This window comes from Triturus cristatus, chromosome 4_2 (assembly GCF_964204655.1).
Source record: "Triturus cristatus chromosome 4_2, aTriCri1.1, whole genome shotgun sequence".
In the NCBI taxonomy this organism is placed as follows: domain Eukaryota; kingdom Metazoa; phylum Chordata; class Amphibia; order Caudata; family Salamandridae; genus Triturus; species Triturus cristatus.
The window spans coordinates 37,981,675-38,262,103 of record NC_140586.1 but is presented as its reverse complement, the minus strand read 5'-3'; the positions used below and the strand labels follow the sequence as shown (position 1 = coordinate 38,262,103).

At 47.8% G+C, this 280,429-nt stretch overlaps 1 protein-coding gene across 1 annotated transcript; it reads right to left on the bottom strand.

The window, feature by feature from the left end:
• Positions 1-95,949: 95,949 nt before the first annotated feature.
• On the bottom strand, positions 95,950-223,036 carry COQ10A (coenzyme Q10A). The gene is made up of 5 exons (XM_085600329.1): positions 222,797-223,036; positions 147,775-147,930; positions 147,357-147,549; positions 146,904-147,005; positions 95,950-97,641 (listed from the first exon to the last, which is right to left on the bottom strand). Exons 1-5 carry the CDS (start codon positions 222,925-222,927, stop codon positions 97,474-97,476), a joined length of 750 nt encoding a protein of 249 aa, XP_085456455.1. The 5' UTR covers positions 222,928-223,036; the 3' UTR covers positions 95,950-97,473.
• Between the last annotated feature and the right edge of the window lie 57,393 nt (positions 223,037-280,429).

Below are 280,429 nucleotides of genomic sequence, written 5' to 3'. Positions count from 1 at the left end.
ACCTCTGTACAGCGCTTCGATGCATTTTACTTGGTCCGCGCTATATAATTGTACTGACATATAAATTTACACATTCGAACATGGCCCAGAAATCACCCAGTGCGCGCTGTCACTGAAGCGCATGATGTTTCTGAATGCGTAGGGAATGTGGTCCAGGGTGGGGTGGAGAGGCATGTGAAGCAGGGAGTGGTGCAAAGGGCGTGTTACGCCGGGTGTAGTGCAAAGGCCGCGGAGAGCGAGGTTATGTAACAGAATCAAACACGGAAGGTGTTGTCAAGGGCTCGACTCTATCCTGTGCTGTTCTGTGTATGGCACAGTGTAACTGAGTAACTGCACATGTGACTGTACGTGAGTGCGGATTAGTGAGTTAGTCATCACCTAAGTGACTGGACAAGTGACTGACTGAGTCAGCCAATGAGTGACTGCTTCTTCGTGTGAGTGAGCGACCGTGAATGAATGATAGGCTGTGAGCCTGTATAGATTGTATGTGTGAACATGTGAGTGAGTGCAAGTGATTTGCTGAATAATTGTGTAGAGGAGTCATGGAGTGTGGCTGAGAGAGTGGTGTGAGCATGTGAATGAATCACTGTGTAAGTGAGTGAGCTGCTGTGTACTGGGAAGTGTTTGAGTGTAACTGTTCAAGAGATTGAGTGAGTGAATGCATTTGACCTTGTGCCCAGGAGCAAACTGTGGGAGGTCCTTGGTAAAATTGGGGTTCTGTGTGACTTACTGTCATTGATTGAAGAACTTTACACAAGGAATTTTGCTAGGGTAAGATGGGACCCTGGCGGTGAAACAACCACTAATGTAAACAAGCATTTGCAATGCAATAGGTCTCGCAGTTATGCAAGTCTAAGCTATAGGCATTGTAAATTACAATGCCTTTTATTTATGTTTTTAAAAAGAAAACAAAAATAAAAGGCATTGTTATTTGCAATGCCAATAGCTCAAACTCATGTCAATGCGAGACCTATTGCATTGTAAATGCTTGTTTTGTTCAGGTCACCTGTTTTGATTAGGTTCCCCAAAGGTCTCCAACATGTTTCCTCGTAGGCCATTCTTTATGCCCCAATGGGATCTTACCCTGGTAACTGCACAACTGCCCACTTCATCAAGATGGCTTTTCTAGTGGCCGTAACATTTGCCAGGAGGGTCAGTAAACTGCAGGTACATGCTGTATGCCAACTTTTATCCAGACAAGCTAGTGCTCAGGACCTGTGCTTTCTTTCTCCCGAAGGTTGTAGCACCTTTTCATGTATGTCAGAACACCACCTTGCCTACCTTTTGATTTGCCTCAAGATAGAGAGGTTTGGACCCAAAAAGAACATTGTCGTTCTACCTAGATCATACAAAAGAGTTCTGGGTGGACGATCAACTCTTTGTAGGATACGGCGGGGCAAAGAAAGGGGATGCTGTGCAGGCAAGGACTATCTCACAGTGGATAGTTATCGGCATAAAGATTTGCTATGCATGGGCCAAAAAGAACCCCCCCCCCCCCGAGGGTGTGTAGGCTCATTTTACCATAGTCAAGGCTGTCTACCTTTGTTTACCGTAGTGTCTTCTAGTGCACCGTCATCGATGGTTCCACCATTATCGAAGTCATTGTCAAATCTGTGACATTTTTACCACTGTGTACTATTCTACTGTTGAAGATCCTGTTGATGACACCGTTGTCAACAACTCCAATGATACCACTATCAACAATGCCAAGCTTAACGGCAACATTACTGTCTTTTCCAAAGCATAACATAAAATCTAAAATTCTCCTACTAACTGGCCAGGCCACCACAACAACTTTGCTTCCAGAAAAGGAACCTGGCCTGCTCCCGGAACTGACATCACCTAGCAAGATGTCACCAAACTTGCCACAACACTGATTTGACTGAAGAATCAAAGGAGGAAGGTTTGCTTGGGTCAGCTTATGGCCCCACCCAACTTAATGTGACATAGCATTACTTTGAGGATGATGGTAATGATGATCGTTCCCAGGAACAAGAATGGCATTAAAGTCCAGAACCTTTTGACAGTGGCACATAGGTTTCATGTCAACCTATCATGTAGGTCCCATTAGATCTGGTCATGGACCTTCAACTCTGGTTGGTTGACTACTGTGCAGGTTTCTCTGAACCAACATTGCTGCCTCAAGAAAAAAATATTAGGAGTACTACTGCAGTTAATTCGCCAGCAGAGTTACTTATTCTACAACCAAGTAAACCAGGCAATAATGATATATACACATGCGATGCACATTGAGAAGGTGACCTAGTGTCCTGCTCTGATTGCCACGCCATGAATCCAGAGGCTTTGAGCGAGTGGTCCCTAAAGCTCATTTCGACCTGGCATGCTACTCCGCGTAATCAAGGTCCCGGTCAACAGGAAGGTCCCGGGAGTGCTCGCGTAGTCAGAGGTTGTCCTATTCCAAGTCATCGGGACACTCTGGTAAGTCTAGGCACAAGAAGTAGTTGTTTGAGGCCTTTGACAGCTCCTCAACCAGGTGTCGGCCAACGCAACGAGGGAGTGTTGACATTCAAGGCCTGGCTCCGTGGTAGAGCCTGCTCCTGGGTCGACTCCGCGTCTCTCCGACTTCTGGCAGCTAGAGCGACCTCTGCCCAACTCTTAATGCTAGAGGCCAAGCGCCTCATATTTGGGTGGCCTTACCCCACTAACATGCCTCTGGGCCCTGCGGGATCTTAGAGGAACCAATCTGGTTCGGCTGCAGTTGGCCCGCATGGATCCATTCCTGGATCTGGACCAGCTCTAGTCGTACGAACTCCACCTTCCACGATGCTGGTCCCAATGCTGACGCTCACAGTGCCCACAGACCGTGCCATCCCCATTGTGATCCCGACTCCGATAAGGAACCACGTGGCCCTAGTCTGACTTCGGCACCGACAGGAGCCTTGCCTCCTAGATAGGAGCCTCGGCCCTATTCCTTTGGGCTAGGACTCGGGAAAGAATGGGAGGGGTCGCTGGACCCTGGAGAAGACCAGCCATATGAGGAAGACCCTAGCATGGACTAGTGTGAGTGTTAGTAATGGGGGTCTCTAGTTGGCAGAGGTAGGTACCTTTGTCCAAATAGGGACCCTTGCTTCTAGTCAGGGTAAGGGGGATACACACTTTAGATAACCCCTACTCACTCCCTGGGTAGTTTGGCAGGAGCAGATAGACTTATCCCAAAGGCAATGTGTAAAGTATTTGTACTCAAAACGCACATTAATACAGTGTTAACACCATAAATGGACACCACACCAGTTTAGAAAAGTGAATGATCTTTATCTAAACACAAGACCAAAACGATAAATATCTAATATACAAGTATTAATAAAATGACTTTAAAAAGGTTTTAAGCAACTGGGTCCATAGAAAACTGTAGATGTGTGATTTCTCTCAAAGTAGCTGTTGTTGCGACAAAATTCACAAGGCCAAACAGCCTCAACTGCATCTTTTCCTGAGACCTTGAGGATGCAAAGCGACCCTTCTGCTGCACGCAGGAGAGCAGTGCTTTGGGTCTGGTCTGTAGGGGGAAAGCAATGCGTCGATTCCGCAGTGACTCCCATCTGCAGGTGATGCGTTGGGAAAACTTTCTGCACAGGTATGATGCGTGGAAATCCGAGATGCGTTGGCGATCGATGCATCAAGCAGCGCTGCGTCTGTTTCTTCAGCCACAATCCCTTGATGCGTCGGTTCTTGCAGCGGCGACAGGCGCTGCATCGGTTTCACCAGCAGCGCGGCGATGTGTGGAGATTCTTCTCGCACCGCGGTGCTGCGTCAGGAAAACTGCGGCAAGAAGAGCAATGCATCGATATTATTGTAGTTGCTTTGCTTTTCCAGCCACCTACAGCAGAAACAACCTCCAGAGACCCAAGACAGTCACAGGCACCTCCTGGCAGGTCAGAACTCCCAGCAAGGAAGTTCTGGGGAGCTGGGGGTGAAGTCTTTGTGTCCCTGAGACTTCAGAACAGTAGGCAAGCTCTATTTAAACCCTTGAAGATCTTCTTCAAGCAGGGGACACAGCATACAGCAAAGTTCTTCTCCTTTCCTTGGCAGAAACAGCTACTGCAGGCCAACCCCAGACACACAGCAAAGGGGCAGTACTTCTCCTCAGTTTCTCCATCTATTCCCCTTGGCAAAGGTTCCTCTTGATTCCAGAAGTAGTCTAAAGTTCAGGGGTTTTAGATCTAATACTCGTACCCCAAAATATCTTTGTTCTCTTTGTGCAAGGGTCTCTGAGCCCAATCCAAACCAGTTCTGTCCTCTCTTGTGCAGCTGCCCGGCAGGAGGTGGAGACCGCATTGTGTAAGGCACACAGGCCCTATTCAGGTGCAAGGGAAATCTCCCCCACCACTCTAAATGCAGACTGAGCCAATTCAGGAGCTAGTGAGAAATCCTCGCCCTACTCTGAATGCAGCCCAGGTCTATTCAGCCTATCCCTGACTCACTCAGGAAAAGCAGGACACACATCAACTCCCCTCCCCCTGGTGGCTGTCTGAGAGAGTGAACCTCCCCAGCCCATGTCACTCCAAAAACCAGACAGTCAATACACAAACAGGCAGAGGCACACAGAATGGTTAAACAAGAAAAACCCTACTTTCTAAAAGTGGCGTTTTCAAACCCACAATTTGAAAAACATCTTTACTAAAAGATGTTATTAAATTCTGAGTTCAGAGAGCCTAAACTTTATTCCTCTATCTTGTTCCAATGGGAAGTTATATTTATAAGATGTTATAAATAAACTCCCATTCTATTCTATTTGGCAAGATAGCCTTTCAATAGTGAAAAAAGAAATTGGCAGTATTTCACTATCGGGACATGTTACAAACACACACCAGTACATGTCCTATATTCACATACACAGCAACCTGCCCAGGGGGGTACTTGGGCCTACTATAGGAGTGTCTTACATGTGCAAAAAGGGAAGGTTAGGGCCTGGCAAGAGGGTGCACTTGCCAAGTCGACATGGCAGTTTACAACTGCGCACAGACACTGCAGTGGCAGGTCTGAGTTACCTTTTCAGAGCTACTCATGTGGGTGGCATAATCAGTGCTGCAGGCTAACTAGTAGCATTTGATTTACAGGCCCTGGCACACTTCAGTGCACTTTACTAGGGGCTTACCAGTGAATCAAATAAGCCAATCAGGGAGAACAAATTGTAACAACAATTTACACAGGGAGCACTAGCACTTTGACACTGATCAGCAGTGGCAAAGTGCCCAAAGCATCTAAGCCAGCAACAAAGAAATCCAGTACAGCATCAAAAATACAGGGGGTAGAGGCAAAAAGTTAGGGGAAACCACGCCAAAGATGCCAAGTCTAACAGTGAGGAACTGGGAGAAGCCAGTGGACTGGATACCTTGCCAGATACTGGTATGCTATCTCCCCCTACCATGGCTGCATAGGGGAGAGCTTCATATGCAATGGTGTTGCGGAGGACGGCTGAGGTCCTTGACCTTCAGTTGCCCTTGGTGGCAGTCAAACCTATTATCTTGATAGAGGTGCTGCAGCCGGGAGTCTCCACATCAGAACCCTTACTCCCTTTCAATGACACCCTCACTGACATCCTTTTGGGGACCTGGTCCAAACCCAACACAGTAGCTCCTGTGAAAAGGACGATTGCCTATTGCCACTGCCCCACTCCTAGGGACCCAAACTTCTCACCCCACACCCTACCCCAGAGAGCTTGTTGGTCCAGGCCTCACCGTTCCACGGCGCATTCCCTACTGCTCCCCTGGAAAGGGACTCCATGAGGCTGGATTCTTTGGGGAAGAAAATGTATTCTTCTGCCAGCCTGGCATTGTGGTTCGTGAAAACCGCATATCTTTTGGGACAATACTTCCACACTCCGTGAGACACGGTTGCGCAAATGCTGCCACAGTTCCCAGAGTAGGCCCGGTCCATACTCTCCCAAGCTGTTACAGATGGGAAAAATTCAGCAAAGTTCACAGTACGATGTGGACTTGACATGACCGGCACGCTGGGCAGAGTGGTTTTGTCGACGGTGGCCCCGAGGCCCCACACCTGGTTGAGGACGACTGGCTTTTTAGGGGAGGTCCAGGCTTCCCTCATGGACATGGTCTTCGATGGCACTAGTCTCTTCAGAGACGTTGTGAATTCGGCACTTGATTGCTTCAAGAACAGTCTGGCTACAGCCAAGAACTGGGACCTTTCTATGGATTTATGTCACCCCTAATCCACCATATGGGACTACGAAAGGGGCTTTCGGCAACACCAATTTCTTCCCAGCCACCGAGCTGCGCATTCTAAGCTACCTCTACGTGGAAGCAGGCCACAGACCTCATTGGTCAGCAGTCTGGTTAGCCTGCTACACCCCCGGCAGCTGCAGCCTCCAAACCTGCTTTATCTGCTCCTTTAGCACCATAGGCATCCAGTTGGCAGGATTTGCCATCACGTGCCCCACTGCCACTCCATAACATCGGCCAGGTGGATTTTGCAGTTTGTCCAAAGGGGCTACTCCCTCCCCTTTGAGACAACCCCTCCTTCCATGCCACCATCTCACGACCGGCTGACAGAAGATCATCTATCCCTTTCTGCGCAAGGAAGCCATGTCTCTGTTGGCCAAGGGAGCCAGAAGTAGGATGTGGTTGCTATTACCATTACTTTCTGGTTCCCAAAACAGGGCAAAGGTCTTCATCCTATTTTAGATATACAGGCCCTCGGTCTCTCCCTCAAGGGGGAGAAATTCATAATGCTCACTGTGTCTCAGGTCTTTTCTGTCCTGGACCCCAAAAACTGGATAGTAGTGTTGGAATTGCAGGACGGCTATTTCCACATTCCCGTCCTGCCTGCCCACCGGTGCCATCTGCGGTTTACGGTAGGCCGCAAGCATTTTCAGTTCACCATACTCCCCTTTGGCCTTACCAGTGCCCCTGGGGTGTTCACCAAGGTGATGGCGGTAATTGCAGCTCCTCTGCGTAGATCAGGGGTGCCAGTCTTCCCCTATCAATACCTGGCTGTTGAAGGCGAGCTCACCCCAGACTGTCTCCCACCTCAAGACTATGGCAAACCTCCTGCACTCGGGGTTCACTCTCAAATTTCTGAAGTCACACCTGACTCTCTCTTAGACACTGCATTTCATCAGAACTTTTCTGGACACAGTGCTGTTTCTGGCTTATCCTTCCGAACGGGGTGTCCAGGATATTCAGGCCATGATGTTTCAGCCTCTATTTTGGGTTTCAGTGAGACAGACTCTGAGGCTACTGGGCCTTATGGCCTGCTGCATCCTGCTTGTGACAAATGCCTGCTGGCATATGTGGACTCTGTAGTGGGACGTGAAGTTCCAGTGGGAGAAGCATCAGGGGAATATCTATGACATGGTCCAGATCTCGGAGGGAACTGCAAATGATATGCAGTGGTGGCTAACGGACTGCTGCTGGGTCAGAGGGAGATCCCTCTCCCTTCTCAACCAGATCGGATGGTGGTAACAGATGCCTCACTCCTGGAATGGGGCAGCCATCTGGGAGAGGTGGAGATCATAGGACTGTGGTCTTCGGCAGAATCCGGACTCCACAGTAACATGCAGAAGCTCTGTGGTTTAACTGGCATTAAAAGCCTTTCTACCCTCTTTCAAGGGAAGGCTAGTGCAGGTGTTCATGGACAACGCCACTGCCATGTGTTACTGCAACAAACTGGGCGGCGTGGGGTCGTGGACCCTTTGTCAAGAGGCCATGCACCTCTGGACATGGCTGGAACAGAAGGGCATATCCCTGGTGGTTCAACACCTGGCAAGCTCTCTGAATGCTAGGGCAGACAAACTCAGCCGCCAGTGCCAAGCGGATCACAAATGGCATCTCCACCCAGAGGTGGCGCAAGGTCTCTTTCACCAATGGGGGAAGCCTTGGTTAGATCCGTTTGCCTCTGGCTAGAACGCATCGCTTTGTTCGCCCTAAGTTGGCAGGGTATGCCCAGATGTGGGACCCTTGCTCACTTTGCCACTGGGTTCAAGATAGCCTGGCTGATGAGGGTTATGAACCCGAAACCGGTCCCAGGATGCTTGTTTCCAGTCTAGGGAAGACATGGCTTGGCAGTTCGGGCTGGACTGTTCCCATGAGGCACAGGGTCAGACTGATTTGCATATGGCCATGTCTGAACTGGGGTGGTGGAGTGAGCTAAAGAATGATGATGGATTAAACCCAGATCAGTTGACTGGGGGTGAGTGTTTGAATTGCTCAAACGCTCCGTCCATCATCCCCTTTGGTATCGCTTAGAACGTACGTCAGCTGTTTTGCACACTGGTGTTTCCAAGGCAGCTCTCGCTCTGAGTCTCTTTATCTTGAGTGGAGCTCAGGCCTCTTGTTTGCCTTTCCTCCCTTACTACTCCTGCTCAGAGTTCTCAAGAACATCAGGTACGACCAGGCTCAAGTCATCCGTGTGGGTCCGGACTGGGCATGGAGAGTCTGGTATCCCGAGCTACTGAGCATGGCCATCCAATCAAGCTGCCCCTTCAGGAGGATCTTCTGTTGCAGCAGCAGGGGAGGGTTCTTCAGCCAAACCCAACCACTCTCTGCCTTCTTGCATGGAGATTGAGCAGCTTCAATTGACATATTTTGACCTTCCTTCCAATGTCTGTAATTTGATCTTGGAAGCAAGGCATCCCTCCACCAAGACTTAATGCGCCTGCCATTGTAAATAAAATTGTGGCATGGTGTGCAGAAAAACACAACCCCCTTTTGCCCCCCCCCCCCCCCCCCTTTATGAAGTCATTCTCTTCAGTCTTTCCCTTGCCTAGGAGGGCTCTGCTCATGGCACTCTTAGAGGCTATCTGTCGGCTCTTTCTGCCTTTTTGCAAATACCTGACCAACCCTCATTGGTTAAGTTTAAAGTTTCTAAAGAGTCTTGTCCATCTCTTCCCCTTCACCATTTCTTATGCCTCACTGGGGCCGTAATCTGGTCTTAACTTTTTTTTTATGTGTGTTCCTTTACAGCCACTGCATTAATGTTCCCTTAGGCTTTTCACACTGAAAACAGCCTTCTTTGTGACTGTTACATCTGCCCATAGAGTGAATGAGCCGCCTGCCTTATCAAGCCCAGACTCCTTTACCTATTCGTATATCCTGACAAAGTGGTGATTCGCACAAGGGTCTCCTTTCTACCAAAAGTGGTTATCCCATTTCATGTAGGCCAATCTATCACCCTGCTTACTATTTGCTCTACTTTTTATCCCTCTAAAGATGAGTTACTCCACCGTCTGGACCCAAAAAGAGTAATGTCGTTCTACCTTAACGGCACACAAGAGTTCCGGGTGGACAGCTAACTCTTCATGGGGTATGTTGGTGAGAAGAAAGTTCAGGCGGTACAGCAGCTAACCATTTACAGCTGGGTCATGTTCTGCAAAAACAATCTGCTAGCTGTGCGCTGGCCAAGAAGCCACCTCCTGAAGGCTTGTGAGCTCATTCTACGAGAGCTAAAGCTGTGACCACTGCGTTAGCAGGCGGCGTTCCGGTCGTGAACATCTGCCAGGCAGCAATGTGGGCTTCCCTGCACACGTTCACCGAGCATTACTGCTTGGGTAGTAAAGTCCATAAGGATGGGCACTTTGCCCGTTCGGTCCTGCAGGACTTCCTTGTGTGAAATTGGTCCATATCTATTCAAAGGTAAGGAACCTGTGGCTAGAAGTCTTCACCAAATTAACAAGTTACTTACCTTCGGTAACGCCTTATCTGGTATAGACTATATCTAGCTGCAGATTCCTTACCAAACCACCCCGCCTTCCTGCTCAGTGAACGGATTTCTAGGGACAGGGTTGACCCCTTTCAGGACCCTAGTATTACACAGCAGTGGTCTGTGCACTTCATGGCTCTGTGCTTCTGGCGTGGAAAGTCGTGAAAAGAAACTGATGTCAGTGTGCCTGGGTTGCATCTATATGATGCTGCAGCAGCCTTCACAGAACGGATGACGCAGACTACTGGTGTGCAGGGATACTGCTCATACAAAATCTTCCTAATCCAGTTGGACAACTGGGAAATTCCGCTGTCACCACTGATACACCTGGGATACTCACTTATAATCAACCCATGACTCATTCAAATGCAGAACCCCCTTAGATGACCAATACCATGGCCCCTCTCTCCTCATCACTTCCCTTCAACCAGTTCATGAGCCTCACACCTCAATCAGAATTCCATCTCCATTCCCCCCTCTCTTCCCCTGGTTCTCCCCACTCACACTCCCTAACACTAGTAGCCAGAGCTCCCTCCCTCTCTCCTGGCCCCTTAACTCACAGCTCAACCACTGGTTCCCATTCCAATCATGATTCCAAACTCAGTGAGATATCTTTGGAGCTTCTTCATCTTAAGGCAGACTTACAAAACCTTATATCCATTACTACTGAGCTAGCAAATTACTGCTGTCCCACTAAGAATAGACACTCACTTTCACATTCCAATAACAAGCAGGTGAGACAGATCTCATCCCCTACTTCCAATGAGTTCTCAGCAACTCCTCCACACGGCCCATCTGGTTTAAAAACTCACTATAGGACAATGGTATCCACTTTCTTCTCTCCTACATACCTATACATTACAAGATCCCAGACAACTTGGGTCAAATACAAATAATCCAGGTGAATCCACACATAGAACCTAGACCAAATCCAAGATCAGTTAACAATTCCAACCTCAAGCAAATTCGCATCACTCAGACTTCTTCTGTTGTCAATACAACCCACCTGAAATGTATTCTACTCAATTGTAGATCGACATCTAAGCATGTGGCAGATATTGCGAACCTCATCCTTTCTCACGATCTAAACCTTCTAGTCCTGACAAACCTGGATAAACGACTCCTCCACCCTTATTCTCAACATTCTAGTGCCGCCTAGCTACAACATCAGTAAATTAGATAGACTAATCAGACCTGGTGATGGTATAGCTTGTATTCACTGCAATATTCTTGCTGTAAAGCAAGCACCAATTGTCACTCTCACATTGTGTGACTATCTAGGCATGATATTTGGATTAAAGTAGACCTAGTTGCAAACAACATGCTTTTTACCACCCTCCAGGAGAAAACCTCCCATTCATTGAACATATTATTGAAATCAGCTCCGGTCTACACTGCCCCCAGATCTTCCTTGGTGACTTGAACCTCCACTGGAATGACCCAATTGACCAAGTAGTGATCAGCCTTAAAACCTTCCTTATTGACCAAAACGTATCCAAATCTGCAACAGCCCTACCTACAACCTTGAAGCGATGTTGATCTAATCATCTCTGAGGCCAACTCCACTAAACTTGACTCTATTGTTCCATGTGACTGGACAGACCACCATCGCATCACTTTTCTCATTACCGGATCTCTGTCCTCAAAAAAGGTGCAAATAAAAAAAAAAAACTGGATAAGAAGAACTTGTAATAAATCTGAATGATCCGTCATCTATCAGCAGTTGTATCCTTCCCCCTCCTGAGGACAAGTCAGATGTCCAGGTCCTTACTAATTATTACGATAACTCAATGACAACCATCCTTGATGCTAATACACCCCTCCAACTTAAGTCTGAGATTCCCCCTCCCCACCTTCCCCCTCGATCGCCTCAAATACCTGAGATCTCTGTGAAGTGTTTACAACAAACGCATACGTAGCTCAAAAGAAGACTTCTTTAGGAAACAGCTAAATGTTGCCAGGAACCAACCAAAACAAGCATTTACAATGCAACAGGTCTTGCATTTGCGAGAGTTTAAGCTATTGACATTGTAAATGAGAATGATTTTTATTTATGTTTTAAAAACCAAAACATAAATAAAAGTCATTGTAGCTTAAACTCGTGTAAATGCGAGACCTATTGCATTGCAAATGCTTGTTTTTTTTTGTTAGGCAGGGGGAGATTACGTGATTTGCCATTAATCACAAGATGTCCCCCGTCATTGCCGAGACTCGACCCCAGTTACCCAGATTCAAGGTCGACCGTTTGGCCAACTCCTCTCCCCATGCACTGTAACTTCCCTTTAGTGTGTCCCAGGCATATCACCTGCTCCAAAAAGCACTTCTTCATGCTTGATGTCTTGCTCCCTCCACCCTCCGGTGTTCTTTCAGGACCCATTTGTCCTCTGGAATATGCTTCTTTTCTCAGTGTTCTCTGTCAGTGGTCTTTGCATATCTGTCCTCGTCATCATCTCTCCCACATTACATCGGTATACGTCTGTATCCCTTCTTGTGATTTCTTAGCCTGACCGTGAAACCTATCGGTACCTTTTATTCTGTGCTGTGTCCAATCCATCCTCGTTCTTTTGCAGATGAGGAACCAGACTTGGACACGTCACTCTAGGCAAGGCCTCAGCAGTGAGGGAATTCTTCACCAGCATACTTTGAAATGTGTCATTTATCCAGATGAGGGCCTCTAAAGTTTACAAACACAAACCAATGAAGTCAAGCCATAAACACAGTGCCTGGGCTGAGGATTGTTGTACTCTGCAGTGCTAGGCGCTGAGCAGTAGCATTATTTGTTCCATGCATCCAGTCCTAGCACCTCTCAGCAGCGATCTTGTACTTTAATTGGACAGTATTGGTACTTTTCAGCAGGGCCCCATGTTCCCTCGGCATTCTTGCACCTCTCAGCAGGCATCGTGTTTTTTTAATAGGCCAGTACCGGAACATCGCAACAAGATGTTTATTCATTTAGGAGTTCAGGGCAGGCGCTTGTTCTTTTACCAGAAAAGTGCTGTTTTGTGTCAGCAGGGCTCCTGTCCCTTTAATAGAAGAGTGCCAGCCTTTCTCAGCAGTAGGCTGTGGCCTGTCCCTTTAATAGAACCGTGCCAGCCCTTCTCAGCAGGGCTCCTGTCCCTTTAATAGAACCGTGCCAGCCCTTCTCAGCAGGGCTCCTGTCCCTTTAATAGAACCGTGCCAGCCCTTCTCAGCAGGGCCCCTGTTCTTTTAATTCAATACTACAATCACTTCTCAGCAGGGCTCCTGTTCTTTTAATGGGGCTGTACCACATTTCTCTGCAGGACACCTTTTCTTTTATTGGGGTAGTACTAGAACTTCTCAGCGGGATCCCATTTTTGTGGGGCAGTACCGGCACTTCTCATCAGGGTGCATTTCCGTTTAGTGGGACAGTACCAGGGCTCCTTCTCAGTATGCTCTGTTTTTTAATAGGACAGTAGTTAGTTTAATGGGCAGAAGGGCTCCTGTATGTTTTTTAAATTTTATTTTCGAGTAAAGGCACTTCTCGACAGGGCCTCGCCCCTTACGTCTAGCGCGTACCAACCGGCGGATTTCAGGATCCTGATGAGAAATGCTGAGCTCTGACAGCTAGTGTTGGGAGGACAAGCCTGCACCCGCACGGCGAGGCACTGAGTGCAGCCGCCTTAGGGCTTGGAAAGATGTCTCACAGGTTAGAGACCATGGAAAGTGAGAGTGCATTCCTCGGAGGCTGGGGGGGGGATCATCGCCAGTGAGGCCGAACAAGGCTGTCAGTCCCCAGGGGCCTTCCCCAGAAGCAGAGGGCCGTAAAACAGATGCAGGAATTTAGGAACTGCAAGTGGGATTGCACATGAGTGGATTGGAGTCTTGATTCATATAATTGCGCTGGATTCTGTACTGCCGTTTCTAAGCGCGGTAACTGGTGCTAATATTAACAACCTTAATAGTCCTCAGTATTACAGTCTTCGAACGATAACAGGCTGAGCACCCTTGCTGAGATTTCATCTAGTGATCCAAAAATTTCAGTGAGAGCCATCGGGCCTCTCTGTGTTTGAATTGCCTATGTGTGTACCAAGTCCTAAATTGCCTTGGACAGCTACAGTGCTCTACTCAACAGAGTGTGTGACACCAACTCCCTCCTCCCCACCTTCCCCAATTACTCCGCTTACGTTTGCGCAATGACCTTGGATACAGCAAGTCAATTTAATCACTTTCTCGTGCACGAATTCAGGCGGAAACCAGATAACATAAAAAACAGTAACTCTACATTCTTATCGGCACGTTTCATCATTCTAATTTTGAAACGTGACTCTGCATAACGGGCGATCAGTGCAACACACGCATTCTCCTTGAGTTCTGCAACTCGAAGGCACCCATGGTGCCAAAAGCTTCATTTATCTTCTATGGCTTTGCCCTTCTGAAAAACAGAAATCGATAACACTTGGGGATCCGAGGCGCTACTGGGAGAAAAATGAACGTCTCGAGATGGCAACTCTTTTGAAATATCTTGCAGCCTCGTGCAGTATTCCACGTGACCCGTACCTCTGGGTCACTCAAGGCACATAGAAGTCATGCTTTTCATCTAATACATTTCTAGATCAATTGCATCTGATTCACAACTGTCAACAAAAGCAATGGAGGGGTGAAGGCAAAAACAATCTCGGCAGGACCACCGAGTCCGACTCGGAGGCCAAAGGCTGTCTACAGAAAACCCTCATTTCCAATGGCAGGCTGCTGTTTAGCATAAACGGTGATGCCAGCAAATGGAAAGGAGGGGCGGGGCTTAAAGCCCCCTTCTGAAATGTCCTTCATTACAAGAGTTCTCGCGGAGCGAGCAGCGCGTTGTGCTGCAACGCTACACGCGAGACCTAAAAGCTGTTTGGAATCATCAAATCGCAATCTAACAGGCAACCCAACCCTCTCCTTGGGTCTAATATGCAGCCTAACTGTGAAGAAATTTCTGCCTTCTTCCTGGGTAAGACAAAAAAGATTGAAAACTACTTATGGGCTGCTTTGTATCTCCTTTTGGCACCTGCACTCATCAGAGTACCCCATTAGATGGATGTTAGTGGCACAACTGATAGCAAGCACCCTCCACCACTGACTGAAAGCTAGAATACTAAATGTAAATCTATTGTCACCTGAAGCCCAAAAGATGAATGCAGAAAGAAGAAAGTCCAAAACCCAGTTCAAAAACTTAATATCTAAGTCATCTTTCCCAAAACTTGTTCTAAATTAATTAACACAAAACTCAGAGCAATAAGGGTAGAGCCCATGCCATGAAGAGCAGTTCGGAACTATTCCATTCTATTTTTCTAAGGAAAAGGTGAGCAACAAACAGATAGTTAATTCGGTATTTGCCCTTCCCATTATTTCAACAAATCTTGTGCCTTCCCGGGGTCTTTTTAATATATCTTCTTGCCTTTCCAACAGATCTTTAAATTCACTGGTTTCAGTAAGGAGACAGTGGCACCCAATGTCTGGAAGGAGGAAATCATTTCCCGTAGGCGCCATCTGTATTCAACAGTCTCCTGATGATGCAAGACCTGACTAAGAATCAAAAATTAGTTAGCATTCGCGCCAAGAATTTTCAATTCTATTAAGGACACGGAGGCGAGGATTATGCTTCTCTTTCTATTTATTGCTACTCACAGCAGCCAATGAAAACTTTTGTTATATAAAAAACAACAACATATCCCATGATGCATATACCACATCACTTCCTGCAGGGCCCCATAAGAGCCAGTAACACCGGAACCAGTCCTCTTTCTTTGCTCCGAACAGAAGTCCAATAAGTATTAAAGTTCAACAAGTATTAAAGTCCAACAACAGCAGCTTCCAACGTGGAAGAACACCAGACCAGCTGGGAAAACGCCACTCTGTACACCGGATTAATCCATCTTCTTGTCAGATCCTGAAAGAACAGAAATAAACAACCCGTAACTTCTGTAAAACAGAGTATATACAACACGGGTGGGCAAAAATTACATTACAGTAATTTAACCGGGTGGGATAATCCTCGCCTCCGTGTCCTTAATAGAATTGAAAATTCTTGGCGCGAATGCTAGCTAATTTTTGATTCTATTACAGGACCGGAGGCTTCGTATTATGCTAGTTTAACGCTGAGTAAAAACCACAGAGGATATATCACCCACCGGTTTATAATAAAATTGTTTAAACGTGGATTCAGACGACCAGTCTGCAGAATGCATGATATCTTGCACCGTAGAACCCAGCATGAAAGTTTTAGAGGCCATGGCGCCTCGAACAGAATGTGCACCAAACACTTGGGTATCCACCCCTGCCTCCTGCATAACATTTTTCAGCCATCGGGCTATGGTAGCCGCAGTAACAGGTTTATACGGTTTTTGTAGAGCTATTAACAATTGTACCACACCATCAGACCCGAGAGACCTGGTACATTCTTCATAAGCCTTGAGGCATTGAACCACACAAAGTTTAGCATTATCTGGAAAAGCATGATAATCCACACTACGTGACATTGTCTTTGTTCTGGAAGTGATCGAGAATGAGACTCCCTCTGGAGTAAATACTCTACCTGTAATATCGAGCGCTTTAACATCCGAAGAACGTCTGCAAGCTGCTAGGCAAAGTAACATGGCCAGTTTGGCCGACAACTGTTTCCTGGACAACCTATTGTTGTCCGGCCAACTATTGAAGAGAGACAGAACCAGTGAGACGTCCCACAAAGAGGAATACTTTGGTTTGGGCGGATTGGCTACTCTAATGCCCTTTAGGAGTTTACAGATTAAAGGATGCATCCCGACAGGCTTGCCCTCGATCTGAGAGTGGCCTGCCGAGATGGCGGAGCGGAAGTTATTAACCGAGCGGTAGGCTAAGCCTTGCGACGCCTTCTCCGAAAGAAAATTTACAATATAGGGTAATCCTGCCCCCACGGGATCCACATGCTGTCCCATGCACCAACGAACCCAGCATCCCCAGGCTGAAGAATATCGCTTCCCGGTAGAGGGGGCCCACGCTTGATTGATAAAGCTCGCAGCCTGGTCCGAAAATCTTGGCATTTGCCAACGCTGCCTGAAAGTCTCCAGGCCATCAGGGACAGGTGCCCCGATAGAACCATTGGGTGTGTCTCCCCCTGAGGGCCCTGGAGCATGGTCGAGGACCAAGGAATCCTCCTGGGGAAGTCGCAACTCGCCTCCATCAGCAACGGGAACCAAGGCTGCGACTTCCACAAGGGAGTCACCAATATCACTTCTGCTCTCTGGCGCATCACCTGAGTGAACAGTCGGGGAATGAGGATGAACGGTGGAAACGCGTAATTCAACGTCTGAGTCCACTCCTGTGCCAAGGCATCTGTCGCCAGCGCCAGGGGGACAGCCTCCAGCTGAAAAACTGCGTCATTTGACGGTTCAGCCGGGAGGCAAAGAGGTCGATCTCGCAACGTCCCCAAACTTCCTGTAACCACTGAACCATGCGTGGGCAAAGTTGCCAGTCGCTGTAGTCCCTGAGGTGGCGAGAGTTCCAATCCGCCACCACATTGGACTGACCCGGAATGTACTCCGCTATCACCGATATCTGGTTGGTCAGGCAATAGTGCCAAAAGGCTTTCGCTATCTCCACCAACATCGAGGACCTCGTGCCCCCCAATTTGTTGATGTACCGGACTGCCGATATGTTGTCCATCCGAAGAAGGATGCAACACGAGATCTGCCTGGGAGCCAATGTCCGGATCGCAAAGGATCCTGCTAGGAGCTCGAGACAATTTATGTGAAGATTTAACTCCTCTAGGGACCACCGTCCCCCTGTGGAAATATTTCCGCAGCGCGCTCCCCAACCCCAACGGCTGGCGTCGGATTCTATGACCACCTCTGGTAAAGAGCCGAAGATTGCTCTGCCGTTCCATGCCTCGACGTGGGCCAACCACCATTGCATTTCCTCTCTCACTTCCTGGGAAAGAGGGACCACATCCGTGTAAGAAAGGCCCTTCTGTAAGTGCTGGATCTTTAGTCGTTGAAGGGCCCTGTAATGCAGGGGCCCCGGGAATATCGCCTGAATGGATGACGCAAGGAGGCCTACCATTCGGGCAATCCCCCTGAGCGAGACCATCTGTTTGGTCAGGAACGAGCGTAGCTCCTTCTTGATATCCCGCAGTTTGGAGTTCGGAAGACAGAGTTGGGCCGTCTGAGAATTTATGACGAACCCCAGAAAATCTATCGTCTGTGCGGGAGAAAGGACCGATTTCGGTTCGTTGATCACGAACCCCAGATTCTGCAAAATATGAATGGTCATGCGCAAGTGTTGAGTCACTAGCTCTGGAGATTGCGCCATAATGAGCATGTCGTCCAAGTAGACAATCATGCGAACCCCTTGCTCCCTGAGGTAGGCCACGACCGGTTTCAGTACCTTGGTGAAGCACCACGGTGCTGAGGAAAGTCCAAAAGGAAGGACCAAATACTCGTACCACCGGTTCCGCCATTGAAATTGAAGGAATCTGCGATGGGGACGATATATGGGAACGGACAGATAAGCGTCCTTCAGGTCCAGACGGACCAACCAGTCCCCTTGTTTCAATAGATCCGCCAACAGATGGATGCCCTCCATCTTGAAATGTTTGTAAGTTAGAAAGTGATTGAAATCTTTCAAATTGAGTACCAACCTGTAACCGCCTCCTTTCTTCTGCACCAGAAAAATATTGCTGCAGAAACCGCGAGGGCCCTCTTTGCAAGGAGCTATCGCGCGTTTCTGCAGCAATCCTTCTATTTCTGAATCTATAAAATCGCACTCGAGTTGGGAAAAAGAAAGCTGCCTGGGGCGCTGTATCTGACGGGGCGTCTGAAAAAACTCTAGGTGGAACCCCTGAACTGTCTGTAGTACCCAAGCGTCGTGTGATATCTGAGCCCAATTGTGATAGAAATACAGAATACGCCCCCCCAATGGAAGAGGAAGTAAGTCTGGAGTGCTCACCTGAGGACTCGGCGGGCTGGAATCCTCCACTATAGGATCCCTTGTTGAAGCGCCGCTTGTTGAAGCGCTGCCTGGTGGGATAAAAGGTGCCACCACGGGTGGAGTCCCAATCTCCTCTGCCTCGTCTGAAATCTCCTCGCTGGGGACCTTGGGAATGCTGACGGCCAAACGAGCGTCCCCGCCCTCGTCCGGCCCTATTGAAAACACCGGCGTGGAAAACGCGCTTGATCCCGGCCTGAGCCTTGTCCAGGGTCGTGAACGTGCCCACGTACTTCGCAACGTCCTTGACAAACCGGTCACCGAAGAGGTTGCCGTCCGCCAGTGGCCAAGGTTCCGCCGCAGCTAACTCTGTAAGATTGGCGTCCATGCGCATTAATATCGACTTCCTGCGCTCCGTAGATTTCGCGCAGTTGGCATTCCCTAGCAGGCAGATAGCCCGTTGGGTCCAGCCTGCTAGCACGTGGGAGTCAATTGTGCTCCCCGATTCCTGTGCCTCCAGGGCCATCTCCAAAATCTTTGCTAGGGGCCTGACCACGTCCAGGAGCTTGTCTTGGCAACCCCGCCAAGCGCGATCAATCCCTTTCTTGGGGTCTTTGGCGAACTTTTTCAGAAAAGTAAGCATGCTGGGGTCAATGTCCGGCGTCTCCGCCACTTTGTCTGAGAGGTCTGGTCTTGGGCATTCTGACCTTAACCTGTTGCGCACCTCTTTATCAAACCCTTTGCGTAAGTTCTTGTGTAAGTACGCGGCCACCTCAGGAGCCGGTAACCAGTCCGATGATCTGGGGTGCACAATATCCGCGGGGTTGAAAGTAAAGGGTGTAGGAGCCGGCGGGGAGGGCTCCGCATGCTTAGTCTTCCTGGCCTTCTTTTTAGGAGGGGAGTCATCCGGTGTGTCAGAAGAGGTGGACGTAGACTCTGTGTCAGTGTCCTGAACCTTCTCACGCTCTCTAATCGGGCGCGGAAGCGCCTCGTAGGACTCCGAATGCGGCCAAGACTTATCCCAGGAGTCACCTGACATCCCTTCTGTTTGTTTAGGGAAGCCATGCTTCTTTGCAAACCTCTCCAGCTGCTTAGTGATGGGCTTTAAAGCCGTCGCCAGAGCTTGTTGTACAGTTCCCGGAACTGTTTTTTCTAGGGCCTTGTTGACCGACTCCTGGACAGAAGCATCCAGGGCCTCAACAATATTATCTTCAATGGCAGGTCCTCCTACCTCCTCTTCATACAAGGTATCATCCTCCTCATAATGCACCCACGTATCCATAGTGGAACCACACTTGTAGCGGTATTTGCTCATAAGGTAAGAGCGAGGAGGAAAATCCAAGGGGGAGCCAACCCACAGCACAGCAGCACCGGTACCTAGCTCCTCAGCAGCAGCTGTAGACAATTATTGCAGCCCACCGGGCGTAGTGGAGCCAAAGAGCAAAAATCAGATACAAGGAGGTGTGCTCCCTCCAGGCCCAGGTCGTTTTTGCAGCCAGCCAGGCGTCAGCAGTGCTCTTCGAGTGAAATCACAGCTCAAATGCTTAATAGTGAAAGTAACAGGGTTGTTTCGACGTGCGTAGCCCAAATCCTACTAACAAACAACCAGATTGGGCTACGCACGTGGGAACACGAACGAAACCAAAACTACCAGGCTCCTGGCGTCAGAGCATACAAGGGAAGCCTCAGAGCCCACAAGTCATAAATCTTGCACCCGCCAAAGGCGGGGCGGTACCGGGTGCTGAAGGGAGTGAAGCGCAGCGCGCTAACTGGGGCATGCGAAGCGGGCGAGCGCCGCGTCTAATATTGTCAATTTCAAATGTTTGCGCTTTCGCGCCTCGGACCGCTCGTCGCTTGCAGTGCCCCCAACCCCACCGCGCGCTTCCGCGGTGGTCACAAAGCGCTGCAGCGCGATTCCCAGACACCTCAACCCGAAGGTTGCAGAAAAGATCTGGCGCTCTCGCTGATACTACCGCACACTCCAAGCGGCTGTCATCGCGAACACAATATAAGCATTAGCATATCAATCGATACCACAATTGCATATCAATTATAAAGCAGTGAAAAACAAATCAATTCCAATGAAAATCGGAGCTGTCAACTTAACTGTCTGCCTGAGCAGCAAAGAAAGAGGACTGGTTCCGGTGTTACTGGCTCTTATTGGGCCCTGCAGGAAGTGATGGGGTATATGCATCATGGGATATGTTGTTGTTTTTTATATAACAAAAGTTTTCATTGGCTGCTGTGAGTAGCAATAAATAGAAAGAGAAGCATAATACGAAGCCTCCGGTCCTGTAATAGAATTCAACCCAGCAGGCCTTGATCGGTTTACTAGGGCGAGACAGTTGGAAAATTTGCTGTCTGAAAATGAAATTCCCTATGAAAATCAGGCCACGAGGGTACTGCGCAGCGTGGCCTTTGTTAGGTTTAGGGAAATTATCCGCCCTGTGTGACAGTCAATATCCCAGTCACTGAGTTGAGGGAATGACTGCTGAAACAAATGGACAATATATCTTCTAGGGTCATCACCCTCGTTCCCTTCTGGGATCCCTACAATACATAAATTGTTCCTTCGGATCTGATTCTTGACATCTTCAAGTTTCTGGGACATGACCTGCAGTCTAGACTCATGTTGACTCACATGATTCTTAATAGCTTTTGTTAATGCCATGAGCCCGACTGCTTGAGATTCGATGTTGTTCAAACAACAATTAAATATATCCATGTTTTTTTACATTTTGGGCAGCACTGTAGGAAGCTGGCTCTTTATATAGTGGACCAAAATGAGGTACACTGTGTAGAGTCCAGGGAACCCCTATTGGTTTACGGAGGTAAAAATGATAACACTAAATGCTCTCTTTTATTGCAGTGTGGGTGAGCAGTTAAGGCTCATCAGAGGGTAGTGTTAAGCATTTAGTGTACTCACAGAGGCAATAAATGAAACACTCTCAAGAATAAATCCAAGACCAATTTTGAAAAAGAACTTGTTTTTATGTAAATTTTGATACAAAGAGCTTCGTTATCAAGTAAGTACTTTGTTAAATATGAATTTTTACAGGTAAGTAAATGCATCTTTACGCAGCAATCCTTCCCTATGGAAGAAAAGGCATATGTTACTTAGTTATTTACGGTCGGTTTCTGGGGATCTCCTTCGGGAGTTAGGGTTGTAAGGGTCCAAGGTCCAAAGCCGATGCCTAAAGACACCCCTGCACTTGACATCCCACAGCCTTGGTTGGCCCAACCGATGGTGTCCCAGCATCCTCAGTCATCCCAACTTACCTCTCCAACCAGTGGTCACCTCCAGAAGATCTTCGTCCCCGAGACTGTAGTCTTCCTGGGGGGCTGCTGTGTTGGGCTGGCCGGGGAGCAGCAACTTGGTGAACCAGACTTTGCGTCTTCGGCGTCTGCAGACTGCAGGGGAGTAGCTCCTCTACTCCAAGGGAGATTGCTGGCAATTGTGAAGGGCTGGCAGTCTCCCGAGGTTCTAGGATGATGTTCAGCTGCAGGACGATGACTGGTCATGATTGTCGAGACTGGTGCAGGCAGGATTTGGCACCAAAAGCCCACAGCGAGTCCTCAGTTCTCATTTTTATCATCGCTCTTCTTTGTCCTCGTCTTCTGGGTCCATTGAATATGAGTTTCTGGTGTCAGGGGATCCACCTAAATACTCAATGTAGGGACGCTAAGGAAGTAACAGGTAGTAGCCAATGGACTACTTACCTTTAGGGCCTTTATATAACCACTCCCTGTGGGGACTGGGCGTAACCTGGACCCAGAGAGCCTAATTTCAACAAAACCATGATGGTGGAATTCTAAATTCTGTGTTCACATCAGGTAGCCTACCTTAGGGGTGGAACTAGCCTGAAGGGGGAACACGCCTCCTGACTAGCTAATTTTCCTGCCTGTCCAGGTGCCAAATGTGCCTGGTGCAGGGGGTGGCATTTCCTCTATTTGGAGAAGCCTGGGGTCGCATATCAAAAGCGGCAGAGAACTATGAAGCTTCCTGCCTTGATATGCTGATCACTTGGCCATCCCGTTAGGAGGAGGTGACAACACCTCCGACCAGAGCTGGCTTTGTTTCTGCCCTCAGAGAGAGCAGGCTCTCACCTGCAGGGGGTTAGAACCGTGTCTGTGGTAGCAGGATGGTCAACACCAGTCAACCAGTACACTAGTACTCTGTAGGTTTTCGGGGGACACCTTCAAGGTGTCCTCTGGGTGCATGCATTAATAAATCCATCACTGGAATCAGTGTGGGTTTATTAATACGAGATGTTTGAAACCAAATATCTCTAGTTTCAGTGAAGCCATCATGTACCTGAGGAACTCGCAAATACCAATGTCCAGCACATGTTCCCAAAATGGCTTCCCTCTCCACTTGTAATATCTAAGAATCAACTTAGACATCACACAGGCATACCTGCTACTGCAGATATTTCCACACCTGTAGTATAGTGCATCCTGCCCTAGGGTTGTAAGGCCGGCTGTAGGGGTGGCTTACCTATACTGCACACAGTGGCTGCAGGCATGGCACACAGGAGGTGTGCCATGTCGTGTCTTCACTTTTCTCTGTACTTTGGCACATAGCCTGCAATGGCAGTTTACATATTGGTGCTGATGTGTCCTTTAGGGTGGCACAATTTTTGCTGCAGCCCTCTTTAGCCTCCTTGCCCTAGGTACCAAGGGTACCATTTACTAGGGACTTACAGGGGGTGCTAAAGGTATTGCCAATTGGGGGGAACAATTGTACAGTTTTAGAGAAAGAGATCTGGCACTGGTTGACCTGGATAGCAGGAACACAGCGCACTTCTGTCATAATTGCATCAGATACCAGGCAAAGAGTGGGGGTGACCATGTCAAAGAGGAGCACTTACCTACAAGTACCACCTGTGTTTTTAAATGGGAGGTCTTTAGAGACATCGAGTACTTTTTATAGACCTCTCTATGCAGTTGCCACAGTTTGTAAATCGAGGCTAAGGAAGAATCCCCGGCTGCCCAGTGTGTAACGTAAGTTGCGATTGCACCTGTACTGGCAGCTTATCCTGTTCCCCAAGACTAGCATTTAAGACAGAAGCTTACCTAGTCGCTGGTTAATCCAGCTGATCTTCTGGGAAAGTTGCAGAGGATACATCCCGAACTGTCACACACTCAGGGTCCCATTGCAGGTCATCATCATTATCAAAATCAGCCGGGGTGACCTCATTAACATAGTTTTTTGAGCCGTCTATGACGTTCTTTTTAGCATCTCAGATGTAAATCTTGGCGCCTCTCCCTATAAGGCTCGCAATCGGGCCCAGAGCCTTAGCCTGAAGTGGCCAAACTTCCTGTCTCCGAGGGGGTCAGACAGGGGAAAAAAGGTTTCCAGTACATCCTGATTTTCATGTAGCATATTTTCATTATTGACAAGGAGTCCAGGGAACGGACAAGAGTATATTTTACCCCCCTTCTTAGCAGCTGACCGGAGCACATTACAACTAATGGGATCTCCTTGGATTAAGTGGCCACCTATGGACATCCGTGACTGCAAATCATTAGGATCTACAGTAGCAGCAACTTCCTTGGTTTCAGAAGTGCCTGAATTGCCAGACCTAGAGCTTGCTTCCGGAATAGTTATAAGGATTTGGAGCCGTGAGCCCATGCTTGTACCTTTAGGACCGAAGAAATCCACCATATTTTTTTTACCAGATTTGGCAAGCTTGACGAGGGAGTATTATGCAGGGTGTGACTAAATGGTCCCAATAGGACACCTACCTGATTTATCTGTGCTGACATTGAACTTGACCCAACACGATCACCAGTGCCGGATCCTGCCACCTCTGTCACCTAAGTTATCACATCAGAGGCAGCATCTGTCACTTCCGCAGCATTGCTCAGGTCTGCAGGTTTCAGAGTCCACCTCAGGATCGACCATATTAAATGAATCGAATCGATCTTTCCAAAATGCTTAACAGTTATGCTGAGTGCCAGGTAGCCCAGCTGTGTGAAATGCACAAGCTTGTAGGGAAGAGCGGCGCAATTGCTGCTGCTACCGCTGTAATTTTCTAACTCCCACACATGGGAGCAATACCATGAACACACACTGGGGCGAAGCTAGCGTGGCAGTGGTAGGGGCAACAAAAATGGTCATATGTACCGGCCAATGAGTGTCTCCACATACACAGACGGGGTTCCATCTGTTAGCATTGGGGGGGCTGCAAGCAAGATCAACCATTTCAGCCACGTGCTGCCAGTTTGGCAAAAGGTCCACACCTTTTGAGTATCCCAAGTGTGCAGACTAGATCAGGAAACTTTACATTACCTCTCCCACACTGGTGGGTGGCACTGGATCCATCTTGGTTCCGGATGCAGCAGAGGTGATTTCACTGGAGACATATAGTGCCACCTCGGCACTGTGACATCAGGTTTTTTTCCCATGCCCTTCGAAACAGATCTGAAGCTGTTCTCTGTTGGCTTTTTCACAGAAACATGTTTCCATTTTGGCAGTGCTATGGATGTCTCTTCCTACATAAAATAATCTGGTTTTAAACCCTGCCTGTCTATGGTGTCCAGGGGCTAAACACAATTTCTAGATGTGCAATAAGTGCAACCTAATGCACACCAAAGCGATTAAGGAGGGGCAGGCAAAACATTTCATGTCATACATGATGAGCATCAGACTCTGCACCGGTCACCCTTGAGGTCAGATTTGGGAGTAGTAGCCTGCTTCGGCAGTAATTGAACCACTATTCCCATTCAATGACTCTCACAGAGCCCATAAAAGTGGCATGGGAAAAGCCAAAGTCCACTTGCCAGTTAGCACGCTTATAGCCTGATGTTAGAGGCCAGCACAAGAATCAACTGTCCTTTCCACTTACTCTTCACCATACAGTGTGCATGCAGGCATTTTCATGCATCCCAAGGGTGTTTTCCATAGTACTTCCCGGCAGACAATCTAAAAAGCTGGAAGCAATTGCAAAAAGGTAATTTTAGCCAGGAGCCTGACGCTAAGATCGATGAACGCTACATGCCTCCTTGCTAAATATCCCGGTCTGGGGAACTTATTGCGCTAGAAAAGGAAGACTAGATGGTGTCACTTGACTTGCAGCGCACATATTTCTACATACCTAACCACCTACTACTAATTCTTAGTCCTTCCATTTTGACTGAAATCAGCACCCATAGTCTTCACCAAGATGATGGCAGTGGTTACGATATATTTGCACAGGTAAGAAATCTCAGTATTTTTGTACCTCGGCGATTAGCTGCTCAAGGCAGGCTCACTTTGCTGTTTGACTTGGGCTTTTCCATCAACCTGTCTGTAAGGAAATACCTCTTTTTGCATGATCACCCCCAACTTTTTAGATTGATGCTGCTGGTTTGTTATCTCTGAAAGAGCACTAGGTGCTGCCAAAAGGGCCTCAGTGCCAGTGCCCTGACCCTTAAAAGGTATATATCTAATTGCTTTACCCACATAAGTTAACTTACTTATAAGTTCCTAGTATATGGTACATGTTAGGTGTCCCTCGTAGACTGCAACACTTACTGTGCCACCACGAGTGTGACAAAGCAAAGAATGACACCCCTGCCCCCCCCCCCGTCCAAGATTGCATAATGGCAGAGCACATTTAAACTGCTAACTCGACTTTACAATTTAAACCAACGGCAAGGCCCAGACCTTCCTTTTTAGGAAGCCTGAGCCAGCGCATGCGCTGCTCTGCAAGACATTTAGTATACAGGTTTTCAAAGTGCTACCAGACCTCGCTGGCCTAACGCTTGCGTTCACGCGCGCAGCCGCCATCTGTCTCCCTTCCAGCGCGATCACTGCTGCACGCGCACTACTCGCATGCTTACCACAGAGCGTGTCCTCGCGATCACTTTCGCTTTGATCGCGATCACTTTCGCTTACACGGCCGCGCCACCAATGCTTGTTTTCTTTGTAACCAAGGTTGTGTAGATACTGCATGTATTGTTTCACCAAAACACGCCCTACCCCTCACCAATGGCTTTCCCACCCTCCTTCCTCGTGTTACTTGACTTCCGCCAGCCCGAGCTGTTTTCAATGGGTGAGATCCTGTGCCTAAGACCCTCATTAACCATGCATGGTAGCACAGTCTGCCCACAGCCCCACTCAATACACAGAGCCCTCGCTGTTAGCAAACAACCCTTCCCTTTATCTCACAGCCCCTACTGAGGCCCTGCGGAAACTGCAAGTTGGCACAGACGTGGCTGGAGGTGAGAACCCCCATTTCTTTTTTTTTGCTTTGCTTTTAGTTTATTTGCTGTGCTTTTTATTCTGATTTTAAGAATCTGTGCCTCTATTTTGTTGTCCCCAACTTCCGCCACCACCTCTTCATGTCCTTTTGTGCCTCCATGCAACAATTCGCTTGCTCCCAGCCTCCCATCCTCTTCCTCCTGTTGTTGGTTGCTCCTACCCTCACTCCCTCCCTCCCTCTCTCCAGCTGTCCGTGGTCTTGTTTTATCATTATTCTTATTGCTGACTTCCAGTTCCATAACATACAGTTTTGCTCGCGCTGAGAAGACTGGAGTGGAGTAACCAGACGCGTTTCTTTCCCACTGCACGTCTCCTCGTCATGGCGTTGGACGCTCCTGTCAGGGCTGGAATACCCCGGTTACCGGAATAGCTTTAATCAATGATTAATCGCCAGCTGCAGCTTTATAACCAACAGATGGCAGACAGCATTTGAGGTAATGAGTAAAATGTGAAATGCTTACATTTGCTGATTTGCATAATAATCATGTTACACTCGGGTTTACTGGCAGTCTAAAAATGTCACAACAGAAAATATAATAAAAGCGCCCTGGTATAGCAAATTGAGCAGCACCCTGGCGACGAGTCCTAGTCACCGCGATCCGATACCATTTGCTTCGAATTACCTGCGTGCCTACTACACAACGCCTATTACCTAAACCGAGCTGCTGGTAAAAGGTCCCAATTACATTTATTTTTAAACTGCACTTGCAAGCGTGCGATAGACAGTTCAGCGCTCTAAGCGGTATTTCTATTTTTTTTATCTGTCTCACTAAATGCAAAAAAACATACATCGGCAAAACCATAAGGCCTCGTTCATGGGCGAGCTACTGGCTCTGCCAATCGGGTAGAGGTGGTCAACTTTTAACGAGATGTACAAATCAAACAAGCATTGGCATAGCCAATAGGTCTCGCTTTTGGGACCTTATAAGTATTTAGTTATGCAGCACAATATCCTTGGTGCAACAACATCAACTGTTGCATGGCTAAACACTTATAAGGTCCCAAAAGCGAGACCTATTGGCTATGCCAATGCTTGTTAATACTTGTAAGCCACCCCTAGGGCAGGCCTATTGAGTCCGAAAGGCAAACTGCCTTATATTAAAAAGAAGGACGTGTTTTATTAACTTTACATATCCTGACAGTATAAACCCCACACTGTCATTTTCACTGTGGCAAAGCTAGTAGCCCCATTGGTGAGTATGGAGTTACACGTTGACAACTCAGCCATGCTAACTACCAAATGAGACTACAAAATATGGTACTTTCAGGTATAAAAAAAAAAATCACTGCATTAAACGTGACAAGTTGCTCAAGTCTAATTTTATGAAACTATTTTACAAAAGTACTTAAAGTTGCCACTTTGTTTCCTCAGGTTTCCAGTGGCTGTTTACAGTTGCATGCAACTGCTGTCATCGAGATAGTCTTCAGCCCTCCTGGAGAGAGGGGAGAACATCTTCCAGGCACAGAAATAAAGGGCCTGCGAGGAAAGAGGTGTGACCTCCTCCTGGCATGATGACCAGAGTGGGTGTGAGCCCAAAAGGCGAGCTTCAAAGGGAAAGCCGTCTTTGAAGGGCAAATGAGAGCCACACATGGAATGGACTGCTCTTCTGTTTCAGCATACAGGCTGTTATCCCAGGCAGAGGGAGAAACCATTGTATAACTGGTTTTTGCAAGGGGAGTGTAGTACTCAGATAGCCACACCACTGGGTTGGGCTACAGCGCTTCACACACCATGAGAAGGGTTCCGCCATGTTGCGAGTGGGAAGAATAGTACATTTGTGCAAACTAGATGCCACACTTCACAGGAAGTTGTCATCAGGTGGGAAGGGACTGGTTAGCACATTAGCTAGTAAGTAGCCACATCCCTCTAGGCTTGTAGCTGGCATAAAAGTGGCACTCCTGGCACCCGGACCTGAGATCACGTCTGTAATGGACAGAAGGCCAAAGAAGGACTTCCCTGCTGTTTCCTGGACTCAGCAAAGAGAGGCTGCACCAACGACTGGACTGCACCTTGGACAAGCAAAGGAAGGACTGTGTGGAGCCCTGCTTGTGGAAAAGTTGCCCACGAGCTCCGGACAGAAAATGTGACTCCACAGGGCTACAAAAGTTGAGAGCTTGCGCACTTGAGAGTCCAGTGCCATGAAGTCTGACCGCCGCTGCAAGCCGAGATGCAGCCTCGCAGACCGAGTCCTGACCCTCAATAATTGCATATGAGTCTGCTGGAGCTTGGTCGTCCAACATGGAAGTTACTGCAAGTGCAAGGGAACCCCTTGTTTTGCTGTAACCAAAGTGTCAAGGTTTTATTACAAACTCCCAGGATTGGTTAGCTGCTCAAGTGGGTCCACCTCTCAATTGCACCACCCTCTGAAGCTGTAATAGCACAGATGGCAAGAGTGATGAAGCGAGGCAAGGAAACGATGGGGACTGCGGGGAGGGAGACCTATAAAACAATAAACACAAACAACAACAAATTTAAAAATTATGTTCTGAAATATTCCTGGACTACTTCTACTATTCCACAATATGTATATAGAGCTATAAATACCTGTAAAGAAAAAATAAAGCTGCTCTGTATATTATTCCAATATGAGAATACCTTTCATTATCTAAAGGCTCTCTAAGAATGAGAAACATCAGTCAGTATATAGTTGGTGCAGAAGTGGAAGCTAACACACACACACACACACACACACACACACACACACACACACTCACACTCTTGTCTTTTACCCACCACAATTATAAAACGATCTTGCATCACAGGGGGGGGTTGAGTAAAGGCACACACCTCATCCCCTGCTAAAGAAAGAAGAATAACAAAAGCATTTCGATTATAGAATAAACACATATCAATTCTGCCCCTTCAGGATAGGTATTAGTAATTCATGTCTCTTGTAATGTCGCAAGGAACAGCAAAACCTTACTGTTTATGTCACAGTACAGGTAAACCACAAGGTAACGCTCCAGTGATGGTCAGCACAAGTCTTTGCAAAAGGAATTGAACTTGAATAGTAAATGCCATACACACGCTATGCATTCAATCATACGCTGAGGAGATTTTCTGGGCTGCCCCCCTCCCCTTCTTATTACTGCAATCTCCGTTCTTTGGCTTCCGAACACCTTTTCAATTGTTCCCCATAAATCCAAGCTCTGCGATACCACGGATATCTGGCTTCCTATCCAGAAACAAGAATTCGGTGACTGCATCACCATTACCGCCCTCATGGAAGATAAATGAAGTTTGTTTCTCGCTCTGACTCCGACTGGCTCTCGATGCAAAATACGCAGCAAGTGACAAACACCAACCCACTTCTTTTATGCTTCCGGGTTCAGGTGTCGTCACTTGCTCGCCGCTATGAGACTCCCGGGCTGCTGGGAGTTGTAGGTCTGACACGAGACGCAGATGCTTCCACCACGTCTCTCCACTCACATCGGCAGCATACACACTGAGCCGGGGCACAACAGTCACTGAGGTGTAACAGTACAATTCCCTCCCCGAGAATGCTGCAAAGGATGAGGTTTAGCAGGGTATTGCTCATGAAATTTCGTGATTAATCTAGGAGCATGAATACGTCTCGCTGGTTCCCATGAGTTTTCTTCAGCGCTATATAACCTTTCCTTAAAATCAAATACCATAGAGTTGCACCCCTACACTTGGAGTCTAGTATCTTTGATACTTCACATTCAGGCTCCCCATCTATCCAGATGGGAGTAGGTTTCTTTTTTACGGCTCTGTAAGAGGGCTTTAACAAGGAGACATCGAACACAGGATGTATTCGCAGAGATTTAGGCAGAGAAAGGAGCACAGAGACCGGATTTATGCATTTTCTTACTTTGCACTGTCCTATATAGCGAGGATTGAAGATACTGTATCTACAAAAGCGAATGTTCTTTGTGGATAAGCATACAATATCACCTTCCTTGTACTGAGGGTTCTCTTTGGGGTGAGCATCTGCGATTCTCTCATAATGCAATTTAACATTCTGTAAGTTCTGCTGTGTCTTTTGTATGGTTTCTTGTATGTGTTTCACTCTATCACGTACTTCTGGTATTTTGTTTTCCATTCCTGGATGTACCAATGGTATAAAATGAGGGTGAAGCCCATAATTACTGTAATATGGGGTAAATCTGGTGGATTGATGGGTGGCGCTATTATATGCAGTTTCTGCTACCCACAAGAAGTCCACCCAAACATTCGTATTTTCCTGCACATAACAACGTAGATATTGTTTTAGGGTTTGATTCAAATGCTCGGTTTGACCATCTGTTTGTGGATGAATACTGGTAGATTTCACTGATTTTATTTCTGGAGCATTACACCACACCTTCCAAAAGTGTGCAGTAAACTGGGACCCTCTGTCTGATACAATAGTGGAGGGCACACCATATAATCTTACGATATGTCGAAGGAGTACGTTGGCTAGCTGTCCTGAAGTAGGCACCGCCTTGCAGGCAATGAAATGTCCCATTTTGGTGAGACTATCTACCACTAACAGAATCGGTGTGTTTCCTTGATCTTTTGGTAACCCCACAATAAGATCCGAAGAAATCGTGTGCCAAGGAATCGTGTGTGTGGGCGTAGGCAATGGAGTCCTCGTGCCTTGCGATGATCTGTTTTCACTTTAGCACGTTTCCCATTTTCTAAGGTAATTAAGAACACTGATTTTTACAGTGGGCCACCAGAAGTGTCTTAGTACCCTATCCAATATTATATCCATTCCATTATTGTGAGAAGTTGGCCTGCTGTATGCTGTCCACTAGTTATAGTGGGCACCTTGCACCAGTCCAAACAACCCTTATTGATCATTAGGTTTAAGACACCCTTTATTGAAAGCTATCCCAGTGGCAGCCTTCAGGCTAGGTCTTGAAGGAGTGTAAAGCAGCTTGGTTTACCAGATTATAACCTCCTGAATAACTAAATGAAAGGAGAACCACACAAGGTGTATATATATAAAATATATGTATTTATTTCTAAACACTCTACTAATCTCTTTATGAGATTAGAGAACAAGATACACAATATTAAAGCACTAGAACGACAGTAAATAGCACAATATACAATGGGTCCAAGGGGGAGACCAAACCATATATTAAGAAAGTGGTATATGAACCACGACTTGACTAGACACAGTGCCTAGAGCACGTAGAATCGCTGGGACCCCAAGGAACCACCCAAGGTAGTGAGACAGGGGACCCACGGGGGACGCGTGCAGTGTGAGAACACAGCCGCGAGCTCCGTATAATCCTATGGGAAAGTCACGGTTGAAATTTTAGAGTTTAAAGACACTTAGGAGAGGACTTGGAGCAAACCCTTTTAGACTTAGAAGGTTCTAAAGCCAGCACCCACATGAGCACTGGAGTACTTGTGTTACCTAAGCCAGGGAAGCCGGGTGCATAGGTGTCAAATGGTGATGGGAATCTTCGATGTCGTCAATGGAGAGCTGCTGCAAAGTGCTGCTGCCGTGGAAAGGAAAAGTGTCCGGTGTGACCCCAGCCTGGATCAAAGATGTACAGAATCTGAAAGCAGAGGGGACAGAGTCTGGGTCACTTGCCAGTGACCAGGGGCACGATAGACGAATGCCCACCGATGTCGGGTGCTTCAGGTGTGATGAGGTGAAGCTTGACACCACTGCCACAGTGAAACAGACATGATATTCAGCGATGCCGGTCCTGTCTTTGAGCATTAAATGTAAAGAGTGATCGCCAGTGGGTACAGAACAAAGGGCAGCAACAGTGCAAGGATCCCTCACACACAAGCGGCACAGTGTGCAAACAGCTTTGCAACCTGCTTCTAATACAAAACCGATACCGCAGGTCAGCAGCAGTGTAAGCCTTCCCTCAAAAAAATAACTAATACAGGAGAAGTAGCAGAATTCCAGCTTCTCTGCAAGCCTTCCCCCAACCACTGATTCCCACGTTAAAGTTTAAGAGCTTCTGCCCAGCCCACCCCAAATCAACCCTGGTGTTTTAGTTGAGTAGCAGGCCTGATGATGGAGCATGCAACTTTGTGCAATGTGGGCCTAGAATTTATTGTGAGTTCTGTTGTGCTAGACTCTGCACAACGTCAAACATTTGTTTGCTCATGTTTGGACTCCTTCGTGTATACTGGTTAAGTTTGTACCACCAGGTGATCCACCTGGTACCCTGCTAATGTTGCAGTCCTACTGTTCCTGCTTGCAAATCAATTAAATACTTCTAACAAATACATCGATCTAATAGAGGTGGGTGGGTAAATCTTTTTCTTGTATATCAGCCAGGCTGAAAAGCAGAGTAAGCATGCCCTGGTCTCATAAATAAGAGTGCCTGATTGAGGTACATGCAGACTGGCATGGTTTTGTCGCCACACAGTGCCTCTCTGCAGTCTGCCAATCATGCTGCTAGCCCAGATGTGAGGTAACACACACTTCCACACACACACATACACGCTTCTAGCTGGGTATGTAAGATGTTGTGTAATGTATTTGTAGTTCATTTATGTGAAGGGCATAAAAACAAAGCAAGAAAGTAGGATTCCCAGTGCCCCCTATCTATGGGACGGTGTTGTGCTACTTGGAGGGCATTCAGCCCATCCCACCCTACACGTTCTTTTTCGTTATTCATTTAATACAGAATGCATCTAGAATAACCTGGACACACTTAAGACTTGGAAATGGGGACAACAAAGACACAACTTGTTGATTTACTTGCAAAACCGACTGCTGTAAGCCTCATTTTGAAAATAGTGGGGACAACAAAGACACAACTTGTTGATTTACTTACAAAACCGACTGCTGTAAGCCCCATTTTGAAAATAATTATTCAGGATCAGTTGTCCTCCTGATTACAATTGTCACTTCAAGTATTTCCCCCAAACAGCGGCCAAAGTCGCGTTGAAATACCCATCTGTTTTGATTGGGTGCATAATCCCACACACTTCTGGACTAACGAATAGCTATTAGCAGTCTTGACTCCAAGCTAGTCCCTAGAAGTGGGGTTACCTTTTATTGCTCATTCACGGAGGCTTACTGAGGACGTTTGACCTTGTTCCTTCAAGAAATAACCTTTTCCTCTAACCTTCCAATTTCAAGATGTTGTGTTTATGTTATTTTAATTTACTAGTTAGTAAATAAGATTTATCTAAACACAACAGCACAATAACCATATCTGTATTTAACGAGCTCCATGGAGCCCGCCTTTTTACAGTAAAATTATTAATCAAATGCCATGCCGATCTTCAACCCAACCTCCATTTTACACCCATATCACCAGCATTATTTTTACTGTAAAATTTACAGTAAAAATAATGCTGGTGATACGGGTGTAAAACAGAGGGTTGGGCCGAAGAGCGGCATGGCATTTGATTAATAATTTTACTGTAAAAAGGCGGGCTCCACAGAGCTAGTTAAAGAACTCAAACATAAAACGGACCACACAGGAATCCCTCCCATGCCAGTTCCAACACCAACGGCCCAGTACTAACCTTAATTGTGAAGGAGAGGCACGGCGGACAGCAATAATGCGCCTGAAACAGTCAGAGCTGCATATAAAGTGGAGACTACGACTACGCCTGTGAAAGCACGTACGGCACGTATACTTACGCACGTATCGCGGCAGTACTCTCTTGGGCCAAATCATGTTCCCAGATTATGCAGGGGGCACGTAATTTGCACTACAGCTGAAATAAGCTTCACTTTCCCACATTGTGAGCGCGGCGCCCCTGGCACCTCATAACGGCGCACCAGGGTGCCGCAGCGCACAGTTTGAGCACCACGGCACTAAAGCCTGTCTGGGAGGTGGTCACACCTCCCTGTGACAGGAAACCTATTGTCCAGGCCTCCCCTGCCAGAGTTTCATCCAGCAGCAGGAGGGCAGACTCGTGTCTGTGGCTGGCAGCATCCATTTTGTGATGCCAGGGTCTGTGAAGCTGGTACCCGGTGTACCGGTGCTGTCATGTTTCTCCCTCTTGTAAGGTGGAATCATACTTCCCACACCAGTTACTGGTGTGGAGGTATGATTCCAAAGTGTTTGACACCAAACACGACATGTTTCCATGCAGCCATTCCAAAGTTCTAATACTGCTACTGTTAAACCTCAAGTGAACTTGTGAGGAGACATTTTGAAAAATTACAAAATGCCTGGAATAATTTCTTTTTCCGATTTAATCAAAAGATTTCATAATATCAAAAACATTTTAACATCCTTCCAAAAGGCGGACGGCAGCTAAATTTCTTATATAAATCACATAAATGAAACAACATACGTGAAATCAACAGCAAACCTTTCAGATACACGTTTCAAACATTCTGGGAAAAACACTCATCCTAATGCCAAACATGCTTGCATTGTGATTTTCTGTGGTTTTCTAAAATAAGAGAACTAAGTGTTATCGTCACTATTTGTTTATTTTTTCACGAGTGTGATTGAGTGAGCGAATGTTTTTATAGGTACCAGCATGTTTGGCATTAGGATGAGTGTTTTTCCCAGAATGTTTGAAACGTGTATCTGAAAGGTTTGCTGTTGATTGAAGGATGTTAAAATGTTTTTGATATTATGAAATCTTTTGATTAAATCGGAAAAAGGAATTATTCCAGGCATTTTGTAATTTTTCAAAATGTTTCCTCACAAGTTTACTTGAGGTTTAACAGTAGCAGTATTAGCACTTCTGTTGTTCACTCTCATATGGGCTCGCTTTACTGCTCTCATGCCCACCTCCTAATTTGGTTCTTGCCATTCCAAAGTTAGCATTTACCGCGAGGTTATAGTGCACTTAAGAGTATATGGTTTGGCTGCATCACAAACAACCCCGGAATAAAGGTTCCGAAGGCTGCAGAGGGGCTCTGCTCATGCATGGGCACCCTCTCACATAAAACCTAGCACCCTGCCTTCAAGATTGATAAGGCCTGCCATAGGGGTGACTGATAGGCTTATATGTGCAGTGATATGGATAGATATAGGGAACCTATATCTGAGTAAGGGGTGCATACACCACCTTACACAGGCTGCTGTAGCAGACCTGTTGTGTCATTTTAAATGGTCTCCCAGGCGTGGCATAATACATGCTGCAGCCCCTGAGAGGCCTCTGGGGTACCTATGCCGTAGGTACATAGGATACCATATACTAGGGACTTATAAGGGTACCCCAGAATCCAATCTGTGGTGTACCTAAAGTACATGCAATCCATTTAAGGGAGAAAGCAGATAGACTGGGGTCCTGATTAGCAGGACCCCAGTCAAACTAAGTCGAAAACCAGCAAAATACCAGGCAAAAAGTGGGGTAACCATGCAGTTAGATTCCACCTTCCTACACACACACCCCAAACGAAAGGAGATAAGACCAGTTGAGTCTTTATTGACTAAGTGGCCATATAAGGAAGAACCTGCACTAGCAAGGTCCCCTGTACTTGGAAAACAAATTCATTCCCTATACTCCTACCAGGTCCTTGAGATCCAGCAATGGTTCTCTGCTGGTGGTGCCCCGCGCCAAAAAAGCAAGACATGGGGGTAAAGCATTGTCAGTCGTAGGACCTACACTGTGGAACAGTCTACCCCTAACTTTAAGACTATGTCCCGAACACTTGCAATTCAGGAAACAGCTTAAAACTTTGTTGTTTAAAAGTGACATCTAAGACGGCTCTCCCTGTCTGCTAATGATCAGCTGAAACCCGTTCCAGAGCGCAGAGATACTCCATTGGAGTCGATTCCAGCGCTATATAAACCCGCAAATAAATAAATAAATAAATGGATACCCCTTGTCTTATGGTCCACTAAGCAATCCCTAACCCCAAGGGTATGAGATGATCTCCACCATTTGGAGTTACTACGTGTAGTGTGTTTTGGCAAAATAAAAGGCTGGTGGGGTGTCTGCGTAGAGAAGTGAGGCCCTAATAAAGTTGGTCTCAACTTTCTCAGATCACTGGTCACCACGGAGGCCTTTCTTTCCATGAGTGAGTTGTATCTGGCCCTAAGGGTCAACCTTTGGCTGTCTACAGCTGGGGGTTGGGTCTCTTTAGTTGGATCATTTTAGGGACATGGTAGGCTTGGAACCTTTTGGTCCCATGTTTGCCTTTGCCCAACAGAGTCCATCTGGGGGAGGTCCCTACACAGGGGTAAGGGGATCCCTCAGTGAGTTGAGGAATTTTCACCTGGCTAGGGCTACTAGACTGGGTGCCCCTAATCTGCTGATGGGGGGGTTCCTCTGGACAGGGGGCCCTGTGGGGTCCACTGACCTCTGCAGCCCTGGGCTCACTGAGGTAGGGTAGAGAGGGCCAGGTTACCTGCTCCAGACTGGGTACCACCTTGGAAGGGTTCCCTGTCATCAGGGGTGTTGCCAGGACAAGCCTGACCACCTCTGGGGCAGTTTCATCACTATGGGAAGGATCAGTTCCCTGCGGAGGCTGACCCTTACCTATAGTCTGGGGAAGAAGACTTTTCTTCATCCCTTGTGCTCTCTTGTGGAGGAGAGTGGGCCATTCTTTCAGGTTCCATCATTCGAAAATTTGCCTGGGGTTGGGCTGTGGCCCTCACAGCCCCACCAACTCTCTCAGGGAGGCCTAACATTCGTAAATTGGCCTGGTATTCAATTTCAGCCCAGGCTGAAATTTCCAGATCATTACCCAACAGGCAATCTACAGGCAAGTTTGGGGACACTGCCACTCTCTTTAGGCCAGTGACCCCTCCCCAGCTGAGATTGACTATGGCCATCGGATGATCTGTCCTGATACCATAAATGTTGGTCACCTGGTACTTGAACTCAGGTAAAAGCTGTTGAGGGGGGGGACTAGTTTGCCTATCACCTTGGTGACACTAGCCCCTGTGTCCCTGAATGCCAACGCCTTCTGACCATTGATTAGGGGCTCCTGTCTGTACTTGCCCAAAGTATTGGGACTCATAGTAAAAGTGGCAAATCCCATGCCACCATCACAGACTGAGGAGGTCTGTGAGGGGGACCTTTCAAAATTGTGGTCCACCTCTGTTCCCCATGAGAAAGCATCTAACTTTTTGGGTGCATTACAACCAACTGGGAGATTACTACTTGTAGTACAAGGAGGAGTGGTAGTATTGCTAGGAGGAACATTTTCTTTATTGCCAACCCTAGGGCAACTGGGATCATTTTTCCAGTGGCCAGGCGTTTTACAGACATGGCAATAAGGTTTCTTTTCAGGGAAGGAAGGAGTTTGGGGCCCACCCCCAGAAGAGACCTTTTGGTGCCCTGTAGTGGACTTATCCTTTGATTTATCCCCACCTTTCTCTTGGGTCTTGGATGAATCTTTCTTCTGGTCACCACCCTGTGTCTTTGGCTTTACTCTAGTTCTGACCCATTTGTCTGCCTTCTTTCCCAATTCTTGGGGAGAGGTCAGATCAGAGTTCACGAGGTACTGGTGTAAAAGCTGGTTTTGACAATTATTAAGGATCGTCTCCCTCATAATCAAATTGTACAATCCTAAGAAGTCATGGACCTTGCTGCCATGTATCCAACCTTTCAGAGCCTTAGTAGCACAATCTACAAAATCAACCCAGTCTTGAGTCTGTGCCTTTTGAGTTTCTCTGAACTTTATCCTGTATTGCTCAGTGGTTAGGCCAAACCCATCAATCAGTGCACTCTTCAAGACTTAGTAATTGTCAGCATCCTCTTCTCTAACAGTGAGGAGCTTGTCTCTACCTTTGTCTGCAAAGGAGAGCCACAAGATTGCTGCCCGCTGCTCCTGAGGGACCCTCTGTACTTTACAGGCCCTCTCACGTGCAGTTATCTATTTCTGGATGTCATCCCCACTCTGGTAGGGAGGGACAATCTTGTTCAGGTTCTTATGGTCATGAGTATGACCTCTGCCTCTAGGGACACTGTTGCTGCCACCATGGGGCTCCAGCCCCAACTTTTGAGAAGCTTTCTGAAGATCCAGGGATTCCCTATCTAGGGTCAATTGCTCTCTTGATTCTGAGCGTAGCTTTCTCAAACTCAAGCAGTTGGCGCTTCTTCTCATAAGAGGACTCCCTTTTATGAGAAGAAGTCCTATGAGAAACAGAGCTCCCTACAAAAGTACCAGACTGATTAGACTCCCGAGAAGGAGATCTGAATCTTCTTGGAAAACGGTTAACCCTTCCAGGTAGGGTAAAGAGAGGGCCACTGAGGCCTTCTCCCCCACCTTCAGGAAGAGTTGGATTGTCCAGGTTAGAATCATCTTGATCCTCCTGGTCAGCATCAGATTCTAGGTCCTGGATGTTTTTACTTCCTGGCCTGTCCTCTTCTGCTACCTCACCCAACTTGCCTGCCTAATCAGACCCTGGGGTCTTTCTGAGGTCATCTATGAGCAAAGCCTCTATGAGGCGTTGAGTGTTTGGGTTTTTCCCCGGTCTTCAGTTTTCTTGATGCACACATATTTCTCAATTCTTGAAATGAGAGGTGATCATACTTATTCAGCAAGGAGCCACTGGCTTCGGCTCTTGAAGACATACTAGTGTAGTGAGGTGTTGCACCACCCTAACCTAGTGGGAACTACTAAACTCTCTTGATTTGTAGAAAGGGTGTGCTAAACCCTTGACACACAACTCTAAGTTCAGTAGAATTAACTGTATTCTAAACTTGATTTATATGTACCTATAGTGGTTTTCAGTTAGTCACTCAAAGAGATTATCTGGTAAAGCAATAGCAAGCTTGAATCCAACCGCTGCACACCAATGTGAGAAGTTGGCCTTGTATATGCTGTCCACTAGGTATAGTGGGTGCCATGTACCAGTCCAAACAACCCTTATTGATGATTAGGTTTAAGACAACCTTTATTCAAAGCTATCCTAGTGGTAGCTATGGAGAGCAGCCTTCAGGCTAAGTCTTGACGGAGTATAAAGCAGCTTGGTTTACCAGATTATGACCTCCTGAATAACTAAATGAAAGGAGAACCACACAAGGTATATATATATAAAATATATGTATTTATTTCGAAACACACTCTACTAGCCTCTTTATGAGATTAGAGAGCAAGGCACACAATAATACAGTTCTAAAACAACAGTAAATAGCACAATATACAATGGACCCCAGGGGGAGACCAAACCATATACTAAGAAAGTGGTATGAGAACCACGACTTGACTAGACACAGTGCTTAGAGCACGTAGAATCGCTGGGACCCCAAGGAACGACCCAAGGTAATGACACAGGGGACCCACGGGGGACCTGTGCAGTGTGAGAACACATCCACAAGCTCCGTATAATCCTATGGGAAACAGATATTTTTCACATCAATCCTATGGGAAAGTCGCGGTTGGAATTTTAGAGTTTAAGGACACTTAGGAGAGGACTTGGAGCAAACCCTTTTAGACTTAGAAGGTTCTAAGGCCAACACCCACGTGAGCACCGGAGTACTCGTGTTACCTAACCCAGAGAAGCCGGGTGCATAGGTGTCAAATGGTGTCGGAATCTTCGATGTCGTCAATGAAGAGCTGCTGCAAAGTTCTGCTGCTGTGGAAAGGAAAAGTGGCCGGGTGATCCCAGCCTGGATCGAAGATGTAAAGAACCTGAAAGCAGAGGGGACAGAGTCTGGGTCACTTGCCAGTGACCAGGGGCACGATAGACGAATGCCCACCGATATTGCGTGTTTCAGGTGCGATGAGGTGAAGCTTGACTCCACTGCCACGAAGACCAGGGGGCGTGGACGATGACCACTGTCTGCAGGCGAGCTGTCCCATGAAGGATGTCGAGTGCTGGGGGGTCGGTGTCAGGAATGGAGACCAGCAAGCCTTGGCAACGGCAACCCATGCGGTGAGAGTAAAACAGCTTTGGTGTGGACCAGCAAGGTCCTGTGGACTCCCCAAGCGATGGAGAGTCAGGGCACGTCTGGAGCAACCAGGTAAGGGACCCACAAGTCGATGGACAAGGGATCGCGAAGGGACCTCGAGAGGAACCACTAAATACCAGCCCACGGGTCCCTCGAGGAGTGTAGGCCAGTAATCTTCAGTGGAATCACTGCTCGGGGTCTGGACTACAAGTAGCCCAAAGCACAGCCTCAGGGATCGCCATGACGCATATGCTGCTGCAAATGTGCACGGTGTCCAGGAGCTCTGGTTGCACGGTCCCCACGAGGGCTTTGGATCTCAGGGTTGCTGAGAGCACGGATCGGCCTCGGGGAAGGTTAGAAACCCACCTCCTGTGTTGCAGTCTTCGGAGTCCTTCGGGAGCTGCGTAGATGTAAACCAAACAGATGCATCTTTGGTGCCTGTCTTGCAGGGGAGTAACTCCTTTACTCCAAGGGAGATTCTTCGGTCATCCAACGTCTTGTAGATAGTAGAGGTTCTGGGATTCTGTAGCAGAGTTTCGTCCAGGTAAATCTAAAGTCCTGTAGTCAGGGGTTCCTACTTCATACCCAAGGAAGGGGTGGGACAAACTCTGGGGGCCCAGCTAGGGGAGGGTCAGGACAGAGGGGTGGCTACACCCATGTCCTTGTCCAGATTTGCGCCAGAGCAGGGGCTGGTAGCCCCTGCAACCGGTTTGAGCTGGGCTATGCACAGGCACACCAAATGTGCCCCCAGTGGAGACATCAAATCATTCTTGGAGTGCACCCACCCAGCCCCAATACACTAAAGCCTGTCTGGGAGGTGGTCACACCTCCCTGTGACAGGAAACCTATTGTCCAGACCTCCCCTGCCAAGGTTTCGTCCAGCAGCAGGAGGGCAGACTCGTGTCTGTGGCAGGCAGCATCCATTTTGTGATGCCAGGGTCTGTGAAGCTGGTACCGGGTGTACCAGTGCTGTCATGTTTCTCCCTCTAGTAGGGTGGAATCATACCTCCCACACCAGTTACTGGTGTGGAGGTATGATTCCAAGGTGTTTGACACCAAACACGGTATGTTTCCATGCAGCCATTCCAAAGTTAGCATTTACCGCAAGGTTATAATGCACTTGAGTATATGGTTTGGCTGCATCACAAACAACCCCGGAATAAAGGTTCCGAAGGCTGCAGAGGGGCTCTGCTCATGCATGGGCACCCTCTCACATAAAACCCGGCACCCTGCCTTCAGGATCGATAAGGCCCGCCATAGGGGTGACTGATAGGTTTATATGTGCAGTGATATGGAAATATATATAGGGAACCAATATCTGAGTAAGGGGTGAATACACCACCTTACACAGGCTGCTGTAGCAGACCTGTTATGTCATTTTAAATGGTCTCCCAGGCGTGGCATAATACATGGTGCAGCCCCTGAGAGGCCTCTGGGGTACCTATGCCCTAGGTACATATGATACCATATACTAGGGACTTATAAGGGTACTCCAGAATCCAATCCGTGGTGTACCTAAAGTACATGCAATCCATTTTAGGGAGAAAGCAGTTAGACTGGGGTCCCGATTAGCAGCACCCCAGTCAAACTAAGTCGAAAACCAGCAAAACACCAGGTAAAAAGTAGGGTTACCATGCAGTCAGATTCCACCTTCCTACAATTATGGCCCGCACTAGTAACCACATGACACCAATGAAATACTCTCTTTTGTAATTCTTTTGTGGGGATCAACATTTGATGATTTCTATTGGGCACCCCTTGCCTTGTTTTCCATTGGGGATGCGTTCTGAACCATTTGCTCCAAACGAGGCATTTACTGCTACGAGCCACTGCCTTTAGAAATTGTTCGGAATGTATGATTCCTATTACCTGATTTGGAGACAATATGGGAAGAGGCAAATCATTCGCTGGACTACTTGTGAATTCTTGTCTGGTGAGGGCATCTGCTTTCCTATTCTCAGAACCTGGTCTGTAGGTGACAATGTAATCGAATTCAGAAAAGAACAAAATCCAGCATAATTGTCTAGGAGATAACATTCTAGCGGATCGCATAAACTGAGGATTTCGATGATCAGTGTATACTGTTACTACGTGTTTTGCTCCCATTAAATGATGCCTCCAAGTACTGAAAGAATCCTTTATTGCTAACAACTATTTTCAGCAATTGTGTATGGCATCTCTGCCTCATTCAATTTTCGAGACAAATAGGCCACCAGATGGGCTGTCTAGTGGCCTCATTTCTCTGAGACAAAATGGCTCCAACAGCCACATCTGAAGCATCTGCTTCCACTACAAATTGTTTCTCAGGGTCTGGATGCGCTAACACTGGCACAGAAATAAAAGTCTTTTTCAACTGATCAAAAGAGGATTCTGTTTCTTCAGTCCATACAAATTGAGTGTTCTTCTGTAATAACCTGGTGCTGAGAGCCACTACTTTAAAAAATTGTTGTATAAATCGTTGATAAAAGTTAGCGAATCCTAAAAAACATTGAACGTCTCTGACATTGACAGGTCTTGGCGAATCACTAACTGCCTGAATTTTACGTTCAGACATTTCCAATCCAGTAGGTGAGATGATAACCCCCAAATATTCCACCTTTTGTACATGAAATTCACATTTGCTTGGCTTCAAAATAACCCATGGTTGCGTAAGGTATGCAAGACCAAACAGACATGTTGATAATGTATTTGCACTGACTATATTGAGATGTTGTCAATGTAAACTACAGTAAATACATCCAAATATTCCAGCAGCACTTCATTTAGAAATAACCAAAAGGTTGCTGGAGCATTGCACAACCCATTTGGCATTACCGTATATTTGAACAACCTAAAACGGGTGCGGAAAGCTGTCTTCCACTCATCTCCTCCTCGTACACGGACCAGATGATAGGCCCCTTTTAAATCCAATTGTGTGTAGATTTGAGCTCTTTTTTACTTGCTCTAATACAACAGGTATTAAGGGTAAAGAATATCTGTTTTTAATGGTTATGTGGTTCAGAGCCCTAAAGTCAATGTAAGTGCGTTTTTCACCATTTCCCTTTGATATGAAGAATAGAGGAGATGCTGCTGGGGATTTAGAAGGATGGATAAATCCATTCTCCAAGTATTTATCTAAATAAGATTTTAAATGCTGACTTTCTGATTCAGTAAGAGCATATATCGTACTACATGGTACTACCGATCCCGGTACTAAATCAATTTGGCAATCGTATGGTCTGTGAGGAGGTGGCAATATATTGGCTTGTTACTCGTTGAATACATCCCGATAGTCCTTATACTCATCAGGTCACTGGATGTCTTTTTCTGCTGTAGTGGCTACATGATGTAAAGATGCTAAAGCCTGCACCGGAAGGTCTATGGAGCATTGACTACAATGTTCTTTGCAACAAATACTTTCAAAGAGAACGGTTTTTGTAACCCAATTAATAGAAGGATTATGTTTTTTTCAACCATGGTAATCCTAATATAATTCCATATTGTGGTGCACAAATGAAGTTAAAGATTAAAGACTCAAAATGATGACTATTACAACAAATCTCTAATCTTTCTGTTGAGAGACTGGCCCTGTTAGGAGTTCTCTACCATCAATAGCCAAGACAGTTTTTGGTATATCTTTCTCCACTAATGACAACTGTAATTTGACAGCTAACTCTTCATCCATAAATAAACCAGTCGCTCCAGAATCTATCATAACTTCCAAATCTTTCCATCCACCACTGATGTTCACCTGTAGGGGAATCGTGAAATGTTCAGATTTATAGTCACATTTGTGTTGTCGTGAAGGGATTACTAATCCACTCAAAAAGCCCCCTCCTCTTACCTTTGAGCATTCTAGTTTTCCGACTACGGAGGTACTAAAGAAGTCACATTCCTACTAAAACCAGGATTGCTCTTTGGCTTTAACATGCAATCTTTAACAAAATGGCCTCTTCGGCCACAGTACATATACTGCCTATTTTTCCGCCTTTGTTCACGTTCAGCAGAAGTTAAAAGAGCTCTCACTGTTCCTATTTCCATAGGTTCTGGAACTCCTACAGAACTAGATCTAGGGTAACTGGGCTTCTCGTATCGTGGAACATATTTATCGTTTCTTTTGCTATTGTTCCTACGCTCATTAATTCTGCTGTCTAGTCTTAAAGTGAGATTAATGAGCTCTGTGCATCTGGTAGGCGGAGGATCAACTTGTACGAATACATCTTTGAGATCCTCTCTTAACCCTTGAATCAAACAAGGCTGCTCTTTTCTCCTCAGGCCATCTAGTCTCTGCAATAAAATGCTGGAAAGTGTTTAGCTACACGACTAGTTCTTTATTTCCCTGTTTCAACTCTAGTAACTCTTTATGCTGACAGATTATGGGTTCATCTATCGAATACATTCTCAAACTCTTTTCGGAACTCCTCCCAATCATATAGCAAGGGATTGTCATTACAAACCAAAGGCACTGCCCACTGGGCTGCATCACCTGCTAAATACGAAATCAAAAATGCTACACGGGCCTGATTCGTAGGAAAGGCTCTGGGTTTACATGTGAAATGTAATAACACTTGCGTCAAACACTTGTACCTTGTTCCAGTGGCGGCTGGTGTAGTTTGAAAGTGATGAGGCGTAGATCAATTAATTAAATTTGACGTGTGAGCATAGTGAGTGAGCTGGACTTTTCCAAGGGGTGTTCAGTGGTGCTCACACCCCAAAAAATTAAAAGAACTTGGTGTAAAATGATTCATTTTCTAGTACAATTTCTATAACAAGTTGACAATAAATGTTACAGGCATTTTTAAAGGAAAATTCATACACTATTACATACAATTTTCTAGTTTGTCAATCTAATTTGACTTACCCAAGGGTGTGATCACCAGGCAAGGGGGGTTTGGGATCTTCCCCTTTAGGGTGAAATGTCAAGAAGACAGAGAAACCCATCTAATGGCAGAATTGCTCAATGTGAAATCAGTAAACCCGGGCCAATCCTAGCATTCCCGCTTGTCCAAATTGTGTGATCCCAGGGAGTATTGATTTATTTCTACTTCTGCCTCCTTGTCCTTTATCTTCACATTTGAGAGTACTTTGACAAACTTCAGTTCAAGATGTGAACTATTCAAAAATCTCTCCCGTAGACATTGTATCAGAGACTAGACTGTTGCTTCATGTTTGATAACAATCTAGGTGACATATAAGGTGTACATGATAACTGACTTGTCTCTCCATTTATTACTGGAATCATCATGAGTGAGATAGGGGTCATGAATGTTTTATATTTGAAAATCTCCATCTTGTGGCCAAATTGCACACTGTAAAACCAGGAAACCTGGCATCAATCTCGGCATCCTCACTTAACCAAATTGTGTCTTTCTAGGCAATTGCCTTATTTGACTCTACCTCTGTGCCCTTTTAACATTACATTGTGTAATCCCAGGCAATTGCCTTATTTTACTGTCCCCCTTTGTCCTTTATCATCACATCAAATCAAATGTGATCATAAAAGATAAAGAGGCACAGTGAAATATACCAGCTGCTTGGGATCCAGCGAAGCCATGATTGATAGAGCACCTTGAAATTAAAAGAAATATTTCTAGCTGTACTAAAACTGTTTTAGCAGTTTCTAATAAACCACAATGTTGTCCAATCTCTGATCGCAACCTAGGCCACATATAAAGGTGAATATGATAAATCATGTCTTTCTTTCTTCACTGGCATGTCATCCTGCAAGCGTAGTTCAGGGCAAAAATGACATGTTTAGAAGCGATCACTTCTAATAAATGTCACTCTAATGCACTTAAATTAAATGCTTTTGCATGTTAAATAAATACAGTATTTCATTAACATGCAGAAGCATTTCACTTTCAGCAATACATTGTTACAGTGCGAGTGCAGCAGTGTAATAATTGAATACACTTAAACAAAATGCTTCAGAATGTTAAAGAAAAGAAATGCTATATGACATGATTGGAAGTCAGCGCCCCTTTCAATACTACTCTGCCAGTTAATACATGCACCTCTCAACATCCTTCAACAATTACTGACATATTCAGACCTTTGGGAGGTTATCACCTTGGGCAATACCTGGGCTTTACAATTGTGATACAACCTACAGCGCACCTGCTTCAGACCTTTAAAGTTACTGGCTCCCATCCCCACCACCAAGTACCTGCCAGAATCTGGCATCAAAAGTAGGCAGGATGTGTTTCTCTTGGAGCAAACCATCCATGAGCGCTGCAAGGAGGACTGTTGGAGGGAGGGGGGGGGGGCCTAGCAAAACTGCATACCTGTATGCAGGACACACAGCGCGTTCTAAGGGCTTGGTGCTCAGACCGCGTCAGGCGATGGTGCCTGACTTTTAGCTGGTCTGCTTCAGACCTAAACATTCCACAAGATGAACAAAGACTCTGAAATAGGGAACAGCTAGCAAAATCAAGAACTGAAGTTGCCAAGGAGATTAGTTTTTGAATTAAGGAGTTGTGCAAGAGAATCCAAAAAATCATATTTGAGGGTATCGGACAAGTCGGCAAGCAGTACATTATTTGCAGGTGCAGTCGCTTCAGTAGTTTAAAAAAATACGTTCCAGCAGAACTCGATCATGTGCAGTCAGACAGTTTACGTCACAGAAGCAGCATGATTGGCATACAGCCTGAACTGTATAGGGCTTAAGCTCAAAGCGTCCAGGGGTGCCGTAAAAAAGTGACACTCTTTTACGTCATCATTGGGAGGTCCCAGAAGACCCTTAAAACGGCAGGCCCGGGCTGATTGCATGAAAGCCCTTAGCATGCTAAAATTATGTACACGAAGACAAGCACATAGACACTAGTGCATGTGCTTGTATATAGTTCCTGGCTGCCTGGCCCTCGCTAAAGCAAGGGTCAAAGAGCAACAACCAGCCAGGAACTGACATTGTATTCCCATTTTGAATACTAATTTTAAAAGTGCTACTTTAAAAATTAGTGTTAAGGAGAGCAATACATTGACTAGTACAATGATGAAGAAAATGGGATGGGCGTTGCCCCGACGCCCTAAAAAAACAGCCACCCCTGCCTTGTTCTCATTTCCTGTAAATCTCTCTGGGGCCGCAAGTGGGATGGGGTAGGTATCTCCACTGATACGGGTGGTGTGATTCCAGTTAGAGTACCCGAGGGCCAAGAAGCACCTCCAATCGCTTTCCCTTTGCTTACTTCATAAGGGTTCTTTTGAAGTTTATCTACTCTGTCCTGTAGCGCTGCTGTTTTGGCTCTAGAAGCTGTTAATTCTTGTTGCACAAGGACCAAGGCAGACATTATATCCTCTAAGGTGGCCGTCTTTAACTCAGAACTGATCAGGAGATAATAAATTCTTGGGCTGCGTATTTTGTCATGGTTTTATTCCAAACTCCCAGGATCGGTTTGTTGCTAAAGTGGGTCCACCTCTCAATCGCACCACCCTCTGACGCTGTAATAGCACAGATGGCTGGAGTGATTAAGCGAGGAAAGGATGGGGACTGTGGGGAGGGAGACCTATAAAACAATGAACACTACTTACGTGTGCTCAGACTTATCAGAGATCCCTCCCAGGATTCAAAGACAACCCCGCAGCAGGAACGCAACCCACAAGAAGATACCCACTAAACAGAACATAGCCAGTGCTGGACCCCGTACTCCCCCCTACTCTCTTCCCTTCTCTCTCTCTCTCTTTTAGTCAATCTTCTCTCATTGTTCTGCTATTCTATGTTTTTTTCCACCGGCCTGTAGGTGGCGTTTTGTGTTCTGAAAATTCAATAAAAAAAAATGTAAACCATAAAACAATAAAAACAAACAACCAAACTTTAAAAAAGGATGTTCTGCAATATTCCTGGAATATCTCTACTATTCCACAATATGTATATAGAGCTATAAATACCTGTAAAGAAAAAATAAAGCTGCTCTGTATATTACTCCAATATGAGAATACCTTTCATCATCTGAAGGCTCTCTAAGAATGAGAAACATCTGCCAGTATATAGTTGGTGCAGAAGTGGAAGCTAACAAACATACGCACGCACACACACTCTTGTCTTTTACCCACCAAAATAATAAAACGATCTTGTATCACGGGGGGATTGAGTAAAGGCACACACCTCATTCCCCTGCTAAAGAAAGAAGAAAAACAAAAGCATTTCGATGTTAGAATTATCACATATCAATTCTGCCCTTTCAGGATAGGCATTAGTAATTCATGCCTCTTGTAATGTTGCAAGGAACAGCAAGACCTTACTGTTTATGTCACAGCACAGGTAAACCACACGGTAACGCTCCAGTGATTGTCAGCACAAGTCTTTGCAAAAGGAATTGAACTTGAACAGTAAATGTCATACACATGCGATGCATTCAATCGTAAGCAGAGGTAACTTTTTCTGGGCATCCTCCCCCCCCTTCTTATTACTGCAATCTCTGTTCTTTGGCTTTCGAACACCTTTTCAATTGTTTCCCATAAATCCAAGCTTTAGCGATGCCAAGGATATCTGGCTTCCTATCCAGAAACAAAAATTCGGTGACAGAGTCACCTTTACCGTCCTCATAGAAGATAAATGAAGTTTGTTTCTCGCCCTGACTCCGACAGGCTCTTTCGATACAAAATACGCAGCAAGTGACAAACACCAACCCACTTCTTTTGTACTTCCAGGTTCAGGTGTCGTCTCTTGCGCGCCGCGATGAGACTCCCAGGCTGCTGGGAGCTGTAGTTCTGACACGAAACGGAGACGCTTCCACTGCGTCTCCGCTCGCATCGGCAGCATTCACCCTGACCCGGGGCACAACGGTCAGTGAGGTGTAACAGTAAGACCAGTAGACCAGTGGCAACTCATGGGACATCTATCCCTTACAGCAAAGCTGACTCCCCCCCCCCCAAACTCAAGGACCAACAGGTGGTCGCAGGAAGACTCCTGACAATGCCTCAGCATCTTTGAGCATCATAAGCATCCTGTCTCACTGCCCCCTGGACTTGACCGGTCCCTGTGACAGGCTCTTTATTGGAGTTGACACCCCCAAAAGTGCCAATCTCGTTTTTTCCAACTTGTTTGTTGTGGCTAATCCTAAACCGCGATCGCGTAGATAAAGATTTATTGCATTCAGTGATATATTGTTTCTTTGAAAATGTATATCTCTGGAACGCTCTGGTGGATTTTTGATGTTGATGTGTCTATTCAAAGATAACATATAACCTATCTTTATAAATTGGTGTAACATGTTTATTGTGGCTCATTTTTTTCTTATTCAACTGGTTTGGCACTTAATGCTTCGCACTTGTTCCTATGATAAAGCCTTACTACCACAGATACACATGACTGAGCTAAGATTTTTACAAAATAACCTGGCTGGACCTGATATGGGTTTGTGTCATTACTACAGTGGGAGGTCGTACAAGCACACCATATAATAATTCACATTTCCTCTTACTGCCCAATACTTCTCTTAAGCCCTCTCATTGCCTGCTGTTCATAGGGGTAGCACTGAATACAACATCATCTTGAGGTTTCCCTCGTCTTCAGAAGATCCAGCACATTCAAAATAGGATTCTGCTATTTCAGAAGGAAGCTCAAGTTCTAGTCCTAATGGTTTTCGCTTGATAGATCTGCTGGCTTCCTGCATTCTACTGGTCACTTATGCACTCTGGCACATGAGGGTTCTCCAGTGGTGACTCCGTTTGCAGTGTTGCTTATACTACAGGGAAAGTCGGAAAGCAGGATCGCAAAGAGACAACAATGGATTTGCTGAGGTGGCCCAGTAGGGAAAACCTGGTGCAGTGACCACAGTAGTGACGATGTATCCACCTCGAGGTGGCATGCGCATCTGGTGGAACTAGAGATCACAGGACTGGCCTCCTGTGGGTTTTATGTATTAACCTGCGCAAGCTGCCCGTTAATTGCCTGGCCCTGAAATCTTTCCTGCCCTCTATTTGCAGTTGGTCCATTCAAATCTTGACAGACAACACAACCGCAGTGCATGGGATTTGCCTGGTCGATAACCATTTGGCAAGCTCCCTGAACAGCAGAGACAACAGTCTGAGTCAGTGTGATACGAGTGGCGTCTTCCTCCTGGAAATGGACCAATGCATCTTTGCCCTGTGGTGAACTCCTCAGGTGGCTCTCTGGGCCTTGGGGATGCATGTTGGTTGATTTCGAATTTTCAGCTTTGTTGTGCATTTTCCCTTATACCCTTAATTCGCCGGGTGTAGAGGAAATTGCACCAGGACCTCATGACGTTCTCCTTGTGTCCTCTACATCAACTATGTCTCAGAGTGGAGCTCCTTTCCCAGTAGTTGGGGCAGGTTCTGCACCCTAGCCTCCAAAACCTCCACAGTGATGCCTTGAGATTGAGCAGGGACACTTCAGCTCCTTTCGCCTGTCACCGGAAGTGGTTAACATTATCCTTTAAGCCTGTCAGACCTCCAAGAAGTCGTAGTATACCAGATTGTAAAACCTCTGCTGGTGTGCAATGAAAGTGTAGATCACTTGATGGCATACAGGTGTTATGCGTTATGGTTTTCCCTTTCTTTATCTCAGTACATTTTTGCGGAGGACACAGGCCAAATTTGCACTGCAGCCCTTTCGGCATTCATTTCCTACCTGACAAGCCATCTTTATTTAGATACCTTATGATTTTTTTTTTTGATAAGCAAATTTTTATTTCTTTACAGAAAGCAAAATCAAGGATGACATACAACAGTCTGATTAACTTGGCATCAATAAAATCTGTCATGGAAGCATTGACAATCAATTGCAAGACCCTCCCCTCTTCCCCAGCCCTCCGCCCCCGTCCCCTGCACTCCCCTCCCCTTAAAACAGACCCCCAAGCCATTTTCCCCATACTTTGCGGAAATTTTTGGGGCAGCCCCGGGCAGCGTACAACGTCCGCTCCTAAGCGGCACACCAGTCCACCCCTCTTCTCCAAGTAGCACCTCTGGGTGGGTCGGTTTGTTTCCATGCGGCCGCGATATCCCTTTTGGCCACCACTAGGGCAGTAGTTAGAAAGTACTTTTCGTTATTGGACCCGTCTAGCCCATCCGTTATGCCCAGCAGAGCCATTCTAGGGTCATGGGGAACCTCCCATCCCAGGACCTCAGCTAATTCCATTTCAATCTCGTCCCAATAGCTCTCCAGGCGGGAACAAGACCATACCATGTGGAAGAAGTCCGCCGGATCTACCCCACATCGAGTGCAGGAAGCGTCCTGACGGAGGCCCGCACAATATAAGCGGTCCGGGGTCAGATATGCGGCGTGGAGATAGTAAAGTTGGATGAGCCGCAGTCTAGCTGAAGTGGTAAGCGTTCTGGGTGCCATAAGGGCGTCCCTCCAGTCCGCTACGTCCAAGGGACCCACCCAGGTCTCCCACCGCTGCCGCAATCCGCTCCAATCTACCGGGGTATTGTTGATCAGAGATTTATAAATACGGGATATTCCCCCCCTCCCAAGACATCCCAGCATCACCTGAGCCTCGGGCGGACTATGGGCGGGTAGTCTGGAATCTAGAGGGACATGGGACTGGATCGCATGGCGCAGCTGGAGGTATTTATAGAATTGCGAAGACTGTAAAGAGAATCGGGTCTGAAGCTCCTGGAAGGAACACATGTGGCTCCCCTGCCAGACATCACCTAAGCAGGAGATCCCTAGAAGATCCCACGCTCGAAATCTCTTAAGCCCCGCCACCTCCCGCAGCCAAGTCCCGTGCCAAAGTGGTGTGACCAAGGTCACTGTTCCCGATCAACGGGTATGGCCCAAGGCAGCGCGCCACGCCAGAAAAGGGGCCCGCACGACATCCGGAAGCGACCAGGAGACCATCGCCCCATAGAGCATATTCTGAATAGATGAGAACCCGGTGAGTTGCACCTCGAGTCTATAGGCCGGATCATCCCACCCGTTCGAGAACCAATCATGAATCACCAGCAGCTGGGTGGCCAAATAGTACAAGTAAAGGTTAGTTATGCTCAGGCCTCCATCATATGAGGGGACCCGGCAGCGGTACAGTGCCAAGCGGGGTCTGCCGCCACCCCAAAGAAATTTAGTCGCCATCTTATCCATTTCCCGGAACCACGGGCGGGGGAAGGGGCACGGAGTGTTTTGTAGCATGTATAGGAACTTGGGAAGGATCATCATCTTATAGAGGGCGATCCTCCCCAATGGGTTCAATGGGAGCGACTGCCACCTAACCATATCTGATCTGATCTTATTGACCACAGGGGCCACATTGAGGGCCCAACAGAGTTCCGGAAGAAGGGTGACCCAGATCCCCAGATATTTAAAGGAGAGCCTCCGGAGGGGAATAACTGACTGCCAGTCGAAACACTCCCTCGACGGGTGCAGCGGGACCAGTACGGATTTCTTAGGGTTCAGATGAAGACCCGACGCCTGACCAAACCGGCAAAGAATCCGGCGGACCCGGGGCCCCGAGACCGCCGGATCAGAGAGATATAGAAGGACGTCGTCCGCGTATAGAGCAATTTTGTCAGGGGTCATACCCGGCCAGTCCCACCCACGGAGAATGGGATCCGACCGGATCAACACGGCCAGGGGCTCCATGGCCAGGGCGAAAAGGAGGGGCGAGAGCGGGCAGCCCTGTCGCGTCCCCCGACCTATGGGAAACGGGCAGGATAGAGCCCCATTGACCAACACACGGGCTCGCGGGCTCAAGTACAGGACACAGACCATGGCGCAGAACCGGGGACCAAAGCCCATTTGCTCCAAGATGTCACCCAGGTAGTCCCACCCCACTGAGTCAAAGGCTTTTTCGAAGTCAACCAGCAGAAGGGCCAGATAGGGGGAAAGGCGTTCCCGGTGTGCCAGGGCAAGATGCAAGCGCCGCAGGCAGTGTCTGGTCCCCCGGTTTGGCATAATTTCACATTGGTCCGGATGGACCAATGAGACAAGGAACGGGCGCAACCGCTGCGCAAGGACAGTGGCGTATATCTTGAGCTCAGTATTAATGAGGGATATCGGCCGGTAATCCGAGCAAGACTGAGATGGGGGTTGCGTCTTGGGAAGGACAACTATAGTGGCCGTGTCTGTTTCCTGCGGGAATGAGCCCTTCTCCACCACTTCTGCAAAAAGGTCCCGAAGCCTCGGGGCCAGGGTCTCGCGGTAGTGAGCATAGTATTCCTGTGGGAAACCATCTGGTCCCGGGGTCTTCCCGGATGCCAGGCGGCTAATCGCCTCCTCAATTTCTTGCAGCGTAATGGGCAAGTCGAGGGTCTCACAAACCTTCAGTCCCAGCCGCCCGCGAACCGCCCCGCTCGTCCCCAGCAATTCCGCAAGGGAGATCTCCGACGCCCGGGTCCGGTATAGCTGGGAGTAATAGTCTGCGAAGGTTTGGGCCATTGCCACCGAGACCGTGTGGGTCCCGCCTACGGAGTCTTTGATGGCAGGAATGATCCTGCTTGCCCGGGGGTAAGTAGCCAGCCGGTGAAGGAGTGTACCATTTTTATCCCCCCATCCGTAGACCCGGGCCACCGAGGAGCGCCAAAGAGTCTTTGCCGCCTCCAGAGAGTGCAGGCGTATCTCCTCCCGCAGAAAGGCCAGTCGGCGTGCCCGCGTGGCATCTCCCAACACCCCCTGGTTCTGCTCTAGCTCCAAGGCCTGAGCTTCGCAAGCCGCGAGTTGTTGGATTTGTTTACGTCTCTGCTGTTGCACATGCCCCTTTGCAGCCCCCCTAACAGTCGCCTTGCCCGCCTCCCAAAGGATGGCAGCGGAGGAGACGGAGCCCGCATTGTGAGAGTAGTAATTAACTATCTCACCTCCCACCACTGTTCGAAAAGCTTTGTCTTGAAGGAACCAAGCGTTAAGACGCCATAGCAGGCGGGCAGAGAGGGGAGGTGGGCCGAGAGCAAGGAGCACCGGCGAGGGGTCTGACAGGCCCCTCGGAAGAATGCGTGCATTCTGCACCCCCGCGCATTCGGTAGACGGGAGGAAGATGAGGTCGATCCGGGCGTGAGAGTGGTGCGCCACCGAAGTGTGGGTGTATTGGCGAGCGTGTGGGTGCCAAATCCTCCAGACATCACACAGGCCTTGAGATTCGGCCCAGTTCGACAGCTGCTTCGTGCGAGCGGCTCTAGCAAGGGAGATCGGACCTGTCGAGTCCAGATGGGGCGTATAGACAGCATTAAAGTCTCCTCCAAGAACGAGCGAGCCCGCCGAAAGCATCGGGAGGAGCCCCGCGGTGTAGGAAAGGGCCGTCGGTAAAAGGGACGGTGCCGCATAAAGGGACAGCAAGGTGAGGGATCGCCCCTCAAGAGTACCACAAACCGCAACCGCCATGCCCTGGGGGTCTAGATGCACCTGAGCCAATACAAAGGGAAAGGACCGTCGAAGTAAGATAGCCACCACCCGGGATCCCCTCGCAAAACCTGAGTGCCACACCCGGTCGTAGCCGTAACGGGCGAGAAAGAGACATTTATTGCCAAGAAGATGGGTCTCCTGAAGGAGGAGCACATCGATCTCCGCACGCTGAGCATATTTAAGGACTGCCATGCGTTTAAAACGATCTAGAAGACCATTGACATTCCAGGACAATATGCGCACGGCGGCCTTAGGAACGGGCGTGTCAGCCATGGTCGAGGACAAAAGAATGGGTCAAGGGAGGCGCGGCTGCGCGAGCTCCCAGAGAGGAGGGACAGCGGGACATCGAACAGGAGAGCAGGTCAAAGGATACATGATGCCGTGGAACAACAACAGAGAGGAGTTCACCCTCTACCAACAAAACCCTTCCTAAGAGGAAGAAACAACCCCAAATCAACCCCAACCCCCCACCCTATGCTTCGAAAACAGAAGCATCTGTCGCCCTAACGAAATGGAATAACCACCAAGCTAAAACGCTCGGGCTTGAGCACTAGTGGACCCCTTAATATAGCAGAATAAGCCTGATTCACCTGCCCTGGCCGAGAGCAACGGAGCACCCCAGCCCAGTGTTGAGTGCCTGCAACCTGGTGGGCATCTCCCCCCCCCCTCCCCGACAAAACACAGACAACAGAAGGAAGTCAAATGGTAGGGCTGCGAGAAAGGTCCGAGGTGTCCAGTTGCACGGCAGGCCGGGCCGCGGAACCCACCCGCCGGGGCGGTGCGGCGCGGCCCGCCGCCCGGCAGCCGCGGGACTGGTGGGTGCAGCAGAGGAGGCAGAAGAGGCCCCAGACCCCCAGCGTGGTCGCCCCATGGAGCGTGTGCTGACCACCTCTCCTTCTGTGCGCTCCCGGGGCAGCATGCGGCGTCGTCAACGGGTTCTCGACGACCGGGGCATCCCCCCCCCCCAAGGTGATCCGTGTCCAGAGCGGCGCAGGGGGTGCTCCTCCGTTAACCAGGTCCAGGCCGCCCGGGTTGTATCAAAAAATAGTGTCTTGTGTTGGAAGATGACTCGAAGGCGGGCCGGGAACTGAATCTGGTATTGGAGGCCCATGGAGCGCATCTTCTGTTTCACCTCAGTATAGGAACGTCGCAGTTCCTGGACTTCTCGGGTGTAGTCTGGGAAAATCATGATCGGGTGATTCTGGTACTTGAGGGTGTCCGCGTGCTGGGCCTCGCAAAGAATAGCATCCCTGTCCCGGAAATTAAGGATCTTGAGGATGAAAGGCCGGGGGGCCTAGGGGCCAGGGAGCGATGGGCCCTTTCCAACACAAATGAGGCAGACAGGCTGTCCGCCGGCATCCAGGATTTAAACCAGCGTTCCATGAAGTCATCTGCACGGCCCGATTCGACCCCCTCCGGGAATCCGACCAGGCGGAGGTTACTGCGCCGGGCGCGGTTTTCTGCATCTTCGACCCGGCGGTGCAATTCCTTGGAGTGGGTGGTCAGTTCTCGTACTTGGTCCTGCAGCTGGCGGATATCATCCTCAGCGGTAGATCTCCTCGATTCGGGTTTCCGAGATGCGGGCGGTGGCGTTATGCAGATCTTGCCTGAGAAGGGCGACATCCACCTTAACCTCTCCCACCATACCCTCCAGGGAGGCGCGAGATGAATTGATGGCCTGCAGGATGGCAGCAAGGTCTGTGGCGGGGGCCGGAACCGGTTCGCCGGTGGGGCCCGTCTCCCTCTCGGAGGTCGTAAATTGGTCCATCCTGGTTTGGGTGGCTGCGGGTGTCTGCTTGGCTGCCCTGTCTTTACCCATGGTGGTGGAACCCTGAGCACTGAGGCCGCCGAGGCCAGAGGACGGGCGGTGTAGGCACCTCCAGTGCGTCCACGAGGATCTAGGAGGCAAAAGGCAGGCGGAAGGAGGCACGGTCAGGGCATCCCGCTTAGGTAGAAGGCCAGGCACCACCAGAACCGCAGATCGTTCCCCGGGGAGCCGACCGATCCGACAGCCGGCTATCCCCTGGAGTTTTTCACCAGATCACCGTCTGCCACTATCACGACCAAAGCGAGGCTTCGCAACTCAGGTCCAAGGCCCCAGGCCTAAACACCCTCCAGCGATTCTCCCGCAGGCGATAGGCCTCCAAGGCACAGGCAAATGCGCTTCCCCACGCTGGCGACCCCTCTCAATGGGCCCCTCACCACCACGGCCTACGTCCAGCTCGAAGGGGGGATCCCGTACAGGTCGGACCTCTCCCCCCGGGGGTCCCGATCACCTTGCCCCCAGCATAGTCAACCTCCGAGCAGCGAGAGGGGGGGGGGAGGGAAGCCACACACTTCTTCTTCGTCGTGACCGCCGGCCCGCGGCCCGAACCTGGAAGGGGACCCTGCACCGCCCGGATCACCCCAGAGGGCCGTGGTAGATTGGATCCGGAGCCAGTGCAGCAGGCGGGAGGAGGAAGGGAGGGGGGGGGCCGGCCCCCGGCTGCCGACACCCGGCCCGATGGGGGGGGTGTCCCCACCTCTCCCGGCCCCCACAGCAGCTCAGACAGGCCCCGTCGATGCCTCCCCTGTCGCCGCACTCACCGCCTGCTTCACTGTACAATTCTGCCCCCAAGGGCCAGCTGCAGGCCTCCAGAGCCCCCACGGGCGGACACCAGACAGGAGCCTTGTTTTCCGTTCCGCGGTGGGGCTCACAGAGGCCGCGGGACCGCCGGCAAAGTCTGGCCTACACACCTCGTGGGCGCCGCGGGCTCAATTGATAGCCTGCCCGCGCCACAGTACCAGGGCCGCTGCGGTCCCCCGCCGGTCCGCTGCCGAGCCGCCGGGACACGCTCCGCGAGGACAAAGGCACTTCAAATCTGGGCCCAGGACAGCGGGACAGCTCCGCACTCCGATGCGCTCGGAGGGAGCCGGCCAGGGCAGCCCAGAACGGAGCAAGAAGGACTCGTGGGGTCCGGCGCCTGGAGCCTTACTGTAAGGCGGCCATGTTGGTCCGGCACCACCTAGCGCACCTTATGATTTTTTAAGGGGATTACATACATATTCCCCCTACACGTTTTGTCAAGCCCCAATGGGTTGCTTAATTTGGTTCTGATAGTCTTGATGGGGCATAATTTAAACCCCTGCACATTTGCCAGTTGTGACTGTTAACCCTCAAACCTGTCTCTTTGGTGGCCATCCCCTCAGCTCTGCTGTCAGCGAGCTGCAAGCACTGTGCGTTCGCCCACCCTTCACCTGTTTCTAACCAAACTGGCTCCAAGATCTAAATCAGATTTCCTGCCCTAGGTGGTTACTCTTATTAATACAGGCCAGTTCACTACTCTGCCCCCTCTTTTTTCTCCACCCCATCCCATGAAAGATGGGAAGAGGTTACATTGGCTAGAACCTCATAGAGCCGTCACATTTTACATTGTTCCGTGCTGCAGGATTTCCTACTCTGACCACTCGTTCAGACCCACCTCCTGGGAGATGATACTACTGTGGTATATATTCAAAAAGTGAAAAATCTACAGGTATAAGTACACATCAGTAGAAAAAGTTAGTTCTTTCTGGTGGAAACTGTATCTATCGACAGATTCCTCACTAATTCCGACCACCTCCCCATTCTGAAGATTGCTCATAGACCTAAGTGTTAAGAAGGTTCTAATTTAGCTGTAGCACTGCATGTTGGCGTTCGATCTGATGCTCTCCCCTGCCTCAAGGAACTTGGAAAAGGGATATGGCACTGACGTCAGGGTGCTTGGGTGGAGCTATATAGCTCCAGTGACGTTACACATGCACAACATCTGGTGCAAAGATGGAGGCAGTGTCACATGATGCCACAGAAGAGGTATTGCAAAGTTTCTGGTTCTACTCTGGTGCCTGGGTAATTTCAAAAGGTGAGGCATCTGCAGTTGGATGGTGTATCCACCAGAAAGGTTGTTACAGAAGGGAAGTAACTTTTTGTTTGCTACGACTTTCTATCTGCGAGGTCCCGTCCCATGAACCTCTTTCATTTAGCAGAGTAGCACACTCTGGTGTGCCTCCTTGCTTCTCCATAAAAATGTGCATGTCTTTTGCAGGTAGTTTAATGGGAAAATGTGCTGACTGCATAACCTATGTCTAAAGATTTCTGAAGCTATCGAGAGGCAAGAAAAAATGTGTACAGGCTATATACTCAGTACCCATGGGAGCAAGCTCATCGATGGAGGACAGAGAGAAGCCACAAAACTTTGGTCAGCAATGTTAACAGGTTGTCCACAACAATGACCGACGCTTTGGTGGTTTGCCTTACAATTGGGGGTGAGAGACTTGGGGCAAAGGCCTAAAGTAACTGGCCACTCATTTCATCAGAGGCATATCATTTATGGATAACACACCTTCTATTCTTACCAGGGTGTGATTCATGATGTAGGCAAAACAGTGCTTAATTTGTAAAAGAATAAGTGTGGGGGGTCTCGTCGAGAGGCCACTGCAGCTTACACCCACATTGACCCAGCGAGCTTCCAAAAGACAGTACAAACACAGCTACTAACCATCACACTCTTACAAGTGTGAGAATTAATACTATTCCAGACCCGTAAAGCTATAAGAATGGCTTGGGAGGCAGACAGTCATTGTAAATGTAAATGGAACTAATACACATCTGTTATTGTGCTCATACCTAAATTAGTCGGACAGCGCCACCATTTGGCAGGCTGTCATAAGCCCCAGTGCTGAAAATAAGGTGCCAGGGCCGGGCACCTGCAACCACCAGCTCAAATTAAGCACTGAGACAAACAAGTCAATTTGTGGAGCCCTTTCATATTTTGAATATTTGAGTCACCACTTGGTTGTCCGAATCCCACTTTTGTAGTAAATGGGTAAACCACTGTATCTTGAAAACTTGGCTTTTTAATGGTGCCTTTTAGATTGTGTCCCTCTTGTGGCAATACCTGGTCTATTAGACCTGTAGAGCTGAGACACTCTTTTGACGAGCTGCGCGCTTTACAAGTACTATTTGATTTGAACTGAGCGCTTGCCAGAGTTCAATATAGGGCCTGCACTGGAATTATCCGGGAGAATACATGCGATCATTCCCAGAGTCATTGTGGTCTGCAAACTCCATAAAATGAAGTAACCTTACCCATGGAGAGCGGTTTAACTTTTCAAAATGGAATAGTCATGGTCTACGGGCGAGTTTTGGAGAGGATGTGGTCCTGTACAGGCCATAATTCCAAGAGATGTGGGCAGTGGAGGCGGTTTAGGTAGGAGGAGGAAGTGGCAAAGTTAGGTGCTTGACCAGCAATAGCGAGTCATGGCTACCAGCCACTTTTCCCCTTTTCTTTTTTTGATCAGCACACTCCTTCATAAAGTAACAGGGCACCCTTTTGCTAGAACGCAGAAAAACGAGAAAATGTTGGGTAGTGTAACTTCAGGTGCCCCATGTATTTTAACTCCTAAACATTCGTTTCCCACGTCACGTGTTACAGGTAGCTCCTCTGTCTTTGTAACCCGTTATTGCTGTACGTTTGGGTTTCCACGAAGTGACTTTTTGAAGTTGAACAACATGACTGACCTGAAGTAGCTCTGTGATGCAAATGGGTTTGCCATCCAATACAAGTGTCAATATAGCTTGGGACAGACAGGCTGACTGAAAATACCGCGAGGGCCAGGTTGTTTCTCCGAGGCATCACGTGGCGCGTGCGAAACTGACACCATGCAGTGGCCGTGTGATGTCAGTCCACGCCTAGCGTGCCTCTATAAATACACCAGTACCGCGCTGTGCCATGGTTACTTGGCTGCAGTCCTGATGGAAACACGGCCGAGTGACGCACAGGCCGCTGGCAGTAAAGGAGTCCTCGGTCCCGAGACTGCTGAGCTATTCGTGGCGCGAACAGTACGTCCGGATGGCGCAGTGCCCTGCCGACGACGCTGGCTCGATGTACTGTGTGCCAGGCAGCGCTCAATTGATGCTGTTGGTGAAAAGGAAGTGTCAGGCATCACTGGTGGTCAGGCAATAGGCGTTGAGCTACGCACAATTTGCGACACTGGGAAGTGGATAACAAGTGCGTTGGAGACCAAACTTAGCTTGGCACTACATTTCCTGTCGTCGAGGAATGATTTGAATTTCTTGCTGTTCATCCTTTACGTCCTTGTGTTTGGTTTAATTCCACGTTTATCCTTTATCTATAACTTTCCATTCTTCTCTTACCTCTCCTCCTCTTTAGTGCTCCGAAAAGGCCATTTGGTGACATGTAGGTGCTTTATAAAACTCCTTAAACAATACATTAAATACATTCATAGTGCCCCTCATCGTTGGGCGCACTTAGGCAGGTCCCCTCTGACAAGGCTCCTCAGATTTGTAAGAGGAAAAGGCTCATCTGAGTCTCCAGAGGGAGCCAGCGACCTCTCTCCGACCAGCCAGGAATGCTTCATTCCACGAGACCCAGATAAAATTGACTCAAAGGCCGGGGTATCAGATGGGCATTAGGAATCTCCCTGCACCTGATCTGTCGAGGGAGCATCAGGTTCCAGTAGCTGATGGAGCACTTGCCTGCAGGGCGTTTCCAGGATTGCAGCAAACGCCGGCCTTTTGTGACTGCTGGTCCCACGCTTTCAACCCTGGCGGTCAGTCTTTTACCGGAGACCAAAGATGTCTTTGGGAGGCTTTCTGGGAATGGGGGCACGCTGGCCGTCCTTCTCCAACGGCTTTGGCTTGCCATTGCAGTGCCTTCCCTGGGATGAGGGTACAGCTACAACAGAGCCAAATGGCAATGGATGGACCATGGTATTCGACAGTCCCTACACTAGCTGACGCGCCCTGGTTTGAGAATATTTGCACAGTGCTTCAGCAAGCTTGGGTTTAGGGCCACTGGTGTATCGCTACTCAGTAACTTGTGATGATCCTTTCTGAAGTAAGCCAGACGGAGCACTGGCCAAATGTCATCCGGTTCCCCCAGCTGGGAGCTTGATCGAAGTGGAGATTTACGTTTCTAATTTTTGCTTGCATGGATTTTACAGTATTCCAGGATACCCTGGATGTGGCTAGATAGTTGAGCAACAATTATTACTGGTGGAAGCTGAAAAAGAATTGAGCAGAAGCATGGAGTGCAGCAACTTCAAGCAATGAAAACCATAATCATGAAGGCCAGCCTCAAAGAGGGATTATCAACTCACTTGATATTGCGTGGGACCCTGCCAAAGACATATCTATAGATATATATATATATTCTCCGAAAAAAACAAAGGTTACAGGGACGTTATAGCTAGGCTCAGTTTTCACTCGGACAAAACCAGTGAAATTCAGCCGTTATAGTTAGTGGGCTAACTATAACTCGCGCCTCTGCAATGCACTGCTTATGACCTCACATATATCAATCATGACATGGTCAGAGACATCACTGACGGCATCTAAAATGACATCATATCATCCAGTGACTGAGTGTATTAAAAAAGTTTATGAGTATTAAATATATATAGCAAGGTGTATTGGTGAATCAATGGGTGTATGAGTGCCTGTTTAAATGATTCAGTGGGTGCGTGACTGACTGCATAAGTGGGTGATTAGGTGACTCAGTGAATGTATGGGTGAGTGACTGGGAATTTCTGTATCAGTCTGTCAGTTGGTATCTAAGTGGGTGTGTGAGTGGGTACGTGAGTTTCTGTATGGTTGAGTGATTGATTACCCGAGTACCTCTCTGGGTGTCTGTCTGTGTGGGAGGTACCAGGAGGGTTTCTTGGCCCCCAAGGTACCGCAAGAGTAAAGTGCACTTTGCCCCCCCAACCAGTAGTGCGCCAGGAGCCGCGTTTGCAGAGTGGGGGAGAAAGGGGGTGTGGTCTCTGAAAACCTCTTAGCAATCCCACTATGTGGGACTTACTGGAGGTATCAGGAGGGGTAGTTGAACCCCCAAAAACAATAATCATAAAGTCATTTATATAAAGTTATGAAGGAACAGTACCTTGGCTAGTCCAAAAGAAATCAAAAAAAAAAAAAAAAAATCGGGTGGCCCAGCCCAGCCTCCTCCGGAAATCTCCACTGGATGAGGCAGACGTGTGAGGACAGAGGTGGCTGTCGGACGTATAGTCCCCAGCGGCGTCAGACACCAGCAGCCCCGCACGGCGCCTCCTATGTCCTCTGCTCTGCACAACAGGAACTGTGTAACACCTAATAAGGCTGCAGGAGCTTGAAAGACTGTTAAGGTGAGCCCAGCTCCACAAGACCGCTTCAGGAACTTGTACCCTGCCATGCTGGACTGCAGCGATCCTTAAATCCCACTAGATGATGCACCCCCCCCCCCCCCCCCGAGGCGACGGTTACACCCTTTGCACAACAGGAACTGTGTAACACCTTATTGGGCTACAGGAGCTCAAAAGATTGTTGAGGTGAGCCCAGTACCACAAGAAAGCTTCAGGCACTTTCCCGGCCATGCTGGACTGCAGCGATCCTTAAATCCCCACTGGATGAGGTACAGTTGTGGGGACAGAGGTGATTGAGGGACCCGCATCAGCTTCCCCCTAGGCAATGGCTATGCCCTCTGCAAAACAGGAACTGTGTAAGACATTATAGGGCTGCAGGAGCTCAGAAGATTGTGGACGTAAGCCCAGTTCCACAAGACAGCCTTAGGCACTTTCCACTCATGTAATTTCTTAGGGGTATAGTATACTAACATCTGCGTTTAAAGTTTGCTCTACTCAAAATCTGGGTATTGAAGACCGAGATTTGTGACCAGTCCTCCTCAGCCACATTCACTTAACATACTTCCTCCACTTTTCTTTTTTTTTTTTTTTTGAAACCGTTTATTACAAAACTAAAAAAATATACAAAGATGGGCCTACAACCTTCCGACCGGCCGCTAGTAAACAAAAGGAGCATATGATACACATTGTAGAGCGCGCGTTGCGGCTAAGGAAGATGCACAGGAGTTAGCAGCGTTGATAGCCACACCATCCGGACCCCACTGTACGGTTTCATTTTAAACTGAAATAACAACCAGAAAAAACAAAAAACCACAAGGCAATCTACAATCAGAAATAGCAGCATGTGCTCCCCTGAGAGGGGGACCCTACCAATCCATAGGAGTATCAAGAAGGGGAAGAGATCAGGATTAGGGCTGGGTAAAACTCAATGCCCGGAACGGAGAAGATGGGTCGGCTACGGGGATGGGGCAGGCGACGGATCGGGCAATAACGGTGGAGTACAGATTCCCCCGCGGTAGGCGTTCCAGGGGCCCCAGACTTTCACCCATGTCCCAGGCTTACCTCTCGCCACATACACCACCTTTTCCCAAAACATGCACCAATCCATATGTTCCTTCCAGGCTGAGACAGTCGGGGACCTCTGAGATCCCCACAGTTGAGCAATATCACGCTTAGCCACCATATATCCCAGAGTCACCCACCACGTCTGTGGCGCCGAGTAGTCGGTAGGTTCCCACACATTCAACAGGCATCTCCTCGCTTCGGGTAGCAGCACCACATGCGTAACCACACGCAGGACCTCATGCACACCACGCCAGAATCGCTCCACCTCCGGGCATTCCCACAATATATGCAGAAAGGTCCCCAAAGCGCCACACCCACGCTTACACAACCCGTCCACAGCATAGCCCATACGCAGTAGCCTCGGCCCCGTCATGTAGACTCTGTGGAGTATCTTGAGCTGGACGAAGCGAAGGCGGGCCGGTATGGCCACCTCTTTCGGGGAGGCCACCGCAAGGGTCCAGTCCTCGTCGTCCAGCTCCAGTCCATCGGCAACCCAAGCCTCACGAAGGGCAATCAGCAATCCCGTGCGGTCATTGATCAGTTTTTTGTAGATCAGTGAGATCGTGCTGTCCGGAACGTGTCCATCCAGCACTCTATCCTCAAGGGGGGAACACTCCGGGATGGATGCAACGTCCGGGAAGACGGAGCCCAGTGCATGACGGATCTGCAAATACCGAAAGTACTCCCTGCCATGCAAGTGGAACTCCGTCTGCAGCATCTCGAACGTTTTAAATCCTCCCCTCGTCCAGAGATCCCCCACCTTGCTAATGCCTATCATGTCCCACTTCTCGAAGCCCTTCGAGGTCCACAGGGAGCCCAACTGCTCGGACGCGTATAGTGGTGACGCCCGGGTCAGACGATCCTTCCACCCCATCGCCACATTAGCCGCGTGCCACACTCGCACCATGACACGCGTGGGGCCGGTCAGCCGAGCGTCGGGCGTGCTGGAGTAGAGCGGTCGATTATAGTCCCCACCCGGGAGTAGCATCTTATCCATTTCGAATGCCGGGTTTAAAGCGGGCCCATACAGGCCGTGATTAATCGCAGCCAGCTGGGAGGCCCAATAGTATCGTTTGATATCCGGGAGGGCAATCCCGCCGTCATACCATGGGAGCGTCAGCTACGCCAGGGCGATACGCGGCCTCCCGTCCCAGAACAGGCGGCGCTGCAAACTCTCCACCTCACGGAAGTAGCGCGCTGGGACGGGGTCCATAGTATTCTGCAAAGCGTAGAGGAAGCGCGGCAGAGACATCATCTTAAACAATGCCGCCCGGCCGAGCGGCGAGAGCGGCAAGCACCGCCAGCGCGTGACATCTTCCTTCAGGCGCTGGAGGGGGGGAAGCAAGTTCCGATCCTACCGGGCCTCCGGGTCCAGAGCAATGAAGACACCCAGGTACCGAAATCCCTGCGGGGCGATCTGGATCGGACAGCCCCGCGGGAGAATGGGCGCCTCCCCAGAGAGAACATACACGCACGATTTAGCCCAGTTGATGACAAGGCCGGAGTTACGACCAAATGAATGCAAAACATCAACCAGTACTATAAGTGAGTTACGTGGGGAAGCTAGGTACAAGAGGATGTCATCGGCGTATAGGGATACGCGGTCCTCATGCTCGGGGGTCCAACGGAGACCACGGATGGAAGGCTCCCACCGCAGCCACTCCGCCAGGGGCTCCAAGGCAAGCGCAAAAAGGAGCGGCGATAAGGGGCAGCCCTGCCGCGTGCCCCAGCCCAGCTCAAACGGAGCCGATACTCTACCGTTCACCACCACCTGCGCCAATGGGCCCGAATACAGCAATTTGACCCAACTGATGAACCCTGCGCCAAAGCCAAACTTCGCAAGCATCGCCCAGATGTATGGCCATTCAAGCGTATCAAACGCCATGGTGGCGTCCAGGGATGCCAAAATGGCCGGCTCCCGTATGTACTGAACACGTGCAAGCACCCCATGCAAACGCCGCAAGTTAAGAGCTGTGTTACGATGGGGAATAAAGCCGGACTGATCCTGGTGAACCAGTTCGCCCACCACACCGACCAGCCGATTGGCCAGGACCTTGGCGAGAATTTTAGGCTCCGCGTTCAGTAGCGAAATGGGCCGATAGGATGTAACCCGGTCCCGAGGTCTCCCCTCCTTGTGGATAACCACGATTGTAGCCAGACGCTGGTCCAGCGGGAGGGAGCCCACCGAATGGGCCTCCAGGAACATCGATCGGAGATGTGGTGCCAGCGTATCCGGTCTCAATTTGTACAACTCGATGGGGAGACCATTAGGACCCATGGCCTTGCCGGAAGCGACCGAACGTATGGCGAGGGCGATTTCGTCGGAGGTTGGAGCGGCGTCTAACGACACTCTGTCCTCCTCCGAAAGGGAAGGCAGCGCGATATCCCTGAGCAGGGTACGGGAATCCTCTTCAGAGCAGGAAGACACCGGGGAATACACCCCACGGAAATAGTCCGCGAAGCAGGAGACAATTTCTTCCGGCTCAGTAACACACACACCGTCTGTTTTCTCAATCAGCGGGACTACACGACTCGCTCTCTCCTTTTTGTCCAGCCACGCAATCAATTTACCAGCCTTATCACCCACATCATACAATCTCCCCTGTTGCTCTCTACTGAGGCCCCTGGCTGCCTCCGTGACGAGGGCCCTATAGGCCGCTTGCTTGAGTTGGAGGACATGCAATACGGCATCCGTCACCCCACTTTCTAGATTACCCTCCAACTCGGCTATCTCAGCTTCCACCCGGGTCACCTCCTCCCGCTCGCGCCTCCGGGTGTGGGAAATGAGGGACAGGGCCTCTCCTCGTAGTACTGTCTTGAATGCCTCCCACAGTGAGACAGCCGAAGGCACGGACCCCACATTCTCGTCAAAGTAGCGCTGGAGGGATTTAATCAATTCAGCGCAAATAGTGGGGTCGCGCAAGTACCAGGGATTGATCGGGACCACCCTACCCTCACCCCTCGGAAAAAGGTCCAGGTGTAACAGGAGCGGGGAATGGTCCGAGATACCCCGTGCCAAATGGCGCACCTCTCCCACCCTCCCAACATAGGCCGCCGGGACCAGGACATAATCTAGTCGTGAGAGACTACCATGGGCCCCCGAATGGAAGGTATACTGTAACTGCGTGGGATGTTTTAAACGCCAGCAATCCACCAATCCCAAAGTGTCTAATAGACCAGAGAGCCACGCTTGGGCCCGGGGGAGGTCCCTAGGGGAGTGACGATCCACAGTCCCGGAAACCACCGCATTGAAATCCCCCCCCCCACCACCAGAATCCCCCCCGGAAGGCCAAGGAGGAGGCGCCCCAGGTCCGCAAAGGTAGTCGACTGCAGCCCCAGTGGGACGTATACTGACACAAAAACCACCACTTTGCCCTCCATCCTTCCCACCAAGACCGCGTAACGTCCCCTGTCGTCATGGAGCACCTCATCAATCTCCAGCGGAAGCGAGTTCTTAACCATGATGCCCACACCCCTTGAGCCAGACGTAAAGCCCGAATGGGCCACTAGGCGATAGCCACGCCGATTCATGGCGCAGAAGGAGTTGCCAATGAGGTGTGTCTCCTGCAGAAAAACTACATCGGGCGAGATTCACTTCAAGAACTGCAGAACCACCCCACGTTTAATCCTGTCCCCCAGTCCATTCACGTTCCTGGACAAAAGAGTTAGTTCCCTACCCCCATCATAGACAAGAGCCACCATTCGTCCCCCCGAGAGCACTATAGAGCTAGCACAATGATACTTTTGCCTTGTGGTGAAAACGAACAACACCCCCCCCATCCCTACCCACCCACCCCAACAAAACTCCCCCCTCCCTGCACACCTGCATGAGCCCGAACAGCCCCCCCAACGTGCAGTGTGCCTGTCGCCCCATATATATAATAAAAACTAGCTAAGCCCCCTAGAGGAGGAGGGAGAACCCCCAAGAGACCCCACACAACCTCCATAGGAGGGGAAATTATACAGACAGATGCTTAATCGAGAGTGGCAACATTTTTGTCCAGAGTGAAGCCCAACATCACCCCCTCAGTCCCGATCCAGTGTGCCGTCTCCCCCCGCCGCCCCCGCCCCCCAGATCACGATCCCCAGACAGAGTGTCCAGCCAGTCTCCGGCCGCTTCGGGGCGATCAAAAAAATGCGTGCGACCCTCTACCTCCACTCGCAGCATGGCTGGGAAGAGCATTGCGTATTTAAGGTTCAAGTCCCGAAGACGGCGCTTGACGCCCTGGAAGCTCAGTCTCTGCTTCTGGACCGCTGGGGTGAAATCCGGATAAAAGTTCACCTCCATGTTGTCAAGCTTAACCGGCCCCAACAGTCTGGAGGCTTGCAGGATAGCGTCTCTGTCCCGAAAGTTGAAAATCCGGGCAATGAGGGGCCGCGGAGGGGCTCCGACCTTCGGCCTTCCCCCGGGAACCCTGTGGGCCCGCTCCACCGCGAAGAATTTACTCAGCCCCCATGGCTGGAGATGGGTAGCGATCAGGTCCTCCACAAATAGGTCCGCCTCCTCCCGTCCCTCGGGTACTCCGATGATGCGGATGTTGTTTCTCCGGGCCCGACTCTCGGAGTCCTCCAGGCGCCGATCCATAAGCGCGCTCGCCTGACTAAGCCGGCGCACCTCTGTTTGTAGCGCCGCCACATCAGTAGTAAGGCCCGATGCGGTGTGGGCCAAAGAATCAACTCGGTCGTTGGTCTTGGAAAGATCGGCCCTCACCAGGCCAACATCCACGAGGACCGAGTCGATCTTCTGTGCCAGTGTGTCGAACCGCTGGCCTACCGAGGCCTTCATCTCGGCAATGGCGCCCATGACATCCCGCAGAGTCAGATCCGTGGGCAGGTCCGGGGCATCAGGAGGGTCCTCAGGGGATTTGTGCGGTCCGCCGGGAGATCCCTTCTGGAGGGTATAGCGGTCCATACTGTTGGCCTGATGGGTGGTGCCACGCCGGGTCGGCTTGGTCTTTGCCCGGTCTCCATCTTGTTTGGTGGCCATGGCCACTAGTCTCCCGGTCGCACCAGTCACGTCGTGAAAGGCAGGCAATCAGGGCCACAAGCTCCGGGGTGGGTCACAGCCGGCGGGCAGGCCAAGTCTCCCAGCGAGACCACACCAACACAAGGAGCCCCGCGACCCAACCCTGCAGTGATTGCGAGGGGGTGCGAAAGCGAAAGCGAAAGCGCGGGGTGCGCGACTCGCCGGGCCCGGCCCGCCGCTGTTGTTCACTTTGTCACTGGGTCACCCCTCAGCGCAAATCCGGGGTCTGGCGAGGAGAAGGCCGCAGACTTCAATCGGTGCTCACTCCGGTGTCCGAGGTCCGATTTGACAACGGGAAACAGGTGCCACCTCAGCTCAGGCTCACCAACACATTCCCCTCATCCGAGACAGGATAAATTCAGGATAGTCGTGGGAGGTTGCGGAGGTCCTCGGGAGCCTCGCACCTACGCGGCCATCTTGGTTGCGCGCTAGGCTCCTCCTCTCCTCCACTTTTCTTAAGCAATGCGACACATATATCAGCATCTTTGTGACAGATATGACACCATCTAACTGTGAGAAAGTGCCATCTTTCTTGCATGGTATGCCCCCACTTTTTGCTAAATTGCTGAATGTACTTCGATTGAGTGTACCCTGGGTTCCTGCCAATCAGGTGCCCAGGGCCTATGTTCCTTCCTTAAACCACACAAACTCCAAATTGGCAAACCCTAGCCACATGTCAGCCCCTAGTAAATGGTACCCTAGGTACCCAGGGCCTTGTGACCAGGGAAGGCCTCTAAGGGCTGCAGCACTCATTGTGCCACCCTCAGAGGCCCTGTACCCTTACACACACACTGCCCTTGCAGGCTGAGTGTCTGGGTGCAGGACAAAACAAAGAGTTGACATGGCACACATCACTGTGTGCCATGCCCATCACCTACACTGCCAAGGCATATGTCAGCCACCCCTCTAGCTGGGTGCATTACGCCTATGGTGTGGGCACAGGAGCAGGAGCCCTGTGCCCCTACAGTACCCGGGTCCATTCCTGGGCACTGTAAGTGCAGTGCTGTCATTTAAGAATACATGGTGCTGAGAGCTTGTCAAACACGAGCTCCACAGCACCATATTGGCAACACTGAAGCCTGGGAAGTTTGGTATCAAACTTCTCAGCACATTGAACCCACACTGATGCCAGTGTAGGATTTAATGTACTAAGCACCCCAGAGGGCATCTTAGAAGATGCCCCCTTACAGCTAACTTACAATCCACGTCTGCTCTGAGGCTGCCCAGGCTGCCACACAGCAGACACGTTGCTGGACCCCTGGGTGGGAGAGCCCCTGCTCCCCCGGGCCTGCAACAATGCACATCCTGGGTGAGGTGAGAAATCTCCTCCCCCAGGATGAGCAAAGGGAAGCTTCAAAGGCATGCCGCCATTTGGAGTTTCCCCAGGCCACTGCAACCCCCCACTCTGGCGGGAAGCTTGGCCGGAAACCCCATACAAGGACAGGGGATGTGCCAGCCTGCCCACCCCACCCCTCAGGTGGGGGAGGCGAGGTGAAGCACATCTCCGGGCTCTCGCCATCTTGAAGATGGGAGGCCCTACCCTATCAGGATTAGGCTACTGCCCCCCTCCCACAGGAGAGAGGCAGGATAGGGGGTGTACCCACCCCAGGACAAGGACCCATTGGTCCCTGGCCTTCACCTACCTGTAACGCCCCTAAATCTAGTATTTAGGGGCCCCCTGAACCTTCCTTCCCTAGATTCCAGATAGAAAACGACAAGAAGAGCAAGAAGAACAAAGACCTGCCCTGCAGCTGCTAAAAAGAGAAGAAGACACCAACTGCTTTGGCCCCAGCCCTACCGGCCTGTCGACTCTCGAACCTGCACCAGCGCGGCATCCCTCGTGGCCAGCAACCTCACCAACCCCGGAGGACCTGGCTACCTTTTAGCTCTAAGCCCCTGGGACTCCCACGAGTAGAGGCTCTACTCAAGAAACCTATTTGCTATTCCTGGCACCAGCCCGGGACCGCGGACCCAACACACTCTGCACCAGCCAAGCCTGGCCAGTGCCGGAGTGGACAAAGACCCAGAGGACGACCCCACGGCGACTGTGACCCAGAGTCCGGCACCCAAGGACCCCCCTCGACATCCCAGAAGAAGCCTGCAGCCTCAGAACCAAGTGCCACCCCAGCCGCGATCAACCAGAGGGTAAGATTCCCGACGTCAAAAGGCACCCCGGCGCCCTGCGACCCCCTGTGCCCAATCCCGGGGTACCCACCTAACCTACAACTACCCAACTTACCTCTCGAAGTGGTGGTGGCACCTGAAACATCCTCGTTCCCGAGCCTGCAGCCTCTTTCCAAACCGGAACATTCCCATTGATTTCCATTGAGCGCCCTAAGGCTCAAAAGCACCCTGCACCCAGCCGCCCGAGTGGCCCTGGCAGTGCCCTCTCTACACTAACCTACTTCCCCACTTGCCCTGAGTAAGTGACCAGGAGCCCAGCTCCCACAGCCGCGTGGCTTGCCAGACAGCAGCCACCAACCAAGGCCCCCCTATCCCTCATAGGATAACATTGGGCCCAACTCTCTCTGCACCCGGCCGTCCTGAAACCGCTGAGGGTGAACCAACTGTACCTACCTGACACTGGGGGACCCCTGAGTCCATGCCCGGAATTTCAACACTACCAGTCGAGTACTTACCCTTAAACCGCTAACTTCATTTTCCTCATAGGGTAACATTGACTGGCTTTTTCTTCAAAAATCTTCTAAGTGTGAACTTTTCAAAACTGCAAAAATTCACCAAAAATCAGCCAAGTGACAAAAACGAATTTACTCACCTGCTCCTAGGTGAGCTCCCAGTGCTGGATCTTGGTGCCCAGCCCTGACTCTGAAAAGTGTTCACAACTATACTTACCTCTAACTCATTTTTCTCCCATAGGAAACCATTGTCTGCTTTTCTGTGAAATTTCTTCTAAGTGTCTACTTTTGCAAATTTGAAATATTCTTTTAAAATCGTACCATTTCTGCAAACGAAATTACTTACCTGCTTTTGATAAAGACCCCAGTCCTGGGTCTAGGCACCCAGTCCTGGATTACTAAAGTAACGATAAAGTACTCTACCTGCAATTTGAATTTCTTGCCATAGAGATCCATTGAATGTTTTCTGTGAAATATTTTCTAAGTGCTAACTTTTGAAATAGCTAAATATTATTTAAAAATCATTACAGTTATTAAGTCGACTTTCATCACTTGATTCTGAATACTGACCCCAGGCTGGTTCTAGGAGCCAGACCTGGAATTCCAAAAGTAATCTGAAAAGTAATTTATTACAAATAACCTGAATTTACCATTGAGCTCAATGCATTGTTATGTTTAGGAAATAGGATTGTTTATTGCAACCAACTGTGACTGTTTACACAAATTTATTGCTTAAAACAAAAGTATTTATATTCAACCTCTCATTCTGAGAAAGTATATTTTTACCCCCTTTGTGGTTCTAAAAATAAAACAAGCATATATTTTATATATACAAATCATTGGCCTAGAGTTCAGTTATTGAGTGTGTGAAACCATTTGCTGACTGAGTGTGTACAATAAATGCTTTACACTGTCCTCTGGTACTGCCTTACTGCTCGACCAAGCTACCACTTTTGAGAGTAAGGTCATACCTAACTTTGACCTCTATCAGCCTCTGGGGGACTGTGGACTCTGTACACCCTGTACCTATTAGGGAACAGTATATACAGAGCCACTTTCTCACACTAACCAATTGCCCAAGCTCTTTTCTGGTATTTTTTATGAGCGTATATTACTATCGCTCTCCCCCTTCATTCCCCTATCTGAAGCAAGAGGAATTTCTCAAGTACGCTTTGTATTTGTAAATATTTCAGGATGTTGGAGACCTGGGTAGAGGGTAATCTTGTCTGCCTTCCTTCTCATGGGATTAGTTCATTATTATAAAAACCAATCTCCTACTCTCCCCCAGATTAATCTTTCCCATTGTATAACAGTTTGCTGCAACACTAAGGGACATAAGAATTGGAGAGGGAGCACTGAATAAATGTGTGAAATGGCAAGGTATTTTCACAACAGTTTTTGCTTCGGTTTAAAAAAGGACACGCTCTTGTATCTAACCAACTTGGGGTTTTTCTCGTAAGGTTTGAAAACATTTTGATACGGTGGGATCTCTTTCAGCATCTTTTCCATATAAAAAGTATCTACCACTGGCTCCATAGATATTTTGTGGATCCTAGTGGGCATAACAAAAAAAGCCAAAATAATACAATTTCCAATCTGGAAGTGGCAACCCTCTCTCTTTCAGCAAAGATTTAACTTTGATAGGCTTATTCGTGGATTGGCTTATTCCATATATGCTCAGAAATATTTGCATTAAGATTAGAAAAAAGCATTAGTTAGGTGAACTGGCATGGCCATAAATACAAAAAAAAGTCCAAAAAGGGCAAATATGCATCTTAATCATTGCGACCCTGCCAAATACTGAAATTGGGAGGTTCTGCCACGTATCTAATTTATCCTTGATCTTCCTGATTAAGGGGATGGAATTCAGTTTATAGAGATTGTCCAGATTCTTTACAACCTTAATCCCCAAGCACTTAATACGGTTACTGCTATAGATCTTCTGAAGACCTTCAGGCAAGTGCTTCACATCAGTGTTGAAAAGCAGCATCTCTGTCATTGCAGTATTTATTGTATAGCCCACAACAGCTGAAAAATTCCCTAAAAGTTCAAACAATTTTTGAAACAACTCTAGGGTCTGAGTGGATACATAAAACCAGATCATCCGCATACAGCTTAAGCCGAGGAGCTCAAAAACCTTCCATCGTACTCCGGGAACATGCAAGGGGTTCAATAAAAGCCCCTAACCGTAAACATGCCAATGGACAGACAGCATTGTCTAGTGCCTCGAGAGATATTTATAGGGATTGAGATTTGTCAATTTAATGCCAGTTGCGCCTTGGAGCCCAGATGTGTATAGGCATTAGTCTTAATAAACTGGTCCGGAAATTTGATTGTTTCAAAGTTCTGAATAAAAACTTTCATTTCACCATATCAAAAGCTTTTTCAGCGTCCACAAACAAAACTCATGCTGGAATCTGATTAGTCACATAAACATCGATGGCTTCAATTAGGAAGTGCGTATTTGAGAATAATCTGCCCCCCCCCTTTTAGAATATAGTTGAACAGCTCTGCAAGTGGAAGCCCACCCTCTGTCCCTCTTTCAGGCACCCATACACATTCTTTGCCTTCCGCATGGATGTCCTACCCACGCTTCACCTTTCAAGGGCGGTGACTGCAATCAGTGCTCTCGAATCCAGCTTGGCTACTTCCCACATCCGTAACCAATGTGCTAAAAGAAAGACAAGGAAAAAAAAAAATATACCCAATATATATAACCAATATCGTCCCCATCATATAGCACAAAAAAACTGAAAAGTGATGAACTGTTACAGTGGCCTAGTTTCTTTAAAGATCATGGAGATATTTTTTTGGTGCCTCGGCCTCCTGAAAGATCTTAAACGTCCCTTTAGCCTTGCGAGCTGCATTAGTGTAGTCTGAGCCCTCTCTGCTTTAAACCTAGGTATGTGCTCCTTCCAGCACCTGGATGTCTCAAAAGTCAGAGCGGAAAAGACCTGAAAACTGAAGTCCGAGACGTTAAACTCATTTTTATTGCTTGCAAAAGTACCTTCTCTCAAATTCTAAGGTTTCCAAAGTTCACTAAGAGCGTAAGTGGCCGAGCAGCATTAACATATTTCGTGAATGAAACAAAAAGCGGTCTCAATCTTGAAATCTTCTTTAAACTCTGGGAGACTGTAGTTTCAAATTAAGGTTTCTATGACTTCTGCTGGCAAAGGGCCAATTCTTTTCTCTCAGGAATACCCACGAAACGCAGATTCGATCTCCTACAGCGGTTCTCATGATCATTCAGTTGGAGTTTAATTGACTTAGTCTCCTTGGCCTGTAAAGCATTTACTGACTCAAGCTCTCCCTGGGTGTCTTCCGAAGCAGAGACCTGCGTTTTCACTTACTTCATTTGACCCAAGTAAGAATCAATTTCCTTCTCCATTTTACCACTCAGGGACTGAGCCAGACATTTTTGATTTAGTTTGAGCTCCTGTACCTCCCCAAATATAGTAGTTGGCAGCGTCTCAATTTTAATGTTAGTGAGGTGGGCTCCTGTAAAAGCGAGTGTCTCAGTAGAGTTGGCCGTATCTTTTCCAACATTGGTTGCTCCTGAAGTTATGGCAGGGACTCGAGACACCTGCCACGATTGATGTAAAACAGATACTAGAGGGGAGCTAGGTTTTGATTGAAGCACTACAGTATACAAATTGCTGTCATTGCCGAGGCCTTGGCTGAGTTGGCTATCAGCTCTCTCCGCAATACCACTTGAATCCAACTCTAGCAAATGTGAGATAGGGGGATACCTGTTTTCAGCAGGGTTTGCACCTCCATTCACATCTCCATTCCAGCTAAGGTCTGCCAATCCCTTAGCCACAGAAGCACTGCTGGGCTGTGGAAATAATCCAACAAGCTGTTTCTCCACCATGTTCAGAGAACTAGATCATCCATAGCTCATCCACAATGTCTTGCCTGTCCTTAGATTTCGAAAGGGGCAGTTAAGAAAGGGGGCTGCTTTCATTCGGCACAGGATTGCATTCAGCACATGACTGCAATGATCTGGACCACGCACTCGCTCTCTATGAGAGGGTCCCCGTGACCGCTGTTGCGGTGGCTATAGTGGCTGGGTGAGTGGCTTCTCTGGTGGAGGCGTGCTAGTTGAAGTTGCACATCAGCCCTACCGGTGGGCATGTCCATGGCCTTGAGGTGAGCAGATGCTTACCTAGGGAGATCTGAGGAGGCGCAGGCCCCTTTTAAATGCCTTTGTGTGTTAGACAACTCTTGGTAGAAGACTGATTTCTTGTCAATCCTTCAGCAATAATGAAGGCTGGATGGGAAACCTGAAGAGCATCCCAATAATTTTTGCGGACAGCTGTGCTGAGCAGATGAATACAGAGATCAAGAATGACAGCTGGAACTTGGTGAGCGGAGCACTTCTGAGGCCTTCGGAAATTAATAAGCTACACGTCGACACTCTGGATAACCTACTGCTTGCAAGGAGCTGAAGAGAAGCAATTTCAACTCTGGAAAAAACCCCTTGCAGTGTGTTCAGGAGCATGGAGGCAAGACTCACAACCAGCATTCCGTCCTACAGAGAGAGACTGGGGCTGGCGTAACCTATCCTACAAGAGGTGCCAGGGCTCAACTAGCAGGGCTGAAATGGAAGAGACTGTACTCCGCAGGCAATCCCTGCTTGCCTGGAAGGAGTTGCCTCCTGCCCAACCTCTGCACTGCTATTAAAGGATCCCCAGTGCCTCTACCCTCTGGCACCTGGTGGTTGATGATGTTGAAGGAGCAGACAGTGGCTCTTTAACCACGTGGAGCCCGTGCATCAGCGTGTGAAAAACACTCATTATGCATCCTAAAAATAGGACTTTTAAAAAAGGCGTAAGGCTTTCTTTTCTTCAACTACCCTTCCAGCATTTGAGAAGAGAACACCACCCTCCCTAGCCTTGAGATCCGGATCCCTCCTGGCACCACTATGACACGGACTATAGATTACCTTATTGCAGCCCTCCAATCTTTCAAAACAAAACTGAGAAGAGAGATCAAGTCTTAGCTGAATGCAGGCCTTCAATCGCCTAACTCAGAATTTAGCACCAAGCTGGATGTACCACACAACGGTATAGACTCTGTAGGCTTCAAGTTCTTGAAAATGGAGACAAAGGGTGAGCAAGTAGAGGCTCCTAATTTATCCATGAATAATGCAGTGGACGCACTACTCTTGACGGCTGAAGGGATCACTCTCAAATGCAAGGATACTGAAAACTGCTCCAGGTGAGATGCTGCTTGATTATGGGGCATAGAGTCTAAAATTATAAATCTCATTAGTCAGTCTCGTTTCTTCATCTTGTGTGGTGAACATTAGTTCAGGCTGGAGAGAGTTGACAAGTGGGCCAGCCTGGAAGCACCGGTCTCCAAGATATCCTCATTAAAGTTCACCATTTTGGAGAGAAGGTAGAGGTTCGAAGACCTGTAAGGATCCTCCCTAAAAACTCCTTTCAGAACATTAAAAGTTCCATTTGCCAAGCTATTGCTCCACCCACACTGCAAGTTATCAGTAAAATAACAAGCAACCCCATGTCCTTCTTTTCTCTCTTTTTGACACTTTCTCTTCTCCTCGAGTTGTTGGTCTGAGACTTGACAAAGGCGCACGCCGTTTTGGGGCTTCAAACAATGTGTTCACTGGACCTACCAATGAATGAAAGAGCTTCCAAACCTTGAGCATTCGCTTGGTTTTCTCATACAAATTTATTCCCAGGCCTAGGGCCTGATTAGTGAACCAGGAGTCTCACTTGTCTAACTGTGGGGTTCATAGGTGGCTGCCACCAAAAGATTCCCCCTAGGGAAAATGTCTTTGGCCGCGGCCTGATCACTTATCCCCCATAGTTTGTTTTTTTAGGGAAGGGGCGTGATAGTCATTGAGCTTTAACAAACGATTTTACTATTGAAGTTAAAATCTCATGCCATGGGTTAATGTTAGGGACAGGGGTTGGTTCCCTAATCTGGATTCAACCGAAATTATTCTTGCCTTTTCTTGTAGGCTAAGCCTGATACACTGGTTCCACAATAAGCATGTGTCTACCAGTACATGGGAAAACCATGCCCAATACTTTTATAACTTTTACCCCCTCAAGGGTGATAAGGGTTATTTCCTTTAACAACTAAGAAGACCAAAATATGACATCACCTCTTGCAGAAGAGTGTCATAAATGCTTTACCAGATAAACACCTCCGGAGATGTGAAATGACTAGATTCCGACACAAAAACTACCAGCCGTTATTTTTCTTCTCTTCCTCCCCCAATCATAATGGCATAGACCACCTACTTCCCAAGGCATTATAATTCAACCCATTGGCAGAAACAAAAATAAACAAAACGAAAAAAAAGAGAGAACGGTAGATGTTCCCCCTCCTTATTTGATTTACATCTTGAAAAATCAGATGACCCTCCGATTATACAGCTTCTTTCCGATTGTAAACATATGGGATTTGAACAACTAGTAAGCAGCTGTACCCACAATGCCGGGCACTCTCGGTTGATGCAGTCTGAGCACTTTTGAAGTAAATTCTCAAATTTGGATCAATCATGCATTGTTATCCTTTAACAGGCCTAATCTCAGAAAAGATGCATCTTTTGAAAGAAATTCCACAATCACAATGATGAGGAAGTAGCGCAAAGCAAAAAAAAAAAATGTTCCTCCATGCCTGACTTCAACTGACCCAACAGGAGTTTTGCTAATTGTATTAGCCGGTATTTACCTATTGTAATTAACACTGCTCCACCACAATCAGTTCAGAAGAATATTGAAAAAATGCCCACACTCGTCTAAGTCTGTCCAGACCGTACCAAACATAAAACTGAAGCCAGAAAAACCAAACCCAATGGCATTAAGATTTGTTACCTGTTTAGAGCCTATTTTACAAAAACAAATCTTTTATGTTACAGAAAGAAAATCCAGATTACATTCATAGATCGCTACTGCAATAGTTTTAATGCAGCCATCAATAAGCAAAAGGAAACCTTCTACTTCAATAATAAAATATCAAACAGTGCATCACATATTCAGCCTTGTGTTCCCAGTCCTTCTGTGATAAAACCGGTTATAATTTTTGCGGACAAAATAGATACTATCCGAAAGACTATTCACAATATTTCTTCATCAGTTCTTACAGAATATTCTGAAGTTTATTCTGAAATATCTACTCTATTTAAAAATAGCCAACATTTTCAACCCCAGCTTACTACTAGCTTTTAGGGCTTCTTTGAAAATTTAAAAATTTCCTAATTTAACCAATTCTGGTATTTTATATCAAGAAATGCAAACCAGGCTCACTTTGTGATCCAATTCATATCAACAGCCTTCAGAAGAGCGTTCCAGACCTAAACAGAGTTATTTATCACATATTTACCCTATTCCCCAACTCCGGAATAGTCCCACTGGAACTCAACATGTTGTTGAACCTTTATTAAAGACCGCTAATCTAGACCCATCAGGTGTAGACGCTTCCCAGCCTATTACGCTTCTTCCCACAGTATCCAAAGTTTCAGAAAGTATCGTGAGCTACCTACTTTCCTCATTTATTGAAAATCATGGCCTCTTTGGTGATTCTCAAGTCAGGTCAGGTCAGAAAGAATTAGTGAGTCAACTCTACTAACAATACTTAAGAATCTCAAAATAGCAGCAGACAAAAATTACACTAGTGCTTTAACATTATTGGACCTATTCACCGCCTTTGACACTGTTGACCATAAAATATTGGTTACAAGACTGAAGCAATGCGGTGCTACAGGTGCTTCTGTTCCAACCAGTGCTTGAATCCTACAATGTACCATACTCTTACCCCATATTTATGTACTTCTGCTGGCTCGCCAGATCGGGAAATATGTATGAGCTTTTTATGCTAAACTGTCGATATCCAACTCAATTTTGAGCGGATGAGGACCACTGAACAGGATGCACTAACAAAATGCTTAAGAAGCACACAAAAAAAGGATGGACCTCAATTGGTTAAATATTATTAGGGAGGAGATTTAGTAGTCTGTATAAACTCTGCCGGCTGGTTCTCCTCTATCTGACTAGAGTCTTTGGACCGCTTTTCTACTTCTAAACCAGTAGTTAAATCTTTAGGTGTCAACCTTGACCCCAAATTGAAACTGCAGTTGTGTCTTCTTGTGCGTTTCATTTTCACTAGCACAGACCTATTCTTTTCTATCTAAAGATGCCAGATGGGCTACTATCTTGGCTGGATTACTGCCATGTTATATACCTTGCAATCTCAAAACATCAAACTCATAGGCCATCAAACATTCAGAACCAAGCAGCCATGTTAAACTTCCTTGCCGACTGGTACTTGTCAGTCAAACCCATTCTTCAAAGACAACATTAGGTTCTTATACAGAGAAGGATTTGTGTATGGTACATAAATATTTTAAAATAATTTCTCCACTTTTAATTTGATTCAGGTTTCCCAAAAAAGTGCCTACCCGAACAGTTCATTCTTCCTCAGCGAAAGTTCACCCCATCCCCCAGTTCAAGAAATAATTGATGGAACCAGATCACTTGCCCTGTTGGCCATCTATTTTTGGAATAGCCTTTTCTCCTCTACTTCCCTACTATGTTTTTGTTTTTAATCTCGAAACACACCTCTAAACTCAGTAATGTGTTCTCTTTTACCTTCCCTTACTGCCAAGAGGCCTGCGGTTGTGAATCATGCTCTATAAATTTTATATCACAGACATGTCATGATCATTGGCCACCTGCATAATGAGATGGTTACTATTGTCAAGCTCTACACCCCTAACACTGGTGAGGCATTTTGTCTAGGTTATTCCCCCCCTCCCGCATTGTACCACACTTAACCATGCTCATGCCCGCACTCCTAAGGGCTCGTCCCTGAAAACCTGGGACCCAGGAAGCAGAAACGCACCCCAGAGGATCCAAGAGGCACCATCTGACAAAGACCTAACTAGCAAGGAGAGAGGCCGGGTGGGGGGGGGGGGGGGGGGATTGGGGAGATTGGGAGGCATTTCAGGGTGGAGGGAGAGGTGAATGCCCCTGGTACAACTTTTTGCTGCGTCTCACTGAGGTATAGTTGGGCCCCCACACGCAAAATGTTGACGGATGCACTATGACAACAGATAGGAGGAGGAGGGCCTCCACCTACAGAAGGCATAGTACATAGGAGCAGATTTTTGGTTTTCTACGCCCGGAGTCTTCCCTCCTTAGGGAGTTCAGGGTGGGTAGGATGTGCGGCAAGGTGTGAGAACCTTGGACTCAGACCACCTACTTAGTACAGATCAGCGGCGTTAGGTTTTGAGTCCTTCAACAAGTTGGACTAAGTAGATCTACACAGAAATACCTCCAAAGCAGTTATAGTCTATAAGCACAAGAAAAAGGGTGGTGGCGGCAGAAATAGTATTTAGAGGGAGAAGGTAAGTGACCAATTCCTTCTTCAATTCCTCAATGACTTGACTTAGATTTTAATGTTTCCTTAAAAGAAGTCAATTGATATAAATAAGGCTTTGTTGGCTTGTGAGGTAATTAACTTCTGGAAAATCCAACAATCATCTTTGCTCTCTATCAGATCCATATCAATGTCTAGTTCAAAGTATATTCCTGCTGCGTGGGATGAGCTTTTAGTTTTACTAGGAGCTTCATGAGACACCAGGCTCCCGGAGCCTCTCTGGTGTTGCTGGAGGTGCCACCCTAACTTTTTTGAATGTGAGTGTATCTATGTCCCTATTTATGTTTTGTCTGCAATTGGCATGGGTCTATGCTTTTTTCATTGTATTGCATTCGACCCAAGTCAGGTCTGATTTCCTGTTCTTTGAGATCATAGGCGCATGTTTAATTGTAAAGAAGAAGTGTTTCCATTTAAGCCTGGGGACAATTTGCGAGGTCGAGGTGGAATGTTTGTGGGGATTTCTGGTAAGCTCCATGCAAAAAAAATGTTGGATTATTCCAATTATCCATTTGTCTGTTGTTATAGACTGTCAAATGGAGATATATTGTTGAAGTCTTCCCCCGACATGTGTGGTGTAGTGGGGGGGGGGGGGGGGGGGGGAGTGTGGGCATCTCACTGCTTATTAGGGAAAGGGGAGTTGCGTGGTGTGTTGCCCTTACCCCTACCTTCAAAGTTGTACCTCTGGAACCACCTCGAAAAAACCCTCTTTAGGGAGAGGACTGGTTGTTACCTTTGTAGGTAGATGTACTCTGGTCTGAGGATGTGGTTTTAGACCCTCCTCGGTAGAAGGAATGACGAAAGGAGCCTCTGTTTGAAAGAGGCTGGAGCATTCCCATGGACTTGGCGACTTCAGTGTCTTTCTTAATGTTTCCCAATGCCTGATCTACTTCAGGACCAAAAAGGTGTTTCTTGTCAAATGGTGTGTTAAGAATGGATTGTTGGACGGGGGCGTGGCTCGCCAGCCAACTTTGCGGACAGGGATCTGTGAGGCCAGAGCCGTTAATCGCCCATGCCTGCAAATTTCTCCTGCTATTGCCCGTCAGCACGTACCTGCTCGGGTGGCTCCAGCGTCGGAAGCTCTCCCGCACCAGCTGGGCTGCTCATGGTGCCTCTAGACCTGCTGGGGCCGCGATGGTGACCGGGCGATCCTTCTGGCTCCTATGTGCACGCGAGGCGTCCTCGTGTGTAAAATGGACGCTCGTTCCTGAAATCAGCTTCCAGCGGCGGCGAAAACGGGTCCTGTCAGGTGAGACGAGGTGGCTGACGCGCCCGCTCAGCGGTATCTGTCGGACCGCGCGGTTTGGAGTGTCTTTGGGTCTGCTGGAGCCGCGGTGGGGACTGCACGTCTTACCGGCTCCTGTATATATGCGCGGCGTCCCCTGCATGTAAAATGGACGTCCGCGTCTGAGGGCTGCTCCTTGGGCATCGCGAAGCCGGACGGGGTGGCTGAGGTGCCCGCTCGGCGGTGCAAATCGGACCGCGCTGGGCCCTCCCCCTTCTACAGCCTGGCCGTGCGTGGCTGGTGGACCTGCCTGCACACCGGAGGGATCCGTGTGCTGTCGGTGCTCCTGGTGGTGTGCGGGACAGACGCCCTGGGCACCCTCCGGCGGTGGGGACGCTGCATTTCCTGGGCTAAAAGGCCCAAGACGGTGGCGGTGACGACTGTGGGGCCCTCTCTGCCACCATCCTCCTTGCGGCGCTTTCGTGCAGAAGATGGCCGCCCGCACTCAACTGTGGTGACGAAGCGCTGGCGGACTGTGGCTTTGGCAACACCAGGTGAAGGGAGTATATCGGACCAAGCCGGCCCCCCTCTGCATCTGGTGAGCAGAGGGTTTCACTACTGGAGCAGTGACTGGAGGTGAGCGGGGCGGTTCCTGGCGCCATTTCGGAGACACCGGGGGAGGTGGTGACGGTACACCTGACGGGGCCCTACCTCCCGGTGCGGGACATACGGGGACACTGCGACCTAGAGGCCGATGGAACCGCTGCTGATGGTGGCTAACTAGGATTGTCCCTGCTCGAGTTGTGCTGGCTAGCACACATATTGGCGGCCACTGACACAGCACAGCACTCGACTGTGGTGACTTGAGGCGCTGGCGGACTGTGGCTCCGGCAGCACCAGGTGAAGTGAGTATATCAGACCAAGCCGGCCCCCTCTGCGTCTGGTGAGCGGAGTGTTTCAATGCTGGAACAGTGACTGGAGGTGAGCGGGCAGTTCCTGGCGTCATTCCGGAGACATCGGGGGGAGGTGGTGACGGTGCACCTGACGGGGCCCCACCTCCCGGTGCGGGCCATACGGGGACACTGCGACCTGGAGGACGATGGAACCACTGCTGATGGTGGCTAACTAGGGTTGTCCCTGCTTGAATCGGATGGAGTGGTGCTGGCTGGCACACACATTGGCGGCCTCTGACACAGCACGTGAGGTGCCGCTTGGAGCCCTAAAGGTGGTGCACCTGGCGATACGCGCCGGCAATCGTTGTATGCCCCTAATGTGATGAGATTATGTGGGCCGAGCACACTTCGCAGAACCTCGGGTGAGGCTGGGGGGGTGGTGGGCCACCCCACACTTGTGCCTGGGCGGGTGACGCCAAGTCCCGACAACAGTGCGACAGTTCCTGCGGAAACCAGTTGGAGCGGACAGTGGCTGTCTCAGCGCATGTTAGCCTTCACAAACGCCCAAAGGACTGTGTACTTGGGACCCAATCACTAACGTAGCGGCCCCCTCGCTGTCGCACCGACTGGTGGCCGTCTGCGAATGCCCACGGCGCAGCAACTGGGTCGTATGAAAGCCAAAATGCAACAGGGGCCCTCGCGTGGGAACGATCAGGACCCCCCCCCCCCCCCCCGACTTTGTGTGCTGGTGGCACACCGGAACCTACGCCCGCGGCCCTAGCAGCTAAAATGGATTCCGTACTTGCAGTGATGGAACGGATAGGTGCCGCGGTGGAACACACCAGATCCTCCCTAGAAACCAGAATAGATGAGATCGCCTCGGACTTCACCCTCCTGCACGCGGACCATCGTAAGTTGGCCGATAAAGTCACTGTGCAGGGCCAAACAATTAAGGAACTCCAGCCTGTCACCAAAAGCCACGCTGCAGCGCTGCAGGACCTACTGGATCGGGTCCATGAGCTGGAAGACATGGCGGATGATGCGGAAGGCCGTTCCCGCCGCAACAACATCCGTGTGGTGGGCCTGCCGGAAGGGGAAGAAGGTAGTCATCCAGAACAATTCATGAAAAGGTGGCTTCGTGATCTCATACCTCAAGCTCTCCTGTCACAGCAGTTAGTTATTGAAAGAGCCCACCGCATTCCGGCTCTGAAGCCTCCACCGGGTGCCAGGCCACGGCCGTTCCTCTTTAAGCTACTCAACTATTGAGACCGTGACGTGGTTCTTCGTGAAACGCGCAAGATGGATGCGCTCACGGTGAGCGGTAGCTCGGTCATGTTCTTCCCTGACTATACTACCCGGGTGCAAAAACGTAGGAGTAGCTACACTGTAGTGAAACAGCAACTCCGCGCCCTTACAATACCATATTCACTGTTATTTCCAGCGTGCTTGCGCATCACAGCTAAGGAGAAGACACACTTTGATTCCCCAGAGGAGGCATGGGACTGGCTTGAGGAGTCGGGGCTATGGTCTGGTACGAGACCGGCGAACCCCAACAGTGGCGCTGCAGCGGGTGGTGGAGCCCGCCGTCGTCGAGGAGCCAGGAGGCTCATCCAGCCTGGGATCATAGCCCCAACCCCGGAGAACATGCGTAGGGAGAGATTGGAGGCTCTGGAAGCAGTTACCACCCTCGGCTCCCCACATGCCCAGGAACGCTTGGACCCCCGCATACAATCCACTTTGGTGGCGAGCGGCTCTTCCTCGTCTTCCACGATCGCTTCAGATGACCTTATCCTACCGGTGGTGACCCCGCAAACTGCTGATGATCTTATCTGAACACACCCTCTGGTGATAGCCACCATCATGGACAGTTCACGCAAGTAACCCATTGGCAGTCCCTGCTGGACCCTGATTGCGGCTGGGAGCGGGGTGGATCTATTGCACTTGCGGTACTGTCTGGCCCTCCTGGTGTTTGAATGGTGGTGACCCGCCTGCTGTCGGCCGGGACACGCATGCCCACTCATGGGGCAGGAGGGGGGGGTAGACCCGGGGGGTGTTGCATTTCCCTTACCCACCAACCAGGCCCGCGGTCTGTTAGCCCCACATGTTGACATCAGAATCGACACGGTTGACACGTATACACAGGAGTAAGGGGGAAGGCAATGGCACACCACGGCTGGCGCGCGCACCCTCACAGGTACCCTACTGACCTAGTTTACGCTACTCTATTGTTATAGAAGTTTGGACGGACACTATGCAATGCCTGCCCCTGATGTTACATTGTTCTTGGTTTCTCAGTTGTGTTTCTTGTTGCAGCACTCCGACACGATATTACCGGACCTTGCCCCGCCTGCGCCCGCCTTAGCCCCGGCACCCCTATCACACTGGCTCACTCGCGATGGCGCGCACTGACGTAATTACGTGGAACATCCGTGGCATGTACACCCCCTCACGTCGGTACTCCATCTTTGCATACCTTCGGAGACACTCTGCAGCCATTGCCCTCCTACAGGAGACACATATGACCCAGCCAGAGCTAGACAGGTTGCGCAAGCGCTGGAGAGGCCAACTATATGGCACAGCCTATTCAGCACGCTCTCGGGGCACACTGATCTGGGTGCGGGCGGGTACTCCATTTGTATGTGCAGACACAGTGATAGACCCTGCAGGCAGGTACACCCTAGCTCGGGGAACACTAAACGGCCAGCAAATACTGTTGGGTTCCATTTACGCTCCAAACATCGACCAACCCTCATTCTTGGCACAGCTGACCCAGTCATTGGCCCCCTATGCTGGAATTCCGTGGTTACTGGGCGGGGATTTAAATTCGGTACTAGACATAGACCTGGACAGGTCCTTTCCCCCCCTCCGCACCACGCAGGCCGGATCGAACGCCCGGGCCCTCGCCGGATGGCTTTCACATTGGGCGTTGCTAGATGTGTGGCGTTGCCTGCATCCTGACACTCGTACATATTCTTATTACTCTGCGGTGCACGATCTTCACGTGCGATTGGACAGGGTAGTGGGTTCCCAGGCAATGTACCCGCTGATTGAGGATGCTGAGTATTTGGGGCACACCCATTCGGACCACAAGCGACTGAATTGGGACCCTGGCCGTCCCCCTGTACCCACATGGCGCCTTCAGCCCACCGCATTGGAACACCCGGAATTTTGTGCCTCTCTGGGAACGGCTGTCCTGGAGTATTTTGAACTAAACGAAGGGACGGCGAGCAGTGCACTGGTGGAGTGGGATGCCCATAAAACGGCTATCAGGGGCCACTGCCTTGGTGCAACCTGGAACATACGCAAACAATTAGCGTGGTCACTCACTCGCATCAATTACTTAAGTATGAGCGAGACTGCGAGGGAGGGGATCGCCACTCTGCACATCTGGCAAGTCTTCGGGCGCAACATGCTGACCTTCTGGAGCATCTACGCTGCCACAATTACACAGCCCATACGGCACGCACTCATGCCAAAGCCGACAGGGCAGGTCTCTTGCTAGCTTGGTTGCTCAGGCAGAAAACGCCTTCGCCCTGATCGGGGCCATACGTACGCCCGAGGGCCCCCTGATCTATACGCAGCGCGAAATACACCGGGTGATGGCCGACCACTATATGCAGCTGTACCGCTCCGGGGGACGTTGCTCTGGGCTTGAGCTGGACGGTTTCTAGGAAGCCGCCCGCCTGCCCACGGTCCCCGGAGAACATCTGGAGTCGCTTGACGGGCCCATCACCTTGGAGGAGATTGGCGAGGCGATCAGCTCCATGGCCACCGGGAAGGCGCCGGGACTGGATGGCCTCCCGGCTGAATACTATAAGGCCTACAGGGAGTCCCTGGTGCCGAAACTGCACGCCCTCTATTCCGCAGCTCTCGAGGAACGCGTTCTGCCCCCTTCAATGCGCGAGGCCTACCTGGTGTCCCTGCTTAAACCAAATAGGGATCCCGTGAGTCTGGGTTCATACCGACCCCTGGCTCTACTTAATGTGGACTATAAAATATTAGCCAAGGTGTTGGCGGAGCGCCTGGCACCGGTGGTGCCCCTATTGGTACACAGCGACCAGAACGGATTTGTGCCTAAACGTAGTACCTCACTGAATCTGAGGCGGTTCTTCCGGGTGGCCTCGGATGGTGTGCAGCGGTGGCCTGGGGCGGGTTGTCTCGTACTAGACCTCGAAAAAGCCTTCGACTGCTTGGAGTGGGGCTACCTCGGGGCGGTGCTGACGCGATACAGACTGGGCTCGGGGTTTCTCCAGATGGTCGCACTTCTGTACAGGAACCCTTCAGTGAGGGTGAAAACTGGGCCCTACATCTCTGATGCAATACCAATCTGCAGGGGCACCAGGCAGGGGTGCCCGCTTTCGCCCCTCTTGTTTGCACTGGCAATGGAGCCCCTGGCCACGGCATTGCGCACGACATTGGGAGATGAAATCCCCTTAGGAGACGCGACGCATCAGGTGTCATTGTACGCCGATGACCTTCTGGTGTTCGTCAGAGATGTCAGTAACATTCCGGTCGCTCTAGAACGCATCCTGCTTAACTTCACCGCTCTCTCGGGACTTAAAGTAAACGCCGCTAAAACCTGTTTGTATGCATTTGGAGGGGATATCCTCGACCCCGGCTATATCCTAGATGGCGTGCGTATACAGTGGAAAGCGGACACTTTCCGATATCTAAGAGTCCAGATATACCGCCAGCCGGCAGACCTCATTGAGGGCAATTTGGGCAGGGCTGTGCCGGCGATTAGGTCCCAGATGCGTTTTTGGAGCATGCTCCCACTCACGGTCACCAGCAGGGTAGCCCTGTCCAAGATGGTGATACTCCCCCATCTTCTGTATTATTCTGCCAATCTGCCAACATATATCCCGGCGGCCTTCTTCGTCTCGCTTACACGGTCGCGCCGGGATTTTATTTGGGGTAACTCACGGCATAGGATGGCTCTGCCCAAGCTCTACTTACTTACCGACCAGGGAGGCCTGGCTGCGCCGTGCTTTGAACATTATTACTTGGCAGCGCAGCTTCAATGGCTAGCCCGCTGGTTAGCAGGTAGGGGCCTAGATGACACTGCAACAACAACGCCTCCCCTGTCTCTAGCGGACATTGCCAAGTTCTTTCATCCTGCCGCGAAAACCTCAACGCCGACACCACTCCTCATGGTAGTAGCCTATAAATGCTACCGCCACAGCATCTAACTCACTAGAACCCTGGTTCCTTATGCTACGGCAATTCCACTGGAGGGCTTCCCTAGCGGGCTGGGGGTGCTCACTGCCCCATAGCTAGCGGGGTGGCATGCAGCGGACATACAGACCTTGGGGGATCTCTATCGGAACGGCAATCTCATAGACTACGTATCCCTGGCTAAAGAGGTAGGCCTGCCACCTGGGCAATTCCTCAGACACCGTTCCCTGGTCGTGACATTGCCTGCTAGATGGGGGGACATGGCGGTGGAACCGTGCCAACACCTCACCATACAGTATCTACATGTGATGGGGTGGGGTAGGCACTTGGTACGGTGGTTTGCGGCCTCCCTACGCACGCGGCGATCAGCCTAGAGCCGCTTCGCCGCAAATGGGAGATAGACCTGGGGAGACCTCTGGACGACAGGGAATGGGGCAAGATACTACAGAGACCAATACGTGTACCCCGCAACATGCGGTTCCGCCAGATACAGCTGTTTATACTCCACAGAGCGTACCTCACACTCGAATTGATTAATAGATACTTCCACCGCATAGATGCGGCTTGCCCCCGCTGTGCGGAGTTGGGAATGGGGCTGGTACACATGCTGTGGAGTTGCCGCAAGCTGCGCTCATATTGGGAGTCAATTCACGAGGCGCTGGCCGCACCATACCATTTGAGTGGCCCGTCTACCTACACCTATTCCGCAGGACACCAGCCATGAAAGTCACCTCCCGTTTCCTCGACTTGGGGTTGGTGGTGGCTAAACGGCTACTCACCAAACACTGGAAGGCACCGGACCCACCACACACACTGGCATGGTGGTTTTCGCTCCAGGCGTGGGCCAAAGCGGAAGGCATAGCTCTCCTGAGGGAGGAAACACTGGGACTTCGGAGGACACCTATCACAACACAGTGGGAAGTTCTCTTACAGGCCTTGACGCGGATTGAGGGGGGCACTGCAGAGAGATACACTACCCAGGAGGGAGGGGTGTCCCCGGGGGATGGTTGAGCGTGTGCATGCAGTCAGTTAGCCTGCCAAGTAGTCAGCTGCTTAATGATTGATGTTCAGGGCGGACAATAACTCGCGGCATAGGATGGCTCTGCCCAAGCTCTACTTACCTACCGACCAGGGAGGCCTGGCTGCGCCGTGCTTTGAACATTATTACTTGGCAGCGCAGCTTCACTGGCTAGACCGCTGGTTAGCAGGTAGGGGCCTAGATGACACTGCAACAACAACGCCTCCCCTGTCTCTAGCGGACATTGCCAAGTTATTTCATCCTGCCGCGAAAACCTCAACGCCGACACCACTCCTCATGGTAGTAGCCTTTAAATGCTACCGCCGCAGCCTCTACCTCACTAGAACCCTGGTTCCTTATGCTCTGGCAATTCCACTGGAGGGCTCCCCTAGCGGGCTGGGGGTGATCACTGCCCCTGAGCTAGCGGAGTGGCATGCAGCGGACATACAGACCTTGGGGGATCTCTATCGGGACGGCAATCTCATAGACTACGAATCCCTGGCTGAAGAGGTAGGCCTGCCACCTGGGCAATTCCTCAGACACCGTTCCATGGTCGTGACATTGCCTGCTAGATGGGGGGGGACATGGCGGTGGAACCGTGCCAACACCTCACCATACAGTATCTACATGTGATGGGGCGGGGTAGGCACTTGGTACGGTGGTAAATAATCTGAAATATATGTTTTCAGGTAGGACTCTGCTGCTGTTCTTGGTTGCTGGGGGTCCTGGTCGTTCTGCCCCCTGTTTCTGTTCCATTTATTATCTATATCTGCAAGTATCCTGATGGATTTGTGTAGACTCTGCACTATACCACTGGACCTATCATACCACAGCATGACATTGAGTATCGTACTGGGATTTGTATTATTGCCACTTGGTCATTGAAACCGTTGACTGTTGGGTGAGAGGTTCCCATGTTTCACGGTTTGGCTCCCCTTGTCTAGCCCACTGCTTTATGATATGGTCAATGTTAATTGAGTCCTGGTGCCTGTCTGTAAGCTGTAAAATTTGCAAAAAATAATAAACAGATGTATAAAAATAAAAAAATAAAAGAAAGAATGGATTCTTGGACCTCAGGCTTGAACCCAGAAAACCTTAACCAAGCATGTCTCCTAAGCAGAATGCTAGTGTTGCCTTCCCTAAATGCAGTGTCAGCAGCATCTAGGGCACATCTTATGGACTAATTTGAAATTAGCTTACCCTCACTTACTAAATCCTGTGCTTTAGCTTTGTGCTCATCTGGGAGATATTGAAGCAGTTGCTCCATCTCGTCCCAGTGTGCCCCATCATACCTGGCTAGATGGCCCTGTATGTTTGCAATGAGCCATTGGTTTGCAGCTTGAGCACTAATGCGCTTGCCAGAAGTGTCTATTAACTTAGACTCTTAACTGGTGGAGCAGCGATCCCGGATGTTTGGGAATTAGCCTGTTTACGAGCATTAGACACTACTAGCGAATCTAGAGCAACTTGCCCTTAATAAACACTGGGTCTGTTGGGGAGGCTTCATACTTTTTATCAACCCTAGGAGTCAAGATGCGTGCTCGTACTGGGTCCTTAAAAACTTAATCAGCATGCCTCATCATGCCCTTAAGCATAGGAAGTGTTTGTGAAGACCTATGTGTGGATGCTCATGTCTCAAACAAAAAAAATTCAGTTTCTTTGTGTAGTGCACCCCATGATATTGTGCAGCCATGGCAATGAGTTCCTGGTGGGATACATTGCAGTCTGGAGGTGATGGCTTGGCTGTGTAAAGGTCTGGGTTATCTGCTGGAGGATCTATTGTATAGTCTGTCCACAGATCTACAGGTAAATGTGCCCCCATCATCATTGTGAGAGTGTGGAGAATCAAGAGGTGTAATTTGCAAAGGATTTGAAGGTGGAGAAGGAGGTGGTGGAGGGGAAGAGGATGGTAGATGAAAAAGACTGGTAGCAACAGATTTCTTCTTTAAAGGAAGTTTAGGTCTTTGAGGCAGCCTGATATGAATAGGACCAGTCTCTGGGTTAATATAGATTTTCTTTTACTTGGGATCCGTTTTTGGTGGAACAAGGTCTAAATTCGGATCCGAAGAAGAGTCTTTGGATTTCGGCGCAGGCGGTTTCGGTGAGTGCAGATCTTTCGGCACGGAAGATTTCGGCCCTGAAGGCTGCTTGGCTTTCAGCATGGAGGATTTCGGCTCTGAGCCGGATTTTTGTCTGGAGGGCTTTGGTTCCGATGAGGATTTGTCGACTCTGCACCGAGGTGGAAGGCTTGACTGGCTGTATCGGAGCCGAGCCTCGAGGCGGGGTATCGGAAAAGTAGTCTCGGTGACTACTCTGTCTGCGGTAGTCTTTCGGCGTCGAAGTCTATCTTGAGCTCTGAGTCGGAGTCCTTGCCGGAGAAGGCTTCCTCCTCCGCCGCTAATGCCTCCACGTCTTCTTGACAGGAATCTTCATCGAAGATGTCCGGTGTATGTTCAATGCTTTGATGCTGCACGTCTCGACGTTGAGCCCGACGATCGCGAAGATTTTCTTCAAAGAAATGATCTGCAAGCGTCGCAGTCTTCTTCTTTGTGCTCCAGAGACAAGCACAAGTTACACACCGTGTGAGAATCAGTGTGCAGATACTTCGTGTGGCATTGAGGATAGAATTTGAACTGTGTCTGGTCCATCGACAGAGAGCTGATTCGACATGTTTAGACCCGAAGGCCGTCCACAAGGCTTTCCGATCGAAAAGTTGACTCCGTTGACCGAAATGATACGCAGAGAAATAGGAACTCGTTCGAAAACAATAACATAGGGGGTAGAGAGGACTGTGCGTCGAGGGGGACCCAAAGAACGGTTTCAAACCAGAGCGCAGCAATACACGTCCAAACCTGATGACGGAAAAAAAACTATCTACCAATGGAGTCGATGACCATGCGCACTATCACCAAACTGAGGAGTCACCTCACCTCGGGACTAGGGAAGACTTCTTCAAAGAAAAACAGCTTGCTAACATCCGGACCCAACACTGGATGGCAGGAGTATGCAAAGCATGTCTATCTACAGCACACATGCCTCGAACAGAATGCAGAATGTTACCAGGTGGTGGTGGTGAGGGGGAGAAGGGGGGGGGGGGGGTAGTAGTACAAGGAAGGCTGCTGGACCTGTCTGCCATTGTGCTGACCTCAGTCCGTATACTAGGCTTGGAAGGTTAGCGCTGACGAAAGTCCCTTTTGAATAGCCCCAAAACTTCATGTATTGCCTGTGAATGCATAACGCTGGAGACCCTAAGCCCCGGGACTGGGCTGTCGCCCTGCCCGTCTTAAATCTCTCCAGAGCAGAGACTGCTTTGTTGCCAAAATAGCCAAAATCCAGCAGGTCCATTAGACTAGCTTGTACATTGCCTGAGAAGTCAGCCGATCAGTCAAATGTATCTCCTTTGGGAAAACAAATAGTCCATGATCTTGATCACTGAGTCATCCATGCCCAGGCCTGCCATGCGAAATTGTCTGGCAGCATCCTGACCATCAACGTGAATGGAGAGGGCAGGCTCAGCACCACCATATTTGCCATCTCTCAAAGCGTGCGGGTGTACATAGATAACAGGAATATGGCGCTCACGGACTGCAACAGCAGTCTCCCAGTCTAAAACATCTTCTTGCCCATGGCCTCCAGTTTTCTGAATTCCCTATCTGGAGACACAGTGGGAAATACTCATGGGTTAAGTTTAGAGAAGAGGAAGCTTGGAGTACTTGCCAGCAGTATCCCAGTCGAAGGCCCAAACAGAAGCAGGGGCCTGCAGGTGCACCAGAGGGAACCACTACATTTCTGAACAGTGCCATCATGGTGTGCAGAAACTGCCCAGGATTTATATCAGAGATTCTGAAAAGACCTAAGAGGGTGCTGGTATTGGAGCAGGGACTGGCACCAGGGCCAGCAAAGGAGTTGGAGCCAGGGCTGGGGTCAGCAAGGGACTACAATTAATAAACAGACACGTTTTTCAAAAAGAAATGCTTGCTCTGGCACAACGGTGGTAATTTTTGGCACTGTGTGGGCATCCATGGTCTGTTGCTCATTCTCACCATAGTAAAATGCTGACCCTCACACAATTCTGATATTTCTAGACATATTGTGGGCATACACTGCATGATCGTGACATCTGGTAAAATGCTGGCCCTGAAACAAAGGGGATAATTCCTGGCATATTGTTGCCATCTATGGTATGATGGAGACTAACTCAAGCATTATGTTGGCCCTGAATTAATGGTGGTTATTTTTTGACATGATGTGCATATCCATGACACAGTGGTGCCCATCCAAGGTGCTGGCAGAATGGAGATAATTTACAGCATATGGTGACTATCTGTTACACAACGGTGCCCAACAATGGCATTTTATTCACTCATCCACAATGGCGGTAATTCCTGCAATATTATAGAAATCCATGACACAATTGTTGTACCAGTATGTGGCGAATTCTTGCCATATTGAGAGCATCCACTTTACAATGGCACTCTGTGGCAGCCACAGCACATGTAACTGCTGTAACGCTGCCCCCTACATCACATGGTGGCAATTCATGACATAGTGTCCACACATGGAAAGATGGTGCCACACTACTATAATTCTGACCCTGAGGTAAAGTTGGGACTTGATAGCATATTGTTGGAAGCCACAAAATGAAGATTCCAATACATTAAAAGTTAAAAAAGGCTCAGAAAAGTGCAAAGCCAGTGCAAGTGAGCACACATATACATCAGCGTATTTACTTGGCACATGCTCTCTCCAAAATCTAGGAAGGTTAGGTCTTTGCCAATGCCCTGTTCCAGAGGAGGGTTAGGCAAGATGAAACCTACATCATTTGTAAATGATAGTTTCAACGGATAAGGTAACTTGGGGCTAAAATAGTCCAGCTGTTTTCAACTACATTGCATTTGAATTGGTAAAAAACATACCCCAGAAAGTCTGGTCTAAAAATACACTTATGTAAACAAATTCTTGTTATTAAAGTTTTTGTTTAAAGTGCTTTGAGATCCCTCACATAGGCAGGGATACTCTAGTGCTAATCAATAAAAATGGCAAATCTATAATGGAAAAACTCTAATTGGCAAGAACTCGTCCTTTCTTAAAAACACACCTGCCACCTGTAACTTCTAATGATGGCAAGAGCATTTTCATAGCTTGTTAACAGAAAGATGCATGTGCTGCAAAACTACTATTATTGAGATTTAACTTAAAAAAAAAAAAAGTTTGATTGAAATTAGAAATAATTTAAAGTGGTCGGGCTGGTTAGACAAGCACTGAAGTGGCATGCTTCCCAAATTGCCTCATACTACACCACATTGTGGCATACGATTCAGTCTATTTAGAGGATAAACCAAAGAATGTCCTCGCTCATCTCCCAAGAACATCATCCTCAATAATAGGAAGAAATTACAACTAAACATTTTCGAAGACACCTGCACTAAAAAAAAAAAAAAAAAAAAAAAAAAAAAAAATTCGTGCCGGTTAAAACTTCCAGCATCCGCTTACAAGGAAACACATCAGCTTGTGGTAGCATTTCCTCAATCCAGCGGCATTCTATTTCTTTTTAAAAACAGCATTTTGAGCGCCACTGAATCTAGAGTATCAAGCAAGAACTGTGCAGGTTGCATCACAGCTCCCAACATCACCATTATAGCTATTTTAGGGAGTTAATTTATTTTGTTCATCCGGTTGTATTCCTTAGCAAATAAACATTAAAAAAACATAACTAGCACTTGGGGTGATGCTTTTAAAATGGATGCAACGATGCTAGCTGTAAAATACAACACTGTAGTAATATATTGAGAGAATAAAGGACTAGGCCACGGCTCACCTTTCCAGGTAACCAAAAGACCAGCTTAAAAAAAATTAACTTAAAATAATGCATATTACTCTACAAAGTGTTTTTCTGCTAACGAACACAAGCAAGCATGGCTTAAAATGAGGAGACTGCACACTCATGTGACCAACAATAGTTCATCTTCCAGAAGACCTAGGAGATGCTTCCATAACTAACGCATAAGCCACATAGTCGCAACAGGATAACACAAGAACATGGGTGAGGTGTCCTCTAATGAAAACTGATAAATGCATTCAAGGGCTAACTTAACAGAGCCCACGGGGCACTCATTATTGTGCCATTAAGTTGGATGTTGATGAATGGGTGCATGTATTTGAGTGAAGGAGGGTTGTGTAGTATCTGGGCCTGGCAGCTGCTAAGTGCATGCTGGGTGGTCAGGTACCATGGCACTCTGCTTATGTATGCAAACAAGCAGTGGTAGCAGTGTGTGAACATTATACTAGATGTGTAGAAATTATGGGTTAACAGCCCTAGGCATGCATTGGTCAAGTGTATTAACTATTAACCTAATATGCAACAGTAAAGTTAGGCCTAAATACCGAATACATCACAACCTCACTGCTGGAAGAAAGTGCTGGCTAGAAAGTCAAGCGGAAATCAACACTCAAGGTGTGCAGTAATGAGAGAGACAAACTGAAAAGTACAAAAGGTGAGAGGATTTCATGGGAGACAACCACGTTTATTCTCAGTCCGGAGTGTGCAGCAGAGATTGTGGGCAAGGCCTCATTACAGCTTGCCTCTTCTGGATGTACAGACTCCGCCTTCTTATGCCCAGGGGTTGGCACAGCCCTCGCCACTTCCAAGCTCCCCTAAAACAACCCCCTACTTCTTCACTACAGAATCTGGCTTTAGATACATGATTTGTGCCCTGGTTACATACACGGCTCTGAACTCGTTGGCACATATGTCTTGAAAGTCAGTGAATCCACATTGACCCAGGATTCGTATACATGTGCAATTTCCTTATCCTGTGCAAACAGCAACTAAATAGTTTTGCCTCTATGCGCCACATGTAGACTGGCCCGTACAGTTTATATGCAGGAGCAACTTCCTTTACCTCAGGTCCTTAAGAAGCCATGCTGCTTGATGGTCTCATGCACTTACTTGCAAATGAAAGATTGATATTGCATCTTTATGTCCTTACCACACTTCACACACTCCCTGTGCAATTAGCATGCTTCACCATTCTCTCAGGGAACCAACCCTTAAATCTCTTTGGTTTCAGACACTCATTCTGCTTTCGAAGACCTAGGAGTCAAGGGCCAAAGGATTTTAAGAAATCCTGGTTAACTGACACACCCGTCAGTTGGAATACTTCAAGTGCTTGACCTACCTCATGATTTTACTCCACTAATAAGCAGTTTTCAGTCAGTCAACTGCTGAGCTAATGGGCCATCCCTGCTTTGTTTTTATCCACCTTGGTTTCTAGCCCTATAACGCCCTCGTCTCCCCGACTTCAGTAAAGCCTCCTCGGTGCCACAGCTCTGTTGACTCTTGGCTTTTGAACGCAAGTAAGCTCATCGTCCCTTCACCCGCAGATGCCTCTCTGATAGTTCTTTCAATCCTCCGTGCAGCTACATCCCCTGGTAGTCCAACCCACATGAGCACCTAGAGTCATAACATGACAGCATCTAGAAAATCCACTTGGTTGCATGATCTGGAGGTTACAATACGCTTTAAAAAGTCAATGTGCAGTCCTTCCTCCAGTCAATCGCACATGTTCAAAAACCACATTCAGAGAGGAATGCTTTTTCTAAGCAGAAACTGGGGTAGGCGTTCGTTCTTCAGTGCAATGCTGCATCTGATAAATATCTGTCCACAGTGAACTAAAATCCAAGAGTGCATCTGGCTTGGAGCGGGTCTCAATCACCGGTTGAACACTTTATACCAATGCTGGTCGTTAGGGCTTTGGAGTAGGAACTGCAATGAGTTTGTGTTACACCTTCAGCAAGTTAGTGATGTGGGCTTCTTCAGCAAGTGTACAACAGTTCACAAATCTGCATATAAATTAGGTACTTTCATAACAACCAGAAGGGATAATCAAATAAATAATATTTTAAAAGAGTGCTTGGGCACCACCTTTCTCAGCTCGTATGTCCGTAAAAGTATCCCCGCCCTCCCCGTTAATTTCTGGACTTGGCCTTTGTTGACATGCTTGGGCATCGTCCTTTGAGGTCAAACATCACGTCTGGTGCACCTCATGGAACATCAGCTCACGCGGGATATTGGTTTCCGGTCCAAACGTCTTTCCAGCACGCCGCTCAAAAGCAGCTACCATCTGCTTCACCACCTCATCAAAGAAAACTGTGGCCAGCTGGGAGTGGAGCAGCGAACGGAACTCAAAAGAAATCTGAGGGGTGAGTAAGAACAAGGAATGAAACATTAGTGAAAGATAAAACACAAAGCACGCATAACAAGAGGTGAGACTGAGGCAGGTTTATAAGAAAGGTCTCCAACCTCAATGTGGATTCAGCTGTAGGACTCACTTGGCTAACTAGGTGGCTATGCAACCACAATGCATGTACAATGTGCTACCTTATCTAATGGCTCTTTGCCCATTTTGTGTTGTTTAGGTCTTGCCTAGGCAGTGTTTGCGCTGTGTCTTTGAGACATGCTGTATTCAGGATATGGGCATGAAGCACCGCCCATTTTCCACCCATCTTTTTAATTGACTCCTGTAGCTGTTTTTGGTAAATGGTGGCTTTTCATTGGTTAATAGGCTTAGTAGTCCCTTCCTAGTACCACCTTTTCCCTTCTTATAACCTCACATAAGGACACCCAGTTACATGTGTTGTTACTCGGTAGGCTTTAATTAAAGCCGCCGAGCACTATTTTCTTAAATAGCTTTGTACTGCCTGCTGCTGCAGGCAGGACATGCTCTCCCTCAATGATTATGTTTTCATTTATCCAGCGCAGCACGCCCTGGCAAACATAATGGCAGCTGCGCTTTTATTTTCCTATTGGTTAGCCGAACGCGGCTGCATGACTTTAGTTTTTGTTTAATTATTATTTTCATTTGAGGTCTCGCCTAAGCAGCACGCATGTGCTGCGTAGGAGACCTTTAGCCGTCGTACAGCTCTTTTTCGAAGCACATACTCGTGCTTGTGGCGGCATACAGCTTACGGGAGTGCGCAGCGGCAAGCCACAAGCACAAGTATGTGCTTTGTAAAAGAGCAGGCTGCGCGCGCACGCACCGTCGCCATGCTTTTAAGAAAAAAATCCTTTTAGAGTGTGCACGCGCACCACTCCCGGGCTTGTCTTATTGGGTGTACCGTACCCTGACTCCCAGTGCACCCGTTTACGTGGCTGTTATTAATGACACCACCTTCTTCACGTAGCAAGTCCCTGACTCATACTCAGATTGTGTGACTTACTCTGCCTGCACTACGATCACAATTCTGCTGTCCAATTTCTATGGCATTATGTGGTTGTTCCTGTCCGGACACCTCTGTATGCGGTTAGCCTCCTTTTCAAATTCTGATCTAGTAGTTCATTAACCTATCTAGGTTGACCAAATGCCCAAAGCTACATCTCCACCTGCTCGTTTTTCTTCCTTTTAAGGTCTACGTATGGATTCTTGTCTAAAGGACACATTCAAACCTTCCAGAATTCAGGATGAATGGAAACATACTGCATTGTCATATTTCTTTTTTTTTCTTCCTACTTGAAATTCTTTAGTGCTCCAAGGCAGCCCACGTTGGTGCGAGTGCTTCATGAAAGTATAGGGATGTGACTTCAACAGAGAAGTCACAGGTGTCCCGCATTCTGTGATTTTATGTGTAGTATACTTATGGTGCCAGTCTCATATTCTGTGAATTTTCCTCTGTGTGCCCTGTGCTACTTCCCACTGATCCCATCCTCCCCATGAGTGCTTACAGTGAACGCTCATGTACATTTCTACCATCATAGATGTTAACACATACACATTCCTCTCTGTGAAGTGGCTTGTAAATGTGTCTGGAAGCCCAGACAGACACCTTGGAAGAAAGGGGAAACAGCAAAGAGCACAGCAAGTAAATAGATGGACAGATGCTTTAAAAAGCAGAGAAGCATTAACATCCTGTTGGGAACAGATACAATATAGTTATGAGGGTATAGGGATCCATTGAGGGGGCATAAAAGTATCAGTACTGAGTAGAGGGAGATGCAGAGGAAACAAAATAATGGCAACTTGCTATGTAGTAATGAAAACAGATTTATCAATGCTTAAGAGCTCAACAGTAAGTACCAAAACAGGGCATTCTGTGAAAGGCATAGCTAATGTATACTATTACTGGTAACAATCCCATTAATTTTAGATTTAAAAGAAGCGGTGACAAGAGTAGGGATAATCCTTTTCATAACTATTGCAAGCAGAACCAATCTGGCATGGTTACAGAAGTACAACAAGCATTCGCAATGCAATAGGTCTCGCATTTGCGAAATTTTAAGTTATTGGCATTGTAAATGACAATGCCTTTTATTTAGATGTTTTCAAAACCAACACATAGATAAAAGGTTATTGATGTACAATGCCAGTAGCTCAAAGTCTCGGAAATGCAAGACCTATTGCATTGCAAATGCTTGTTTTAATATGGCAGCACCCACACTTTAGCTTTGGACAACTTAAACGGAAGTTTTTTCTTTACTTTTGAAGCAATCGCAGCAACCACGCTTTAACTTAAGATGTTCATATGGATGCCACCATAGTGACAAAAGTAAATAAATAGAAAAAAAAAAGTGGGGATCCGCACGCTTTTTAGAAAAAAATCCTCACTTTTGTTACAATCGCGGCACCCACGTTTTAGCTATGACCATCTCAAGCTAAAGAACAAGTGCCAATACTGCTTCAAAAGTAAAAGCAATAGAAAAAACTATTTTTTTCCATTGCTTTACTTTTGAAGCAATCGCAGCACCAGCGCTTTATTTCGAGATGTTCAAAGCAAAAGCGCGGGTGTCGCGCATGTAACAAGAGCATAAATAGAGAAGAAGAAAAACATAGCAGCTGACATTTTTCCCTATTTATTTACTTTTGTTATAAAGGCAGCACCTGCACTTTTGCTTTCAACACCTTAAGCTAAAGCACAGGTGCCGCAAATGCTTCAAAAGTAAAGAAATAGAAAAAAAATGTATTTTCTATTTCTTTACTTTTGAAGCTATCGCAGCACCCGCACTTCAACTAAAAATATTGAAAGCTAAAGCGCGGGTGCCACATAGGTTTTGCATTTGCGAGAGTTTAAGCTATTGGCATTATGAATGACCATGCCTTTTATTTATGTGTTTACAAAACCTGCAAGTGGTGTTTACGCACTGCTTGCAAGTTTTGTAAAACATAAATAAAAGGCATTATCATTTACAATGCCAATAGCTGAAACTCGCAAATGCGAGACCTACTACATTGCAAATGCTTGTTTCTCTCTGTACACCAATGCGCGTGCACATAAAACAGGCATTGCAATGTAATAGGTCTCGCATTAGTTAAATTTAGAGCTATTGTCTTTGCAAATGAGAATGGTTTTTTAGATTTTTTTTTTGTTTAAAAATATCCTTGCAGTAGCATAGCTACAAAAGTAAATAAATATGAAAAAAAAAAAAGTTGTGCGTCCACTGGTTTATAAAAAAAAATGTATTTACTTTTGTGGTAATTTCAGCACGCCGCGCTTTAAATTAAGATGTTTAACAAATAAAGGGTGGCGCGCCGAGATTGCTACCAAAGACAATAAATGGAAAAGAAATGTGGCGTCCGCCTGCCATTTTTTTCTATTTATTGGCTTTTTTTTTTTGCAATGGCGGCATGCCGCCCTTTAGCTTTAGATGCTTAAAGCTAAAGCGCGGCATGCGCATCCATTGCCACAAAAGTCAATAAATAGAAAACAAAAGTTGTGAGGTCGCCGTATCTTTATTTTTTACTTTTGTAGCAATCGTGGCCCGCTGTGCTTCAGCTTAAGATGTTTAAAACTACAGTGCGGTGTGCCACAATTGCTACAAAAGTAAACAAGCACTGCAAAGAAACCCAGGAAGGCTGGCAGCAATAATGGGAAGGAGGGGGTGTGTCTGCGAGCGAGGAGGCAACAGATGGCCAGAGATGAACAACCAAAAGAAACAAAATCGGTGATGTCCCGTGGGAGGGAAGCAAGAACCAAAAGGCGGGACAGATGGACACTATTGACCAACCACAGTAAAGGAGTTTCCAAAAGGCAGGCCAACCAACCAGAAGCGCTGGGCGGTGTTTAAAGCCCATATTCTGAATACAACATGCTTCGAAGAGACAACGCAAGCACTGCCTTGGCAAGACCTAAAAAGGGAAGAAGTATCATGAAATTATCTGCATCATTACCAATGTTAAGAAGTAACCCTTTTGACCAAGACCTCATTTCATCAATATTTTCCAATTTTTTGCACAGAGTTATATCTCATTGAAAGATTATAGCTCATGCTTTAGAAACTAGCTCCGAAGTCATTCATGTAACTTTACCCTCATGTTAAAAGAGCGCAAAGGTGTTATCATAAACTACGAGGATTCATATGGAATTCGGTGTTCCAGTTTTAGATGCCATACCAAAAAAGAAGCTAGAGACAGTCCAAGGGATTGACAAAACAATGCATGGTTTAAATCATGTGTCACATGTAGAGATCTTTATGATGGAAACAAAGAAGGGGGAACACCATTTCAGTGATAAAGCACTTTTCCAACTAAAAGAAATGCTACAAGAGTGGAGCAAAGAAACAGAAGTTTTCATTCACAAAGTCAGCGAGGGCACAGGAAAAGCCAGTCGCCACTGTATTTATAGCTAGGACCTATATAACCCAGTAAGAGCGTTTTTTTTGTTTGAAAATAACTTAGATGTCATTTGAGGAATCGTCAGAAACCGTTCCAAAAACAAAGTTCATCTACTTCATTCCCTTCCTTAAACGCTTCAGGATGATTCGTCAAGTGGAGGCCATGAAAAATGGGGGATTCCAAAAGACAATTTTCCCATCCGATTTCAATAGGGATTTTTGAACAGTGCTACAGCTCAAACAGCTGAACAGAATTACACCATATTTGGCAGAAAGCTAGATATTTACCCAAAAACTGTGCTTTTAGTAATTTGTTGAAAAGCTGTTCAGTAGTTTTAGAGAAATTAAGGTTCAAAATGTATGTATATCTGGAAGGTTGGGGTCGCAAGAGGCACGCAACTGCAAATAGAGCAATCCTATATGTCGAGGGTTGCCCAGCCCCCATTGGCTGTCTCGTTTTGTGAGTCCCGCAGGAGCTCACATTGTGATTGGCTCGTTGCAACATTAGAAAACTGTTGCAGCCTCCATTTCAAAATATAAAATTTTTAAAAAAAAGGTATAAGGGAACAGGGTAGGGGTACCTTAACCCCCTGCACCCCGAGGTCAACCCCATGACATGCATGGCAAAAAGCGTAGTCAAGTACTGCAATAAAATATTACTTTACGGTCAAAAGACATCAATAGAAATTCACTGAAAAACCAAAGGTTTAAATGACGGTATAGTTAGTTGAAAATGCCAGTTTGAAGGTAACATTTTAAACTTTTAAATAACACTGAAATTCCTCTGTTCTGGTTATTTCAAGAAACCAGAACTCGAACCCTCGCCGTGCACTGCTTATGACATCACATATTACATCATTCATGACATATTCTATCACATTATTGATGACATCGATACAGCACCTGAAGTGACATCATTGTCAACACCACAGTGCATGGCAGGGTGTGAGAAAATGGACACCTTCACCTAACTATAACATCACTATAACCTTGAATTGGGATTTGGAATTTTATGGCAATTACACCTACCAGGTGGTTTTCCCCACAAAGTTTTGGCAAGAGAAAGTTGGTGATTTTGTGTACACAGGACTGGGAGTGGCAATTGGGGTGGAGGGGGCGAGGTTCATAGAGCGATAAAAACATGCTGCATTACCACATTATTCCCCATTCAGAGGGGAAAAACTTGGAATGGTGCATATTACTGTACCTGGTAAATGGTACAACCTGCAGATTTGATATTTCCAGGTTGAAACATTACCACATAAACAAAAGGAAAACTCAGAATGAGACCTTGACCAGCCCTTTTTAGCGGGTCTATGGGCTTACCAAAGCAATAGGTCACGTTTTCCAATTATCTGCATGACAGGCATGTGTGGTAGGTCTAGTAGCATCGAACAGGATCCTCTTAAACTACTCCAGAAGATAACTAATCTCTAAAATTGCTGGTGCCAGATGCCAAGAGTCAGTTGCTTGAGATCTGGGTGCTTGAGAGAAGCTTGGTGTGGAGTGAGAAGATCTGTACTCAGTTGCAGTTTATTTTTTGCAGATGTAAAGACATCTCCAGAAATATTGAGTATCAAGATTGTCTTACCTATGATGGTGCTCTTAGAATGAGATCACTGACACTTGACTCACTTTCCACAACAGGTATGGGAAAGCGGAGGAAAAACAAATACTTCTGACCAGTTGATCTATAGCACACTGTTTAAGGACTGTAGTTTTGGGTACCCGGAGGCATTGTTTTCGCATTATTAGTTTTGAGTGGTGGTGAACAGATCAATAGTGGGAGTGTCCCATTGGTAGTGGGAGTGTCCCATTGGGTAAGGTACTTTTGAAAGACTAGGGGATTCATTACTCACTCTTGGACTTGTTGATATGTCCTACTTGGCAGGTTAACAATTCATTCTCCACCCCCGGTATTATGCCCCCCCTAGTAGCTGGAGGTCATGCCGAATAGCCCAATGCCAGATGTCCTAGGCTAGTTCAGACGCTATCATATTGTCCATCTTTATGAAGCTTGTTTTGCCTCAAACAATGCTCTAAAAAGAAATGAGAACTGGACCCATTACTGTGAGTTCCAGGTAGTTGATATGGAAACTCTTGCCACGCACTGATAGAGAAAGGAATAAACGCAGTGGAGTCGTGATAACTTTTGATAACTCCACTTCCTTCTCTGTTTTTATGTCTCCTCCTTTGAAAGATTCTGAGGTACTTAGAATGCGGCTTCCTTCTAAAAACTGAGTGCTGATAACTTATCGTTCTACTTCCGTCTTCCCCTTTTCTGAAGGTCTTCTCCAAAGCCACTGCAGAATTTTTGACCAAATTAATTTTTGGGTTTTATATAAGCCATCTCAATTAGTTGCCAGATCTTCACTAAATTGGTCCTAAATAGGAACAGATATGGTTTCTTCTCTTTTGTCTGAGATGACAAATGTAGCAACTTTTAACAATCCTTCTGCCAAATGCAGTGTCTATTCTATCTCCATAACTAAGATTATTAACTCTGTGCCCACCCGTCGCCCTTAAATATTCACTATAAAATAGTAAGATGACGTCTTCAGCATAGTTAAATGAGCTAATGGCTATTCAGTAAGTCTTGAAAATTTCTGCAAGAGATTGGAGATACTCCTATGATCCGGGTAAACAAGCAAATTATAAATAAACTGACAATATAAAAACTTAATCAAAGTTTTAAAAATCCCCTATTTTTCCACCAAGATTCTTAATGCTCCCAATTTGCAAAAATAATTGTTTTAAATGATTAAAGAACTAACGAAGGCCCCTTCAGCTAGCACTTCCCCCGGTGTTTATGGTGAACTGCTCATTGACTTTTTCTATCACTACAGTGGATAAAAATCAGAAAGAAAGTCCATTACTTATTCAACCTGACCTAGGAATGATAACTGGCAACTTAATGGCTACTTCAGCGCCTGAGTGGTTGGAATTCACTCTCATTCAGAGTGAGGATATATACACTGCTTATTAGCTAATGTAGATCAGGGTTTCTGCTACATCTCATTCGTATCAGCTTGTTCTCCAAACTCCATTTTCCTGGCTATACCAACGTTTTGGATGTAATCAATTCCTCTCTACTTAATGGATTGGTTCCGGACTATCTAAAAATGGGTCCAATTGTACCTTTGCGTAAAAACCCTTAACTGAATCCTATGCCTCTGTCCATTTATTGTCCTGTTTCTTTGGTTCTGACCTAAATGGTGAAATATCAATTTGCCACAGAATTAATTCTTTCTGGAATACAATACCATCGGAGATGATTCCCAGGTTGCGGTCCGCTCTAACAGAACAACAACACTAGCCTTTGTTTCTGTCCTGGACAATCTACGGTCGCTGCAAATTAAAGGAATATGCTACTCACCAGTATGCATCTTATCTTGGCATGTAGAGCTGCAGATCTACACACTTTTGCATAGATCGCCATCTGGTGTTGGGCCCGGATGTTTGCAGTTTGTTTTTCCTCTTGGAAAGTCTTTGGAAGTCACAAGGTCGGTGACTCCTCCTTTGGATCGTATTGCGCATGGGCTTTGGCTCCATCCTCAGATTGTATTTCGCCAACAGGGAAAGATGGAGCGTAGTAACCACAGTGAAGAAACCCATGTGTGTTGTATCTAAATAAGATAGACTGGAACAGATACAGGTAACCGGGGAGGCGTGTAGATCTGCAGCTCTACATGCCAAGAACAGATGCATACTGGCAAGTAGCATATTCCGTTCGAGGCATATGAGCTGCAGATTACACACTTTTGCATAGACTATATAGCAGTTCCCAACCCTAGCGGCGACCACCAGTATCTGTTGCAGTGGTTTGAAATAATGTTTTTAGTACAGCCTGGCCCAAACTAGCTTGCTGCTTGGTTTGCACATCTACACAATAGTGTTTAGTGAAAGTGTGCGGTGTTGACCATGTAGCTGCTTTGCAGATATCATCTAATGGGATGTTCCCTAGAAAAGCCATAGAAGCCCCTATCTTCCGTGTAGAATGGGCTTTAGAGGGAACGGATAGCGTTCGTTTTGCTTTGTGGTAGTAAATCCGGATGCATTTTACAATCCACCTAGCTATCCCCGATTTTGAGATGGGGTTGCCCTTGTGTGGTGGAGAGAAAGAGACAAACAGTTGTTTGGTCTTTCTGAAAGGTTGTGTTGTTTGGGGATATAGTAAAGTAAGGCTCGTTTGACATCTAGCGTGTGTAGAGCTCTTTCTGCAACGGTCTGAGGTTGCGAGAAAAATACTGGTAATTGTACAGATTGGTTTAGGTGAAAAAGGGAAATTACTTTAGGTAGGAATTTTGGGTTGGTACGGAGAACAACCTTGCTCTTGTGCATTTGAAGAAAAGGTTCTTGTATTGTAAGTGCTTGTATCTCACTGACCCTTCTAAGGGAAGTGATGGCTACAAGGAAAGCTGTTTTCCATGTGAGAAATTGCAATTCGCATTTATGCAAAGGTTCGAAGGGAGGCCCCATCAGCCTTGTGAGAACGATATTTAAGTTCCACACAGGTGAGGGTGGTACTCTGGGGGGGAATTATTCTTTTTAGGCCTTCCATGAAGGCTTTAATGGCAGGTACTCTGAAAAGTGATAGGTGCTGCCTGTTCTGTAGGAAAGCTGCAATTGCTGCGAGGTGTAGCCGAATGGAGGTATAGGCTAGATTACACCTTTGTAGGTGGAGCAAGTAGCATATGATGTGTTGTATAGACACGGCTAGAGGATTGATTGTGTTGTTATGGCAATAAACCACAAATCTTTTCCACTTGGCAGCGTAGCAGGCTCTAGTGGTAGGGCGTCTAGCTTCTCTGATGACATTCATACGGTCAGGTGGAAGGTTTAGGTATCCAAATTCTAGGATTTCAGGAGCCAGATCGCAAGGTTGAGCTGAGCTGAGTCCGGGTGTCTGATCTCTCCATGGTTCTGGTTAGGAGGCATGGTGAGAGGTGTAGCTTTTGGTGTGGTACTACCGAGAGTTCCAGCAGCGTGGTGTACCACGGTTGTCTGGCCCATGTTGGAGCTACTAGGATCAGTGTGAGGGAATGCTGTTGTAGCTTTCGCACCACTAATGGAATCAGTGGGAGAGGTGGAAAAGCGTACGCAAATTTGCCTGACCAGTTCATCCATATCGCATTTCCTTTGAAATGTGGGTATCTGGCGGCGAAGCTTGGGCATTTTTTGTTTTCGTGGGTGGCGAAGAGGTCTATCTGTGGATGCCCCCACATTTGAAAGAACGGATGAAGAACATGTGGGTGAAGTTCCCACTCGTGAATCTGTTGTGTCTGTCTGCTGAGCAGATCTGCCACAGTGTTTTGGACTCATGGGACATGTTGGGCTAGGAGAAAGATTTTGTGTGGAATTGCCCATCTCCATATGCTCTGTGCTAATTGAGAGAGCTGTAGAGAGTGTGTGCCGCCTTGTTTTTGAATATAATACATGGCCGTCATGTTGTCTGTGCGAATGAGGACTGCCTTGCCTGAAATCAGTGGTTGAAAGGACTTTAGGGCTAGAAAGATTGCTAGTAACTCCAGATGGTTGATATGGAGTAACTTTTGCTGAGTCATCCATGTGCCCTGCACTGAGAGATGTAATAGGTGAGCTCCGCGGCCGGAGAGCGATGTGTCCGTTAGTATTATTTGTGGAACCGGGTCCAGGAACGGTCGACCTTTGGAAAGGTTTGTGGTGTTCCACCACTGCAGAGAGCGATGGGAGCGACCGTCTACCAACACCAGATCTGTCAGTTGCCCCTGGTCCTGGTTCCATTGGCACGCTAAGCACTCTTGGAGTGGACGCATCTGGAGTCTTGCGTGAGGCACTATGAAAATGCAAGAGGCCATCATCCCTATCAGTTGCATAAATACTCTTGCTGGAAGGGAGTGTTGAAGTACGAATTTTTGTCGCAAAGCCTGAATGCTTGCAATCCTGGCCGGATTGGGGTAGGCTATTGCTTTTGATGTGTCTATGGTGGCACTGAGGTATTGTTTTATGTGGGATGGTGTTAGCTGGGACTTTTGGTGGTTCACCTTGAAGCCTAGTTGGTGAAGTAGTTAGATTGTAGTGGCGGTGTGGTGACCACATTGGTTGTATGAAGTGACTTTTATCAGCCAGTCGTCCAAGTATGGGAAGACGTGAATGTGCTGTCTTCTGAGGTGTGCCATATAACAACGTAAAAGAGAGGGGCTCTCTGCCGCAAATAGGGGTAGAGCACCGATAGACAAAAGTCAAGAGAAGAATTCCCCTATTTGGCACGTCACCAGGTAAACTCACAGATTCTTACTCACAACCAAACAATCAATCACCAGAACAAACACCATTGTCTTAACCAAATCTGGACTCGTAATTAAAAATTTCTATATTTTATTAGAAACAATGACATGATAAAAATTTTTTTTATAGTAATCACAAGACAGTAAAATCCGCGCCCAATGTTGTATTTGTTGGACAGTTAACAAATAAAGAATGTACAGTAAAAAAACATACAATAAAAATATGCACTAAACCAATTTCATCCTAAAAACCATTTATAAACACTGGGAGAACACAAGTAAGAAAGAGGTTTTCTAATCAAAATACAAAAGGAAGACAAATGATCTAGATCAACTATTCTCATTACAATGGATACTTAATGTTTGAATTTTCCGGAGAACAGAGGTCATTCCGATCTATAGTCTCCCTTTTCAGATTGCGTCGACGCGTTTCGGTGGAGAACTAAAGATAGAAGACCACCTTCTTCAGGACAGTTAATTATGATCTCCCACAGTATAGAAAATCTTCTATTCTAGCCAGTACATCCGAGCGGCAGGTACTCGTGGATTCCTTCCCTTATATCTCTTTACGGGAGTACGATAGATTCATAGGGAACATAAGGGTACACACCTCTTAATCTGCCATCCTATGTATCCGTGTTGAAATGCGCTCGTGATATGAAGGTAGTGGGACCCGTTTAAATAAAAACAGGGAACATTCCCGTCTATAAAACGTCTCTAAGGTAAGGGAATACTCTATTATTTTAAGAGCATATCCGTCCTAAATATCCATACTTCATTAACAGATGTATTAGTTGGATCTCGATTGTGCAAGTATTCTCGAGATTCCAAAGATTTCCCGTTGTAGAACGTGGAAATCTTAAAACCTTGACCTGGTCCCCAAGGAAGCGCGCTTCCTTGGGGACCAGGTCAAGGTTTTAAGATTACCACGTTCTACAACGGGAAATCTTTGGAATCTCGAGAATACTTGCACAATCGAGATCCAACTAATACATCTGTTAATGAAGTATGGATATTTAGGACGGATATGCTCTTAATAGAGTATTCCCTTACCTTAGAGACGTTTTATAGACGGGAATGTTCCCTGTTTTTATTTAAACGGGTCCCACTACCTTCATATCACGAGCGCATTTCAACACGGATACATAGGATGGCAGATTAAGAGGTGTGTACCCTTATGTTCCCTATGAATCTATCGTACTCCCGTAAAGAGATATAAGGGAAGGAATCCACGAGTACCTACCGCTCGGATGTACTGGCTAGAATAGAAGATTTTCTATACTGTGGGAGATCATAATTAACTGTCCTGAAGAAGGTGGTCTTCTATCTTTAGTTCTCCACCGAAACGCGTCGACGCAATCTGAAAAGGGAGACTATAGATCGGAATGACATCTGTTCTCCGGAAAATTCAAACATTAAGTATCCATTGTAATGAGAATAGTTGATCTAGATCATTTGTCTTCCTTTTGTATTTTGATTAGAAAACATCTTTCTTACTTGTGTTCTCCCAGTGTTTATAAATGGTTTTTAGGATGAAATTGGTTTAGTGCATATTTTTATTGTATGTTTTTTTACTGTACATTCTTTATTTGTTAACTGTCCAACAAATACAACATTGGGCACGGATTTTACTGTCTTGTGATTACTATAAAAAAATTTTTTATCATGTCATTGTTTCTAATAAAATATAGAAATTTTTAATTACGAGTCCAGATTTGGTTAAGACAATGGTGTTTGTTCTGGTGATTGATTGTTTGGTTGTGAGTAAGAATCTGTGAGTTTACCTGGTGACGTGCCAAATAGGGGAATTCTTCTCTTGACTTCTGAGGTGTGCCGCCACTACCGCTAGGCACTTGATGAATACCCGTGGTGCTGTTGTGACTCCGAATGGGAGCATCTTGAACTGGTAGTGTTGTCCGTCCACTACAAATCTGAGGTACTTTCTGTGAGCATGGTGTACTGGAATGTGGAAGTATGCGTCTTTCAAGTCCAGTGTGGTGAGAAAGTCGTTCTGGGAGAGGAGAAGCACCTGCTGAAGCATTACCACGTGAAAATGGTCTGAGTGTATGTATGTGTTTAGGGGCCGGAGATCTAGAATAGGTCGTAGAGTCTCGTCCCCTTTTGGTATTAGAAAATATAGGGAGTAGACCCCTAAATTTTGCTGATTGACGGGAACGTGTTCTATTGCCTGTTTTTGTAGGAGGGAGATTACCTCCTGCTTTAGTAATGAGGAATGTTCTTGTGACATTGGGCGTTGCCTGGGTGGAATGTTTGGGGGGGTAGATGTTAATTCCAGGCAGTATCCTGACCGAATAATTTGGGTCACCCATTTGTCTGAGGTGATGGTCTCACAGACATGAAGGAAATTTTGAAGTCTGCACCCGACCGGAGTGGGATGGTCTGGAGGGAGCGGGGGGAAGACATTGGGTAGGCGGTGTGGCAGAGCGGGCGGTATTTGTTTTGCCTCTGCCTCTATTATTGTTGCCCCTATAGCCACCTCTTTGATAACCCCTTGTGAAGGTGGACTGAGTGGGGGATTTGTAGGAAGTGGACGCGTTATCTGAGGAGTAACCTCTAGATGTACTCCGAAAGGAAGAGCGTTGAAAAGAGCGCCTAGGAGGGTGTGACTGTAGGGCTCCCATGGACATCGCCGTATCGGTGTCCTTCATTTTTTCGAGGACCTCATCGACCTTTGGGCCGAATAGGTGTTCCTGGTCAAAGGGATGATTCAGGATGGAGGCTTGTACGTCTGGTTTAAATCCTGATATTCTTAGCCAAGCATGGCGACAGAGGAGAACGCTAGTATTAATGGCCCTGGAGGATGTGTCTGCTGCATCTAAGGCACAGCGTATAGAGGTGTTAGTGATTGTCTTACCCTCTTGAATTAATTCATTGGCCCTAGTTTTATATCTTTCAGGGAGGTGGTGCATTATGTTTTCCAATTGATCATAATGTGCCCTATCACATCTGGCCAATAGCGCTTGGGTGTTGGCGATACGCCATATATTGGCTGCCTGTGACGCAGTGCGCTTTCCTGCTTCGTCCAGTAGCTTTGACTCTTTGTCAGGTGGTGGTGCTTCGCCTGACGCCTGGGAATTTGATCATTTTCGTGCAGTGGAAACCACTAGGGAATCTAGTGGCGCTGGCCCTTTGATATAGGCGGGATCTGTGGGGGCAGCTTTGTATTTTTTTTCTATGCGTGGGTTAATGACCCTGGTCCTGACTGGGTCCTTAAAAACCTCTGGCGCATGTTTTACCACCCCCTTAAGCATAGGTAGTATGGATGTAGACCTATGTGTGGTATCAAATGTGTCGGGAAGGAAATCTTCCTCCACTGGGTCAGTGTGCAACTCTACCCCGTGATAGTGTGCCGCCCTTTGAAGTAGATGGTGGAACCCTAATGAGTCTTCCGGTGGAGATGGCCTGGAAGGGTAAAGGTCATCTTGTGGGACGTCGGGAATATCTGGGTTATTGTAGTCGTCCCATGGGTCTGGGGATCCTGTAGGGGTGGGGTCTTGGGGCACATCCCCTATATCGTGATATGGGTCCCCCTGATCATCATCGTCTGGAGACGGGGTCGGAGAGCGATGAGGTGGGGCGGAGGTGGGGGAAGGTATTCTGAAAGGAGAGGTAGCAGAGTCCTTCCTCTTTGGAGGTGGAGGCGGAACTGGTTTGTCCAAATGTCTCTTTTTGGAAGAGAGTGCCAGATGTCCAGTTTTTGGATCCCTGGTGAGTTTTTTGTAAAGGATCCGGTGTAAATAGTTCCTGTGACAATGGTTGGTCCGTCGGCGCCGAAGTTTCGGGGCCGATGACTTTTTAGGCTCCGGTTTGCTTAGCACTGGGCTTGAGAACCTCCGATTTCTTGATCAGCGCCGAGACGGGCTTCGGCTTGGAAGTGTCGGTGCCGAGGGCCTTATGGGGTTTGGTCGGTACCGAAGATGGTGTCGGTACGGAAGCGCTGGGTTTCGACCCCGAGGGCTTCGATGCGGAGCTCGGTGTCGAGGTAGAGGCTGGTTTCTTTTTCGGTGCCGAAGTGTGTTTCTCGGCACCGCTGGCAGGCTGGCTCGAGCCCGAGCCGCCGGAAGGCTTAGTTGGCTTCTTCACCGGGCCCGAAGGTGGGGTGTGTGAAGCAGTGTCTCTGGTCTTGCTTAGGCCCGGAGGCGAAGGCGTGACCAAAGCCTTTTTGGGTGTTGGCGCGGGTGTGTGTGTGGGGGGGGGGGGGGTAATAGTACTCATGACCCTCTGCGCCGGAGTGATGTCTTCCACATCGGAGTCGTCGGCCTCGGAAGCACTGACGAGGTCCTCATCGGTGCGCTGCTGACCCGGATCTTCGATGTCGTCTCCGAAGATATCGACTGGAACGGAGGTCGAGGAGTGTGCCATGTTTCTTCTGGCTCTTCGGTCCCGAATAGTCTTTTTCGATCGGAAAGACTTACAGGCCGGACAGTCTCGAGCCTCGTGTTCAGGGGAAGAGGCAGAGGTTGCATACCTCATGAAGATGTGGGGGAATTTAGACCCACATCGAGGGCACTTCTTGAATGGAGTTCTTTCCATCAGCCGGAACCGGAGCTTGGGTAGGCCCGAAGGCCAACGTCGACAACTGGAACCGAAGATTTGTCGATGAGAAGGTGCGTTGATTTGAGGAGATCGCGATCGAAACAATACCGCGATGTGAGGTGAGGATTCCGTTTCGATCGTCGAACTGGAAATGTTCGGAACCGGAGCGCAAAGATTACATCCGAGCCCAGTGGCGGAAAAAAACAATCTGAGGATGGAGCCGAAGCCCATGCGCAATACGATCCAAAGGAGGAGTCACCGACCTCGTGACTTCCAAAGACTTTCCAAGAGGAAAAACAAACTGCAAACATCCGGGCCCAACACCAGATGGCGATCTATGCAAAAGTGTGTCATCTGCAGCTCATATGCCTCAAACACCTATTTACAAAAGGGTATTTGAACTGGGATGGCTTATCTAGCAACCGCAGAAAGGCTGGGATGGCAAAAAGATTGCCCATCAAGATGTCCAAAGCAGAGACGTGCTGGGCAGAAAGAGGAGCAGAAAGAGGGTCAACTTGCGTTTCTGCACACCATGCCACAAACTTGCCCTAGCCACAGGTGCATACCATCTTGGTGGAGGGATGTCTGGCTGCCAAGGTAACATTGCAGACTTCGGGCGGAAGGTCACAAGCTGTCAACTGTCGCCACTCAACTTGCATGCATGAAGGCATAGAGCTGACAGGTTCGGGTAAAGATCCCTCCCCTACTGCTGCGACATAAGATCCTACCGAAGAGGCAGTCTTATCAGAGGACCGATGGCCATGCGCAACAGCTTGGGATACCAAACTCTCCAGGCCTAGTCTAGAGCCACAAGGCTTGGCAAGGCCTAGGCCGACTGTTCCTGATCTTCTTGAGAACTCTGGGCAGGAGTGGTGTGGGCAGAAATTGGTACAGGAGGCCTGAGCTTCAAATCGAGATGAAAAGCGTTTCCGAGTGAAGCCCACCTTGGAAACTCCAGTACGCAGAAGTGCTGCCATTGCGCGTTATTTGCAGTGGCAAACGATCTAATCAAGGCTCTTCCCACTATTGAAAGAGAACTTGTACCACCTCCGGATGGGGACGCCATTTGAGATACCCTCAGCATCTTCGGGTGAGTTTGTCTGCCATGGCTTTCAGATAGCCAACCAGATTTTGAACCACCAAGGACATGCCCTGATGTTCCATCCAGGTCCAGAGGCGCAGGGCCTCTTGAAAAAGGGTCCACGACCCCACCCAGCCCGGCTTTTTGCAGTACCAAATGGCAGTGGTGGTGTCCGTGAACAACTGCACTAGTCTTCCCTTGATGTAGGGTAGAAAGGTTTTCGATTCCAGCTGGATCGCCCGGAGCTCCAGTAGGTTGATGTGGAGTCTGGATTTCGCTGAAGACCAGAGGCCTCTGATTTCTACCTCTCCCAGAAGGCACCCCATCCCAGGCATGATGAATCTGTCACCACTGTCAGATCTGGTTGAGGAGGAAGAGGGGTCTGTCCCGGACCCAATTCCAGTTTGTTAACCACCACTGTAGATCTTTTGCAGTTCCCTAAGAGATCTGGACCATGTCGGAAAGATTCCCCTGATGCTGTGCCCACTGGAACTTCAGGTTCCACTGCAAAGCCCACATATGCCAACAGGCATGTGTCACAAAGCAGTATGCAGGAGGCCATGAGACCCAGCAGCTTCAGACTTAGTCTCACTGAAACCCAGTATAGAGGCTGAAACATCAGTATCATAGCCTGACTATCCTGGACTTGCCGTGTGGGAGGATAAGCCCGAAACTGCACCATGTCCAGAATAGCTAAGATGAAAGGGATCGTCTAAGAGGGAATCAGATGTGAGTGTGGCATTTTAATAGTGAACCCCAGTTAGTGCAAGAGGTCTGCTGTAGTCTGAAGGTGGGAGACGACTGCCTGAGGTGAGCCCGCCTTCAACAGCCAGTTGTTGAGACAGGGAAAGACTGGTACATCTCATCTCAGCAGATGAACTGCATACACCATCATCACCTTGGTGAACACCTGAGGTGTGCTAGTAAGGCCAAAAGTGTGCCTATGGCCACCGTGAGCCACAGGTAATGTCTGTGCACGCAAGACAGGAATGTGGAAATATGTGTCCTGCAAGTCCAATGCTAACATCCATTTTCCCAGGTCCAGGGCACAAAGGAAATGAGCATTTTGAATTTCCACTTTTTGAGGAACAAATTGAGAGGGCACAGGTCTAGCATAGGACAAAGGCATCCGTTCTTCTTGGGCACCTCAAGGTAGGAAATAACAACCACAACCTACTTCTGGCGTGGGCACTCTTTCTATGGCCTCCTTGGCCAAGAGAGCCATCAATGCCTGGCGGAGTATGGAGAGATGGTCCTACCTCAGTCTGTGGCAATCGGGTGGCATGAGTGGAGGGGTAGTCATGAAGGGGAGGTAGTAGCCTTGTTGTAAAATCTAGAGGACCCAGCGGTCTGATCTTCTCGACCTCCAGTGCTGCAGATGGTGTATTCTGCCTCCCACTGGTTGCCCATTATGGCTGGCGGGCAAACTAAAGAGATTTGGAGGTTTCCAGTGAACCCTCCTCAAGTCCTAGTATGTAGGAATAGGAGTTAGACTCTAGTTTGTAAGGCAAGGCACTAGTCCGCCAGAGTCAGTATCAGGAAACGCCCTTCCAGCTCTGTGTCGGAGTTGGTGATGAGAAAGGGGATGGCGCCACCAGCCTCAACAACAGGGCTGGCATCAGGGAAGGTTGAGAACCCCACAGCACATTAGGAGGTACTTTTATATGGCGGGTGCAGCTTGGCCCAGATGTGGGAAACAGGAAGCACAATTTTTACATATGTTCTGGACATGCCCCTCGCCGAGTACTTTCTGGAAGGAAGTTACAACCACGGTCACAATGCTGATAGAAAAAGAGATCTCCAATTCCACGGGCCACTGCCTATTGGGATGGTTCCCGCACATAGCTAGAGCTAAGATTACAAATGAATTTCAAGACCTGGCTTTTATCCTGGCTAAGCGATACCAAAGGGGATGATGGACGAAGCGTTTGAGCAAATCAAACACTCACCCCAAGTCAAATGATCTGGGTTTAATCCATCATCATTCTTTAGCTCACTCCACCACCCCAATTCAGACATTGCCATATGCAAATCAGTCTGACCCTGTGCCTCATGGGAACAGTCCAGCCCGAACAACCAAGCCATGTCTTCCCTGGACCAGAAACAAGCATCCTGGGACCGGTTTCGGGTTCATAACCCTCATCAGCCAGGCTATCTTGAATCCAGTGGCAAAGTGAGCAAGGGACCCACGTCTGGGCATACCCTGCCAACTTAGGGCGAACAAAGCGATACCAAAGGGCATGATGGACGAAGCGTTTGAGCAAATCAAACACTCACCCCCAGTCAACTGATCTGGGTTTAATCCATCATCATTCTTTAGCTCACCCCACCACCCCAGTTCAGACATTGCCATATGCAAATCAGTCTGACCCTGTGCCTTATGGGAACAGTCCAGCCCGAACTACTATCCTGGCTAAGAGAGAAACTGCAAGACACAGCAAGGCATAGTGACCTGGAGAAGGGAGATGGAGAAGTGGGCGGGCTGTGAAGGAAGGTTACTCTTGCGGGAAGCTAGATGTGGAATAGCCACCATTGATGCAGCTCGAGCTTGGTAATCACCGGTAGATAGTTTCATTAATCTCGAATCTGACACTCCGACTGCTTCCCCTACGAGATCACCAACTGCCGCCTCCCAGGGGGACCCTTTGCACAGCTAAGGTTGTCCCAAGATTGTTGTTGAAACTGAAATGATATTGAACGTGAACTGTGAATGTAATATATGATCTGAAAAATCCCACTAAAATATGTCAAAAATACAAAATAAATCAGGGAAGGTTGGTGGTAAGACCGGCACCGGTCCGGATCCAAGGGGCCTAAGTAGTGCCAGGGGCTGACCTGCAGGCAGGGAAAAATTAGGGGCCCCGCTGAAGGCACACCAGCTGGAATGGGCTGCCTAAATATAATTTGCGGAGTTGGGCTGGGGTTGCTCCGGCTCACGAAAACTTGGGGAGGCGCAGAACAAGCCCATGCTCAGGTTCCATTGCAGAACCAAGCCATGAATGACGACACTCCATCCCGTCCATCAAAGTCTTCTGACGAGACAAGGAAGACGAAGACCTCTTCGACTTCCTACTCATTTTCTTCTTCTGGGACCTATCCAAACACCCAGACGACAGAACGGGACAAAGAACGAGGACTCCAAGACCAATCCCGGGACCCTCCTCTCGACCGGGATCGAAACAGCTGCACATCACATACCGAGCGGACAGGAGATTGGGGGACCACTCCCTCAAGACCATACAGTGCATGGTGCAGCAATTGACACAGGTCTTTACATCATGGTTGCGCTCAAGGCACCAGAGGCAAACAAGATGCAGGTCCGTCACTGACATCTCTCTGTGACAGGCCCCAGAGCGCTTGGAGTCCGGTTTCCGAGTGGACATTTGTGCCACCCCAGGAGAAAGATCTAAAGAAACTTCAACAAAAAGTCGAAAAAGGTCAGTCAAAAAATGACTAGAGGTAGATGTCTCTGGATCTGCGCTGACTGGTGCGGAGCTGAAAGAAGCGGGGTTCCAGCGCGCAGGGGTACGATTCACGGAAAAAAAATGCAGGTCCAGTCTGCCGCCTGGGGATATTTCTATGGTAAGGAATCTGCAGCTAGAAGTCTCGAGTAGATAATCAATCTTGCAATGCCAGCATTTGAAAGTGGGGTGATCTTTCTGAGGTTTTGAAAAAGTTACAAAGAGCTGGACAGTTTTGCTGTAAGACTTACCTGGTCAATGTAATACAGGAGTTCCCACTTGACATATAAAGTATGCAATGCCCTTTCTGCTATGGATTCAGGTAGCCGAAGAATAGGGGCAACTCCAGAGTTTGGTTGATATGAAAAGGAGTGACTATCTTAGGTAGAAATTTGTGATTAGTTCTTAGGATTATGCTGTCCTTGTGGACCTGAATGAATGATTCCTAAATAGTAAATGCTTTATGCGCCGGAGTGAAGTTAAGGCTATAAAAAAGGCTACCTTCCAGGAAATAAGTTACACTGTGGAGATGTTCAAAAGGCAGGCGCCATAAGCCATTCAACACCCGCAATAAGGTTCCACACTGGGGCACGAGGGTCTTCTTAGTGAGGTTACTGTTTTGGGTACTTCCGTGCACGCTTTTCGCCATCAGAATCCTCTACACAGGAAATTGTTCCCTTTTCTGCATGTATGCAGCTGAAGTGCTAAGTGGAGGGCAGCGTTTAGAGGCATATGCAAGACCAGCCTTCTCAAGGTGTAATAGGTAAACATGACATCTTGAACCTTGACTGTGATGTTGTTTAGAGATGCAGGAAGGGACAAACCTCTTTCTCTTGGCTGCTTAACATATGCTTGCAGACACAACAAAGTGCTGGAGTGGTCTTTGGCTGAGGAGTGCCACATGAAGCTCAACAGGCGAGAAAAAGTCTCTCCAGACCGACAGGTCATCTGTTACCTATGTGACACTCTCTTAGCTCCAACATCGGACACAACTTCGACGGATAGTGACAGTACTGACGAAAAAGGGGGGTTGAGACACTGGAAGGGTTCCTACTCCTGTTGCGTTGCAACTGCAGTATGTGGCATGTATGCAGGGTGAGCACTGTTGTTTCCTGGGGGTACTGTGTGCCCATTGTACTCGGAATTGTTTGTTGTAAAGCCAAATTGAACTGTGTGCTCTGCATCTTCCATCATGTGCACAATCGCCTGCTGTTTATGTAATTTTAAAAAACTGAAAAATAAAGGTTTAAAAAAAAAAAGTGCTTGTAGTGGGCACATGTGCCTCATGCAATATGGTTATGCACTATTTCTGGAATTTGTAGAGCGCATGACTACCCAACTAGGGTTTCTCAGTGCTAAGGAGCCCACAGAAAATAGACCTGTGGTCTTAACCTAAGTAACAGCTTAGATTATAGAAATCACGTTAACAACCTATTTTTGAAAAAAACATGTTTTAAGAAGTCTGCAAAATCCAATCTCTGCAGGGGAAGACTGCAACTGGGGAGGAACTGAATTTCACAATTTTTGTCACCAGGTTCTTGAATGAACATCCGCCAGCACTGGCCCGCATAACTCTCGGAACCTGGGCAAGGCGAAACTGCAAGGACTCAAGATGTTTAACGGAACAATATAGAGAGATCAGGTGACGAAGACAGACTGGGTCACTGCCCTTCTAAGCTTTGTAGAGAAAGCAGCGAGCTGCATATGTTTGTGAACAGGAAGCCACTTAAGGACCCTAAATTGGGCCGAGATATGGGTGTATTTGGACATTTCAGACAGTTAACCTCCATCCTTTTGGCCACTGACTGGCGGCAGTACTTAAATTTAGACAAGTCCTTGTTCTCATCGGGCGTCAGTCTGATGATAATCTGCGGGTCGTCCATATTGGAGATTATAAAGAAGCCAAAAGCTTCCAATAAGTCTGTAAAGGGGTGAGTATAGACAGTGAAAAGATTAGGGCTGAGAGATGAACCGTGGGGCACACCATGCCGAATCTGCCTCACTGATGTAGAGGAAAAGATATACAACACCTGAAAAGAGCAATCGCTCAGAAAAGAGACTAACCAGTTCAATACAGAGCAGTAAACTCCACACTCTTCCAACCTTCTGAGTAGCAACAGGTGGGACTAAGGCCCAGTAAGACTTGGGCTGCCGTTGTATACTTTAGTGTGCCTCTTTAGTCAAGCATGACTAAGTTCTCCCATCACCATCAAAAGTGTAGACTACGTACTATGGGCTGGGCAAAAGCCTGATTGAGAGGCCTGAAGATAAAGGTGTTACGCAAGATAGTTTGGAAGTAGAAAATGTATGTTTTTTCACAATTTGCACTGTAAAAAATGAAATAGAGCGGTAGTTCTTGAGTTTAGATGGACCAAGTGTCGGTTTCTTCAGTAAAAGAAGAACAAGTGCATGATTCCAGGCCATCTGGACCGTCTGTCACCATAGTTAGCAATAAATTCAATAGCTCGAGGAAAGCAGGAAACAAAACAGGACTGGCCTGCCTCAAAAACCATGCAAGAGCTGGGTCCAGAGGAGATTCTGATTTCACAGAAGAGACCAAAGCATCTAATGTGCTTTTGTCAAGCAACGTAAAATTTAACAGACAATCACTCCCCTTGGTTGCTCACTTGCACCTGCTCAGAGGTGTCATCACGACAATTAACTGTGAAAGATGCATAATGGTCAGATTTATTTTATGTTTAAGAAGTTACATTTCTCCTCCCAGAAAAGACGGCTAGGAGAAAGGTGTGCTGGATCCATTAAATATTTTACAATAAGGAAGATGTCCTAGCTAGACTGATGGGAATGATCAATTTCCTCAGTCTAATACGCAAGTCTAGCTGCTCTTGTAGATTTATGGTACTCTTTATTAGCCTTTCATAGTTCAGTTTAGCACTCTCATCATAACATCTTCACCAAATATGTTCCAAGGACTTGCGCTTGTTCTTCACCTCTACTAGATGTTAATTAAACCATGTATGGGATGAGGGTGGGGGGGGCAGAAAAGAATAGGAAAATACCCCTGACCATTTCATCCTCAATGCATTGCCCATGGACTGTGGGTGTGGATATCTGGAGGTGAAACTTGGGCATTTTGCCTTTTCTGAAGAGGATTACGGCTGGGGCTCCCCACAGCTTAAAGTTCCTGAGGAGGACTTGCGGGTGGAATTCCCACTCATGGACTTGTTGATTTATCCTGCTGAACAGATCCGTGAAGTCACTGTCCACCTCGGGAAGGTGTTCTGCTAGAAGCCTTACACAGTGAACCCTAGGCTGTGGAACAAGGGTAGAGCAACTCTAGCGCTTGCTAGGCACTGATGTCTACTGCTGCTCTTAATCAACCTGTCATCGACGTATGGGAAGACAGATGTCTGCACCGCCAGAAACTTATTGAATCCCTTGGAGCCATGACGACTCCAAAGGGCAATACTAAACTAAGTGTTGTCCACTTAACGAAGACCGAAAGTACTGGTGATAGGTGGGGTGAATGGGAATGTGGAAGTAGGTGTCCTTGAGGTTGAACGCAGTCATGAAGTCACCTCATAGCAGCAATGGGATAACGTCCTGCAGGGTGGTCATGAAAGGATGTACCAATTCAGTGGCCTCCGCTCTAAGATGGGCTGGAGAGAACCATTCTTCTTTTGAATGAGGAAGTACAGCGAGTAAAAGCCTTTGTCCAGTTTGTGTGAGGATACAGGCTGTAGTGCACAGTTTTGAAGGAACACTTAGAAATCTTCCTCTGGGAGACAGAGGTGATATTGACTAAGGATGGGTTGGCATGGTGGTATGCTGGGTGAAGTGCTGTGGAATTGTAAGCAGTAGCTCTGCTGAACTATTGCTAGCACCCTGATCTCCGATGATTCCCTCCCAGCGAGGGTGTAAATATTTTAGTCTCCCTCAACAAGTGTTGTGTTATCGGGAGAGGCATAAGCGAGTCAGTGCTTGAGAGAGGAGGCTCATTTACTGGAGCTGCCCTACCCTTGCCCTCGCAATTGTTGTCCCTGTAATCTCCTTCCTTGAAAAGGCTCTTCCTGTCTAGCACTCATGAAATGCCTGTTGCTGGTGGTAGAAGGTTTGAGCCTGGCCAGACAGCCCCTCGGTGTGGCAGAGTGCAGGAAGCCCTTGAACTTTGCAATTTCGGTATTATTCTAACTTGGAGTCCAAAGAGATGTTCCCTGTCCAAAGGGATGATGAGGTGGTATTGTTGGACCTTCAGTTTTAACCCAGAAACAAGAAGCTGTTTGTGGCAGTAGAGCAGGATATTGGTGTTTAAGATGAGGAAAGCAGTATCCACAGCATTACGTGTGCAGCGGATATTTGGGTTGGAAATAATCTTTCCCTCAGCAAAAATTGTTTTCACCCGCTTCCTTTATGTCTCAGGGAGGAGCTACAACAGCACCTCCATCTCCACCCACTGAAACCTGTCGTACCATGACAGCAGATCAACATAACTGGTGATATGCCACTGGGTGGCTGCATCAACTACTACACGCTTGTATGTGGCGTCAAGGAGCTTACTCTCTTTCTAGGGACGATGGAGAGGGGAAAGGTGGGGAGTGGGTGTCTCTTTTTGCTGGAGTTAAGGCCTGATTTTTTGTCATACCTGCTACCAGTGGGTCTGTGAGGATCAGACCTCTATGTAGAGGGCCGATGGAAGAAAACAAACTTCTTCTCAACCCACGGCAGGACCACCTTATCCACTAAACGGGTCTTTAAAGTTGTCAGCGGTTGACATGTTAATTATACTTCTAGAGCGCACGATTACCATAAGGTGTCCTGGCGCTTAGCTCAGACCTAACGGAAAGACAGGAGAAATGGCAGGCCAGAAACTACTGAGTCCTGAAAAGCCAGGTCTTTAGCGACTTCCTGAAGGAAAGCATATCTGGGGAGGCAGGCATATGGAAAGGAAGAGTATTCCATAACTTAGCAGTACAGATGACAAAGCTCCTGCCCCCTCAATTGGCTTTTTAAATGTGTGCACTACGATCACTTTTGCTCCGAGGGAACGTAAAGTTCTGGCAGGGATATGCTAGCTGAAACACTGCCTAAGGTGGTCAGGACCTATGGCATGGAGAGCTTTGAGGACAAAGCAGAGTGCCTTAAATCTGGCCCGCTGCCTTATTGGTAGCCAGTAGAGATTACTTATTTCTTTCCTAATTGAAGTATTCTTGGGAATTCCAGTTAGCAGCCTATCTGCCACATTTTGAAGTAGTTGGAGTTTATTCAAAAGCGATTGCTGCATGCTCCGGTATAGACTATTACAATAGTCTATTTTAAATAAAATCAGGGAGGTAATGACCGTTTGTCGGCTATCAGGAGGTAGGAGATAAAGAATTGTCCTGATCGCCCTAAGAGTATGAAAGGTAGCGGATGTGGCTGCATTCACTTGCTCTCCAAAGGTGAGCTTGTTATCCACTACGATGCCCAGGTTTTTTGCTTTCCTAACCAGAGTGAGAAGGATCCCTAGTTCCTCTGACCACCATCTCAGTGACCAGAAGTTCGCATTGTTGCCAAAGAGGATCACCTCAGTCTTACAGGAATTCAGTTTTAAGCAGTTTTTCATCATCCAAATATTTACTGCCCTCATGCAGTCATGGAATCTCAGACCTATTTCTTCCTCCTGGCTGGGTAGTAGAGACACCACTACTTGAGTGTCCTCTGCGTATGAGGTAAGCTGAAAGCCAAAGGTTCTAATCAGTGTGGCCAGGGAGGTGACAAAGATTAAAAAGGGTTGGACTAAGGGAAGCGAGAAAGATTTGGGAGTGAGTTTATCTAGAGCCACCGTTTGCTTTCTATCAGTCAGGAAGGAGCGCAGTAACTTCCAGGCCAGCCCCTGGATGCCACATGCAGACAGCCTGTCCATCAGAAAATCATGATGGACAGAGTCAAAGGCTGCTGAGAGATCTAACAATATCAGAGCTGCGTTGCCTCCATGATAAAGTGCCTCACTGACTTCTTCCGTGGATATAATGAGTGCTGACTCCGTGCTGTGGGCTCCCCTGAATCCATATTGCGTGGGGTCTCAAATAATTGGCGAGTTGGACATTCATAGCCCTCTCCACCAACTTTGCTGGAAAGGGTGATCTAGGGATCGGCCTAAAAATATTAGGGTCTTTTGGGTCCAGATTGGGTTTCTTCAGTGAAGGCAAAATAGAGGCCAACTTAAGGAAAGTGGCAGACAGTAAACAAGGCATTAAAAATTGAGGTGAGAATCTCTGCTACTGGTTGCGGGGCCCGTTTAATAACTGAAACTGGACAGGGATCGTATGGAGTACCGGATTTGACTGTCAAAAGTAAATCCAAAGTCAGATTATAAGAAAGAGGGTTAAATTCTGTAAAAACGGTTGAAGCTTTTGTTGCCCCCAGAGATTGTGTATGAGTCGCTGCCCCGACACCCCAACCCCACGGGACACTAAGGTCCCTAGGGTCTCTGTTTCTGCCTGTGGAGGGGAATTAAATAAGGGAAACATCTGTTCTTTTTGTAGCAAGAAGGATGCAATTTCCACACAGAGATCTTGACTGCTTACTGCTGTAGGAGAACAGGGCGAGGCTAATTTTGATATAGTTTTAACTAATTCTTTGGAGGAATGCTTAGCCATTAGAATCTAATTGGCAAAGTAGACTTTTTTTTCGTTTGGGTCACTAATGCTTTGTATTCTATTAAGATGTTGTTATATTTGGTTGCACTTTTATAGTCAACTCCGTTCTTGGGGTTTGCAACAACGTTTTTGTTTGCAAAATTCCTCGGAATACCAGGGGGCTGTCAGCTGTAGATGTTTTGATTTGAAGGTTATTTCAGGTGCCATGAGTTTGCGGGCGGAGTCTACCCAGTCTGTATACCAAGACGTGGCCGTCTCCACGTCAGTGGTCAGGCGAGTAATATTGGAAGCAAGGAGGTCTCCAAGGAGCGCTCCGTCGATTTTGTTCCACGCCCGCGTGGCTAATGCAATGTGTGTGGTATTGTTGTCCTGTGGCCTTCCTGGAAGAATCACTTCGAACAAGACAGCAGAGTGATCTGACCAACTAAAGGGCTGTACTCCTAAATACCGCAGCTGGGGATGATTGGAAAATATTACATCAAGGATGTTTCCTGCCTCCTGGGTAGGATCAGGAACTAACTGGATTAACCCTGGACTGTCCAAAGCATCCTTTAGCGCTAGTGAGTCTGGTTACAGGTGAAAATTGAAATCCCCCAATATGGTTAAATTATTGGAGCAAAGCCCATCTTCTACTAAGGAGCCTATATCTGTTAGAAAATGCTTCTTTGGGCCCGGAGGTCTATGGAGTAGAACTCCCCTGAAGGAGTGATGGTGAGAAAGTAAGAAACAGGAAAAGAAGGCTTCACAGGAGTCGATCTTAATTGGTTCGAAAGTAGCAGTCAAAGAATTATGGTAAATGACCACCAGTCCATCACCCCTTCTGTCACACCTGTTCAGGGTATGGTACGAACAACCCGGGGTGTAGCTTTAACCCGATCTGGCCCAAGTCAGCATCAGCCCAGGATTCGGTCACAAAAGCTATTTGTATCTTATGCCCATCAATCAGTTTTGCACATTCTATACTGTGTTTTACAAGAGATCTAGCATTAAAGAGGGTGCATCGTAGGGATTTGTTTCCTATTTTAATCCCTCTAACTGGAATAGCTGGAATTCTAAAGCTCGATTCAGAGAAATCCAACGTAGGTAGGATATTCCCACAGTTATCGCAAGTAGCCTGCATTACTTTTGGTGCTTTGAAAAAAGTTAAGCATATGCAGCTAGGGTCCTCCCCTCCTAAATTTAGGGCCCGATGCTCAGAGCCAGTGTAACACTTTCGGTGCTTAAATTCGCACTTACCAGAAGCAGGGGGCTGGCGCTAAACGTGGTCCTGGCGCAGACGGGTTTGCCTTTGGCGCACCAGTGGAACAGACGCGCTTTACCAGGCTTTAAATACGCCCCCATAAAGGGCAACTCGGGCCAAGTGGGCGTGTTAGCAGCACGCCAAAAAATGGATGGGGCAAAGCAAAACAGACCTTTAACCGGGGTCCAGCAACCCCCGACTCAGGAAGCAGGCTCCCTTATTCCCAGAATCATACTGGTAAAGGAAATGTTAATGAAAATAAATGGTGAGCAATTTTAAAAGCATAAACTAATTAAAAAGCCTTTTCAAAATGTCTCCCAAGTGGTAGGAGCCAGGCACCTCCTATTTGCACATAGTGCTATATCACGAAAGGAACGAAGCTAGCAATAGCCGGTCCAGATACCTGCTTTCCGTCTGTATGAGCTGTCACAGAGCATGGACAACAATCAGAACGGAATCATAACGGTGCATTCGGCGTTGGAACAAAAAGTCCACTTCGTCCTGTAGAACAGCATGTTGATTTTTTTGGTGGTAGGCCACTCTCTGAATGACTGTTAGCCCGAAACCGGTCCCAGGATGCTGGTTTACGGTCCAGGGAAGACATGGCTTGGCAGTTCAGGCTTGTCTATTCCCATGAGGCACAGGGTCAAGACTGATTTGCATATAGCTGTGTTTGAACTGGGGTGGCGAAGTGAGCTAAAGAACGATGATGGATTCAACCCAAATCTGTGACTGGGGGTGAGTGTCTGAAAAGTTTCAGCACTCCGTCCATCATCTCCTTGTGTTTGCCTTGTTCGCCCTAAGTTGGCAAGGTATTCCCAGACGTGGGCCCCTTGCTCACTTTGCCACTGGATTCAAGCTAGCCTGGCTGATGAGGGCTGTCAGCCCGAAACTGGTTCCAGGATGCTTTACAGTCGAGGGAAGACATAGCTTGGCAGTTTGGGCTGGACTGTTCTCATGAGGCACAGGGTCAAGACTGCTTTGCGTTTATCTGTGTCTGAACTGGGGTGGCGAAGTGAGCTAAAGAACGATGATGGATTCAACCCAGATCTGTGACTGGGGGGTGAGAATCTGAAAAGTTTCAGCGCTCTGTCCATCATATCCTTGTGTTTGGCTAGTCTATCCAGGATGGCAGAGTTGGATTCCTTCAAAATCTGCAAAGGGGCCTTTGGCTTAGACTTAGATCTCAGTCTAGAGGGTGTTCTCAATGTCAATTTTGGCTCCAAAGTGGAAGAATGTGGTGCCCTTGCAGCATCGGGGTGGGGACTGAGGACTGTTAGAGAGTGACAACCTTTTATGGGAGCTTGCTCGACTCGGACGCCTTTTAATGGTGTCAACCGGAACACAAATGAAGTGGTGACTCAGAGGTAGAGGCCTTCTTTCTACCCTGATTGGGGCTCGACACAAGACTGCCTAGTAAGCGGTTCTCAGCCTCAGCATACGAGTGCTTAAGTGAGCTGGGTTTCGTCCCCTGGCTTTGCGCTGGAGTGGTACTTGCACCGTTAAAATGTCTTCTTGTTGAGTGACCTTGCTGGTGTCAATGATTTAGGTGCCATTTCCTGGTCGTCTTCCATGGAGGAGCTCGATAACAAGGTCCGGGTCTGGACATCGTTGTGGACGTTAGGATCTTGGAGGGATCTGCCTTTTCCTCCTCAATGCCAAGTGGAACCTCTTCATCAAAGATGTCGGGCATCATCTTGGAGGATGACAGCTGCTACACTTTCAAGTGCACCCACCTTCTTTCTCTTCAGTACCTTAAGGTCTTTTTACACCAAAAAGCGAGGCAGAACTCAAATGTCTCAATATGGATGGGAGAGAGGCAGAGGTTGAAACAGCGTGCTGATCGGCCAACAGATATTTTGCATTGCACCTTGGACAAAATTGGAAGAGTGTGCAATCCATCACCACCCCCCTTCCTGTTTTAATTCTCTTAGGTGAGCTCTGGGGAGATCTATAAAAAAAAAAAAAATCGACGGAGTCAGGGAGCAGTGTGTCAGCCGTCTGAATGACCATACTAAGCAGTTGGTAGAAGTAGAAGCTTGTGTATCTACAGCCATACACGCTGCAAACATGGAGATAATAAGCTTAGTTGCTTTCAATAGCCTAGACATCATGCTACCCAAGGATGTCATCAATTGTCAAACTTCTAGATATGGCTCCAATGACATATCTGTAACACTTGATGCATAAAAGAAGTGCAATAGATTTGCTCTTTGACAAAATTCAACTATTTGTAGATATTAGGTTGTTGTTGTTTTCCCTACTAAAACTCCCTTAGAGAAAGAAGCTTCCTATTATGAGGAAAGTACCTGCTCAGTGTCAGTTTTGGAGAAGAATGAATAACCATTTCTGGCACTGTACCTTGAGACTTCGGATCATTTGGATAGAGGTCCTCTGGTGTAAATATCTAAACTCTGTTGTCCTCATGATGGGAATGCTTTCATCTGTAAAGTCCTGTGGATCTGGTAGAAGGTGAATAGCTGGACTGTGAATAACTTGACGGCTATTTTTAAGTCAATGTTAGATAGGTCTTCAATCTCTAATGGGTCCTCACCTTTGTGCAGGTGTTCCTAGAGATTTGTGGGTCTGTCTCGAGGTTATACACTCAAAGGAGAGTGGTAAGAAGGACAGAAATCACTCACACTGTCACTTTTAAATTACCCCCATTTGGGATCCGGTAATGACAATATTCTCTGCAGTAAGGTAGCACTGCATTTCCCTGCATGAGCCTCTCTTGAGTAGTACCTTATGTTATCCTCCTTTTGCTACAGACAGCAATGCTGTCAGTCTTGGATGGTAGGGCCATTTATCTTCTAGCAAATTAAGCATTCCTTCATTCAGAGAGAGGTGTTGGGTCACATCGCACAGACCGCAAGGCTCCTTTTTGCTTTTTTCTTATAAGAGCAGACTTCACAAAATGTGAAGACACCCTGCAGCATTTGTAAAAAAAGTCACCCAAATACCAGTTGAAAATACAACTAAAAAAAAAAAAGATTAATAGGACTGAAAGGACAAATGAGAACCTGGATGTCGCATGAATAAGTGGGCTATACAAACAACACAAATTCCTTTACAAGATGCCTTGAAAGGGTGAAGCCCGGTGGTCACACACTACTCATGAATAGCAAGTCATACAGCTGTGCATTATCAGATAGTGGAATGTAAGGCTTTGTCACACAGGCAAGTTACTTTCAGCTTTTTAAAGATGCTGTTGATTTGATTTTTTTTTTTTTTTTTTTTTTTTTTTTTAAACACACCTGGCATTAGCCAAGACTTTTTGATTTGACTAAAATTATATATAGGTTATGTTAGAAAGTATTTATAGAGCGTATCATGGCGCTATAGTTGATTGAGTTGCGGCCATGATGTAACAACAATTGAGAACTGGGCTGAAGGGGTTAGATCAGAGCTCTACATAGTGCATCTGAGGCAGTGAAAATACAGGTTTTCAAGGACTTCCTAAAGAGTTTCTGATTGAATGAAACGGAGGTTACTAGGGAGTTGGTTCCACGCCTTTCTGCCTAATACTGCAATGGGGTTCCCTCCTTTAGAGATACATCTGAAGGCTGGTGATTTTAATAGATTTGAGTTAGAAGATCGAATGGTGCGGCAAGGTACATAATGGGTGAACCTAGATCGAAGATACTGGGAGCCAAAGGAGAAGCTTCTGAAAGTAATTATTAAGAGTTTGAACAGTATTCTTTTGTGGACGGGTAACCAGTGCAGAGTTTTAAGGGCGGCAGATGCAGAGGATTTCCTAGACCATTTAAGTACTAATCTTGCTGCAGCATGTTGAACCATCTGAAGTATATGAAGGACTGATTTATTAGTTCCTGCATAAAGGCTGTTGCAATAGTCGATTTTAGAAGTAATCAAAGCTGTTACTTCCCATTACGACGAGGCAGACGGTTGTAAGTCAAAAAACTTTTTTAGTGATTGGATTAGGTGGAAGCAGGTGCCTGCTACAGATGGCACTTTCTGATGGAAAGACAGGGCAGAATCAAATCTAACCCCCAGGTTTCTGCCGGCAATTACAGTGTTAGGGGGAGGAGGGGTGTCAGCCGGCGACCATCGGCTAGGGCAGAAATGATTACCCTTCCCTAACAGCATGATATCCGTTTTTTCAGAGTTGCATCTCAGATGGTTGGTCTTCATCCAGTGAAAAACAGCTGTGAGGCAATGGCAGAGGTTTTCCTCAGCCAGTGTGGTATTTTTGTCTAGGACCAATACCAGCTGTATGTCGTCCGCATATGAGATGGTCTCAATGTGTAAGGACGATATTAGCCTGATCAGTGGGGCCATATATGCATTAAAAAGTACTGGGCTGAGGACAGAACCTTGTGGGACCCCGGAGAGCAGAGGCTTTTCTGCTGACTGATATTGCCCGAGGGTAATGACTTGCCTTCGGTTTGAAGGAAAGATTTCAGCCAGGGCAAGATGGGAAATGCCATAGGCTTTGAGGCAGTCAAGAAGAATGTCGTGCGAGGCCGTGTCCAAAGCGGCTGGTAGGTCCAATAGAACCAGCACAGCACTTTTTCCCTGGTCAAGGGCAGCTTTTAGGGATTCAGCTGTATACAAAAGGGCTGATTCCGTGGAATACTGTGATCTAAAACCCGATTGGTTTGGGTGTAGGATATTTGCGCCTTCCAGGTAGGTCATAAGTTGCAAATTGACCAATTTTTCCATGATCTTACTTAGGCAAGGAAGGAGGGGAATGGGGCTGAGATTAGAGGGGGACGTAGGATCGGCAAGCTGTTTCTTTTGCAGGGGTCTAACTGCCACAAGTTTCCACTCATTAGAAACCTCCCCAGTAGATAATGCAGCGTTTATTATGTTGTGGATAATTCGATTGACAGTGTCTATCAAGGCATGTGGGATCAGAGGGGGGAAGGGGTCAAAAGGTGACTTTGATTTGACAGCCTGAATTGCTTGACATGTTTGATCTAGACTGAGATTTTGAAACACGGAGGCAGAGTCGGTCACTGTCAAGGGCAATCTTGAAGTGAGAAAAGGACAAAAGGGGGGGAGGGGGGAGCCTTTTTTCAGCAGCTGGGCCTTTTCCTCAAAGAAATCTGCAACGCGGCCACAGAGAGCCTGATAAGGCGGAATCTCTTGTTGGAGTGGAGTGACGTGGGATTTAAAAAGGAGCTCACAATTTTAAAAACAGTTTTTGGGTTAGAGTTTGCCTGTTCAAGCATTTCATTGAAGAACGATTTCTTGGCGATTTTGAAATTTCGATGATAATTTTTTTGGGCGGCCCTGAAATTGGTAGGCTCTGATTATATTTAAGTTGCCATTCGCGTGCCAATTTCTGCCATGGCTATGCATTTCTTTTAACTCTTTGGTATACCAGGGGGCTGAGGGCTTCTTTAGCAAGCGTTTTATTCCAGGACCGGATCAGCGAAGTGATCCTTCAGGTTGGTTAGCCATGATGTGAATCGTCTGTTGTCTTCAGTTGGGTCTCCTGTTAGTATAGGCTTGCCTACTGAGTCTACAAGATTAAGATCAGGATGGGCAGCTATACCCTTCCATCTAGGCTTTGGAGTTAAGTTGGTATATGCGTGGCCTGTGTGTTTTGTCATAGGCTCCCGCCTGATTTCCAAGTGTATGAGCTTATGATCAGACCAGGTCAGGCTGACTGGCTCCTTAACAATAAGGGTTGTAAGGCTTGAGCAGATTATCATCCACGGTGTGACCGGCTTCATGGGTAGAGGTCCATATGTACAGCTTTAGGCCCAGAGTGGCCATGGTTTCTCGGAACTGAATTGTCCCAGGGTCACTTTGGACATCTAGGTGAATATTGAAATCTCCTAGTAGGGTGAAACTGGCAAACCTAAGAGCGCGTGCACTCACAATGTCACCTATGCTTTCTAAAAAGATGTTATTGGGGCCTGGTGGGCGATAGACTAAAGCTCCTGAGAAGGCAAAGGAGTCCTCTAATTGGAAACAAAAAACAATACTCTGCTCCTTTAAGGTCAGATATCTCAAATACTGAGCATTTCAGTGATCTGCGGTAATTAATAGCCAGACCTCCACCCCGATGTTCAGGTCTGTCCAGCCTATGAATAAGGTAGTCAGGAGGGAGGGCGCAGACAATGTCTGGATTACACCAGGATTTTAGCCATGTTTCTGTTATCAAGAGACAGCCTAGGTTGTTGTTAAGAATAATATCATTAATTTATTGGGCATGTTTACATAGTGATCGGGCATTAATCAGCCCTCCTCGCAGGTAGGTCTGTTTGAAATTGTTACTGGTCGGTGTAATTTGAGTAGGTTCACGAGTTGTACAGCAGATTCTACAGCTGATGGGACCACTCCATTTAGCCACATCGATGGAGGCTTTGCAGCTGTGAGGGCTATTATTCCGCTTTCAAGAGAGTTTCTCGCGTAAGGCATGTCCTTTGGGTAAATTGGGCAGCATTTCTAGCGATGGAGGCGCGCAGACAGGATGGCCTTTGGCACGCCTTCGGCGCATGTCCGCTAAGCGGCGGCGCCATCCCGAGTTTAATACCGGAAGGGAGGTGCTCAGGGAAGAGACTAGACCGTCTCCTTCCCAAAATGGCGACTACTGATGGGCATTCGGAAGTGAGGAGACCGAGAAATCAATGCTTCCCTCTACTCAAACAGCCCAGGAAGCTGCGGTGGACCGGGGAAGATTGCAAGGGGCCAGCACGTACTCCGGAAGCTTTTCAAAAGATTACGGCGTGTTTAGAGGTCAGCACAATTAAAAATTCAATTCATTACACTTTACCAAACTGTGTAAAAGAATCAGTGCAAAATCAGATTTAAAACAATAAAAAATGTTTTAAAACAGATGAGCCGGTTCCCAAAAGTGGGACCTGCCTGCAACTTATCTGCTGCGCATCATTGCCATTCCTAGTTTAATACCGGAAGGGAGGCGCTCAGAAAAGAGACTAGACTGTCTCCTTCCCAAAATGGCGACAAAATATATATAAATATATACTAAAAAAAAACATAGGTTTCAGGGGCATTATAGTTAGCTGGACTTTTCACTCTTACAAAACCATTGAAATTCCCCCGTTATAGTTAGTTCAGCTAACTATAACTCGCGCGCCCGCAATGCACTGCTGATGACGTCACATATTACATCACTCATGACATGGTCAGTGACATCACTCATGACATCACTGATGACATCTCAAATGACATCACTGATGACATCACTGATGACATCATCCAGTGAATGTGTGCTTTTCTGAAAATTAAATATGTTTTATATATGTATAGCTCAAGGTCGAAGGAAGAATAAATGGGTATACAAGTGTCTAAAGGGATGATTTGTTTTTGAAAAATTGATTGTATAACTGACTGATTAAGTGTATCTTAGTGAATACATGGCTTAGTGAGTAATGTTTAAATATGTAAATATCTGTATCAGTCTCTCACTTTGTGTACAAGTGGCTGCATGGGTTGGTGAGTGTCTATATAGGTTATTAGTTGTTTTTTTTTAGTATCAGTATGAGTGTCTGAATGGTTCGGTGGGGGGTATTACGTAGTGCATAGGTGCATGAATGAGTGACTCACTGTTTGTATGTGCTGAAGACAGCATGTGTGCAGGACTGTATGGGTGGATGAGTGTCTGCATGGGTGTGTTAGTGAGGGAATGACTGTCTCAATAGTGTCTTTATGAGTAACTACATATGTTTTAAACTAGTATATGTGACTATTGGTGTATATAAGTGAGAGTGAGAGATTGGAAGAGTTCCTGTATGAATAAGTATGTGTTTATATAAGTGATTGTTTAAAAGACTAAGTATGTGTAAGTTTCTGTAGAAGTAAGTGTGGTGGTTTGTGTGTATAACTGTATATGCAAGTAAATGGATGTTTGGTTCTTTATTAGCATGAGTGACTAGGTGTGTGAGTAACTATGGATGAGTGGCGTTGTGTAACAGGATGTATAGGTGTAGGAGTACATATGATGAGTGAGTACATGTATGAGTGACTGTATAGGACTGTTGGTGAATGAGTGGATGTGGATCTTAGAATTACTGAATAGGTTGTTGTAACTGGTATTGATATGTCCATTGTTTTGAAAATTTTAGTTTCTATTTTTGAATGGGTGTATCAAAGGTTATATTAGGGTGAGAGGAGGTCTGCCACTATCACAAGGATGATGTCATCAGTGATGTCATTTGAGATGCCATCAGTGATGTCATGAGTGAGGTCACTGACCATGTCATGAGTGATGTAATATGGGACGTGATTTGCAATGCATTGCGGACGCGCAAGTTATAGTTAGCTGAACTAACTATAACGGGGGAATTTCAATGGTTTTGTACGAGTGAAAAGTCCAGCTAACTAGAACGCCCCTGAAACCTATGGTTTTTTTCAGTGAATTTCTAAGGTTTTTTAAATGCTAATTCCTAACTATAACGTGCCTGAAACCTATGGTTTTTTCAGTGAATTTCAAAAGGTTTTTTAAATGCCAATTCCTAACTATAACGTGCCTGAAACCTATGGTTTATTCAGTGAATTTCAAAGTTTTTTTACATGCTAATTTCTAACTATGCCTACAGAGATAGGACATGTGAAGAAAGAAGAAAAAACGCACAGAAAGAAAAAAAAGAAATGCAGAAAGAAGCAACAGAAGTCCTCAAAGACGAAGAAAAGTGCAGGAAGAAAGATAATGTGCAGAAAGAACAAACAGAAGAACAGAAAGAAGCCTTGTTGCAAAATCATCCTGTACCCTCAACTTTTTCAGACGGATACTGGTGGTAACTGAGTCTAACTAACCAGTCCTAGAGCCAGTGCTATGTTAAAAGACACTCAGAATACAGTGAAAACACCTACATACACTAGGGAACACTATGCGTTGGGGTCCCCCTGTGATTAGCAGGACCTCCTCTGTAAGCCCCTAGTATATAATAGGGATGGGGGATTAAAACTACCTCTTAAACGCGCCACAGGGCGTGTTTGCACACGTCATCTCAGGCCCTGTCCCCTCCCTTCCCCACTGTTTAAACACGACCTATGGCCATTTTAAGTTGGGAGATTAAGTCCCCTTGATTCCTGCGGGTCCCTAGGGTCCAACTAGACCACTAGGTACCTCCAGTAAGCGCCACAGAGCTGCGTTGCAGAGTGGTGTAAAAAGGGGCGTGGCCTGGACCACCTCTCTGCAACGCTGCTCAGTGGCGCTTACTGGAAGCACCTGGTGGGCTAGTTAGCCCCCAGGGTCCCTCAGGATTGAAAGGAAATCATTTCCCAACTTAAACCGCGCCACAGGGCGTGTTTGCACACATCACCTCAGGCCCCGTCCCCTCCCTTCACCACTGTGTAAATGCGCCCTGTGGCCGTTCTAAGTTGAGAGATTAAGTCCCCTTGAATCCTAAGGATCCCTAGGGTCACACTAGCCCACTAGGTACGTCCAGAAAGCGCCATTGCAGAGAGGTGTAAAAAGGGGCACAGCCTGCACCACCTCTCTGCAACGCAGAGCAGTGGTGCTTACTGGAAGCACCTGGTGGGCTAGTTGGCCCCCAGGGTCCCTCAGGATTGAAAGGAAATCATTTCCCAACTTAAACCGCACCACAGGGCGTGTTTGCACACATCACCTCAGGCCCCGTCCCCTCCCTTCACCACTGTGTAAATGCGCCCTGTGGCCGTTCTAAGTTGAGAGATTAAGTCCCCTTGAATCCTAAGGGTCCCTAGCGTCAAACTAGCCCACTAGGTACCTCCAGTAAGCGCCACAGAGCTGCGTTGCAGAGTGGTGTAAAAAGGGGCGTGGCCTCAGAACATCTGTCTGCAACGCAGCTCCTTGGCGCAAACTGGAGATACCTGTTGGGCTAGTTGGCCCTCAGGCACCCTCAGTATTGAAAGGGAATCAATTCCCCAACTTACAACTGGCCAGGGGGCGCGTTTGCAGAGTGCTGCAAGGAGGGGGCGTGGCCTCCGGCGCGATGCCGGTCTTTTATTTATTTAATTTTTTTAAGGAGGGCTGTTTGGCCCCCCTTCTTTTTCTAATTTATTGGCCCTGGGGACCCCATCTCCCAGGGCCTGCCCCTAATTTTCTTTTTTTTTTTTTAATAAAAAAAAAAATTTGGAAGGGGGCCGCGTGGCCCCCCTCCCAAGGCCTTAATAGGCCTCAGGGACCCCAACCCCCGGGCATGGCCTTTTTTTTTTTATTCTTTAGGAGGGGGGGCTGCGTTGCCCCCCTCCTCAGGCCACTTATGGCCACGGGGACCCCATCCCTCGGGGCCGGCCTTTGTTTTTTATTATTTAAAAAAAATATATATTTATAGAAACACCTAGGACATGCTGGACAAATCGTATGTACCAATCACCATGACGATTTGCGTGATATTCATTAAAAGGAAACTATAGATACAATGAATCCACGTGGAATGCATTTACACCGCTAGTGAAGCTCTGACGTGTCAGACGCCCTACCGTGCCTAAACCCTGCGCCCCCGCCGGTGGGTACTCTCCAAGTAGACACCCTTGTCGTTTATGTATACAAACATGGGTAGCTATTGACAGGCACATTTAAAACACACGCACACCAAGCCATTCAAAGGGGATTCGACAAAAATTCGACCAAAACTATGCAAGAAACCCCCCTCACGGTTAATAAAATACACATCCACCGCCGGATGTGTAATACTTTTTATTTTACTCTCTGGAAAGGAGACGAACCTCACTTGAGAGTCACAGCGTGCTCCTGGCTGAGCCCAATGCTGTGTTACGCCCACCAAGTGCCACACACCTTTGTGTTGTATTCCACCAGCTAGTGCGTATGCTATGACACTCTCTAGCCCACGTGCACTGTAACACCACCCCGTGAATATGTCATGCCACACTTGCCTTCGCACGGGTTATATCGCCCCCATCTAACGTGCCTTCCTCGATGCCTATGTTATAATGCACAGCGCTATGCCATACATATTACAATCTGGGATCCATATCTTTGTCACAGTGCATATGCAACGTTACACTCCCCAGCACATATTTTATATTACAACTTTAGAGACTAGTTAGGTTACACAACACTGCCCTGTGCATATTACACTTTAAGGCGCATATTGCATAGCACGCGCTAGTGCCTGTGCTATCTTGCGCTCTCCAATGAATCATTGCGCTCAATGTATTGCATTTTATATTTCACGTCCCAGTTCATCTTATATCACACTTTTTAGTGCATAGTTTATACCATACACTATATCTAGTTTTCATTTTCAATCGTGCTCTCAGGACTATTTTCTATATAACACTGCGTTCACCTACCCTTTTCACGGGCATTACATTTTGCGATGTAGGGTGGAGGGTCAGGGGGTCTTTCTGCCAAGTGAGCCCGGAGTCACAGTCACAAACGTCCTCTTCTTCCTGAATAAAAGTGAGATTATGCTGCATACTTGTTCATATTTGAAGTAGTCCGCATAGACACACATTTTAAAAACAATAAAGTTCCTAAGAAACACCTTCTCTGATCAGTTAGCTTGCTGTCCCATCCACTTCCTCCCTATCCTCTGTTTTCTGAATCCATGGACTAGCCTCCTCCCTCCTGCCATGCATGGTGTGATGTGCTGCCACTGCCCTCCATTTAGCATGATGTACCAGTCCACTCCTCCTGCCCTCCATTGCCCAATTCTATGCCACATCATTGACCTCCTGCTTAGCCTCTGTGCTTAGCTTGCTGCCCCTATTCTCCTTCCCCCTGCCCTCCGATGTCTTTGTGCATGCCCCTGCTCCATCCTTTTTGCCCACCATGTTCCATGGACCTGCCACTCCTATCTACTCTGAGTGTTCTGTTGAGCTGCCACTCCCCTCCCACCTGACTAGCATGGTCTGATGACTGTAACCTGCCCTGCCACCTCCACCCTGCCTGTCCACATGCCATGCCCCCATCCCCTTCCTCCATGGTCCATTTTACTGCCACACCCTTCTGCCCTCCCTGGTCTGTTGTGCTGCAACTGCTCCTCCAGCCTGCCCCGAGCGGTCTGTTGTGAGGCCCCCTTCCCCTGAACTCTCTTGTCTGTGCCCAGGTCCTGACCCTCCCTTCTATCCTCCATGGTCCTTTGTGCATGCCCCTGCACACTCCTTCATGCCCATCATAGCCATTGTGCTGCCACTAACCCTCCCGCTTGCCATGCATGGTCTTCTGTGCTGCCATGGCCCCTTCCACCTTCCCTGTGTGGTCAGCTAGCTGCCCCTGACCCCCTCCCACCTTCCCTCCATGGTCTGTGTGTATGCCATCATAGTCTCACTGTTGCTCTCCATGGTGTGTCTTGTTTCTAGTGCCCATCCTGCCTGACCTCCATGGTCATCTTGCTGCTCCTGCCCTGCCCCCTTGCCCCCAGCCCTCTGTTTCCATGTGCAGACCCCTATTCCCTCCCTCCTGGCTTGTCTGTTCCATTGTAACACCCCTGATCCGTCCCTCCTGCCCTTTATGGTCTGTTATGCTGCAGCTTTCTCTCCTGTCTGTCCATTATGGTCAGCTAGCTACCATTGTCTCTTTCCCCTCTGTTGTCCATGTGCATGGTCCTGTCCCCTCCCTATTGCTTTCTATGGATTGTTGTGCTGCACTCCCGTCGCACATGCCCTGTGTGGTGCATTGTGCTGCTAAAAACCCTGATGCCTGCCCTGTAGGGTCAGTTTAGTGCACCTCTCCATGTCCCTCCTGTCCTCTGTTATCCGAGTCCATGTTCCTACCCCAATACTATGTCAGGACCGGAGGCGAGGATTATGCTATACTCTCTTTACTTCCAAGGTAGCAGCCATTTTAAAGTCAAAACAACAAAAATATTCCCATGGTACATCGGGAATAACAAAAACAATAGTGTCCACATGTAGAGTGTCCCCTGTTCCATCATCCAATCACGGCTCTCCTAGGTCCCGACAGTCCACTCTCTCTGTTCAACCTCCTCTTTCTTTGCTGCTGCAGCCTAAGGTAAGTCGTATTTCTTTGTGCTTGTAATAGCTTCGTAGTTAGACTGCCACGTTCAATGTGTATGCTCTGTACTCTTTAGCTGAATGTATGTTATATTTGGGGCGCTTTATTTGCCTTCTTAGTTGCAGCACGTACGAGGAACGCCTTACCTCGCTCTGGTGCCTGCGCGCGCTTCTTTTCACGCCTCCGTTTCTCCTCAGCGGTCGCTGCTTGCGGTGCTGTTTTTTTTGGTGTTTCTGGTATGGTGAGTCAGCCGCTACTCGGCTGACTCGCGCTCCGGCCGCGGGAGTGCTCCTCCCTAGCGGCCGTCTTTTGGTGCGGATCGCGGTGTCGCGTTACACCGCTAGGGGGCGCGTTCCCGACGCTGCGCGTTCCGAGCATTCCGCGCACGAATCTCGGAACGCGAAGCAGCTCCTGAGCCTCTGCCTGTCCTGACGCCGTTTAAGACACGGTCGGTAAAATTGCCTGTGGGCATTTCTTGCAATTAGGCCCTCATTTCACTGCTCAGTGAACTGTTTAACAAGACTGAGGTGGAGTGTATACCCAGTCGTGGGGGTCAGTATCCTAGGCCTTCAAAAGAACGCTCTTCGGAGTCTGTATTTTGCGGGGTAACCCTGCTGGGACCTTGAGGACAGGCTGCCCACTTAATTTCTGCACCAGGGCCGTCAGGTCCCTCGGCAAAGTGCCTATACGCAAGTTCGCTTGCCCTACCTCTGGCTGACACCCAGCCCTTTCTCGGAGTTCACCTCCTTTGCGACTCCCACTCATTAAGTGGTCTATTTTGTGATCTGTACCCTTGGGCTTAGCTCCCATCTATAATATGGAGTCTTATGACGACCCTACTTACCTGGATGACCAGGACCAACAGTGGGAAGAGGACCCGCTGTCGCAGCTGCAGTGGGACGACTTATACGATGCCGTAGACTCATCCATTTATAAAGCTGTGGAGCAGGCTATGGCTCCATTGGAGGATCGCCTCTCTTGGAGGATTGAGCTAGCATGCGACAGACTAGCCAGAGCGTCCCAGACACTCCCCGCTTCTCTTCCCTCATTGGCGCCCAACGACGATTCTCTCCCACCCCCCGCTAAGCGAGCCAAGGAGGCTGGGGTGGATGTTGATGCCTTCGCCCGCCTCAAGCAGGCGTTCCTGGCTAACAGGACCCTTCCTGCTGCGCCTACCCCGGGAGCCTTGGGTCTTGGGCCTGATGATGGTGCTGGGCCGTCTCGCCCTTGCGGTTTGTCACAACCAGGGCCCGGAGCTTCGGATTCCGGCGCCGTTTCGCTCAACCTCTGCGCAGATATGCTCGATCCGGAAGATATTCTACACCCTCGGTCCTCGGACTGGGCACCCTGTGACAAGGTCGCCCAGTATGTGGCTTGCCGCATCCTTAGACCTCTGGAGGCCTCGGTACGTAACTGCCTTCGGGCAGAGTGCCCGCGCCTGTCGTTGGACGACATGGTGGCGGCGACCCCGGAAATCGACTCAAGGATGGCAACGTTTTTACAAAAGTTTATCAAAGATCCCAAGAAGGGAATTGACAGATCGTGGCGGGCTTGCCAAGATAAACTGTTGGACATTTTTGGGCCCATCACCAAAATCCTTGACATGGCTGAAGAAGCTAAGGCATCGGGGTCCCTGATATCACCCGACAATCTTTCCTCTTGGGCCCAACGGGTGGTCATCTTCTTGGGTAATGCAAACTGTGCGCTGTCAACGGAGAGGCACAGATCTCTACTGATTAAGGTGGACCCCAAGCTGGGGGATTTAGCAGATTCCGAGGCGGGCCCCGTGGCACAGGGCGGACTCTTCGGAGAGCCCTTCATGAAGGAGCTAGGACGTTTTGTGAATACCTTCACAACTTTGGACAGAGCGCAATCCTCCATCCGCAAGGTCTTTCGTCCGCGGGTTTTCAGAGGGGCCGGTCGAGGTAGGGGCTGCTCGTCCGGCCGCCCAAATCAACAGAGAGGAGGCTCCAACCAGTCGTCGTATCAAGATCAGGCCAGATTCTGGAACTTCTACCCGACGAGGGGACGGCGAGGGAAGAACCGTGGTGGCAGAGGCGGTGGCGTCTCCAGTTCTTCCGGTAAGTGTTCTCCCTTCTTCCCAACTAAAAGTGGGGGGCCGACTGGCGCATTTTTTCCAGGCTTGGACTTCTGTCACAGGCGACGCGTGGGTACTCCAAACTGTCTGGGGGTTTCATATAGAGTTCCATGGGAGGCCGCTACAGAAGACTCCGCCGCGTCCCTTAGTCTTCTAGGTAGAGGACTCCGCCTTAGTAGATCAAGAGGTCCAGGCGCTTTTGCTCAAGGGGGCGGTGGTGCGATCCACTCTCCATGCACACAGTTTCCTCAGCAATCTCTTTTTGGTAGACAAGGCGGACGGAGGGCAAAGGCCCGTGATCAATCTCCGAGAGTTCAACGAGTGGTTAGTCTACCGCCACTTCAAGATGGAAGGAATCCATCTTCTTCGCGACCTCCTCAGACCCAACGATTGGCTGGCACGCTTAGATCTAAAGGATGCGTATTTGACCGTCCCAGTCTTTCCTCCCCACCGGAGGTTCCTTCAGTTTCTGTGGAGGGACAAAGTCTACGAGTTCTCAACCCTTCCTTTTGGGGTATCCTCGGCGCCTTGGTGTTTCACCAAGGTTTTGCGCCCGGTAATCAAACGGATACGCGCGGCCGGCATGCGGCTCATAGTGTATCTGGACGACATTTTGCTGATGGCACAATGTCCCGAGACCCTTTCTCGTCATCTGCAGATGGCGGTGAATTTGCTCCAGAGCTTGGGCTTCATAATCAACGAGGCGAAGTCAACGCTCGTCCCTTCCCAAAGGGTGGTTTTTCTAGGGTTCTCCATTGATTCGGTGGCCGCGACGTTACGCCTCCCTTCCAGGAAGATGACGAAAATCCGCCACGAGTTGAGGAGGGCGCTTGCTCAACAGCACCTCTCCCTCAGGCAGATAGCTCGCTTGGTGGGCCTGCTCTCGGCTTCCATCCAAGCCATTTTTCCGGGTCCTCTCCATTACAGAGCCTTACAGCGTCTCAAGGCGCAACACCTTCGGAGAGGCCTGTCCTATTCGCGGAAAGTTCTTCTGTCAGCGGAGGCCAGGGAGGAGATCCAGTGGTGGCTTTCTAACATGGAAGCTTGGAATAGACGGGCGATTTTCGGTTCAGCGCCAGATATGATCATCGAGTCCGACGCCAGCAGATCAGGCTGGGGCGCGCGGTGTGGCGACTTCGCTACCGGCGGTGTGTGGTCGCCCACGGAGCAACAGTTGCATATCAACTGTCTGGAACTCCTGGCGGGGTCGTTTGCGATCCAATGCTGGACCAAGGACTCAATTCGTTCTTGTGTGCTCCTCAAGATGGACAATATCTCTGCCGTCCGGTATATAAATCATCTTGGGGGAACGCGCTCCAGGGCACTTTCGGACATGGCGGCAAACTTCTGGAGGTATTGCCTGGACCACCAGGTCTCGTTAACAGCAGAGTATCTCCCGAGCAGAGAAAACCAAGTGGCAGATTTTCAGTCCCGGCATCTCCACGACAGCAGTCTCTGGAGGTTGCATCCGGGGGTTTTTGCAGATCTTCAATCCCTCTGGGGTCCCTTCTCAGTGGACCTTTTCGCCTCCCGACTGGACTTCCAACTTCCCTGGTTTTTCAGTTGGAGACCGGATCCCTTCGCAGCGCAGACGGATGCGTTTCTTCAGGACTGGCAGACCGAGAGCGGTTATGCTTTTCCCCCCCATTTGCCATGATCACAAGAGTCTCCGCCCAAGTGCGTCGTCAGGTGGCGAACGTGGTCCTTGTCATCCCGATCTGGAGGTCGCAAGCCTGGTTTCCAGTTCTTCTGGAACTTTCCTGGGATTTTCCAATCCCACTCCCCCTTTTTCCAACGCTTCTGCTCAGTCCGGACAGAGTTCCTCACCCATTGATACAGCAGGGCTCCCTCGCTCTCATGGCTTGGAGGATTACAGGGGACGCTGGGCGATCCCAGGCCTTTCGAGAACGGCTGAGAACCTCATGTCAAAGGCCTGGTCTGACAGCACAATTAAGCGTTACCGTTCCACTTGGCGACGGTGGTGTCGGTGTGTGTGACGAGGTTTCAATCCCGTGGCAACCGATGTGACGTCCATATTGAATTTTTTGGCCTCTCTGGAGGAGGAGGGTTTGGCTTATAGAACCATCAATACCTTCCGTTCGGCCATTTCGGCAGGCCATACCATTCTGGATGGCTCTCCGGTGGGTGAGCATCCCCTGGTTTGTCGTCTCCTTCGAGGCATCGGCTCTCATTGCCCCCGGAGCCGCGGTATTCCCAACTATGGGACGTCAACAGAGTGTTGAATTTGTTCTTATCCTGGCAGCCGAATAGGTTCCTCTCTAGAAAGGAGTTATCGGCAAAGCTAGCGATGTTGCTCTGCCTGATTTCGTGCAGAAGGGTTTCTGATGTCAGGGCCCTTGATGTCACTAGTCGAATCTTTTCCCCGGAGGGGGTTACTTTTACCATTCATAGACGAACAAAATGCGGAACGCGTTCTATATCATATCCAGCTTTTCCAGACTCCCCGAAGTTATGCGTGGTGTCCTGCCTCAAAGCCTATGAGGAAATGTCGGAGGAGTTTCGTCCTCCGGGGGAGCGGCAATTGCTCCTTGCACTGCGGAAGCCGCACAAGGCGGTTTCTTCCCCCACCATCGCCCGTTGGGTACGGTGGGTCATGCAAGAAGCAGGCATCGACCTGCGTATTTTTGGCGCACACTCGGCAAGAGGTACGATGGCTTCTAAAGCTTTTACCCTGGGCGTTCGTCTGGAAGACATTCTGAATGCAGCGGATTGGTCTTCCGAATCTACTTTCAAACGGTTTCATTTTAAACCGATCCTTGAGATGTCTCACTTGGTGGTGAGCAAGCTTTAAACGAGCATAATCCTCGCCTCCGGTCCCGATATAGAATGAAAAATTTCCTAGCTATCGTAACGGAAAGTTTCAAATCTATTAAGGACTCGGAGGCGAGGATTATCCCACCCAGGGTACAAAGGTTGTGTTCTACTTTGACGCCTTCCCTCCCCATACTGGAGTAAGTAAAGTGTTTGTGGGCTAAATTTTAAGAGGTCTGACGGTTGTATTTTCTGTACTGTTGAGCTCGTTTGCCTTGCAGGCTAAACCTTAGCCATGTCCTCCGCTTATCTTCTCTTTTGCGTTTCAGGAGATTCTGGAAAGCAAGACTCCTGAGGTTCCGTACTGGCTGACCTACAGCAATGAAAGGTTGAACAGAGAGAGAGGACTGTCGGGACCTAGGAGAGCCGTGACTGGATGATGGAACAGGGGACACTCTACATGTGGACACTCTATTGTTTTTGTTATTCCCGATGTACCATGGGAATATTGTTGTTGTTTTGACTTTAAAATGGCTGCTACCTTGGAAGTAAAGAAAGTATAGCATAATCCTCGCCTCCGAGTCCTTAATAGAATTGAAACTTTCCGTTACGATAGCTAGGAAATTTTTCATTCCTCCTGCCTTCCATGATCCAATGTACCTTACTTGCGAACATTTTGAACTTGGTAAGAGGGAGATTTTGGAAAAAAACTGGGGTATTGATTTTCCCCTTTGAGTTACATTGAAAAGAGGAGATTGTAGACAGGAGACAGAGCAAATAAAGCCCATTTGAGCTTAAAAACATTAGACGTTTCCTGGCTGAATTGGGTCTCTTGGCATGTATGGTTGTAATACCACTGCCTCTTCCTTCTGCCCACAATAGTTTATTATATTGCCACAGCCTCTCTTAACAGTCCTGTATTGTTGGTTTGTTGCCCCTGCCCCCCTTTCCACTGCCCTCCATAGTCTGTTGTGCTGCCACTGCCCTTCCTGCCTGCCCAGTGTGGTCAAATTGTTGCCTCTGTACCCTCCTACCTGCCTTCAATTTTCAGAGTCCGTGCCCCTGGCCTCTGCCTCTCAACAGTATCCTAATGAACAACTAGATTGCTAACATTAGAGTGTCAAGTTTTTTTCTAACACATTTAAATAGCTACAAAGTAAACTGTACAAACATTTGAAAATATATTTCACAGTTATGAAAGTCAATTTTTGGTAATTCTGCATTAAGAAAAAATATTTTAATAGGTTGAAAACCAATCAGAACACTTTACTTTCCGATGAGTAATTGATAAATAGGTTTACAGAAATCCAATTTTCACAGATTGTTTATACACTATATAGTATTACCAGTAAAACTGCATGTTAATGGGAACGTTTTTGGCTATTTCAATGGGAAATGTACTGTCTGTAAATGACAGCATGCTACCACATCTTGCTTTTGTAATATAGGCCAATATGCACAAAACCAAACGGCCCAATTCGCAGTTGTTTTGCGACCGCAAAAAAAGGTTTTTAAAATGTACAAAAGCCAAACTGCGATTAGCTCACAACTGAATCGCAATTTGAGTTTTCAAATCGGTATTTAGAAGGGGCGTATTTAGGGCATTCCTTCCCAATACTGATTTGCAGTGGTATGTATAAATATTTTGCAACCAAATTATGGTCGCAGAACATTCATTTTTTTACCGACACTTCAAGGGTGGTGGAAACTATCCGCAAACGGGAAGGGGTCCCCATGAATGTGAATACAAATATTTTGTAAGAGACAGCAGTGATCAAAATTTAACGTTACATTTTTTTCTTTTTGAACACATCCCGTTTTCCTTGAAGGAAAATGGACTGCATAAAAAAAAAAAAAAATGATTGCTTTATTAAAAAGCAATCACAGGGATGGTGGTCTGCTGACCCCGGCAGTCCACCATCCCAGTGATTGCTGCAGTTCCTAATGGGTTGCAAGCTACGACCTACCTCATTAATACTTATGAGGAAGGTCTATTGAGAAACACTCCTGCCCCTGTCCTTATTGCAATGCTATTAGTAAACTAAAAGGCAAGTTAAGGACCATGTGTACTCTATATGTGGGCTAGAGTTTTATTATATATGGAGCAAACATAGCCTATTTAATCAAACTAAAGAGGTCTTTTTAGTACAGCAGAAAAGCTGAACTCACATATTTGAAGGTGCTCTCAAATGTGATAATGAAGAAAAAGGCGACTCTAAAATAAAGTATTTGCCTAGAATGACACAATTTGAGACCAGTTTACGGGTCAGGTATATTACATTTAGGTCAAGTAGATTCTTCCGGTTACTAGACCTGAAGGTCTACTAAGGTTTTTATGATTTTTTAGGCCTGTATTTTATTACCATACCTTACTATGCCACCCCCCACGCCTCACATGGCCTTCAGCTGTGTGTAGCCTTGGGTTGTGTGCAGGGCCTGGCCAAGGGTGCCCAACCCCCCGCCACACACAGCCTTCGGCTGTTTGCAGTGTAGGGTTGGGAACAGGTCCCCAAGCAGTAAGCCTTGCGCAGTGTGGAGTTAACTGCAGAGTCTGGCCTGTGACCACTCCCTACAGGCTCTTAACCCTCTGCTGTGCAAGCAGCAAGGCCCCACAAGCACCCAACCCCTGTTGTGCACACCAAATGTGTGGGGTTCACCCTTCAGGCAGCAAACATCCTGTTATTTCTTATTCTTTTTTGGTGTCCAGGATCTGTCGATCCACGAGGGGGTGGGCAACGGGTTTAGCATATGGGTTAGGAAGTCAAAGTACTCCGGTGGTTTTTTTGTAAATACATTCTAGGAGCCGGGGACAAGGTACCAAAAGGGCTGCTGCAACATTTTCTTCAGATTGCAGCCAGCCAATGCGATTTCCTATTTTCGCCTCGCAGTTCCTCCACAGAAGTACTGCATTGATATATAAACATACATTTTTAACCTTATTTTCTCAAAACCGACTGAATGGATTTAAATATTTTTTATGGAACACTGCATGGTGAAAATGTGTTTTATGAACCCCCTCCCCATCACCCCACTGCCTTTTTTTTCAGTCCCGTTTACGGATCACCCCGAAACTGCAAAAGCCACAGTGTAATGCATATAAAGTGTAGAAAAATATAAAGTCATATGCTTATTCATAGGGGCTTTCAGTCTGCCTTCTTCATACATTGGTCTGTCGTATCATTAACATTTTCTTCTGCCCCCTTTACATACACCATGGGACAACAGGCCAGTCCGCTTCAGCCATTGGCGAACCTTACTGTGACAGCAATCCGTCTGCTCTTTCATAAGAAGCACATCAGTGACAGAAAGTGCAATGGCAATGTGTGCTTTTTAAAGCCCCAAAAATATTTTCGCTTTTAAGAAAAAAAAAAATTCATGTTGCCAAATGGCCCGGCAGCCCGCGTAACAATACAGTTTTACAAAAGCTGCCACAAAAACAAGCACTGACAACGCAAACAGGCTGCCAGCTAAACCCAGACGTCTTGGCTTTGCAAATGCTGGTTTTAAATGGCAACTTCCTAGAACACCTGTATTTTTCCAGATAACCATATTTTCTAATGTTGGCTGGTTAGGTCTTGTAAGAAAAAAAAAATGTAGTTTAGACTGGCTACAGTTTAACATAGATCCCAAAAATTTGGAAGAGCCTTTTTTCCTGGCAAAAGTGCTCAATGTGGAAGACGTACGTGTTCAATGTTAAAGACATTCAAAGAAGACTAATTGTAGTGAATAGCACTGGTAAGGTAGGAGCAAGACCAGAGCCCACGTGGGCCATGTTGCCAATTAAATTTACCAGACTATATGGGCCTAAAGTCTCGATTTACTCCCAAAAGACGCGTGCGTCCAATTACCAGACAATGCATGCACTGTCTACTTACTGAGAAATCTACTGTGCAAGTACGTGGGTATCCCGGGATGCCAGGGCTGAAGCGCCAAACGGTTTCCAGGTGATTAAAGAGACGCCCGTCAGTGCACACAGCCTGGAACAAAAAGAAAAGAAAGCCATTTGAAACAAGGTTAAAGAGGACAAAGGCACGGCCTGCTTCCTGGCAGGCACCCAGTTTAGTAATCTTACATAAGACGCTCGTGGATGATTAATCACGGTGACTTGGAGCCCTGGGAATATTTCTTGAGGCACGTAACAAGACTGTCTATCAACATAGTAGATCCAAAGCATGCAACAGGATTCAAAACAGCCAAACAACATATATTCAGCCTGCAGAAGGATATGGCATTAAAAACAACCCCACAGTTTGAAGGGCCAACCCTTTGCCCATATGAGATCACAGAATCCCCTCCTTGGCAAAAAGGTACCTCGTTCTGGAACATACCTTTACCAAATGTGGTCGGACTGTGGTGATGATCGAGGTATACCGCTCAATGATGGGGGGGAACCCCACCTCGAGTTGGGCTTTGGCATGTCCAGTACGCTTGGAGACAACTAATGATTTCTTGCACCAGGGAACAAACTCTTTGTACGCATCCACATGGGAGACCACCTCGTACATCTCAGTCATGGAATATCTATTGGAGAGGGGGGAGAAGAACACACTTTAAAATCAAGATACCGATTTAAAAAAAAAAGAAAAAAAAGCGGACCCTGGAAAGACTGGTTCAAGCAGCCCATCAACAGGTTTCAAAGCACTAGGGTTAGGCAAGTGCAGGAGGATGGGGAATGCGGACAGTATGAATGCAGACAGCATAAAAGAAATTCCAATAGTCTGGGAAAATAGGGTCAGGACGAGTTACCCCATGATCCTCCTCTCGGAGTACTCCTTCCTCTTGTTGGTCAGTGGCCCTGCGAATCCAAGGAAACTTCGGCTTTGCTGGATGGCTGGATCAAGTTCTACACTGCAGATGGCTTGAGGACTTCTGGTCATCAGGATACCACAAGAGGAGAGGTGCCTACAGGAGAGGAGATATTGGAGAATGGGTGAACAAGATATTAGATACAGTTGTGTAATTAGTTTGTACAGCAATAAACTAATTCCTGTGGCCTGCATTGAAGCACATGCTGATGCAATATGTGGCGAAATCCACATTCAGGTAAATGTATTTAGAGACTGAATACTGCCAACATGGAAGAAGCCCGCTCGTGAGCCATGCACTAATGCGCCAAGTGTTGGACTTTCGAGGTCAAGCAAATAAGAGACAGCGAGCTGCTTTTACCAGGTAAAAACTATGAGAATTAGCAGGGGCTGGAGCCATACGGTGGAAGGAAAGTAACTGTGTTTTGGTGGAAAGGGTGCAAAAGCTTTTGGCTTTGTCAATAGGTTTTATTCATATTGTACACCAGCGGGGCTTCTGTTCAGCATGGCTAAAAGTTAGTGGGGTAAAGGAGAGTGGCGTGGGTTGTTGTAGAGTGGTGTAGAGTAGAAATTAACGACATGCAGTGATGTAAAGTATAGTGTCATGGAGTGGCGTTGAGGGAGTAGAGTGTCCTAGAGAGTGAGGGCATAGAGTGGAGTAGAGTTGGGTGGTGCAGAGTGGAGTAGCATAGAGTGTCGCTGTGCAGTGTAGAACAAAGCAGAGTGGCATAGAGGGTGTGGAGTGTAGTAGAGTAGTGTGGTGTAGAGCAGGGTAGATTGTCAGAGTGGAGTGGCATACAGTGGAGTAGTGTAGGAGAATGAAATCGAATGGCAGATTAGAGTGTTGTAGAGTTGAGTGGCGTGGAGTGGTGCTGAGTAATGTGTCGTAGAATAGAATGGAGTAAAGTGGCATGGAGTGGAATAGAGGGAGTTGCATAGAGCATAGTAGAGTAGTGTTGTAGCGTGACAGAGTGGAGGAGAGCATCATGGAGTGGATTATCGTTCAGTCTAGTATCGCAGAGTGGCCTAGAGTGAAGTGGTGTAAAGTACAGTGGTGAAGAGTAGATTGGCGTAGAGTGCATTGGTTTTGTCTAAAGTAGTATAGAGCACATTGGCGTAGAGTGCAGTGGTGCAGAATAGATTGTTTCAGACTGAGTGAAGTGACCGAGTGGAGACGTTCAGGGTAGAGTGGCAGAAGAGTGCGGTGGCATAGAGTGGCGCAAGAGTGCGGTGGCAGAGAGTGGCGCAAGAGTGCGGTGGCAGAGAGTGGCGCAAGAGTGCGGTGGCAGAGAGTGGCGCAAGAGTGCGGTGGCAGAGAGTGGCGCAAGAGTGCGGTGGCAGAGAGTGGCGCAAGAGTGCGGTGGCAGAGAGTGGCGCAAGAGTGCGGTGGCAGAGAGTGGCGCAAGAGTGCGGTGGCATAGTGGCGCAAGAGTGCGGTGGCAGAGTGGCGCAGAGTAGTGTAGAGTTCGGTGGCGGAGAGTAGAGCAGCGCAGAGTGGCGCAAGAGTGCGGTGGCATAGAGTAGCGCAGAGTTGTGCAAGAGCGCGGTGGTGTAGAGTAGCACAGAGTGGCGCAAGAGTGCGGTGGCATAGAGTAGTGTAGTGGCACAAGAGTGCAGTGGCGTAGAGTGGCACAAGGTTGAGGTGGTATAGTTGTGCAAGCGTGCGGTGGCATACAGTAGCATAGAGTGGCGCAAGAGTGCGGTGGCATAGAGTGGCGCAGAAGTGCGGTAGTAGAGTGGCGCAAGAGTGTGGTGGCATAGAGTAGTGTAGAGTGCAGTGGTGCAGAATAGATTGTTTCAGAATGAGTGAAGTGACCTAGTGGAGACGTTCAGGGTAGAGGGGCAGAGTGCGGTGGCGTAGAGTAGTGTAGAGTGCGGTGGCAAAGAGTAGTGTAGAGTGCAGTGGCGTAGAGTAGCCCAGAGTGGTGCAAGAGTGCGGTGGCATAGAGTGGCGCAAGAGTGCGGTGGCATAGAGTGGCGCAAGAGTGCGGTGGCATAGAGTGGCGCAGAGTAGTGTAGAGTTCGGTGGCGGAGAGTAGAGCAGCGCAGAGTGGCGCAAGAGTGCGGTGGCATAGAGTAGCGCAGAGTTGTGCAAGAGCGCGGTGGTGTAGAGTAGCACAGAGTGGCGCAAGAGTGCGGTGGCATAGAGTAGTGTAGTGGCACAAGAGTGCAGTGGCGTAGAGTGGCACAAGGTTGAGGTGGTATAGTTGTGCAAGCGTGCGGTGGCATACAGTAGCATAGAGTGGCGAAAGAGTGTGGTGGCATAGAGTAGTGTAGAGTGCAGTGGCACAGAGTAGTGTAGAGTGCAGTGGCACAGAGTAGTGTAGAGTGCAGTGGCACAGAGTAGTGTAGAGTGCAGTGGCACAGAGTAGCCCAGAGTGGTGCAAGAGTGCGTTGGTGTAGAGTGGCCTAGAGTGAAGTGGTGTAAAGTACAGTGGTGAAGAGTAGATTGGCGTAGAGTGCATTGGTTTTGTCTAAAGTAGTATAGAGCACATTGGCGTAGAGTGCAGTGGTGCAGAACAGATTGTTTCAGAATGAGTGAAGTGACCTAGTGGAGACGTTCAGGGTAGAGGGGCAGAGTGCGGTGGCGTAGAGTGGCAGAATAGTGCGGTGGCATAGAGTGGCGCAAGAGTGCGGTGGCATAGAGTGGTGCAAGAGTGCGGTGGCATAGAGTGGCGCAAGAGTGCGGTGGCACAGAGTGGCGCAAGAGTGCGGTGGCACAGAGTGGTGCAGAGTTCGGTGGCGGAGAGTAGCGCAGCGCAGAGTGGCGCAAGAGTGCGGTGGCATAGAGTAGTGTAGTGGCACAAGAGTGCAGTGGCATAGTTGTGCAAGCGTGCGGTGGCATACAGTAGCATAGAGTGGCGCAAGAGTGTGGTGGCATAGAGTAGTGTAGAGTGTGGTGGCACAGAGTAGTGTAGAGTGCAGTGGCGTAGAGTAGCCCAGAGTGGTGCAAGAGTGCGGTGGCATAGAGTGGCGCAAGAGTACGTTGGTGTAGAGTGGCACAAGAGTGCATTGGCGTAGAGTGGCACAAGAGTGCGTTGGCGTAGAGAAGTAGTGGCGCAAGAGTGCGGTGTTGTGTAGAGTGCGGCGGTGTAAAGTAGTGTAGAGTGTGGTGGTGTAGAGTAGCACAGAGTGGGGTAAATGTGCAGTGGCGTAGAGTGGCGCAAGAGTGCAGTGGAGTGGAGTGCAGAGGGGCAGCGTGGAGTGCTGAGGGACAGCGTGGAGTGCAGTGGCGCAGAGTGGATATTACAAAGTGGAGTGGTACAAAGTGGAATACAATGGCGTAGGACAGAGTGGCGTATAGTGCAGAATAAATTACAGAGGTGTACAGGGGATTGGCGTGAGTGGTACAGAGTAGAGTAAATTGCGTAGAGTGCAGTGGTACAGAGTGCAGTGTTGTAGACTGGCATAGAGTGGAGTGCCACAGAGTGGAGAGATGTAGAGTGCAGTGGCAAAGAGCGCAGTGGTGCATAGTAGAGTAAGGTGGAGTGCATTGGCATAGAGTGGTGAAGAATGGAGTGGAGTAGAGTGCAGTGACGCAGTGTAGAGTTGTGCAGAGTAGAGTGCAAACATCTTCAATTGAAACGAAAAGTATATTGTGCACAGACAATGATTGGAAATATCAACTAGCGTATTGATTTGTTTTGATCATATTGAAATATTTATTTACACCACACTATTTACACCACACTAAAGAATTCCCAAAACGTTTACTTCATGTATGCCTTCCTACTGCTGATATATTCTGAAATATTTGCACAGTTCATTTACAGATAATTACATTTTGTTGTGTGCTAGGAAACGAGCATTAAAAATGCAATAGGTCTCGCCTTTGATTAAGTTAAAGCTATTTACTTTGCTATACAAATACCATTAGCAGAGCAAATGGCTTTAACTTAATCAAAGGCGAGACCTATTGCATTTTCAATGCTTGGCCGGCTCTAAAGATACTGACTCCTTCCATAAAGTTTAGGCCAAATTAGACTGTTTAGGCGAGTCCTAAAAGCGCAGACTTTCCGTTTCTCTTCATTGGAAAGGATCAACCTGACATCATTCGGCCACCTGCTTGATCGTCCCCATATGCATGCCTCAAACTTCAAGCTTAAAATTTCAACGTTAAATTGTGTAGCTTTTGCACTTTAAGGCCTTCCCACACTTGAAGAGTCCTCTTGTCAGATGCACCTTAACTAAGGCATTATTTTTTTTTTAAGGTAAGTTTCACTGCCGCCATCTTTTAAGTTTCCTTTTGCCGCTACCAGCTCCTAGTCCTGAGAAAGAGCTACAAAAGGATTGAACTCTTCCATAAAAATAATGTAAACAGCCCAAACCTAAAACAAAACGGAAAATAATAGCTGAGCAGACTGGGCTGCGGTGCAAACTAAATAAGTAAAAGAAAGCAGCGACATCCCTCATCAGAAGCAAATGGAAAATAATAGTTAAATAGACGGAGCTGCTGTGGAAAGTAGGCTTTGGTAACAACAAATGAAACAGCACGTTTGCCAAGTTGTCACATACGAGAACGATCCAGACAATTCCACTAGTCTGTGTTTTTCACAAGTGAGACACCAACAGCAGCATCCTTGCACCCAACCACATGCGCCTGACAACTATTAAATATTGCAGTCAGAGAAACAGTCACTCCAATCTTAATCTTGGTGTATTTCTCACACGTTCGGGAAAGTCTCGAGCAGTCTTTGGCACTGCATGTGCTTTTTTTCCCCAGTTAAGAGAACAAGCATTGGCATAGCCAATAGGTCTCGCCTTTGGGACCTTATAAGTGTTTAGCCATGCAACAGTTGCATAACTAAATAATTATAAGGTCCCAAAAGCGAGACCTATTGGCTATGCCAAGCGGCCGTGAAAGTGATCGCGATCACGATCAAACATCAAAGCGGCAGCGAAAGGGAAGGTAATCGCGGTAAAGCGCGGCGCGCGCGCCCGCGCACATGCATTGTAGCTCTAGGCTGGCCTGGTAGCACTTTTTTGGAGCCCTCTCAATAAGTCTCGCCAGACCAGCGCATGCGCTGGGTCAGGCGAGACCTAAAAACGAAACAGTTTGGGGCACAAGGCAGCCAAGGGCTCGCAGCCTTCATTATTAGGTCTCGCCTGACCCAGCGCATGTGCTGGTCTGGCGAGACATTTTGTGAGGGCTCAAAAAAGTGCTACCACTGTAGCCTAGAGCTACAGTGCATGTGCGCGGGCGCCTCACTTTGATGTTTGATCGCGATCACTTTCACTTTCACTTTTGCGGCCGCTTTGATGTTCTCCGTGAGCCTGTTTATTACTTCTATGTAGTAATGGTGGCTCCCGTGCGCCGCCATTACTACAGAGCAGTAATAAACAGAAACAAGCATTGGCATAGCCAATAGGTCTCGCTTTTGGGACCTTATAAGTATTTAGTTATGCAACTGTTGCATGGCTAAACACTTATAAGGTCCCAAAAGCGAGACCTATTGGCTATGCCAATGCTTGTTAATGTGCTTGAGGCAAAGATCAATAAGAGAGGTCGTCACGTGCCTGTGAAGGTATTCCGCCCCTTGCATGTTTTTTGTGGTGAGATAGCTGTAGTAGGGTCACTGAATCTACAAGGTCCACTGGATGAGCGCTGAAATTTGAGGCAATCAGTGTGGCATTTAGACAACAGAATGCCTTAGCATCTGTACCATCCTTACTTTCAGGCTGATGGAGTCGAGCGCGATTCATATTTCTTATGAGAACCTTAGACCGGAGGGTCCACGCCTCATTAAGGGTCGGAAAACGACAATTTTAAATGTCGTGACACTGCAAAATATCCACCCACTCCACCGCGGTTCAATAGAAACTTTATTCCAGCTTACGCAAGCCATAACTTTGTATGGTTAGGAACAGACACAGTGTGAGCTTCACGTCCAGTGAGAGGACCTCCAGAGAGCTACAACCGCTAAGCCTCGTCTCTGTCCAGTCTTACAAAAACGGGCAAACGTCCAGAGGGGGGAATCACAGTAGGGGCGGCGAGGGTCGTAAAGCAGAAGGGGTCACGTACGACATGGTGCTCTGCTAACCGACGGACACAGTTCTACGAAGCCAAACTGACCCCACGGTGACTTGACGCGCGCTCGCGGTGCCAGTCATTAATACAGTGGCCGCGCGCACCAGCCGTTGGCCCGGGACAATTCCAAGCCACGCGACAGTAGATAAGTCCAACTGGAATGCAGCGCTGCATCTCTCGTACTCACTTGTGTACCCCAGGCTGTTCAGCAAGCAGCAGCCGCTCTATCCCACGCTGTCCCGAACTCACGGAGCCCCAGCTCGGCCAAGCCTCCACCCTCCCTGTCACACAAGCGCCTCGGGCAAGGAAAATGGGGCGGCCAGAGAGAGGAAACAAGGAAGACAGGCCGCCTCCCAGCCGGGCGCTGTGCAGGGAGAGTGCTGTTACTGGGGGGACACAAGTCCACCTAGCACAATAGTCAACAAGCATGTTCAACTGAACAAATGGTGTCCAATATCAAAGGAGCGCCCAATGAGAGAGCCGGACTGGCGCATGCAAGGCAGCGTGACGAACTTAGGTTATGCTGGCCGCACAAAGATCATGTTTACTGGATTCTGGCTTCAGGTCCTGGCCGATGACTAAGCTTGGCATTCAATGACCCAACACAGGCATGGCTCCGAGTGGAAGTCCAGGACTCAGAACCCTAATTCCCAGAACCTACTGAAAATACCATTCAGCCATTCACAGCAGGACTGTGCACAAGTCTCGACCTGACTTCAGACAAGCTCTGCCTGCACTTGAGGCTCTCTACCCAAGGGTGCCCTGTGCACAGCCTTGAACTGGACCCAATGGGCGCAGGTGAAGACTCTGAACTCAGCACTCACTAACCAAAATCTGTTGGACATGACCATCAGAAGCCACCAGCTGGATCAGAGTGCAGTGGCATGGCTGGATCAGAGTGCAGTGGCATGGCGAGTGGCTATGACAAATTTTCTTGATGATGGGCCAGATGCTAAACAAAGCCGAGCCTTTCACTCCTTCAATCAAAGGATTACCCCATTGTGCTCCTAGTACTGCGCCTCGCGGAAATACAGGCTTGGACTAAATGCTGCTAGACAGGGTCGGAGTATAAGCATCAGTGATGCCCCGGATATCAGGTGAGGTCATGAGCAGTGCACTGGGGAGGGGACTTCTGGCTGTGTGGCTCACCATAACTACCAATTTTCAGCGGATTTAATAGGTTAGAGCCTCAACATTGTTTAATTACAAGTGTGTTTTTGTTGCTTCACTTTCTGATTATCTACTTTAACAAGGACCTCAGATTTGTATGAACCCCAAACTCAGTAGGCATGCCCAGAGACCTCTAGGCGCAACATTGGAAACAAACCTTTACATCCTGTGTCAACAAACCGAGGTGGAAAAGGCATTAATTTCTCACTGGATGAAGCCAGGATAGCGTGAATGGTGAAATCTGTAAAGGTCATACTGTCATTTCTGATGCGATCAGTGTATGTACAAAATTAAGTGACTGCATTTTAACTCACTAGGTCCCTCATTGGCTTTAATGGTAACTGGAAGGTCGTAGTACCATGCTCTTCATCCTAATGTCCTGATAATCGACACTTATAAACAAGGCACCGTTTCTGTCAGCAAACAGATTAGGAAAGCAATCATTTGCAGCTTCTAGGACGTCAAACCATAAATGAGAAATTGTCTTCAGTGATCTATGTACCTAGGTGATAAAGGTTGCTGCAATTATCTCCACTAGCAATACATATCCTCATAAAGCAATTGTAGTAAGAAAGCTGCAGTGCCAGTTCCTAGGTTTAGATGTCCCTGTAATAAATACATTTAGGAAAAAATTCATATTTGTCTGAAAATTTAGAAAAAAATAAATTACTATTTGTTGTTTTGTGTACTGCAGAAAAGAAAAAAAAGTCCACTGAGCTATTTTGATCCCTGACAACACTACCATCATCTGAACCATGCTCCTCCACTGGAAGGAGTCGGGAGTGAGGGACGGAGGTGAGGCAACGGACTGCTGGTCAGATACCAGTCTGGGAGAGCAGCAAGGCAGGCGATACAAACATTGTTTCCCAGTCTTTGGACAAGGCTGGAAAACTTCTAAGGATCAGGGTAAATCAGCAGCAACATTTGTTGGACCCTGGGGGAAGGCCAGAAAAGGTTCATAAACCCCTCCTTCTCTTTCCCAGCTCACGGGCAGAGTGAGAAATAAGAGAAACCATTTGTTTTTATTAGATCGCAGCCTACCAGACAGCGCAGTAGTGTGGTATGCGAAAGACATCTTGGGGAGTCTCAGAAGTTGACCTGAGAATGCATTCTGCCCGTTGCTTGTCATTAGCTTTGTATTTTGCAACTCATGTTTTTTTGCTTTTCATTTGCTGACTTATGCTCTCCAGGATCACTTCATTGCTCCCATGCTAAAAACTTATTTACCAGTATCATTCTAAGAGCTTCCCAGGCCTGTAAATCTTGTTCTTATATCGTCACAATTACTGTGCATTCAAAGACCAACACTGACTTAAAATTGAGAGAGTTTACGGGCAGAATGCAGACGGTGCTGGGAAGATAGATTGGCGATTATTTGCAGTTGGGCAGTCTTAATCTGCAGCAGTGATATATTTAATGTCGGCAAGAATGAAAAACAAGTTTCCATGGCAACCCCATTCAACATTCCTATGCATGTACTGGCGAGCCTTCCTGTAATGTACGGTGTTGCTTGCTGCTGTGTGGTCGGCTAATGTTTTTTTGGCAGTTTTATATAGCGCAAACTTGACCTGAAGGTATAGGAGCCCTTTACATGAGCACCAGTTACATTACACAAGGACACATTCCTTTTGGGAGGCACGGGGAGAGTTCGTAATTTGATTAGAATCACAGGATGATGAGCCGACACCGAGACACAAACCTGGTTCTCCAATTCCAAAGTCAGCAGCTCTGGCCGTTGAGACCCGATTCTACACCCTAGGCCAAGTGCCCGGTCTCCAGTACACTATCAACATCATTTGTAGGTGAGTGCGTGCAGAGCAGCACGTGAGTGACAACGGCAGCTGCCAGCAGTGGACTCGGGCAAAGAACACCTGGGGAGATGTCACATTCCTAAGCAAACACAAACAGATGATGGACGGAGTGCTGAAACTTTTCAAACACTCACCCCCAGTCACAGATCTGGGTTGAATCCATAATCATTCTTTAGCTCACTTTCCCACCCCAGTTCAGACACAGCTATATGCAAATCAGTCTTGACCCTGTGCCTCATGAGAACAGTCCAGTCCGAACTGCCAAGCCATGTCTTCCCTGGACCGGAAACAAGCATCCTGGGACCGGCTTTGGGCTAACAGTGCTCATCGGCCAGGTTATTTTGAATCAATTGGCAAAGTGAGCAAGGGACCAACGTCTGGGCATACCCTGTCAACTTAGGCCGAACAAAGCAAACACAAAGATGATGGACGGAGTGCTGAAACTTTTCAAACACTCACCCCAGTCACAGATCTGGGTTGAATCCATCATCATTCTTTAGCTCACTTTCCCACCCCAGTTCAGACACAGCTATATGCAAATGAGTCTTGACCCTGTGACTCATGGGAACAGTCCAGCCCGAACTGCCAAGCCATGTCTTCCGTGCTCTCCAGGTCACTAGAATCAAGTTATCCCGACTGAAGAGGGGTGAAACCCCGAAACTGGTCCTAGGATGCTTGTTTCCAGTTCAGGAAGGACCTGGCTTGGCAGTTCGGGCTGGACTGTTCCCATGAGGCACAGGGTCAAGACTGATTTGCATATGGCTGGGTTCAAACTGGAATGGCATGGTGAGCAAAAAAAACATGGATTTAGGCCCAGATCTCTGTACTGTGGTGAATTTATGACATTGTTCTGCATTCTGTCCATCAACTGTTGTTTTTGCAGAGGTCACATTCCTGCCTGAAAACTATTATAATAACTATCTAAGGGCAAGGACTCAACACCGAGCAGGGCAGCAATCCTGCCTTCTAATCACCCTCATCTAAGGGCTCCTCCATCAGGGTATCTTAAATCTTAACGCAAATGGAAACTTTTTCAATAAAGCAGTAGGTTCAGTAGGATCGGGGTGCAGCAGTTTAGGGGTCAGCCGCATCCCAATAAAGGTTGTATGTTACTATCCAGCTGATGGCAGGAGACCTATTTTCATCACCTGGACCTTGAAAGGGCAACCTTGCTACGTCATTGCAGAGGGCCCAAATAGCATGTGTTCTTTGATAAGTTTTATTTCAGCTGGTGATGCTGGTACTCTGTAAGAGTACTCTACATCACAAACTATCTTTAAGCAAGTTTGCTTGGGGAGAAGTGCTCTCTTTCTGCTGTAAAGGCTCCGCTGCACCAGGCAAGTTGTTCCAAATTGCTGTCAAGATACAAAGGCCTCGGAAGGCGGGGTGGGTGGGAGAGCTGTGCTCACGGATATCGAATGACAGTGCAGTGTGAGGAATCTTCGATGGCAAGTGACTGAGCCATCAGGGTCACAGGGAAGCGGCGTGTGAGATCAAATACACAGCTCCAATTCTGCCTCGGGGGGGGGGGGGGGGGGGGGGGGGGGGGGGGGTGAGGTGTCCCACCTCTAACTGCCCACTTAAAACACCACCAAGAGTGCGCGCCTCGTTTACTTTCTTCCCCACAGTTTTATATACAGTGAACTCAACCCAAAAATATTGGAGTGCTTTACATGAACACCCGTTACATTACACAAAGACGGATTCATTTTTAGGTTGAGCATTCAAGATCTCTTGTATATACTTTAGTATATACTTATATGTGTATGTACTTTGTGGGCTCTGGAGATCAGCCCTAGGACTTGTCAGCTTCCGCTTAGGGACTTTTTTCTGTTCAACTGCCTCTATTTAACTGTCTTGATAGAAAACGACCAATGGAGGTCAGTAAAATACCAGAATTGCTTTCTGCTGAGGGACTTTTTTTTTCTGGCAACTGCCTCTAACTTTCATGATAGAAAACGACCAGCAGAGGTCAGTAAAGTACCAGAATCACTTTGGCATTCTCTAGATTCCAGTCCATAGAAATGGTCTTCCGTGAGCACCCGTAGACAATAATATATTTTCAGTGATATGACCACCTGAGAAGTGTGGCTCAATGATTAGAGCGGCAGACCCTGATGCAGAGGTCTAGCCCGGGACCAGGGTTCAATTCCCCACCTCGGCAGGTCTTGGGCTCAAAATTTCCACGGACCTGATAATTCTCGCCTCGGTGCCTATTCCAATCATGGAGTCCCACTCTGCAACTCTGGGCAATAGCTTGCTTAATCTCCACAACGGCCCCCACAACGCTAAGGATGCCTGGCCTCCACCTTGGGGGTGCCCAGGAGTGGATGCCTCACAGGGAAAGCCAGGATGGGTTCCACAGCGGTATTCGTACAAGTGCCTTGAGACCCTTGCGGTGAGTAGTGCGCTATACAAGTATCAAATTTACATTTACCTAATGCCCTGATTTTATATTAAAAACAGAGCTTTGGACTATACCTCGAACCCGGTTCCCCAGTTCCAAAGTGGCAGCTTTGGTCGTTACCCCACATTCCCTTCCAAAGCCTTCAGCTTCTTCTATTTCTAATGGATACTTCCAAAAAGAACAAACTTAATATTCTCTCCTGGAATATAGCAGGGTTGGAGAAGAAGTTATTACTCCCGGAATGGAACGCTCTCGTTGGGAAATACGAGATTTGTCTATTCCAGGAAACATGGAGCCTAAAACCCTTATATAAATCAGGATACACAACCTACTTTTGCCCGGCCATTAGTTCAGGCAAGGGACGCCATCTGGGGGCTTGCATATATGGGTTAGCACTACTCTGAATTGGTCTATCACTACCCACAATTGCACCTCATATGATATTTTACACTTAACAATTCGAGGAGCCTTGAATAGACCCACTTTGGATCTTTTCAATGTCTACGCAAGGGGTGTAGGGGGTGCCCAGGGCTCTGCAACAATATTAGCTCTGGAGAACATGTTGTCCGTTGTGTCCTCCACTTCTTATATCATTGTTGCAGGAGACCTAAATTGTACTTTCGAACCACTGGGTGCAGAGGACTTCCTTGCTACCGTTGAAGAGGATGCAAAATGGGACATTCCTCACCTTGAGCTTCCCCCCATTAGGAGGTGGTCACAGAGGGCCATCCAACTAAATGCCCTCACGCAGGAATTCAATCTCAGAGCCGTAAATGGGAGATCCCATTCTGACTCCCATGGGGCTAATACTTTTAACAGGATCAGCTCCCCGTCCAGGATTGACTATATCCTTATGGATGTTAGGTTATGGAGAGATCTGCGAGATATGGAAGTTATACCGTCTATAGATAGCGATCATAACCCTTTATGCCTAGAATTAAACAATGTTTGGCAGGCATTTGAAGTCGAGGGCAGTAGCAGACCAACCCTGTCCTCCAGAGAAGTTATTCCTTCAAATTGCTGTAGACGCCTTCAATGGCTTAAAATTGCCAACGAGGAACACAAAATGGGGGCAATTAAGGGCATTTTAGATGCTGAGATCATCGAACATATGAACATCCATAGAACAATGCAGGCCCATCCAAATTTCCACATAACCTATCAAGAATCAATCGCCAAACTGAGCGCATTCTTCATTGTCGAAAAGAAAGTAGACTCTAGAAAGCACTCGGCAAAGTCTAGCAATCCTAGGTATTCCACAAGCTGTAAGGAAAAAAGGGCGGCCCTTTCTCTCGCACTCAGGAATAAAGATCCTGTTGCAGTTGGTATTGCAAGGAAGGAATATACTGGGGCCCAAAGAGAGGCCAAGAAATCCTGGGATGAGAGACATTGGGAAGAATTAAAACAAGTATCTAAGGACAAAGACTCGAAAGGGTTTTGGGACCTTATTAATAGCAGGGTTAGGAGTACTTCGCCCCCAATTCCTAACCACGTTATTGCCAATCAATGGCAAGAACACTTTGCTAAGTTGTATTCCACGGACGACAACTATTCTCCCACCCTAGTCGCCGATTTTATTACCACCCCTGATGCCTCTGTCCACCTTTTGGAGTGTTTTGAATTATCTGAGGTGGAAACAGCAATAAATAGCATTGCCCCAGGTAAGGCGGCTGGCCCAGATGGCCTCCCAGGAGATTTGCTCCTGTACGATCCCAAGGCATGGGCACTGTTCATCCTTCGGACGCTAAATTTAATTGCGAGAGGTTCACCTGTGCCCGATTCCTGGAAGGGTGCCGAGGTTGTCCCCATCTTTAAAAAAGGGAACAGGGAGGACCCTGCCAACTACCGACCGATTAGTCTAATCGATGTGATACAGAAAGTGGTTGGCAGGGTCCTCCTTGCTAGGATGGGTACCTGGATGGAAGACAATAGTATTCTGTCCCATTTTCAAGCGGGTTTCAGGCAAAAGGTGGGGACAATTGACCAGGTATTTCGATTCTTCATGATCTATTGGAAGATAGTAATCCTAGGGAAAGGCAGTTTGTATTTGGCCTTCATAGATCTGAAGACTGCTTTTGACCTGGTACCTCGGGGGAAACTCTGGCAGACCCTACAACAACTAGGTATCTCCCCTTTGATTCTAGACATCATACAACGTTTACATATTGGTAATTATGCTAGAATCAGAGGGGCTCCCAGGGGCAACTCACGGAGAGGATCGCGGTGAACAGGGGGGTGCGCCAGGGGTGTGTGCTGGCACCCACCCGGTTTTCTTTATACATCAACAGGGTGGTGGATTTCCTGCGGGAGGAGCCGGCGGATGCCCCATCCCTGGCTGGGGAAAAGACACCGACCCTCCTGTTCGCCGACTACACCTTACTCATTTCAAAATCACCAGGGAGGCTTCAGAAACTTTTGAACAGGTTTGACACTTTCTGCAAAACACATGGGTTGATAATAAATACTACCAAAACCAAGCTTATGAGTATCAATCCTTCCAAACGTTTTAAAAACAACATTACCCTAGATGCTATCCCATTGGGCATTGTGGAGGATTTTGACTATCTGGGGATCCGCATCTCGAAGGATATGAGATGGGGCCCCCACTTAGCCAAGATGCTTTTAAATCACAAGCGGGTATCGGGGGCAATTTTGAGAGAACAACGCCTATCCAGATGCAGGCCTGTTGCCCCAGTGCTTGCTATCTACGACGGAAAGGCTCTCCCGTCTGCCCTCTATGGATCCGAGCTCTGGAGCTTTCAAAACGTTGGTGAACTTGTCAAATCTGAAAACAAATTCATGAGAGATATGACTTCCCTCCCCATTTCGACGCCTTTGAAACCCCTATTCTATGATCTAGGCAGCCACTCTATCTTAGACATAGCACGCCTGCGACCCCTTCTTTTTTGGGCCCGTATTAGAAGGACGGCTGAATTGTCCAACTATGCACTTGCCCTTGATTAATTGATCCTAGCAGACATAGGGAGTAAAATTAAATGGCTATCAGATTTGCGGAAAATTTTAATTGCTATTGGTTTTAAGGAGGCTTGGGATAGCCAGATCCCCCCCAACAAAGCAGGCTTTAAAAAGAAATTACTGGGAATGGGTGCAGACACAGGATATTCAGAATCCCAAACTAGGGACGTTAACAGAGGGATTTTTCCAGTATAAAATCATTCGTAAGCTGGAACCCTACTTGGAATTTATCCAGACTCCCAGAGATAGGGCCTTATATATGAAACTGAGATTTGGGACTCTCCCGATCAACAGTTTCATCACAAGCTGGAGAGGTACAAATATGGCAGCGACACCCTGTCCAGGATGTGCCTACCATAATGAGTCTACTGCACATTTTCTGTTCGCCTGCCCAGCTTACAGACTCCCCAGAGTCAGGTGGCTTAAACCAGCTTGCCAATTATTAGGGCCAATGAGCCATCGCAATGCACTCCGCATTTTATGCACAGACTCATCATCCTTATCTCTGATATGCGGGGTGGCTAAATTTCTAGGTTGCGCTTGGCTAATAAGAACCAAGATCCTGGCAAGGAAGTCAACCAAGTTAGTGCAGATGTGTACTGTGATTAGTATCCAGTCACTTCGGGGGCTAAATCCTGTTTGTAAATAATCCTGCCTCCTTTTTTAAACAGTTCCAAGTTTAAAAATTTTAATTGTTTTAAATTAAAAAACAAAAACCATGTGATGGGAAAATTTGTACTGTATTAACTGTAGTAGATTATGATTTAATCGTATTTTATAATCTTGAATTTTTTTTTTTTTTTTTCTTCTTTTCCGGAATTTGTACAGCTTTTATGATGTTTTTATATATCGAATAAAGCTATTATTACTTACTTACTATTTCTAAATGTACCAGAGTATACGTTTTAAACCACACACAGCACTCGTTAACTCTGCCTTCACTGCACAAGATAATACTAGATTCTTCCTCCTCGTGTGGGCAAGCGACAGATAAAGTATTGGAACTTGGTTTTTAAAGCATACTCCTTCCACCGCTCATTCTCGAAGTGCTGCGGCTATATGGAGTGTGCACTTTCGCTTGATTGTGGTGTTTCCTGAAGAGGGGAATCTACTTAGAAGGATGAAGCTTTCCTTCTCGGTTTGCTTGTCCATCGGCCCGTGTCCTAGTCTCTGCCTTAGTGCCTCTCTACCACTGCCAGTGTCTCTAACTTCCAAAGTCAGGACATCTGTTGCCCTCGTGTCAGTGTCATTAAATTCAGTGCCAGGCTATCAATTTTTTCTGCCAGTGTGCCTTTGTCTTTATTTCTAATAAAAGCTTTCCTCACCTTTGTGCCCTATTTGTATGTCTCTACCTTCTGGTGTCCGTGTCTACATGTCTTTCTTACCAGAGTTTGTCTAAGTTTCAGTGCCTTTGTCTTGGTCTGCTCATGTGTCTAATTTTCTAGATGTCAGTGTCAGAGCATCCACATCTGTCTGTTGTGGTAAGTGTGTGTTTAAATCCTTCTATCTCTGTTTTTATGACACAATTCCAGTGCACGTATGCAAGCAAGTGGCTCTGTATATACTGCTCCCAAATAGGTATAGTGTGCACAGAGTCCACAGTCCCCAGAGGTTTGGCAGAGGCTAAAGTTAGATATAACCTTAATCTCTAAAGTGGTAGCTTGGTCGAGCAGTAAGGCCGTATCAGAGGACAGTGTAAAGCATTTGTTGTACACACTCAGTCAGCAAATAGTTCCACACACTCAGTAACAACTCTAGGCCAATGGTTTGTATATAAAAATATATAGTTGTTTTATTTTAGAACCAACAATTGGTATCAAAATATACTTTCTCAGAATGAGATGCTTTAGATAAAACACTTTCAATAGGCAATAGACTTTTCAATACAGTTGTTGCAATGGGCAACACAATTTCAAACACAATTATACATTGAGCTCAATGGGAATTTCTAAGTAAATGCAATTGGTTACTTTTCTTACCACAGGACTGGTAACTAAAATTAGATGATATGTAAAAATTCAACGAATTAGGTTGAACATTAAACATTTCGGGAAGGGCTAAAAATCTACATGAAGTGCATTTCTGCCCGCATCCCTATTCTAAGATCTGTCCTTACTACAGCAAACAAGAATAGCATCATAAATGTAGGTGTTTGAAAATATTGTGGCAACACATCCTGAACTGTGATTTAGAGACGATACAAATGCACTCTCACCCTCGGATGATGTGCCCTGGCCTAGCGACCAAATAAAGATCTACAAGTGTCAGAAAGATATTCACAAACAGGGGCGCCAATACTTAACAAGCACTGGCAAAGCCAAATGGTCTACCCTATGTGGTGAAATCTATTCGTTTTGCCAAAGTTTCTCAGCCATGTTGCAACATGGTTAAAAATAAAGAAAAAAGCTCCATAACACAGCCAGCTTAGACCGCGCCATAGCATTTTTTTTAACTTTCAGCCATTCTGCACTTAAGCCAGCGCTGCTGGACAATATGGCTAAAAAAACATTGACAAAGCCAATGGATTTCGAATAGGCAAGACCTATTGGCTTTGTCAATGCTTGTTAACTCTCCAGTTGCTATTTTATATTGTGGAAGAGTGAGGAACTCTGGCTACAGGATTTTCTTTTTCTCCAGACCAGGACCACAGCTAGGGACCCTAGCCATTTAGCGCATCAATGGACATTTAAGATTCGACTTTCAAAAAAACCATGTCATTTTATACTGAGAGGCACAGCTTAATCATGGACATCATGGGGGGTGTGGAATATAAATTTCCCAACTATGAAAGCAGTGGGCTGCAGAGTAGAAGGGTTAGATGGCCAGGGTTCGGGATGAACTGTTTCCACGAGGAACAGGGCCAGTAATGATTTGCATTAGGTGAGCCTCTGTCTAGAGTGACAACGTGGATGAAAAACAAAGGGTTGGAATGCTACGCGAGTGACAGCCTCTGGTTAGACTATATACAAACATTCACCCCATTAACTTAGTTTGTGATTGATTGACAGTAGTATGCCTGGAAACTTAAGACTGGCGCAGCTTTCCAAGCCTACTACTGGAAATGTTTGTGAAATCCAAAAGGTAGTGAATTTGCATCCATTGAAGGACAGCTTCTATGGGTGCAGATTTGATGCTTTTTTGGTATATATTAAGATCCAGATCCCCCCCCCCCAAAAAATAGCAAATTAAAAACGTTTAGTGAAAGGATGAGAAAACCAGACAAAGAGCAGATCAACTATGGGCCCTTAAAGCAAATATCGAACTAAGCACGCATTTGAGGGGTGTCACACCCCAAGACCCACGCTGCCTATAAAACTAAACCCTATTTACATTTTTTCCTAACCACCGAATGTAACAAATATAAAAGTAAATGAGTATTTTGCTCTGTCCGATTTACTAAGTGAGGTGTGTTAGTTACCGAAACAATAGGGGGGGGGGGGGGGGGGGGGAGGCCACCATAGCCAAGCTGTCATTTTTCATTCAAATCTCATCTTCAAAACTACAACTCTTCGACTAACACACTCGCCTAGCCAAGGTTAACCTCTTCACTAAACTGACTGCACTTATCCACAAACCAAATCAGACTCCAGGTCAGCATTAGAAAGCATGTCAATTATTTTCAATGTTGACCCTTAATGAGAGAATGTGCTGCTGTGCAATAACAATGGCAGATTGTGTGATATGCATGTGACAAAATAACAACAGCTACAACCCTGACAGGTTTGGTGTAAATCCTTCCACTGGATTTTCTGGGTTAGAAAACAAGAGATTGGTCCAACTAGATATACTGTTGGTGTTAGCGGCAAATCTGCAATACAGAGAACTCTTGAGTTTGGCAGTGCCTTTTGTTCAGCATAATCAAAAAGAACAAAAAATATTGCAGATGCTGAACTTCAGCCCAAAAAAAAACCAAGCATTTGCAATGCAATAGGTCTCGCATGTGTGAGAGTTTGAGCTAATGGCATTGTAAATGATAATGCCTTTTATTATGCGTTTACAAAACCTGCAAGCGGTGCATAAACACTGCCTGCAGGTTTCGTAACCACACAAATAAAAGGCATGGTCATTTACAATTCCAATAGCTCAAACTGTTGCAAATGCGAGATCTCTGTGGCACCCGCGCTTTAGCTTTCAACAAAGTAGGCTTCAGCCAAAAGAAGGGGGAATAAGCACACACTGGCCTATTAGAAATCAGCAAATAAGAGTGCCAATGAGGCCAACGAATGTTAAGTAATGGACACTGGGCAGGCTGCAAGACCCTTCTTTTATGCGATATCTCTTGCAAGCGAGAGTGCATGCTCTGTCGCAGACGAGAACTTAAATGGGGCTAAGGATCAAACAAGGCTGTAGACAGACGGCAACAGCCAAACACTGCAACATCATCTTTGCCTTGTCCTACAGCAGCAGCGCAGATACAAGTAACACTGCAACACCATCTTTGTCTATTCATACAACAGCAGCACCAATATAAGAAGCGTCGCGTTTTACAGTCAGGTAGTCCGTGTGCTACTAAGCATGCGGAACTGCTATTTGCCATGGTAGAACTGCTATTTAAAACAGAATCAAGAGGAAATGAAACGGAAAACATATGACGGGGAGGTGTGAAAGCCTGTGGATTGCTAGATGTGCACACAGCAACCAGCACGGAGTAAAGTCACTGTAGGCCGATCTACTAGTCAACAGCCATGCTGGACAGAAAATGCTAATACATAGGGAGGTATGGCGCCCAAGTTAAAAGATCCATTTTTAGTATACAAATCTAAGACTCACAAGTAGGACGGGTGACCAACTGGCAGAAGCACTTACATGTATTCAATCCGAAAATGCAGTGAACGCTTACAGGGGCACACTGCCCCTTCAGCTCACAAAGTGCCTGGTTTGTTTACACACTGCCCCGTCAATTCTCTGTCCCACCCCACACACCACCTCCTCTGCTCTCATACCCACCCCCCACCCCTCCCCCACACACACCAAGCAGCTCCCTGACCCAGATCTCTGGTACAAAATAGCGCCCTTTTGTTGAAGAGTCAAGGATTAGATGGCTCTATTCAAGAGGGCAAGCCAATGGAATCGCTCGGACCCTTTCGCAGCAATTGTTAAGCCCCTAATCGGAGTCCCAGTTCCCCACAGACGCTTGCGCCCATTAAAGAGACTGGGGCAGTAAGGCGGGTGGCTTTGATAAGTCAATATTGCTCCAACATGCGAGCCTCATACCCAATACTGAGATTTCATCTGTCAGAGAAGAAAAATGTGTGAAGTGGGATGCATAGTTCAAGTACTCCACTTCTACATGCCAATGAGAGAGGTTTTCATTGTAACAGAATCTGCTAATTCTTCCAATAATATTTTAGGTCTCGAGAATGTCTTCAGAAACGTATGGGTCTTTTAACATTGTCACCTAAAGTTTGAGGTTGCAGGTTTATTGCGTGGACACTGAAGTACAGGAATTAATGCTGCACCCACCTTTAATGATAATCTGGGCGGAGGTTCCTGGTGAAGTGAGAAGGTCACATTTCTTTATGGTGTGCAGGGGTGAACCGCTCATCCTGACGCCATTCTCAATCTCCAAACCCCCGGCAGCGATTCTGCGTCGCTAGCCTTCTCTCTTGCAGCTACTGGCTGCTTTCTGATCAGCATCAGATCATTAGCTCCAAGGAGTGAAAGTGAAGCCTCAGAAACGCACCGAAGTCACAAGACACCTTCATTAGAGAAACATTCTGCTGAAAACTACTTCCTGGAGCTCATATGTAAGGCAGCTCTTGATTGCAGAAGGAAAGTGGCATAGATTGGTAGCTGTAAGCTGCATGTTTATTGATCAGTTTATTCGCCTGCTCTTCACGGTTTGTTTGGCTTGCAGTGCATGCGGGACTTATTGTGAGAGGTCCAAATGTGAAACCAACCAAACCCATTGTTTAACAGAGTTTTCTTTTCATATGGAATAACTGAGGATTGTGAATTCCTTTTTAATTTTTAATATATGTTTAAGAATTGCGCCCAAAGGCTAAAACGCGCACGCTTTAAACCTATTGGGAGTCATTCGGTCAATTTAAAAATACTTCTGCATGCCGCAGTCTCTGGGGTCGTGCGCACTGAAAGACTCCGTGAGCGTGCACCTCGGCTGGCCAAGCGCACGCTGAAAGACGCCGTGAGCATGCACATGGGCTGTCCGGGTGCTAGCTGAAAGACGCTATGAGCGTGCACATCGGCTGTCTGAAAGAGACGCCGTGAGCGTGCACATCCCTGTCCCCCTTCGGCCACCAAACCGACGACAATAGGTCTCGCCAAGGCGCGCAACGCATGCGCTGCGTCGCTAGGCGAGACCTAAAAAATCAAAGTACAATGGTATAGATAAAAGTATGCATCACTGTCACCACAAATGCATCATTAGCCATATTTTTTTCTGTAAATGATAAAAATATAATTAAGTATGCAAAAGTGCGTTATTTTGAAAAAAAGCAGAGCAGCTGCAGGACCCTCTTAAAAAAAGGAAAACTTTTTTTTTTTTTTTTTTTTAAACACCAGAAGTGGGAGAGACAAGGAGCAACAGTGAAGCAGGGAGGTGGACAAGTAACCATCACTATGCAATGGAAGTAAGGGGGGATCATGGAAAGCAGAAAAAAATAGTGGAACAGAAGAAGCAACAATAGAGAAGGTGGGGGCGTTAAGGTGAAGGAGAAGTAGCATGGGAGAGAAAGCAAGAAAAGAAATGCACTACAATGAAGTGCTGAAAGGAAAGGAAAAAAAATAATTTCTTGACGTGGAAGGATACAAATCATCCAATCACCAGGAAGGTAAAGAAGCTATTCTACAGGTGAGGGGCAAATACAGAAAGAGGAAGGGAAAAAAACTGAAAAAAAAACAGAATAGGAAGCAAGCAAATCAGACTGAAACGAAAGCCAAACTAGCATAAGCACTGGGCTGACCCAAAGCCCAAGTATTAGTGTTGTACACATTACGTTTTCAACAACAGACAGATGCACTTTATCTGTACTAACAGCAGCTATCTGGCTTCAACAAAAAAAGTTGAGGTTACTGCCATCTATACTTCGAAGTTTGCAAGTGTATCAAGACAAGCATTAAAACAAATTCAAAGCTGACTGGCCAAGAGGTTTTTGTAGTTTAGAAATCTAGAATATCGACTTAAAAATAGCAAAGCCCCGAACTCTGCATTTCAATGTCATTCAAAGCTAACAGAAATAACTAGCGTGCACTCCTGTCCTTGAGAAAGCGCCCAGCCTTGCACCAAGTAAACAACGAGCCCCGTTATGTCCACTTTTCGATTCAAACGTGACCCCAGAGTTAAAAATACCCGGGTGGCATACTGATACAGTCTTGTGTATTTGTACAAGACACTGTGGTAAAACACACAGGTTGGAACTATCCAGTGCTACTTGGGCTATAACTACACTAACAAGACAGACAACCAGCTTATTAAGTAAACGCACATGATAGTCACAGGTTCAAATGCAATCTGAAAGTACTCTGAAACTGGATCACAATCAGCAACAATGATGAGTCCGGGGTCAGCGTACATAGTAGAGGCAAGTTTGAGATTCGCACACCAGATTAGGGTACACGAATGTTGATGCTTAGAAGCCTTAAGGGCAAATAAAACCTTAACAAATGAATAGATAACTTGCCGCAGCAGAATACCTGCCTTGTTTGTCCGACTGGAATGGAACCTAAAAGGAGCCAGAACTGGTAGTGAAAGTGAAATGTGTGAGCAAATTTTATTGTTCAGATGGTTAACTGGGAAATAGATGTATGGATTCACAAATTATGAAAAATATTAATAGCCCAAGAATAATGCACAGAAAAGTAGTCAGTCAGGCTGCAGATGAATATGCCTTTGATTAACACAAACCCCATCATTCTGGCTGCCCTGGTAATCCTAATCTATGCACAAACAGGAGTTTGTACTAGGTCTGGGAGAAATTTTTAATTACGCCAGAGTAATTTTAGTAATTTCGTATCATTCTTGTGATGCGAAATTACAAAAATATGCAATTACTCCCGTATGTCTAATTTTGGCTCAAAATGCCTTCCCATGAGCACAGGTACAGAGTGTGAATCGCTGCTGGCCGCTGCTGTTCATGTTCTGTTGCCGTTAGCACTATTTTATAGGCACAAAATGCATCCGACTCAATTTTCAATGCAAGGGTGTAGTTTGTAAAAAACAGCACTAAATGCACGGTTACGCTCCACGTGTTTCAGAGAAATCTCACATAATTTTGGTGTAATTTTACCTAATTACACTAGAGAAATTTACGCGAGTTACACCGCCCACTAGTTTGTGCCTGAATTGAAATTACAAGATGAGTGCAAATTTTACACCTCGTGGTCCCCTATTCAGACATTTCACCAGAGAGTACCTGGTGCAATGTGTTTTGTTGTTAGGGTTGGGGGAGGAACAACGGTCAGAGTACTGAAGCTCAGGCCAAAGGAAAATGTGCAGTAGCACAATGTTACTCCACGTCCCGACCTGCAAAATTCTGAATGTATACTGCCCTGGAGAAATACCATAGTATGCGTTAAGTGGTGTGATATCACCCCACCTTCAAAAGAAAAAGGGGGAAAAACCATAGTATGAGCTAAGTGGTGTGATATTACCCCTTTCTCCTATAAAAAAGGGGAAATACCACAGTATGTGCCAAGTGTTGTGATATTACCCCTCTCCGCTGAAAAAAGGGGGAAATACCACAGTATGTGCTAAGTGGTGTGATATTACCCCTCCCACTCAAAAAACAAACAAGCAAAAAACAACAACAAAAAACAGAAGTCAATCGGACGAGTCCCACAATGGGATTACAAGCAAATCAATGTAAAAGAATGGGCAGAGGCACTACTTAAGACAACAACAGGATCAGCCCTCACCTCCATATTACTCTCCTCCATTGAAAATAGTTATTGACCCTGTCCATGACCGCAACAAACCTGGGCAGAGGGACCTCGCGCAGCATCCACTGTTAATGAAAACAGGGCCTATTTCCTTCAACAACATCCCCTGAAATAGCATGAAACAGACAACCACCAACGGTACTGCTCTCTATTGTTAGTATGACAAGAAGGTGGTCGTTGCCAGTCAGCAACCAGACTCCGGGTGTACCCAAGCAGCTGCATTGCAGGAAGTCAAGCCGTCAGTCATAATGCTCCAGCAGATGGTGGCTATCAGGATGAAAATGACCAGCAGTCATGCTCTTCTGTGTCAGAAAAGGGCCACCGATACACAAGTGACAGAGTGCATCACACAGCCCAAGGGCATGCACTAACTAATACACACAGGTGGGAAGTGGTGCCACCTCCATGGTATAAATGTGTGCCGTTAAAAAGCGAACTGATATTGGAGGGCCCATCATAATCCATTTAAACACAAAGCTAGCGTGCCCCAGGTATGCCTAACTGGAGGGATTTATTACGAACAAGCATTAGCAGCTAGACAGAACATAAACACCATCTGCAAAAAGATTTCCAGAAAGTTCCAGCGAGTGAGAAAAATCCACCATGCCTCCAGTGGGACTCCAAAAGAAGTCCTCACTCCCTGAGCACAATGTCTCCTTCCCTTTCACTGAGCACGACAGAGGACTTTTATGTAAAAAAAGTATTTAGAGCTACACTTGCCATTAGATAAAATTACAAGAATAGAAATGCCCAGGCTAGGGCCTAGATTTCCAACTACTACTCAGCACAACTTTAAACCAAACTCATGGAGGGATGACTGACTCATTCTCTCTCCTTTCTTCTTATTCAGTTCAATGCTGTCCTCCCGAGGTGGTGCGACTGCATATGCAGTGCTGTTCCCCTGTTCCGTCTTGCTTTGTTCTAATTCGGTTATGTAACTGCAAAAACCCTTACCTCATATAAATCAAAGTATAGAAATACGCCTATGTGTATAAATGCGATGCATTTTTTGAACGCGACGGTCTCCGTTTATAAAAACGCAAATATTTTGCCCTGGTTGGAAAAAAGCCTGGCCTCGGCTCACGTACCCACTTAAAAAAATATGAGAAATGAGTCACACAATACACTGTGGTTTCCAGTCACGTTCAGCATTCTTCAAGTTGTATTGAGATGTCGTGAAAATGGGTGTATGACATTTTCACCCGTTTCATTATTAGGTGTACAACGAGGGTCCTCGTCAAATGCCAGCTTTAGGCAGCCTTGGAGGCCGAGATGTGATCTCTTGCGGACCTTCCAGTAAATAAAATAAAAAAGCCCGTGGCTCTGTACCAGAGTCCTTGAACTTCGCCAGATCCAGTCCGGACCACTCTGCTCCTGCGCAAGGCAGAACGCTTTTCTGAGCGCGGGCCTCGGAAGGAATGTTTCTCCGCTCCAAGTCCCTGAGGGCTCGGGCGGCGTCCGCAGCGGAGCAGCACACGTGAGCTGTCTGCTGCGCCCGGACTGGCACGAGATTATCCTTTTCTAGTCCGCATACAAGCAAAGCGACGCAACTGAGGTTGAATGCTTAACAGAATACCCTAGCGAATGCTTAACCAATACCAAACACGGCTTGCTTATTTTTGAAAAGGGCTTCAAGCATCAAGAGATCACCTGCCAACGGATGCAGAGTGGGAAAAAAGCGACATAACTAATAGGAGAGAGTTTGTTGTGGACTGGACCGACTGTCTTCCCAAGAGAGCGATGGTGTACACTGGGTAGCAGGAGTTAAGCATCTGGGGCTGCATTACAGACACCCCTTTGTGTAATACGGATAGAGCCACCCCCTTAAGAGGAACTCCCCCTCACTTGCATGGGGGCATGTCCACCTGAAAAGGAGGGAAACACTTAGCCTCTGCGCTGTATTATGGGCACAGAGGCAAAAGATTGTCAGAAGCCATACTGACTGTGTGCTACAAAAAGGAGCCCGCCCCTGATGGCAGCCCTCTGGAGGGAGTGGAGGGAGTCCCATGCTGAGCCCCCAGGCATCCCTCCATGGGCAGGTACAGTCACCCACAATGTCAATCCCCATTTGAAGTACAGTAGGTGCTGCTTGCACAATGAAAGAAAGTGGCTGCTTCAAGCAAGGCTGCAGCTGTCCTGGGGCAGCACACTGATGCAATAGGGCGCACTGCCTGGTCTACACCAGGAGCACCTTGGTAAAGATGTAATGCCTCGCAGACCAGGGCAGTGAACCCTTACCATAATGCAGCCCCTGGTTGGTACCTAGGAACAAAGAGAGGAGGAGAGAACAGGAAGTTTGTCAGTACCAGTAAATAAGAGCCATGAGGTGCTTGTGTGCATGTGCCCTTATGCAACACGACATATGCGCACATGTGTTTCACAACATGGGGTGGGAGGGAGACAGAGGAAGGGGTGGGGGAAGCAACAGTAAATTGGCAGGGAGGAACGAGAAGCTAATAAAGAAAAGCAGGAGTTGGAGAAAGCAATGGAGGAGCTGGGTACAAGTAAGCAGCACACGAGGTAAAGACCAAGAAACGTTCACTTTCTTGCAGTGCTGGAAAACAAAGGAAACCAGTATTGGCAAAGCCAATAGGCTCCACCTTTTGGACCTACTGGCTTTTTTTTGGTATTATGCGCATATTTCATAAACATTAGTACATCTCACACCACCTGCATTTCTGACACTGGGGCGAGGTAAACTACTTCATTCTAGTTCTCCAAATCAAATAAAGGCATTGTAAAAGCATCCTTTTTTCAAGGAGTGGCATGTTAAATTATGAAAAAATGTATATATGTTATTGAAGACATGGGCATGCCATACATCTCTGAAACACCCAACTGCACTCTGAAGTCTAAAGGTAATGATGGAAAGGAAAGGGTGCTGGGACTGGGCTAAGAAACATCGTAAATTATATACTTCTCTAAGACACTTAAAGAGAATAAGTGTTGTGTGAGTCTCCAAAAGGTCACGCTCAATCCCACTGTAAGCATTGTCATTTATGCATGTTAGGGACACATTGATAGGCACTGGAAACAAACAAAATAATCACTGCTGCAAGGACAGGTGGGGTGTACTATTTCTTTGGAAAAACAACTCATACCCATCAAAACATGTACACCTGTCCACCAACATGTGTGTGGAGCCAAATACTCTCTCTGCAGTACTTCTGAAAGCTCTGTTTTAGGTTGATCACATAGAATTTGGCAACACCTGCACAGTCAAACCATGCATGAAAAAACCTTTTGCACAACAATGTCTGAATGGGACCACTGAACCCTTCCCAAAACCACTTCCACTCATGAACAGGTCCTCTCCAAAAAACAGTATCTCCATATTGATTTAAGACTGTTAACTTCCCCCATTTGTCTAGTATTCTTGGACTGAACCAAGCCTTAAACCAAATTCAGCACCAAAAGGTCAGAACTGTATGCAAAGTGACATATTTTACATCAATACCAAAGTCCTTACACAGAGATGCTTCAAAACATTATTATTGATAGAGCCCTTACATCGGTGAGTGGTTTGAAGAAATGTAACGGTGACTATGGAGAGATGTCACATAGACCTATGATGAAAGCCTTTAAGGCCATGATACCACCACAACTTTAATATGGAGCAGAATTACTTTGTATCAGTGGTAAAAGGGGGTGGGATACTGAGGAAGGGAAATGCATAAAGACCTTAATGTCCCTACCAGGCTTATCCATGATACAGGCAATAAGCCTGGAGACGGGTAGGACCTTGTGGAATATACAGGCCCAAGTGGCACTAATAAGATTTTGGAAAAGACTGGGCCCAGGAAGGGGACAGAAAGCTTCCCAGTGGTGTAAGAAAGAGATCAAGCAAAGTGGTTTAAAATGGACCAAAGGAGTCAGAAAGAAATTGGAATCTGTATGTGGGAATATGAAGGTGAGAGTATGCCAACTGACGTTACAAGTAGAAGTCTCAAAGGGTGAACTAAGAACCTTCAGGAAAGATTTATCTTGGGCAAGGGACTGGCCGTATTTGAGAGAGAAAAAAAAAATTATGCAATTTTTGCTAAATCAATGGCAGAAGGAAGTTTGGTTCCCATATTTGGACATATTACCAAATCGTTGGCTTAGGTGTGAATTATTAAGAATAGTAATCGGTATAACCCCTGGGTAATGAATGAGAGAATAAAAATGGAAATGATTCAACCCGGTGGGAAGGGCAGATGTAAGCTGGACACAAAATGCTATATTTTAGTGAATTGTTTAAAAAAGTGTAACCCTTGTGGGAATTGATTTTATGTCCAATTTCCTCATAATTCGGAATTAAGAACCGTGCCCAAGCTGTAGAACTCCTTGTTGATATGCGTTGCCTGGATTTTTGCAACAGCTTTTGGAAGGTTCATGATTGCAGTAAAAAAGGCCTTGCTAGGAGAAATAAGATGATCAATGTATTTAGGTAATTAAGAAATGGAAGCCATAGTGAGAAGTGAAGGATATAAAAATAAGTAGGTCTGTTTTTCCAACTGGTGTAGATTTTAGCTTGATTGTGGTAGAAGAATTGTAGACAGGAAAAACCCTTGTAGAACTTTTATAACTTTTATTTAGTATGTGCAATGAAGTGGTATGTCTATAATCAGGCATTTTTAAGCGATATTGTTTTTAGCCACAAAATTGTTGATAAAAGTATTTATGACATTACAATTGCATATACATTGATAAATGTTATATAAGTGAACTATGCATACATGTATTTGCATTGTTTAAAGGCTAATGGTCTAAATAAACATTACTCTGACTGACTGACTGACTGTGTCCGTCACGGATTTTGATCTGAAAAGCTGGTCACCCTAAACCAAGGCGTGCCTGGATGTACCCTGCAGTGAGTCTGCCAGGAAACAAATATTTAACTGTAGCACTACGAGGTGAGAGCGGCAAGAGGGGGCACCCACACAGCTGAGGCAAGTCCATCATCTGGGAGTCGGCCGAGCCATGTGCTGTATCCCTGGGGACCATTGATATAGAGATTTGCCTTGCTGCCACCGGGAACAGCACTCCTTCGCAGCACTCTGGGCCATAAAGAGACACGCATTAACCCCCTGGATCTACTAAGCTGTACGGGACATCGGAGTCAGAGACACCCCCCACCCCTTTTCAGCAGCACCTTAGTGGGAACACGAACCACTGTGCAGGGATTAGCCCCAAGAGCTACGGACACTGCCACAACCACAATGGGGTGGACGCATTGGGAGGGAGACCCTGGTGATGGCGAAGAATCATCTGCCGACCACCCAAAGGAAGCACCTGCGCCTACCCCGCTATCTGCCAAGGGACGTATACCAGTAGTGCATCTGGCACAACACACACCAACAAGCTCCAGGGCGTTAGCAAGCCCCCTAAGACCTGGCCATGATGGGAGTCAGGGGCAAGAAAGACACCTCCATACCACAGCAGCCCTCCAGCCGCCGGCCAATGAGGACAACTCAAAACATGTGAAATATGGGGGGGGGGGCGTGGCTTGATCGGCCATTGTGGCGGACGCAGCTTAGTAGAGCTCCGGTCCCTACACCATTATCCGCCGCATATCCTACAGTATCCTGGCTCATAGATGACTCACCTTGCCTCGTTGCCTCCCGGAGAGGACCGGGAGTGTGACGGTGTCTTCGGCTGGGCACCCAGCGGGGAAGTTGCGGAGCTCTCCCTCCCCCGCTCCTCCGGCTGGTGTCGATCGCTGCTCCTGCACCGCAGCCCGCTCGGGACGGATGGAAGGGAGGGCGGCTGTGGTCCTTGCAGTGGGGGTCATCCTGACGTCCTAGGGCCTGGAGCGGAGGAGCCCAGCGCTTTTGGTGTGCAGCCCCGAAGTGCGGAGCTGTGCCATCAGCCTGAAGAGCCCTGTGAACTTCAACTTGCCGGGGTGCTTGTTCTGTGTGCTGGTTGGAGGTGGGCGCCCCCCCCGCCCGTGGTCTCCTCTTCCCCCCTGCTTTGCTACCTTGGTTATGTTAGACACTCCGTGACTGTATCCCCCTGGCCTTCGGCATTCTGGTCCCATCGGGTGCAGCAGCCTCCTGCCCAGCGGGGCGTGCTCCACGTTCCCCAGTCCTTTGCACAGCCTACGGCCGTATATCCTGATGGGCAAGGGGGGGCCCGGCGGTGCCGGTCCAATGTAGGGCACCATGGACCAGTTTACCACGGCTACCGGGGGCGCTACGGGTGGGGATGGGGGCAGCTCTGCTCCGGATAACGCTGCCCTGCTGGCCGCTATCAACAATGCCCGAGATATGCTGGATGCAAAAATTGGCGCAGTGGGGTCAGAGGTTTCCTTTCTTCGTCAATATCTCCGCAAAGCAGTAGACCGGATCACAGAGGCGGAAACGAGGGTCTCAACGGTGGAGGATTCGGTAACCTCACTCCAAAAGAAAGTCAATAAGCTGACTGTCGTCACACAGGAATTGGCTTCTAGGGTGGAGGATGCGGAGGGGTGGGCCTGGAGGAACAACCTGCGCTTCGTGGGCCTGGCAGAAGGTTGCGAAGGGGCATCTATGACAGACTTTATAACTAAATGGCTTAAGGATATCCTGCTCCCTGATCCTGTCCTCTGCCTTCATCGTGGAACGGGCGCACAGGGCCCTGGCGCAGAGGCCCCCGCCGGGTGAGGCCAGTTATCGCCAAAATCTGGAACTACGCCGACAGGGATGCTATCCTGCGATTCACCAGGACACAAAGACAGCTTCATATACGATTCTAGGTCCATCTTGGTCTTCCCGGACTACACGCGCTTAGTCCAGCAACAACGCCAATCCTTTATGGCCGCGAAGCGTAGACTACGAGAACTGAATGTACAATATATGCTGCTGTATCTGGCTCGCATGCGTGTAATCTACAAATTCCAAGTCCTACTTCTTCGACACCCTGGAGGCGGTCTTTGCATGGGCCGATGAGCGCCCACGGATCCGTGTGGGTACCCCATCGGTCTTGGATTCGGACTCCTCTCGCAGCTCTAGATGTCAGCAGCCGCGACGCAACAAGTCACAGAAGCGGCGGGGCCCGGGCCGGAGAGGGCTTCGCCGAGCCCCGAGCGACTGCCTTGATGGCTTCAGTTTACTCCACTTCCCCAACGGTGCTTCGTAAGACAATGTGTTTTCTGAAACTTTGCATAAGAGATGGCGTCTTTCGAGGGGGTGTGGGGCCTGCTTCGCGGGCTGCTAGGCCATGACTGTTCTGCACCTCCTGGTTTCTTAGGTTGAGTGGGTGGGTTGGGTACCTTTGGTGTTGTACCCGAGGGTCCCCAGTTGGGGGTCCTTCGTCCTCTACACCGCGACAGATGCGCCTTGTTTCTGGAAGTGTCGGGGGGGGGGGGGGGGTGCTTCTCTTTTTTGAAAGTTGGATTCATTTTGTTTATGTTCGGCTCATGCATATAGGCAGTGCGTTATATTACATATGGTCTCTTATACAGATCCCTTGCTTTATTCAACATCTTTCCAAAACCCAATGGCGTCCGGTGATGCACATCTCCTTGGGGACTTAACGGTGGTCTCCTGGAATGTTCGGGGATTACTAAATAAGGTGAAACGGGGGGGGGGGGGGGGGGGGGGGGCTGTCTTGAGACAGGCAGAGAGATATGGGGCAGACATCCTGCTTCTGCAAGAGACCCACATGCTGGGCACGAAAGTTCTGTGCCTTGCTCGGTTTGGCTTCTATAACATCTACCACGCGGGTTTCACGAGGGGTTCCAAAGGGGTGGCTGTCCTTATACAACGCAGAGTCCAGTTTCAATATATAGCACACAGAGCAGGACCCTGGGGGCCAGTTCCTTTTCGTCACTGGCAAGGTACATGGCGAGCAGGTCACCATAGGGAGTATTTATGCCCCTCCACCTCTAAGCGCCACCTTCTTAGACAGTTTATTGGGGGTCTGGGGATCCCTTCCGATTGGCTTGACCCCGATGGGGGGGCGATTGGAATGACACAATGGGACCCTCCGATAGACAGCGCACTTTAGATACCTCAGGGTCCAACTAAGCTGCATACCTTAGCGTCGACACTAGCCTGGGCAGACATATGGTGCGGACTCCACCCTACGGAACATGATTACACATATCTGTCTGCGGTCCACGGATCACAGTCTCGGCTAGACAATTTTTTTGTTCCGCGGGTATTTCTCCACAGATTCTCCCAGGTGCAACACAGGCCGCGGAGTCTGTCTGACCACTCCCCGGCCACACTGCGCTTCCACACGTGCTCACGCAGGCCCTAATTCCGCTTGCGCATGTCTTCTTGGCACCTCTGTTGTCCGGCTTATCAGGACATGCTCAATGCAGCGATCACTACATATCTCGCCGACAATGGCCCATCCGCCCCCTCGAACACTACCCTGTGGGAGGCTCTTAAACCGACCGTGAGGGGTTCCGACATTAGCTACCGCACACAGGAGAAACGGAAGCGCCGCGAGCAACTCGGCACCCTAGAAGAGCGCCAGATGTCCTTATCTGCCCAACTCAGTGATAATCCCTGCCCCGTCCTTCGCCGGAACATGCTTCTAGTGCAGCAAGAACTACGTCGCCACATCCTGGATGAAGCCAAGGAGATTTGGGAGGCATCTCAACATCGGATATATCAGCGGGGGGGACAAGTCAAGCAAAATGCTCCATAGACTGTGCCAGGCAGATGGCGCCCCGGCCGTCACGCCTGCGATTTAGGGCTTAGACGGGTCGATGTACACGTTGCCGGCAGAGGTGGCGGACGAATTTGCGTGGCACTTCACCACCCTGTATGCCCGCAAAGAGCAGATATCGGCAGAGCTCATTGCGGAGTTCTTCTGGGACATTCCGCCTAGTCGGCTCCCCGATTCAGTGCGAGAGAACCTGGAGGCACCCATTACAATAGAGGAGTTGTCTGGTGCCCTTGGTGCGATCCAGCCGGGTCGCGCCCCTGGCCCCAAAGGGTTCCCCATGGAATTCCTTTGGTCCCATATGACCCTACTGGGGCCTCACTTGTTGGCAACTATCGTGGATGCAACAGATATGGGGAGTCTGCCGGAGGACTGGCGGCACGCGGACATAGTGCTATTACCTAAACCTGGCAGACCCCCCCCAAAGACCCGTCCTCCTATCGCCCCATCTCTCTCATTAATGAGCTATGGTACAATTCCCCCACAGACCCGGCGTATGCTATTGAACATGCCTGCATGGAGCAGGTTCCCCTTCTCCATTTATTATACATTTATACGAAACTAGATCTACCGCCGGCTGGCAGACAAGCCATACTGCTGTGGCGGGCAAAGACCAGGCAGATGGGATGGAATGGGTGACTGACGACAGACCCCCCTGTGGCGGGGTACAAGCCTCAAGTCTGCTACTGCATTGAAGGGATTTCGAGGCTGGGACCTGGTGGGGATCTCGAATCTAGGGGATGTAATGAAAGGTGTCACACTAAAATCTTTTCAACAATTACAATCAGAGTTTAGCCTCCACAAGTCACAGTTTTACAAATACCTGCAGCTCCGACATGCACTCTCCTCTCAGATCCACAATTTGGAAACCCTCCCCGAGTTCTAGCCTTTGGAGGGCCGTTTATTAATGGGGGACCTCTGATTACATAAAATTAGACATTTATCAGACACTGATGACACCCCCCCCCCCCCACTACTTTAGACAAGACCCAACAGGCTTGGCAGGCAGATATTCCCGACCCAACGGACGACGACTGGGCTGAGGCGATAGCCAGCCCCAGGGGCGCAGCTGTCTCCACACGCTATAGGCTCATCCAAATATCTGCATCGAGTGTATTATACTCGGGTTAGTCTGTGGCGGATGGGGGTCATTCAGTCCCCTGTATGCTTGCGGTGCGTTTGTGATGAGGGGTCCTTCTTCCATACCGTGTGGACTTGCACGGCCCTGCAGCCCTTTTGGAATAGAGTCCGGTCATGTCTCAGCAAGGTGTTGGGGTGGGTGCTCCCATTAGATCACCGGTTGTTTCTACTACATTCCACAGACGACATTGGGGGGGGAAAATCTCTATAAACAGCATCTACTGTTTCTTGCCCTTACTATTGCCAAGAGGGACATAGCGCAGTGTTGGAGGTCATCCTCTCCTCCAACCATGGGTAAATGGAAGGCTGCACTGGATCGGTGTATGGGAGCTGAGATTGCTGTCTTTGTGGCTCGGGGCTGCCCCCGGAAATACCGCAAGATTTGGTCACGATGGGCGACGTATCGGGGAATTGACTTGACCCCTCTCCCAGAGGAAGATTCGTAAAAGCTACCCCTGGCCCACCGCCCTCCAATACCCCGAACTATGTTGTTTGCCTATATCACCGCCTTATCGGACTGAATATTGGGACTCTGGTGTATTACGTACTATATTTTGGGGATCTGACCACTGTCTGTATATTGCTGATGTTGCTTGTATTTTTGGATTACCTGCATGTTTGGCAGGGGCTGTATATTTTGGTGGAAATAGGGGTCATAGCATATGCGTTCCAACTGATTTTGTATGCCATTGTGGGGCTTTCGCCCGATATATTGCAAAATGACCAAATAAAAAATTTGTTAAAAAAAAAAAAACACATGTTAAATATGGAAAAGTAAACAGCAATTACGAGACCCCCCCTGGCAGACTAGAATATGACCAAGTAATTTCTCCTGGAGGCATTCACGGATGAGATCCTCATGCTCAAGTCGGACCTACGCAGTGACCTACAGGAGATGCAGAGACCTCTCTGAACTGGGCTTCAGAGTGGAAGAGGTAGAGAAGGACCAACACAAACAGGTAGACGACTGTGATAATCTCCAATAAAGGATGCTCCTCCTAGGAAAAAAACGAACCACTGAGATAAATGTGAGAATCTGGAGACTAGATCACACCGAAATAATGACAGCGGAAGCCTTTTGGAGGTAAAACCCGCAGACCTACCTACTTATATCCAAGACTTCTCTGGGGAATAGTGGAAAACCCAGCTCACTAGCGCATCAGCTTAGCCAGAGCACAGAGTAGCTCTGAGGTGTCCGGCCAGAGCCGCACCGCCAGATGTACTCACACCAGTCCACTTAATTGAAGACAAAGAATCCTTTGTGTCCAAAACCTGCAAGGGGGGCCAGATTTCCTTCAATCATGCCACACTCCAATATTTCAAGATTTGTTGCCAATCACTCTAGCTAAACGCAGATTCTTTCAGCCCATCAAACTTTCTGCGATCAGCATGTATCAAGTACAAATAGAGTCCCCCTTTCTGGCTCCTCTTCCAGTGGGAAGGCAAAGCTAGATCCATTACCTCTCTGGAGACGGCCCGGAAACTCCTGAATAGGAGCCCACTGGTCTTGGAGGTCAGATACTGAGGAGATAGTGACCAGCAATGAGAGACTCCTGTCTCACTTACGTCAGACTGTGGGGGAGGAAAGCAGCTTGGTGTCCCTGACAGTCATGGACAGACTAGAGGAACAGCATGTAACCCTTGGTAAGCCTAGAGCATTCGAGCCCTTGTAAACGTACAACAAGCTGCTATCTTGGCCTCTACGATTACTGAGGGGGAAACCGAGGGAGGGCCACCCGGACACACACAAAAAGGCGATAACTCACTGAGATTTTGACTGCACATCTCCCTGTGGATTTAGGGTCTGAAACAGGTATGCTCTGTGCACCTAGGCAGGATCTTCTTGTACCCACATGAGGGACACTAATGTTTGGTGTTAGTTTTTGTCGTTTTTAGTTTGGCATTACAGAGGGATACAACACTACCCTACACAGGATGCAAATATAGACACATTCATCCATACCGCGGTGCCCTGGACCTAGCTTAGCTACCCTCACTCACCAATTCCTCGTGACCATTACTCCCACTTTACAGGTTTTAGCATACAATGTGCAGGTCCTCAACAGCCCCGCAAAGAGGCTTAGAGTTTTGGGTGAGTTAAAGAGCTCCGGGAGGACATTGGTATACATCAAGAGACACACCTACTCAAAAAGGGACCAACACAGACTACGCTCTAGATTCTCCCTGCTCCAATATCATGCCTTGGCCCCCACCAAAACAGAAGGGTTTGCAATTTTATTTTGGGACCCCACAAGATGCTCTTAGTAAAGGGTCCTGACGGAGGACTGGGAGGGCACTCCCATTGCGATAGGCAAAATATATTGCCAAAACACTGGCCAAGAAGCATTCTTAATACCCTTAGTACAAAAGATAGCCAGAGCCACAGAACACCCTCTACTAATTGGGGGCAACCTCAACTGAAACATGAACACTAACCTCAATCAGTTGGGGGATATGCCAACCTTGTCGCTGGCAGGTTAAACTATCCCCCCCGAACTATTCCTGAACGATGCCTGGAGATACCGGCACCCACTACTGATGGACTGTTCCCATTACTCAGCAGCCCAAAACACTAATGCCAGGATTGACTACTTGTTAGAACAGTGGCTACTGCCCCAATTAATACTACTTGGACGATGGAAAGGTTTAGACTGCGCTGAGGGGGAAGTGCAAAAGTAAGAATGATCAAATTAGTGTAATATACTAGTGCTCTAAAGTGATTCCAGTCAAAGACCATCAGCACTGACAATATAGTTAACAGCAAGGGCTGAAAAACCACAAGAGAAAAAAACACAATAGGAATCACTGAGACAAACAGTAAATTAGGAAGTAAACGTCACAGTGCTTTAATGTTGAGACTCTTCAGTAGCCGTTGAACATAGCCTAATGTTGACACTCTTCAGTAGCCGTTGAACATAGCCAACACGTGTTTCGTCTTGATAGGGGTATAACCCCAAGACATCATCAGGGCTACAAAATACATATAACACCATTGAATTAGACACCAGTTGTTTTTAACAAAATTATCCTAAAGACAAAAACAAAAACTAAAGAACATGTGTTTTATTAAGAGACTCATTAGAAAAAAAGGAAGAAGCGAAAAAAAAAAAAAAAAAAAAAAAAAAAAAAAAAAAGGGGAAAAGGGAATCTTATAAGAACCAATGACATTATATTGTATAAGAAAGAACAAAGGTAGGAAAGAGAAAAGAAAAAGAGATAAAAACCAGATGCAATTAAACCAAGAGACCGAAGTTGTGAATAATAAGATCTGTGAAAAAAATCTGTGTATCAAATTAGTATCCTAAACAGGACTTCAAAGATTAGAAAAAACTAGAAGCAGAAACACTCAATTCCAGGTCGTGAAAAGACATGCACCTCCCGTGATGCAACACCCATAAGTGAGCATCGATTTCAAGTAGAGAGGTTCCGAGTGAGTCCGAGATATGCTCACCTTCAGAAATAGGAATATAATGGCACCAATAAACTCAGTATATAATAACCCATATAACCAACTATCAATCACCCTTAACTCGAAAATAACTAGTTCATAGCTACTATCTAGTCACCACCAATGTAAACTATTAGTAGATAAATATCAAAGTATTCATTAGGTCGGTGGAAGAACTAAAAAAAAAAAAACACTTCTAATAGTGCTGTCATGTTATTTATGACATTTTTTAAAATAAGTGCACCTTCAATAACAACAACAGACTTGTAATAATTAAAATTCCCAATATTTTAGCCTCCGAGATATCTTCGAGGGCTCTATTTCTAAAACCAAAAGGCACTCATAACTTACCCGAATACGGGAAAATGAGGAAAAAGAGCAGCTACACGGAGAGTACTCCGTCCTTCAGCGTTCAGCGCCGAGTCCGCTAGCGTATAGATTCCCTAAATGCAACAGGAGGGCTGTAAAAATAAACAAAGTCCCAGTTCCGCAGGTCACCGCATAGAATAGTATTACCAAAAACTGCACCATTTTATAATGTGTATTTAAGAATCTAAATGTGCTCATATACAGCCACCCTATTCAAATTGTGAGCCATAAATACTCAAATATTCAATACCCTCAATACTGTGAGCGGGGTAATGTGAGCTTAGTCGGTTCAAGTTATCTACAATTAAATTGCGAAGCTAAACGGAATTGAGATGTTCCATACAAATAAATTAACTATTATAAAACCACATTAAGCAGATGTTCCATGAGAGTCACCAAACGGGCACACCTAAAGAAGAGTAACGCCCGGAAAAATAACAATTTAAGTTTCAAAATAATGTACACCAATTATCATAGGTATAAAGAATGCCATATTAGTATAGTTATGGCAAATGAACAGTGATAAAACCAGAAAAAAGAAAAAAAATTGAAAGAAAGGACCACACCACCAGAACAACAAAGTAAGTCATTTAGAATAAATTAAGCAATGTACCTTGATATCAGATATGTCTCCCAATACTATAGGAATACATGTGTTCATTATACATCACTATAACCATAATAATCTTGATACCAAATCCAGTGTTAGATTATACTTCCTAGAGCCCCAGGAAGTATTGAAGTTCAGAATCAACGTTGATCCCATACTCAAGCGCCCGTAATTTAAGTATCCATCTTGCTTCACATTGTCTAAGTTTAAGTTCACGGTTACCACCTCTGATGTTTTGGGGAATCATCTCGATACCATGAAAGCTGAAGGATAGTTGCGGGCCCTGTCCAGGGCACTCCACTGCATGGGCTGCTAATGGGTAACAAACATCGCGGGTCTTCAGAGCCCTGAAGTGTTCAGCGATTCGGTCCTTTAATGGGCGCATGGTACTACCAACATATATTTTCTGACATTTACAAATAATGACATACACCACAAACTTAGTGGAACAATCAATATGTTGTTTGATGGTAAACACTTGAGAGTCATTATATTCAAACTGTAACTTTCTTTGTAACGCCAATCTGCACATGCTGCAGTTACCACATGTGTGTGATCCTAGATTATGTTTATGTAACCAATTTCCATCTTGTGTAAATTTTTTGGGGTAACTGGGGCTAATCATATTACGCAAGCTACAGCCTTTGCGATAAACAACTTTGGGAACCTTAGCAATACATTTGGTCAAATTGGCATCTGAGGTTAATAGATACCAAAATTTCTTCATAATGTTGTACACTTTATATGACATGATGGTAATTAGTAACCATACTCAAACAGGGAGAGATGTTTGTTTTGGCGTTCTGTCTCAATGTGTCGGCACGCGACAATTTCATTGCTCTGTCCTTGGCTTGCTTCACAACTTGCTGAGTGTAACCCCGCACTAGGAATCTGCTTTCCATGTTATCAACACATTCCTGAAATTCTACATCCCTACTACAGTTACGTCGGGCCCTGTGAAATTCCCCATAGGGTATTGAATTCTTTTGAGACATAGGGTGTGCAGTAGTCGCATGTAGTATTAAATTACACGACGTGCTTTTACGATGCAGTTTACACTCAATCTTATCATGGTTCACCCATAGTTCTATATCAAGGAAAATAATACTCTTCCTACTGTGAGACATAGTAAATTTCATATTGTACTGGTTAGTGTTAAGATGCTCAAAAAAATCACCCAGGTCAGATTCGCTACCAGTCCAAACCAGGAGGCAATCATCAATGTATCTTCCATAATACAAGATATATTCTTGCCACTTGCTCCCCGACGGGCCCCAGATATGCCCCGCCTCGAACCTGCCCATAAAGAGACAGGCAAAAGACGGTGCAAACCTGGAACCCATCGCTACTCCACATTTCTGACGGTACCAATCGCGATTAAACAGGAATACATTGTGTTCCAATACCAGGCGGGACATTTCACATAACAGAATGTTCATATAGTTCAACGGGCCGTTTAGACAAGTAAAACTCCAAACGTTCCAATCTTTGTTCATGGATTACATTCGTATACAGTGAGACCACGTCAAATGTTACCAAAGTCATTTTATCATCCCAAACGATATCTTGCATTATATTTATCACATGTTTGGTGTCTTTTATATAGGAGGCCAGGTTAACAACAAATGGCTGGATAAAGTTGTCAATAAATTCAGACAATCTCTCCGTTGGCCCCCCTATTCCCGACACAATCGGTCTACCTGGTGGTCTAGAGGCATTCTTGTGTATCTTTGGGAGAGTATAGATACAAGGTGACCGTGGTTTGTCAATGTATAGATACTTATGTTCATCATCACTAATCAAACCCTTAGAATACCATATTTTCAATTTTGAATTAATCACACGTTTGATCTCAAACATGGGATTATTTGACAATTTAGTATAACAGTTTTCATTCGCCAGTTGCCCATCTAGTTCGGTCTCATAATATGCAGTATCCATCACAACAATATTTCCGCCCTTATCGGCCTCTCTGATCGTTATATCGGAGTTCCCTTTCAGAATTTTCAGGGCTTTCCGTTCTTTAAAGTTAAGGTTATTGCCTTTAATACCCAGGGAACTGGGTTTTGGGCTTAAAACCTTGTTGTCAAGTTCTGCACAACCCATTTTATGAAACATCGATATTATTTCCGCTAGGCAACTGCGGTACCCATCTAGATTTATTTTTCAAACCACTGTCAACTGTAAGGTTCGTACAATACTCCAAGTCAATTAGTGTCTGGTGAAGGGTAACTGGATCATTCTCATTCTCTGTTATACTCAATAATAGAGCAGTGTCTCGAACATCCTGAATAGTTAGGTCCCCGACAATTAGGTCTTGTGACATATCTTTACTGGACACGGATATGTTTGAGTCAAACCATTTTTTTAATTTCAGGTTACAAATAAATCTGTACAAGTCAATTTTAGTATCAACCAGGTCATATAATGGGGTGGGGCAAAAACTCAAACCCTTCCTTAAAAGTGAAATATCTTTGTTTAAGTCAAAGGAGGAAATATTGATCACTTGTAGGGCGCTTTCATTAGTTCCTATTGCTTCCCCTTCCATGACCGGGTCGGCATTCTTTACCTCCTCTTTTGATTTTGATTGGCCCCTACCTCTTGATTTTTTTCAGTCCTCCTCTCTTAAGCCCAGATTTGCATCCTTGTTGCCTATGCACATATGCTGTACCTCGCGTAAAAGTGCAAAAGTAAGAATGATCAAATTAGTGTAATATACTAGTGCTCTAAAATCATTCCAGTCAGAGACCATCAGCACGGACAATATAGTTAACAGCAAGGGCTGAAAAACCACAAGAGCAAAAAACACAATAGGAATCACTGAGACAAACAGTATGAATTAGGAAGTAGATGATTTTTCTTCTTTGTCACGGTGATAATTGGTGTACATTATTTTGAAACGTAAATTATGTTATTTTCCGGGCGTTACTCTTCTTTAGGTGTGCCCGTTTGGTGACTCTCATGGAACATCTGCTTAATGTGGTTTTATAATAGTTAATTTATTTGTATGGAACATCTCAATTCCGTTTGGCTTCGCAATTTAATTGTAGATAACTTGAACCGACTAAGCTCACATTACCCCGCTTACAGTATTGAGGGTATTTAATATTTGAGCATTTATGGCTCACAATTTGAATAGGGTGGCTGTATACGAGCACATTTAGATTCTTAAATACACATTGTAAAATGGCGCCGTTTTTGGTAATACTATTCTATGCGGTGACCTGCGGAACTGGGACTTTGCTTATTTTTACAGCCCTCCCGTTGCATTTAGGGAATCTTATACGCTAGCGGACTCAGCGCCGACGCTGAACGACGGAGTACTCTCCGTGTAGCTGCTCTTTTTCCTCATTTTCCCGTATTCGGGTAAGTTATGAGTGCCTTTTGGTTTTAGAAATAGAGCCCTCGAAGATATCTCGGAGGCTAAAATATTGGGAATTTTAATTATTACAAGTCTGTTGTGGTTATAGAAGGTGCACTTATTTTAAAAAAATTTCATAAATAACATGATGGCACTATTAGAAGTGTTTTTTTAATTCTTCCACCGACCTAATGAATACTTTGATATTTATCTACTAATAGTTTACATTGGTGGTGACTAGATAGTAGCTATGAACTAGTTATTTTCGAGTTAAGGGTGATTGATAGTTGGTTATATGGGTTATTATATACTGAGTTTATTGGTGCCATTATATTCCTAGGAAGAATTGTTGGTTATACGCCACTTAGGAGTTGTGATCTCTTGGTGCTGGACTTTTTCTGATTACTTGTTGGAATATTTCTGAAGGTGAGCATATCTCAGACTCACTCGGAACCTCTCTACTTGAAACCGATGCTCACTTTTGGGTGTTGCATCACGGGAGGTGCATGTCTTTACACGATCTGGAATGGAGTGTTTCTGCTTCTAGTTTTTTTAATCTTTGAAGTCCTGTTTAGGATACTAATTTGATACACAGATTTTTTTCACAGCTCTCTTATTATTCACAACTTCGGTCTCTTGGTTTAATTGCATCTGGTTTTTATCTCTTTTTCTTTTCTCTTTCCTACCTTTGTTCTTTCTTGTACAATATAATGTCATTGGTTCTTATAAGATTCCTTTTTCCTCTATTTTTGTTGTTGTTGTTTTTTCCCCTTCTTCCTTTTTTTCTAATGAGTCTCTTAATAAAACACATGTTCTTTAGTTTTTGTTTTTGTCTTTAGGATAATTTTGTTAAACAACTGGTGTCTAATTCAATGGTGTTATATGTATTTTGTAGCCCTGATGATGTCTTGGGGTTATACCCCTATCAAGACGAAACACGTGTTGGCTATGTTCAACGACTACTGAAGAGTGTCAACATTAGGCTATGTTCAACGGCTACTGAAGAGTGTCAACATTAAAGCACCGTGACAAAGAAGAAAAATCGTCTACTTCCTAATTTATACTGTTTGTCTCAGTGATTCCTATTGTATTTTTTTCTACTGCCCCAATTAGATGACATTTACCAGGAATTAATTAGGCTCTTGAACCAAGGCCTGATCCAGATGTTGTCGTGGCCCAGCACCAACCTCACATGTGCGCAGCATACCTAGAGACTGAATAACTCTCTAATGAGGGACTCAGTGGTACGGCATGAGGTAACCATCTCCAAACTAGAGTACCTTCAATTCAATCATACAGGGGAGGTGAGCCCCCCCAATGGTACGGGACACCCAAAAACGGTGGTGAAAGGGGTGTTCATCAAAGAGGCTAGCCGACTTAAGCAGATAAGAGAGGTCAAGCGCCTCCAACTCAAAGATTAATTGCTCCGAGCAGGACAACTTCATAAATCCAAACCCTATAAAAATAAAAAAAATAAAACTCTGGCAGAATCTTACTGCACTCCGCCGCCAAATCAGCTCTCTGGAGTACGACATGGCCAACTACATGCTTGCCTAATCAGGTACCTGATACTATGAGGGGGGGGGGGGGGGGGGGAAATAAGGCAGGCTCCCTCTTGACGAACAAGTTGTTTGTCCAGTGAACCAAGGGGTATATCTGTGAAGTCTTGTATATAGCCGGCACCATGTGCTTCTCAGAGGAGGGGAAGGCGGCTGACACCTCCATGAATTCTACAGTACCGTGTATAAAGCTGACCACTCCAACACAGAGGCCCAAAACACCAACATACCGTTTCTCTCCCTTTAGCCCCTCTCTGGCGATGCAGAGAGGCCATTAGACGAGCCAATCGCGAAACAGAGGTTTTGACGGCTATAAAACACCTGAAACTAGAAAAGGCCTAATGCCTTTACAGCTGTGCTTTATAAGCACTATGCCCCACTCATAGTGCCCCCACTAACTGAGGTCTACAACCAAATGTCTTGGACCTGAGGCTGGCACAGATGACGACAGAGGCCACGATAACCAAACCAGATAAAGACCTAACCTGGAGTAAATTCTATCGGGCCATCTTACTCTTAAACTGACCACAAAATCCTGGCTAAAATCCTGGCAACCTACCTAGAGACCTGCCTTACCAATTTGATCCACGCAGACCAGACAGGTTTTGTGTGGCCCAGATCTACCAGCAAAAGCACCAAACGCACCCTACTGGTCATAGATCGGACCTAAAAACTTCATAGAGAAGTGGTTCTGTATTTTCTCTACGCGGAGAAAGGATTTGACCAAGTACACTGGACTATGCTGAGGGCTACCCTAGACAAGGCGGGCTTCGGTGCATGCTTCCCGGGTTAGATCGAAGTGCTTTATGACTCCCCCCTCCCCCCAAAGTTAGAGTTAATGGCACTAAACTGTAGAAGATTTGGATCCAAAGAGGTATATCTATTACCTGGCCTCCCAGGTGTGAAATGTGGTGGAGTGGCTTCAGGGTGAGACCGATAAACCCTGGTCATTTATAGATTAGAATAGGACGGCCAGGCCAGTAGGCTCCCTAGGAGACAGAGGTGCCGCAATCTCTACACCTCCCCGATTACGGGGCCACTATCGAGACCTGGGACTACCTCACTCATTACAGGGGGATAACCACCTGTCCATCACTTTTCACCCCCATACATGGGAACCCTGAGACTTCTCACCTGACCGGGAGACCCCCAAATTTCATGCATGGATTACAAACTACTGTTATCACTTCAGAGACCTATTCCATAATGGCTCCATCCACCCCATTGAAGAAAAAGATATTCAGTATTCCAGAGCGCAAACGGTTCCACTATCTGCAGACCGGGCACTGGGTACTTAAAAAAAAGAAAACGGCTGATGAGAGGCAACACACAGAATCAACAGGTTACAGTGTACACAAAGCAAAGTTCAATCTTCAGACATTGGTTGAAAGTCTTTATTTTCCAAAAGTCCTTTGCATACAAGTGGAAAACAGTCAATGCGTTTCACCCTTCACAAGGGCTTCTTCAGGGTAACATAGTGTAGGCAGATTCGTGTATCAATGTATTGGTACCGGTAATGAGTGAAGTCACAAACTGTCCCAGTTGGTGGATGTAGACTACACATATGAGGCCTAAGGCCAATGGTAGGCACCCTTGTGTCCTTAGTCCAATTTGGAAGGTACGTTGCCTTTAAAACGGCGAAGATTTAACTACTAAGGTATTGTTGATTCTGTGTGTTGCCTCATCAGCCTTTTTTCTTGAATTGATCTGTGGTCATGTGGCAGCTGACCATTTCAGGTGGGCAATAAGAGCTTATTGTACTTTCGGTGACTAGCCTAGGTGGTGCAGTTGTCATTTACCCTGCTGCTTTTTGCTTTTGTTGATACTAGGTACTTTAAAACCTGACAGCCACAAGACCCCTCACATATTTTGAGAAGTTTTTGCAAAGCCTCACCTCCTTACAACACTTGGTCTCTCAAATATAGGCTACCCCGCTCCTTCAGGCTACTCAAACGAAGGCCCGCCCACCTTCCCCAACAGGAAGGGTTGGGAGGAAGATTTGGGGGTGGCACTGTATGACAAGCAATGGGGGGGCATTCACACACTCACAACAAACTTCGGCAAACACGCTCAGGGCCAACATGTACTCTGTAAGAGAATATATAGATGGCACTAAACACAAGCGCAACTCCATATCATGCACAATAGCAAATCTAAGGACTGTTGGAGGGGATGTGGAGGGACGGGAACCATCTTCCACATCATGCGGTCTTGCCCACATCCAGGGGTGAAGGGGGTACTGGGAGAAAGTCCTGGCAACCATAGTAGACATAGAAGGTCTGGCCCTTCCGAATGACCCAGCATCGATCCTCATGGGCCTCCCCAGGAACAAAGGTACCCCCATCATTCATGTAAAGGGAACAAAATCTCACATCCTGGTAGCAGCCAGACTATACTAAGCTTGTGAGGGGGGAAAAGGCCTTATACCGAATACCATGATGGGACTACAGAACATTTGACTGCTTATGGGAAATGAAGAGATAGCACATGCCTCCACGGTGCATCAGACAAATTTGCCAAATTGTGGAACACTGTCCTGTCCCGGACCTCAACCGAGATAACAGAGACCTGACATGCCCTAGATGTCTATGGGCCTTCTCTGCTACATCAAAGCTGGTGTTGTGGACAAACTCTGTATGAAGCTCTGTTAATGGCCAATAACCTAGACCTGGGGTGATGGGGGGCTGGGGGGTTGTGACCTTTTCAGTTCTGTAGACTTCTTCACCTTGCTGTTGTATACCTTTAAAAGACCAATAGAAATTAGTGAACCTAAAATATTATACAGTTTTGCATGATTATGGATAAGTCAAGAAAATATTTTATCATTTAAAATGAAAGCATGGCTATGTTCTGGCTCCCTTGCCTTTTACAGATGTTTTTGGTTAATCTTTTGCAGATGTTATATCTGGATGACGTTGGTCCACTGCATTTGTGTAGAACACCATTAGGATACCAGACATACACAGATTCCTTATGGACCTATGCTTTTTAATAGGTAACGTTTATTAAAGCCATTACGCCCATTCAATATTAATAATGCGTTCCTGCTAATAATGCTAAAACAGAGGTTATGATGCTCGGGAAGGTGTAGACTGGAGCCAGTTATTTTGACACAAAATATGGCCCTATATGTTCCTACTATGAAGCTGCACTTACAAGTGTTATGAGTTGGCTCATCCATTAAGCATCTAAACGATCAAAGATAATGTTTGGGGGTGACACAGCTGGTCCAGCTCGTTTCCACCAAATATAGGACCTTATTTATTCCTACTTTAAGGGCTGTGGAGGTGGGTGTATGGTGCAACTGCTTTAAACTATTGCATTCTTCAGTTTTCATTTCATAAAACTGTATTCGGTTTTACAATGTAAAAACCATAAAAGTCACAATAAATATACTTGAAATTATGCATTCAGCATGTTAAATGGGTTTAAGATTCACCCCTTCGGCTCGGGCTGACTTGACTGACTCATTTGAAAGTGTTTTGCTGGGATCTCTTGAAACATCTTGCAAAACGGGACTGTACTTTTTATCAGCTGTGTGTGACGTCAGTTAATTAGGGCACCTGAATGGCAGAACCGTAATCTTGCCAGAGGCGTCCAGTATTTGGAGTACATGTGATTTGGGACTGTCTGAGGAGAGTGGTTCACCAGAAAGGCCGATGGTAGGTTAAAACAGGCCCCTTTATATTACCTACGCATTTAAATTATTTTTATGGCGTAATCTGAACAGCAAGCATGCTGGACTCCTCGTATGGCAAACAATTGTTAAGCCATACCCTTTGCACGTTCTGAGGTCAATTATAAAGCTCAGAGTAGAGAATCGAACAAATGAGGACTAATGCCCCATCTTCATTTTATTGCTCTACTCGGATTTGATAGTTCCAAGGAGAAGGTTACCGTGGCTCATTATCCTTAAGGCAGAAATGCAGACTTTTCAAACAGCCTTTCAATACTGCTTGACAAGGGTTTCCAATTTGATATGCGCTTTGAGCTGTTGAGGTGGGCAAAACGTAAAGCTTGCTGGTATAAGATTATCTAAAATTACATTCATTTTGCTATAGTTCACATTCTGGGCCTTCTACCATTTGTTAATAGTTTTTTATTGGAAATGTAGGTTTTTATAATGTATACCTTTTTAACTTACAATTTCATTAGTACACATGGCACCATTGGCGGGGGTCTCCCTTCCATTTTTTGCTGTTGCCCCATGTGTTTTTGCTGGTGTTAGATGCTTTGGGCACTGTGCCACTGCTATTCAGTGCCACAGTACAAGTGCTCCCTATGGTAAATTGATGTATGGATTATTGACTCCATGATTGGCTGGTTTGATTTTCCTGTCAGACCCTAGTACAGTGCACTGAGTGTGCCCAGGGCTTGTAAATCAAATGCTGCTGGTGGGCTTGCAGCACAGGTTGTGCCACCCACAGAATCAGCCTGTAAAGTGTGTCTCAGGTCTGCCATTGCAGAGCCTGTGTGTAGTCTGGTACTGCCATGTTAACTGACCAAGTGCACCCACTTGCCAGTCCCTAAACCTTCCCTTTTCTACATATCAGACACCCTTACGGTAGGCCCAAGGGCAGGGTGCATTGTGAATTACAGCCATTTTCGTTGTTCACTATTGCAAGGCTACCTGTTCCCCATAGGCCAGAATGGGCAGTTTGATTATAACATCCTATAATCCTAACTGACCCAGGGAACATGGTAGAAATTAGAGTTTAGTATGCCTGAACTCAGAATGATAAAATACATCTTTTAGTTGGAACATGGTAGAAATTAGAGTTTAGTATGCCTGAACTCAGAATGATAAAATACATCTTTCAAGTTGGTTTTAACATTCTGTGTTCGAAAATACCACTTTTAGAAAGTAGGTATTTCCCTGCCTAACTATCTAAGCCTGCCTCTGCTAGGTTGTGTATTCCTTGTCTGGAGTTTGAGTGACAGGTGCAGGGGGCGATTCCAGGAGGCAGGGCGAGTCAGCACAGGGCTGAATAGAGAGATCTGCATGTAGATGAGTGGGAGGAGTTGCACCTGAGACCTGAATAGGGCTGTACCTTCCCCCCACAATGCTGGCTTTACCTCCTGTGGTGCGTCTGATGTCCCTGGCCTGCACTATGAAAGGAAAGAAGGAGTCTTGTCAACAAAGTGCTCCAGGACTGACCAGAACTGGTTTGGACTAGGCAAAGGCCTCTCTGCCTTCAAAGAACAAAGAGAATATGAGTATAAAAGGGGGGACCCAGACCTTTAGATCACTTTGGGAAACAAGAAGAACCTTTGCTGAGGAGAGGAACCAGAGAAACTGAGGAAGAGACTATCCCTAGCTGAGTGCTGTTTGGGGGATTGGCCTGCAGGGGTTGCCTGACTGTCAAAGAAAGGAGAAAGGACTTTGTGCTAACTTCAAATCAACTTGTAAAGGATCTCCAAGGGCTTGAGATAGAACTTGCCTCCTGCTGAAGTCTCAGGGACAACAGACTTCAACAACCAGCTCCCCTGCCTTCCCTTGCTGGGAATTGAAGTGCCTGCTGTTGAGTTGGGCCTTCTGAGAGACTGCGTGTCGCAGGGAGCTGGAAGCGCGACTCAAGACGAAGAAGCGTGTCGCCACCGTAGCCATTGTCGTCGCATCACCGGAGAAGAGTGTCACCGTTGCATCACCGGAGAAGCGTGCCGTCGCTGCCGCCATCGCATCACCCGAAGCCCCTCGCATCACCGGAGAAGAGTGTCGCCGTCGCAGCAGACGCCGTTGCATCACTGGAGAAGAGTGTCGCAGCTGTAGCCGCTGCAACGCTGAGAAAGCGTGCCCCCGCTGCCGCATCGCATCACCGAGGCGCCCCGCATCCCTGGAGAAGAGGGTCTCCGTAGACGCCGTCGCATCCCCAGAGAAGCGTGTCGCAGGGCCTGTCGTGGCTCAGAAGATTAGTTGAGTCGCCGCACGGCCGTTGGGCGTGCAGGCATCGTTGTCGCATCAAGAAGACGCCATTTTCTTTCATTGCGCCGGATCATGACCGCTTCACGGTGTTGCGGTTTGCACCGCCACGGAAGCGCAGTAAGAAACAGACGCATCACCTCCCCATGCAAAGAAGAACCGATGCATCACCGTCCCCTACGCAGCAGGAGGGAACCGACGCATCACCGTTCTTGCGTGTAAGAACCGACGCATCACCTTCCCTGCAACACTTTCATTGTATAGCGTTACGCATCCAAAGGTACATTGAACTTAAAGTGTCGCATTTACCATCTTAAGAGAACTAAGCTATTTCTATCATTTTTAAAGTACAGCATTGTGGATTTTTGTAGTTTGTGGTCTTGTGATAAGTCTATATAAAGAATACTTATTTTTGATATAAAAACCTGTGTGGTGTCCATCTGTAGTTTTGTCACTGGATTACTGTATGTGTTCACAAATGCTTTACACACTGCCTCGGAGATAAGCCTGTCTGCTCGTGCCAAGCTACCATGGGGTTGAGCAGGGGTAATTTTATGAGTGTACCCCCTTACCCTGACTAGAAGCAAGGATCCCTATTTGGTCAAACGTACCTACATCTGCCAACTAGGAGACCCCCAGTTCTAACAACACATATTTGCTTTTTCTTGTAACATGTGTGGAGTTTTTATTCAAGCATTTTAAAGCACGCAACAGAGCTTGACTGTCGCAATGCACTTTAAAATGCATCACTTACTACAGATTTGCCTAGAAGAGCGCCACTTCGGTAATATTAAATGACAAGTCTTGAGTTGCGATATAGGAACTGTTCTGAGTTCCAGTCTGCTCATGGGTGTGAGGAGTAACAATGAGAGAAATCCCTCCTGAGAGAGAGAGTCTTAGTACTGCGTTTAAGCACTACCAGGGGAGGCCACAGCATAACAATGAGACTTCTGTCCCAACGCCCTCTTCCTAAATAATACATTTACATCAGAGTCCATAATTTAAAGGGGAGCTGGAAAGATCGGAGAGGGATGTGGGAAGAGGTCTGCCCAGAGGTGCTTGAACTTCTGGGAAGGACACAATCTCCAGGGGTAACATGCAAGCTACACGTTCTACTAAGAAAATCTCATTAAATGCAACATTTCTGATGAGACCTCTGCCTGACTGCTCACATACGGGCGTCTTTTACCTTGCAAAAGATCAGCGCCTCCCACCAAGCAGTTATTAGGTTGTCAAGGTTGTCCCAGAAAATGCAGCTATATACTCTCATGGTATCTAGACTGCCACTACTGCTTGCTCAGAAAATGGATTTCAAAACCTCAAAACACAAAGCGTTATGGATAATAGCAAGAAAAAAATTATACTTTGTGGCATGTACGTTTATGTTTTTTTTTTTTTTTTTTTTTTTTTTAAAGGGACATAGTAGTTAAACTTAAAAAATAAAAACTTAATTGTGATTTCTGGACTGAAAGCACATGCTGACAAAGCAAGAACTAGGAGTGTCCAACATAGCCCTATGGGGAATCCATGAAGGAACTGCAGGATAACCCTGACTGTGTAAATGATTTTCCTGAAGTTTAGTTTATTCTTATGACAATTTACCTTACCGGGATACTCTTAAGAGTGGACAAAGACTGTACCCTCTTGCACCTATGTTGGACACTTCAGTGCAAAACCATGAGTGTCCCAAGACAACCCTGTTGCTATGGTCATCAATTTTACATTGGTTGGCCCTACAACCTAAAACCAAGGGAAAATGATAGAATTTAACACTTATGGATCTTGCTATGTTTTTGATTAAGATAACTCCGCATTTCTGGAGAGGAGCCCAGACTGACTAAAGGCTTAGTCAGACCACAGGACTTTCAGAGAAGAGATCTTCGAGTGTGTTGTATACACAACAGATTTACAGAGCTAGAGTGTCTTCTGAACAGAACACGGCATATCACTTAGCGACAAAGGCTGTGTATAACAAAAAGGAACTACTTGTGTGCCTAGCCACATACCCCTCTGCCCAACTCTATGCTGCTCCTAAAGCTCCTTTGATGCCACAAAGCCAGGTCCTTCTGAAGCGAGCTCTGCACTGTCAGGGTTTGTTTGCACAAAGTGTAATCACACTAATTTTCAAAAATTGCAAACGATCTTGCTCTTCTCAATTTCTGGGTAGGCCACAGACTGGTAATCTTAATGTTACTCGACAGGACAAGTTCTCATTTAGAGGATTGTTTCAGCATCAGGGCAGCAGGATACCTATAGTGCAACACCTAAAAGCCTCTTCATGGATTTTCCACTGATACGACTGCTGCGAAGTATGAATCATAAATGGAATGCTAAAAAGGACACACTCTTTGGAAAGATTTGCTTACGATGCATTACAGTCAGTCAGTCAGATATTCAGGTCTCCAGCCGCTAGAGGAAGCAGTCGCTCCAGGGCGACTTCTTCTCTGTTAAGACTGTTGTGTAGGGGGGCATTTTCTTACTAGTCCATCCGTGGCTATTCTCAATTTCATGCTTTACTACTGCCAGAGAGTAAGATCGTTAGCATGGATAGAACTTTTGAGTCCCATATTGGTCTCACCTTCATTTGTATGCTTTTACTCTGTTACGTTCTCAATTTGTTTGAATTCAGTCCATTTAAAGATTAAAATACGCATCTCTGGCCATCACTTTTAAAGGAAGAGCTAGGCTGCCAGTCACCTACCTCTCAGAATGCAAAAGTGACCCATTCTTAGTGACACTCGCTTCACTTTTTTTTTTAACCAGTTTTATTGATTTTAACATAGCATCACATAAGCAGGTTATATACATTCGGATACAAGAAACGAGATTGTCAGACCCATGAAGGGGCGGATAGAACTCAAGTGGATCTCTGGTATATATGGAGTCAGGCTGGCATCAGACGCAGACTTCATTGATAGCCTGGAAGTGCTATTTGCATGGAGCCTTTTCCCTGTGGCAGGCAAGCGTCTTGCACAATGCTTTGTACTGAAGTCTCATGCAAGAGACCCTTGTTCTACCAGGAGGCGCCTTGTTAGCCAATGAGATGGTCATTGCAATTGCACCGCCAAGTAATAATGTTCGAAGTTGGGAGCTCAGATTCCCAGGTTCGAAAGGAAACTCCCCAACATGCTATGTAGCATATGGAATGTGTTGTGTGGTATGTGCACTGGGATGTTGTGGGAAACGTACAGCAGGCGAGGGAGCATCACCATTTTGGAAGGGACACTCTACATTGAACGGTGAGCAGGAGTGTGCTCCAGAACGCCATTTGGGGGCGCAGGGAGGCGATGGCCCTGGAGAGATTGGCATCTATGAGGTCCTGAGTGTCGTGATAAATGCTAATACCTAGGTATCAGAAAGTACACGGTTCCCAACATAATGGATGCGTATTCACCGTCAAGAGCTGCGGTGGGCCGTCTGGGCTGAGCGGGAACAGACGCGACTTAGTCCAGTTCACTCCCAGAACCAAGGCTGTGCGGAACTCCTCTAGCACATCTCCAATCTCTGCTATTTTTCATTGGATGTATCGGCTATAGATAAGCATGCAGTCAGCATAAAGGGAGATACACTGCATCTCATCGCCGATCAGGATGCCCCATGCCTGCCCCTGTTGCCAAAGCTGCTGTGTCAGTGGCTCCACTGTAAGTGGAAAGAGGAGAGGAGACAAAGGACATCCCCGACACATACCTCTACTTATCTTAATGGGGTCAGAGACTCACTTGCCGGTCTTCACTAAGGCCATGGGGACTGAGTAGCAGAGTCATATGAGGTGCAGAAATCTATCTGTGATGACGAACTCTGACAATGTAGCGAACATGAACTCCCAGTCCACTGTGTTGAATGCTTGGTCTAGATACAGCACTAGACAACCCGCATCTGGCCAATGGACCTGTGCTAGTTCCATCACTCTGTGGAGCCTGCATATATTTAAGGTGGTTGATTGGCTTGGGATGAAACCATTTTGGTGTCTATGGATCAAAGAGGGAAGGCAATCAAGAAGGCGCACAGCAATAATCTTACTGAGCATTTTATAGTCTGTCCCCAGCATGCATAATGAGCACTGAAATCAAGGCACCGAAGTTGTTCAATTAGTCAAGCATGGCGCTCCCTAGCTGCCTCTAGCATTTGTCAGGCAGTGGAGACCTCATGTGCTCCCCCCTCCAAGGCACCCAGGGATGTCTCCAGAAAGGTAAGACTGTATGAAGGTCTGCTCTTACACCCACCACCGTGTTGATACAGTGACCGTGACATACTACTTTAGTGCTTCTCATTCTATGGGCCTGGTGGTAGCTAAGCCCCAGTTCTCCTCCAGGTAGCAGTACAGCACCTCACGAGTATGACGAAATGCAGCGCCCTCCAACATGGATGGTTCTAGTCGCTATATGAGAAAGGACGGGTGAGGTGTGCTCCATTCAAGGTATATTTGGAGTGGGTTGCAGTGTGAGGTCTTTCCTAAATGCTCCGTGTTGGTAACTTGTGAGTGGATGGTTGGGAGGCAGAGTATTTGGTCAAAACGCACATGTAAATCATGTGAGGGTGAATAGAAAGAGTAGGAGCGTGCACCAGCTGTCTATGGCTCACACACTGGTCCCTATTAGAGGGAAACCTGCTTGCTGCAGCCGCCAGTAGAGGTCGGCAGTAGGGGGTTTGATCGGTCCAGGTTTGGGTTGAGGGTACAATTAAAGTATCCTCCAATAATCCATGGTGTATGTCTCTATCTAGTGTGGGTGACCGAAAGTCGAGCCAGGAAGATTTGTTGCACTATAGCTGGTGCATGGATGTTGCCTAAGAGGAGGGAGCGCCCATCTAACTACCCCTCAACCAGGACATAGCACCCTTCAGGGTCTACTTCAGTGGCAAGGCAACGGAAAGGGACTGCAGGCCGGATCCATAAAAGGGCGCCACGGTGAACACCGAATATGTAGTGCAGTAGCATTGTCTGCGCCAACGCATCTGCAGATGGGCATCCTCCCCTCGCGCTATGTGCGTTTCCTGGAGGAATGTGATTTGTGCATTGCGTCGCCTAATGTATAGCAGGTCGCTCGAGTGCTGATCCCATGCCAGACATTCCATGTGATGATCTGTTAGCTAGTCATGACCTCTTACACTCAGGGTTGATAGGGGAGGAAAAGGGGGACAAGCATTGGCATAGCCAATAGGTCTTGCCTTTGGGACCTTATAAGTGTTTAGCTATGCAACAGTTGATTTTGTTGCACCAAGGATATTGTACTGCATAACTAAATACTTATAAGGTTCTAAAGGCGAGACCTATTGGCTATGCCAATATTGAAATATGGAATGAGTCCACAGTTCCATTAGGAATTGTGGACGAAGACTGTTAGTAAACAGTAAACGCATTGATGTTATTGGTGGAACATCCATACAGATGTTTACGCTTTCTAAGATTTCTCAAAGGATGAGAAATTATCCAATGAGCTATATAATCTCCTGACCATTGGCCCACCGAGTTATAACCATGCAGGGGCAGTAACTTTCTTTTGCACATATATTTCTGTTCTGTTGTATGCAACTGTAAAACAAACAGGCAAATGTTTCATAAAAATGTATAACAATGACAAACTGGGAAGAGAGACCAAACACAGCAAGATGATCAAAGTACATTGTTTTTGTTCCGTTATGAATCAGAACTTCAAAGAAATATAGGAATTTCCATGGCCTTTTCTTGTCTCATGCCCGTTTCATTCAGAACTAAGCTTGAGGATAACACGAACAGCGATGGATGCAGTTCAGATGCAGAAATATTCCTTTGTTTGGGCCTAATCACTAAGTCACTTTTAGAGCACTTAAAGTACGTACTCATGTGCCTTTGAGAACTGGGCCCCAAACATTTAAAACTGGAGTCAAATGGGAGCATTAAGGGAGTATTCATATAAAACTAGTGCAAACAGGAAGTAGTGTGCCTCTTTGCTATTTTACTAATAGGGCATTGGGTGTTTGGGCTCATTCACAAAGACATGTAAGAGTACATGAAAGACTACTTCTGTAGTACTACTTCAAGTACTCAAATGCTTTTGTGCCTCAGCACCACTGTCTTGTCTAACTCAGTCCCTAAAAAGAGGCATGGATTAGCAGAAAGACTGAAAAATGCAGATGGTGTTAAAATCCCATGGCTAAGACTGGAAGATGGTGGTCACTGAATCATGCCACCAGCACATCACCTTTAGAGCATACTCCATGAGTTTGTTTTCTTCAAATGACCAGTCGCATAGCAACGAAAGAGAAGCCTACGACTGGAAGACAGTAGTGTCTGTTGTACCTGAAACCATCTCACTCAAGCCACTCAAACTGGGTACGAAGGGCCAAAAGACGGCTGAGGTAGCAGCATTCAGCAGCCTCTACTAGTTACAATGGGGACACCAGATTAAACTCAACACCGGAAGTGAATACAAGTCAGGGGGAGGTGCTGTCACTGCTGCGCTACAGTTTTATCGGGCAGTATCAAAACGTGTTTATCTCGCACCATGCTGAAACGTCTTTCTGTTTTAAAACACCGGGAGCCAGCACGGCAGCAGTTACGAAGCATAAGCGAGTCGCGTGCTGTTGCAAACGCGGTTTAAAACAGAGAATCTGTACACACACTGAGAAGTCTTTTATACCATCGGTCCTTACAAAATACACTTCACAGAAACAGAACGAGGTGCACAGCATGTCAGCCACGGGGGTGGGGGGGTTTAAAAAATCGTCACGGTAGGAGAAATGTAATGCATGCAAACATAAGTAGTAACCACCTTTGGCGTTGCACGTTACATATCTACAAATGTCTATCAAGTCACACTGGTAGCTGCTTCTCGAGCGCCTGTCCACCAGCAACCTGAAAGTTGCCTGGCCATGTTTACAACCAAGGCGCGTGCTTCCTGCAGCGCCAGTACTATCAGAAACGCACACTCACCCAACAAAAATACCACTAACATCTGAAATAAGGAAGAACAAACTCCTTTCTTGTTTAAGAACTTCTTTCTTGTTTAACGTCGATTCTGGTCTCCCTGCACACAAAAAGCACATGCAATTTCAGAGCATCCCTTCAAAATCCAGCCTTATGCGCCTTCCAGTTGTAAAGGGACAATATTAACAGCAGAAACACAGGTTCAGTTTTATGGATAAAATAAATACGTAAACACAAAGGCACTCACCTGAGGAAACAAGGAGGGAGGAGGAGAAGGCAGCCACAGCCCGAAGAGAGGGAGCGAGTAGTTTCCTTTAGCAAAGGGAATATGGACAATGGGAGGCGGGCGGAAAAAAAAGGCAACAGAAAGTACGTGGGGGGGGGGGGGGGCAGGAAGAAAGCCAAAAAGGACATGGGGGAGAGGGGAGGGGCAGGAACAAAGTGAGACACGAATCCACGTTCTGCTTGTAGTTTGCGTCAGTACTGTCCTGGGAGCGTGCATGAGAGGGTGGGGGGGGGGGGGGGGGGAGGGGGGAGCAGGAGGTGAGCCCAGGAGTGGTGCGTGCAGTCTGCTCTTTTTGGAAGCACATACTTGTTCTTGTGGCGCGCCCCTGCACGCTCCCGCAAGGTGGATGCCGCCACAAGCACGAGCAGAGAGACGTCTAAAGGTCCTCCTACGAGACCTAAAAAATGAGTGGAGCCAGTTGGGAGATCCAGTGGGGTGGCAGTGCTCTCCAGTGGTGAGGCAGGTTAAGCCCAGGGCCGGTGCATGTCACAGTGTATGACCTGTTGAACTTGTATCTCATAACACGCAAGGGAGAGGAGGAGAGAAGCTACTGCAAAAGAAACAATTGATGGACAGAATGCTGGACAATGCAAACATTCACCCCCAGTCACAAGGATCTGGGTTTAATCCATCATTCTTTTGCTCACCACCCCACCCCAGTTTGGACCCAGCCATATGCAAATCAGTCTTGACCTTGCTCCTTGTGGGAACAGTCCAGCCCGAACTGCCAAGCCAGGTCCTCCCTGGACCAGGAACAAGCATCCTGGGACCAGTTTCAGAGCATCACCCTTCATCAGCCAGGCTAGCTTGAATCCAGTGGTGTAGTGAGTACGGGAAACATGTCTGGGCAAACCCTTCCCACTTAGGGCGACATATGCAAAAGAAACAATTGATGGACGGAATACTGGACAATGCAAAAATTCACCCCCAGTCACAAGGATCTGGGTTTAATCCATAATTCTTTTGCTCACCACACCACCCCAGTTGGAACCCAGCCATATGCAAATCAGTCTTAACCCTGTTCCTTGTGGGAACAGTCCAGCCCGACTGCCAAGCCAGGTCCTCCCTGGACAGGAAACAAGCATCCTGGATTTAGGCCCAATTCTCTGTACTGAGGTGAATGTATGACACTGTTCTGCATTCTGTCCATCAATTGTTGCTTTTGCATTTGTCACCCTGAGTGGGACGGGCATGCCCAGATGTGGGTCCCGTGCAGAGTCTCTATGCCACTGGAGTCATGCTATCCTGGCTGATGAGGGGTGAAACCCCCAAACCGGTCCTAGGATGCTTGTTTCCAGTCCAGGGAGGACCTGGCCTGGCAGTTCAGGCTGGACTGTTCCCACTGGGCACAGGGTCAAGACTGATTTGCATATGGCTGGGTTCAAACTGGAATGGCATGATGTGCAACAAAACGATGGATTTAGGCCCAGACCTCTGTACTGGGGTGTATGTATGACATTGTTCTGCATTCTGTCCATCAATTGTTGTTCTTGGAGAGAAGCTACTGCACATACTCCTCAGAAAATACAACTATCAGAAATAGGTGCGGCAGCCCAAGGAATATCCGATGCTGTACTCCCACCTACAGGATAGATGAATTTCCAAATTGAATAATCGTAGAATTCCTGCGGTGGAACGAAGGGAAGGTCATCCTTATGGAAGAGAAGGCCTCACACATAGAATTGTGTCATCGACAACCTATCCTTACCCTGGTAGGAAAGTGCCACCAGGACGGATTCGACCCTCTGTTGGACTCGGCGCACAAAGGAGTTCTTAGATAAAAGACTACTGGATAAGACCGGGATCCAGATATGTGAATTTAAAAATACCTTACACTTTCCCGGCAGGTAGCCTTTATTAAATGGGGACCGGAAGTAAGGTTAAAAATGCATAGTGATCCGCTGTAACTCTTATTTGCTCCTGCACTTTACAGATCCGTATTGGGACACTGTGCCATGCCCGTGGTCTGTCCATCTTTGATGCACCTGACAGTTGACCAGCACCAAGTCGGGATCAATAGCTTGTGATGGTGTGAGTCACTGCTCCTCACTTACCAGACCACGGGCATGGCAAAGTGACCCAAAGCGGCTCTGTAAAGTGCAGGAGCAAATAGATACAGCTGATCACTACAAAAGTAGTCTGTAGAAACGTACTGTCCTGGGCATACGTACAGATTTACAATCAATCAAGGAATTGTGAAGCGCGCTACTCACCAGTAAAGGCGTGGGGAGAAGGGGGGGGGGGGGCTCCACCGGGTCAGCCAAAGAGCCAGGTCTTAAGGCTCTTCCTGAAGGTGTGCACAGTGAGGGCGCGTCTGATGTTGATAGGGAACTCGTTCCAGGTCTTTGCCACAATGTAGGAGAAGGCTCTTCCACCCGTTCTGACTATGCGGATGTGTGGGGTTTTGGCGAGGGTGAGGTCCGCAGATTGGAGGTTTCTCTTTGGTACGTGGAAGGAGATTCTTTTGTTGAGATATTGGGGTCCGGTGTTGGAGGCATTTGTAGGCGTGGGTGAGTATCTTGAAGGTTACGCTCTTCTCGACGGGGAGCAAGTGGAGGTCTCGCAGGTGTTGGGTGATGTGTTCATGTCGAGAGATGCAGAGTTAGAGTCTGGCTGAGGAGTTCTGTATGGTCTGGAGCTTGCGGAGCAGGGGTTTGTTGATTCCGGCGTTTCCATAGTCCAGACTGCTGGTTATGAGTGTTTGGGTGATGGTCTTTCTGGATTCAGGCGGGGGGGGGGGGGGGGGGGGGGGAGAAACCATTTGAAGATTTTGCAAAGGATGCAGAGGGTGTTGAAGCAGGTGGAGGCGACAATGCTGATCTGTCGGGTCATGGTAAGGGAGGAGTGGAGTATGATGCCGAGGTTCCGGGCTTGGTCCGTGGGGGTTGGAGGTGCTGAGGGAGGATGGCCACCAGGTGTTGTCCCATGCAGAGGGAGAGGGTCCGGGGACGAGAACTTCTGTCTTCTCAGAGTTGAGATTCAGGCAGCTGCTGCACATCTAGGATGCAATTTCCTTCACTTCTTCCTGGAAGCTGAGTCTAGTGGTGTGGGGGTCCATGCTGTCTGACTATTGCGGCGTGGGGGGACGGCCATGTAGATGTTGAAGAGCGTGGGGCTGAGCGACGATCCCTGGGGCACTCCGCAGTTGATCTCTGTGGGTTTGGAGTGGAAGGGCGCAAGTCTGATTCTTTGGGTTCTGCCAGTGAGGAAGGAGCGGAGCCAGTCGAGAGCGGCTCCCTGTATGCCGGCGTCATGGAGTCTGGCGGTAAGAGTGCAGTGGAAGACGGTGTTGAAGGCTGCAGAGAGGTCAAGCAGGATCAGGGACGCGGTGTGGCCTTGGTCGAGGAGATTGTGGATGTCGTCTGTGGCGGCGAGTAGGGCGGTGTCTGTGCTGTGGTTGCTGCGGAATCTGGATTGAGAGGGGTCGAGGATGGAGTTCTCTTCGATGAAGTTCGTTAGTTGGGTGTTGACGATCTTCTCGGTGACTTTGGCAGTGAAAGGGAGGAGAGAGATAGGCCGGTATTGAGATCCGTCGGATCTGCTGAGGTCTTCTTGGAGGAGGGGCTTGACTTCTGCACGTTTCCAGTCGTCGGGGAATGTGCCTGCTTCAAAGGTGGCGTTGATGGTGCTTCGTAGCTCAGGTGCTATGGCGGCAGTGGCTCTGTGGAAGATGTGCAGAGGGCAGGAGTCTGTGGGGGCTCTTGAGTGAATGCCTTTCATGGTCAATGCAGTGTTTTCGGTGGTGACTGGAGTCTGTTCATTGGAGTTGTCGTAGAGAGATCTTATTTTCAGGTGGAAGTAGGAGCAGAGTTTGTTGCAGAGGTCCTGGGATGGTGTGACGTGCGTGGCTTCGCTGGAGGGCTTTGTGAATTCCTGAATGATGCTGAAGATTTCCTTGGAGTTGCTGGCATTGGCGTGGATTTTGTTTCGGATTTGCACTGTCTGCAATCGTCATACCAGCGTATCTGCAGTCTGTGGGGTAATGGCATGCAGAATAACTAAGGGGGCACTGCTTGTGTTGTGTCTCGAAAGAGGGTCATCAGTGGCCTGTGGTGGAGGGGATCGCCACTCCAATACAAAGTTGGTTTCTGCTGACAGTGCCTGAATCAGTTCTTGGGCTGGGGTGGGAGCGGTCTCTAATCGGGTGTTGGACTTGGCCCTTTTTGCAAGGGTCATCCCTGAACTTTTTGCCTTCATCCTGGTATTTTTTCTGACATGGTGTTGGTGGTTTTAGGACTCTGGGCACTTTATTACTGCTGACCAGTGTAAAGTGCATGTGCTCTCTATGGTAAACATGGTAAGATTGGTCTACTCCTGTTTGGCGTATTTAATTTACCTATCAGTCCCTTGTAAAGTGGTATCTCAGATACCCAGGGCCAGTAAATTAAATGCTACTGGTGCGCTTGCAGCACTGATTGCGCCACCCACCAAAGTAGCCTTTCAAACCTGTTTCAGGCCTCTGCCATTGCCGGGCCTGTGCGTGCAGTTTACTGCCGGTGTGACGTAGCACATAAAGTGGGTGGCACGTCTGTGACCCCCTTTTACTGCATGTCAGTCACCCCTAAGGTAGACCCTAGCTAGCCCTATGGGCAGGGTGCATTTTAGGTAAACGGTAGGACATGTGCCTTAACTGTGTGACATGTCCTGCTAGTCACAAACAGCCACTTTGGTTCCTCACTGCTGTGAGGTTGCCCTCTCACAGGAATGCAGTGGGGATTCCCTGAAAAGTGTTTCAGTGGTAATTTCTAATATGAGAGGAGCAGCGGGGTCAAGTTTGGTATGTTTGGAATAGTAATAATAAATGCTGCGTAATGGCGTGCGCAGATTTATTATCACTATTTTAGAAATGCAACCTTTAGAAGTTGGCATTTCTGTGTGCTATGTTTCTTTGTGCCTGCCTGATGTGTATTGCATGTCTGGCACTGGAATAACAGGGGCTGTTGAGGTGTTTGGCTCCAGAGGGGCTGGATGAGTCAGCCCTAGGCTGAATGTCAGATCTGCATTTGGAGCAGTGGGAGGAGTAGTCCCTGACCCTGAATAGGTCTGTGCCTGCCTAGAACAATGCTGGCTCGCCAGTGCTGGGACCTACAGGTGAAGCACCTTCAATTTTATTGCCTAGCCTGGCCTTTGCCGAATTGCAGGAGAAGAGCACTGTCTGCCCCTTGTGGTGTCTCGCCGTGAGAGACCCAGAGCGTGGGGAGCCACTCGTTCCTTTTATTTGCGCTCACGAGCGCTGCGCCCTGCAAGAAGGAGAGACCACTAACAGGAAGTCATGCCACTTGCCTGGTTGTGGGCGGGGGCGTTGTTGTACGCGGCAAACCAATAGGATAGGCCGCCAGATGTCAGGAAGAGTTAGTGCCTGGTTGGAGGCGGCGCGCCCTTGGTCGAGGAGAGCCTCGCGTGCGACTGATCCGGTGGTGGGGACGAGACCGGCACTGAAGAGGACCGGAGCCTCGCGGGCTCCCAGCTGTAGTCCTGCACGTGTCCCAGGTTCCCAGAGAAGAGAGCGGAGAAGCCGCAGGACGACTTGACACGCACCCGCCCTATTTCCCGGAGTGGCCCGGGGAAGAAGGAGATGTCCCTGTGAGTGGGGCAGAAGAGGGCACACGATTGGTGCCGATTTAATGCACCAGGAGGAGCCCCGTTAACTGTTGGTGCCGGTGCTCATTTCTACAGCTGCACCGCCAGAGCAGCTGCAACAAAGGGGGCATCTCTTTTGCACAAGAGAGATAAGGGTGAGTTGCACCCACGCCCCATGGGAGTACGGGCCGGTGGAGGTCTAGTGAGGAGAGGAGCCCCGGGAAGGAGGGGCTCCCAAGGCACTGTTGGGGCCTAGAGTTTTGCACACAGCTGCACTACCAGATTGCGGCAGTTGCAACGTTGGGGGTCATTGATGTGTCTCAGGAGAGACACGGGTGGGTTACACCCTCGCACCCTTAATTCTGGTGCCGGCCTATTGGGCCTGCACCCAGCTGCAGTGGCAGCGTAGAGCCCTGAATATTTGGACATAGTGCATGGCGGGGAAGTCCCAGATGGGCCCCAAGGAAGGCCAGTGGGCCTGTGAGTACCTGAGGTAATGGTAGGGTGCAAGGCCCTAATGTGGTGCATAATGTGCTTATGCCTAATGTTATTGTGCATAATATGCCAATGCTAAGTGTTACTGGTTGTTTCCTTATGTTTACTACCTGTGAGTTCTATTGGTTATGAGTGGCCAGATTGGCCCTTTAATGTATACAAGTCCCCTGTGAAGTATAACCTAGTGCCAGGTGGCACAGTGTACATTTGTGATTATGATCTAATGTGTTTTATGAGCAATACAAAAGGCTATTTTTATATACCCTTGTGTGGAGCTTCTTTTGTGGTGTGCCTAGTGTGTCGCTGCTGTGTGAGTGTGTTGCGCAAACGTTTTACACATTGCCTCTGGGATAAGCCTGACAGCTCGGGCCAAGCTACCAAGGGGGGGGAGCAGTGGTTATCTTCAGTGTGTAACTTCCTAGCCCTGACTAGAGTGGTGGTTTCTGCCTGCCTTAGGCACTTCCCCTGGCCAACCAGAAATCCCATTTCTAACATCGGGTCTCTCCGGTCCTGGCATCTATTTCGCCAGTCATGTCTAGGCAGTCAAGGGCGCTGCGTTGGTGTGGTCGAAGTCGCGGATTCGTAGAGACGTTGTTCCAACCAGTCGCAGGCATCCATAGGCTCTGTGAAGAAATAACTGGTCTGCTTCGCGAATACCTTTAGTTTAGTGGGGAACAGCAAGGAGGATTGAAGTCCCACCTGTCGCAGTCACTTCTTAACTCCCAAAAAGGATGCCCTGCGGTGCTGCACTACTAGTGTGTAATCAGGGATAAGGAAGACCCTTGCGTTGCCGTACTGTAGTGGTGCTGCGTGTGAGCCGCACAAACTATGGTTTGTTTCTGAAGTTCATGAGTCTGACTGCTACAGGCCTAGGAGGTGACCCAGGCAGCGGTCGGCGTGCTGGTACTCAGTAGGCATGCTCCACAAGGTAATGACCTGACAGGCCATGTCAGGTGTCGACTATGGCTTCGAGGATTTTGTCTAGCTTTGCGTTTGCCAGGGACGTGTACGCCATAGGCATCTCTTGCTAGATCTAGTCAGTGGGCACAATCTCCTAACAACCTAGTGAATGAAAGACACACAATTGGCAACCAGGCAAGAAAACGAACCCAATGGGCGCTCATCAAACAGTACAAGGCAGTAGTCGTATTGCAGTAATGTTGGTGCTCCCAAGAGAGGAGGGGTCGGCTGCCAATTCCACCCGATAGTCCCTTCAAAGAAGAGTGGAGAATCATCAAAAATCCTCCCCGAGCACTCGCAAAACAATAGAAAGTCAAAACCAATATCAGAGTCTTAATTGCTCTTAGTCCACTTTTAATTCTTTGAAATCCATTCAAAGACACATTTTACTCCATGTCTGGTTTTCATTAGTACAGTTCCATTCTTCAAATGTTCAACTTGAAAGTGTAGATACGTAAACAAAGCAATTACCTACAGCCAACACGTGTTTCGTTGTGTGTTATCTCACACTTCGACTTCTTCAGGGCTGAGACCAACAAGAGAATATTCACGCCACGGATTACTCTCCGGCCGCATCAGACCATATTTCTTACAGCATGAATAATTATTTGGACCAGTTTTGATGTGTGGACCTACCCCATGAGTTTATTACTTAGTGGTTTCAGAATACCATTGTCTGTTGTTTACAGAGACACTACTGGATGCCATAGAGGAAAACTTTGGAATTGAATATTATCTTGTTGGCCTCAGCCCTGAAGAAGTCAAGGTGTGAGAACGGATGTCAAAGAATTAAAAGTGGACTAAGAACAATTAAGATTCTGATCTTGGTTTTGACTATCTATTATTTTACGAGTGCTGGGGGAGGATTTTTGATGAACCTAGTGAATGAGCTCTCCCTTAGGCCTGCCGCGCCATCACTGACAAGAGTAGCAGCCAACGAAGTGGGAGCCGCGTCGTCGTGGTGGAGGTCTTCCACGGAAGGGGGCAAGAGGATGTACATCGCCATGTAGTGCTTGCCCGACCACTGTAGATGTGTCAGATCCCCCCTGGCCTACAGCTAGGGGCCCTGTGCCAGGGCGGCACATTGCGGGGTAGGTTGTGCCACTAGTCCCAGGTGTGTACTCCAGTCCGGGCGGGGAGGGCTGACCTTTGTAGATTGGTAGGCACTCTCTGCAGCAGCAGCTTACAATGAGAGGCTTCTGTGGCTCTAGTTCAGCACATGTACTGTGAATCGCTAAACCCCCCACACCCTTCCCCTGTAGCGTAATCCAGGGGTAACCATGGGGCGGGGAGGGGGCATGAGCAGGCCAGACAGCTCCCAGGCCCATGGTGTGGCTAGCGGTGAAGTGGAGGGGGGGGGGGGTGGTGATGATAATTGGACAGCCAGTGATGAGGATAGGAGGCCTTCGCCGCTCCCCACGTCTGAAGATCGCTGCCTTATGTTAATTCCACCCTCAGCGGCGGGAGCCAAACTACTCCCAGCAACCTTCGTTGGGGAGCGTGATGTTCTTTAAGTCTTAATGGCGAAGGGGGAGGGGCGGCAGGAGCCAGCGTATGGTGTGTGCAGTGCCGCTCTCGCCACTACATACGTGGATCGTGGCTAAGGTAGAGAATGCATTGCCATCAAGGCAGGATAGAGCAGGAGGGGAAAGAGGCAGATGCTCCGCTCAACAGCCAGGCCCCCCCCCCGTGTCGCGTAGAGAGCCATGTTAGTAGACCTATGATAGGTTTGGGCTAAATTTGCAGGCAATCCAGCAACATGTCGGGCCCTACCGCCCACTCCCTCAAAACACTGGGGCGCTGATGAAGTAAGGGAGGAGGTTGGACCACTGGGTGCATGCTTGGCTCCCCAGGCCCATAGCAAAGGTACTCACCGCAAACCCAATAGATGTGGGAAAGGCGCAGGCACTGGATCTTTTAGGAGAGGATGAGGAGACCGGCGGCGCAGCCCCCAGCCTCCGCGATCCGTCCAGTGTGCCCAGGAGTCTCTCCAGCCTCATGGGCGGTGCGATGGTGGCCGTGTTGAGGGACTTTACTCTGCCACGTCTGCGGGGTGCAGTGGGTGGTAAACTCAGCGTGTAGGTCTGGGAGGCTAGGCACAGGTTGGCCCCCACCACATTGTGCGCAGGCCCGGTGGGCCTTTCAGTCCTTAATAAGCAGCTCCAGCAATTGTCACCACGGGTGGCAGGCAGCTGTGCCAGCCTGATGGTGTGCCTCCGATGTATGGTTGCAGACCTGGAAGGGCCACGTGGGCAATGTGTCATAGCAGCACCCACAATCAGCCTGGGCCGTGGAATCAGCAAAAAGCAGACCAATGGAGTGTCCTCGTTCACAGGCCAATGATGTGAGGGTGTTCCGGAGAATCACGAAATACTACAACAATTTGAGGCACGATATGACAGAACTCCAGTCTACAACACAGTTAACGCCAACATTTTCTAGAGTCCTCCATTTAAAGATTAACACATTAACATATGCCCCAAAGAAAGTGCTATTTGTGAATAAAACAGACAGCAGAACTACCAGTTTAAGTGCGTTCATTTTACAATTTAAGATAAGGTTACTGCGATTAACAGCACCATCTTGAATCTTTAACTAAAACCAATTATTTGATCAAACGAAGAGCACTGTATGAATGATGGATGCAGGCCAATAAGGTCTAGGAGATATTGTACTGGGTTTACAAAGAATGTCATTTACAGTCTTGTGAATTAGGTACGACAGTGTAAAGACACACAAACACCCATACAAAAACTCCTTTAGTCAAACTATTTTAGATTTTATAATAAATATGTATGCCTCTGATATCATCGGAGTACAGGAGTTTTACACACCAAGTTCACATATAGAAACTGGACTGGTATTGACCATTTACAACCTAAGCTGAAATAATTAGCTCTTGGTCAGCTGTCCTTCCTAGAGAGCGCTATATTTAGTTTCATTAATCGGTAACATGTTCGCAGGGATGTTCATGTCTTTGGTAGTGTAATCATCTATTTTTATATACAAACCCTTCAATGACTTGTGTGCCACCTAAGAACTACATATCGACAAGGTAGTGTTTTTATTATTACAATGTGGGTTTTCTTGCAGAGCAGCTTTAGTGACGTTGAGACTAATGCAACTCCATTGTGGGTAGAAGTCGACTACCAAGAAAATAAAAGATACTTCATGCAGACTAGAAAAAGTTTCAAAATGATCATCATAAATCAATCACTCATCCAATTTTAAATCAATCGAAAAATATGTGAAAGACCACTGTGCAACAGATAAGAAAATTAGGCAACTGACATATCAACCGAACATGCTTACATACAATAACCCTGTTCAAGAGATGTATGCAAAACTAGGCCTAACCAGTAGCATGAGAGGAGTACGTCCACCTATAAGTAAGTGAATAAGCCCATGCCACAATTACTCAGGTGTAGGGGATCCTTACAACTGGCAGTATATCCCCAACATGGAAGCACCTTTCTGGCAGCTAACAGAGTGTGTCATTAGACGTTATCGCCTACACCCAACAGACTGTCCCAACCACAGGAACCTAAACACCTAGCAGAGTAACCTCTCGAGGATTCTTTTCACACATATTAAACTACCATTATTACAGAAAAAAAATCTTTACATCTGACACCCATTTCAGGGAACGAAAATACATTGTTAACTGCCACCTCCAAAAAGAAACCACAAAGTAACCACCAACTCTCAGTAACAGGCAACTAGCAGATAAAAACCACTAAAAGGTACTCCTGCACACCTTGCAGATAGTCACTGGGAAAAGGAACCTCCAAATCCAGCATAATACCACCTTTGAAGGACCATACATCTAACACACTGCCACTGAGAGTGGGAACTCACTACAGCTAGCACACCTCTACCTTGGAAGGAACACCGAACACATGGCCATCACCTTGGATCTCGACAGAGAGTAGAATGAAACATTTCAGGAAACCACAAAACCGGTTAGACTGCCACTTTTGAAATATCACTCCACCTACTGCCTGCCAAATATTTAATTCCATTTGGTTGTTCTCTCACTGTTTATATTACATTTGAAGTACCCTGGTGCGCACCTTGACTAAAAGTTGGGTTTGGAAACATGATTATAGATAAAATTAATGGACCTCAGCACGCAGAATGTTCCCACATCTTAAGAACCAGAAGGGCCAACAGACTGACATCTCAAAACTAACCCAAATGGTATGTTTCAGTGTTCCAAATGACCCATTATATGTACTTTCGGGCTGTGCCCGCCAGAGGAGATAACCATTCCATACTTTCAGGGCCAGACTGGTTAGTGACATATTAAATGTTTAGTTCCCAAATTAATGCAACAGACCAGGCAGGGTTTGATGGTGGTCCCAACATGGAATTACGGATACTGGAGGATTTGGGAGATAATGGGCACTGAAATGCTGACCCACTCAGTCATGGATAACTTTATGTTTCTTTCAACTAGTCTGACAATGACAGAATACATTTAACAGAATTCAGATAAATCACTAACCCTAAATGTTGCAGAATGGCGAGATTCACAGAGGACGCTTTAGGATCTAATAAGGTCAGTGTAGATACGGTGATGCGCGGGGTAATCTCCAGTAAATACTGCATGGATGGAATTTCACAAAAGTATGGAAAGCTTCTGGAAGGGGGAGGAGTGAGTTTTTGGGATGTTTAGCTGAGAACGGGTTGATTTTTGGGGGGGTAATTCATCCGTTTCCCACATCGCCATCGTTTTTTGTTGTCATAATAAAACTCCCTCCATTTGCAAAATTATATAAAGGTTGACAGCACTCATCCGGGTTGTGTAGTTATTATCCTGTTTTGCTTTAAAAATCTAATAAAACTCTGAGAAGTAAAACAAGAAGGAGCCAAAGACCTCCAGACAGCAAACTCAGACTAACCATCCACCCCTTCAGAAGAACCTAGAATACTTAAGTGAAGAACCACCTCTGAAGAAAGGTGGCAGACTGCCACTTTATAAAGAACCACAATAAAAAGCAGACAGCCACCCAGAGCAAACCTTCTACTGCTTGGCAAGAACCCATATTAGTTTACAGGTGGCCAAATCCGAAGGCCCCTGCAATGCCACCTCTGAACAAACTAATAGTGTGTCATGAAATACTACATCTACCAGGCTCCCACCGTCAAAGGATCAAGAACCCATATCAGTCCGCCATACGTGAAGGATCTACATCTTAAGACTGCTACCTCTGATGGCATCCTCCGACACTTAGCAGTCTTCTAGCTCTGAATGGTAGGTTTAACACCTATTGAACTATCAACGCTGACAGAACCAAACCCCGGACATCAAGATGAAAAAAAACGCCTCCAAAATACAGCTGAAATCTGAAAGATTGCCACCTCCGAAGGAATCCTATATATTTAGCAGATCAGCACATCTGACAGTCTGCTGCAGAAATGTCCTCCTAAATGTCCTTCACATGCCCTATGCAGAGATTTGATCTCCCATTGCCTTGTTGCTAGTTACCAAAAGCCTTTTCAAAGTCTAGCTTGAAATACAAACAGCAGCATGAACCTATGGCACAGAGAGCCAGCACAGTACACACTAAGTGCCAACAGGAAACTCCAGAGGGCCGTGAAGGGTCATTCTTAACGCCCACAGCCCTGCACACATTCTTACCATGAGCGGATGCCAGGGCTGCCACTTCAAGCCAAGCAGTGGACTCAAGAATTAGACCCCCAAGCTGCAACGGAGTAACATCCTGCTGCCCCTCTGCTAATCCGAAGGGGAAATTAAATTCTGCAACTATTAAATATACCCATATATTTATGCTGCAATTTACTCTCCGGGGTTTCAAGGTTAAAAAAAAGTGACCTAGTAGGTTTTGATTCAATGGTACCTGTTCAAATGCTGGCTAAAGAAAGGAAAGGTGGCCAAGGTCATACCAGCTACACAAAGTGATCGCAGTGAGTCAGTGGACACCCATAGACAACTCAACTTTATGTACCCCACAGCCACAGAGAAACTATGAAAATCGCAAATCATGAAAAAAACCACATTGAGACGGATAGGATGCAAGATTCAATGGACAATGTGCAACAAGAGGAAGGCCAGGGGAGGGGGGCTAGGAAACCAGATTATTGTAACCAATGCATTTATTTTGATTATCTTTGTAAAATAATATCGACACATTAACGGCAATATGGAAAATCCTCACCCTCAAATGCAGGTCAATAAAACTGAATAAATTGCAACTTCAAAATATCACAAAGCCAAAAAATGCTTTCAACTGCCCATGTACTCAAGTTCTTCTCTCGTTGCTACAACACTCCTTCCTCTCACACGTTCCGCTTCCATTACCAGTACACTGTGCCCCACCTGTCACAACCCCACCCGAACTGGAGGTCTGTTGGTTAAAGAAAGAGGCAAAATGGAAGTGCTGGGATGGAGAGCTTAAGGACTTCTCCTGTACCTTCATCTCCCTACCCGGCCCCTGAACACCTCTACATCACTCCCACATTATAGCATAATTTGGCGGTCATTTGGGTGAAAAAACAAAGCGTATATCAACACTGAGTCCGCGGGTCTCCGGAAACAAAACTAAGGACTGAATGTAACCAAAACAGTATATTCGTGAAAAAAAGTCCTCATGAAGAGGATGAAGTCCCATCAGCCACCGAGGTGGCATGCTTCATCATGTGGGGCCTCCTCTTAACCGCACCTAGTGCAGTTAAGGAGCTACAACTCCTTGCTAGTGTCAAAAGGAGGAACTCACGGATGTTTTAAGTATATAACAAGAGGACTAAATCTCCTAATAATCAATGAAGCAACCCGTTGTGTGAGTCTCCGAGTTCGCTAATACCAAAAGCGCTTTTGGTATTAGCGAACTCGGAGACTCACCGAGTATACGCTTTCATGTTTTTATTTCTCGACACCCCGAGATACTGAATACATTTATTTTCCCTGGGTAGTCCATTTTAAAACACTGTTCATACACACTGCACATTCATCACATCTTACTTCACCGCACGACGGGTAGCTTAATTGATTATTCGGAGATTTAGTCCTCTTGTTATATACTTGAAACATCCGTGAGCTCCTCCTTTTGACACTAGCAAGGAGTTGTAGCTCCTTAACTGCACTAGGTGCGGTTAAGAGGAGGCCCCAGATGATGAAGCATGCCACCTCCGTGAGTGATGGGACTTCGTCCTCTTTATGAGGACTTTTTTTCCCGAATATACTGTTTGGTTACATTCAGTCCTTAGTTTTGTTTCCCGAGACCCGCGGAGTCTGTTGATATACATTTAGTGAATGGGGGATTTGTCCATGCCGGTCTATAAACTTCCCTTAGACCCTCTAACCAATCGTTGTTTATGAAAAAACAAAGCACCAAATACATAGTCAAAGGCTAAAAATAAAAACAATCTACCCACAAAAGGATAGAATTTCACAGTATTGTGACTTTGGGGTGGAGATAATTTCTCCTACACTGCCCTGCCTACTGAGATGTTCTGCACTACTACGTCTGTACATTCTACTCAAAGGAAAGAAAGTCTTGTAAAGAAAGTTGAAGGACAGTACCTACCAGAAACAGCAGAAAGAGCAAAACAAGTCTATGGATGTCACCATAAAAGACAGTGCATAAGCAGTGTAGAATTGTACATCCAAACTAGCTTTGAACATGACAGGACCACTACTGGAGAGACCTGTGTCACTTATTTAAAATGTGTGGTATTTAACATGATAACTTCAGCAAAGCTTATTTAACTTCCCATTAATGTTCCCTGCATTTTACTGCATAGTAACAGGGACAGGAAAGGGAGCAGGTAAGACTGTCAAAGGGACAGCAAGGATGTGGCAGCTCGCAGTCAATGAGTCGCCTCAGGTGCATGCAGTAACTTGACAGTGCCAGCAGGCAGGGAATGGAGTACAAGCATACACCCCCCTTCGGAGAACTGTCAGTGGGCCGGCAGGGTGTTGGCATGGCTGTCAAAGAGGACAGTGCGCTCCCAGCCCTAATTCATCCTCTTGCAGCATAGAACTGCTATGAGCATGGCAGGAGAAGGCAATACTGCAACAAAGAACCACCAGAGCTAAATTACTTATTTTCTACTGTGAAGTCAGTCAATAACAGGAGAACTAAATGTGCCCCATGTGCCAATTACATTTTCTCGCGAAATGTTACAGTGTATCAATGATGGAACAAGAGTTGTGATCTACGTGTACTCACTAAAGTCTGTGAACCTGATGCAAGCTAAAGATGTGTAAATAAGTTCAACTGTCATGCATTGGGAGCCATGTCAAAAGAGGGGGCACATCCTGCCCTGCCAATATCACTGGATTGAAAGCAAAAAGAGGTGCTGGTGTGGAATTCCTATAAACGCCCAGGACATATTGTTTGGGGTCAAGGACAACAGGTTTTCATGTGTATTTTATCCTTGGAGCTAGTAGGCCCAACTCCCTGCAGTACAAACCCTTTGGCTGCCAGTTTACAGTACCACATTATGAATCAGGGAACGGCATTGTATGCAGTTAAGGTAATGTTGTGATCATATGTTAATACTGTGCATACTTGTATTTAAGTTTCATTAATGCTAACCCTTTATTATTAGGTAGAGCATTCTAAGGAAATGTAAACTCAGAGTGAACTTCTGACATCGGTTCTAGTATAAAAATGTGTAATAACGTTTTCAAGGTTTAGCATTATGATATGTATAATGCCCCCAGAATGATCTCTGATTAGATGGAAATATTTGCAGAAGCTTGAATGCAAGATCGGCAAGTCTTTGCTTTCAAAATAAAATGTTCACACAAAAATGAAACTAGGAAAAAAATATTTTGCTAGACTACTGTAAAATGTTAAGTACCATTTCTTTGCAGCATAATTTATGAAATTTGTTGATGAGTGCCAGTATTTCCCAAAAATAATCCTAATTGAATAAAAAAACGGTGTAACCAATTTCAACAAGATTATGGGAAACAAAAATAAACAAGCATTATGAAGTCAGTAGATCTGAAATTGGTGGTCAGCCTTTTGGTTTTGTCAATGATTGTCTTGCTTTGGCATGGTTTTTGTAAAACCTTATTGGAGAGGGAACTGCCGGCCCTCACCATTAAAACAAGAACCGGCAAAACAAATTATTGGTCCCAAAAAGCACACATCGCCACATTAGTTCCTGGCACTTAACAAAACTACTTTGTGTGCAAATATGCTCCTTGAGAAAGAGCGGAATGCTGTAATTCATAGTGAAGCCAGCTGATAGAGAGAATTTTAATAAACACAAAAGGTCTTGGTTAATGCCAGACCTAATCAGGGGTCCAATTATTCAAGAAATCTCAAAAGTGCAACCATCGTATATGTCCTTGCATTAGTGCACATTTACGGCTTTCATGAAATCACAACAATTTACAGAAGTAAGTCAATAAATCGTAGTACTATAAAATATTTGTGAACTGCATTTTAACACGAGCAGACATGCATGTGTAGATTTGCTCATGCAAAAATCTGTTGAGCGTTTGCAAGTTCACTTTCTCTCCATCAACTTTTTTCCCCCAACCCTGGAAGACGTTTTACGTCTGCCCTTGACAGGAGTAAATTTCCAACCTTTCTCAGTATGGGAAAAGATTAGAGAAGAGCTGGTGAAAACCTTTAAAAAATGGAAGTTAGTAGGTTTGCACAGACAAAAAGGGCATTCCAGTCCTGGAACTATTGCTTATCACTACCTTCAGTCCCAGTATGTAGATCTGCGGAAAGTCAGCAAAATAAGGGATTTGCTAGTATTCAAACGCTACTATGGTATGAGCACTGGCATAATCGGAGAGGTTATAGCGGAGCTCTCATATAATGAGATTACTGCCATAATTTTTCAATACACTACATGGCACGAAAGGGACAAGTGGATTTTGTTACAGGACAAGTACATTTAAGAAGCAACCTGCCCCATGGACAAGTAGATATTTTATTTAATCCCACACCCCTGAGGTGACAAGATGGGTGCCAGTGGAGTCCATTAACCAACTAGTGATCTTTAAATCATGCCTAGGTAATGCTGCAGAGGCACAGCGTAAATTTCATAGCGCTTAGGTATCTATTAAAAAAAGAGAATCTTGTTTTAGAAATACTAGTGTGGTCTTAGGGTGACAGCTGCAGGGCAAACAATGCAGCCAAGGAAAAGTCATGAAGCAGTGGTAGAGAACAGCAGGGTATATTAGGGTTCACCAACTTGTGAGGAATACCGAGGCTTGATCACAGAGCCTCAAAGTGTTCACACAAAGTGACATGGCTTAAAGGAGAGCAAGAACAACAATGAGCACTACAAATTTTTGAGCAAGGACAAGGTTGTGCTTTTTGTTTACTACCGGAGCATCTTGACCAGAAATGCTACAGACAGTAGGACAAACCCCACTTAACAAAGAGGCAGGTTGTAAAGAGAATCAGCATGTGGAAGATTGGGTAGAACATGAGACATTGTGAGATTATTAGAACAGAAGCATCCTTCATCAGCAGACTGAGAAGGTTCACGATAAAACTGAGCAAGAATCAGTTTGTATTTGGGAAGACTAGGAAACTCCACATTCAAGGATTTGGCTTTGGGTGTTCATTTTGAGGATGCTAAGACTGGCAGCACATTTTAGGCCAACAAGATGTTTGAGTGGAAAAGTCTCTTAAGAGCACAGGAGCATCATCTTGAGGACGTGTAAGGAGTGTTTAAAAATGGTGGCTGACCTTGGGTTTATTATCAAAGCGGTGTAGATTGAGATGCCATAGCATAGTCATCATAAGCCAAACAGACAATCAACAATGCCAGGCGACCCACTTTACAATGCCATGTCAAACGACAAGAATCCTGAAGTGGCCACAAGAAAGGTAGAGTTCAACAAAAGACACAATCACGAAGTTTGGATGGGGGGCATAGAATCAGCTGCAGTCCCACCTTTTGGGGATTAGAGAATGTGTCACTGTGATGGTCTTGGATGGTGGTCAGAGAGCCTCAATCACAAACAGTGGTCAGAGTTACAATGGAAGAAAGCCGAATTTTACTGTTGAACTTAAACCCAGCCGCAATGGCAGCGGGCAACACATAGGAAAGACTAGAGGCAAAATATATACCATAATATTGACAGAGTTCAATTAAAAGCAACACACAAACATTAGTATCAGATTCCAGAGAGGCAGCCCATCATACAATTGTGTGTTTTTCCTACTGTCAATTTGTTGATGAAACTTCAAACAACTAGAAGATATGGCAAAGAAAGGTTGCATGCAGATGATTTGAGGATGCCTTAGGCAGGGAATTGGGAGACATTCACTGGCAATGAGGTCGACTTGGAGCTCTATTGCTAGGCAACAGAGTGAGATAAATCTTCAAGGTAGAACAGCAGCTCCAATCATGGCTAATCTTGACGTAGTTGTCAAAAGAATGTTCTGATCAATGGCAAAGTGTTTAAGAGGGATGTCTATGTTGAATTGAGCCTCAATGGAGCACAACTGACGGACCTTATTGCAGACTGACAGAGTTGAAGTATTTGATTAGATAGCATGCCTTTTAAGGAAGTTAAAGAAGGAGCCACAAAGAATAAAGACAAAGAGTTGGATGCAGTGGAATGTTACCAAAGTTTTAATTGTGTGTTGTTTTTTTTTTTACATTTTGTGGTATCAGGAGCCGCTGGAGAGGTTTAATAAATGAGAGAGCGTATTGGATCAAGAGGGTCCTGAAGGGGAGGATGGAAGACATCACTGATGAAATTGAGATGTTAAAGGGGAAGGGGGCGATAGCTTATTTGGGAGTTTATTTAATAGAGAGGTAGGAAAGTCGCATATTGGACCTGTCCTTTTCTTAAATCAGTATGAATTAAGAAAAAAAAAGTTGTGTTTGGATTACATCAGATAACACGATACTTTCTTGAGTTTTAGGCTAGTCAGCTCAGGCTGATGGATAATTTTGTTACAAATGATTTTGTGAATTTCAGTCATCTTTATTTGGAACGATCTACGTATCTGGGTCATTTTCAGGTCTGGTTAACCACGGAAATGTATATTTTCTGAGTCTTACCGGTAGACACAAATATATACAGGGTTATGTGCTGGTCACTTTTCTTGACTAGATTTAACATCCTGAACTTCTCAAATTGGGCCCAGATCCTTAGCAAGGAGCACAGGTTTGGGTGGTGTACCGTGATAATGTTCAAATCCTTACATAAGCAAATCTACTTTGGCCCCTTTAGTTAATGCCATTAGTAAATAAATGTTTTAATCTTTTGCTTGGGTGTGCACAGTGCATGCATTTTGGACGAAATCTGAGAGTGTTCCACTTGAAATAAAAAACGTAGGCTTTAACATATCAAGAACCCTTCCCGATCCCGAACTGTGATGACCCGCAGAATGCCGGTTCGCGCGCACATGCGCACTCCTCCTCGCGCCTCTCCCCGGTCGGCTCACCTGATTGGCTGCTGCGGTCGGGTCCGGCAACCGCCACCGCGGAGCCGTCGAAATGTGGCGAGCTCGATGAAGTCGCTGAGAGAGCGCGCACCTAACTGGAGCCGCGTTCGGGCACCCAGCGCCGCGGCCATAGCGCGAGAAAGAGGAGGGAATGCGTACCAGCCGCTTCAGAGCGCAGACTGACTGACCCCGGGCCCGATAGGGAGACACCGGTTCTAGAGCTGTCACTCAAATCTACGTCACATCGTTGCCATACCGACAGAGGTAACGTCAGCTGTGACGACATTGTGATGTCAAGCCGGTAACCTTGAGTGGCGGTGCGACATAGACATCGAAAGAGGACTTTCATTTGATCGCTGTAGCTGAAGGAGGAAGACGTCTGGGAGTAGAAGGGGAACTTGGGCAATAAAGCAAGACGTGATCGGTGATGTTTTTAGTCACGTATTGATAAAGTCAACCAATCTGTTTTCCAGTTGAATATGTTTCTCGGTGATTGGCGAGTTTGTGTGTAGGGCTGTGTTGCGTCCGGTACCGGACGGATAGTGACAGCGGTATGCAGGCGGGTAGCAGATGCTCCGGGATCCGGAGCAATGAAAATAACACACACCTACGCTTGCTAATGCGCTTCGGTGCACTGACCCGGATCATCCGGTCCAGCCCCCATTTATTTGTTTAGGCCCTTCGGGTCACAGACGGGACCACCCTCGCGTAGGCGTGGGGGTGTTCCCTTGAACAGAACATTCCTCCTTTATCATGGCACAACAAACGAAAACACAATACCGCTTGGCAGAATGCTCCAGTTCAAAAATGAGAGAGAGAGAGAGAGAGAGAGAGAGAGAGAGAGAGAGAGAGAGAGAGAGAGAGAGAGAGAGAGAGAGAGAGAGAGAGAGAGAGAGAGAGAGAGAGAGAGAGAAGAGAGAGAGAGAGAGAGAGAGAGAGAGAGAGAGAGAGAGAGAGAGGAGAGAGAGAGAGAGAGAGAGAGAGAGAGAGAGAGAGAGAGAGAGAGAGAGAGAGAGAGAGAGAGAGAGGAGAGAGAGAGAGAGAGAGAGAGAGAGAGAGAGAGAGAGAGAGAGAGAGAGAGAGAGAGAGAGAGAGAGAGAGAGAGAGAGAGAGAGAGAGAGAGAGAGAGAGAGAGAGAGAGAGAGAGAGAGAGAGAGAAAAGTAGAGAAACAAAAGGAAATGGGAAAACATTGCATTACTGTTCTCTAGTCCATTACAAAACCTCTCAGTCGAGACGACACCGTTTGGATTGGCTCTAAGATGATATCTGTGTCCACCTCGACCTTCACTCGCTCCTCTCCGGCTTTCTGCTCCAGCCGCCCCTGGCGAATGTTCCACAACTGCCCCAGGCAGAGGGGGGGCTGGCCCTGGTGACTCACTCTCCTCGTCAATATCGTCGCCCGTCGGATCGCCACCCTCAGGCTCTGGCACCACCTCCCGGGGTGGGGCCGGGCACCGGTATTTTTTGAATTGGGAAATGTTCCTGGTGACTGTCTCATGGCCCCCTCTGGGCAGTGACCATCGTGCCCTTAACTGTCTGGACCACCCAGGGCTCCGGTCGAACGGAAGGGAGAACTTCCCTCGTGGATGTCGATTTCTCACCAGCACCCGTTCGCCAGCCACCAACACACTGCTCCTGGCATGGCGCCTCTGGGACATTCGGTCGTTCTTGGCCCGCCTCTGTTGGAGGCGTACGGATACTTGACGATACGCAGGCAAAGACGGTGTCACTTGGGGAAAAACATCATTCAGCACCCGTTGATTGCACAGAGAACCAGGGCTGGCCATGGTGGTTGAGTGAGGCGTAAGTCTGTATTCCTTCACGAAGTTGTACAGGGCGCACTCCATGTTCTGCTCTCGAGACATAGCTATCCGGAGCACTTTGTTCAGGGTGCGCATGATGAACGCTCGGCCTCACCATTAGCCTGTGGCCACCGTGGTGTGATCTTTACATGACGGATGCCTCTTGATCGGAGGTATTCAGAGAACTCATGGCTGGCGAACGGCGGGCGTTGTCCGTACGTAGCTCCTTGATTAGCCATGGCTGGCCATGATTTTCTCGAATCGAGGTATGGTGTTGCTCGCGTGATGGAGTCCAGTACCTCAACCTCAGGGTATTTTGAGAAATCGTCAATGACGACAGACATGTGTCGGCCATCGGGTAGGCTCCCAAAGTCGGCACTCGCCCGGTGCCACGGGTGAGGAGGGATATCTTCCGTCACGATTGGGGCCGGCGGATCTGCTGGGCCTACCGCTTGGCAGAGTGCGCAAGACCGGACAGTCCTCTCCACCACACTGTCCAGATCAGGGAACCACACCTTGCTCCTCAGACGGGACTTTGTCTTGACTACCCCTTGGTGCGCAATGTGAGCTAAGTCCACCACTCGCTGTTGTAAGGACCTGGGGATAACCAGACGCGTGCCTCTCATCAGACACCCCTCGGGGGACACGGCCAATTCAGACCGGACGTTGTGAAGAGCCCTTAACGCCAGTTGTGCATCATCCGTGCGGTGCGTTAGGTTCTCCAACAGGAGTGCCACCTTCCTGATCCAATCGCGGAGATCACCAACTCCCAGCAGTCATCCTGTTTGGTCGCCTCCAGGATGTCCTCGAGCCTGATGGGCAGGGGTCGGGAGCGTTCCACCACCAACCTGACATACTCCTCCGTCTCCTGCGCTTCAGATTCTTCTTCTCGGGTAACTGGCCGGGCATGCTGGAGAGGAAGTCTGCAGGATTTTGCGGTCCCCGGGCGGTAGACCACTTTGAATTGATATTCCTGCAGCTGCAGGATCCACTTTTCGATTCTTGGGGGTGGTTTAGACGACACGCCCATGAAGAGAGGAATCAGCGGTTTGTGATCAGTATGGTCCGTGAACGGCTGCCCATAGAGGTAGAGGTGGAAGTGGCGACACCCCCAATGTATCGCAATCGCCTCCTTTTCTATGTGGGAGTACCTTTGCTCAGTGTCTGTCAGGGCCCGGCTCGCGTAGGCAACCGGGGCCCACTCCCCGTCCAGTTGCTTCTGGGACAATACAGCACCCAAACCGATGGGACTGGCATCCACCGACAGTTCAGACTCCCGGGTGGGGTCAAAGTACGCTAGGGTGGGTTTCGGCGGACAGAGCATGTTTGGTGTCTTGAAAAGCCTTCTCTTGACTGGGGCCCCATTCCCAGGTTGCGGCGTTCTTGGTGAGGTCCCGTAGAGGTGCTGTTAGATTCGTGAGATTCCGGATGAAGCGACCACAGTAGGTGACCATGCCCAGGAAGCTTCTCACTCCGGTGACTGTGGTCGGGGCTGGAGCCGTCTGGATGTCTCGAACCTTGGCCGGGTCGGGCGACACTCCTTGTTGCGAAAAGTGATAGCCAAAGAACGCTATCTCCTTTTTCAGGAACTCGCACTTCTCGCAATGTAGCGTGAGACCACTGTCCTGGAGTCTCCGGAACACGCATCGTAGGCAGTTCATGTGTTCCTCCAGAGTCGGTGCATGTACAAGAATGTCATCACTGACGTTTATGACTCCACTGAGGCCAGCCAACACCCCTCTGATGGTGTCCTGAAACACTTCCGCCGCGCTGGACACCCCGAAACTGAGGCGCTTGTAGCGGCGCAGGCCCACATGGGTGGAGAAAGTGGTTATGGCTCTTGACTCGGGGTCCAGCAGGAGTTGATGGTAGCCCGCCCGAAGGTCCATCTTCGAGAACCAGCGCGATCCGCTGACCTCCGCAACGATGTCGTCGACAGTGGGCGTCAGATGGCGTTCCCGCTTGATGGCGTGGTTCGGCAGACGCATGTCCACGCATATCCGGACTTCACCTGGTTGCTTTGGTTTCCGGGCAATCACAATGGGGGAGACCCAAGGGGTTGGTCCGTCCACTTTCTCGATGATGTCAGCGGCCTCCAATTTCCTTAGTTCCTCTTCCACCTTGGGCCGCAGATGAAACGCTACTCTCCGATGCTTGAGAGCAACCGGTTGCACTGATTGGTCTATGTGCAGCCGCACCAGGTGGTCCTTCAGGCATCCAATGCCGTTGAACAGGTCCCGAAATTCTTCCACCAATGACTCGACATCCTCCAGGTGCACAGCGAACGCAAAAACCACCAGTTGCAGGTGTTCCGCCGTACGACAGCCCAACAGCATTCCCGTACCCTCCTTGGTGACGTACACCTTGGTACGGACGGAGTTGGTCTCGTGAGCAATGTCGGTGGTGAAAACGCCTACCACAGTGAGTGGTGTGCCGGAGCCATAAGCAAACACCTGTATGGACGTTGGCTTCAGGACGGGCTGAGTTGGGAAGGATTTCAGCATGGACTGGGCCATTATGTTGATGGACGCACCTGTGTCGATCAGCACCGGCGTTAGATGCCCTGCAATCTTGACGTGACACTTCGGTGCCCTCCGTCTCGGGCATCCATCAGGCTGTAGAGCGTGAATTACATGGACCGTGCCTTCGTCCTCATCGTCATCCATGTCGTCTTCCTCAGTTTCGGGCGGAGGGGCATCCACCGCATTGACCTGCCGACTTTGTTGCCGCTGACGTCCCGCCGATCGGCACACTTTGGCTAGATGGTTCAGGCGACGACATGCCGAACATCTTTTCCCTTGCGCCGGGCATACACCTTGGTGTGGGTACGAGCCTCCGCACATGTAGCAGGTGCGGGATGATGGTGGTGGAGTTCCGTGGTCCGGCTTCTTTTTAGACGCTTTCTTCGGGGTAGTCGCCACCACCGCGTTGACTGGCTCTGTTTTTACCTGACGTTGGAGGGCCGTTTCCATATGTGCGGCTCGCACTTTGGACAACTCCTTAGACCGGCCCATGGTGAGGATATCTGTCATGGAGATCCCGGGCAGTTCGAGGACTCTTTCTCTCAGCTTCACGGACGAACAGCCTTGGATGAATTGCGCCCGCAATTCGTCATCAGTGTCCGGTAGAGTACAGGTGATTGCCAGTTCTTTCAGACGAGCATAGAAGGTGTCAACAGACTCCTCGGGTTGTTGCCTTGCTTGGCGCAGGAGAAAACGTTCGTAATCTGGATTCGCTAAGGGCTCAAAATGTGCGGTCAGGGCCGCCTTGAGTGTGGCATAGGTGAAGGGAGGACCGGTTTCCACCACGGACTTGGCCAAACGGTGAATTGCAGCACCACCCAGATGCAGGAGCATGGGCCGATGGCGTTCAGGCTTGAGGCCGACTGCGGCAAAATAATTCTCCAGGCGCTCCAGCCACTCTTTCCACTTGGCCGCCTGGGCGGAAGGCGGGCCATCCACAACGAACGCTTCCACCGGGGACACCGTCGTCATCTCGGCGCTGACTGGTGGATGCAGATTTTAAGAACGTCAGATGAGGCGCTTCAGGGGTTAGACACAGTCACAGCGGCCAAAACGCAGTACTTCTGGCGCAGGCCGCGGTAAAATTCGGCCTCCAGGCACCCAGCAGCCAGGCCACAGGGACCAGGCGTCGAGCGTCGATGGAGCGCACACCACGTGGCACCAGGCGGCAGCAGGTAAGACCCCCGGGAAGGAATCAGCAGCCACGGGCCCCCTCCGTCTCACAGCAGCCTCAAAACGCCACCCCGAAGCCACCACCACAGCCAGCAAAACCCCAGCAGGGACACAGACAGGCACTGACCGGGAGGGGCAAACTGCAGGTGCGCGTCCTCCACAGCAGCTCACGAGGGTGCAGAACCAGGCAGCAGGCCGGTCGAAGGGGGCGTGTCCTCCTGAGCAGCGCACGATGGTGCAGACCAGGCAGCAGGCCGGTCGATGAAGGGCGCTCCCACGCGCAGGATGGCAGCTGTGACGCGGGCCGGGGACCGGGAGACAGCAGGAAGGCGGCCGGGACAGGCCGCGCGTAGACGCACGTGCGTGTGAAGATGAGCGCTCCGTGTGGCGGCCGCCACCGGAGCGGGTCAGGCAGCGAGGATCCAGCCGTCGAAGAAGCGAGAGTCCGGAAGAGACCCCCTCGTCGCCAGTTGTTGCGTCCGGTACCGGACGGATAGTGACAGCGGTATGCAGGCGGGTAGCAGATGCTCCGGGATCCGGAGCAATGAAAATAACACACACCTACGCTTGCTAATGCGCTTCGGTGCACTGACCCGGATCATCCGGTCCAGCCCCCATTTATTTGTTTAGGCCCTTCCGGGTCACAGACGGGACCACCCTCGCGTAGGCGTGGGGGTGTTCCCTTGAACATAACAGGCTGTATGGGTAGCAGTGTGTAGCATCGCGCTACAAAGAACCACAGACACGTCGTGTATTTATCTCTAAACAATGGGAGCTTTATTCGTACATCCAACACCCACACTGTCCCTATCCTAACTGCCTTATCCTCTCGTGACTCATCCTCTTCCCCCCCCCCCCCCCCCACCCTCTGGCTCCGCCCTTCCCAGCTACTAGACTGCTAGCTCTATTACATCTCCCCTTTTCTTCATAAAATAACAGAGCAACAGTGCTCTAGTCCATCTCCTCGATGAGTCTCTTGGGTGGCCGGATATCACGCCGCGGCCGCAGTGGCATGTTCCCGTGGGCGCACTCGCCACTGGCTCACTTTGCTGACCTCGGTCCCCAGCGTCGATAGTGTCATGTTCTTCACTTGCCGGTAAGAGAGTCATGTCTATCCCTGGTCCGTTCGGGTCTCGCGGACACCTCTTGAAGTGAGAAACATTTCTGGTTATTCTGCGCTGCTCAGATTCCGCGGTCAGCATGGTGCCCTTCTGGTGGGTGACTACCAGTGGCTCATCATGGAAACGGGAATCAGTCTTTTTCCGCTGCTCCTGTTTGACGAGAACGTGATCACCTTCATGCAAGGACGGTGACCTCGCTCTTCTCTTTGCGTCAGCATACGATTTCATTTTGTCCTTGTGGTGCTTGTCCGTCACTACCATTTCCTGATGGAGGAGACTTGGTGATACAGCTTGCAAGGCGCCCTCCCAGGTTGGGATGCGATTCCTCATTGGTCGCCCTAGCATGAGGGTGGCAGGGCATTGTCCAGTAGTAGAGTGTGGTGTTGTCCGGTACGCTCTGAGGACTTCCGTCAGAGCTGCCTGTAGTTCTTTCTTCTCGGTGGACGCCTGCTGAAATGTCTTTTTAATCGTGGCCATAAACCTCTCAATGGTGCCATTTGCTTGGGGCCAGAGTGGCGTGACTTTTCGGTGTTTGAAGTCCATGTGCTTCGCAAAGGCACTGAATTCCTGTCCATTGAACGGGGGCCCATTATCTGTTTTGACTTCTCTGGGGACACCCCATGTTGCAAATACTTCGTCCAGCACTTTGAGAGTACAAGAGGCGCTAGTAGATGATATGATTTGAGCTATGGGAAATCGCGAGTATTCATCGATTATGGCAACCACATATTTGCCAGACTGCAGTGGCCCATAAAAGTCCATGGCGATTTCTTGCCATACTCCACTGGGTAAGGTGGTCATCTGTAGCGGTGCCGGTGGATTGCTTTGGCTGGTCAGCTGACAGAGGTGACAGTCCCTCAGCGTGGACTCCACCATCTGATCCAGGAAAGGGAACCAGACACGTTCCCGTAGGGCTCTCTTTGTGGACACCACTCCTCTATGGCCTTCATGAGCCAAGTCGATGACTCCCTGCCGTAGTTGACTGGGGATGACGAGTCGCTGGCCTCTTAAGATGACTCCATCCGTGGTGACCGATAGTTCCTCACAGACGTGCCGGAATGCCTGAATCTCTTTCCGAGTTGTCGCATCTGTGTCTTCTTCTTGTGTGGTATGTCTCCATTTATTCGTGCGGATCCGGTTTACCACTATTTGCAGGATGGTGTCCTGAGCGGTGACTTCCCGAATGACATCCATGGGAATGGCCGGTGGCAGTGCTCGGGCAGTCACGAAGTGAATATATTCCTCGGCAATCGAGGGGCTCGATTCTGAAGATGGTTGAGGATGACGGGACATGTAGTCAGCCGGGTTCTCCGCCTTCCCTGGTTTATGAATAATTGTGAAAGTGTACTCCTGAAGTCGGAGACCCCATCTCTCAATTCTCGGAGGCATCTTGGATTTGGGATTACCGTAGATGGTGAGTAGCGCCTGATGATCCGTGATCAGGGTAATGTAATGTAATGTAATGTAAGTGCCAATTTGTATCGCGCGGCAATCGCTCCAAGGAGCATCTAGGCGCCCAGAAAGGACTACCAGATGTTAGGTAGTCCCTATGCTTACTTGACCGAGAACCCGAATTACACTAGGCTTCTGGCAGTTATATCTTGGAGATTAAAGATCCAGGTTTTTAGATGTTTACGGAAGTCTATTTCTTTATCCAGTAATCTCAACTGGGGGGGAAGAGTATTCCATGCTTTTGCTCCCAGTACCGCCAGGGATTTGCCCCCTCGAGTTTTGAGTCTAAAACTCGGGACGGTAAGCAGGTTGGCCGTTGAAGAACGCAGTGCTCTGGTTGGACAGTATCTGCTGAATTTTTTCCTCAGATAGGACGGGCCTAGGTTGTGAACAGCTCTAAAAGTAATTAACAGTACTTTAAACAAAACCCTTTTTATAATGGGCAGCCAATGTAATGCCTTGAGGGCTTTGGTTGCAGATGATCTTTTCGGCCATTTTAGAACCAGCCTCGCTGCTGCATGTTGCACCATCTGAAGTTTGTGTGTGACAACTTTATTTGTACCAGCATAGAGGCTGTTGCAGTAATCGATGCGCGATGTTACAAGTGCAACCGTAACTGTTTTCCTTGCTTCAAGGGGCAAAAGATCAAAGAACTTTCTCAGTCCCTTTATTACCCCAAAGCACATGCCTGCCACTCTAGCTGCTTGTTGTCTAAAAGACAGGTCAGAGTCAAAATGCACCCCCAGATTACGGGCCGAGTTGGTTGTATGAGGTGGTATTTCAGCTTTTTCTGGCCACCATAATCGTGGGGTGAACTAATTTTTTGGGCCTATAGGCATGATCTCTGTTTTACCTGTGTTGCATTTCAGGTGATTTAGGCGCATCCATTCAAAGGTGGCCGTTAGGCAACCTTTGAGCTTATCCTCCCAGGCTTGGTTATCCTTATCCATTACCAGGATAAGTTGTGTGTCATCGGCATAGGCTATAGCGTCTATGCCAAATGACGATATTAGTTTTATCAGGGGTGCAGTATAAACATTAAACAGGGTCGGGCTCAGGCTCGAACCCTGCGGAACTCCCGTCAACAGCGCTTTTTCACTGGAGCAGAATTCCCCCAGGGTCACCACTTGCCTCCTGTCACTTAAAAAGTTTCTTATCCACTCAAGCACTGTCCCTGTGACACCAGATGTTATTAACCGGTCTAATAGGATGGCATGTGAGACCGTGTCGAAGGCCGCCGATAGGTCTAATAAAATCAGGATGGCCTTCTTGCCTTGGTCTAGGGCTGAGCGGATAGTTTCTGTAGTGAACAGGAGGGCCGATTCGGTGGAATGTTGGGCCCTGAAACCTGCCTGGTTGGGGTGCCATACATCACTATCTTCCAAGAAACGAGTAAGTTGTTTATTTACAATTGACTCTGTGACTTTGCACAGAGCCGGAAGTAGTGAGATGGGTCGTAGGTTCGACAATGTGGTGGGGTCAGGGAGTTGTTTTTTTTGCAGTGGTTTCACCGCTGCCAGTTTCCACTCTGGGGGGACTTTGGCTGTGGACAGTGAGGTGTTGACAATGGCATTTATTATTGGATTGGCAATGTCCACAATGAGGTGTAAAAGTCTAACTGGGCATGGATCGAAGGGGGATCCGGATTTTGTTGCCAGAATTCCTCTTTTGGTATCCTCCAGGCTAACTGGAAGGAAAGTTGTCAACTGCGTGGCCCCTTGCCTCACTATATCATCCTCTGTTCTTGGCTCTAATATAGGGACATCGAAGTCCTTCGTCAGCCCCTGTACTTTTCCCTCAAAGAAATCTGCGATCTTATCACAGAGTGCCTGCGAGGGCGGGATATCCTGCGCTAAACATTTAGGCTTATTAAAGCCGTTTACAATTTTAAATATTTCCTTTTGTTTGCTGCTGGCTGTTTCTATTGCCAACGAGAATTACCTTTTTTTAGCCTGTTTAATTAGCGCATGATAGGCATTTTTTATCCTTTTGTATTTGCTACGTTCTAGGCTAGAGTAGTATTTCCGCCAGCTTCGTTCAGCTCTTCTAAGCTCCCCTTGTTTATCTTTGAGATCTCGATCGAACCAGGGTGCAGATGTTTTCTTTCTACCCTGCCTCGTTCTGTTTTTTCCCTGCCCAACTGTACCTTTCAGATCATTCATCCATGTTCTGAAACTGATGGGATTTACAGGTACTACCAGCTGGGGTCTACAGTTCCTGGCTATAGTTATAAGTTCTGGGTGGGACAGTATCGTTTTCCATTCATCCCTTGTGACCTTGCTGTGTTCCTTTTTATGATCGTTTTCTCGGTAGGACATAAGGGGAAGCATAAAAGGAATCAGCATATGGTCAGTCCAAATTTGGGGTCTAAGGGGGTTAGTTGTCAAAGTGTCTAGGTTAGTGGCAATGCAGTCTATTGTATGCCCTGCCTCATGGGTGGCTAGGGTGTCTCGAATAGTGAGGCCCAAAACCTCCATGGTTTCCCGATAGGAGGCAGCAGGTGCATCGGTTGTGGACTCTAGGTGGATGTTTATGTCACCCATCAGAGTGAAATTAGAATATCTAAGTATCAATGGGCTGAGCACCTCTCCGATGTTACCCAGGAAGCCAGCACAGGGTCCTGGTGGGCGATAGATCAAAGCCCCCGAGAAGGAGAAGTTATCATTAATTTTAATTATGAAACCCATCCCTTCTGCATCTGTTAGCTCTTGCAGTGGTATCGTCGAGCAGCTGAGGGAGTCCCTATATATAATGGCCACTCCTCCCCCGCATTGTTCATTCTCTCTATCTACTCTTTGTATTTCATATCCAGGAGGCAGGGTGTGAACCACATCAGGGGTGCACCAGGGTTTAAGCCATGTCTCCGTAATGAAGAGACAATCTAAATTGTCATCTATCAATAAGTCCTGGATATGCTGGGCATGCTTCGGTACAGATCTGGCATTTATTAGGGCTGCTTTAAAGCTATCCTGGGGTGTTGAGAAGGCCGAAACTTGGGACCACAGAAAAGTGTGGCGACAGGCCTGGCAGCTCACTGGGCCTGCCCAGTATGAGGGATCGAGTTTATTTGAGCCACAGCAGGGCTTTGTTTGTAAGGCAAGCAGATCTTGTCTATCATAGCACCTGGGTATGACATTTTTCACAGGGTCCCTGGCCCTGTGCCCGGCCTGTGCGCGGACGGGCTGGACTCTGGCTTGACTCCGGCGTGAATGCGGCGTGCCCGCTGAGCGCGTCCGCTGCGCGGAGTCATAGCCGTCTATTTATATACTATCTAGCCCTACCCAAAATGGCCGCCGCCGTATTCCTTCCGTGTCCCGGCAAGACCGCCCTGAACTGGCCGGTTGCTCTGGGGGGAGGCTGAGGTGCTGTCCGTGCAGCGCGGAATTCGGGGGGGTGCAGGAGGTAATTTTTAAAATATTAAACGAATCTATGCCTCCACCCTCAAATTGGTGGAGACACGCGCTGCGATAAATCCGCGCGCTGTGCAGGGGGGGGTAGGACACAGAGGGAGTAATATCACACAAGAATATTTAAGAATCAAGTAAAAGCATCTGCCCGGCTCAAGCCTCAGGCATCAAGTGGCATGGTATCTCGAGAACGGAGTCCTTCTACTATTTTTATACTATCTAGCCCTACCCAAAATGGCCGCCGCCGTATTCCTTCCGTGTCCCGGCAAGACCGCCCTGAACTGGCCGATTGCTCTGGGGGGAGGCTGAGGTGCTGTCCGTGCAGCGCGGAATTCGGGGGGGTGCAGGAGGTAATTTTTAAAATATTAAACGAATCTAAGCCTCCACCCTCAAATTGGTGGAGACACGCGCTGCGATAAATCCGCGCGCTGTGCAGGGGGGGGGTAGGACACAGAGGGAGTAATATCACACAAGAATATTTAAGAATCAAGTAAAAGCATCTGCCCGGCTCAAGCCTCAGGCATCAAGTGGCATGGTATCTCGAGAACGGAGTCCTTCTACTATTTTTATACTATCTAGCCCTACCCAAAATGGCCGCCGCCGTATTCCTTCCGTGTCCCGGCAAGACCGCCCTGAACTGGCCGATTGCTCTGGGGGGAGGCTGAGGTGCTGTCCGTGCAGCGCGGAATTCGGGGGGGTGCAGGAGGTAATTTTTAAAATATTAAACGAATCTAAGCCTCCACCCTCAAATTGGTGGAGACACGCGCTGCGATAAATCCGCGCGCTGTGCAGGGGGGGGGTAGGACACAGAGGGAGTAATATCACACAAGAATATTTAAGAATCAAGTAAAAGCATCTGCCCGGCTCAAGCCTCAGGCATCAAGTGGCATGGTATCTCGAGAACGGAGTCCTTCTACTATTTTTATACTATCTAGCCCTACCCAAAATGGCCGCCGCCGTATTCCTTCCGTGTCCCGGCAAGACCGCCCTGAACTGGCCGGTTGCTCAGGGGGGAGGCTGAGGTGCTGTCCGTGCAGCGCGGAATTCGGGGGGGTGCAGGAGGTAATTTTTAAAATATTAAACGAATCTATGCCTCCACCCTCAAATTGGTGGAGACACGCGCTGCGATAAATCCGCGCGCTGTGCAGGGGGGGGTAGGACACAGAGGGAGTAATATCACACAAGAATATTTAAGAATCAAGTAAAAGCATCTGCCCGGCTCAAGCCTCAGGCATCAAGTGGCATGGTATCTCGAGAACGGAGTCCTTCTACTATTTTTATACTATCTAGCCCTACCCAAAATGGCCGCCGCCGTGTTCCTTCCGTGTCCCGGCAAGACCGCCCTGAACTGGCCGGTTGCTCAGGGGGGAGGCTGAGGTGCTGTCCGTGCAGCGCGGAATTCGGGGGGGTGCAGGAGGTAATTTTTAAAATATTAAACAAATCTATGCCTCCACCCTCAAATTGGTGGAGACACGCGCTGCGATAAATCCGCGCGCTGTGCAGGGGGGGGTAGGACACAGAGGGAGTAATATCACACAAGAATATTTAAGAATCAAGTAAAAGCATCTGCCCGGCTCAAGCCTCAGGCATCAAGTGGCATGGTATCTCGAGAACGGAGTCCTTCTACTATTTTTATACTATCTAGCCCTACCCAAAATGGCCGCCGCCGTATTCCTTCCGTGTCCCGGCAAGACCGCCCTGAACTGGCCGGTTGCTCTGGGGGGAGGCTGAGGTGCTGTCCGTGCAGCGCGGAATTCGGGGGGGTGCAGGAGGTAATTTTTAAAATATTAAACGAATCTATGCCTCCACCCTCAAATTGGTGGAGACACGCGCTGCGATAAATCCGCGCGCTGTGCAGGGGGGGGTAGGACACAGAGGGAGTAATATCACACAAGAATATTTAAGAATCAAGTAAAAGCATCTGCCCGGCTCAAGCCTCAGGCATCAAGTGGCATGGGTGAAGTGCTTGCCATATATGAACACGTGAAAATGTTCGCACGCCCACACTACAGCAAGACTTTCCTTCTCCGGCTGTGAGTACTTCTTCTCGGGATCTGACAGGCTGCGGCTAGCATATGCAACGATCCGCCTCTGGTCAGAGTCATTCTCATATTGGGCCAGGATGGCCCCTAGTCCAACAGGGCTGGCATCAACAGTGATCTCTGTCTTCCGTCGTGGATTGAAATAGGAAAGGCTGTCGGCCGACTCCACTGCACGCTTTATCTCCGTGAACGCCCTCTCACACTCAGGTGTCCAGTCAAACGGCTGACAGAGCTTGGTCAGGAGCCGAAGAGGGTGACTGATAGTCGCGTAGTCCCGGATGTAGCGGGCACAATAGCTGGCCATCCCTAGGAAAGATCTCAAATCATTAACGTCCTGCGGGCTGTTGGTGTTGTTCAATGTCGCAATCTTATCCGGGTCAGGCTTCATGCCCTCGTCGGAGAAGATATGACCGAAGAACTTCAGAGTGGCCTTGTGAAACTCACATTTCTCTTTGTTCAGCGTCAGATTTGCCTCCAGCAGGGCATGGCAAACGCGATCAAGAGCGATGTCATGCTCATTTACGTCAGATCCATAGACCAGGATGTCGTCGCTGTAATTCAGCGTGTTCGGAATGTGTTGGATGATCTGGCGGATAGCTTCCTGGAAAATCTCCGTGGCGGACGAGACACCAAAGCTCAGCCGCTTGTACCGGAACAGTCCTAGGTGTGTAGCGAACGTGGTGATGTAGCGAGACTTGACATTCAGTTCTAACTGGTGATAACCTTTATTCAGGTCCAACTTTGAAAACACCCTTGCGCCATTCAGAGCATCGATCATATCGCTCAGGTGTGGTCCAGGGTGTCGCTCTCTTTCAATTGCAGTATTAGGCAAACGCATGTCGACGCACAATCTCACTTTGTTGGGAGTCCCCTTTTTCGGTACGATGACCACCGGCGAAACCCACGGCGTCGGGCCATCTGTGCGCTCGATGATGTCCGCTGACAGCAGTTCTTGAAGTTCCTCTTCATCCGCATTCTGGAGATGATAGGGAACCCGTCGTGGGTGCTGCGCAACAGGCTTGACCTGTTCATTGATGTGCAGCCGAACTTGGCAACCTCTCAGCTTTCCCAGACCATGAAAGAGTTCGGGAAACTTAGTGACGTAGTCCTGTGTGTTGTTGATTTTGAAAAGAATCTCCACCAGGCGAAGCCGCTCCGCCGTGGGGAGGCTGAGAAGGCAGTCGGCCTCAGGCCCTTTGATGACGTGTATGACCGCCTGTATGGTGATGGTGCCATGCGTGAGCGTTGTGTGAAATTTGCCCAGACAGGGAAGTGGTTTGTTGGACATCCACGTGAAAACGCGGACCGGTGCAAACGTCAGTGGAGGCTTTGGGACCATTTTGTCATGCTCTGTAACTGGAATGTAGTTCAGCGAAGCACCGCTATCCATGACAAATTTAGTGTTGTGATTCCCCACTTTAATGTCTAGTCGCGGATATTTTTTTAGCTGATCGGGGTCTGCAATCATGTTTAGGTATTCCACTGTGTATGTGGAGTCTCGGGAGGATGATGAGCTCGAGTCCCGGGATGGGGATCGGCATTCCCAACATGACCTGCGTGATTCCCGGCTAGAATGTGATGAGCCTGGGGACCGCACAAGTTCTCCTTGAACAGCTCGTATGTGATGTTTCCGAGTGTCTGAGCGGAACGACCTCGTCGGTTCACTCCGCTTGTTTCGGTGGTAGTCCCCACACATTGCTTCGAAGTGATTGGACCGCCCACATTTCCTGCACCGTTGGCCCATGGCCGGACAGGTGTCCACATGGGGATAGTCACGTCCACACCGGTAACATCGCTTAGTCCTTTCTGTCTTCCGATCTCTTCGCCTGAGCTCTCTTCTCCCATACTCCGGACGCCGTTGGTGAGACGACGTGCTATGCCTCCAGTTGTTCTCCGGCGAATATTTCCTTCTGCCACTCGGGCGTTCTTGAACGCGGTGCGCTTGCTCATGGCTGATATTGTGGCCTGTTTCAATGGTGGCAGCGTGTTCCTCCGCTTGATCATAAATGCGGGTCATTTCTTCAATCTCTTCTAATTCATGGGGTTTCCTCAATAACCGTCGCCTGAGTGTCTCTGACTGGCAACCTGTTATAATTTGCGATTTGATGGCAGCATCAGGCGAGAACGTTTCGAACTCGCAGTATCTCGACAGCCGTCGCAGCCTGGTGATGAATGCACCCATCGCCTCCTCCTTTCCTTGGCGTGCTTGATGGAATGTATGGCGCTCATAATCTACGTTTCTTTTGTGAAGGAATTTTTTGTTCAGTGCCTCACGCACTTTGTCATACGTCCCTGTTTCAGCAGGCGGAAGATCCTTTATTATTTTGCTTATTTCTCGGCCTGCGAGGTTGCGGAGGGCAATTAGCTTCTCTTTGTCTTCCGTCACCTTGGATCCCTCAACATAGTCTTCGAAGTCCTCTAACCATTCCTGCCACTTGGGGCCCATGCTCCCTCCGGTGGTCACGGTCAGACATTCTGGAGCTCGCAGGTGTGATCCTCCCGCAACCAGGGGCTTCCGTTGTGGTGAGGTCGCCATTGCGTCCTCGTCCTCTTTCCACTCCCTCTATGGATCTTGTTTCTTGATGGGTTCTCGCCAATGCTTGTTTATGTCTTCTTATCAATGCTTATTTGTTTGTGCTTGCCACTGCTTGCTTGCTCTCGCCAATGCTTGTTTATTTTCCTCTTGCCAATGCTTGCTTATTTATTCTTGCCAATGCTTGTTTATTTCCTCTCATCAATGCTTGCTTGTTTGTACTTGCCAATGCTTGCTTGTTCTCGTCAATGCTTGTTTATATTTCCGCCAGTGCTTGCTTTGGCTACCGTGTGCCTGACTTCAAAATGGCCGCTCCCCGAAAATCAAGGGGTCTGTTTCGAAGGCCTGCCTGACTCCAAGATGGCCGCCGTCACTGCATACACACAAGGCTTTCTCTCGTGGCTCATTCAGCCCTCGTCATTCTGGACTCACCAGCGGGCATCTTTGGCAGGTGAGTCCAGAACCACAGACACGTTGTGTATTTATCTCTAAACAATGGGAGCTTTATTCGTACATCCAACACCCACGCTGTCCCTATCCTAACTGCCTTATCCTCTCGTGACTCCTCCTCTTCCCCCGACCCTCTGGCTCCGCCCTTCCCAGCTACTAGACTGCTGGCTCTATTACACAGTGGATGAGTATATTGGGACTGAGTGCATAGATTGCCCCTTGGTTCGGCCCCCCACCCCAAAAAGGGGCGGGGGGTGGCGGGCCTGGGCCCTAGTGGATGCCACGCCCCCCCCCACGCAGAACACTGGCTGGAAAGAGCGGGGTTAAGGGGAGCGTAGGCAGGGTACTGGCTGGGCAGCAGATTAGTACACTGGGTTCAGTCCAGCCATAAATTTAAGAAAGGAATTTGGCTGGAGGTGGTGGGGTATTTAAGCAGAAGCGCGGGTCGCAACACCCTCGAGTTACTGGCCCTGGTAAAGACACTAAAAAACGGCAAGGCACCAGGAACGGACAGAATAGCCAACCAATCCATCAAGATGCTCCCAGATGCCGCAGTGAATCACCTTGCTGAGATATTCAACGCGTGTATGCAGCACCAGTATTTCCCTAATGCCTGGAAAGAAGCAAGAGTCATCGTATTCCCCAAGGCTGGGAAACCACTACGAGATCCGGCAACTTACCGGCCTATAAGTCTGCTATCTGGCCTATCAAAGCTCTTCGAAAAAGTTATCCTTGCCCGTCTTGTGGACTTTGCGACAAGCGAAAACCTCCTCGCCAAAGAACAGTTTGGGTTCCGGAAAGACCACTCAACCAATCACCAACTCCTCAGAGGTGTGGACATCATCAGCCATGGATTCAACATCAACAAGTCTACTGAAGTAGTCTTTCTGGATGTAGCCAAAGCATTCGACCGAGTATGGCATGAGGGACTGCTTTACAAACTCATCAAGCTCAAGTTTCCAAGCTACCTGATTAAACTGCTGTCTAGCTACTTGTCAAAACGGACCTTTCACGTGGCGCTACGAGACGAATGCTCAACGTCACGCCCAATCCTTGCTGGAGTGCCGCAGGGATCAATCCTAGGACCATTCCTCTTTAACATATTCACAAACGACATCCCCACGGACCTAAAGAAGACTGATCTGGCTCTTTACGCCGATGATGCAGCAGTCATCTCCCAATCCTTCAGTGATCACCGCAATAATTCGACCAACCATGACGTACGCTTCACCAGTTTGGAGCGGCTGCCGCCCGCAGCATCGGAAAGACCTGCAGAGACTACAGAGCAGGGCCTTGTGGATTGCAGCAGGTGCTCCAATCTTCACAAAAACAGCAGACCTCCACAGAGACCTAGGCGTTGAGATGTTGGACGACCATCTCCGCAAACTCAACAGGACATTCTACAAAGGACTGGATCAAAAAGATAACCCATTGATCAGGAAACTTGCAGATATTTCTACAAACCCATTTGACCGCTACCCGAGGCCCATCAAAGCTCTAACCTTGTGAAACTGAAACAGCAACACAGCATCCAAAAACTTATCACTGCCTGAGGGCAAATTGCCCCTGCAGGTACCCAAAACTCATCACTGTCAGAAGGCAACCGCCGCGGCAGCCATCAAAAGCTCATCACGGCCAGAAGACATTTGGCAGACGAATACAAGACTCTGCGATAAAACTTGCTGACACTTCCACAAACCAAATTGACCGCAACCCGCGGCCTATCACAGCGCTGACCTTGTGATCCAACCACAACTGTGACAAAGCGTCCCACATCAATAAGACAACCTAAACAGCGACTAAAAAACTAAAAATTAATGTGGAGTAATGAGGCTTTTGCCTCGGTATCCAAAAACTCACCACTGTCAGATGGAATCTGACAGACGAAAACAAGACACACAGATGCAACACCCTCTTTCTCCTGGGAATGTTACGGAGAAGAGAGGTGCTGCTGCTACATGCCTTGAGGTGAGGGAGGGGAGGGGGTCGGGGTAGGTTGCCCTTGTGTAGGGTGGCATAGATTTGCAGACGGCTGCAAGGCAACGGCGGGTGGGGGATGAGCAATTGGGCAGACATCGGGTCTGGGCTAGTGGGGGGGCTGCTCTGCCAGGCACTTATGGAGTGACACCCGTGACCAGAGGTTTGGCGCCATAGGGATGATAGCTCGATTCCTGGTAGGGGGAAGGATACGAGATCGGAGGTGGTTATTAAAGGTTACTTTTGACGTTGGGGGGCTCTTTGGCATCTGCTGAGGTTGTTGAGTATTGAAGGAGTTGCAGGCACTAGATGATGGCTTGTTTGTCGGAGGCCCGATTTCCAAGGGTGGGCTGGTGGATTGAGGCCCAGTTTTTTCGGTGTGGGGTATCAATGGGAGGGGTGGAGATGTGTTGGGGGCGGCGGCACTGGTCCGGGTGTGTCGGGCGGCGCTGGTCCGGGCGTGTGGGAAGCGCGAGTATGAGCGGGGTTATTGCAAGGGCTGCTCATGTGGGATGCTCACAGATAAGGGCAGAGAGGGTGGCAGTCCGTCAGGATGGCGGAGGTCGAGCGCGGGGGCAGGTGAGGTGAAGGGGGCGGGGGGGTTAGGTTGGGGGGAGCGGTGGGTCGTGGGAGGGACGAGGTGCCATTGAGCGGGGTGGGAGAGATGGGCGGGGACCTGCAGGGCTTGCTGCTGGTCCGGTAATAAGGGTTGTGGGCAGATGGGCAGGGGGGCTCGTAGTCCGCACGGGGGATGTTGGAGAAGGGCAGTCGGTCTTACGTCCTTGGGGGACGGCGGGGCTGGCGCACGGGCATGGGGAGAGGAACGGGGAGCGCGGGTGTCTTTAATGGCGGTTCGAGCCCTGGTCGGGATTAACTGGGGCTTCCATCCTTGCGGGATCAGGGGGAAGTAGTGGCGCTGAGAGGTCCGAGGACCAGGGGTGTTGCTCCACACACGGCTTGCACGGGATGCCACCTGGTGAGCCTTGCGATGGCACGCACGGGGGCGGCTCTGTCCCCTGCGTGGGGAGTGGTCATCCGGGGAAGCGCACACCCAGGAGTAGTGGAGGGCGAGAGTGGTGATGCTTGCCACAGGCCCAGACTTGGGGGGGAACAGGGGGATTGGAATAGGCACAGTGAGGTGGGCTACGAGGGGAGGCACTATGGGTTTGCTGTTGACGGGTGGCAAAAGTGGCGGTTCAAGGGTGCGCACAAGTGCTGGCAGATGGCATGGTGGGGTTTTGCGCACCATCAGGCCACTGTTAGCGTGCAATATGTGAGGGATTAAGTGCGGCAGAGGGGATGAGGAGGACTACAGTGGGGTTGGGGGCATCTGGGTACAAGTTTTGGAAGGGTGGGGGCGGGGGGCACCCGGGAAGGCTTGGGTTTGTAATTTATTTTCCCGCACTTGGGTGCAAGGAATGGCGCTCGTGAAGAGGGGGGCGGTGATGCGGGATGCTCAGTTGGGAGTGGCGGATTGGTAGATGGGGGCTCGGGAGTACAGGGGGTGGCACAAGGAAAAAGTGGGTGATGGCGGGGTTTCCGGGGGACCGTTGCTCCGAAGCTGCCCACCTTGGAGGGGGGGGGGGGGGGGGGGGAGAATGGGTCTCGGCACGGTTTAACGTCCTGTGAGCTTGGGCAGAATGATGGGTCTCCTCGGGGCACCTTCAAAGAAGGGGCGGGGAAGAAAACCTCCGGTCCTGCGGTGGCCGGGGGTGCATACGTGCAGGGAGCGGACACCATGGTTCGGCAGCCTGGGGGAGGGGTCTTCATTGCGAAGGTAGGGGGGCAGGGTGGCGGCCTGCCCAGGAGGAGGAATTTGGGGAAGGGGAGGACGGGGTGGGCCATGCCATGGATCCAATGGGCGTTACTTCGCATCGGGTGGATGAATGCAACGCCGGGCACTGCAAGGGGCGTGTCTCCAGAGTCAGTGGTTGACGCAAATATTTTGGTAGCAGGAGTTATTGGCAGGCGCGCAACAGCCATTGTACTCAAGGGCTTCAGCCCCCCCCCCCCCCACCCCCTCCGTCGTGTGTGTCAGCCCGGGCTGGGACACACACACAGCAGCAACAGAGCACTTCACAGGTCTTTAAAAGACCATTTACACGTTAATGAGGCCTGGCTGTTTCACCTCTTCTAAGAGCCCCTGCAGCTCCACTCTGCCTATTGCTTAAAGATTCAGCCCCCCCCGAAATAATAATTATTATTATTCATTTAATTATTTATTTATTTTCTTCCGGCACTAGTACGGCGGGATAGGGGTGTGTGCTCAGAGCGGCCGACTTGGAGCGGGGTGGGTTGGGTTTGGATCTCGGCGTAGATCGACATGGTGTGATCCTGGGCAGATTGAGGGAACTCGTAGGAGTACCACGGGTGGGAACATTTGGTCCTGGTGTGACGCAATGGGTGCTCAAGGAGGCGCTTTGAGGCCGGGGGTGGACGGGGGGAGGCGAGAGAGGCTCGGGAATTGTCCGGGTATGGCGCGGGCGCATCAGGGGTGAAGGTGCAAGGAGGTCATCAGCGGCCCACGTGCAGCGGCAGGTACAGTGGAGCCTTGCCCAGGGGCAGCGAGGGCGCATCACGGGCACAGGAGGGTTTGAGGAGGTTATCAACGGCAGTGCAGTAAAGGCGTGGCGATGGGTTCGGTTGGCATGTCCATTGCGGGGCATCTCGGGCGCAGGGTGAGGGGTGATCATTCATCGGATGAAGAGGCGCTATACAGGGAGCAATGCTGGGGAGTGCTGAGGGCAGCCAGCAGGTAGTTGCTCAGGTGTTTGTGGATCGGACGGCCGCATTCGGGATATGCGGAGGGTCCATCGGGGGCGGGTGATATTAAGGACACATTGGAGGAGGATGCAGTCCTGTGAGGCCAGGAGGCAAATGGTCAGAACTTTGGCAGGGTCTGGGACAGTTGGGCGAAAAGTGATCGACAACTACGCAGGGCGGCAGGGTGCGGCTGCACCCGAGGCTCAGCCCATGTACCACCTTGCGGGCCTCGCTGCAGCGTGCATGGAGGAATGCAATGTCCTGCTATAAGTTCATATGCCAGCATGGGTGGAGTAATGTGCTGGACGGCAGGGAATGAAGTGTGATGGAGGGCTCAGAGTGCCTCAGGCTACACAGAACGATGGGTGGCAGGAATGAATGACGCCCTTTAAGTGTTGGTTCTGGGTCTGGCACAATGGTGGTTGGAGAAAGTGCAAAGTGGTGACATACCGGGCTCTGGGGCGCGGACGGGGTGACGGGACGTCTCTGTGGGGAAGAGCGCGTTCTTTAATTAATAGCTAAAAACATACCAGAATATGTGTGTTTGTTTGTGGGTGTCACAACAATGGTGTTAAAGGAACGCAGGGTTTAGGGCCTTAAACTATAGCCGTGGCCAGGGGAGGGGTAGAAGATGTGCGAGAAGGGGGTGTGCTGGAAGGGCCGTATTGCGTGTATTTTAGTCGGGCAGGATCAGCAGTCAGGATATAGGATGTTTGGGTTTGTGCCCTCTCAAACATCCTTTGGTCGTTTGGACACCTCTGGTTTGCCGCAAGCGGGGTTGGCACCATACATGAGGAGTTGTGTCCTCGCTGCGCAGAGCTTTGGTGGGACACCATGTGATCGGGGGAGGCACAGTAACTATGGTTAGGTCGGTGGGGGGTGCTTTAACGTTTGGTAGGGTTGACGTTATCAAGCCTATGCAGGTGCCCACAAATACCGGAGATAAAACATTCAAGTTATCTTCAGAGTCATTGGAAGGTTTGCGGGGTTCACACCACACACATGGCACGACCGACCTGTGAGCTTCGGGCGGAGTTGTCGATGCGGGTCGTATATGCGCAGGTGCGGGGAGGAAGCGTGGCGGCGATTTTGTCGCCATTCGGGGAGGTTGGTTGTTTTCCGGGCTCGGCACACTGGTGGGTGGCTATCTGGGAAGAGTGGAGGTGCTGCTAAGTGCCCCCCCCTTGCACAGCGCTTGCCTGATTTATATAGCGCTGCGAGGATGAAGGGGCAGGTAGAGCGGTAGCCCCCTTTCTTCACCCATCTTCCTGTCTCTCCCGCCTTAGAGCTGCCTCACTCTGCCTCAATAGCAGGGTTTTAGGTGGGGCGGGTCCTGCCAGGTCTCACACCCAACAGTAATTAAGAACTGCCTTTGAACGGCTCTCTGAGGATGGGCAGACACGCTCTCAACAGTGTAAAAACCCTCCAGAAAGCGGCAGTGCCTGCAGTAACTCGGAGTGGCTCTTTCTCCGGATGTTGTGTGTCTGTATTGGTTTCATCCAGTGCATGGCCTGGTACAGGGAGCGCTGTGAAGTGATGGCCTCTGTGAGTGCAGCCGGTGGGTGTCTAAGGGGCCACGAGTGGGCATTCTGGAGCAAAGGCTGAAGGCACTATAGGGTTTGGCTGCGGGTCATAAGCGTCCAGGAGACACACCCATCCACGCCCTGGCCTCTCTGAAGAGAGCGCGCAGTGATGGTCCGCTATGTGCGAGTGTGTGAAGGGGTGCACAGCGCTGAAGGAGGTTACAATGGTGTGTGAGAGGAAGTGAAGGGGAAAATGCCAGCAGAAGGACAGCGTGAAAGATGGGGAAGTCAATGACGTTTGAGATGGAAGATTCCAGAAATATGTGGAGCGATATGGCGTGAGATAGCGCCTAGCAAGCTGCCTGGGAGGGCGGGGTCACCGGGACACTCCGTAGACCACTGTTCACTGACTTTTTGTAATGCTTGTCACAGTCTCACATTTGCAGAGTTGAACATTGTCAGTTATAATTATTCACAATAGAACGTGATGGTGGCCATTTGGAGGACAGCATTAAAGTCAATGGGGTAACACAGGGTCCCTCAGAACATGGGTGTTAACAATAACCAACAACAAGTGGTTCTGTCGGAGAGAAACCAATTGCTTAGTACATGTAAAGGATTAATAACCAACGCTAAAGTCTGATACATTGTTTTCCAGAAAGCAGGGATTGGCGCCATTTCTTACAATGGCAGGAGAAATTTAGTCACGGGGGCGTAGAGGCACCAGTCGGCAATATGGGGAGACACTGGGTGGCGCACTGGGGGGCACACAAAGGCGGTGCCGTGTGCATACAGGCGGCGGCGGGTGGTCACACACACATGCCTTCTGTTCCTTGCAAGTGGCGCCCTCCCTCACAGCCTGCCTGTCTTTGTGTCTCTCCTTTTTCCATGGGAGTTTATAAGCTCTCCTGCCTTTACGAAGACAAGACCACCACCAACCTGCAATACCACATTCCATAGTCCTGCCCTATCAGCCCCATATAACGCCTTCATTTCCTAAAATGTGAGGGACAGTACAGCAGCGAAAGCTGGATTAAAAGGATAACGCCAGCTGCGTGGCTAATATAATAAAGGGCGTGACTTAAATTAGGTGCACAAAAATGGGTGCTTATCATAGTTTGCTGCATGACTTGTATTTTGCTGTTTCGGTGCCCTAGAAACCTACCTGGGATTGCGCTGGTGACTCTTCTTTCTTCCCGCTGTGCCTGGTTCCGTGCTCGTCCGGTCTCCCGCTGCTGCCTTGACATCTTGAGCGGCCACGGAGCGGAGCGGAGACCGGACCACATCCCCCAGTGACCCTAGCGGCCGGAAGCCGCCGCTGACGCCGTGCAGCGCGCCAGGAGGCGCATAAGAACTCGGGCAGTCTTCAGTGGAGCGGTGCCCTAGAAACCTACCTGGGATTGCGCTGGTGACTCTTCTTTCTTCCCGCTGTGCCTGGTTCCGTGCTCGTCCGGTCTCCCGCTGCCGCCTTGACATCTTGAGCGGCCACGGAGCGGAGCGGAGACTGGACCACATCCCCCAGTGACCCTAGCGGCCGGAAGCCGCCGCTGACGCCGTGCAGCGCGCCAGGAGGCGCATAAGAACTCGGGCAGTCTTCAGTGGAGCGGTGCCCTAGAAACCTACCTGGGATTGCGCTGGTGACTCTTCTTTCTTCCCGCTGTGCCTGGTTCCGTGCTCGTCCGGTCTCCCGCTGCCGCCTTGACATCTTGAGCGGCCACGGAGCGGAGCGGAGACCGGACCACATCCCCCAGTGACCCTAGCGGCCGGAAGCCGCCGCTGACGCCGTGCAGCGCGCCAGGAGGCGCATAAGAACTCGGGCAGACTCCCGCGTCGCGGGACGCGCGCGGGCGGCGCCGGGAGAAGCCCGGGACAAGGGCGGGACCGTCTGTGGCCGTCCGAGGTCGAACAAGGTCGGGTTGGGCCACCCTCTGTACATCTAGCCGTGGTCCTGTGGATAAGTACATTATAACTTCATTTCCTGTTGGCGATTGAGGGTCTGTACAGTGTGCCTTGGGACCTGATCTGGACAGAGTTCATGTTTACAAATGTCAACTCGCTCCGGCAAAAGTTTGAGGGGGGGAGGGGAGGGTGATGGGGGGAGTATGTTTGGCACCATGGATCGTTTTATTACACGTGTGGCCAACGTAATTGACAAGGAAATTGGCATGGCCGAGCGCCGTTTGTCGCGAGGGCCTCATAGTAGTCGACGCTCATCGTTGGGTTTATTTGCATTGGTGCCTTCACCTGAACGTGGCCAGGAGCCCCCTTCCCTTGTCCCCTATCCCCTGGACCATCCTCGGGTGGCTGCCCTGAGAGCCAATTTAGATGATCTAGAAGTGCTGACAGATTCAGTGCTCCAAGCTGAATCTAACTTGGTCATAGACACAGCTACTAATGAGGCGGACACCTTGCTTTTGCCCTTGGCCAGTCTTCCCACCCACGCAAAAACAAATGTAGTTCCAGCCTCAGTGGTACAGGCGGAAATTCATCCTGCCCCTATTAAAAGGAAAAGGCTGCTCACCCCGCAGAAAGGCAATCTGGCTAAAGTTTTTAAGCGGCCCAGGCGGATTGGCACCAGGTCGGGTGGGGCGAAAGTGGGGCAAGATTCCTGCCCACCGCAGCGAGCTTTAGAGATGGGTATTTTAGGTGGGACATTGAATACTGGTTATGGAGTACCGCTCGGTAACTCCTTAACACAACCACCTTCTGATTCCCTACTTGTTAATAATTTAGAGAAATTGTTGAAATCCTTACTTCTCCCAGTGTTGGATAAAATCGAGGGGCTCTCACAGCGGGTGGACAAAATGGAGCAGGTAACCCTGGACAATTTTTTCTCGCTAAAATCATTTATTAAACTACAGCTGAGAAATAGGGAGGATGGCCAAGGGAGAGGGAATACTAGTAGGGAGCCATCTATTGTGCCTCATAGCTTAGTCTCTTCAATAGACACCACAGCAGTTGCACTCGAGGCGCCTGCTTGTGCCCCACAGCCTACTTTTACAACTACAAGGGTGGGAAGGAAGCCTGGTCTGTCGGCAACTGTATCTGCAGATAAAACCAAGCCTACAAAAACCACCAATATTATGTTAGGCAAAATGAAGACTTGCTCCGTAGCCTCTAGTATTGCTCCCAAAGAGAGTTCCACTACCCCTGCTATTAGGCCTGTAGCTTCAAGCCCACCCAAGATCCTAAACCCTGAAGAATTGAATCCTGCAAAAGCTGGTTTACATTCGTCAAGTGAAGGATTAAGTGAGGGAAGGGCATCTAATGTCAATCTCCCCCCTGCCTGCCAGCCTTATGTAGCTGTCTTGACCGGGGTGCCAGTGCTTAGCTCGGGTAAGCGGGAGACCTTTGAGGACCTATACAATAAGACTCTTTTTTGGCTCAAAGAAAATAGGCCTTTGCCTAAACCCTTGGGGGGTCGGATTATACATGTTAGGAGAGTTGGTTGGATTGGACCTCAACAAAAAACCATAAACGGCGACTGTATTATCGTAAATTTTGACGACCCAAGAGTGGCTAGTTATGTTTGCAGTAGGCCTCAGAGGGTGTATAGTTCACCCGTTGGTGGGGGACAAATTGATACATACGATCTTAATTATTTTTATTCCCCAAACTTGTCTGGGAAGTCAGCTGGTTTCTATGGGAGGGAGGAGAGAGGTGGCAGACAGTTTCATGGACCCCTCCTCCACCCTAGCTTCTCTGTCAAGCCTCCATACCAGCCACGAGATTGGCCTCTGCAACATTGTTGACTTACCACCAGCCCAACAAGGGAAATATATACCGAGGTAATAGAGGAGCTTCCAAGCATTAGTCAATTGACTGGTGCGGAATTGCTGAGGGCACCTGTTCATACTCTAGCTAATATAAATCCCCCTAGGGAGCAATTGCATTCATCTCTGCTATACTCAAAAACGTTAGTCCCATCCTCCCAAACCAAGGATGTTCTGATGGAGGTCATTACAACTATAGAGACCTTGTCGCTGCCGGCCACTGAGACAACTCCAACTACTGCCAGCCCCCCCCTTGTTAGTAATATGGAGTTAGGGCGGGAAGAGGGAGGCAGTATCTCATTGAAGGTTGTTAGCTGGAATGTAGCAGGTCTTGGACGGAATTTGGGTATACCAGATTGGAATGCCTTGATTGAATCGTTTGGGATCTGTCTATTCCAGGAAACCTGGTCTCTGGAACCTCAACACAAGATGGGTTATACCACCTATTCTGTCCCTGCCATACGCCCTAAGGGAGGGAAAGGCCGTCCTTCGGGAGGGCTGACAATTTGGGTGAATATTTCCATGCGTTACTCTATCAAGTCTATTACCACTAAGTCTCCTGATCTCCAAAGGCTAATAGTTAGAGGCCCTTGTGGAGGGAAAGTACTTGAAATTTTTAATATCTATATTAGAGGAGCACGGGGGGGTTCTTCTACGTTATCCTCAACTGGCATTGACGAGGAACTCAGAAATATCAAATCTGATGCCTATATCTTGCTAGCGGGGGATTTTAATTGCACGTATGAACCCCTTGCTGCGGATGATGTGCTGGGCAATAGAGAAGACGACACTAGGAGAGGCATTCCATTATTGCAACTTCCACCTATTAGGAGATGGAATCAAGGTGCTATTGATCTCAATGCACTTTGTATGGAGTATAACCTTAGAGCCACTAATGGCAGATCCAACTCAGACCTAATGGGGGCTCACACGTTCAACAGAGTAGGGCATTCCTCACGGATTGACTACATTCTGCTGAACTATTGTTTGTGGCCCTATTTGTTGGATATGGTGGTTATGTCATCTACTGACAGTGACCACAATCCATTGTCACTATCCCTGTGCCCCTTCTGGTTGGGCCACTCCCCTCCTCGAATTCCTTATATGTGGAGAGCTACCCATGAAGTATGCCCCTCAAATTGTGGTAGGCGCCTAAAATGGAATAATTTTGCTGCCAGGGAGTGTAAGATTCAGGAGGTAAAGTTAATAATGTCCAATATTCCCCAACGCCTAGATTCTCCCCCTGCTAGCGCACAGGAGATCTCATTATTATTCGACCAAACCACGCATGCACTAGGCGATTTATTCTTAGTCCCCAATGTGGGTAAGAGACGTAATCCAAGAGGCGCCTCAAAGGGCAACGTCCGGTGGTTTACTCCTGTTTGCCGAGAGGCCAAAAGGGAACTAATCAAGGCGGTTAAATCTAAGAACAGAGCCTTGATTAGTGCTGCGAGGGGTAATCAAAGGAGAATTATAAAGGAGGCTAAAATTGCATGGGAGGATCAGTTTTGGCACGATCTAAAAGCCGCTAGCATAGGGAAGGACTCCAAGGGTTTCTGGGACTTATTAAGAGCAAGGGACAAGCCCGTGGACTCCTTAATTACATGCAATATAACAGAGGATGCATGGTTTGACCATTTTTCCCTGCTTTACTCTGTGGCCCTAAGTGCGGGGACATGTCAGACAGAATGCTTTTCTGTAGAACCCTGTGAACTTACTGAGGAGCATATGTTCACAGTTAAGGAAGTGGCGGGGGTTATTACATGTCTTGTCCCCAATAAAGCGGCAGGCCCGGATGGGTTGCCAGGGGACCTATTACGTATCAACCCAGTAGAGTGGGGGAAACTTATTGCTGCCCTACTGAATGCTAGTTTCAGTGGGGCAACTTTCCCAGGCTCATGGAAGGGTGCCGAAGTTGTTCCCATTTTTAAAAAAGGGAGTCGGGTCGATCCCGCTAATTATCGCCCCATAAGTCTTTTAGACTCCTCACAGAAAGTGGCAGGCAAAGTGATCTTAGGTAGGATACTGCAATGGATGGAGGAAAAAAGTATTCTCTCTCATTTCCAGGCCGGTTTTAGATCAGGTATGGGGACGATAGAGCAATCTTTTCGGCTTTTGATGCTCTATTGGAAAGTGGTTGTACTGGGCAAAGGCAGTCTGTATCTCGCTTTTATAGATCTGCGGACTGCCTTTGACCTGGTCCCGCGCAACCAACTTTGGGGTGTGCTGAATGATCTGGGCATCCCCCCGTACCTTCTAAGTCTATTGATAAAGTTGCATGCCGACAACTTTGCCCAGATCAGGTGGGGTAATCAGGGTCAAAAAACAAATCGAATACCTGTAAATAGAGGAGTACGCCAGGGGTGTGTTTTAGTCCCCACTCTGTTTTCCCTGTATGTAAATGGAGTGGTGGAATTTTTATCGGAAGTTCCATCAGATGCACCATCCCTGGCCGGTAGAAAAATACCTACTCTTCTATTTGCAGATGATACCCTCCTGATCTCCAAGACCCCTGTAGGCCTGCAGAGCCTGTTATCTAGGTTCAAATTCTTTTGTGATGCAAGGGGGCTAGTTATTAATACTGGGAAAACTAAGTATTTAGTTCTCAATCCCCCGAAAAAGACAGTCAAACCACCAATTTTAGATGCTGTCCCTTTAGAGAGGGTTACTGAGTTCGATTATCTTGGCATCCGCCTCTGTGACACGATGAGTTGGGAATGTCATTTACAAAAGATGTTGTTGACCCATAAAAGGGTCTTGGGTGTCCTTCTCAAGGAACAACGTGCCTCAACCCTAAAACCTATTGTAACAATTCTTGACATCTACAGGGCAAGGGGCGTTAATGCAGTTTTATATGGGGCAGAACTTTGGGGTACACATAGGGCGGACCAGTTGACTCGCTCGGAAAATAAGTTTCTGAAAGATTTAATGGGACTTCCTTATAGTACCCCAACACTCCCACTGCTTTTGGATATGGGGTTAAGTTCAATTGGTGATCAGGCTAGACTCCGCCCTCTCCTTCTATGGGCAAGAATCTGGAGAGTCCCAGAGTTGTCTTGCTTCGCGGAAGGCCTGACTGATGTGTTGGAGTCACCGGGCTGGTCTAAGATACAATGGTTGAGGGAAGTCAAGCGTCTTCTCTTTAACATGGGCCTCGGTAATGCCTGGGTTAATAGAACTGCCCCCCCTAAACCTGTGCTAAAGAAATTATACTGGAATTGGGTAGCCGATAGTAGATCTGGTAATTCCAATTTGTGCAGGACCTCCCTGGACTTCTTATTAGTAAAAGATATGCCCCTTTGCGAACCCTACTTGGACATCATTATAAAGCGCAGTGATAGAGCATTGTACTTTCAATTCAGGATAGGCCTACTTCCTGTAGGGGAACTTACCTCTAGGTGGAAGGCCTCGGCTCAAATCACCGATATGTCCCCATTTTGTGAGCATAGGATAGAGTCAATCCCACACTTGTTTTTTGAATGTCCAGCCTATGCTCTTCCCCGCAGTAGGTGGTTAAAACCACTGTGCAGAGAACTTGGGACAAGGCATTTTAAGGAGGCCTTACGTGTCCTAAAAAATGATCCCCGCCCACTATTTGCTTGTGGTATAGCTAAGTTCCTGGGTTGGGCATGGCGCATTAGATCATCTAGGCGTTCCGATTTTGTTTAATTTGTTCTTAAATGATTTAATTTAATTTATTGGGGTCATTTGTAATATGAATTGCTTGTTAATGTACTGGCTCCTTTTATTCTCTTACTGTTCTGTACTAAATGTATTGCTTTTTAAGATATTGTCTATATCGAAATAAAGCCTATGATGATGATGATGATGATGATGGTTTCTGTCATTGCATCCAGATATATGATACAAGACGTAGCAGCATACTGACAATAAGTCGGGTCTATTGACTTTGTCAATGGTTGTTAGTTGCATAAGATAAATATGCAGCAACTATGGCTTGGGAGGAATTAGGTGGCAGGGTTGAACAAATTATGCTAAAAAAAAAAAAGGCAAATTATGCGGTATAATGCGGCACATTTGGGTGCATGTGGAGACTAAAGAGGCGCAAGCTGCCAAAAGATAGCGGGAGCACAAATCACACAACTACAGGTGAAATGTAAAGGGATAAGGGGATAAAGGCACGGGGAGATTATATTGCTCACTGGGTAGGGCAATAAAATAACGTTCACAAGTGTCAACCTATGCTGCGAGTAAAAAAAAATAATATAATAATAATTGCCGCTACACCCGAAGGTACAGGGTACAAGGAACAGCGAAAGCAAACAAAAGGAAGGGAGTTGTTCAACAGGACCAATATTTTTGACTAAGGATGGAGCTAACAAGACTTCGATAGCGTTAATGCATGTAGGTCAAGCAATAAGGCAGCCATGCATGAATGGGGGAAGTCATAATTAATACGCAGACTCCCTCTTACAGCACGGTATATTAACAGAGATATCAAGGTATCTGCTGTCTGGCAAAAAAAAAAAAAGTAATGTGACATTACGGCTTGGGTAACTTTCCATGGACAGGGGTGTTCTCCTTACAGGTCACTACAAGGAGGTGTAAAGTAGATAGTTCCCTTGGGAATATTGTCATATGGGGAAGGCATATGGCACCAAGAATTTACAAAAATAACTCCGTAGCCGGTCACAACAAACGCTGTCAGGCCAGACATTAGCAGATGCTATGCTTGAGGAGCGGGGTGAACAGTGGCTGCTAGTGACATTTGAAAGTGGTATGGCATAACAATTCGGAATGAGTTCCCTGTGGCGAGTGAGCGGGATCGACAGCCATCTTAAAGGAGACTCGGCGGCAGGGTGGACGAATGGTGCATTTTCAAGGGCTGGGAGGGCCGTATCTCTGCTGTCTGGCCAAGGGAGAATAGGGGGGGTGGGTCAGGATAGGGGATACCGATTAGGGTGTGGACAGAGGCAGAAGCGCGCCAGGGGGAGCGAGGGGGAGGTAAGCTAGACAGCAGGGGAGGAGGTAGCGAGGGGTCTGGTTGCAGGTTGGATGGGTGGGGCGAGGCCATCCAGGTGAAGGAATTTTGTTTCCCAGATAAGGAGATGAGGGTGGGTACTGGCTACAGTCCAGGGGGCGGTCCTTCACGGCGTGTCTGTGCAGTGCAGGGTTGGCGTCTGTGAGAAACTATTTCCTTGCCTTATAATTGGAAAGGCAGGAGCATACTCAGAGTTCGAATGAGCTGGTGTAGTAGGCCCTTAAGTTGATGTACACACTGCAGGCTTGCCGCTGAATGATCAGCATTTCCTTATTTGAAAGGCAGGGAGCAAGGAGCAACAACATGACGTAATACACCTCTTCATCAAACCCCACTGTCAATAGAAAGGCTTATCACACTAAGGGCAGGTTTACTCTGTTTGACAGCCCATCATTGCAGAAGTAAGGGCAGTACCTTTCTCCCACAGAAAGTGTTTTTCGCGTTGAAGTCGCACTACCCATGTTCAAATAGAATCGTGGTCACTGCATCGTTAGCTAGGAGGCAGTAAATGACAGAGCTACATATTAGGGGGGTTCCTGGCATGCAAGAAGATGGGGGGGGGTGTTGTGGTTAGGGAGGACCTGGGTCAAAACCACTGAGGTAGCAGGGTGAGTAAAATAATGAGTGTGGGATACGGTCCAACAAATTAATGAATTTAAGCATTCCATCGATCGCTTTGTATACTTAGTAATAGAAATTGTAGTATTCAAACATAACAATATGAAACGAGTCTCTGATTTAAGAAACAGGAATTCAGTAGGGATTTACCACCACTGCCAAACTATGTTTTGTGGTTTGTTTTCATAGCATCAAAGGGTAAGTTATTTTCAAACTAGGTGCATTGATTGTGGTGTCTATGGCCAAATGTGCCGGAAAGCACAAAACATCAATTAGCTCGTGCCACGGTTGCTAGTGCTGTGGGGCATAAGTCCGCACTACCGCTACAGTGATTACAAGGGTTTATAAAGCACTACCACGAGCCTACAATTCTTTGTAACTGTAATTTATCATTTTTGAGAACAAATATTATATTGCAGTTACAAAGATATATTGAGGGTAAAGCAAGCCAGGAGCAAGGTGATGGCAGTAGTGATGAGGAATGTGGGTGCTGAACGTAAAGTTTCAAGAAGAAAAGAAAAGTTTCATGACAGGCCGTGGTGCGGAATTACTAACAGTGGCAAAATGGGAAGGGGGCCATTATGACCCCACCCCCGGCCTTGGGGAGAGGGGCAAGGGGCAAGGCTCATGCCGGGGGTTTGGGGTGGGGGGGGTTGGGAGAATGGTGAGCTCCTAACACCCTCCGCCCGCTTCCCCAGCACGCCTCCATCAATGCCGGATTGGGGGGGGGGGAGTACAAGGGTGGCAGGGATTTGGTTAGGTGTCAGTGAAGAGGATGGAGCAATTTTTTAGGTCACACGCTGAGAAGTAGTGCCACATGTGTGTGGGGTAACAACTTAAGGAATGTACGGCGCACAAGGGTTGTGCTGCAGAGATTGGGACAGGTGGTATATATTACAGTGTGATTAATGCTACCAACAATAGACATGGGGCACAACACTAGGGGGTTGCCGGTAGGGGGACAACGGCGAAACTCTGCTTGTACGGTTGACCAGGGCTTGTGCGACGAGGTCTGGGTACAGGTGGTGCGAATAAGAAGGCTAATATGTTAGTTCTAATTTAGATCATAAGTAAAGGAGCAGTGCATTCGGACGGAGAAGGGGCTGTGTAAACTGAGCAAAAGTGGGGTCAATAGTGGCTGAGCTACGGAGGTGACTGAGCTGACTGGGCTACGGAGCAGGGACAAGCATAAAGGGTCAGGGTCTAGAACAAAAAGTACGTTTAAAAAAAAACAAACAGCAGGATAGTTGCACCATGGGAGCCAATGATACCTGCAGTAATGGGGGAAGCCATGTTTCAGGGTCGCCTACACATCGTCCCTTTTGGAGGACAGGATATTGACTAATATATAAGTTGCAATGCAGTGACCTAGAAGCATTTCCCCAAGGCTATGAATAGGGTGGTTATTAGGGATGGCAGCAGAGCCGTATAGATGGATAGTTATAGTTACTAGAGTCTGGCTCCAAGTTCCATTTCACAGATTATAGTAAGAAACTGAACTTAGAAGGAATACCAATGATTACTAGCCCCTCTGGCCTCGGAGTAGGCGAGCACGGCACATCGCCGGGGGGTTGGGGTGGGAGGGGTGTGGGAGAAGGGAAGCTCCTAGCGCCTCCTTCCCCCTTCCCCAGCGCGCCTACACCAATGCCGGATGGGCCGGGTGGGGAATAATACACGTCATTGGTAAGGAAGCAGCTTCTGAGTTACACATACAGAAGTATAGTACGTGGAGTGAGCACAAACACGGCAAGAGTATACACAGGAGGATACTATAAGTGGTGATGGTATAGACTAGTGTTGGGGGTGACATGAAGGGCGCGCACAAGGGTCGTGGCGAATGGGGTGGAGTGGATCATGGCAGGAAGAGTGCTCTGCCAGCCTCCTGCCTACCACAGGGGCTCTTGCTGGCTGGCTTAGGGTGGGCTAAGGGGCCCAGGTGGGGAGATGTCCAGCATTAGAGGAGGGATCGGATATGTATCGGGTGCTGCAGCAGCCACGGCATGTTTGGTGTCGGTGTGCATGGTGCTCTCACGTCTCACAGACGTGCTCCGCGATAGGCAGGACTAGATATAGGTATTTGTTCGAACGCCAGTGCACCGTAACAGATGGGAATGTGCAAGAAGGGCACACCGCAGTTGGATGGAACTGAGGTAGTTGGAATGAGTCTTTGGTGGCACACAGGCACGCATGTCCTCAAAAATGGGGTTATCATTAAGTGGAGGTAGGGACCTACCACTTATGGAAAAGACCACAGTAACACGGGCTCGATATTTTATTTCCTTGGACATCGCTTGGTAGCTCACTGCAGTGGGTTAGGTGTGAGGGGCAACCAGATAACCGTGCTTTGTCATGGTGCCCCCTTTTTTCAGGTGCATGGGGAGTGCCCAGTTGCAAAGGCATAGGTGCCGTTCTAGCACTAGCGCACAGTGACGGTACACTGCAGGTGGAGGGAGCTGAGGTGGTTGCAGTGAGTTTTGGTGACATATGTTAAGATGGAAAAAAAATGATAATCAATGAATAAATGGAAATCTAAGCAACAGCAGTTGTCAATTTTATGGTTTAAATACTTGTGCTTCCCAAACTCAAGGCACCAACATGAGATGTCTGGTCGAGTTGCCTATGCAATGTTAAAGTTTCAGGCCAACTGCAATACAGAAGCGAGTATAAACAAATAAATATGCAAAAGAAAGACGTGGTGTGGGCCAAGGTTGCAAGTAAATATAGGTCCTGCATCTCAAAGGATCCACGGGCAGGAGTATGCAATGTAAAACGGAATGGTACAATACCAAAAATAAAATGATTATTGTCCGGATGGGCCACTTGTGAATTTTCAGGTTATTGAGTGGGTACCAACAGCCAAAAAGTGGCAAAAGGAAACCGCCCACCCAACCCTCTTTTTGTTTGTTAGGTATAGCGAATTCAGACCGGAAAACATAGCCTTCTCATTAAGCCATATAAAACAGATCAAATTAGCAGGTGACCCCGAATAAGTGTATATAGCATAGAGGTGGACAGCCATCATTGCCCAGTTAGGCTCCTGGCTGGGTACAAGTAATAATAGGCGGGAGTACTTTACTAGAATAGATCCTCACCCAGAAATATGGGATGCCAGAAGCTCAAGGGGAACTTTGGTGGACATTGGTGCAAAAAGTTATTAAAAAATGTAATGCTTAAGTGGTATATTAAAGTAATTCCTAAGAGATTATTAGTAACCATTGCTGTGTTTTTGTTCTACTTCACGGAGTGCGGAGTGGTGTTGGGCGATCAAATCCTGTGACCTTTCAAGGGCTACAGACAGAGCTGGTGGCAATTAAAGGAAATTCAGCATTGTGCTGTTAACGGTCAAGGGTGCACTGCTTTAAAGATTAAAACGTGCCGCACCTGGTCAACAAATGCTAATGTTGTGATCATTGACTTCGGTAGGAGACAACTTCCCTGTGGCATGGAAGAAGTGGGGTAACGGTTGCCGGATCACCTTCGCAGAGAGGGGTGGAGGAACAGTCAACAAGGTTTGGCGGGCGGGAAGCACATTGGCTTGCCCAGGTAATAAAGAGGGTGGGCACCGGCACTGAAGAAGCACAGGGTTGGGCTGGGAACAAACGCTTACCTGGAAGGAAATGTGTGGACACTGGTAGAGAAAGGTCACCTGGCCGGGTGGGAACCAGCTGGTTACCCGGGAGTGTGTGGGCACAGGGTCATCCGGTTGGGTTGGAAGCAGACGCTTACCCAAGGAGTGTTTGGCAACCGGAAGTAAAAGGTTACCCGGTTGGGCTGGAAGCAGAAGCTTGCCCGGAGTGAAAGGGAAGGGTTGTGTCCCCAGGTGATAGGTCACCAGGGCAAGGAGAGCTGCACTGAAGGTAAGGCACAGTGCAGCATGTAATACACAAAGTGGGTTACTCTGAGATTATTCCCGGGAGGTCCTTGGCAGGGGCTCCAGAAGGGAGCTATACAGTGGGGGGAAAAAAAAAAGTCAGGCCAAATGTTCTTCGGAACATATGGGCAATATTTAATACAAACTGTTGTAGGTGTATTAGAAGAATTGAGGCGCAGTTATGGCGGGGGGGGGGCCTTCCTGGCAACGAAAGCTCCCAGAAAGCCGGTACTTACAAAGCGATCCTACTTAAACTTAGCATCTGCCGAACTAGAACAGGCCACAAACAGGTAACAGTCAGGACCCAGGGGGTACTGGCAAGCTACCGCAATGGCCTTGGAGGTTGAACCGAAAGAAAATAGTCAAGGGCGGAGCCTGTGGCCCAGAAGAAGTTAGGAGGCGTGATGGCACCGGAAGGGTAAGGTCACACGGTCAGGTTGGAAGCAGGCGCTTACCCGGAAGGAAATGCATGGTGTTACCTACCGGAAGTGAAAGGTCACCCGGTCGGGTTGGAAGCAGATGCTTACCCGGAAGCAAAAGTGGTTGCACCGGACGTGAAAAGGTCACCCGGTCGGGTTGGAAGCAGAAGCTTACCCGGAATGGAATGTGTGGGGCACCGGAAGTGAAAGGTCACCCGTCGGGTTGGAAGCAGACGCTTACCCGGAACGAAACGTGTGGTTGCACCGGAAGTGAAAGGTCACCCGGTGGATAAGTGAATGATGGCCGGCACTAAATGTAGGGCACAGTGCTTCTGGCTATGGTACAGAGGTCACAGGCTTTCAAATAAATTGAAGTAATGCAGGTGGAAGGATCGCTTGTAAGTTTAAACTGCCTAATAAACTGCGGCCTCAATTCTGCCATAAAGTGAAATTGGTGTGGTCTAAGTTGGTGGGATCCGGGTGGGGCGACCAGGTGGGGGGTGCCTTTCGCAAAGCGAGTATAGTGTGACCAACCGTCCGTTTTTTTGCAGGTTTGTCCTGTAATTGTGGCTCTTGTCCTGCTGCCCAAGCAGAGACACTGCAGGGCGCCCATTCTCCTGCATTTTGTTTCCCAATACCCTCTACTTTTGCCCCGCTCAAAGAGCAAGTAACCTTTACTCTTTCAGCCCTTTCTGAGTTGTAAAAGAGGTAGCAATACGTGGTTTGGCATGAAGACGGGTATCGGTGCAGGAGTTCTGCAAAACGCAGCCTCAGAAACAGTTCAGCTATTGAAATGAAGTCCTGCCACCTGTCTATAAAGTTCATTGAATGTGCGGACAAAACGGATATGTTCTGGGAATATACCCTTTGTGTTGATTTCTTCCTTTAAGCCCATTTCACGGAACTGGAATATTGTCAGCAATGACACCGGGTCAATAAGGTTTGCTTAGGGTCAATCAGTTTGTTATAAAGTAGTAAACCTGAGACAGAAGCACACTTGTAACAACTGCAAAGCCTATACATTTATCATCATGTTGCATTTTGTTAAATATCCCATCAGACTGGGCACTTCTCCACTCGGTAATATCCAGTCATTTTTTTAATATCAAAGTCACACACTCACAGCTTTTACATTGATCCTAAATGTTACCAGTCTTAGGGAGCAGAGGAATAAGTAAACAAAAAAAGTGAATGCCAAGAGCACACAGTTTGGTCAAGTGGGATTTAAAACTGTTTCCTGGTTTCACGTCTCCAACTATTCCACCAGACCACAAATGGGGTGGCTGTGATTCTAATGGCAGGGCCAACAGTCTTCCCCTTCCAGGGAAAAACTTCACTTTGTAGTGCCCCTGTCCAGCTTTATGAACACTGATTTTATTTTCAGCATATTTAGGAGCAGTTGTAAAACAGAAATGAGATGCCAAGCTTCCTAGTTCCATAGCTAAAACATGCTCACTGGACCGGGTACTGTGGCAGTGGGTTGTTACTAGGCAGTAATTATGGGTAATAGGTTAAGACTGAGGTCTAAGGTTAAAACTGTTTCATTCCTGTTTCATACCAGAATTCATTTTCTAAACGTGTCACTCAAAAGTTGCAATAGCAAGCAGAGGTGGTAAAGTGACTAAAACACCAATAAAGTATTAGTAGTAATCACATTTGATATCTCAAACACAGGCCAAGTTACATTTTTTAAGATGACCTGAGTTAGAATGAAACCCCCAAAAATATGCTAAAGGACTCGTAGTCTATTCGCTCCTCAACAAATGTCTACTGATGTCTCCATATCCACAAGGTGCCCTACGAAGTGAAAATGGAAAGTTGGTCACCCTAAATCAGTAAGAGTATGGATTCTACGTGCAGACTGCAGAGGAGGATTGTACATGTCCTTCTTCACTTTAATCAGCACAGCAGCCACTAACAACTTTACACAATAAACAAACTGCATTTCTCAAGAACAACCAGGAAAATTAAACACAAAGTATCAACAGTCCAACAATCTGTGTCTAGTAGTCACTATAATGTACCATGTGCACTCCTCTTCCTCCTGTTTTTTTCGCTACAACAGCCACAATACGTTTAGTGCAAGCTTGTTTCATATACATTGCATTGTTAATTGGTGGCTGCTTTGTTTAAGGTGATTCAATGTTTTTTGCATTGGTGTGCAAGGTGAGCATTGCAGAGTGGGGACCCCCAAGCGCTCTGTTGACTTCCATGCTTAGGCTGTTCCGAATCCTGACTTCTAAGACCCGTCCGGACATGAACCCAGAGCGGGAAAGTGAGGAGAAGTGATTTGAAGACAGTCAAATGGATGAGCACCGGTGATTCGCAGGGAAAGCCTACTTACAGCGAAATCGCTCCTGCACCCAAAGCCGAGGTCCCAAAATGGTGCCCAATGGCAGTGGCCTTCGGTGTTGGTGAGGTAAGCCTGGAGGCCCGCTATCCAGGTGGACACGCGGAACTCCTTCGGAAGCGTGACTAGCCCAACTGTCCCTTTCCACCAGTTCTTCTTCGCCGTCCGGGACCCTCTCTTCCGCCGCAGCTGTAGAAGAGAGGAGTGGCAGTTGCAGATTGGAGTGGCATGGCCTGGCCCTGTCAAAGGCGTGAAGGAAGAACCGAGAGGCCCACTGACATGTAGGCCTCTGTGTAGGGCCCTTCACCTGGGGGCGAAGTCAAAGCAAGGACGCGGAACAAACCCCGGACGACCCGCTCTACGCTGGTGCGGCCAGAAGCCCACGACGTGTGGCGGCCAGGATGTGGTGGGCGAGAAACGGCGACCCCACAGCCCAAAGTAGCACACGACCCTCTGAACCCGCACCGGGTCGAGGTAGTGATGGGGAGGCTCCTGACGACGGAGAGCGGAGGAGGGAACACAGAAACTGCTGAGGAAGGAACTGGAACGAAGTAAGGCACTAGGGTGATGCCCAGAACAATGCGGGCAAGGGACACCAGACAATCCGAACAGTGCAAGGCCTATGAGGGGAAACACACTACCTCGACTCCCAGCGGGCCCTGAACATAGGCGGCCACACATGTCCAAGACAGAACTTTGAGGTACAACACCGCTGCGTTGGACTGAACAGGTGACGCGGGGTAACTCACTCGAGCTGGACCGCGCATAGTCACAGGTAACGGCGGGCGACCCATGCAAAGAAGTAGGAGCCAGCAAGAGGGCCCCTACGCAAACCACCGGGCACATATATTAAAAAAAAAAAAACAGGGTGAGTGAACCACGCGCAGAGGTTGGAGAGCAGAGTTGTGGCATGAAGGTCTGTGCGGCTGCTAGAAACTGCAATTACCGGTGAAGCAGGCCCAGGGCAGTTCACCCACCACTGCTGCCATGCTGTACTAAAAGTACGGAGTGGGATCGAGCACAGTCGTTGAGCAACCTACTAAAGCGGAGGCACACACTGTCACCGGTAGAGGAGGGGGATCCATACACGGCGTAGGAGACCGGGAGAGACTCTAGGGGAGCAGTAGGCACTCAAACTGAAAGAGTGTGACAATGCCAGGGCCCCGGCACAAACCGCTGAGCTTGCATAAAGCCCCAGGGTGAACAAACCTCACAAGAAAAGTGGAGGGTGGAGAAAAGGGTTGCAACACAAAGGACTAGGCGGCTGCTATAAAGTGCAAATTACAGGGGAAGCAAGGCTAGGATATCCTTCCTACCGCAGGAGCCATAGATAGAAGACTGCCACCGGAACTCCAACTGAATACCACACCGCATGCAACAAACTTGAACGTGTGGAAACACTTACGCAAAAGAGAGCATTCATACCACGAGAGGTGGGCGGCTGTTATAGACCACCACCTTATTGAGGCAAGATGCAGCTATAATCCCACAGTAAAGGCCCCCGGCAGAACATCCATACCCAATGACCAGACAAGGAGCCAAAGCTCCAAAGACAGGGGAAAATGGACAGATACACCAAAACGAGTGTCCCTCCCCCGGGAGGTGCGGGTGATCCTGCACCCATGCCAGACAACGCAACTCTCTTGCAAGAAATACAATCATCCAGAGAAGTGCTTGTGGGAAGGATAGCGGAAGTACGCACCAACGTAACTTTAGTACGACACGACCTCCGCAATGTATCTGAGAAAGTGGTGCTTGCAGAACAACGCATATCGGAGGTGGAAGATGTAACGCACAGCCTGCGAAAGGAAGTTAGCCAACTGAAAGCCTCCAAAAGGGAGACATCATGGAAAGTGGACGACGTGGAAAATCACGCACGTCAGAACAACCTGCACTTTATAGGTTTCCCGGAAGGAATAGAGGGAACAGACGTGGGAAGCTTTCTCTACAATTGGCACAAGGACACTTTCCGGAATGCTCAGTTCTCCACCTGCTTTGTGATTGAGCGAGCTCACAGGATACCCAACTCCTAACCCTCAGCGGTAGCACCTCCCAGGCCGATTCTTAAACTACCAGGATAGAGACCTAATACAACGAGAGATGAGACGCACATGGGAGGTCCGACTGGAGAACACCAAAATAATAGTCTTTCCGGACTACTCCAGAGAAGTCCAGAAACAAAGAAGAACCTTTGACTCCATAAAGGAAAAGCTGAGGGACCTTCACATCGAGTACATGTTGCTCTTCCCCGCAAAACTTAAAGTAATATTTCAAAACAAGACTTTCTCCTTTCAGACACCAGAGGAGAGGTTGACCTGGATAGAGGAACGCCCTCCAAGGACACAAAGAAAGGAACCGATGGAGACCCAACACCCGGCCATGGAGACAATAGTAAGGCCTAAGTCGCAGAGAATAAAAATGAAACGTCGCTCAGGATGGATGATAAAGCCACAGCAAGGCACACCACAGAGACTTCAGAGGAGTCTAGAAGAGAGTGCCCACACCTCAGACACGGATGAGGGGCCAAAACGGGAGACAACAGGGACAGCATCTTACAGGAGCCGCCCCAGACAAGTCACACCAGTCCTTTCTGTACCGGAACGCTTAGAAGAAACAGACCGCGACCACCCACTCATGCAAAAGCTCACCCATCTGGAGGAGCTGAACGCCGACAACGACACTGCAGATGCTCCTCAGCCAGCAATGCTGGATGGGATCGAAGAAGGCTGCAATACAGAGCATGTCCGATGCCAAAAGGACAGTAAGAGAGCTATAGGTGCCCTTTGAGACTTACCTAATACAGTTAATAGGGACCTAGGTTCGGGGCTCCTAGAGACCTACAAAAATCTTCTCTTATTTGTTAACTTATTGTTAGGGGTGTAGGGGCTACAGACCTCTCAGCCTTATCCTGCAACACAGTTGTCATGTTGACAGTTGGGGGAAAGTATGTGGGAGAGAGGGGGGAGTTGGGGGGGGGGAGGGTAAAAGCAGAAACAAGAGTGGGTCAATCTATGTTTTGCAATAGTACGGAGAGACACAGTGGCAGCAGGTTCAGAGGCAAGCAGGCTCTTGGGACACTGTTCACAAATCAGACATGACAGAGACAACTCAACAGAGACAGGGTGAAGGGGGGTACACAGTGATGACGTGGAATGTCAACGGCCTCAGACACCAAATCAAAAAAGGCCGGTTGGCTAAATACCTCAAGAGATTAAAACCAGATATAGTACTCCTCCAAGAAACACATTTCAGGGGGGCACACTGCACTTTTCTGGGGAGAGGCATTTACACAACACTAGCTCACACAGGATTTTCCTCAGGCTCCAGGGGAGTGGCTGTACTTATTAGGAAAACCATACCCTTCTGCACCCTTAAAACCTGGGCAGACCCAAATGGCACGTTTGTGGCAGGACAAGCGACCTGGGGTCGCAGAGACCTCATATTAGTCAGCGTCTACACACTCCAATGACTGCAGCAGCAGAGGGCTGAATAAAGTTGCAGAGATTCTACTAGGCTCTGATTCCTCATTACACTTAGTGGGGAGGACTTCAACGATGTGGTTGACCCTTCCAAGCACCAATCACGTGTAACAGCTGGATAGAGGGGGGATACTCTACTAACCAAATTCGCACTGACTTTAGGACTATTAGATATTTGGAGCTGACATCACCCCACTGACTGCGCATACTCATACTTTTCCGGGGCTCACAGTGTGTTCTCCAGATTAGAATATCTTTTCTCTCCTGTGGAAGAATTGGGGATGGTAGACAAAGTGGAATAACTAGGAAGGGGCCTATCCAATCATTCCCCCTTGTGGCTCTCATTGGTAGGAGGACCCTGTGGAACGTCAAGTGGGTGGAGGCTCAATGAGTGGGATCTCTGGGACCCAACAATATCACGTGAAGTCAGAGTTGACGGCTCCGTGTCTTCAGCGGTGGTCCTCTGGGAAGCCTTCACACCTGTGCTATGGGACAGGGTGCAAAATGCGATTACACATAAACGTAAGAGAGAGGCACAGGAGATCGTGGCTCTGGAAAATAGACTTCTGGAGCTGGAAAAGGTCGTCGACGCAGTCGCCAAAAAATCCATTCTCTGCCAGATTGAGGTTACCTGTAGAGAATACCAGGCAGTGGCATGTCAAGAGGCAAGATCCCTCTTCCTAGCCACACAACACCGCTTCTACTAGGCGGGAGACAAGGCGGGGAGGCTCCTGGCATGGGTTGGCAAAAAAGAGATGGAGTCCAGGTGGGTGACCGCCATCCACGGGGCTGGGCATATCTTTACTATGGCTCAAGATGTAGCAAACGTGCGGAGGAATCCCAGATCCAGGACTATCTTTGTGAGATAAACCTCCCTGCTCTGTCTCCAGAAGCTCGATTAACACTGGATGATTAGTTCATGCTAGAGGAAGTCATGGGGGCCATAAATAAACAAAAGACAGGGAAAACCCTAGGGCCTAATGGTTTGCTAGCGGAATTCTTTTCAGGCGAATTCCGGCCGACTGAGCCCACAGCTACTTGAGATGTATCAGGCAGCACGGACAGAGGGCACACTCCCTCCCAATCTCTGAAGTGCACCAGTAGTGGTAATTCATAATTCCAGGAAACCTACTACAGATTGTGGGTCCTACCCACCAATCTCACTCCTAAATGTAGAGGTTAAGGTACTAGCCACTGTCTTAGCGAACAGGCTGACACCAATTATCACCTCCCTTATACGTGCCGACCAGTCGGGATTCATGCCCAAAAGAGTGACAAGGTTTAATCTTTGCTGTCTAGCAAATTGGCTGGGCAAGATTAAAGCTATAACTGAACCGCGCTTACTATTATTACTTGACGACGAAAAGGCATTTTATGCCGTACACGTGCCGTTTATGTGGCAGACGCTAAAAAAGTTTGGGTTCGAACCAAGATTCCTGGCATGGATCGAGCTGCTCTATACATCACCATAGGCAAGAGTCCGGGTCAAAGGGAAAATGTCAGCTTCCCAGTAGAACGAGGCACCAGACAAGGGTGTCCGCTGTAACAGAAAGGTACTACTTTAAACAATGTAGTTACATAGGATTCCTAGTAGGGTAATGTAAAAATCTATTTCTCCTACGTTAGTAGTTCTTACCATGAACTATCATTAAATCCCCAGTGCCATATAACTTAATACATATAGATTCCCAAAAAATGAGACAACCAGCCATGTATTGGAGTCACTCAACCAGCACCAATAGGTAACTATAGTGCGACCAATATAAAGGAAAAGTGAGGAAAAAGTGAGAAAGTATCTCTGTGAGAAAGTGCCCTCTTTCTTGCATGGTATGCCCCCACTTTTTGCTAAATTGCTGAATGTACTTTGACTGAGTGTACCCTGGGCTCATGCCAATCAGGTGCCCAGGGCCTATGTTCCTTCCTTAAAACACACAAACTCCAAATTGGCAAACCCTGGCCACATGTCAGCCCCTGGTAAATGGTACCCTAGGTACCCAGGGCCTTGTGACCAGGGAAGACCCCTAAGGGCTGCAGCACTCATTGTGCCACCCTTAGGGGCCCTGTACCCTTACACACACACACTGCCTTTGCAGGCTGAGTGTCTGGGTGCAGGACAAAATGAAGAGTCCACATGGCCCACATCTGTGTGCCATGCCCAACACCTACACTGCCAAGGTATATGTCAGTCACCCCTCTGGCTGGGTGCCTTATGCCCATGGTGTGGGCACAGGAGCAAGAGCCCTGTGCCCCTACAGTACCCAGGTCCATTCCCGGGCACTGTAAGTGCAGTGCTGCCATTTAAGAGTACATGGTGCTGAGAGCTCGTCAAACACGAGCTCCACAGCACCATAATGGCAACACTAAAGACTGGGAAGTTTGGTATCAAACTTCTCAGCACATTAAACCCACACTGATGCCAGTGTGGGATTTAATGTACCAAGCACCCCAGAGGGCATCTTAGAGGTGCCCCCTTACAACTAACCTACAATCCACGTCTGCTCTGAGGCTGCCCAGGCTGCCACACAGCAGACACGTTGCTGGACCCCTGGGTGGGAGAGCCCCTGCTCTCCCGGGCCTGCAACAATGCACATCCTGGGTGAGGTGATAGATCTCCTCCCCCAGGATGAGCAAAGGGAAGCTTCAAAGGCCTGCCGCCTCTAGGAGTTTCCCCAGGCCACTGCAACCCCCCACTCTGGCGGGAAGCTTGGCCGGAAACCCCATACAAGGACAGGGGATGTGCCAGCCTGCCCACCCCACCCCTCAGGTGGGGGAGGCGAGGTGAAGCACATCTCCGGGCTCTCGCCATCTTGAAGATGGGAGGCCCTACCCTATCAGGATTAGGCTACTGCCCCCCTCCCACAGGAGAGAGGCAGGATAGGGGGTGTACCCACCCCAGGACAAGGACCCATTGGTCCCTGGCCTTCACCTACCTGTAACGCCCCTAAATCTAGTATTTAGGGGCACCCTGAACCTTCCTTCCCCAGATTCCAGATTTCGAAACTACAAGAAGAGCGAGAAGAAAAGAAGACCTGCCCTGCAGCTGCGAAGGAGAGGGAGACACCAACTGCTTTGGCCCCAGCCCTCCCGGCCTGTCGACCTCGGACTTGCTCCTGCTCCAAACCCGGCATCTCTTGTGGCCAGCAACCTCAGAAACCCCGGAGGACCTGGCTACCTTTGAACTCTGATCCCCTGGGACTCCCATGAGTAGAGGCTCTACTCAGAACCTACCTTTCACCCCTGGCAGCAGCCCGGAACCGCGATCCCAGCCCACTCTGCACCCGCCAAGCCTGGCCGGTGCCGGTGCCGGAGTGAACTAAGCCCACGAGGACGACCCCACGGCGACTGTGACCCCGAGTCCGGCACCCAAGGACCCCCCTCGACTATCCTGAAGAAGCCTGCAGCCTCAGAACAGAGTGCCACCCCAACCGCGATCAACAGAGGGTAAGATTTCCGACATCAAAGGCACCCCTGCACCCGGCGCCCCACGGCCCTCTGTGCCCAATCCCGGGGTACCTACCTATCCTCCAACTACCCAACTTACCCCTCGAAGTGGTGGTGGCACCTGAAGAGTCCTCGTCCCCGAGCCTGCAGTCTTTTTCCAAACCGGAGATTTCCCATAGAAATCAATTGAGCGCCCGACGGCTCAAAAGCACCCTGCACCCAGCCGCCCGAGTGGCCCTGGCACTGAAAACTCTACTCTAACCTACTTCCCCACTTGCCCTTAGTAAGTGACCAGGAGCCCAGCTCCCACAGCCGCGTGGCTTGCCCGACAGCAGCCACCAACCCAGGCCCCCCTATCCCTCATAGGATAAAATTGGGCCTAACTCTCTATGCACCCGGCCGCCCTAGAACCGCTGAGGGTGAAACAACTATACCTACCTGACCCTGGGAGACCCCTGAGTCTGTGCCCAGAACCTCAACATCGCCAGTCGAGTACTTACCCTTAGACCGCAAACTCTATTTTCCTCATAGGGTAACATTGGCTGGCTTTTTCCTGAAATTTCTTCTAAGTGTGGACTTTTCAAATCTTCAAATAATCACCAAAAATCAGCCGAGTGACAAAAACGAATTTACTTACCTGCTCTTAGGTGAGCTCCCAGTGCTGGATCTTGGTGCCCAGCACTGACTCTGAAAAGTACCCACAACTATACTTACCTTTAACTCATTTTTCTTCCATAGGAAACCATTGACTGCTTTTCTGTGAAATTTCTTCTAAGTGTTGATTTCTGCAATTTCTAAATATTCGTCAAAAATCGTATAACATCTGAAAACGTAATTACTTACCTGTTTTGGATAAAGGTCCCAGTACTGAGTCTAGGCACCCAGTACTGGATTACAAAAGTAACGATAACCGACTGTACCTGTAACCTACGTTTTCTTCCATAGGGAATCATTGATTGTTGGCTCTGAAATATTTTCTAAGTGCTAACTTTTGAAATAGCTAAATATTAGTTAAAAATCATTACAGTACCAAAGTCGACTTTCAACAGCTGATTCTGAGAACTGACCCAGGACTGGATCTAGGATCCAGGCCTGAAATTACAAAAGTAATCTGTTGCATATAACTTGATAACTCAATGTATTGTGTTTAGAAATAGAGTTGCCTACTGCAACTACTTGTAACTGTTTACTAAAAAGTCTATTGCATATACAAAAGTATTTTTATGAAACCTCTCCTGTCGAGAAAGTATATTTTAATTCGAAGTGTTGGTTCTAAAATAAAACAAGCATATATATGTTTTATATACAAACCATTGGCCTAGAGTTCAGTTATTGAGTGTGTGGAACTATTTGCTGACTGAGTGTGTACAACAAATGCTTTACACTGTCCTCTGATACTGCCTTACTGCTCGACCACGCTACCACTTTGGAGAGTAAGGTTATATCTATCTTTAACCTCTGTTAAACCCTTGGGGTCTGTGGACTCTGTACACCCTGTACCTATTAAAGAACAGTATATATAGAGCCACTTTCTCACAATCTCATGTGTGCAACACCAGAGGAGCTGCTGGCAGGTACTCACCAGTTTGCTCACGATTTTCTCATCATCGATATCTTTCTCATGGAAAAAAACGTGTATCCCTTTTAGAAAATTATTAAAAAAATAACAAAATTTGGAAAGAGCAAACCCCAAAACCAAAAAGACCAGTGAAGTCGTAAATAAAATTAGGTATGACTCACATCTGTAGTTCCAGTTCCTTTATTTCATTACGTGAGTCATCCCATGGTTAAAAACACAGTCATGTCATGTAACCACATTCAGGAATGGCCATTCTGGGGTTTGCTCTTTCCAAATTTTGTTATTGTTTTATAATTTTCTAAAAGGGATACACGTTTTTTTCCATGAGAAAGATATCGATGATGAGAAAATCGTGAGCAAACTGGTGAGAACCTGCCAGCAGCTCCTCTGGTGTTGCACACGTGAGATACTTTCACATTTTTCCTCACTTTTCTTTTATATTGGTCGCACTATAGTTACCTATTGGTGCTGGTTGAGTGACTCCAATACATGGCTGGTTGTCTCATTTTTTGGGAATCTATATATGGCACTGGGGATTTAATGATAGTTCATGGTAAGAACTACTAACGTAGGAGTAATAGATTTTTACATTACCCTACTAGGAATCCTATGTAACTACATTGTTTAAAGTAGTGCCTTTCTGTTACCAGGTCTGTGTTGTTGTATTACAGATTGAGTGGAGGGTGGCCTGGTATACATTTTCCCTCTTTAACTCCTTGTTGAATATAAGGGTGTCCGGTGTACCTGTTGATATTTGCCCTAACACTGGAGCCCCTAGCCTGTTTAGTCATAGCCCATCCAAGTGTGAAAGGATTAACAGCGGGCAGGGGGACAGAGCGAGAAGAACGGATCTCGCTCTAAGCCGATGACATCATTTTATATGTCACCAACCCCACCTCAACACTACCTGCCCCTTTCCACATATTCAAATTGGGATAAATCCATCTTATTTTTCAAATACCTAGGTCTTTATGTAACCACAGCTATCCCATTGAACCTCATAATATCCGAAGGGTAGTAACATCACTAGAGAAGGGTGTAGAAAGATGGCGACAGCTGCCTCTAACATTAATAGGCAGAGCAGCAATGTAAATGATGAATCACACTTCCCAAGCTACTATACATCCTACAAAATACAGACTACAAAATTTCGAAGGACATTTTTAGGACAATAGACAAGGAGATGCGTACACTGCTGTGGGACGGAGGCCAACCAAGGATAGCACTTCAGACGCTCCACCTCAGCCAATATAACGAGGGCATCGCACTCCCTGACATTATATCATACAACTGCGCAGCACACCTGTTAGTGATTAACGAGTGGGGATACCTGTCCGGGACCCACCCCACATATGCATTGGAACCGTGACAATTTGAGTCACATACTTGCACTATCTATTTTATTTATTTATTTATAGAGTTTTATATAGTGAGAACATGACCCGAGGGTATCAGAGCGCTTCACAGTTACATGTTGACAATTATTTAGATTACAGCGTGTATGTCAATACTAATATACATACAGTTCCGGTTCGTGCCTTTCTTATTAGTTTTAGCAGCAACAGAATTAATATTGGTTACATTTAGAAATGAATATCAGTATTAATTTACATAGGATCCGATGTGTACTTTCGTATCTTTCCCAACAATATTACAAGTAATATCCTAAAGTTGTAATCATGTATAGTGTAAGGAGTCTTTTGTAACTTTAGTCTTTAGTGTGAAGAGCAATCCACGTTTAGGGTAGGAATTTGCTCATTCGGAAGATTTTTGCTTCTCTCTTGAATGATGACGTGTTTGGAATTTTTCTAATATGTGGAGGGAGTGAGTTCCAGATTCTGGGGGCCCCTCCGGAGAATGCTCTGTCATATGTTTTCTTCTTCTGAAAGATGGGAGGTTTCAGCAGCAGGTTTCTGGCATTCCGGGATGGTCTGATCTACCGGATAGCTCGATTTTCTTGGCTAAGTATGTTGGCGTTTTGTAGTGGATCGCTTTGTGGGTGATACATGCCAGTTTAAGTTGAATCCTGGCTTCATATGGAAGCCAGTTTAATGCCTTAGGATGTGGGGAAATGTGATCATATTTTCTTGATCCTGTAATGAGTCTTGCGGCCACATTGAGACAGGCTTTTAGTGGTGCTGTGGAGATTTTTGGAAGACCTGTTCATGTTGTACATCCATATTCAATCCTTGATATGATTAAGGACTGAATTGCCAATTTGAGGTCCGATGTAGTAATGAGTGGTTTCACTTTTCTGAGATAGTTCAGGTGAAAACAGACATTTTTTTACCATTGAGTTGATGTGGGCTTTCATCTCCAGGTTCTTATCCAGCGTGATTCCTAGTGATTTGGCCGAGTCAACTAGGATAGGGGTGCAGTTTATATGGGGGTAAGAGTACCAGACACGTACTGCCAGCAACCCAGAGAACAGTAGAGGCATGGAAGGAAGCGGAGAAACAAATGGGATAGGACAAGAAAATTACGAGGGAGACCCCGATATGGGAAGGCGCACGCCTGCCTGAACAAGAGAAATTGGAAGGATTTAAAACATGGGACACAATTGGAATATCCAAACTAGGTGACCTATTCGAGGGAGGGGTGCCCTAATTATATTCAGCGCTCGGAAACAAGAGTTCCAACTGAGCAATAGTCAAAGATATAAATATCTGTTATTGCAACATGCCTGGAAGGCTGAGGGAGTAGACATAACGAACATACCTGAGTATGAACCACTGGAAGGACGACTCCTTCAAGGGGAAACTGCAGAGAAGGCCATTACATGTATATATAAGACCCCAATAAACAATGCCCCAGACAATGTAAAAGGTCTGAGGACACACTGGGAAACTACCCTGGGAGAATTAGATGTGGATTGGGAAGCTGCCCTAATGCACCCGAGGGAAGTGGCCATAAAATTAAGACTGCGCTTGATTCAATTCAAAACCCTCCACAGGGCATATATTTACAGATCCCGTCTTCATTTGGAATATCCAAACTAGGTGACCTATTAGAGGGGGGGTGGGGTGTCCTGATTACATTCAGCGCTCGGCAACAAGAATTCCAACTGAGCAATAGTCAAAGATATAAATATCTGTAATAGTAACATGCCTGGAAGGCTGAGAGAGTAGACATAACAAACATACCTGAGTATGAACTACTGGAAGGACGACTCCTTCAAGGGGAAACTGCAGAGAAGGCCGTTACATGTATATATAAAACCCCAATAAACAATGCCCCAGACAATTTAAAAGGTCTGAGGACACACTGGGAAACTACCCTGGGAGAATTAGAAGATGTGGATTGGGAAGCTGCCCTAATGCACCTGAGGGAAGTGGCCATAAAATTAAGACTGTGCTTGATTCAATTAAAAACCCTCCACAGGGCATGTATTTACAGATCCTGTCTTCATAAAATGGTAAGGACGGACTACCCGGAGTGCCTCCGCTGCATAACGGAAAACTGAACATATATCCACACTCTATGGGACTGCTCCCACATACAAAAATACTGGACTAGAATTATAAAGGAGCTTAGTGAGATAGTGGGGACACAGCTGCCAACTTGACTCGGGCACTATGGACAGGAAATGAGTGATATGCCATGCGAATCACAGCCTCCAACTGCAGTTACGGGAAGGAGGGGAGCGAATGTACATGCATCTGCTTATATTGTGGAGGTTAACGCTCAATAAAAATAGCTACTCAATGTGGGTGAAGCTAACACTAACCTGTAAGCAGGGTACCTGTGATTTGATCCTGTATACCTTTGTACTTGATGTAAATTTTGTGTTCTCAAGAAAATGGACCAATAAAAATATTCCCGCCCAAAAATAATCTCTTATCTAGTTTAATACTTGCTTTTGGTAAGACACTATTTTCTTATTACAAATGCAATGTATCATACTGTACACTAAATAATACACACTAAAGTCTCCCAGATTGCGTGCTAGCGCTTCCCCCCAGGGCCCCTTCCCCTCCCTCCTCTATGCTAACAAACATGTTCCTGGTTGTTTACTTGTGGCAACACCACAGGTGCTACCCACAGTAATAATTTGCAACAAAGTCTCACTTTGGCCCTGGAAGTTCAGCTCGGAATGGTGCTAATATGCAGAGTTTATGCAAGTCACAAAAGACCTGCTAGCCCTACTCCAGTCTTAGCTAGCCGCGGTCTAAAGATCTGTTTGAGGAACTGGGGAATGTCTTCCAACGTTCTGGTGATGAGTAGGATGCAGTGTCTTCCCACAGTCAGCAGTAGCATCAAGCTGAGTCTGCTGCAGTCAGCTACGGCTTCCAGGGGCAGCAAGCAACATTTCCATCATGGTTCGTGCAGGTAAGGTGATGGGGCAGTGCTGGTGATGCAGGGTCACTTTTGCTATTGATCCTGGGTCCCCCGATGTTCTGGGGGCTCCTCCGATATTGGTAATGGCCCCAATGGTCTTAGTTGCCCCCTCTTGACCTACGGGGTCACATGCAAGCGCAACAGCTTCAATGATGTTGGTTGTACTGAGCTACAGTCCTGGTGGCCCCCCTCTGGTACACGTAGGTCACTGGCAAGGGCGATGGCCCCAATGGGTAGCTTCAACCGGCGATGGCCTGAAACGTCACGGCAACCCCAATGGTGTCAGTGACTTCTGCAAGAGGGCGGCTGCTCTCTCTCGCAACAACAGTTCCGACTGGACCGGGCACCTCACACTTCGCTCACTATGATCCATTTGTCAGTATCCCGACTGGGCCTCGTTCCAACCAGGCTCTCTTCTCCTTCTCACAGGACACACTGGTCTTGGCAGGCAGGCAGAAGGCTGGTGCACAAGGTATATGTTCTTCACTATCCGGAGGACTCCCCGCCCTAACTTCCTGGTGCTTGGGGCCAGTGCAAGAGAAAGGCTTTAAATACCTAGGGGGCTATAACACGCGTGATCCATGCAAATTCCATAGTCAAAACTTAGGGCGACAACTATATAGACTTATTACAGACGCGAAACACTGGCGCACGCTCCCACTAACACTGATGGGTCGTGCGGCCCTGTTTAAAATTATGTGGCTACCACACCTACTATATATGCTGCAAAACTCACCCTATGAGGCACCCCCTGCTTTCTTTCAGAGGGTAGACTCAGAAATTAGGGCATTACTGTGGAGCGGAGCATCCCTACGTATAGTTTTGCGCACACTCCAGAGGGGATCTTTGAAGGGGGTCTGGCGGTGCCCGATATTCACGGCTACTGCTGGGCCGTGCAGTTGGTGAATGTTAATGGCTGGATGTTTGATGATCGGGCGGAACCAGTCTATAGGGTTGATAGATTAGCCCTGGGCTCACGAGGCCCGCAGATATTACTCTACAGGACGAGAGGTGATAGACTCCTTCCAGCGCACACACAGACGGTGGTGAGGGTATGGAAAGCGGCCACAAAATACTTGGGCTGGGAGAAGAAACTCTTCGGAACGACTCCACTTTGGGCAGGAGATTTTCTGAAGGAGGTAGGCAGCTTGAACGACTTCGCCAAATGGGAACTGCTAGGAATTGACACAAGATGACATTTGGAGAGGAGGTGCCTATGTCACGTTCAAAGTACTTCCAACAAGATTACATGATGGGGCAGGGGGAATGGCTTCCATACATGTGATTAGGACATGCACTAAGGAAACACATAAGGGAAGTGAAACAATAACAGAGGCCGCACCACTAGAAGATAGGGTATTGACAGAGCAGATACGCGAAATAACAATATCCCTTTTCTATAGAAAGATAATCAATAATGCCCCGGACCCCATGAGCACACTTAGGCAGACATGGGAGCAAGATATCGGTACTTTAGATGAGGAACAGTGGGTGGAAGTGCTTCAGGGCCCAAGGTAGGTGGCGATTCGGGCCAAATTCCGAATCATACAACTCAAGATGTTGCATAGAGTTTACTAACCTAGGTCAGTGTTAAATAGAATAGGGAGGGGCGAAAGTGCGAGCTGTCACAAGGGATCCTTCTATAATTTTCTCTGGGAGTGCCCGAGCATTCAGGAATTTTGGACGAAGATAGCTAGAGCGATGTCTGCGGTAGTGGGCATGGAAGTCCCACTTGAGCCTAAATGGTTCTTCCTAATAACTGAGGCAAATGCGGACTGGCCACAACATGTGAAGGAGTGGCTGGTTTTGGCAGCTGTGGTTGCTAAACGCAACATAACAAGGCAATGGGGAGCGATATCCACCCCAACACTGGAGGAATAGGAAAATAATCTGGACTGGTGTTGGCAAGCAGAATTAGTGATGTATAAAAGTAGAGGGTGCCCCAAGAAAGGGGAGAAACTCTGGTCGGCATGGCAGACATATTGAGGACTCTAAGAGGGAAGCAGGGTACCAATGTGTTCATTATTAACTAAGACTTAGATCTGTAAAAAAGGGATCGATGATGCAATATAAATGCTCTTTGTATGTAAAACTATTTTTGTGGATTAATAAAAAGAGTTTTAAAAAAAGGAATGTGTTCTTGGTTGATGGCCCTCATCCAGCAGGGAGACTAGCAGACCATGGCCCTATCCTGGTTGCAGCAACTCAAAGTTGTGGTTTTCTTGTCTATGCTGATGACCAATTTGTGGGTTTCTGGCTCCCAGTTTAATACTGTTATACCAGACATTGGATGTGATTTAGTGTCTGGTCTTTTGAAATTCTTGTGGAAGTAGAGTCCTTTGAAGTGCCCTCTCCTCTCTCCTGGTCTTTGTCGGAGGGTAGTCAGCCCCAGCAGGGGTGGCATGAGAGTTGATGGACCCACACCACTGGCTATGGCTGCAATCTCAGGGTCACACCTGGGTGTTAACACCATTGATGGGTGCCTCACAAAGGTTCAAAGGCCTATGCCTCTTCTGTTTTATCATTCTGTGTTCTTTTAATGTATGCCTTATCAGACCCACCCTCAGCTCTAAACACTATGCCCAGGCCCCACTGACCAGCACCATTCCTGAATCATAAAAGCCTTTGATATGCACAGAGGATGCTCTGCTCCTCTCCCTTCAGTTTATCCTCTTCCCAGCCCCCAGGAATGTCAGCTATCCACATCTCCTTTAGGGTCGCACTCCACACCTTCATCTTAGCACTCTTAGGCCCTTCGCATCCCAAAATGGAACCCACACCCCTCCATGTTATGTACCACATTCAGGTACACACACATGCAGCAGAGGACTCACATGCTGTCACGCCCTGCACCATCACCATGTACGCAAAGGCGAGTTAAATACACAGCAGCAGAATTTTACACGAGTGGGCCTGTAGGCATCCCTTAGTGGCACATGTAAAAAGGCCTGTTCACACTACTGATTATTATAAAAGACAAAACGAGCATATTTCACAACCTTTCCAGAAATGAACTAAAAGCTATTAAGTCCCTAGCAGAGGACAGTAGCATCACCATCAAACAGGCAGACAAAGGCGGTGCGACAGTCATACAGTCAACTACAGATTATGACCTTGAATGCCAACGCCAACTCGATTACAGAAAATTCTATACACCGATTACTATCAACCCACTATTAGATTGGCAACAAACATTTCCAGTTCAGTGTTTGAGGCAGATGCCAACGGCTGGGTAAGCAAAAAAGAGGCTAATTTTCTCACAACCAAGGACCCCAGATCACCCTATTTCTACACCTTGCCCAAAATTCACAAAGGCACTACACCAGTTCCAGGTAGACCCATAGTACTGGGCATAGACTCCATTTTGGAGCCACTCTCGAAATTTTGTGATCATTTCCTCCAGCCACTGGTAAAATTGGCTTCCTCCTATATACGGGATACAACTGACATCCTACGCATAATAGGGGAACTGAGGAACACAGATGATATAAACCTACTGGTGACACTAGATGTGGAACAGCTGTATACTAACATTCCCCAACGTGAGACACTTACAGTCATTGAAACATCCCTAAATGAGGTCGAGTGGACATCACCCACACCTGTCACATTCATAATGCAGTGTGCTACACTAGCATTAACAGAAAATGTATTTGAGTACAAGAAGCAACTCTTCCACCAGTCTCAGGGTACTTCCATGGGGAGTACATTTGCCCCAAGTGTGGCTTGCCTCTACATGGCAGCATTTGAAAAGGAGATGATGCTACATCCCAACAACCCCTTCAAGGATAACCTGAGATTGTGGAAGAGGTTCATTGATGACATCCTCATCTTCTAGAGTGGTGATTTATCCACATAGAATAACTTTTGCCGGTGGATTAATACAAAGAACGAATATCTGAAATTCACCCATACCATTTCATCCACAAACATACCGTTTTTGGATCTTACTATCAGACTCGACAGTGGTCAGTTGAGTACGACCATATACAAGAAACCAACTGACAGGAATAGCGTATTACTATACAGTAGCCACCACCTACGAGCCCTTAGAGACAATCTACCTTTTGGGCAATTTTTGCGTATTAGGCGAAATTGCAGCTCTATTAATGATTACAAGAAGGAGGCGGAGTCCTTATCCAAGAATCTGTTGGAAAGGCAGTACCCACCTAAACAAGTAGCACTATCAATGAAAAGAGCCAGGAATAATCACCGGGAGACTTTGCTAGAGGTCAAACCAAAAGAATTCTCAGATACATTAACATGTGTCACGTCTTTCACACCAGAATCTAACAAAATAAAGAGGGTTATTAACAAACATTGGAGGATTCTAAATACAGGATCCCGAGAGATCCCCAGACCCCGTTTTGCATTTAAACGCACCAGAAATATTAAAGATGTGCTCATTCACACCAGACCGAAACCAGCAAGTACCAATGAACAGAGATCACTATGGGACCTTTCCCCGGTCCAGGGCCATTACCCCTGTGGCTCATGAGCGGTATGCCTTCAAACAAGACCCACAAAGGAGTTAACTCTGTCTGACACTCCTTCACCTGGAAGGTCACCAAACATACTAATTGTAACACAACTCGATGTGTGTATTTGATAATGTGCCCTTGCAATAAAAAATACATAGGCATGACGATGAGGACAAGAATAACAGAGCATAAGAGCAACATTCGTTGCCAAAACACCACCACAAAATTGTATACACACTTCAAAGATTGTAAACATCCTCCAGAAAGCTTACGGTGAGTGGTCATAGAAAGTCATCCACAGATCACACATTCCGCCCTCTATAGAATGGAACAAAGATGGGTGCATCGTTTGGGCTCAGACCATCAGGGACTGAACAATGAAATCCCTTGGGGTTCATTTCATTTAAAAAATCTTTATTCGGCTAAATAATAGCCATAAAAGAGCAAAGTAAGACATCATTTCACACAAAAAAAAAATAGATACAATTTTAGCCAACATAATCAGTACCCAGGAATTCATTTTCCAACGATGTTGCAGAGCTGAACTGCAGTTTAAATGTACTTATAAACCATAAAACAAGTGAATTCATCATTTAAAAGAAGTAGGTGACATAATGCAGGTTGACACTTTTTTTTTTTTTTTTTTTAAGAAACCTTTATTACACAATAAAAATACATACAAGGGCCTACAACCACCAAGGCCGGCCGCTACAGAGCCCGAGGGCCCGCAATGCAACGCCACACATTCAAATGAACCAGAGGCGAAGCTCCCGGCAGTTCGTGAGCACATGCAACAGGCCGTGGCCATAGGCCAAGAGCAATCGGAAAAAACTGTTTCATTTTCTATTAAATACAACACACCCTCAAGGCAATGAGAGTCCGAAATAGCAGCGTGCGCTTCCCAGGACGGGGGACAACGTACAGTGTTCAAAGCAGTTCTTGACAGGAAGTGGTAGTGGGGGGCGATGGGGAGACAAAGCGTGGAACACACCTTACACAATCCCGCAGAATGTGTGGCTAGGGGGACAAAGCAATATCAACCTCTAACGGCAGAGGCGGGGCGCAGATATGTCCACGATATGAATTCCATGGACCCCATACCTTAGTCCATTTCCCAGGCTTGCCTCTCGCCACATACACCGTCTTTTCCCTAAACATACACCAGTCCATATTCTCCTTCCATACCGCGATCGTGGGCGGCCTCGGGGAGTCCCACAGCTGTGCAATGTTACGCTTAGCCACCATGTACCCCAAAGTCACCCACTGCGTCTGTGCCACATTATAGTCGTTCGGTTCCCAGACATTCAACAAACACCTCCTAGCCTCTGGCAACAGAGCAACGTGCGTGACCTCCTCCATTACGGTGTGGATACCGTTCCAAAATCGCACAACCTCTGAACATTCCCATAGGATATGAAGAAAGGTACCCGACAGGCCACAACCACGCTTACACATTCCATCCCTCGAGTAACCCATACGTAGCAAACCGGGCCCCGTGACATACACTCTATGGAGG

Bases quoted from the DNA above. Each gene is read 5' to 3' on its own strand.
- COQ10A (XM_085600329.1), bottom strand. From the start codon at position 222,927: ATGGCCGCGGCGCTGGGTGCCCGAACGCGGCTCCAGTTAGGTGCGCGC. The intron at 147,931-222,796 runs GTGAGCCGACCG...CCTCTCCTGTAG, and splicing joins CGACCGCAGCAGCCAATCAG to GCACCTCTCCTCTTGTGGTA. The intron at 147,550-147,774 runs GTAACTCGTCCT...CCTCTCCAATAG, and splicing joins TCCGAGAGGAGGATCATGGG to ATATTCCATGACTGAGATGT.